General features: G+C 55.1%; 10 protein-coding genes and 1 long non-coding RNA gene across 24 annotated transcripts; 5 read left to right on the top strand and 6 right to left on the bottom strand.

The window, feature by feature from the left end:
• Positions 1–509: 509 nt before the first annotated feature.
• On the top strand, positions 510–23,903 carry ONECUT3 (one cut homeobox 3). The gene is made up of 2 exons (XM_027791492.2): positions 510–1,554; positions 21,869–23,903. The coding sequence occupies exons 1-2, from the start codon at positions 525–527 to the stop codon at positions 22,159–22,161; spliced, it is 1,323 nt and encodes a 440-aa protein (XP_027647293.2). The 5' UTR covers positions 510–524; the 3' UTR covers positions 22,162–23,903.
• A 7,860-nt stretch (positions 23,904–31,763) lies between these two features.
• Positions 31,764–48,481, bottom strand: ATP8B3 (ATPase phospholipid transporting 8B3). Its single transcript, XM_027791491.2, has 27 exons — positions 48,414–48,481; positions 47,754–47,845; positions 47,118–47,231; positions 46,552–46,650; positions 46,029–46,090; positions 45,346–45,418; positions 45,174–45,244; positions 44,514–44,596; positions 43,777–43,935; positions 43,142–43,230; positions 42,069–42,262; positions 41,168–41,376; positions 39,809–39,843; positions 39,179–39,332; positions 38,577–38,765; positions 38,029–38,141; positions 37,450–37,614; positions 37,043–37,154; positions 36,664–36,739; positions 36,076–36,217; positions 35,362–35,629; positions 34,625–34,848; positions 33,921–34,004; positions 33,420–33,659; positions 33,077–33,215; positions 32,576–32,799; positions 31,764–32,000 (listed from the first exon to the last, which is right to left on the bottom strand). The coding sequence occupies exons 1-27, from the start codon at positions 48,475–48,477 to the stop codon at positions 31,764–31,766; spliced, it is 3,711 nt and encodes a 1,236-aa protein (XP_027647292.2). The 5' UTR covers positions 48,478–48,481.
• Positions 48,482–55,926: 7,445 nt separating this feature from the next.
• Positions 55,927–96,461, bottom strand: REXO1 (RNA exonuclease 1 homolog). Of its 3 annotated transcripts, none has more exons than XM_055804741.1 (16): positions 96,003–96,461; positions 82,004–83,775; positions 78,871–78,972; positions 76,266–76,467; positions 75,441–75,604; positions 73,519–73,656; positions 71,706–71,829; positions 70,522–70,635; positions 69,209–69,346; positions 67,213–67,326; positions 66,520–66,593; positions 63,041–63,151; positions 62,558–62,673; positions 62,243–62,381; positions 59,588–59,708; positions 55,927–58,833 (listed from the first exon to the last, which is right to left on the bottom strand). In XM_055804741.1, exons 1-16 carry the CDS (start codon positions 96,196–96,198, stop codon positions 58,745–58,747), a joined length of 3,714 nt encoding a protein of 1,237 aa, XP_055660716.1. In that variant the 5' UTR covers positions 96,199–96,461; the 3' UTR covers positions 55,927–58,744. The 3 variants fall into 3 exon arrangements, with proteins under 3 accessions (XP_055660716.1, XP_027647353.2, XP_027647354.2); XM_027791552.2 differs by lacking the exon at positions 96,003–96,461 and adding an exon at positions 95,232–95,364; XM_027791553.2 differs by lacking the exon at positions 96,003–96,461 and adding an exon at positions 90,128–90,270.
• Positions 96,462–104,322: 7,861 nt separating this feature from the next.
• ABHD17A (abhydrolase domain containing 17A, depalmitoylase) lies at positions 104,323–112,247 on the bottom strand. The gene is made up of 5 exons (XM_055806576.1): positions 112,134–112,247; positions 109,149–109,664; positions 107,037–107,231; positions 106,189–106,368; positions 104,323–105,280 (listed from the first exon to the last, which is right to left on the bottom strand). Exons 2-5 carry the CDS (start codon positions 109,460–109,462, stop codon positions 105,055–105,057), a joined length of 915 nt encoding a protein of 304 aa, XP_055662551.1. The 5' UTR covers positions 109,463–109,664; positions 112,134–112,247; the 3' UTR covers positions 104,323–105,054.
• A 592-nt stretch (positions 112,248–112,839) lies between these two features.
• Positions 112,840–123,715, bottom strand: LOC101918227 (AN1-type zinc finger protein 5-like). Of its 3 annotated transcripts, XM_055806008.1 has the most exons (7): positions 123,577–123,715; positions 122,763–123,168; positions 121,476–121,649; positions 119,920–120,013; positions 119,069–119,187; positions 117,280–117,393; positions 112,840–115,425 (listed from the first exon to the last, which is right to left on the bottom strand). In XM_055806008.1, exons 3-7 carry the CDS (start codon positions 121,624–121,626, stop codon positions 115,277–115,279), a joined length of 627 nt encoding a protein of 208 aa, XP_055661983.1. In that variant the 5' UTR covers positions 121,627–121,649; positions 122,763–123,168; positions 123,577–123,715; the 3' UTR covers positions 112,840–115,276. The 3 variants fall into 3 exon arrangements, with proteins under 3 accessions (XP_055661983.1, XP_055661985.1, XP_055661984.1); XM_055806010.1 differs by lacking the exons at positions 122,763–123,168; positions 123,577–123,715 and adding an exon at positions 120,859–120,991 and having other exon boundaries at positions 121,476–121,615; XM_055806009.1 differs by lacking the exons at positions 121,476–121,649; positions 122,763–123,168; positions 123,577–123,715 and adding an exon at positions 120,859–121,469.
• Positions 123,716–139,508: 15,793 nt separating this feature from the next.
• Positions 139,509–155,289, top strand: LOC101918051 (nuclear receptor ROR-beta-like). 2 transcript variants are annotated; one of them, XM_055806290.1, is made up of 10 exons: positions 139,509–139,692; positions 147,933–148,018; positions 148,123–148,264; positions 148,606–149,019; positions 149,436–149,557; positions 149,967–150,099; positions 151,141–151,248; positions 151,614–151,724; positions 152,087–152,199; positions 152,777–155,289. In XM_055806290.1, the coding sequence occupies exons 1-10, from the start codon at positions 139,686–139,688 to the stop codon at positions 152,936–152,938; spliced, it is 1,398 nt and encodes a 465-aa protein (XP_055662265.1). In that variant the 5' UTR covers positions 139,509–139,685; the 3' UTR covers positions 152,939–155,289. The 2 variants fall into 2 exon arrangements, with proteins under 2 accessions (XP_055662265.1, XP_027647382.1); XM_027791581.2 differs by lacking the exon at positions 139,509–139,692 and having other exon boundaries at positions 146,447–148,018.
• Positions 155,290–159,759: 4,470 nt separating this feature from the next.
• On the top strand, positions 159,760–179,680 carry SCAMP4 (secretory carrier membrane protein 4). 6 transcript variants are annotated; one of them, XM_055805607.1, is made up of 8 exons: positions 159,760–159,840; positions 164,704–164,764; positions 165,202–165,257; positions 168,064–168,192; positions 171,296–171,452; positions 174,544–174,645; positions 175,594–175,711; positions 176,440–179,680. In XM_055805607.1, exons 3-8 carry the CDS (start codon positions 165,251–165,253, stop codon positions 176,614–176,616), a joined length of 690 nt encoding a protein of 229 aa, XP_055661582.1. In that variant the 5' UTR covers positions 159,760–159,840; positions 164,704–164,764; positions 165,202–165,250; the 3' UTR covers positions 176,617–179,680. The 6 variants fall into 6 exon arrangements, with proteins under 6 accessions (XP_055661582.1, XP_055661583.1, XP_055661584.1 ...); XM_055805608.1 differs by having other exon boundaries at positions 159,788–159,840; positions 164,701–164,764; XM_055805609.1 differs by having other exon boundaries at positions 159,822–159,849.
• Positions 179,681–182,725: 3,045 nt separating this feature from the next.
• CSNK1G2 (casein kinase 1 gamma 2) lies at positions 182,726–229,145 on the top strand. 3 transcript variants are annotated; one of them, XM_055806541.1, is made up of 14 exons: positions 182,731–182,885; positions 192,274–192,396; positions 212,662–213,158; positions 220,911–220,951; positions 221,467–221,536; positions 221,938–222,086; positions 222,587–222,821; positions 223,051–223,136; positions 223,566–223,650; positions 223,756–223,904; positions 224,361–224,444; positions 226,118–226,222; positions 228,013–228,119; positions 228,598–229,145. In XM_055806541.1, the coding sequence occupies exons 3-14, from the start codon at positions 212,972–212,974 to the stop codon at positions 228,650–228,652; spliced, it is 1,353 nt and encodes a 450-aa protein (XP_055662516.1). In that variant the 5' UTR covers positions 182,731–182,885; positions 192,274–192,396; positions 212,662–212,971; the 3' UTR covers positions 228,653–229,145. The 3 variants fall into 3 exon arrangements, with proteins under 3 accessions (XP_055662515.1, XP_055662517.1, XP_055662516.1); XM_055806540.1 differs by lacking the exon at positions 192,274–192,396 and having other exon boundaries at positions 182,726–182,885; XM_055806542.1 differs by lacking the exons at positions 192,274–192,396; positions 226,118–226,222 and having other exon boundaries at positions 182,726–182,885.
• A 5,416-nt stretch (positions 229,146–234,561) lies between these two features.
• Positions 234,562–256,946, bottom strand: BTBD2 (BTB domain containing 2). Its single transcript, XM_055806538.1, is given in 13 exon segments — positions 234,562–234,858; positions 235,464–235,610; positions 236,774–236,803; positions 236,805–236,862; positions 238,519–238,583; positions 238,585–238,712; positions 241,627–241,824; positions 242,609–242,714; positions 246,487–246,643; positions 249,991–250,110; positions 256,340–256,515; positions 256,517–256,912; positions 256,914–256,946. Coding segments are annotated over 13 exon segments (1,776 nt in total). The 3' UTR covers positions 234,562–234,696.
• On the top strand, positions 256,470–258,541 carry LOC129784609 (uncharacterized). 2 transcript variants are annotated; one of them, XR_008747532.1, is made up of 2 exons: positions 256,470–256,607; positions 257,521–258,541. It is a non-coding gene; the product is annotated as an uncharacterized LOC129784609 (long non-coding RNA). The 2 variants fall into 2 exon arrangements; XR_008747533.1 differs by having other exon boundaries at positions 256,504–256,607; positions 257,517–258,541.
• A 4,091-nt stretch (positions 258,542–262,632) lies between these two features.
• On the bottom strand, positions 262,633–274,477 carry MKNK2 (MAPK interacting serine/threonine kinase 2). The gene is given in 15 exon segments (XM_055806539.1): positions 262,633–266,435; positions 266,437–266,590; positions 266,856–266,899; positions 267,000–267,164; positions 267,261–267,455; positions 268,960–269,055; positions 269,272–269,327; positions 269,634–269,738; positions 269,820–269,893; positions 270,407–270,486; positions 271,489–271,586; positions 271,720–271,821; positions 271,974–272,055; positions 274,049–274,258; positions 274,341–274,477. Coding segments are annotated over 14 exon segments (1,413 nt in total). The 5' UTR covers positions 274,097–274,258; positions 274,341–274,477; the 3' UTR covers positions 262,633–266,321.
• Positions 274,478–277,041: the final 2,564 nt, after the last annotated feature.

Below are 277,041 nucleotides of genomic sequence, written 5' to 3'. Positions count from 1 at the left end.
TGCCGCCCCGTCGGGGATTGGGGGTGCGGACCGCTCTCCACGGTCCCCCCGCCCGTGCCCCCCGCCCCCCGCCCCGGGATGGGGGGGCGGCGCGGCTCGGTTCGGCTGGGGGGCGGGGCGGGGCGGCGCTGACGTCACGCCGCGGCCCAGAGCGAGGCTGCCGGGAGCCGGCGGCCGAGGCGCGCCGCAGCCGCCCCGAGCGCACGCACCGGCCCCGCTCCGCTCCGGCGGCCCCGCTCCGCGCCCCGCGCCCCCGCTCCGCGCCCGGCCGCGGCCCCGCGCCGCAGCGCATCCAGGCGGGCTGGAGCGGGCGGGCGCGGCGCATCATGCTGGCCTGACCGCGGGGCGCGGGAGATCGATCCCCCGAGCGCGGAGTCTGAATTAATCCGGGCAGCCGGCGCGGGGAGGGGGGGGGCGGCGGTGGAGGAGGAGGAGGAGGAGGAGGCGGCGGCGGCGGCGGGGGGGGGTGGGGGAGGAAGGCAGCGAGCGAGCGGGCGAGGCAGCGGCAGAGCCCGGCGGCCACCATGGAGCTGGCGATGGAGAACCTGGGCAGCCTGCACGGCGTCCCGCACTCGCAGCCCGCCGAGCTGCTGAGCCCGGCGCACGGGCGGCAGGGCTCGCACCGCAACCTGGTGCCGCACGGCCGGCCCGCCATGGTCTCGGGCATGGCCTCCATCCTGGAGGGGGGCGACTACCGCGCCGAGCACAGCCTGGCCGCCCCGCTGCACCCCGCCATGAGCATGTCCTGCGAGTCACCCTCCGGCATGAGCCTGAGCAGCACCTACACCACGCTGACCCCCCTGCAGCACCTGCCGCCCATCTCCACCGTCTCGGAGAAGTTCCACCACCCGCACCACCACCACCACCACCACCACCCGCACCAGCGCCTGGCCGGCAACGTGAGCGGCAGCTTCACCCTCATGCGCGACGAGCGGAGCCTGGCCTCCATGGGCAACCTCTACAGCCACTACCCCAAGGACATGCCGGCCATGGGGCAGCCCCTCTCGCCGCTGCCCAACGGGCTGGGCAGCCTGCACAACGCCCAGCAGCCGCTGGCCCCCTACGGCCCCGGCGGCCACTTGCCCAACGAGAAGATGCTCTCGCCCAACGGCTTCGACTCGCACGCCGCGATGCTGTCCCGGGGCGAGGAGCACCTGGCGCGGGGGCTGGCGGCCCCCAGCTCGGCCATGATGCCTCCGCTCAACGGGATGCACCCGCACGGCCACCCGCACGCCCAGCCCGGCGGGTCCCTCCTGGGCGAGCGGGAGCGCCAGGCCTCGGCCACCGGCTCCCAGCCCGGCGGCTCCGGGCAGGTGGAGGAGATCAACACCAAGGAGGTGGCCCAGCGGATCACAGCCGAGCTGAAGCGCTACAGCATCCCGCAGGCGATCTTCGCGCAGAGGATCTTGTGCCGCTCCCAGGGGACCCTCTCGGACCTGCTGCGGAACCCCAAGCCCTGGAGTAAGCTCAAGTCGGGCCGGGAGACTTTCCGGAGGATGTGGAAATGGTTGCAGGAGCCGGAGTTCCAGAGGATGTCGGCGCTCAGGCTGGCAGGTAGGGCACGGCACGGCACGGTCTGCGACCACGGCCGTCCGCTCCGCACCTCCGGGCGGGGGGCTGAGGGGTGCTGCGGACACGCGTGGGGACCCCTGGCTCTCGGGGTGCCACCACGAGTGAGGGCTGGGGCTGGGCCGGGGGGGACCGAGCCAACGCGAAGCCTGCGGAAGAAGGGAAGGGGCTGATACCGGAGGCGAATCGTACCGCAGGCCCCCCCCCCCGCCCCGGGCCTGCTCCCGCCGGCGGGAGGGGAGGGAGCCCCGCCGCCCCGGCCGCCCGCCGAGCTCCTGCGCCGTCGGTTTGGCACCGCTGCTCGGGACCGCGGCCACACCGCTGGGAAGCTCCGCTGCGTCCCCTCGCCGCCCCACCGCCCCCTGCGGGGCCGTGGGCTGGGCGGGGGGAGGCCGGCGGCGCCGGGGCTGCGCTCCGCTTCCTCCGGGGCACCGGCTGCGCCCCCCTCCCGGTGCCTCCGGGCCTCGCGGGGCCAGCTCGGCTCAGGCCGGCGCTGGGCCGAGGGTTTGCCGGGGAAACGCGGCTGCTCGGCGCGGCCGCGCTGTGACTGCGGGGGGCGGGCGGGGGTCGCGGCTCCGCGCTCCTCCGCTCTGCGCGGAGCCGCTGCGGGAGAAAGGGCCGAGGGCCGGCGGAGCGTCCCCGTCCCCGCTCCGGCCTTTCTTTGCCTCGGCTCCGTCGCGCCGTGCCCGGCGGCTCCGCGGGAACACGCGGTGGTGGCCGTGTGGTAAAAACCACGCGTGTATGATTTTTTTTTTAATAAATTATTTTTATTAAATCCGAGCTCCCCGTGGAGCCGGGCAGAGTCCGGCCCACCGGGCGCTCGGCACGGCGAGGAGCCCGCCGTTATTTATGGAGGAGAGCAGCGTTCATATGTATTTAGTGTAATTCAGTTGCTCTTTAATTAGGGCAGGGTAGTGGCATCTTTTAGTTCCAGTCGATGCCCTATTGAAAAGCAGTTAATAGAATGCAAATTGTTCCTGGCTTTACAAGGTTCTGGTAAATAAAGATTTAAACACTGCCGCGATCGGCCGTTTAATGCCCGCGTTGTTCGGGCCAATTGAGCAGCGGGGTGGCTGGTTCCTCACTCGCCAAAAATTTGAAATACTAGCCACGATGTTGGTGATAAAAGCGTGGCCCCGGCTGGGGAGCCCCTGCCCGCCGGCCCGGCCCCAGCCCCGGCCCCGCTGCTCCTCCCGCGGCGGCGGGGAAGGGGTTTTCTCCCCAAAATGGTTTTTATTCCCCAGCGCCGAGTTCCCCTCGGCCCAGGGGCGCCTTGGAGGCATCGCTTAGGGATATTAAAGCCCCACATTTCCTGAGGAGAGGGTTTAATTCTTTGCTTTCTACGAAGACAAGGAAAGAAAAAAAGAAAAAAACCAACCCGCCCAGCCCCGCCGTGACTCCGGCCGCGCTCAGCCGGGCCGCGGCCGCCCCACGCCGCCCGTGGGAGGGCATCGGCCGGGCCCCGACGTAGGGGGGGGGCGCCCCAACCTACCCGCGGCCCCCCCCGGCCTGGCCGCTGTGTCTGCGGCCACGCTGTCCCCCCACCGGGCCCCGCTTTCGTTTCCCTCCTGACGTCCCCCCGTCCCGCCGCACCTGCGCGTGTGGCAGGGTCCAGCCCGGCTGCCCCCACAAGCTGGGCTCTGTGGGAGGGGGTCGCGCTGAGGGGGGCCGTGCCCGGGTCCCGTTCCCCCCCCCCAACCCCAACCACCCCGATCGATGCAGGCGAATCCCCCCCGACCCACCCCGGGGCCACCCGTCCAGCCTTTCAGTCCGCCCCGGGCTGGGTGGCTGGAGGGGCCCGGGGGGCTGCGATCCCCCTGGCAAGCAGGGAAGGGATCCCTTCCCCGCCTAGGCAGTGATCGGATTTTTTTCCTCCCAGGGCGAGCAAAACAACGGGTGTTAGACGCGGGGCACGGCCAGGGAGGAGGTTGGTCCTGGTCCTGGTCCTGGTCCTGGTCCTAGTTCTGGTCCTGGACCTGGTCCCAGTCCCGGTGCCGCCCGGCTGCGGAGCCCATCTGATGGGTCAGTCCGAGTCAGTAAATCGCGGATCAATAAACACGCCGGGCCCCTATAAATGGCAATTGCCGCTTTTCTCCTCTTTCCACCCCAGTTCCCCCTCCCGCCGCCCCGTCCGCAGATGAACCATTAATTATTCAGCCGGGACCCGGGCAGTGCCGCAGCCGGGGGGGCTGCAGCGCCCACCCGCCCCGGGCCCCCTCCGGTCCCGCTCGTCCCGCGGGGCTCTGCAACACAGGAGGGTCCCACGGGAAAACATCTGGGCAGCAGCTGGCGGTGGCCGGCCCGGCCCCTCGGGCCATCCATCTTTGCGACCCGCTGTCACGGCTCCAGATGCAGCTCTACAAACTTCGTGACGCTCCCCCACCCCCCCCCCCCGCCCCCCCCGAGGCCTGCGAGGGCCCGTGGGTGGCGGGGAGCTTCCAACGTGGCACCTTTGGGGGTCCCTGCACGGCAGAGTGGGGCTTCGACTCCCCCAACCTGTGACACCCCCGCTCCCCAACCCCGTCCCTCGGTGTCCTGGGGGAGAAAAAGGCACCGGCTTCGTTCTCGTGGGGTCCTGTGGGGAGAGCGTGGCTCCCCGTGCGCCCACGCCCGCGTGCCCATGGAGAGCAGTGGGTGCCTTCCAACCACGCGTGTCCCTGGGTGCGCTCCCATCCTGTCCCCGCCAGTGGAAACCCCCTCCCCGTCAGGGATCTATTCCGACACTCAGGATTCGCTAGTTCGCTCGTGATTATTTCTCAGGAGGGCGACGACACCGTTGTTGTCCCCTTCGCGACACTGCAGCTCCGCTTTCGTTCCCCCTTGACTGGAAGGAGCTCTCGGCTCATCCATCCTCCCGGGTTTTTCCCCGACACGCGTGGCCGTGGCCGGAATTCACCGGCGGGACCGGCAGCTCCTGCCCCAACGTGTTCCCCGTGGCGCGGAGCCGGGGGACGCGGCCGCCCTGCCCGTGGGAGCCGACGGTTAGGAGGGACCCGCCAGCCGCCTGTTCGTTTCCTTCTTCTTTCACATTTTCTTTTCCCTCTTCCATTTTTATTTTGCTTTTCCTTTAGCTCCCCACCTTCGTTTTCCCTTTTTGTTTTGTTTTCTTTTTCTTTTCGCCTTTTCCTTTCCTTTCCTTTCCTTTCCTTTCCTTTCCTTTCCTTTCCTTTCCTTTCCTTTCCTTTTGTCTTCTCTCTCTTTTTTTCTTTTTCTTTTTCCTTTCTTTTCTTTTCTTTCTTCTTTTCTTTTCTTTCTTCTTTTCTTTTCTTTTCTTTCTTCTTTTCTTTTCTTTTCTTTCTTCTTTTCTTTTCTTTTCTTTCTTCTTTTCTTTTCTTTCTTCTTTTCTTTTCTTTTCTTTCTTCTTTTCTTTTCTTTTCTTTCTTCTTTTCTTTTCTTTTCTTTCTTCTTTTCTTTTCTTTTCTTTTCTTTCTTCTTTTCTTTTCTTTTCTTTCTTCCTCTACTCCCAGAGCTTACTTCCCTGAGCAAACTGCCGCTGCAGCACGAATAGTCGTTATTCAAAAAAAAAAAAACCCAATCCACCCCGAAACTGCGAGCACGATCGGGGAGCTGCGCCAAGGCAAATGCCCGAGAGCTTTGGCAACGCCAATAATTCACGCTGCTAATTAATACTGCGAACTAATACACAGAAGTGCTAGGACCAGGGACAGGATTCCGCTGTGTAAAAAACTCGGGAGATATGTTTAAATTTTTATTTATTTTTTTTTTCCACGAGTTCTGTTTCAATTTCAGCCTCTTTCAAACGACTTTGGCCCAACGACGGCTCCTCCCCGCCGAGCACCGGGACGGCTCCGGCCCGGGAGAGCGGCGGAAAAAGCGCGGACGCTTGCGCTGCTTTCGATCCGCGCGTGTCCGCGGGGCGACGGGGGAAAACGGGCGGGGCTGTGGCGTTGGGAGCGAATTATTCGCCGCTGGAAAATCGAGGAAAACCGGAATTTGGGGCTCCAGGCGCCCAGCACCCCCCCAGCACAAGGGGGTACGAGGCAAGGAGGTGGGAGAAGAGACAAACCCGTTTTCCGCGTCGGAAAAAAAAATAATCCTTCAATTTCTTCATTTATTTCTTCGTTCTTTTTTTCATTTCTTCATTAATTTCTTAAATTATTATTATGATTTTGAATTATTTTAAATTTTTTTTTTTAGCCCGTTAATAACAGGCAACTTGCTCCGCCGGTGCGGAGCCGCCAGGCTGGAGCAGCCCCCGCTCCGTGCCCCCAGCTCCGCACCGCACCGCTCCCCCCCGCACCGCACCGCGCCGCTGCCCTTATCAGCGCGGCGGGGCCGCCTCGCTCCGCCCGCGGCTGTTTTTCTGTTTGCTCCTAATCTGCGCGTCAGAAGGGGCCAATAAACCTCCCGTCGGTTAAACATTAATTCGGTTTCTCCCCCCCCCCCGCCCCCCAACAGGAGGAAACAACCTCCCGCTCTGCGGGGCGGCAGCTCCGGTATAACCCACCCGTGTCCGTGGGGGGAGCCGCCTTGTCCCCTGCCCGGCCGGGACCCCACAGTCCCCCAGTGGAGCTGGCGCCGGGGAGGTGGGGGGCGAACCCAGCGCCTTTTTGCCACCCCCGCATTTTTGGGTGCACACTTTGGGTGTCTTCTTTAAAATTATTTTTTATTTTTCTGGGCGTACAGCGTGGGGGTGATATATTTTTTTTTCCCTCCGTCCTGTCAATCGCCACTGAAACCATAAGGGAGAGATAACAGAGAAGAGAAAACTCTCAGAGTGACCTTTGAATCAATTTGAAAAACCTCATTTAACTGATAAGTCTTGAAAGGCCCAGAACTAATTTGAAAATACATCTATTAAAATCTCATTGCCGCTGCCTGGGAGCTGCTGGGAAGGGTGTGCGAAGCGACTTCCCGGGGTCGGGGAAGCTGGGAGAGCAGGTTTAAGTCCTGGTCAACAAAGAGATTGCAGAGCCACCTGCAAAATGCCGGGGCTTAAACCAGGAGAGAAAATAAGAATATGAAAAGAAAATCAGTCTTTCTTCTCCAGCTGGTGGGGAAAGGGGAGATTTACAGCATTTTCCTGCCATAACCAGGCGTGGAGTCTGGGATTGCAGACAGAATATTGGATTTTTTTTTTTTTTCCTTCTCTCCAGAAAACAAATCCAATATTTTCTCATTCTGCTCAGATGCGGTTGCAGGGCCGAGGAGCCTGTGCCTCTGGGAGGGGGCAGCCGTGCCCCCCAGGAGCTGCTACCGGGGAGGCTCTGCTGTGCCCCCCATCGTGGGGTTTGCTGCCCGGCTTCCTTGGGGAATGCCAAATCCAGGGACAAACGCGGGGTCTGCCAAAGCGGAGGAAAGAGAGGGAAGGTGAAGGCAGGAGAAGACCCAAGGCAGGGCCCAGGCACCTGCTGTCCTGCCCTGAGGACATCCCACCCTGCCCTGGGGACATCCCACCCTGCCCTGGGCACTGCACGTTGCCCCTTACCAGCATCCCTGTGGCATCACCTGGGTGTAGAGGAACAAACCTCCTGGGCATGCGGGTCTCCTCCTGTGAAGCCTTCAAAGGGTTCGTGGCAGGGTGGTGATGGCCCACTTGCAACACCAACAAAAAAAAAAAAAAAAGGAGGAAAAATGAAAATAAAACCAACCCACCAGCCTGTCTTATAAGGGCTGGGGCTTCACAGCTCGGTGGGGATTTGGAGACCCCAGCTGTCCTGTCCAGCCTTGGGACAGGCTGTGTTTCCCATGGGAATTGCTGCCTCCCTGGCCACAGCAGAAGCTGAACCTATCACCTCCCAGCCCCAGCAGCGTGTTGGCTGTGGGGGAAGAGCTTTCCCTGTTCTGCCTGATGCCCTGAGGTTTCTTGGAAAGGCTCGGGCAGAGGGAGAGGGGCACCCTGAGTACAGACGGAGACGTCGGGCAGCTTTGATCTGCCCTCACCCCACATCCACGCACCCACGTGGCTCTGCCCCAGCTCCCTTTTGGAGCTGAGCTGCACAAATCCTGTGGCTCAGCATCAAGCTGAGGCTTCAGTCACCCTGGGATGTGTCCCATCAGCCCGGGATGTGCTCTTAGTCATTGCCCTTCTCCTGCCCAGCACTAACAGCAGCGCAGAGGCGCTGGGGTCAGCACCCTGGCTTTGAAAACCAGCCAAAGTGGGAAGTTGGAGCCAAAAATGTTCTCCATCCCACCCATCCTCAGCCAATTGCGGTGCCGTGTGGGTGCAGCGGGAGCAATGCAGGTCTGCACCGGGGCGGCGAGGGGCTGCCGAGCAGCTGGCAGCAGGTTTTGGCAGCCGCGTGCATTTATGACTGGCTCCATGCAGGACCGTGGCCATCGAGTGGCAAGACTTTGCTTATTAAATGGAAATCCAAAAATCTTGTTAATACCTGGAATGGTATAAAGCATCTTCACGAAGATTTAAACCAAGGCAGGGAAGGACAGGCAAAATAGATGATGGATTTTTAAAACATTTGGGTTGTTAAAAAATATAGTGAATCATAGAGGCAACCTGGATTCTCTGGTCCTGGAAGGAGGAGCCAGAACATTTGAAAAATAAAGACCCAATATTACAATTGAGACACATTTGCATGGACATGGGTAGGATTTCAAGGATTACCTTAATAACTGTATCCTAACATATAGATATTCCGTAAAGGATATGCACCGTTGGTCTAAGTACTGGTGGTTTCTGCAGCGTGAGGTGAGGAGGTCCAGAAATTATGTGCAAGGGATTCAGAGGGGTTCAGGGTGTTTCACGGGTGGTGACATTAAGGCACGGAGAGGGCAATGCGTTGCCAGAGTGAAAGCCGGGCTGGAGATGCCGCATGGTGAGAGGAGGTGCATGCATATACACCCACAGCGGGTGGGATATGGACAGGGGTGGTGGGCTGGACTGGGCAGGGCTGCAGCAAGGATGCTTGTATTCCCCAGCCCCATCCCGCTGTGGGTACGCACTCCTTTGGGATCAGTGATGTCCTTTCCTTTGCCTTCTCATCCCCGGGGTTTTGCCACCACCACTGCCCTGCGTCGGACAATGTCGCTGTCGGGAGACCTGGACTTGCCGTCCTGCCTCGGTTCTGTATCCCTGTGATTGTCCTTTTTCTGTTCCCAAACCAAGGGTAGAGACATCACCCAACAGGAGTCACCCCTTTGGGGTCCAGGAAACCTGGTCACACCTAGCAGGCTAGGGGTGGCTCGGCCCTGCCCAGCTTGGCAGAAGGAGCTGTAAAATCCCCATGTGGGAGCCTGCCAAGGGGAAAGCAGGGACCGGCTGTGGGAAGGCACTTGCTGGGACTGGCCACCATCTCCTTGCTTGCAGAGCAGCAGGAAAACCCCCGATATCTTGACCAAAAAGAAAAAAAAATTAAAAAAAGAAGGAAAAGCAAGTTGCAGCTTTTTCTGCTGCTGTCTGACGGCACAGACGACGATAACCGCTGCAGCTCTGCTGAGCCCAGATCTCAGCAGGAGGAGGCAGCAAGGGGAGCAGGGGGCTGCTGGTCGCCCACCCAGATTGGAGGAGAACTGAGGTCTCCTGCTGTTGGCATGAATCCAGGGAGCCCTAAATACTGGGGGCTGGTGGGCTTGCGGCGTGCCGGGAGGGCTCAGTGTGTGGCATGGCTCCGCAGGGCGCAGCTGGGAACCCCGATGCATCAGGTTTAGCTGTCAGGGACCTTATAAAAAAACAAAATGGACCAAAATCAGGGGAAACACCTCATATCAAAGTGGTCTTCAAAGGGCTGCAAAGGTGATGGTCTCCTCAAGGAGCCCCCGCAGTGGTGCCCGGCACGAAGAGGACACAGCCTGGGGAAGCTGAAAGCTGCGGCAAGGTTGGCTCTGGCCGCTGGGAAATGTCCCAAAGCCTCATCTCCCCTCCCCATGCCAAGTGCCACCATGCAGCTGAAGGGACACAAGCTGTGACTTGGCCGTGGGTTGACAGGTTGAGCATCTGCAAATCCCTCTGTGCCTCAGTTTCCCTGCACATAAGAGTGGGGATGACAGTGCTTTTACAGTGCATAAAGGCACCAGTGGCGGGTTATTAAAGCCGAGGAATTCAGTGATGCCACGTAAAGGGCCAAACCTTTAAGCTGGAAGATGGTCCAGAGAGCAATGCCCCTTGGTGGGAGTTACACTACCCTCAGCCCATAAAGAGCAGGTAATGAGCAAACTCTCTCCATTAGGGATAAAATTGCAAATGTATTGGGAGCTGCTGACGGGTGATAGTATCAGGGGCTGACAGAGACATCAACAGCTTTGCTTTGCTGCCGGCGACGGCTGCTCCCACTACAGAGCATCGGGGACCCCGGCGCTCAGTGCCTGTCACAGAGCTGGGGAGCACAGCAGCACGTGGCAATGCCACCAGTGCCTGCAAGCAGCGTCCCATCCCTTGCGATTTCTCTGGAGCTCTGGCCCTACTCTCTAAATTTTCCCTATCTTCCAAGGGTCCCTTGTTTGCCCTGGGCCTGGCAGCCCCCCCACCAGTTAAATACCAGCCTGGGATGGAGAATGGATCCCTGTTGCGTTTTGCTCAGTGGATGCTCGGGAGATGGACCAGCATCTGGCCCAGTTTGGCTCCAATGTGGTGTTTGAAAAAATGATGGGGTCGATGCTGTGGTGGTTTGTGCTTCCAAAGCTCCTCCGGGGTGGAGAGGGATCCCTTCCCTATGTGCCTCCCAACTTGCAGCGGGTGAGGAGGAGGAGGAAGGGTGTGACGGTGGCACTGTGCTGCCGGGCTTTGGAGTCACCCAGAGGGACCCAAGGCTTCAACAAGAGGCTTCTGGAAATGGATCCAAGCATCAATGTCCACCTTGAGTTCTCTTTTGGGGGCCAACTTCAGGATTTTTATGACATTTCTCATGTGGAAGGCAGCAAACCCCTCCCTACCCGGGTATTCCCAGGGGAGCTGCTGTACAGGGGGCTCCTGCTGGATCCCCCCCAAAAGCCACTGTCCCACCTGCCCGCACACGCAGGCAGGCAGAAGTGGGTCGGGCATTGAATTTGCTTTCTCAAAACAAAATTTGAATTGTCGTGTGTTTGTCATCTGCGTTGCAGCTGTGGGTCAGAAACGGGGCGAGAGGTGGCGAGTCAAGGATGTGGCAAAGGGTGCGGGTACCGTTGGGTGGTTTGCACACTAAGAGAAAAAAAGAAATTGAAAACTAAGTCACGCAAATCAGGGCATTTATTCAAAATAATGGTGATTTCAAAGCAGCTTGCTTCTCCTAGAAAAAAATTCGGAAGCATCTCCCCAAAACTTAACAGTCTTTTCTGCCCCAAATGGATGATTCCCAGCCATTCCTCATCTTTCAACGCTTCCAAGTAAAAAACAAATTATTGCTTTGATTTTTGGCACCATTGCCAGGCGGTTGCTGGGACCTTTAGCCCCGGGGGTGCCATTACACCATCGCCCCCCCTGGAAAAGGGACCTCGGGGGGACATTTGGTGAATCGAGGGACTCAGGTGTCTCTCTTGGCCTCCAGCCTGGGAGATGTCCTAGTGGGGTTCCTGGCGGGTTTGTACTTTCCCTGGATGATGTTTTCACTCCAGCCAGCCCCTCTGATGCTCCTGAGGGTGCTGAAGCCCAGCCCGGGTACCCGGGGTGCTGGGGTGGGAGGAGTCGGCCCCCCGGCGCCACTGTCACCTGGCAGAGACCGTCCCTTGGTTGTCCCCTGGTCCCTTGGCTGTCCCCTGGTCAGCAGGAATGGGAGGAAGCAGCCAGGAAGGGGAAGGGGGACGGGATGTGGGGAAAACAAAGGGGCTGCTGGGCGTAGGGCTTGGATGGAGCTGGAGCACCCGGCTGGGATGCCCGCTCCTCTCCTTTCCACCCTTTTCTCTTTCTTCTCCTTGTTTTCTTTTTCTGTTTTTCTATTTGTCTTTTTTTTCTTTTCTTCTCCTTTTCTTTTTTCTTTTCCCTCTTCTCTTTTTCTTTTTCTTTCTTTTTTTTTCTTTTCTCTCCTCTCTTCTGCTTTTTTTCTCTTCTTTTTTCTTTCCTTTTTTCTTTCTTTTTCTTTTTTTCTTTTTCTTTTTCTTTTTCTTTTTCTTTTTCTTTTTCTTTTTCTTTTTCTTTTTCTTTTTCTTTTTCTTTTTCTTTTTCTTTTTCTTTTTCTTTTTCTTTTTCTTTTTCTTTTCTTCCTTCTCCTTCTTCCTTTTCTTTATATTTTTCCTTTTCTCTCCCCTCATCCCCTTTCTTTCCTACTTTCCTTCTCAGCCCATTTTGCTCCCCCCCCCAGCCCCTTTCCCAGCCAGCGATGAAACGTGGCAGACAGAAACCATTCCCCTTAACCAAGCTCCCACCTTTGGGGAGATGCCCAGGTCTCACCCAGGGAATAACCCAGGGGATAACCCCACTCCATCGAGATGAATCCCCCCCGCTCCTGCAGCCCCTTTCCCTTCCCCTCCCTCCCTGCAAACCTGCCAGCGAGCTCCCCGCCGGTCACGTAGCCATCAAACTGATGTGCCAGCAATATCCAACACGCAGTTAAAGCCACTCGTGGGAGTTTCAATAAAATCGACCAGGCAGGATCAATGGGCTGCGCTGGCCCCATCCACACACACACACATGGGGGGGGGGGCGGGGGGCAGGCAAAATACCCAGGGCTGTGAAATGGGGGTGGTGGAAGGGGGGAGCTGATTACAAATCCATCCCATACTTGCCATGATTAATTGCTGCTTTACCAGAAGGAACAGCTCTGCGTGGGGGTCATTTTTAAAGGTAACGTGGAAGTGTGTGTGTGTGGAGTTTCTTTGCTGTATTCAGCTGGGAGGAAGGAAAAGCCATTTTCCCATGGGAGTTTTCCTCTGGGCAGGATGGGGTCAGCGAGGGGCAGGAAGCAGGACCTGGGGGGCAGCAACAGCAGGCACAGCCCAGGCTGCCTGTACATCCCCCAGCAGTGATTTGGGAGTTGGGAAGGGCCCTCCCCAGCCGCTCGGGAGCATCCCCACCTGCTCTGCAGCCATGGGGGGATGCTGAACCCCAGCCAGCTGGGATCACTGGTGTCCCAATGCCAGAACCCTGCCATGGGGCTGGCCGAGCTCCCAGCCAGGGAATCGTTTGACACTTGGTCGCCCAGTGGGGTCCAGGTTTCTGGCTGCTCCTCACCCTAAACCCCCTCCCAGGCAACTGGGCAGCCCCTCCATCCCATGCTAGCGGCACGGTCATCCAGCCAGACTCGAGCATCCTTGCCTGGTGCTCAGGGGTCTCGGTCCCTGCATTGCCCTCCCTGCAGGTGCCTGGCTCGAATTAAAACATCATCCATCGTTAGAGCGGCAGCACGTAATCCCTGGCAGATCAGTGCAATTACTGCGGGAAATACCTTGGGAGCTGAACTAATAACGCCAGAACGGTGTATTAAGAGTCACTGGCTTAGTGCTGGCCGCAGCCGTGCCAGCCCCACACGTGTGGGGGGACAGGCTCAGCACCCCGGGGGCAGGGGGTCCTGGGGGGTAGGGGGATTGTGTGGCCATGATGGAGGTGGTGGGGTGATGGCCTGGGGGGCAGCGACTGGGCAGCATGGGGCAGCAATGGGGCTGTGATGGGGCTGTGATGGGCAGTGCTGGGCCAGCCACGGGGCAGCTGTGGGGCAGTGATGGGGCAGCTGTGGAGCAGTGATGCGGCAGCCATGGGACAGAGATGGGACAGTGATGGGGCAGCCATGGGGCAGTAATGGGACTGTGATACAGCAGCCGTGGGGCAGCCAGAGGTTCCCCGCCCCGCAGCTGGGCCGAGCGGTGCCACTCCCGCCGCTCCGGGGCTGCTTGGCACCGTCACTATCCCCCCCGGGGACGCGGGTGGACCGCTCCATCCCGGCACGCCCCATGTGTGCGGGGCGGCTGGAACGGCCCATCGCGCTGAGTGGCGGGGGTGCGTGTGTGCGGGGGGAACGGCCCATCTGCGTCGTGGCGGGGGGCGGCCGCAACGCGCCATTGGCTAGCGGTGGGGTGGGCGGGGCGAGCTGTACCACTGCCACCGCCCCCCGGGGGGGGAATGCGCCCGTCCGTCCGCACGGGGGCGCCAGCGCGGCGGGGACGGCCCATTGGCTCGGGGGGGGGGGGGGGCGGGATAAACCATTCCCCGCCGCGCGGGGGCAGTGGGCAGGAGCAGCGCTCCGAAATGGCGGCGGGGCCATGGGGCCGGCGGTGCCCTCTGCTGCCCGCCGCCCCCACTGCCCGCACGGAGGCCGGGGCGGCCGAGAGCTCTTTGCCCAGCCCCGGGGTGAGAGGAGCCCGGTGTTACCCTGGGCCGGGGCCGGCCTGCGGGGGGGACGACGCGCCCTGAGGGAGCAGGGGCCGGAGCGGCTGCCCTGTGCCCCCTAGGCCCCAGCAGCCCCCGACTCCCTCAGAGCGGCAGAGCGGGGTGGTGGGCCCCACCGTTGTCCCCAGTCCCCTCCCCAGTGGAGGTGACTGTCCTCGTGCCATGAGTGGCTTCGTGCTGGGTGTGGGGAACCAGTTTACGCTCGAGGTTGGGCTGGCAACTGAGAGTGCCGCGGCCTCCAGAACAGGGCCTGGTGGCAGTGAAGGGCTTGATTCTGGAAGCTTCCCTCCTGTGACGCACTGCTGGAGCTGAGGGACTGCTGAGAGCAACCGGTGTCCCCGCTGGGGCTATGCCACCTGCCTTCAGAGCATCCTAAACCTGGCGAAGCACACCTCCAACGCCCCAGCCCAGAGGATTACAGATCTTCCTGTTTATCACAGCACTGTAGAGCAAGAAAGCCAGCAGCCGTCTGAGAATTGCCTCCATCAAACTGTAAGGGAGGTTCCCACCTCACACCCAATAAATCCACCTGAGACCAGACTGAATCAGGAAATGCAGAAAACTGTTGTCCCACCCCCCACACTGTTTTTCCTGGCTGTCCAGCAAATGTTCCTCGGCTGGTAACTGCTCTGGGCTCTCTGGACACCATCTCTCCACCAAGAGCAGCTCAGGAGCAACATGCACTTTGAGGAAATATGCTTCATTGATTGCTGAATTTGTTTATCATTCCTGCTCAGAGACCCAGATCTGGGAGCTGCAGAAGGCATCGGGAGTTTGGCAGGAGGAGCCGTGCAGGAACAGGCTGATGAGAGTCACTTGGCAGCAGTCTGTGCTGATGCCAAAGGGAGATCCTTGCTGCTCCTTTCCTGTGCAAAGGAGCAAGGACAAAGGTGGGCTGCACAGGACCCACAGCCACATGGGTCACAGGGGTGTCACTTGCCCCGTATTCCTGTGGTGAGCTCCTTGTCCGGTGTTAGTCAGTTTTCCTTATTGTGGCATGAATTGAACCCCAGACTCCCTTTTTCTCTCCAGATTCTGCAGCTGGGGCTCTCACACCAAAGCTGAGCGCAAGTGTCCCTGACTCCAAGGAAAACCTGTTTCAGGGATTGGAGGGTTTCCAGCCATCCCCCCCGACCCATCCGTGCATCCTCCCTCTCTCCCAGAAGGTGACGACCTTCCCCTGCCACTGCCATCCCTTGCGGCACTGCCGGCTTCTGCCTGCTGCGCTGCCTGACTCCAGCACTTCATTAGCACCAATTTGTTCTTGTCACACTAAGTGGCAATGACTCAGGAGAACAGTAAAGAGAACGGAGCAGCCAGGAGGACTCCCAGGGCACCTCTGCCTGGCCCTGCCTCACACCAGGCAGCTGGTCCCATCCTGGGCCATGCTGGCAGCATGAGCACTGAGCAGCTCGTGATGGCAGTGGTCTCCATTGCGACAATAAGAAGCAGCTGGTCCTGGGCCAAAAAAAGTCCTAGAAAGGGAGGAAATGGGACAAATGGGACAAAAGACTGCCAGCAGATGTGATGCCAGAACTGGGTTGAGCCCAGTTTTCCTGGGTGCTGAGAAAAGCAGAGTGGGGTACCAGGTCTCCCTTTATGAGCGTCTCCAGAAAAGCAAGTGAAAAAAGGCTTTTAACAACAAACTCACATTTTTAAGTAATCTGAAACTGTTTCTGCGTCCGTGAGAGGGATCTGCTGCAGCTGGCTCAGCCCAGGGCTGGCTCTGGTGGAGCTGGTAGCAGCTTACCTGGAAAGGACAAGAATGAATACAGGGCAGACATGGAGGGACGGAGCCAAGCACACCTGCAGCTGCCACAGCTTCTTTGTGTCCCTTCACCTGCCCTGAGACCAGACAAACTCCTCTGCTTCAGCACTGGAAAAGCTGAAAATGCCACGCCATGAAAAACCAGACGACACTTGAGAAGTGCAGGAGAAGCCAAGTGAGGCGTCCTGCGGGGCTGGCATCGCTGCTCTGCTGCACGTTTGGGTGGCTCTGCTGGTCTCCTCCAGTCTGTGCAGGTCCCAGCTGAATCCCCCTGTCTCGAGTGGGACCTTTGTCGCCCAAGCAGAGGAGTGAGGACCTGTGCTTTCATTTTCAGTCTCTTCCCTCCGCCTGCCAACCTGTGCTGCTCTGAAAGCCCCTGGGCTGCTGGGGAATGGGCCGGGGAGGTTGGTGCAGGTGGCTGGTGATGCCTCACAGCCCCGCTTGTGTTGACTGGAGCTGCTTGCTAGAACGAGTCACCGAAACCCTTTGCAAGGGAAGGAAAATGCAGCCAGCAACGCAAAGGTGAACGCTTTGTCTCATCTCATCTCCTCATTTGCAGCATTCAGAGGAAGATTTAATTTGCTGGGCTCGGGGAAGCAGCTCGCCCTGCAGCGCGCTGGCTGCATACCAATGACCAGGGGCTCTCCCTGGGCCACAGGACTCATCCTCTGGCAGCTCCCGGGGACACCAGTGGGGAAGCCTGTCACCACTGAGGCAGGGCCACATGGCACAGGGATGGGAGCTCTGGCCAGACCATATCACTCCAACCCAGCAGGACCTTGAGGTTGCAGCTCTACAGACATGTCACAGCTCCTAACCGCATCTCTGATGCGCTGGGTGGCCTCTGACGCAGTTTTCTGAACCTGTGGGTTTCTAGAGCGGGGCAGTTTTTACTGCAGCGTGGTCCAAAGCTGTCAGATGCTGCAGGACCTCAGTCGTCAAAATCCTCCCAGGTCCTGGAGCCTGGAAAGGGTTTTTCTATCATGTGCTGCTGAAGTCTGGGGGATCACAGTGTTGCGGTGTTGCAGGGTGGTGTTTGCAGGTGTGGGCAGTGTGAAGCAGGCTCTGCGCTGGTGGTTGTGTGGTTGGCACTGCATCCCCTTTGCCTGTGTGTTTGTTAGCTTTTGGAATCAAATCAGGTTTCAGAAAAAAACCAAAACAAAACAAAAAGAAATTTGGGGTTTGGTTTCTGAGCACTCTTTCTTCCTGTGTTGTACACTACTGACTCTCCCATCAGCATTGAGTCTGCCCAGCTAGAGAAGATATGAATTTCTACTGGAGAAACCTATTTGTGACAAACCTCTTTGGGCTCTTTTCCTACAATGTAAAGAAAAGTCAAACAAACCTCTCTGGCTGGCCCAGCTGTGGATCAAAGGGTTTCTGTTTTGCAGATGAAGCCCCCTGATCTTTGGTTCAGACTCTGCTTCATCTTTGGGGAAGCAGATGCCATGAGGTTAATTCAACTCGGGATCAGACACCGCTCTGCTGTGGGAGGCACTGGGCTCATCCCAGTTTGCTCAGAGCTGCAGTCCCCAAAACCTTCCAGAATAGTGGGGCAGGGTCTGAACCAGTAACACCCATTGTACAACCCTACACCCAGTTCCCCCCTTCCCTGTGAAGGAGGTTGAGATCCCTCTGCCCTTTAAAGGAGAGAGGGAAACTGAGGCAGCCCGGGGTCTAGACCCATCTTGAAGGCATGGAGAGAAGCCAGCTTTGCTCGTGGCCATTTCCAGCCCGGTGCCCACCAGTGAAAAGAGCCCATCCTGCCCCTGCACCGAAGAAACCTGTCCTGACCTGTCCGACCACGTCCAGGTACCCCCTGTCCATCCCTTCCTCCACCTCCCTTTGAGCCCCCAGATGTTCCTCAGTCCCTTTGCACTGCTGTGAGCTGATTTGACAGGGAGAAAAAGAGAAAAGCTGGTGGTTTTTTTTTCCCCCTAACCTTGCTTACAGCTAGCATGCTGGCTCTGAAAGCCCCTGGCTGTCTTTTGTGATTTCAACAAATCACCAGCACTTAAGCAAAGTGGGCAGAAAATTACAGGTTGTATTGCAAGTGAATGGAGAGGGAGAGCACGCTGGGGCTGAGAAAACAGAGGTTTGCGGGTATAATGGAGAAACCAGTGTCTGTCAGGCTGTGGAAGCCTGCAAAGCTATCAGGTATTAGTTAAATGCTTCGTGGAGTTCATGCTGCGAGGCATAATCGCAGTTCTGAACAGCAGCCATTTGATTGTCTCCATTATGTCCCTTTAGAAATGATTTGGGAGATATTTTGCTTTGAGCTGTCAAGGTTAAGTCAAGGAAAATGCGCTCTGTCTGACATAAGTCTCCAGGGAGGCAGAAACCCTCAGCAGAAATCCTCTGGGGAGAGCAGGTGGGATGCCTCTGCTTTTAGAGGTCTTTCCTCCTGCTTTCTTGCCCCCCCCCCCCCCCCAGGGTTTTCTCCTTGCCTTTGCTCCCAGTGGTTTTCCTGCAGCCAGGTCAGCTACCTTAGGGATGAAATACCGCTGGGATTGCTGGCGTGCCCGGTGTGTGGAAGGAAGGGGTTCTGTGCCTTCACCCCATCCCACTGCATCTTGTGTTCCCTCCTTGTCACTTCTGCACTTGTCGGCTGGTTTCAGCCAAGCCTGGTGGAGCTGTGGAGGTCTCAGAGGTGCAGGCGTTGTGAAATGAGCTGGGGAGAGGTGGCGAGAGGAGAGAAAGACCTCCATTGTGGGCGAGCTCAACCTTTACTGGCCAACAGAGCATCTCCCCTGGCCACGGGGGACCCCAATCCATCTCTCCCACTACTGCTGCTGGTACTGCCAGGGTCTCCTGTGCCCCAGGAGGAGCAGGACAAGCCAGGGAATAAAGCCTGTGCTTAGGGCATTCGCCGGGGAGGTAACACAGAGGCAGGGGTGAAAGCACCCTGAAGCGTGTCCCCGTCCCCATGGACTGCGGCCAGGCCCAGAGACCTGGGAAGGACAAGCAACAGCATTAAGCCAAGGATGAGTTGTTTGGATGTTGCGGCTCGGAAAAAAAGAGGGTTTAAAGCACAAAGAAAACCCCTCACCCTCTGCTAGCCTGGGTGGGAGTCAGAGCCCCTGGCTGCCCCCTGTCCCCAGCCCTTGCTGCCTGCGGGGACACGGGGATGGCCACCGCCAGCCTGCCTGGGAAAGCAGCGCCCGGGGGATGGGGAATAGGAAAAAGATCCTCCGTTGGGGGGTTGATGGCTGCCGTAAATAGATCTGACCAGCGTCACTATCGATTTTTGTTGTGTGGAGCTGTAATTAGATTGAACTGGGGAAGAGGGGTGTTGGGCTGCGTCAGCAGAAAAAGAAATTAATAAATAAACAAACGAGCACAGGAAATGTGGGATGCAGCTGCCGGTGGTGTTGCAGGCCAAAAATAATGGGGGGATCAAGGGGTGCAGAGCAGGGTGTCACCTCTGTCTAAGCAATACTCGGCACCAGCTTTAATGCTGGGTCACAGTTTTACCGGCAAGGCCCTGATGGTTAGTGTTTGCCTCGGAGCTTTGAGTTATTAATGGCAGACTGATTTGTAATAATTACTGCTAAAAACTGAATGGAGGGGGGTGTGTGTGGGAGGAACAGGAGGTTGAAAAGCTGAAATGCTGGGTCTCAGGCTGGCTGTCCAGCACCACTGGTGGGAGTGGGTGCCAAGAGGCAGGGGGACAAGAGGACAACCTGGATCTGGGTGGCTTTGCGAGGGTTAGAGCTGGGTCAGCATGTCACATGGCAGGTCCCGTGGGGGTATGGATGTATTTACACATACCTACGGACATTTGTAGGTACCTGGTGTATATATACATATGGTAGAGAGATGCAGTGTGTGCCACTCACGCAGAACAAAAGCCATGCTCACAGGGACCGGATGAGGTGCCCGCCATCGACATGAGGTCCCACCCATGCCACCAGCAAGGGCTGGAGCCAAGCATGCTGGGGGGATGCTGGGAGGGCATGTGGTGGGTGGGTGAGGGGTCCAGCAGGGCGAAAACACGCTGCTCTGAATGTGCACGTACAGTGGGGGGGGGACTTTTTCTGTTTGTGGTTTGGTTTGGGGGGAGTCTGGGGGTCTCTTTTTGTTTGTTTGTTTAATTCATGCCTGGGAAAAAGTCAAATTTTCTATAAAGACTTTTTTTGTTTGTTCTTTTTGCAAGCATCTGATGGTCATAGGGTAGGTTTCCACTAAACAATTCTCTGCTGGCTGTTTGAGTAAGGTACCCCTGGGACAGGGTCCCCCAGCACCACCAAGGCTCAGACTGTCCCTTGTCCCTAAGGATGGTGGTTTGCAGCCAAACCTGCCTGGGGGGGGGGGGGGGGGGCGGGGAGAAGGGGAGGGGAAGGCTTTCCACTAACTGTCTTTAGCAGGGACGGCTGATTTTGACTGAGTGTGGTTGGTTGTGCCGAGCTTGGTGCCTCCTGTCCCCTGCCCCAGTGGGAGCAGAACCAATGTCTCCCACCACCTGTATGGGGACAGGGCGAGGAATGAGCCCAGCAGCCAGGGAAAAAAGGCTCAATTGGTTGGTTAAATGATCTGCTTCACCGAGCTCTAGATTTCCCCAGCTTTGGGTGGAAGGGGTGGATACTAGCCTTTTCTGTTAGTTCAAGGTGATGTAAAGAGGACTCGTAGTGCAGGCCAGCTGAAGAAAAATCAGAGGAAGACCTTGCTTGTTCTCTAGTGAGGAAGAAATGACTTCAAACACCCTCCCATTACTCCTAGGTGACACAGCTGCCTACCCTTTTACTCAGCCCGGCCGTGGAGGTGTGTTTGTGTAGCAGGAAGGTAGTTAGCCCAAGGGGAATACCTGTCCCGTGCACCCAAGATGCCATCCCATCGCTGTGGCAGCGGCTTTCAGCCTTGGCCTCTGGTCCCTCCAAGGTGTGTGCACCAGGTCGAAGAGGCTCCTGGAAGTGCCTGAGAGAAGCAAATTGAAATCTGTCATCCAGCAACGTTCCAACAGCAAATGTCTCAAATGACCTGTGCCCTCCCTGCAAAATCCTCTGGAAGATCTGAACCAAGAAACCCCAAAGGCTGAAAACTGCTGGGGCAAGAGCAGGACTTCCCTTGGAAAGTCTTTAGCCCATGGTTTACTCAGTCTTTTCTGAGCTTTCCAGGAGGAAACGTGTCCCCAGCCTTGGAGGGCCAGATCCATGCCCCACTTTGCCCGTGGGCATCTTGCGCTCCTGCAGTGCCTGCACATGTCTGGCCGAGTCCTGAGCCACCAAGTCCCTGAGCATCCTGATCCAACCTCAACAGCTTCATGGTCGGCCCTGCTTTGAGTAGGGACTAGTCCAGCAACCTCCACCAACTTCGGTTATTCTATAATTTTCTAGAAAAACATCGTAGCAAAGGGCACCTTTTCTCATCACTTCCACCCAGTGTGCTTGATATTCCCACAATTAAAATGCATACATTTACCACAAGGTGCGTACTCACCTCCCTCCCACCCTTGCCTGCAGCAGGGGGGTGTCAGGGGGCTGTTCCTGGCTCTTGGAAGCCTGTCTCCATGTGACAGCACCTTTGGCCTGACCTTTGGCTCAAGCCAAACCTGTGGGGAAGGCTTTTAATTTGCTGCTGGCTCAACCTGACACACATGCCACAGGATCCAGCAGCGAAGGCATGCAGGGACAATTGCATTTCCCGGAGCTTCGGGTGGCTCCAGCTGATCTCCAGCCTCCAGAGGCAGGAAAACCCCTTCCCAGAACAGGTGGAACCACAAACAGCCCTTCCAGGCTGTCTGCCATGGGATATGGGGACTGCAGACTGGCCTTTTCGTAATGTCCTGGTCCCTGGCTCTTCCCTGCATTTCAGAGCTGGCAGCTGGATGTGATGGCTGAGAGACACCAGTTCCCTGAGTCCTCCAGCGAGATCCACAGCGGGGATGAGGAGGCAATGGGACACCATCCAGAGTGCAGCAAGGGAGGGAGGCTGATGGATGAACCCCAAAATACAGGGATGGAGCAGGTCCCAACAGCCAAGCTGCGGGAGCAGAGTCAGCCCAGGAGTTTCCTTGGTCTCTGGTCCTGGGGTTAGCTGGAGACGCCAAGACTTGGGCTTTTCCTGGGCATCTGAAGAGGTGATGAGCTTCACCCAGGCTTTTCCCGTACTGATGTCACCAGAGGCTGTTGTCCCATCCCAGCAGACGCTCAGGAGGCACAGGGAGGAAGATGAGGGAGGTAGCCTAGGGAGTGGTGGGCAACAAGCCAGCAGGTTTACTGGAGGGAAGGGCCTGTTTTTTTGGGAGGCAGCCAGACAACCTACAAGCGGGCCAGGTTGGTGAGCACCAATTAATGGCCCTGTTCTCTCTTTTGAACATCTAGCTTGCAAACGCAAAGAGCAAGAGCAGCAGAAAGACAGGAGCCTGCAGCCCAAGAAGCAGCGGCTGGTCTTCACGGACCTCCAGCGCCGCACCCTGATCGCCATCTTCAAGGAGAACAAGCGCCCATCCAAGGAGATGCAGATGACCATCTCACAGCAGCTGGGCTTAGAGCTCAACACCGTCAGCAACTTCTTCATGAATGCCCGCCGACGATGTATGAACCGCTGGCAGGAGGAGCCAGGCACCAACCCCGGAGTCCCCTCTTCTTCTACAAGCACTTTCTCCAAAGCATGATGTCCCCCCAGCCCTCCCTGTCCCTTTCTGGACATCCTCCTCATGACAAAGCCAACCCCAGACTCACATGCATGTCCCGAGCCCAGCGGGGTGGGTGCTTTTGGATGCTGCCAGTCCATCAGCTTCCCAAACCCTCAGCTGGGCATCACCCCTGGACATGGGCCTCGTGCCACATCCCACTGTCACGTCCTCCCAGCTCGTGGAGCAGGGAAAGAGTTTGCAGCTGGGTCAGCTCCATCCCCCGGAGGGCTCGGAGGAAACCTGTGTGGAGTGAGGAATGACGTGGGATGGAGGGCGAGGTGCTGTTTGGAAGCGTCCCTGGTCCTTGGGGACCACAGAACCTTGTCTTCACCTGCTCACCAGGGTCTTTGGGGAGAGGGACACACCCTGCGCCCCCCCCCCCCCCCCCCCGCCCTTGATCCCTGCCACAGCCACCCTTACGGCTCCTGCGGTGGAGGGGTAAAGGTCGGGGAGATACAAGAAGCGGAGTCATGGGGTTGGGCTCTGGCACAACCCCACCGAACCAGGGCCAAACCCCTCCTGTTTTGAAGGAGGATGAGCAGGGAAAATGTTCCCCATGTTCCTGGAGGGTGACCGGGCTCCTGCCAGGTCTCCAGCTGCTGTCGCTTTTCCCCCCCGGAGGTGCAGCGGGGCTCCCCACGGCAGCCAGACCCTCTCCCATCGGCACACGGGGGTTTGAAAACCTGGTTGAGGGCATTTCTGTAGCCCCAGTCTCCTCCACGAGCGTCTTCCTCCGACCCCTCCCCGCTCCCCAGTCACCCCCAAGAGCACCCATCCCCTGCCCCCCATGCACACACACCCCCCAACCCACGAGAGCACCTGTCCCCAGATCCCTCCCAGAGAAACTCCATGGCAAAGGAGACACTTCGCCATGGCCGCCCGCCTCCATGCACCCGAGCATCCCCCAGCGCCACGGCCGGAAGGGGACCGCGGCTGCACCGCGTTGCCTGGCGCCCAAGCAGGTCAAAGAAGCACATTTTAGCTACAGAAATCGGGTATTTAAAAAAAAAATTGTTTGAAAGGAGACGGGAGGAGAGACTTGGAGCGAAGGATCTGACCTTTCCTGGTGACTGGCTCCACCATTCACTGCTGGATTTCTGGTTCACTTTTCGGTTGAGGAATGGACACAGACAAAGCAGATGTGTTGGCTTTTTGTCTTGCCCCATCTACCCCTCGACACACACTATTTCCCCCTTCCGCCCCCCCTCTTCATCTCTGTTACCAAAGAAATTACAAAACCAAAAACCCAACAACAAAAATTCCCTCCCGGGAACCAACATCGGTGTACGGTGGGAAAAGAAAAATCCGAGGGATCTGGTGGTGAAATCCAGCCCTGGGTGTGGGAAGGGGGAAAACTCCCCGACGAAATTGAAAGGGAAAAAAAACCAACCTAGAGAAAGGAATAATCACAGAAACCACAACCAAACAAGCTCAACGCAAAGACCGGCAACTTACCAAAAAGACGCCAGATGTTTTGGTTTGTTTTTTTTTTTGTGCCAATTAACAACCTGCCTTAAAACGCGAATTTCTGGAGCAATGGTACTAGCTTCAAAACGATCGTTTCCTCCGAGCTCTCGATGGTGACTTGTGCCATATAAAAAAGCAATCATGAGGGCAAACCCTTAGAATCAGCCCTCATCCCAGCTGACCCGTGGGCTCCTCGCCAATCTGGGGTGTCCTCGGAGGAGCAGGAGGTGCTGCCGGGGACAGGGGAGGGCTGGGAGAAGCTTGGGGTTGGAGGGGGAGGCAAGGTCCCCTCCTCCCTCCACCACCTGGGGAAAACAAAACAAAAAAAACCATCCTCCAAAACCAACCGTCAACCAAAAAAAAAAAAGAAAAAAAAAAGGAAAAAAAAAAAGGACACTATTGAATTTATGCGGGTAAAATAGTACCATCTGTGTTCTAGCGCTATGGTTTCTTCGATTCACTTTACTTTGAGAGTGATCAGTTGTGTAACAGGAAGGCACCTTGTTGAAAAGAAGGAAAAATGGGAAAAAAAAAGAAGTGTATGTGTTCACCAAAAAAAAAAAAAACCAACCCCCCAAAAGCACCCCAAAAAAAGAGGAAAGAAAGGACAAAAGAATGAAAAAAAAAACAAAACCCCAAAACAAAACAACCCTGCACATGAAGCCCTGACCAGCCGTGGTCACCAGTGGGGTTAGAGGACACCTTTAACCAAAGAGCTCCTGGGGTAGGTGGGTGGCGGAGGGGTTGGGGGTGTCGGACTGGACACGGTCACACCAAACTAAACCAATTTATTGCTGGAAGGAGAGCGTGGGAGAGAGGGAAGGAGCGGGAAGGGGCAGGTGCCGCAGCGTATTTTGCCAATCACAACCCAAAAACTAATGGCAAAGCAAATCTCATCCCCCCAGGACCCCACTCCCCGCCACTAATTTTTTCCCCTAACGTTGTTTCTTCTTGTCTTGTCGTGACGTGGTGACGATGGTGGTGGACTCCTGAACCCCATCGAGTAGTATTCAAGGGCTGAAAAGCCAGGAAGGGGGCCTTGGTTTGGGAAGTGAAAAACACACAGGAAAAAAAAAAAAAAAAAAAAGGGAAAAAAAGGAAAAGAAAGAAAAGAAAAAAATAAAAGGAAAAAAAAAAAAGAGTAAATGCCACAGGCCCTCAAGGATGCAAAGACATTTCTAGTGAGAACCCGAGAATAAAGGCTACCTCACTTGAGTTTTCAATTTTTGTGATTTGAAAATCACGTCTGATACCAAAGATTTTGTTGCCTTGTCTGGTCTGTGCTGGAAACGCCACTTTCCCTGCTCCCCGCAGAGGGGCCATCCGAGAGCCCCCCCTACCCTGGCCGAGAGCCCCCCCCCCCCCCCCCCCCAGCCCCCCCCAGCCCCCCCAGATCCCTAGAGAGTGAGGGAGAAGGCAAGCGAGCGACTCCGGGATGGCAGTGTGGTAGATGAGTGCCTTTTTCTTGTACCAAAGGTGTGTGGCCATTTCTTTGCTCCTCTGCTTTGATCCTAAAGACTCACTGTTACCTCCGCTCTCCAAAGGCACGGATTTCGGCAACTCTTGTAGTCTTTGGGTGTTGGGATGAAGGAAAGAAACCCAACCCTTGTCCTAATTGAAGAGAAAGCATCCCCCCTGCCACTCGCTGCGGGAAAGGTGCTGGTTCCCCGACGTGTCCCCCCTCTCTCAGATGTCCCCATGGTCCCCCAGGTCCCTCCATCCATCCCCTCTTCCCCAGGAGCACTGACCTGGTGTTTGGGTCCCTTCGGGGCACCGTTCCTGGCGAAAGGCTTCACTCCTCATCCTTCCCCAGTCCAGCTTGGGGCTGGGACCCTGCAGAAGCCCCCCCGGGTGAAGATGTGGGTTTCATCCCGGGGTGTTTCTTCCTCGCCCAGCTCAGCCTCGGGGCTCGGTTTCCCTCTTTGGTCACGCAGGGAGGGATGGTGGCATTTTTGTCTGGAAAGATGAAGGCAGGAGCAGTGGAACATTCTCCAAACCCCTCCGTTAGGGAGTGGTTTGGAGTGTGGAACCTTCCAGCAGGAACCATTCCTAGAGTCCCCCGAAGGGGCATTTTTGGCTCACTGGGGGAGATGGGCACAGCCGGCTCTGCTCCAGGAGGACCACCGGCGAAGCTGCCCTCCCGCAGCGACTTTTCTGAACGCTTCGCTTAGGGAAACCTGCCCTTGAATCAAACCTACTGGCTTTAGGCTCTGGCTGAGGCGGCTCCTTTTGAGTTGGACCAAACTTGCCCAGGGCCAGCCCCCCTGGTTACAGCAAGCCCGTCCAGGACCCCCCCAGGGTCCTCAGGTGACCCCCCCAGGGTCCTCCATCCCACTGGGCAACCTGACAGAGCAGGTCAGAGCATCCCCCACCCCCATCTCCCCCCCCCCCCGCCCCCCCCTCCACGCCACTGCCTTGGCCAGATCTTGCCCCCCCCCCCTGCCCCGTGGCCGTGCCACCCCCACTTCTACCTGACACCCCCATGGCTTGTGATACCAAAGACGTTCTCTATGCAGGAGAAAGCCTTCTTTTCCACCCAGCACAGACCTTACAAGCCTTTGACAATGTTCTCTGAAATACCTCAAAATATTTAATGTATAGTTTATGTGATAAAAATAAAAAAAATTACTTAGCTAGTTTTTGGAATTTGTGACTTGAAGCTTTATACTGTTAAATTATAATTTTGCAGAAGACGGCATGTTCTTATTTCTTTGACGCGTTCAATGGGAGACATATTGAATGTTAAGGAAATGAAAGCTGGATAGTTTCACGATTTTAAAAAAAAAAGAGAGAGAAAGAGAGAGAGAAAGAGAGAGAGAAAGATTAAAAAAAAGGACCCTTGGAGTTTACAGATTTCATATTTAAACAAGTCCTTTTAAAAAAAAAAAAAGAAAAAAAAAGAAAAACTAATAATGATGACAATACCTTTGCGTTCAGATGTGTTACTTTTCTCTGAGTCATGTCGTACAAGAGTATTTATTATATGTGTTCTGTGTTCAAATGTAATTTAAAGAAGACAAAAAAAAAGAAAAAAAAAAGACAAGATGAGAATTTGATTTATGCATGAAAAAAATATACTCTTTCTTGAAGTAATGTAATAATTATTCGGGGAGGGGTGGTCGGGTGGGAGCGGGAGGGGAGAAACTGTGCTTTTTTTGTCCACGAGTTTTCGGTTGATGAGGACTTCTCTGCATGGATCACGTTTTTTTCCAACTCACGCAGCCACGGGAGAGTCGTCGTTTATCCCCTTGGTTTCTTCCTTTGCCTCTTTTCTTCCTTTCCTCACCCTGAAAATCCCACGGCAGCGATGCTCGGGGGTCCCCCGGGAAGGAGGGAGTGCACGGTGTGGTCCTGTGCCCGGCAAACAGGGTAAGGGTATCCGGGGCATGGGACCCTGGCGTCCCCCCGCCGCTGTGGGGTCTGGCTCCTCGCTGTGCTTTGGGTTTGGATTTTTGTTGGATTTTTTTTGTTGTTGTTGTTGTTTTTTGGCTTTATCCAGCTCTGTGGGTCAAATCCCGAGCGCAGACCAGAGGAGAGACCATCAGCCTCCACAACCTGAGCCGGCAAAGCTGCGGGGCTTCTCGTGTGCTCTGAGACAAGGGAAACGACCCCCAGGCACCCCAAACCTCTCCCCCGGGGCTGAGACTATTCCAGCTGATGCTCCCAAGTCCCCGTCACCCCTGGGGTGACCTCACAGACCTGCCGCTGCCCTTGCACGGAACAAGGTGCTGATGATGGTGCCGCATCAACACCCAGCCGGACCCGGGGATGGACTGGAGCGACCTGTTTCTGAGGTTTTTCTCCCCAAGGATGTAGTTGGGGTCAGAGGTAGCACCCAGCACCCAGTGCCTGTCCCTGCCAGGCTTTCCCAGCCCTGTACCCGCTCGGGCTGGAGGGGGAAGAAGTGTCCAGCCGGTGGAAGAGGTCCTGGAGGACCCCAGGCCACCAGTAGGTCTCAGGGGACTTTGGAAGGTCTCCCTGCCGGCCCTAGACAGCCAGGGACCTTTCTGCAAATGTCCAGAGAGCCCCCCCCGAACAGGGCTGCATCCCCTGCTCCTTCCTCCCCCTGCTTCTCCTCTCCTTGCTTAAAGACAGGAGGAGAGGAGCAGTAAGGGGTCACGTCTTTGGAGGTCAGGAAAGTGAGGGGGGCCCGGAGGCAGCAGCGGTACCTGCTGCTTTCTGCTCCCCTGCCCTTACCAGAGCATTTCCCTTAAAACGCTGGTTCCTCAGCCTGCTGCAGCCTCTTCACCGCTCCATCCTTTGCCTCCCTCACTGAAGGTGGCCCCAAAGCTTAGCCCACAGCAAGGAAAGAGGTCTCAGCTTCTTTGAGCCCCACCAAAGAGGCCCCCAAAAGCAAAGTACATTTTTTTTTCAGTCTGCATCTCTTGCCCAATGCACTGTCCCTGCAGCCTTCGCCGCCTTCATGGCCAGCACTGGGTGGTGGTGGGGGACATGGCTCAGTACCAGGTGGTGGTGGGGGACACTGGACCCACTGACCCAGGACCTGGGTTTTAGGCAGACGTGATGCTTATTCCCTCAGCACCGTTCATCTGCTCATCTGCTAACCCACCTTCCTGTCCTCTGGGGAGCTCTGCCTCACCCCCGTGTTCCACCCATGAGACTTTTCCAGCATGAGAAGCTTTGGGGCTTGGAGGCCAGGACCTCATTTCCAACCACAAAGTCTTACCACACTTGGATGCAGCCCACAGTACCAAATCCTCGGACCTTACAGACAACAGCTGGTTTCCATCACAAACCCAGTGGCTCGGGAAGCCCCAGTGGAGCCAAGTGCCCTCCCCTGTCCTTCAGCCCCCCAGGACTTGCTGGACCATCCTGCCCCACACCAGACCCGCCGTGCCTGCTGCCCACATCAACCAAAATGCCCTGAGGAGCAACTTGCCACGATACCAAAGATTATTTTTTTTTCCCTGCAGGTAATGACAATCCGAGCTCTGTCCTAAAGACAATTCTCTCAACCAAGGTTGACCCCGAAGGGCGTTTTTGTGCTGTGGGGAGCAGGGCAAAACCGGGACCCCAGGGGCACCTCAGAGGGTGATGGGGATGTGGATGGTCAGAGGGTGAGAAACAGGAGGGGACCCAGGTTCTCCCACCAAGACCTGGTGGTTCAGCCTGGCCACTGTATTCTACTTCAAATGTGCAAGTTTTCAGGGATTTGGGTCATTTCATTGTGCCCCCCAGGCTCTCCGGTTCTGCCTTGGGTGGAAGGTTTCCACCAATGGCTTTTGTGCTTTGAAAACCCAGCGCTGGCAGCAGGACAGCGCTGTCCCTGTCCCGCCGGGCAAGCAGGAGGAACACAGGCTCCCCAGGATCCCTGACTGGGGTTTAGCCATTGTCACCCCCCACTATGGCACAGCCAGAGCCAAGCTTTTCCTTCACTAATGATGGCTCCATTGATGGGACATGGCCATGGAGCGAGCCAGAAGATGGCGTTTCTCCATGCCAAGAAATAACTTTGCAAAAAAAAAAAAAAATAATTGCCACCCATCCCTTTTCCTGAAGCCTGGGTGGGGAAGATGATGGGCTGCTCAGGACCCCTGTCCCCAGCCTGCTTTGGGCACTGTGAGGATGCTGCTGGGCTGGGTTGGCTGCTGACACCGCGACCCCGTCACCCTCATCGCCGCCACGTGTCCCGGTCACTAAATCAGCTCCTTTTCCCTTGTCTCAGAGGACACCCGCAGCCGAGGTGGGGCTGGACCTGCAGATGCTGCTGCACAGAATCCAGTTCCTCTTGCGTCTGCCTTTCTTTGGGGTTTTTAAAGAGAGGAAATTAAAAGTGCAAACGACAAAACGCAGTTGTTTTGTTTTGTTTTCTTTTTTTTTTTTCCCCCCTTAAATTTCTAAAGGAAAAAATTAAAGTCAGAATCAATCCCAGCCAAGAAGAACCCGCAGCCTCGGGTTTGCCAGTCCAGCCACCTCCAGAAAGCACTGCTCATTTTTCTGGATAGCAATAGACGACACTCGCCCTCGTCCCGCACGGTCCGAGGGCTGCATCTCTGAGTTTTTAAATGACTTTTTCCTTCTAATTAAATTGAACTTTTTTTTCCTGCTGCTTCATCGTTACTCTCATGGGATAGGTTTTACTCTACAGCGAAATGCAATTGTTACTCCTCTGTGTCTTGCAACTATATTTGTTTAAGCTATTTACAAATGTTAAAAAAGGAAAAAAAATTTAAAAAAAGAGTCTTATGTGTCAGGCACTTTATCCAAACTGTGCTGTGTGCTCTGGAGTTTGTTCCTCGTTCTTTGCAATGACTCATGCAGGGGAAGTTATCAGGAAATTTAACTCCAGCCTGTCAACAGGTTTTAAAACAGAAAGAAAGAAAGAAAAAAAAAATCTCTATTTGTTCATCCTCTACTGGTCATGACTGTGTTGTATTTCTGCAGCTTTCTGTTTCTTCAATAAATTATTTTCTAGTCATTCACCCTGGCGCGTGTGTGTGTCCCGCGGCGATGCTCGTGGGTGCGTTCCCCACGGCAGGAGGGGGGCTGCTTTGGGGGAGCAGCCCCAGTTTAACCACCCCGACTCCTCTCCCCAGACCTGGCCGGAGAGCATCGGAGGGGGGGAGGTTTGGGGATTGTGCCCAGGTGGCTGGGAAAGGTTCCTTCTCCCAGTTTCCCACCTGGTAGCTGCAGGGGTGAGAGCTTTCCCAGAGGAAGCCTCGGATACTTCTATTTCTTGGCACCGTCTGCACCCTTCTGGCCAGAGCCCAAGGAAAACACTTTAATTCTCACAAACTCTGTGCAGATGAGGCCAAAGCACTTGTTAAACAAACCCATCAAGCCGTGCTTGCTGCAGGCAGGTCCAAGCCCCCCTGGCTGATTGAATTATTTCTCTTTTTACCTGAACGTCTTGTCCTACCATGCGTTTTGCCATGGCACAAGTGCTGGCAGGTGGCAAAGAGCTGGTGGCATACACCAAGGGACCGCAGGACCCTTCTGTGCAGCTTTCTCCCTTGGTAGCACAACAGCCAGTTACAGGAGAGGAGAGAAAAGCTAAAGTCCTTTTAATTAAAAAATAAAACCAGTAAAAAAGGTGATCCAGTCACCTGTCAGTCGTTCACAGACAACTTTTCCAGCAGGCAATACTGATGTCCCCAAGGTGACGTGTGCTCCGGTGCCCGCTGGGCAGAGCTGATGCACAGCCACCCCCAGGCTTTGCCCTCCCCCCCAAAGTACTTTGCAGGGCTTTGCAGCAAACAGCCTGTGGCCACAAGCTGTCCCCAAGGATGGGGACATCAGTCCTGGGGGAGTGGGACGTGGCTGCTGTGGAGAGGGGCATGGCACATAGCAGATGCCACCGCCACGTGTCCGGAGTGGCAGAGACATGGAGGAGCAGGTGGCGAGGAGTGAGGAGAGGCTGCGAGAAGCTGGGCTGGTTTGGCTGGAGAAGAGAAACCTGCAGGTAAGCAATCGTCCGTCAAATTGTCCTCCCGAAAATTTTCAAATTACACTGCTCCGAGTCCAATCCGTTGGGATGATGCTTGGGAAAGCCACGGGCACTGGATCCAGCCCCGCAGTGGGAGGGCGGCTGATGGGCAGCCTTGGGAAATTGAGGTGAGGGTCTTCATGCAGCCGCTGCAGCTTGGCCCCCGGCGTGGGAGGGAGGGAGCAGGGGTGAGGGGCTGCGCCTGCCACCCAGCCCCCGGCCCGGGGCTTGCGTCAGGGCATTGTATTAATTTGCAGGTGGAATAACGAGCCTGGGACAGGAGAGCTGCTGTTTGTGGGTCCAGCCCCAGCTCCAAGGGGGCTCAGCGGAGGGAGGGGGGCTGGGATGCCAGCCGGGGAGTCGCAGGGCGAGGGGCCAAGCATGGTGGCAGAGCTTGGTGGCTTTTATGGCCTTACAGGCTCCTGCAAAGCCCACCACCCATGGCACAGGGGAGACGGAACTGCTGGTGGGACACATCCCGGGGCTCAGCACCTGCAGCAGCAGCCCCCCAGGCTGGGCCAGCCCCTCTGTGGCCACGGGAGCTGCCCGCACTTCAAAACCGTCCAAATAAGATTTTTAAAATGCCCGTAAAAGGAGGAAACCAGCCAGTTCTTGACGGCACCTCACCTGTCCCAGCGTGGTGGGAGGCTGATGCTGGCCAGGACAGCTATGCTGAGGAGCTGGGGAGGGAGGGCAAAGCTGGGGGTGTCTCTGGGTGCAGGAGGCCTGGGGTGATGCTGCGGGTGGCCCTGGCACGCAGGCTGTCCCCGCGGGTGATGAGGCCAGCATAGCCCTCCTGGTGGGAGAAGGCGTAGCTGGAGCGGCGGTGGAAGGAGCCGCGGGGGACGTGGGCACGCAGCTCCACTGAGGGCTCCGGCTTCTGCTTGGCTTTCAAGCAGATCTTCTGCAAGGAGACAGAGAGACCAGGGCTGTGGCCACGTCCAGGCAAGCCCTCATCCCAAGGAGGGACACACCGGGAGCACAGGGACACTCTCCACCAAGACGTGGTTTGGCTCCCAGCTCCACCATGACCTGAGTTGCCATGATGGGATGCATAACATGGGGACCCTCCTGGGGGTCTTCAAAGCTCTCAGAGCTCTGGAGCACAATCTCAACCCCTGCTCTCATCTGGGACCTCTTTGCACCACCAGGAAGGTATAACCCACAACCCACATGGGGATGAGCTCTACCAAGGCTGGGGGTGGTACCAAGACCTGCACCAGAGCCTGGTGCCTCCTAAGTGGCTGGTCTGGGGCATCCTGGAGGCCAGTTCCTTACTGCAGCCAGAAGCAGACCCGCTCCAAGAGCCAGATCAGGTCTCTTGCTCCAGGACCTCTTGTGGAGCCATGTGGGGAGGGAGCCCTGGTGCCACAATTGGTCACTGGTGTCATGAGAGACCACCAGCAGGCGAGTGGTGCCACCCAGGAGAGGTGACATGTCCCACCACTACAGTCCAGGCAGTTCCCTGGGGAACCTCACCCTTCCTATCACCAGCAGCGCCCTGGCCAGCCCCAGGCACTGAGGCCGGCAGAAGGCAGCCCCCTCCCCAGGCAGCCCCCGCACAGCCCCCACCTGCTGGATGCTGGGTTTGCCCACAATGGTGTGGTACAGGTGGACAGTGAGCGAGGGGATGGTGTTCACCACCAGGGACAGCAGGACCACGAGCAGGACGTAGGGGTCGGTCAGGGCGTTCTGGCTGGCGTCTGTCAATGCAAGAAGTCAGTGGGTGATGTTTAAGTAGGGAAGGTGGAGAAGACAGAGGGATCAGCTGTTGAGGGGCATGCTCCCACCCATGAAGGTGTTGAGGGGTCTAAAGAGGAGATGGCATATAAATTGGAGTCAAAAATGAAGACGGCAGGATCAAGAAGGGGCAATGAAAAGATGATCTACAAGGTGGGAAACAGCTGCCAGCACCAAGCCCAGGCTGGGATCCCCTGGCTGGGGAAAGGAAGGACCATGGGGACCCCCAGGGCATCTCACCTGGGAAGCGGAAGATGGTAGGGGCTATCCTGAAGGCATCAATGCTTTGGGTCAGGAAGGAGAAGAGGCAGAAGAGCAGCAGGCTGGCTGTGACCATCAGGAAGGACAACACCGTCCAGAACTTAGTGTCCAGGATGATCTGCAGGGAGAAGGGTAGGGCGCACAGCATCTCATGGAGGCTGCAGGGACTTCCATTTGGCCACTTGCCTCAGATCCCTCCCCTGCCCCAACGGAGATCGTCCCCCAGCCACGGAGCTGCTGCGGGTGGTGTCAGAGCACCCAGGGCTGCAACCCTAAACATCTGCTGCAGGGCCAGGATGGGGAAGGGCAGGTTGGTGCTCACCTCCACCAGGACCGACAGCAACGCCGACGTGGCCACCGTGATGGCGAAGGACTCGTAGTCGCCAACAGCCTTGCTGCCGACGTGGTCCTCGAAGGCCCAGAGTGCGATGTAGAAGCTGGCGAGTGAGGTGCTGACCCCGTGCAGGAGGGTGACACCAAAAACGCGGTAGTTGAAGAGCTCGTCTTGCTGCCCGATCATGTAGAGCTCAGGGAACTCCAGGCTCTTCTTGGCACTCACGTCCTGCCAGGAAGGCATCAAGCATCACCTTCCCCACCCACAGTGGGGAGCAGGATTGGGCCACCCCACCCAACACACGCTTCGGGAGACCTGCAGCAAGTCCCTCCACCTGCTTGCTCTGTGGGGGACGACACACCAGGACCAGTGGTGGGCTCCCAGCGCAGGGTGGGTACCACATCCCAGCAGAAAGAGCCACGCAGATGGGGTGCAACAACTGCTGGGCCGATTCGCATCCGCCAGGGATGCAGCCCGGAGAACCCGTACCTGCTCCAGAAGGCCCACGGATAGCACGGGGTAGGCAGTGTAGAAAATGTTGTAGAGCGCGATGAACCAGCCTTCGTACAGAGGCTAGAAGGGAGAAGAAAGCGGCTGTGAGCTCAGAGGAGCTTTGGAAAGACTCGGAAAAGGTGCCCAGGCACCAGGGGTGGGTCCCAGAGACCCACATCCAGACTCCGGGGAAGCCCCCATGGCCTTGCCCCAGGCTCTGCATCAGCTCCACGTTGTCCGCAGCAATTGGTGGGCTGGGGGGCCATGCTTCAGGTGGAGATGGGGGGCTGGAGCCACGCAGTGGTGGTCAAGTCACGCTGATGGCCCTTGGGATAAATGCTCCCATTTTGGTGGCAACCAGCTTAGTGCACGTGGGATCTTTCCCTGCATCTGTTCAAGGCTGAGCTGCAGCTCACGAGGACATCCCAGATCTCCCCAGCGTGCTTTTCCCAACACAGCCAGGCAAAAACCAGATAACTAGTTGCATCTCAGCCAGGCAGTCCCAAAAAATTGGACAGCCCAATACCATGGTAAGGGAGAAAGGAGACCGGGGTGGTGATGTGGACATGTGTCCATCGGGCAGTACCAGGCATGGGACCTGCATGGGATCCTCAGCAGGGGGGTTTGGAACACGGGTGTGCAGCCCCCCCCCCCCTCCCCCCGGGATGGATGTGACCCATGCTAATGGCTGCCTCCCTCACCTGAGCCGTGAATCCGCTGTGGAAAGCAAACCAGACCTGGGCCATGAGGCCAGCAAAGGTCTTGTAGAAGAAGTAGCGGAGGAACTTGCAGATGCGGAGATATGCCCAGCGGCCGTGGACGAGCAGGAGGCGCTGGAGGTAGGAGAACTGCGCCAGGGCGTAGTCGCTGCACTGCACGGCTTGCATGCCCTCCAGCCCGCTGATGCCCACCCCGATGTCAGCGGCTGCAGAGAACAGGAGGGTGTGAAAGGCTGGGGGGCAGGTCTTGGGGCAGCTGGGTGCTCGATTTCCCCGTGGATTGCTCCCAAGCTGATGGGCAGAGGGTGAATGCAGGAACGGTGGACAAAGGGAAGCCCCCTCTATCACGTGCCGAAGCTGTGGGAGTGACGTGCCAGGCGTGGCTGGGCATGGGGTGGGCACAGCCCCGTGGCAGGGCTGCTGGAGAGGGGCAGGGATGTCTCTGGAGCTGCCCACACTGGGGCTTGAAGCTTCATCAAGGTTCATCCCCACTGCCAGAGCGAGCGGTCCCACCCTGCTCTGGTCCCAGGCTGGTCCTGGACCTGTGCCTCACTCCCCTCCCAGCACAGCAATGGGGGGAACTGGTTTGGAGGTTCCCGTCCCAGCTCCTCCCCTCAAAGGAGAGGATGATGTGGTGGAGATGGCAGATAGGGCACCACCACTCCCCACCAGCGGGTCATGCCCACCGAAACCCACGCTCCCCCTGCCCCGAGCCTCACTTTTGATCATGTTGACGTCGTTGGCCCCATCCCCAATGGCCAGTGTGATGGCCTTCTTGTGCTTCTTCACCAGCTGCACGATGAGGGCTTTCTGCTTGGGGGTCACCCTGCAGCAGATCACTGCCTGGCAGCTGGTGGCCAAGTCCACGAAGGCCTTCTCCACCAGACTGCCCCACTCCTGCGAGCCCGGAGCCCTGCAGCAAGCCAGCCGCTGCCAGGGCCAGCCCTTCTCCTCCTTCAGCACCTCTCCTGTGTGCAGGATTTTGTCCTTGGGGGAGAGCAGACGTGGCTGGGACCTCACCCATAGCCTTCACAGCACAAGAGCCCCCAGTTCCTCAACAATATTTTTCAATCTTGTAGATGCTACGAAAATGTGAGCCCCATTTTCTCCAAGTTCACCACGCAGTAGACACTGACCATGAGACCAGTTTGCTCCAGTATGACCAGAAGAGCACATGCCAGCCTGCATCATCCCAGAAGACTGGTAGGGCAGGTGCGGTCAACGTCCCCCAGTGCCAAAGGATTGGTGCAAGGTTGTCCCCCTCTCCACGCCCCATTCCCCAGCACAAAACAGGCTTTTCCCACTCCACGGGCAGGAGGGACATCACGTCCTCTGTGTGTGGTGCCACCCAGGACTTTGAGAGCACCAGGGCAGGACCAGCAATCTGCTGGTGCAAGCAGGGAGCTGAGAATTGCATCCCAGTGCCACCTTACCAGGAAGTCCCCACTGATGATGATGGCTCTCTTCTTGTGGCACATAGGCTCTGGGCGCTGCTGGGAGAGGCGGCTGCTGCACCGTGCTTCCCCGCTGCCGCCGAGGTTGTTGTTGCTCACCCAGTAAGCCTTGAGAACCTCGCTGTGTGAGGAAGGGGTGGCTGGAGCTGAGCTGAGGACACTGGGCAGGATGCCCAGCTTCGACCGAGACCTACAGTTGGCCTTTGCCATCTCAAAGCTCCAGGGAGATGGAGCTGCTACCCAGTGGTGGGAACAGGGGGAGACAGGGGGTCCCAGGGCTGCACTGATGCCAGAAATCAGCCTCTGTCCCTGTGGTTTACAGGCTGGAGAGACAGCTTAAGCACCTTCTGGTCAAAGCCTGCCAAGGAGGAGAAGGGGCAGGAACAGATGGGGAAGCCTGGAAAAGCATCCGCAGATGAAGGCCATGGACATTCAGGCTGGGACAGGGAAGGAGAAGCATCATCTCAGGCAGACTTGAGCTGTGCCTAACCTGCACAGGTCCCTATACCCTCAGGTGTCTTCAGTAGGGACGACAACATCCTGAACCAGGAGGTCATCATTCCTCACCTGATCTCCTTCTCCTCCAGGATCTCCATGTCGTCCGTGAGCAGCTTGCATGCATAGCCAATGTTCATTGCGGTCTCTGCAACACGCAGGTGTCAGCGGCCAGGGGTGCTGTCCCCCACGTCCCCGGGCAGCCCCCAGCCCTCAGGTACAACAGCCCTTGGTGGGCAGCAGCTGCTGGGGGCTCTGCTCCAGCTCGATGCCATCGCGCAGATGGCTTCCCCTGCCTCAGTTTCCCCACGGGTGACATGACCTGGGGGACGTGCTGCTGCATTAAAGGGAACAGCAGAACCTGGCTGCTGCCCACTCCCGGGGTCTCACCTCTTCTCTGGTCCTGGGTAGGGGAGAAGCTGAAACGGGGTCTGGGGTTGCCTCCACTGACCTTGTTTGTCTCCTGTCAGCACCCACACTTTAATGTTGGCCAGTTTCAGCAGCTGGATAGTCTCAGGGACTCCGTCTTGCAACTTGTCCTCAATGGCTGTGACCCCCAGCAGCTGGAAGGAGGGTAAGTGGGTGTCACGCCACGGGGCACGGCAAGATATGGAGGTGGGAATTGCCCCTGGGTCCAACCAGGAGTCCTTGCCCATGAGCGGACACAATCTGACAGATATCTACCCCAGTGTCTATTGGCATGTCACAAAGTCACCTGTGGAACTCCACCTGCCCTCCCACCCAGGGGGCAGGGTGTTGGGCTGGACACCCCCCTCAACCCAGAGAGCTGAATGCCACACTCCTGCCCTCTGTGGGACCAGCACAGCCGGTTCCTTCTAAACCCCTGCCTCATCCCACCTGCAGGTCCTGCTCCATCTCCTCGTACAGCTTGTCCAGCTCCCGCGCGCGGTCCTGCAGCAGGACACTGGCCTCCCGGTGCCTCCTGCTCCACGTGCTGTACTCAGCCTCGCTCACCTCCTTGCTGGCCAGGCATAAAGTCCTCAGTGTCTCCTCTGCAAAGCGCTACAGAGATGAGACATCAGGTCTCCCTTCCCTCAGCCAGGATGACTCTCATGGTGGACCAGGGCATCATGCCAGCCAGCCGCGATGCCCCCATGGGCACAGCCAGAGACACTCCAGGTTTTGAGGCTCTCCCGCTGGGCTCTGGCTCCCTCCCCATCCTACAGCATCCCCATGAGCATCCTTGCAATGCCATACATTGCAATGCTCTGGTCCATACAGAACACCGAAGGTGGATTTGATACCCTCTTAGCCCCTGTCCCATGTGCAGGTGAGGCTCGTAGAGCAGAAGGAAGAAAGAAGGACCAAAATCCTGAAGCCAGAGAGAGAAAGAGCAGCAGGGACTGCAGGACACCCAGCCCAAAGCCAGCAGCAGGGAGACCAGCCCTCTTCGCCGCAGGCTGGCGTGGGACTCACATCCAATGCCATCTCAGTGAAGGTCTCATTGGGCCCTCGGCTCTGCAATCTCTCCAGGATGACCGTGTCAGCCCCCTTGGTGTAGAGCCGGATTGTGCCCTGGGGGTCTCGCACTGGGAGGAAGAGGAGGGACAGCCTAAGTCCCCAGCGAGAGACTCCCACTCATCACTGTCCCCATGTGATGGCCACGCTGCAGAAGGCACCACAGGGGATGCTGGTGCTTTTCTGCCAGCAGTGATAGAAAGCACAGGAATTTCCCCAGATCTACACCACCGCGAGGCAGGATCGGGCCTCAAGGACTGACAGTTCCTCACACAACTCCTCTGAGCCCCTGATTTACTTGGTCTCTCTTGGCTGCTCAAACTTTTGCCAGCTGCCTTCACCAAGGTGTCAGGGTGAGCAAAACTGCAGGGATGCCCAGGACGATCCTTAGGAGCCCCTGTGCTGGTCCACTGCAGCCATCTCGGTGCCATCCTTTGTAGGGCTGAGTACAGAAGGGACCCTCTGTGTCCCTGGAGGGCCCCCCTGAGCCACCCTGTCCCGCTCACCCAGGACAGACATCCTTTTGCGATCGCTGTTGAAGTCCAGCATGGCCAGCACCTTGTACGTCCTCTTCTTCCCCAGCTCACTGATGGTGATGGTGTCTTGCGTTCGGGACAGAAAGACGTACCCCAAGTCCCTGGCTGCCATCACCAGGGCTTCTTCATCTGGTGAAGCTGCCTGATAAACCAGCTGGTCTGCAGGAGAGGAGCAGGGATTAGGCAAGGAGACCTCCCAGCCAAGGGACACCTGAAACACCCTGGTCTTGCCCAGCACCGACATTATCTATGGGCACTCTAAAGCCCAAGCCACCAGGCTAGGGAAACTCAATCCTACTTGTCTCATCCCTTCTGCTCATTGCCCCAGGCAGGACAAGTGCCCGGACAGGGATGGATTATCCCCACCGTGTTTCCGTTCCAACTAATTAGCTTTAAAACAAACCCAGATGTGCACCGCTGTGACGCCAGGACAGCGGCACAAAGTGTCCCTGGGGTCTCGTGCCACCTGCTCCCCGCACAGCAGAGCACAGCTGGGCGATGGAAGGAGCCTCAACGCCCTGAACGGCGGCTAGATCCCACACCAAGCGTGCCAACCCCCATGGCCAACCCACCGCCCTTCTCCTCCACCATGACAGTGTGGCAGAGGGCCAGCAGCCTCAGGAACTCCCTCAGCGTGGAGTCGTTGTCCCGCTGGGCAGCTTCCACCAGCATGCCATCACAAAAGTCCAGCTTCTCCCCGTGGTGGTTCCAGGTCGATCCCAATCCCTGCAAGAGGCACAAACAGTTGTCTCTTTTCATCAGACCAGATGAAGGCATCTGAGAGAGATGGAGCATGGGGTTCTCCACCAGGGATGCTGCTGGGGGGTGATGCAGTGACCCCGTGCTGGCATGGTCCGATCCAGATTGGAGTCTGTAAGCAGAGCTCTGCATCGTCTACCCCAAGGGGGTGAGTATAAAAAGGTTGGGAATTAAAAAAAAAAAATAATAAAAAAAAAATAAAATCAGAACTGCATTGTTTTATAAACCCGGCTTCCCTGTCCTTAACTGGCAGCTGAGGACCAACAAACTTGCCAGCCCCAGGAAACATGGGCACTTTCCGACAGGATGGGACCCGCCACCAGCAAACAGGACACCAGGCAAAAGGCTGTGCCTGCTGCTGGTGTAACCACCAACTGCTGCGCTTTGGCCCCAGCAAGGGGCAGCATCTAGCCCCATGTGAGTAGGAGGGGGGAGTTACGCACCGATGGCTGTTTGTTCTCATGGCCTGTGCCTGTACCTGCCAAAATAAAAACAGTTCAATTAATTGAGAGCTGGCAGGGAGCATCACTAACGAGGGCTTCAGCAGTTCCTCTGGAAGGGACGGCTGCTCTGCTGGCCGAAACACCAACAAAAAGGGACCGGTTTGCAGCATCTGCTGGCTGCTGGTCATGAGCCAGGCTCCGTTAGGATATCCAGGTCTGATTTCTTTGGCTCTTGGACCGATCAGACTTTCGACACGTTTTTAATGTGAAAAATCCAGTTTCACCCACGTTTCCTCCGCCGCTGGCCAGAGACTGGCGGGATTAGAGCGATGTTGCTGTCGCAGAGGCTCAACACGATCCATCAGGCAGGGCAGAACTGGCTTTATTCCTGCTTAAAAACTTTGCTAGATCTTTTCTTTTCCCTTCCTCTGCTTTTGCTTTTATCACTACCGGTTTGTCTCAAGTGCCTGATACTTATCTCAGGAAAAGGGAGCTCTGTGCTAAAGCTCTGGCCTGCCCTGCTTGCTAAATTTCACTAATGAAGCACTGAGAGAGCTCCCAGAAGCCAGCCAAGAGCTCAAGTAAGTATGGCAATAAGAAAAAGCCTTGGTGATTCTCAGGTTTCTATGGGGAAAGACAAGCAGAATCATTAAAAAAAAAAATAAACAGCAAAGAGCAATTACATGCATTCATTTTAAAGAAACAACGCAAGGGGAATGATAACTTCTTCACCTCCTCCATCCATCACCTGAAAGCCTCAAAGTGCCCAGAGCTGGAAACCAAGCTAGAGATTCACCAGAAAACAATGCAAAGAAGTAAAGCAAAACCTCCTTTTTCTCCAAGACCTTCACAGAAAATGAAAATCCATGGGCTTCACTGGCCCATCACCCCACGGCTCTGCTCTACCCTGTCCTGGCCACCTGGGCCAGCATCAGCCCATTATTTCAGGAGGGATCCACCTCACTCAGACTATGTGTTTGTCATGTGGCTTTGCTGGGCCCCTAACCCCAGGCTTTCCTTTTTTTGTCGGGGAAAACCTGGCTGATCTCAGCTGAGTTTGGGGCATGACACATCTCCTGAAAGGTAGGCTCCCGTTTTAGGGGGCAGAACTGTGCCCTGACTCCGTGCACTGGGAACATGAGCCAAGCGCAACCGCAGGCACTGTGCTCCCTGCAAAGCACCAATAACATGGGGGATGGAACAACCCAAATTCCTACAGCAGCTTCCATCTACACACCTGACCACCAAGGTCAATCCACATGGCCCAAACTCCCCAGCAAGCCAGGAGGAATGGAAAGAACCAGTTCCAGGTTCACCTAACCCGTGAGTCCCTACAAACTTGCTTCCATCAAAAGTTACCATAGATGGTCCCATTGATGCAGCATTTCTTGAAGCTCATAATGTTTTGCGTCAAGGTGCCAGTCTTGTCCGAGAAGATGTATTCGATCTGGCCAAGCTGATCGTTGAGGCTGGTGCTTCTGGCTTTTGCCGGGATGTCTTTGACAGCGTAATACATTTCCAGATCCCAGTTGATAAAAAAGCTGTTCACCAGATAGATGAATTCAAACCTAGGAAGTCAGGTAGAAGAAACTTCATGCTGGGGAAGGAGATCGCGTTCCTCACATCCCGGGGCACCTGGGGGACTGACACGGGGAGAGAGGGCAGAGGGGAGCTCCCCACCTGGCTCTGAGCTTGGGGGACACAAGGGGGTTTCCATTGCTCATGGCCAGGCTTCCAGAAGGCTCATCACACCAGACCGAGAGCCCACGGGGACCCAGGCAACCAGGCTCCCCACTGGAAATCTGGCCCTTGGTGCCAAAATACATAGAGAGGGAGGTTCGGTGAAGGGCTGAAAAGTCTGGAAACTGCTTCTTCCATCACAAAAAATCACAAACTGTGATTATTGCCTGCTCACAACGGCTGTGCGCTTCTCTCCCCCACCCTGCTGCTGCTTGGTGGGCAAACGCCACCTCTATGGGTCTCACCTGCATCCTGCCCACAATTTCCAGCGCCAGCCATCTCTTCGCTGGCTTTCCTCTGAGAAGATCTCAAAGTACCTCATCAATGCTTGGAAGATACGCACCCCATCCTCCATAATCTCTCATGGCTAAGGGGACACATGGGGATGACTCACTCAGGGTCACCGCTGGCTCTTCTGTGCAGCCCCATTTTTTGGCTGTAAACCAAGGTGCCAGCCTATGGCCAAGGGCAGGGAGAGGGGTACTGATCTCTGATCGCTTCCAAGCTCTATTGTTCTTACGTTATATACATGGACATGGGTATGATGATGCTCAGGAGGATTGTGAAGCCCCAGAAGTTGAAGAAGGCCTGCTGGGCAGGAGTTGTGTTCTTGTAGAGAGCAGAGAGGTAGCTGTGCTTCTCCTGGAACATCCTGGCCCAAAACCCAGAGGCAACAGCGAGACACAGCGATGTGACCAGCAGCACCAGGAAGATCTGAGATGGGAAGCCAGGGTGAGAATGTCCCATCACACCAGCGCCCACCAGACTCTTTTCTAGGACTAACCATTGCCCCTTCCAAACGGCCTCATTTAGCTGCAAGCCTGGGGAAGGCTGTCCCTGCGCCTGAAGCTGGTTCTCAGAGCTCATCCTGGGCTGGGGTGAGGGATTGCAACACATATTCCAGATGACACATCTGCAGCATGCACAGAGTAAACCCCAGCTTTCCCACCCTCCGAATGGCCGCAGACACTGTCTCCCAGCAGCGGGGCTGTTCTGCAGCTTTCCTGCTGAACTGTCGGCAAGCAGAGCAGTGGTGGTGGCCGATCCGAGGAGTGATGACACCCAACCACCGAGAACAGGAGTAAGAGCCATCCAACTCCTCGTTACGCCCACACTGCTTTGCTTCCCACAGAGGAAAGGTTCCTCCTGCCCCTGGCCTCCACCTGCCTCCATCGGTGCTGAGCCACAGCCTGCTGGTCCCTCAGCACAAGCTGCCTCCTTGGACCCGCACGGTTATGGATTAGTGCAGGCAGAAGGGGCTGGAGATCCTGAACGCTCTGGTTCCCTAAGCCAAGGGGCTGCTCTGCAGCCAAGGGCTCAGAGTGGCCAAGGTCCAGGGTTTAAGCAACACAACCACCATGCACGCTGCTCCAGACCCAGCAGCTGCCACTCCCTGATGGGAACATCACTTGGTATTTGCCCATTACCATGATAAACCCAAGATATTTTGAGCAAAATATTGCAAGCTGAAGAAAATCAGCATCACCCAGGAGATGTTCCTGATGATCCATGAGATCAACTCTCAGGAGAAGACCTGTGATCAACCCCAGGCGGCTGGTGGACCAGGGCAGGAAGTGTTTGAACCACACTCACTATGATCACCAGCCGGTCCATCATGCAGTCCAGCTTGGTTTTCTTCTGCTTGATCTTTCCACAGTTCCTCATAATTTTGGAATCAAATCCTGGATGAGAAAGATCTTGGAAGTAAAAATGCAAGTCCACAGCTCCCAGAAGGTTGCCTCACAGCTAAGTGATGCTGGTTGCCTCCATAACAACATCTCCCCACCTCTGATGACTTTGGAGGACTGCAGCCCTTGATCTGTGGATAACCAAGCTGTGCCTCACTCTCCAAGTGCTGCTCCCACCAGCCCTCGCCCCTCCCACCTGCCCACAGCTGCTGGTGGCCAAGCTCTCAGCCACACTGAGCCACAAAGTGCAAGAAGCCACTGAGCGGAGTGAATCCAGGACGATCCTTGGATCACATTTTGTAGGTGAGATCTAACCTGGGAGGAGCAGAGGTTGGGTACCACTGCATCATCTCCTTGCCAGCAAGCCCACCACCAGCAAAGCTTAGGATAAACCACTGGGGGCTTGGTTCCAGCGCCAGGTCCTCCCACTTTGTACCAGCTGGGAGTGGGACCTGCTGCTGCCAGAAGCGCTGGGGCAGCTTAAAATCCGTGGGGAGCTGGGTGGTTTCTGCCCTCCCTGATCCGGGGCCAGGCGCTGACCTGCGTAGATAACCAAGCCGTAGCAGACGTCGGTGTTGCGAAGCCTGCAGCCTCGCAGCAAGATCCTTTCGCTGTCGAGCGAGTAGGTCTCACCCCTCCACTCCAGCGTGCCGGTGAAGCTGTGCATGCGGCTGTTGGGCTCCTCGCAGGTCACTGTCCCTTGGGTAGAGGGCACGGTTCAGGCGGTGGCTGCGGGGGACACGGGACCTTCCTCTCCCCTCACCCCCAACCCACTCATCCCCTCCAAAGAGGGTCGCTGGCAGCTTCTCGGGGAGATTCAGATTTTGTCAGGGCAGCTCCAGGTGGAGTTGGGATACGGAGGGTTCAAATCCAGGCTAAGCTGGAGGGTCACCCTGCGGTGCTGGGAGGGGGCTCGGTCTGGGAACCGCACTAGGCTGTAAACAAGGTGCAAACACAACCCCCTTCACCCCCAGAGCCTCCCAGAAGGGAGTCTGCGTCCTACGAAGGACCAAAGGAGAAAAAAATCCAGGGTCTGAGCTCAGGTCCGGGAAGATCCAGGGCGGGGGGAAGGTGCACAGCCCTGACGGAACCAGCACAGAGCCACTCTGCTGAGGAAGGGTCTCCCCGCAGGGGCTTTGGCTCCGGGTGGGCAGCAGCAAGCGCAGTGTCCCATTGGACTGATGGCACCCGGTGCCCGATGGGACAGAGGCTTCCCGAGGCTGGACCCGTCCCATCCCAGCGGGACAGCCGCATCCTCGCCCGGCCGGGACACTCACCATCAAAGGCAGCCATGCTCTCCTCACTCACCAGCTCCTGGTGGGTGACCAGAAGGGCTTGTCTGAACTTCAGGTTCGTTTCCCTGTGAACAAGAGCCAGGGAGGGAGAAATGAAACGACCCTGTGGGGTGACAGAGCTGTTAATTCTGCTGTTGGACCCATGAGACCATGACTGCCGTTAATTATCGGGTGATTACATGAGTGATGGCAATGAAAAGTGAGATAGGGACCTATCGTGCCAGACATGGAGCACTCATGCAGGGAGGGAGCCCTGGCCCAAGGACCCTGCCATTAAATCATCCTGCAGATGGAGGTGGAAGGGATGGGCAACCTCTGTCGTCGTCCCCCCTCGCTGGGAGGGAGCCAGGAGATGGAGGGAGATGCCCGAGGTCACAAGCTGCTCTGTGGAAGCCTTAAAAGTGGTTTTGGACTCCCATTTCCAAAATCAGGGGGCTCAACCCCTGTTTCGAGGGTGTCTGTAGTTTTAGCTTGCAGAGGATCCCCCACACCCCATGGGTTCTGCTGAACCCGCAGCCCTCCCAGCGTGCCTGACTCCCCCAGTGCTGGGGGGTCCCCAAGACAGGAGGCTTCATCTGTTGGCTGGGGTATCTCTGCCCCTCTCCCCCCATGGCAGCAGCAGTCCCCTGCCCCTCTCCTCACCCATCGATGTCGGCAGTCTCCACGTAGCACAGGCTGCTGGGCTCCGAGCTGCACAGCAAGAGCATGTCGGCCTTGAAGAGCAAAAAGGGGGAGAGGGCATCTGGCTGAGCCCCTCCTCCCCGATACATCCCCCCCACTGCCTCTGGGGCAGCCAGCTCCGGGCACCACTCACCGGGACAACGCTCTCCTTACGCAGCCGGACGATGTCCCCGACGCAGATGTCGTGCCACTTCTGCCAGCGGAAGCTGCAGGAGAATTAGGGGGGACATTTTTACCCTGGTGGAGCAGTGGGACAGGGGCTGGGGCTGCTGCTGCCCTCTGGACCAGCCTGTGTCCATCCCAGCTTCTTGCGTGAATGGCGTCTCCAGGTTGGTGGTGCCTCTGCCACCGGGATGGCCTCCCATCTGCATGACCAAAGGATGGTTGAGCACTGAGGATGGCACAGGACCCACCGGTAACATACACATCCCCTGCACCTATGGGTGGCAGGGACTTTCAGACCCCTGGCCACAGGTGGGAAGTGTTGGTCTTTCCCCGGACCCGTGTGTAGCACGGCATGACTCTCTGGGTTAGATATGAAGACCTGGAGGAACTTTTGTGGCCCAGGAAACCCTCCTTCCAGCACATCACAGCAAATGAGGGCTTTTTTAGACCATGGCTGGAACGCAATCATCCCCACAGGGGACCAGCTGGACCTGCAGCAGATTGTGGGAGGTGATGGGATTTTGCAGAGTCAGGGACAGTCCCACCAAGACCCTCCTCAGCTGCTGTGCTCAAGGCTGCTTAGCGCTTCAGATGACCCATCGTTCCACGCAAGCCTGGAACACGTGGGTACAGCTTCCCGAAGCCCCTCACCTCTTCCCAGAGAGGATTTCACATGGCCGGCTGTTGACGTTTTTGTCACTTTGGTGACGGCCCTGCACAGAGGAGAGAAAAAAAAGACGCCAGAAGTGAAGGATGGGCCAAGCCAGGCTTCCTTGTCCCATGAAAACAACTCTCTTAATGCCACAACCTGCCTCCTCAGCCCTGGATCTGCTTCCTGAAGCAGTCAGAAGATGAATTCTGATGAATAAAAAGGCTAAATTCCCCCCCAGGTATTTCTAGGGACCAACCTGGGAATACAGCCATTGGATAAGATATTAAAGATGATGGAGATGGGGGTCTAGACCCCAAGGAAAGCAACTGGCTGGTCCCATCCTTCCCAAGGGAAAATACAAAACGTTTTGGACATGGTAGAGTTGATGGTACCTCAGGAACGATGAGTGATGGCAACTCCCAGCTTTTCAGTTCACCCAGCAGCTAAGGGGCCTCTTCTACTGCCCACCCCCCCAGGACCCGATCCCAACGCTCACAGCCTTTTGCTTCAACTTGTACTCACAATGTCATCGATCAGGTCTCGTAGACCCCGGATGGTGAGGAGGCAGCTCAGGGGGAACAGCAGAGTATACCAGGGCAGCGTGGAGATCTCAGGGAAGGTCTAGAGAAGGAGAATTTTACACCACTGACATGACTTTCACCCCACCTTGGGACACTTGAGGTGACTGAGTAAGTCCCCCTTTCCCCCAGCTCCCCTCCGCAGCCAGCACCTGAGGATGGCAGGAACCCATCCAGGCAGACTCAAGTTGACATCCCTATCCACAGAGAATTGTTTTTTGGAATTTTCACTTCTTTTTAAAGTGGACCTGTGAAATGCTTGTGGGTCCCTGAATCTGGAGGGTAGGATTTCTGTTTAGGTGCGGTCTACGTGAGCTTTGCTTACACCCAAACCCAACCGTTTAGAGTAACCAACTTGACGTAGGAGAAACCCCTTCAGAGCTCATGAATGACACTGAAAAGCAGCATCCCTGACACCAGGGACACCAGAGTCCCCTACTCTAAACACCAGACCATCCTCCTTCACCAGACACTGGCACATGCTTGCTCTTACCTCGGTGTCCATCTCACCTGCAAGAGGATGACAAAGATGAAGTAGACGTTGGCTGTCCGGTGGAACTGCTCGTAGAGGTTCAGGGGCAGGAAGGTGAAGATATTGTACTTGGCCGTCTTAATGGCATTGCCCTGCGGGAGAGAGGCAGGTCAAAGTCAAGGACGTGTTTTGAAAATGTCAAAAACATTCTGGTGTTTTAGGATTTCTCAAGTTTTCACGGCATAAGAGATGCCTTTGAAAAATTACCAAAGCCATAAGGAAAAAAAAAAAAGATTGATTAGAGCAAAGCACTGTATAAAACTGAAACAAAATGATTTGCTTCTGATCATCTAAAGCATACCTAACTGGCCTCAACTAGATGGTCATTATTTAGCTGGAAAAAGAATCTGGTTTTGTTCAATCAAGACTCCTTTTCTTTTCATTTGACCATCAGACTAAAAAGTACCCATCACATAGCCCTGCTCCTTGTCTGACCACTTCAGAGGGCATCTGGGGCACCAGGCAGGGAGCAGCCTGTCCTCCTCATTGAGGATTATGCGTGTGACTCTCCATCCTACTGGAGATCACTTTGCAGCATCCCTGTCACGTCACCCCCGACCATCACGAGCTCAGGAATCACGGGCTGGGCCCAGGGCTGGCCCGGGCTGACTCACCGCATACTTCTTCTTGCTCAGACAGAAGGCGAATTTCTTCTTGAATTGCATGTGGTAGTTTCGGTCATTGGCCCTCACCTCCCAGGTGAAAGCTGGAAAAGCAAGTGGGTACCCACCAGCTCTTAGCAGAGCCAGTGATGGTGCCGCTGGGCTCCTGGTGACCCACTGCTGGGAGAATGGGACTTCCCACAGCGCGTCTGGACCTGGAGAGCAGCCAGGGTACAGCTGGGACAGAGCCGGGTCCTTGGGCTCAGCTGGGTCACGGAGCAGGCAGGAGGCCAGAAGCTTCCTGAGACGTAGGACTGCTGTGCACGCTCGCTCCCGAGCCTCAGGCTCACCATTTGGGCTCAGGTTTTGGTTTAACAGTATAACCAGGCCAGGTGAAGGACAACTCCTCCAAGCACAGCCTTTGCTATTCTGAAGACTGGTCATTCCTCTCCTGATTTCATTTCTGCTCATTCATTTCATTCTGCTGATTTCATTTTGATCAGCACAGATGCCACCAAGCCATGTTCCCCAGCTCCTGGTCCATCCTTCCAGACCGTTTCACCCCAAACCTGTTTCTTCCCCATCTTACAACCCTGTCCCACATTCAACTTTCTCATAAACTGACTAAAAAACCCCCAGAAGACCCCTAACCCACGCTCATCGCACACTGACCTGGCAGCTGCTTCTTTCCATGCAGGCAGCCCGAGGCTGGGTCCTGCTCAGCGATGGCTCCCATGCCAGGACCTAGGAACAAGGACAACCGCAAATATTTGCCATGCTGAGCAATGACACCATGATCCCACAGGGATGCTCCAACGTCCCAAAGCTGGGCCCTCCACCCCCCCGGGCAGGACATGGTGTGGAAGGGATGCTCTTCTGAGCACAGCTGGGGATGGAGGTCTTCCCCGGAGCTGCAGACTAACTCAGACCTTTTTACTGTCCTGGAGGTATGAAGGGACGCGCATTCCTCCATAGCCACCTGAAGGTCCCGGATCGGTGGCGTCAGGCAGAGCATTTGTTCAGAAACATTTGAAAGAAAAGGTCTTTCTTCCTTTGACACCTGATGCCCTTTGCCCTGCCTTTTGCAGGACCAGCCACATCTCAGATCTGAACTGAAATCCACTTCCCCCGGTATTTTTTCCCCACAGACGCATATTTGCCCTCCACGGGGCTGTACGCTTACTCAGACCTTGCGTAGGTGCTGGCGCCAGGGGCTGCCTGGACAGACCCCTGCATCCTCCAGGGATGCTCAACAGCTTTGGCGTGGGTCATCTCTCAGCCCCACCTTGGCCCAGTCTCAGCTGCCCATGACAACTCAAAGACATTTTTCCTCTCGGAGGAAGTTATGGGAAATCATTTGAAGTCATCAGCAAGGAATAGAAACTCTCCCCGTCCTGCCATCACACCCTAGCATCCGTCATGCCTAGAGAGCAGCCACCTTCATCAATGACAAGATTTCCCTTATGCTCAGTAGCTCAGTGACCTTCCCTGCAGGGATGTTAGGGAAGATTAATTAATGTTTGTGAAGCGCTTTGTGATCCTTACATGAAAGGAGGCAGTGAGGTATAAAGCATTAATTACTCTTTTATTAAATAATCCCACACAGAAGTCTGTCCCTGCCATTATTTTTTATCTTGCTCCTTTGATCATGTCTTTTTCCCATTCTTTCACCAAAGTATCTGCTTCTCTCCCTGTTGCTCCTTGTGGTCCAAGGCCAATTTGATATCGGTTTGCCCCAACATCCAGCGGTGCCCGGGGTTGCTCGGGCTGAACCAGAGCCCATGGGTGGGCTGGGGAGGGGTCCCAGTGAGGTTGCCCAGGACCACCAGCGCCTGTTAGTGCCCTCAGGACCCTGAGCTCAAAGCACCGTCTGACCTTGCTCCTTGCTCCAGGACATCGATATCCAAGCTGAGGCCGACAGCAATGGGTGCTGAGCCGGTGGATGGTGTGATGGCTTCGGTCGGAGGGTCTGATCCTGCCCTGCTGAGCCTCACTGAGGTGCTGGGAGACCTCGGGTTTGTCTGTCCTTTCAGAAGGTCCCTCCTGAGCTCCATGTCAGGCTCGGAGCTGACTATCCATCACGTCCCCGCTGCGCCTGGCATCTCTGAGCCCCTTTGTACCCAGCAATAACGGCTGGCACCCCCAACCCGCTCCTCAGCGCCGATGCACCCCCATTCCTGGGTGATGCCAAATGAAAGTATGGCCAATTAAGCACCAATTAAGCACCTGAGCTGGCAGCTGCTGGATGCTCTGTGGAGCTGAGTGCCTGCAAAGGCAGCTGGGAAAGCAGCCTCTTGCCAGAGCCCAAGAGCAGGGGGAAAGGGGAAAAAAAAAAGGAAAAAAAAAAAAAAAAAGGTGATTCAAAGCACTTCCAAGAAAACTCTCGACAAACCTCGCTCACCACCTCAATAATTAGAAATAAAAATTGCACTTTGGGTAGGCGGGAAGAGGCTGGAAGCGGGTGCCAGGGCACCCTGCCAGCCCCAGCCGCCAGCCCGCAGCGCCCCGGGCCAGCGAGGGCCAGCAGTAGCCAAAGGCACAAGACACCCTCTGACCGCTGCTCCACACCTCACCTAAACCCGCAGTGATTTATTAACCCACGGGATGTTCCTCCAACTCAATGCCCAGGATCCACTGGCTGGTCCATCCGGCTCGGCAGGGAACATCCCGTCCTGGCAGGTCCCCGAGGTCACCAAGGCAGCCACGTGGTGCGCCTGGGTGTGACAAGACCCAGAACGGGGCTTTTACACCCCAAAAACGTAGTTTTAGGCTAGCGGAGGTTTGCGTGTCCGAACAAAAATAAACCAGCTTGAAGCAGGAGCAGGCACCACGCCACAAGGGTTTGGCCCGGGTGAGCAGAACATGCGGAGATTTATGTCGCTGGCAGATCCGACCCACTGCCAGGGGCTTTCTGTGACCGTTTTGTTCCTGAAATCGCCGGATAAATGCCGAGTTGTTGCTCAGCACAGGAATTAGCGGGAGGTAGGCTGCCTTCCCTGGGAGCACCCAGCAGACCCCGCGGGGTCAGCACCCACGGCCAGGGGTCCTGGGCACCTTTCTGCCCCTCCTGCTCCCTCCCTGATGAAAAAAAATTGGGTGACGGGACCAGCCTGACCCCCCTCCCCAGCCCAGGGCTGCCGAGCAGCGTCGTAAGCAGCCTCGCCAGAGCTGCTGTTGTTTACCTGACTGCAGCATCCCCGTGGGACCGCAGCCGGTGCCCCACTATCCCAGGGACAACCCTCCCCAGCACCCGCGGCTCTGGCATCACCCCAGGCTTGGCCCCATTGCAACGGCTGTGGGTGACACCGGCCCGAGGTTGGGTGCTGAGCGGGTGGGTGGGTGCGTTGGCAGCAGCCGGCTCGTGCCTCCTCCTGCCCTCGTCATGCCGGAAACACTCCCGCGCCCCGGCTGGCTGGATCACAGCTCTCTAAAGCCTCTCGGGGATTTTTTTTTCTTTCCCCATCTCCAAGGACATGCCTGGGCCGTGAGTTTCCATCTGCTTGCCCTGGTTTTCCACCCGTTTTGATACGGCTCCAGGTGAAAAAGTGCCTCCCCCACCCCAAAACGCTTCTCTGTGCCCAGCATCCAGCCGCAGCGCTGTTAGAAGGGGCTGACCTGGGCTCCCCTCTGCTCCACGGGGTCCACAGGGAGAGACGCAGCTCCTGGGACAGCCCCGCAGGACCCACTGGCAACAAGCCCCCCACCGCACCCACTGCCCACTTGGGTCCGGGTTGGCACCCACAGGTGCTCCGAAGCGAGCAGGAGGGTGGCAGCTCTTGGCACCTGCCGCCCTGAGGTGGGGGGCCACCATCCCACGCACCCCCTCCGCTGTGTCCCAGTACCTGCACCGATCCTGCCCACAGCCCCCGCTGAGCTCCTGCCACCGCAGCACTGAGCAAGCGGACGGCTGCCACCCGTCCTGCCCCACGCAGGGACCGTGGGGACAGCCCATGCCACACCTCCAGCCCTGGCCTCTGCAGGGACCTGCCTGTCTGCCTGTCCTGCCCTCCTGGCTGCCTGCCTCCCCCTGCCTGCTGCCCGCTGCTGCCCGGGCCCCCTCGCTGGGCACCCCCCCGCCCCCCCCCCCCCACTTGCTGGCAGCCGGGCACAGCTCAAAATCAGCCCTGATTTATCGCCTCGGTGCAGCTTGGTTCAAAACAACCCAGAGCTGGTGCTGCAGGAGCTGTTCCCATGGGATCTGCCAGGGGATGGGGACACGGGGACATGGGGACACAGGGACACGGCCACAGCATCCCGGCGGAGGGGCGGGTGGTCCCAAAATTGGTCTGAGGGCAGCAGGTGAGCCCAAGCATCTCAGGTAGCATAGGCAAGAGAGCAGGCAGGTTTGGGCAACGGGAGCACTGGGCTTTACTGGGGCTGAACTGGTTTTACTGGGGAGCATTCAGTTCTCCCCAGAGCTCCTGGGGTCTGGCAGCAGCTTGGTGGGGCTCGCGTCATGCCTTGAAGACCGAGGAAGGTGGGAGTAGGGGCCAGCTGAGGAAGAGGAGGGTGAAGGCACAAACGAACTGTGAAGCCCCCGAGCAGCCCCGAGGTGACAGCACCGGGACCTCAAACCCAGCTGGGGACAGAGGCTGCCTCATTAGCGATGAGCTAACGAGATGAGAGCCAGCCCAGTGTCTCCCGGCTCTCCCATCCCGCCCCGCACTCATCCCACATGCCTGCAGAGAGGCCCCACCATAGTGGTCCTGTGTTAGCCGTCATTAGATTAATTGCTCGCTGCAATTAACCACAGAAACCCGGAGGCAATTAACCAAGCGCTGGCCCTACAGTCCATAAAGCATTTACTGCGCAGTCATGAATAACTCATTCAAGGTCCATAAACACCGCAGCTGCACCATGTCCCCGTCCCCCCACGTCCCCACGTCCCCACGGGGTCCTGGGTGATGCTGGCCACCACCCGCCCCGTGCTGGTGTGGAGGGATTTGGGAGCTTCCCCATCCCTGGGCTGCTCCTCACCTCCTGAGGAGGGAGGGGGGACCCTCACCCAACCCTTCCCCCAGGGGCTGGTGTTGTGAGATGAGCCAAATGAACGAGTTATTGTTAATTCTCATGCAAAGTTGGTGAGTAGTGGCACATGTTGGTTTGAAGGGATGTTGAAGGTGTGTGTCCCTGCTCCTCAAAGGGGGGGCGTTGGGCTGGGTGATCCTTAAAGGTCCTTTCCAACCCAAGCCATTCTGTGATTCCATGGCATAAAATGCCGAGAGGGCAGGAGGGGACGGTTTGGTTTGGTTTGGTCTGATGGTCTGAGCAAACGCCAGCGGTGGGAGCGGGCAGGTGCTGGCACAGGGCTGGGACTGGTGACTCTCCATCCATCCTTCACCGTGTCAGGGTCTGGCCGCCCCTGCTGGGAGCCATTTTTTGCATTTTTGCAGCCTCAGACCACGACCACTAACGTTAACCCAACCCCCTCTCCCAGTACAAGGGGAGTTTCTCGCTTCCCACTCCCCTTGCCCATCACCTGCCTTTTGTGCCTGCTCTGCCCCCGCAGCTCCCGGGGGCTGATGGCTGGTCCTGGAGCAGCATCTGTGAGGAAATTCAGCGGTTTGGCCCTCAATTGCCATCTCTTACCTGCTGCCCCCTCCCTGCTGCTCCCTCTGCACCGGCCGCGTGCAGCGCCGGAGCCCCACGAAGACCCTCGGCCAAAGGTGGCACCGGCACCACCAGGAAGGGCCAGCAGCAACTTGGGCATGGCAGGGACAGGTCCCAGCCCCAAACCTCCGCGTCCCCTCGGCTTTCGCAGCTGCTCACTGTTTCTGGCAGCAGCAGGCCGGATCCGGAGCAAGGAAAGGGATTTCCACATCCCACTCGGTGTCCCCCCACAGCAATGCGCAGCGGGTGGTTTCGGGTACCCGGGAACTGATAACGCCAGTGGAGAACGGCTGAGGTCACCCTGGAAACCGTGGCCAGCAAAGATGACATTTTTACCAATCAATGGCCCCCTGCAATTAGCTGAACCTCCCTTGGTGCAATTAAGCGAGCGCCGGGAGGCTGCGCCCAGCCCAGTGCTGGGGCAGAGGATGCTCCTCCAGGCGCCTCGATGACCGTCCCGGCGCGTCCCTCGCTGGGCACAGTGGCACTTGGGGGGGGGGGGGGGGGGGGGGCTGCCTCACGGCAGCAGGTACCAGACCCCATGTGTGCTTTCCTGTGCCTGCAGGGAAGAGTTAAACTGCTGAGCCTGTTTTTTTTACCTTTGCTTGTGGACCAAGGAGCTCCAGGTGCCCCGTTCCAAGCGGCTGAGCAGCTACAAAGCTCCATTTGTTCCGAGAAAATAATAATAATAATTTAGAAACGTTCCCCTGCAGGACAGGGGTTGTTTCTCAGCCTGGGAGCAGCCCCCGGCCTCGAGCCGGCACCTCCCCAGGCTCCCGTTAATGCTCCAACTTTTGGTCCAGGCTCGGCCGCCGGCAGAAGCAATGGCGAGAGCCGTCACGCCGCGGTGGGTGGGCAGCGCTGCCACCAGGCATGGCCACTGCACCCCCCGAGCCCCCGCACACCCTGCCCTCCCTCCTGCACAGCACTCACAGCCTCCTCTTCCTCCTCTTCTGCTGCCGGCCACCCTGCAGTCACCTCAGGCCAGGGGACAGTCCTGGGATGGAGACATGGCTGGTCACTGGTTTCTTGCCCACCAACAGCCCCTGCATCCCAGTCTGCCCAGTTGCCCGCTCTCACCAGTGGCTGGAGGGTGCAGGATGACCCCAGTCCCTGTGGTGACACCAGCATCACCCACCTCACCCTGCTGCAGCTTTAGGGCTGGGAACAGGGACCCCTGTGTCTGGGGAAGCACTGTAATGCGCCTGCATTGCAGGGACTTTGGGGGTCCGGGGCCATGGCAGGGGCACGGGCACCCCCCACTGCCGCCCTGGGAGGAAGGGAGCAGACCCCAGGTCCAGCCAAGCAAAAGGCTGGAGCGAGGAGGAGTGTGGAGGCAGCAGATGCACAGGGGCTGCTGCGGGGTCCCTGTCCCCATCAGCTGTGGCAAAAGGGCCTCACCACCCTGATGTCACCACGTCAGGAGCTTCCCTGCCTGCCTGAGCCTTGGGACCCCCGACACATGATGGATACTCATCCCCCTGCCTCGGCCCCAGCCCTCACTGGTCCAGACAAACTGTGGTAAAAAGCTTTTTAAAGAGAGGATCGATGAGTGTGGTCACCTCTGACCCGCGCTGGGTGGCTCGGTGGCAGGGTGTGACACAGATGCCCTGCGGGTGCCCCTCGCCGGGGGAGGATGCTGCAGGACACAACTGGCCTCCGCACAAACCCTGTTAGCATCTGCAAACGCAGGGCTGCATGTGATGAGCTGCCTGGTCTCAGCTGCAGAACCACAGGGCTTCCCTGCCGGCTGGTGGCACCTGGGGGTGTCAGTCCCTTTCTGGCACCCCTGCACGGCAGCAGGTGACCTGCGAAAAGGGGACATCGAGGGAGGAGAGGGACCAACCACCCGCAGAGGGATGGCCCCCCAGGAGCTCAGCACACCCAGAGGTGGCTAAGAACACGGGTCAGCTGTGACTTTTACAGCATCCTAAGGAACCGCTGCCATTGCCAAGCCATCACGAGCACGTTAAATAAAACACATTGCCAGTGAGGTCATCTAATAGCCTATTATTTTTTTATTTGAACTTTTTACCTTCACCTCTTCCTCCGTGCTGAATCAGCTCCTTCGCTTGGCACTTTAATTCCTGCCCCATTTGAGAGATTGATACGGGCTCTCGTGGGGAGCCTGCTCGGGTGGCCAGAGGCCGCCGCCGCTCCTGGGCTCTCACCCCAGCTCTGGGATGGAGGCAAGAGGAGCCGGGAGCTGCCCCGGTGCTGCGGGCACCGCAGGGTTCAGCCCCTGGCACTGCAGGCACCGCCTGGTCTTGCAGTCCTGCGAGGCTGGGCACGGCTGGGGATGGTTTCCCCCCTGTCCCTCCGCTCTTGGCGCAGGCTGATGTGCCGCAGAGAAGCGCGGACCACCGAGCTGCAAAGCTGGTGACAAGCGCTGGGTGACGGCTGGGCTATGCTGCAGAGCCACTCTGTGAGGACACGGAGGGAAGAGCAGTGGCTGCAAGCTGAAGAGATGCTCCAGGGAAGCCTGCCCAGGCCCTCCCCGCCTCGGGGATGGCTCCAGCCCCCATCCTCCCCAATCCGGCCGCAGGCAGAGCAGACCCAGACTCCAGAGCGTGCATCTAGTCAACACCCTTTTATTAAAAACAATTACAAAAAGTTACAGGTTACAATAGTTATGTACAACCCAAAAACCTCTTACCAACCACAAGCCTCTGGTTTTACAGTGTTATGGTGCCCAGGGGTGGAGGCAAGGGCAGCCCGTGGGTCCGGCTCCCACTCCGCCCCACACCAGCCGCACGGGTGGGAGCTGTCAGCCTTCCCACCAACATCCCACAAGCCAGGCAACACCCCCCACCCAAAAAAAACTTATTTTCAGGGGTCCCAGCTGAACCGTGGGGAAACGAGTGAGGTCCCCTGCCCTGGCAGGACACATGCCTGGAGGAACACGCCTTGCAGCGACATTCCACCTCCCCCGAGGCCAGGCACTGGGATCAAGTCAAGCAACCAGCACCCCAAGCGGGACACCAGCACCCCAGATCCGCGTTAGAAGTGTACTGGCTTTTCTGGGCGAGGCGGTGGTTGCAGGAGAGCCAGGGAGCTGGCACTGCCTGTCAAGCAACAGGGGAACCTCAAGGCAAGGGCTGGCTTTGAAATCTAACGTGGCTGCACAGTAGATTGGCAAGCTGTTCCAGGGACGCTGTCACTGCAGCCGGGGGTGAAGATAAACGGGGGGGGGGAAAACAAGGGAAAGAGGCAGAAGCAGGAACAAACCTTCCCTCCCTGGTTAGGAAGCACTGAACTTTCCGTCTCTCCCAGGGCCTGGGCAGGAACAGCGTCGTTCCCTGCAGGCGATGGGGGGAGAGGGGGACAGCACAAGGTGTCCCAAGGCTGCTGCACGCGGAAGCCCCATGGCAGGGAAGGAGACGGCAGCGCTTGGCAGAGGAGAGCTGGCTGCGGCGTGCCCTACGGAGCGCTGGCAGGGAGCTGCGCGGCCTGAATTTGGGGTAAGCACCAGGCTGGGAGCCCACGCCACTGCCTGCCAGAGGGAACACGGGAGGGCTCAGCAGGAACAGGAGCCCTCGCAGTCCCCATGACTCCTGGTGGCTTCAGGAGGGCCTGGCAGAGGTCAGGCACTGGAGCCACATCCTCACCCCTGAGGGCAGCAGCAGGGCAGGGAGCCCCCCAGGGCTCGCACACACACCAGCACCCTCCAGCCCCCGCAGAGGGGCCCGAGCCGGACATCCTGCACATGGCACATGGCACACAGCCCAGCCCTGCCCCCACCTCCGCGCTGGCCACCAGGTGGGACAGGTCAGCAGGATGTGCTGGGGCCACACGGCACAGCCCCAGGCTCTGAGCCCAGCGCTGCCAGCAGGGCTACAAAGCAGCAAGCCGGACCCAGGTCCAAGAAGAACCAAAACCCAGCAGCTGCCCTGCCCCGCTGCCACCAGAGCAACACAGCCAGCTCGCGCCAGGGACGGGGGCCAGCACCACACCAGCCACCACAGGGAAGCAATGCCAGTCCTGCTGGGGAGGGGCGAGGTGATCGCTGTTCTAGTAACAGGGCTGAGCCGCTGCCTGCACCTCAGCTAAAAGCCCTCATCTATCAGGGACCACTTGGATCTGCCCTGTTGTTCCCCCCGACAGCAACAGAGCCTGGGCGAAGAGAGACCACCAGAGCCACCCAGGCTGCCTGCGCTCCTGCCCCCGTTGCCACGAGTGTGAGAAACACTCTCAAGTTGCTTTTGTCCAGGGGGCCAGACAGACAATAACAGGGTCTTTTGCTCTTCTTAAAGAAGAATTTGTACCTATTGCTTTTGCTTTTGCCTGCATCAAGTCCCTGGTATCAGGAACAGACTGGTGGCAAGTCCTGCAGGCTGCAGGGGCCACCCTTAACTGCAATCTCACCTGCACCTTGGTCCCCCCCAAAACCTTGATCCCTACATACAAGCTTGCTGGAGACATGCTGGAAGCTCAGGGAAGGACAGTTTGCCCAAACCCACAAAGACACGATGCCTGCTCCTCCCACTGTCCTCCCCAGCACAGCTCCTCTCCTGGAAGGCTGCAGGCTGCTGCTTGGCTCTGGGAGCCCAGTTTGTCCTGGCCCCACCACTACACACATGGCTCCCTGAGGTCTAGGCAAGGGCTGACACTTGCGGTTTCCCCCCTTTGCAGCGACTGCAGAACCAGGATGCCAGCCCTCACTGAACAGATCCCCTGGATCGCAGCAGGCAGTAACTCCCTTGACCCCATCACATTCCTCTCCGACCTGCTGCTCCCACCATGCGCTCTCAGAGACAGCCTCCCTCTCCTGCAGCTCTGGCTTTCTCCTCCACAGTGGGACTGCACTAGCATCTCCTTCCAGATGGCTTGATCCTTGGCTCTTGCCACCCATCGCTTGCCATTCACACACCAGCTACGCAATCCACTCACTTTACAGCTTCCTGCCAAACCTTCTTCCACCTCCCCCATCCCCAAACATTGCGGGAATCTACCAGCTTTGGAGTACAGAGGCAATTTAAGTTACATTTGGGGAAAAAAAACCACAAGTATCTACCTTTAACTGAACCAGAAAGATCCTTCTGCACATACCCAACCTACCTCTAAAAGCTTCTCCTAGGAACCAAGAAGTTCTCTCTGTTTGGGCTACTCAAAACCACCTTGCCATGCCTACAAGGCAATTGTTTACCACAGAGTATCCCTCAGGTGGAGCAAAGAGGATCTGAGAGCCACTATCTGGACACAGAGACCTGCAAGCAGTGAGCTGGTGCCGTTCAGCTATGCCAGCAGCAGTTCTGAAGTCCCATAGATACCTGTGAGTGCACGGGGAGTCTGGGGTAGCATGCTGCTGCGTACAGGTGGACAGTGTTACTCTGAGCATTTATTGCACTGCTTCAAAGAGGTGGAGGAGGAACAGGAGAGAGAGAAAGCGCAAGTCATCGTTTCACTTTAGCATCTTCTTTGATCTTCCAGACCATCAGCTCCATGCAAGCTCTGGCATCCTCGCTGGAGTCGTGCCCTTCCACTGGGGACAGAAAGACAAGGGTGGCAGTTAGCACCTGGGCCCAGGCAGCCCCGCCACGGCGTGGGGGCTGCGGGCTCACAGCACAAAGCACAGGGGAAGGCTTCTGAGACGAGGTCCTGCCTGACACTGCTGGCCCAGCTGCTCACCGCCCTCTGCCACAGCAGCCACAGGTGTGGCTGTGATCACCATGGACCGCAACAATGGATGTAAAGTAGAAGTTCCACTAAACACAATTTTTGCTGGACTTCAGCCTGACGCCATTCCCTTGTTTAAAGTAAGGGCTGAAGTCCTGCCGGCCCATAGGCCCTCAGGCTATGGGGTAGCCAGTCAGAGAGGCCTCAGTTTCCCCAGCAGTATGTTCACAATGTGCACAAAGAAGATGGAAAGGAACATGCCGTGCTTCAAACAATAAGGTCAATTGCAGTTTGCCAGAAAGAGAAGGGAGGGCACGACATGGCCTTGAGAGAGCTACCTCTGGCCTTCCCACACCACTTCTCTGGTCCCCACTCAGCACAGAGAGGGAAGATGCTGCTGGTCCTCAGAACAGGGCTCAAACTGAAACTGTCTGTGGCAGAGACTTCACATGTTGGCCCATTCACAGCTACTGCCAGACATTATGCAGGGAAAAAAAAAAAAAAAGATGAGGAGCAAGAGGATGGGGCTGAGGGAAAGCAGAAGAAGGCAGGTGCAAGGAGTCCACACCCAGGTGGGACAGGACAGGAGACCCTCACTCTCAGCTCCTCCTTGGTCTCACCATTGTCTTGGATGATGCGCTTGAGGTAGTCTGCCATCAGCGTCCGGAGAGCCCGTTTGTAAGGCAAACCCAGCCGGTGGGGAAAGACGATTGCAGTATCCACCACTGTGCCATGAATAAGCTGGAGGGAGGGAGCAGGGAAGAAACATGCTTATTTTCCCTCTCCCACGGGAACAGACACTCCTTAGGATTAACCATGCTAAAGCAATCTTCCGGTCAGCCTCTCAGGCTTTATGTAATGCTGTCACCAAGCTCCAACCCAACCAGTCTTGCAAGAGGCTCTGACTGAATCAAAGATGACTCCTCTTTGAAAGGTACACACAGAGGCTTCCCAGTGCTCTGCCAGCCAACACACCTGCCCTCAAAGCCCTGCCTAACTGCACATTCAAAGCAGCAGGAATTCGGGGCTGATTCAGTTCGTGTAACCCAAATGACAGGACAGGTCAATCCTTAACGCCCTGGGCCCGGAGAAGGTGTCATACCTCTGAGAGTGTCTTTCACAACAAAAATCTAAGCCAAAGAACCAGTTACAAAGCTTGTAACAGCCTTTCAACTGCTTCAAGATGCGGACGGCTGTGGGAAGGATGTGCAAGTCAAAACTGTACATAACCCACCGTCCATCCCACCACTTCTACAGAAAAGGCCTAACTTCAAGATGCAAACCAGCTGGAAAACCTCCAATCTGTCAGCAATGAGTCAACAGGAAGTTTTTAACCAGCACCAGTTTAGCAAGGATGAAATGGGACAAGGAGAGCTCGTACTCCTGGGCATAAGGAACACAGTGAAGGGGAGGGAGGCCCTGCCTGGTCCCAGGTCTGGGTCAAAGTGCCTGGGCACACAGGAAAGAGAAGAGGTTTGCTGTCCTCTAGTATGAAGTGTCACGGTGGAGGAACTGAGGATGCTGAACAGGTCAACGCGCTACTTGCCCTGCAGCAAGGGGCCCTGTGGAGGACCAAAAGGGCACATCTGACAGAGCCCATAAACATGGTATTTAAAAAAAAGCCAGCTTATCCTAGTTTCTTACTCTCAGGCTAAGACAAGATTAATCCTCTGCGGTCAAGAATATGTTGTTCAGTGAGAGCTAAAGGAACATGGGTGAAGGCAGTCCCACATCTTGAGTACAGGAGTAAAATGCAAGGTCTGAGATACACCTGTACACCCGACCAAAAGACGGCTCTGCAAGTCTCGACACTGGAGGACTCAGACAGGACCCTGATAATCCAGTCTCCTCCTCTGCCTCGGCTCTTCCCAGGCAGCAGCTAATGCTGCGTGACAATCCGTAACTTCGTCATTAATAGTTTCATAGCCCAGCTCTGTAAATGCCCAAGAACAGCTGCAGTTTAACAGAAACAACCTGCTACGCTCTTCAGAGTATAAAACTGCCAACATTATGGATAATCTCTCCTAGACTGCAGTCAAGTTTGGCACCCACCCAGGCACAATGATAATTACTTATGTAGATCAGGAAGACTGAGGAAACAGGATAATACAGCTTTAAATAAAAATTGAAATGCTATCACCATTTGGAGCTTGCCACGGCCATTAGCGAGATGTCAACTTTACTGCCACAGCCTTCAGACATTACGACTTGACATGCCACTGCCTGTCACGCTCTGCTATATTGCTCTCGGGTTCATTCTCTTGGCAGTGTCTGCAATGCTAAGAGAAAATCATGCCTCTAAGAGGCCAACACAGTCATCTTGTGCTGATAAAACTGTAAATAATTTTTTTATGATGATGATGAACTCTCTGAGAGGATGGAATAAAGGGTGCTATGGAGAGGTAAAGCACTCTGCAGGCAGTAAAACCTCCTGCTTCCAAACCGTGGCTGCGAGTTGGCAGCCACAGCTTCTTCAAAGAAGCTGCAGGACAAAGAATGGACGGAGGAAGTTCTGCCTTGTGAGTACACACTAAAGACTCAGCCCCTGCCTGCCACATGCTTCTTGGTGACCCTGGACAAGCCTCCGGGGATCTATGTTCAGAGTGCAAGGGGAGAGGACAGACCTCCCTCGTGGGACAGCAGAGATGTGCAGGCTAGGCTGACAAGGGCCCGGCAGGAAACAAAGACAGATAAAAGGTCGAAATAGCTTGATCAAAGTAACACCACAAATCACAGCAAACCAGGCAGAGAAAACACACATTTTAACATTAGAAGAGAAACCATGAGAACTATCTCCAGTGGCAGAGACAACAAAGAGGCTTGTCCTGTTTCTAAAATTGTTACTGTGAACACCCAGAGGGCACAGCCTCCCCTGTGCCCTGACCCTGGCTGAGCACACCTTCAAGCCACTCAAAGGATGCTGACACCAACAGAGGATTCTTGACTATATGGCAGAGGTGAAAGGCAAATAAATCCAGATCGGTCCCTCCAACAAGCCCTGTTCTGTTCACCCTCCCTAGTCACCTCCAGCGAGGTCTGTCACCCTGGGCAGTACCAGTCACTACAAGCTAGGGTGACACCACGATTGACACATGTAACACACTTTCTTGCTTTTCTACCACAGGCAGCTTCCCACTGGCTCAGAGACAAGACAGGTGTACTGTGTCCTCCTGGTTCTTGGAAATAAACGGTTCCGAAATTCAAAGGAGATCTATAACGCACCCCAGGGTGGGAAAGAACCAGAGGGAGGTGTAAACGCAAGACCAGCAAGTTACCTTTAGTGCAAATAAGTCGCTTTCCAAGCTGTGCCCTATCAATATGGTATCTGCACTGAACATGTTCAGTAGGACGGCTTGGACATCCCGCAGGGTGATGCTAGTGTTCTCCAGGTCCTCTTCTGTCACACCTGAGAATCTGCGGAGCAAGTGCAGAAAGGAGGGCTTCCTTCAGTACAGGAACACCTCAAGGCCCAAAGTATCTCAACCGTTAGGAAGTGGTGGTCAGTGGAGTTTCAACAACTGTTCCCAGATGTTCCCCCAAAGTTCCTGATTCTGAGCACAGCCCTCTGACCCGAGGAAGACTGTCCTTACCTGGTGTTATAGTCCACCACCTTGGTGTCTGGTTTGACGAAGGTGTCATATACCACTTTCAGGTCAGAGTTGATCACAGTTACCCTTGTCAGCTCCAGTCCTTGCTTGGTGTAGCACTGTGAGCAACAGAGCAGACATGAAGACAAGTGCAGGCCAACCACAGCAGAGCCATTCAAAGTGCTGCAGCTCTCAAAATGTAGCACATCAGTGTAGCAAGGCCAGCCAGCAAACACTGCAGAAGATGGGCCAGCTAGCTACAGCTTTCAAGGGTGCACACAGTCCCCAAACGAAACACACATTGCTAAAACTAATTAATAAAAGCTAATTTAAATGTACAGGACCAACATGATTTAGAGTCCACAGCAGAAAGGAAAAAAGATGGTAAGGACACAGAGCTTTCCTTCAGCCATTTGGATCACACCCTCAGACTTCCGCAAAAAGCTTTACATTGCTTGTGCATTGCCCCCATTGTTAGAGACCCACCATTTCACAGTCTAACGCGTAGATTCCAGGGTAGCCTTCAGTTGTAGGCAACTTCTCGAAAGTCTTCACAAAGCCATCAAGGCTCTCCTTTCGCCCATCGTGGACGTGTTGCTTTAAGGTAGTGGGGTGGGGGAAGGAAAAAAAAAAAAGACAATTGTTGATGGCAGGAACAAGAATTCAAAAAGTTCACTTCAACAGAACCTCTCACTTAAAGATTTTTTTTTTAACCATTTCTAAAGGTTAATGACGAGTAAGTTTTGCTTTCCATTTGGTCTGAGTTTACTGCAACAGCAAACATGGCCATGTGCAACCCTGATTCCAAAGCCAGATCCTACCGGCATCATACTGACAGCTCACATAGGAACAAGACATCACACATCTAGGGGCAAGTAGCTTTCAGCCTTCAGTTCAGAATAGAATGACTCAGAAAGGGTCACACTGAGGTCTTACACTGATCTAATTCCAGCTGTGGTTCCTGGTTTAGCTTGTGGCCAAGACATGCTCAGGTGCAGGATTCTAATCCCAGCCATTCTTGCTTGAGCATTAGGCATCAGGTGAATCACAGCCCATAGACAGCACAAGAAACTGGTGTAACGAAGTACCAGAAAGCATCAATGTGTGCGTACAAATAAAATCCACTGTATTCCAAAACCAAACCGTTCACAAAAAGGAGCTACTGCCTACCAGCACTAGAGGCAATAAATACAGAGTATTTCTCAACCACTCTTCATTATCCCCAGCTAAAGCTCTAGGGTCAACATGATCCAGTACAGAAGAGCTCCCCAAGCTAGCAGGAAAACGCAGGCAGTGATTTCACAAGTGGCTTAAGTCAACACAAGACTAAGCCGCTGTTGCAACAGGCACTCCTACCCTCCTCTTCTCCGCAGCCACAGATCCTACTTAACTGGTCAGCCTGAAAACCTTCTTTGCATGAGGTTTTAAACTGGATGATTGCATTGATCCAGTTAACCTGCACCAGGGGGAAGCAGGAACATACAACCAAGCGCAAGGCAGAGGCTGCAACTGCCCTTTTGCCCACTAACACTGTTTTAGGTCAAATTAAATGCTGCACCACACCCAGAGGTGATGCTCTCTTCTCCCTCACTCCCCAGTGGGACTTTTTGAGTTGTTTAAGTCTTGTCTATCCCTAAATCTCAATGTATTTCTGCACTATCACAGCAGCCTGTGTACAGCTTGCTTCATCGTGATTCTCACAGACCTCACCCTGCAAGGAATCAAACTGTACTTGTTCATCTCAGGATAGAAAGGCTGGAGAACTGAGGCATTTGTAAAGCTGAAACCTGTAGGCAGAGGGATAACCAAAGCAAGGATTTGCATATTTTCCTGCACAGATTGTTACTGCAGGTGCAGCCAGAACACAGAGAGCTGCATCATTTGAAGTTAAAAAGGCAGCTGGGACAACACTGAATCCAACCTCTCCCTGTATCCAAAGCCAGCAGTGCTCAAAAGCTGCAGGGTTTGTTGCTTCCCAGGAGCAAGAGGCCACACTCATCCATTCTGCATCTGTGCCCGTGAATCTGACTGTTTTGCTGAAGAAATGGATAGAGAAGATTACCAAGCCAACAGATAGCAAATGATTCTCTCCCTTGCAGCTTGATTCCTTCCCTCCCTCAGTAATACAGTAACTGGGCAGTGAAGAAAAAAACCCACGTGTTTTTCTACGTTATCTGATGTTCTGCAACTGTCCAGCTCTTTCTTGCTGAGAGGAGGGCAGAAAAAGTTGCTTCTCTTTTTCAGACCAGAGAAAGCAGCAGACTCCGTTATCACAAAGAACAGCAGCTCCATCCTGCCATCTCCTGCCACACTGGCTAAGTGCAGCACAACCCAGACAGGCACATCTCAAACGTGTTGGGAAGGAAAAGACACAGACATGCTTTTCTAACCTGCTACAGATCTAGCTACTTAGAACAGTTACTTATTACAAATATTTGCTGCTTTCAATGCCCTCCTGTTCCAAGCTCCCCAGTAGCCCAAGCATCCCAGTATCTCACTGCATACTCTCGTCCTGAGCAGGCTTGTGGACTCCAACCTTAAATCTACCAAAGGATGCTGTGAAACTTCCTCATTTGGATGAGAAAACCAAGAAAGCCAGAACACAGTGATATGTAGCAGCACAACAACTAGGAGGCAGATGCGAAAGGATGCCTGAGCCCTGGAGCACTGGCGACATGCTTCATTGAGTAAGAGGCTATTAGGGAGATTGTATGTTTCTTAAAAGGCCATGAAGTTTTATGGTCTACAACAGTCACGCAAAAACATGTGGAGAAGTCATGTTTTCATAGCCCCATCAATTTCTTCCAACTTCCCTGCTGGATGTTTTTGGGAATGCTGATTAAAAAAAGATCCTGATTTCACATGAGAAAGAAACAGGAGAAGTAGCAGCCTGCCTGATCCCATCCACGCTTCAGACTGTGCAGGGTGCCCGTACAGACAATTCTTCCTATTTTAACGAGCCTTGAATTCTGCCCCAGAATTTACTTCCCAGCTCTAGTTTTGGCCGGAACAGGAAGGGCAGGCACCTCTCCAGAACTGACAGCCAGCCTTGCTGGCCCTGTATTGCTTGAGGTCTTTCAAACAGTCTGGGAGCCCTTCCCACTGGGCCTGATCTTTTTAGATCCCCTCTCACTTGGTTCTGCACCACGCTCCTCTCCCTTGTGTGGCAGCTGCCAAATATAAAAATGCCACTGAAACAAGTGACAAGAAGCATCCTCAAAGACCTGAGGGAGAGGCAAAAGGTGGATTGCTCCCTTCAGAGTCAGTGGTTTGAGGACTAGTGATGCCAGGCTGGGAAGCCAGCTCTCCTGTTACCTAAGGGGGGGGGCGGGGGCGCGGCGGAAATAAGCACCTGTGCAAAGGTATCCCGAACAGTGTGCAGCTCTATCACAGGGCCAAAATTTAATTTCGGAGCAGGTTTTTCACTCTGCTTTCTAATGCTGGGATCCCTTCCCCTGTTCCCTCCTCAAGACAAGTAGTTACAATGAGTTACAACAGGCTCTTTGTGGGGGGTTCCTCCCCTTAATACAACAAAGCGAATGCAGCAAACAGAAAACTATGAAAAGACCGGCTCTCCAGCGGGCATCTGGGAAAGGAAAACATGGGAAAAAGGTTTTGGCACACTGTTGTCAAGGCCCCGAGACTGCTCCTTAAAAGGAAATCCCTTATTTCTCACTTCTTCTGTGTTTCCCTAAAGAAGTCTGTATATGAGCTCTTGCTGGGCAGCTGAATCCACTGGCATTTGCTCAGAACAAATGAAACCACCTCACTCCAGAAAGCGGAGTCTCTTCCTTCCTGCCAAACATGGCATTTTCCTACCTTTGCATAGCAAAAGATATTTAAGAAGTACTTGTTTCCCCCCCTTAAGGGAAGCCACCATTCTTCTTAAGGCTTAAGCACCGCTTACACAGCCTGTAAGAAGAGGACAAATGCCACCAAGAATAAGGTGTTGCCCCATAACTTACTTTAGCAACCTGGCAGCCTGGTGAACCCACAGCTCCTGAGCAGCAGCTGTAATGTGTCTCCCATCCACCTGGCACTGAAAAAGCAAGAGATAAAAGTCAAAGAGTCCTGTTAAAAAGAGATCTAAATTTTAGCTCTCACATGCAGAGATACTGTGGGTGACCACAGCAACAATAATGTGTTAAACAAAGGGGGGAAATAATTGTGTGGATTCATGCACAGCAATCTAAAGAGTTTAAGTCTCTCATACCCAGCCGGACAAACTCCAGAAGCCACCTGGCTGCTCTAACAGAAAACCACAGCAGAGCTCAGACTAGGTTAGTGTCTTGCTGCGAATGAGTTCAAACCAAGACCCCTGAACTCTCCTGGGCAGTGACAGATGTCTACTGCTCCCAAAGTCAGCCTCCAAACAAGACTGGTTTTTTTTCAAAAAGCACAGGAATGTTTGGTTTTTCATTTACTTTTTAACTGAAAGATGAACAACCTCTGCTCCAGCCCCAGTGCTGCTCTTTGCAAGGGTATTTCAGCAGCAGCAGGGCCACCCAGTGACAAAACTAGGAATTGTCACAGCCTGTGAGCACAAGCCCCAAAAGCCACAAAATAAATGTTCCACAGCCACTCAAACTCGAAGTAGACTCCGCGTTTGGAGCCAGAGCACAGCTCGCATGAAGCCAGCCCTCTGTGAAGAGATATACCTCTCTGCTTGCGCAGCCTGCCCCAGTGATGGACACACTCCTCTTTGCGAATGCAGCTTCCAGAGGCTGAGACCATGTACTCAGTGCCACAGCGACAACAAATCCTGCAGGAAGCTTTAAAACAAGACAGAAGCAAGAGTCACGTCACTAGAAATCCTTCACCTGTTTAACTTGGCCAAAGCGCAAGTAAATCAGAATCACTCAAGCCCCAAACACTGGTGAAACTTTTTCTGTTTAAAAAGGATTCCAGATGTTGTTTCAAATGCCCGTAAAGACACAGCAATCCCTCTGAAAATGCAGTCCTGTAGCATTTGCCCCACAAACGCTTCTCAGAAGCAAACATAAGACTCCCTAGTGTTTTTGACACGGTTCACGTCAACATTCACTGCGCTGTTTCTCCATCCACAGAAAATTACACTGTACCCTAACACAGTTATTTTAAGAAACAGGATAAATAAGTCATTCTTTGGACATCAGAGATAATGAAACCTGGTTTCCAGGGGATCTGTGCCTTGTCACTTCCAAATGACATTGTAGTTCTTCCTGGGCACAGCTTTTCTGTAAGGATTCTCCAGCACTGCCTGGCCCACCGAGGGGGCAGTTATGGACTTCCCCCTCCTGTCATCTGTGCTTGTACTGCCCACAGCTCAGAGAAGGGAGATGCAAAAAGCCACAGTAAAGGAGCTGACTGTCGTGCTTCTGATCTTCATGCAATCCCCTGAGTTCTAGTGCGACCATTTAAGCTGCTAGCACATTCCCAGCTCTGCACAACCTCAGTCTAGACCATTTTTGTCCACTGATCCATGGTCACAGCATTAACAAACCAGCCATACATCTTTGAATTGAACAAATTCAAAGATCCTGCAACACCTGCAGGAAACTACCGAAACAGAACCAGGAACATGATCTCAGAACAGTATAAAGGAGCTGGCCAGTTAACTGGAGGAAGGGACCCTAACAAACACAGTATTTGACAGCGTTAACGCAAGACAGCTTTCATACAGGTTGCTTCAGCAGCTACAGGACAAATGTAGACACAAGGTGTTAACATGGATGAGCACTTAACACACTTTAGCAAGGTCTCTCCACAGAGATGCTCAGAGGAGCATGGCCAGGCACCTCAAAATATACCCTAAGTATGTGGTTTAGCCCTGCTGCACCACAGCTGCTCTCATCAGAGTTTCAGAAGCACAAATCCTGATACCAGAGTTCAGAAGATTCAGACAGAGGAGGACCCCATCCTGTCCTGGGGAAACCTGAGGGATTGTTTTGCCCAGCTGCCAGAAGGGCATTTGGGAACTACTTGGCCCAGCACTGTCAAGAGACCAAGCAGAAAACTGAAATCCAAACCAGCAAGTCACAATCCACTGCAAAACCAGCCTGCCCCACTGTTGTTCCACATCCCACTGTAACAGCAGTTCATATGCAGAAGACAAAAATAAAAATCCTTCCCCTGGAGGAGGGAAGCGTCACCAGATGCCGAACAGGAGTGTCTCTCCAACCCATTTCCCTTGCAGGTTGCCTGCTGCTGTTGCAAATTAGTGCAACAAACCTGGAGTGAAAACCTGCACTGAGCAAGCAAGTACAAAACGTGCCCTCACAGGGGGTGGCCAAAAGCAGCTTGTCCAGGGAGGCAACCTGACCAATTCATGTTCTTTGGCAGCAATTAGAAACCTCACTCAGCCTCACAACCCCTCCACATGCCACAAACTATAAACCTTGTGTCAAAAATAGCATTCTTATGACATGCAACCTGAAGAAACTCATTCTCTAGAAACAAAGCAGATTTCTGCAGCCCCACTCCTCTCCTCCACGACCAGCTGGCCTGCAGAGACAGAGGTCACAGCCAAGGAGACCCATCATAACGGGAGCAAATGGCTCCACACTGGGACCAAGAACATCTTTATGCAAAAAGACCAGTTGCAAGCAGGACAGGAGTCTCCCGTTGTAACGTATCTAGCAAACCTTGCAGAACGGAAGAGCCAGCAGAGCTTACAGTCAATCGTTTTCTTCTCCTCTGCAGTGAAGAGGACAGCTCGGCCGGGCTTCTCTGGGTGAGGCATTGGGTAACCATTTTCCTTTAGCTGCTCCTCAGTCATGAGATACTCCTTTAGTCGCCGGTACAAGGCAGCTCCTGCACACAAAGACAATGCTGATGCCAGATCACTTAAGGAGGGGCTGTTTCTCTTTCTGTGTTTTGCTTTATCAAGCCTCCTGGCAGGGACTCCCACTATTGTGAACTTGCTTCCACTGCCTTTGTTCAGGATTGACAAGGAGACAGGTGTTGGGGAAGTATTTTTTAAAATCTTGGTGCATGAGCTGATTTTGAACCTTTTCAACAACCAGCATTAAATCTGGAAAACACAGCCGAAACAGAAATTCTCCAAAGGGCCATCTTCACACCTTTTTGTTACCCAAGGTGAGACTTCTCTCATTTTAAGGTTTTAAACGCTTTAAGTGATAATTTGTAACACAGCCCAAGGAATAACCCTTAAAGGCCACCCACAGCTAGCTAAAAAATTCATTACCAGCTTTCTTCCCGATGTTTATTTTGGGCTGCTCGTTTCATTTCACAGAATAATTGTAACTTCTTGCACTCTGCTCAATATCTATTCTTTCGCTGTTATGTTAAACCCTTCCAATATTGCTGTGTACCCTTTGATGTTGCTTAGCTGAGCTATACAGGCCCTTTTAAGCTTTTGCCATGTCAATTTTTTCTGCTCTGTGGCCTCTCTGTCTCTTCTCTGATCTCCTCAACAATTTGCCTACATCTCTTGGCAACCAAAATACCCATAACTGATTTGAGCCAACATGAATAATGCTTGTGGCACAACCCTTTGGCTACGATACGACCTTACTATGACATTCGGAAACGTGAAATTGAGCCCTGCAGAGCAGATGGAGATATTTTAAGTTTGCCTTTTAATCTGACAGGCAAATTGTAAAGTACCGCTTCAGGGCAAGAAAGTTAATGTAAAATCCAGACAGAAATAAAAGCCCAAAAGTCAGTAATACCTAAAACACAAGAGGCAGCTCTGAACAGTTACTAATGCTACATCAGAGCCACATGGACTACATCAGTGAACTTGCAGCCCAAAGCAGGGAGGCAAGGAAGGCACTGATCGGAGCGGTGCACCTTCACCAAGCAACACCACAGCATTGTACTGCAGTTGGGTAATAACTCATAACACTGCCCCGCAGATAAATCACAGCACTTCATGCATCAGCCAGATCCTGCTCTCCCCAGTCACAGCGTTACAGCTCCAGCTATAACTTACAGGTTACAGCCTCGTCAGAGCAGGGTCTTACCTGTTAAATCCTCTGCTCTCAAGCTCCCTGACCGGTTCAGAGTAAAGCTTGTCTTAGCAGCAAGCTTCCCTCCCAGCACAGCTTCATGGGACACCACTTTCTTGTTACTTGTCTCTGCAGCGAGAAGAGGGATGCAGCAAAACAGGACAGAGATCAGGTAATCAGCTGAGTGACTTCAGTCCTAGAGTCTGGGGCACTACACATCAGCAAAAGGAGGACTCTTGATTTCTTGGTCCAGAAACTGGCATGTGTAAGGTGGTGGCCTAGCATTTTCATTCCAGCAATATGGGGAGCTTTCTGTTTGCAATGTCAGCCTACAACAGCTTTTTTTAAGGGCAGCAAGGACATTTTTACAGTTCCCCTGGGAACTCCTGTAGCTCTACCTGCTTATTCTGCACAGCAAGCCCTCCTACTGACCAAAAGCAAGAGAGGACTAAGCACAGAAGCAACTCGACCCAGTCATGTGCTGCACGGTGGCATCACCCACCCACAGTGAGCAGCTTTGTTGTTAGGTCCCTACAGACCAGACTCTCATGCTGAATCTTTCAACTTCTTTTAGAAAGGAGCTTCAGAGCTCAAGAATATGCTCAGCGCATCAGATAATGGCAGATAGGTGCTTTTTACTAATCATTAACTGGCAGCCCTCTCCTAAAGGCCAGCCTCCCAAGTTCAGCCACTCTGACTAATGGCCATGAAGGTAATGAAGACAGAGGGGAGAAAAGGGAAGAGACCAGGAAAAAAAAAATTCACAAGAACAGCACAAATTGATTGTTTAATGTACCCTCTCGAGAGCCAATAATGAAATGTCTTAACCCTCTTCGTTTCTCTCTTGAAGCTTAATGTGTGTAACAGATTTCTGTGGTGATGGACGAGTCTATCACTTTGAAGGCATCATGTGAAAGTTACTCCATTAGCGGGGCTTTTCATTTTAAAGAACTTGTGCTAAAAAAAAAAAAATCCATGTGGCATTATCTCCATTTAGGTTCAGACAGCCAACAAAGCATTGCAGGACTTGCCTCTTGAAGGCCCATTAAAGCTTGCCAGGCTATAAAAAGCTAACTGGAGTTGTTTGCCTTTCAGCATAATGCTTCTGAGAAATGGGTCTGTCTTTTCAACAAGTTTCTCTCCATGGCTTCTAATCCAAGCGGGGCTCCGATTATGAAAACCACAAACGTGGTACGTACTGTTCGTACTGGACGGGGAATTGGGCACTAGGCTTCGGAGCTTCTTTAAGGTGTTCACTGCCACATTCAGGTAGATGTTGCGACTGGTGCTACGTTCATAAGCCACCTTCTCTTCTGACAGAGCCTGCAAACAATGCAATTCATTACTATATACTCTCTTCCCACTACTGCTTTTGGAAAAAAAACATCTGGCTCTTAAAATACAGAATCCAAGTATGTTAGCAAAAAAAATTGCCTGTCAAGGAATTAAGTAATTAAGTTCAAATAAGAACATGGCACAAATATGTACTGGTTCTGGGGCCTGCTTCAGTGAGTAAGAGGAAAAAAAAGTAATTGTATTTTAAACAAAGTGCTGGAAGAAGCATATTTATGTGAAACCTTCCCTGACAGGTTAACAAAGCAGTTCTGGAACTGCCTGGGATAGGCTGTTTTCCCCACTTTGGTGACAAGCAATGAAAGGTCTTAACTGGCAAGAAAAGGAAGTTTGGCAAATGGTCATTCCTTGGATACAACAGGAACATTCCCCCTAGGGAGCTGTGAAGGTGAAATCCCACAAAGTAAATCCTCGTGGCATCTGCTTTGGTTACAAAACACACAATGTCCCATATTTACCCAACTACCATTAATGGCCAAAGTTTTCTAATAAAACACGTTACTTTCTTAACTCTGCTTTTGGAAATCCTACTAGACTATTCCCTACTGCTAAAAGCCTTCATAAACAGCAAGTTTTGCCAATTACATCTATCTACGAATTAAGAGCAGCCCTGAGGAAGACGACTTGGGGGTGATGGTGGATAAAAAGCTCAACACAGCCTGGCAATGTGCGCTTGCAGCCCAGAAAGTCAACTGTATCCTGGGCTACATCAAAAGCAGCGTGGCCAGCAGGTCAAGGGAGGGGATTCTCCCCCTCTGTTCTGCTCTCATGAGACCCCACCTGCAGTACTGTGTTCAGCAGTGAGGACCCCGACATAAGAAGGACATGGACCTGTTGGAACAAGTCCAGAGGAGGCCACGAAGATGGTCAGAGGGCTGGAGCACCTCTCCCATGGAGACAGGCTGAGAGAGTTGGGGTTGTTCAGCCTGGAGAAGAGAAGGCTCCCGGGAGACCTTAGAGCAGTTTCCAGTACCTAAAGAGGCTGACAAGAAAGCTGGGGAGGGGCTTTTTGCAAGGGTACATAGTGACAGGACAAGGGGGAATGGCTGTAAGCTGGAAGAAGATAGGTTTAGATTAGATATTAGGGAGATATTTGTCACTGTGAGGGGGGCGAGGTGCTGGCAGAGGCTGCCCAGAGCAGCTGTGGGTGCCCCATCCCTGGCAGTGTTCAAGGGCAGGTTGGACGGGGCTGGGAGCAACCTGGTCTAGTGGGAGGTGCCCCTGCCCATGGAACGAGGTGCTCTTTAAGGTCCCTTCCAACCCAAACCGTTCTGTGATTTTATCTCAAACACTTACTTTTGCTGGCTGAACAATGTGATTCCAGGTGGTTGCCGCTGTACCAGAACAAAAGGCCTTTTTGTCCAGCTTGACCACAACACACACTTCCCTCCATCCCTCTTCTGGGGTTATTAAAAAGATAGTGTATGCATTCTGAATTAAGGGAAAGATGAGATTTCCAACTGGAAACCCCCACTGCAATTACACTTTCTGTTGTACAGTCTGGAGTTATTTAATGCAATCTCTGCTACAGAATTGTATATAGATAGAAGAGTTTTCTGGGTTTGCTGCGATTTTAAATTTTAGGTGGTCTTAACCAAGGCAGAGGATGTCGTTCTCTGCTGCAGATTTTATTCATAAGCAGCAATCATCAGTACAGACCTTGTCAAACGCTTCCTGAGAGGAGGAGCAGAACTTCAGGCACTCATCAATGAAGAGATTGAGATATCTTTGACGAATGTTTGTCGGGACTTTAGCACCAAATTCTGTGGGAATAACAGGCCTCTGTAAGCTGGCGCTCTAGAGATGAGACAGAGAGAGAGAAAGAGGCTATTCAGAGTTTAAGTAGCATGTTGCTTTGAGACTTACATTTCCTGCTATGTTATTAATAGTGGCACGACTTCCTTTCTGAAAATCTGCCCAAAGCTAAACATAAAATGCATCATTTTTGGTACTAAAAATGGCACTTGAACCATGTTTCATTATGCAACTCGTGCATAATCCCAGTAGCATTAGTCACAACAGTACATTTACACATGCAAGCATTCCAGACCACGAAAAACGATGACATTTACATTAAGAGATTCAAGATTAGGATGGTACCAAGCACCACGCTTTGAACTGGAGACATGAATACATGACACCAGTTATGTGCATGACAGACACGTTTTTTTCTTTTGGTGCTCTGGCTGTGAAGAGAGAATGGGAGGCTCACTCCTGCCAGGCTGGCAGCCAGCTAAGTCATCACACTGTCTGTGGGATTCCTGTAACTTTACTGCACTGGGGTTTTCCTTCCTTTTTTAATGCCAATTGTGATGCTCCTGAAAGGATTTCCCCCTTAAGCTGAATGAAATGTTCTTCAGGCATAAAATGCACAAGCTGGACCAAGTTACAACCTACCACTGCAGTTTTCCATTTAACACCAGTTTATCCCCGAAATCACACAATTTGTCTCTTTCTCAGAGAAGAAACTGTACGTTCACCTCTAAAGCACTCAATTGTTTTGTTGGTCTTTCTCCATTAGACTCAAAAGATATCCATAAACCAAACCATCTGCTGCAATCTGTAATAAAAACAGCTCTATGGAAGATAAAGGCACATTCAAAGGTGAGCAACTGGTCCTATCTCAATGGGAAAAGTGCTCATTTTCCTCACAAAACTTCCACTCTGATGCTCTGTTCAAGGAGATTTGGTCCTTTTCATTACACACATATTTTCCCTCAGCCTTTAATATGATATCCTTAAGCACCTCAGTAAATCCTTTATCCTTTCAGTTGTTTATTTTTAATCGGCTTCAAGTTATATCTTAACTATGGTGACTTTTTGGGTGGGGAAGGAAGAAAATGACTTTTCACTCCTACAAAAATCAGAGTACGTTACAACATATCTTGACAAAAGATATCATCAATAAAGATCTCTTTAATCAAGTCCTGCACTAACCACACTTCTTGCCATCCACTCCAGCAAACACCATCCACACATGAGGAACTATTCTCAATTGTCTTAGCAAGTAACGTTCTGCAGTGCTCATGGGGAAAGGAGGGACTTCTTTGCTAAGGAACTCATAGCAAAAGTACCCAAAGATGGGCAAGTATCCCAGAAAAAAAAAATAATATATTTTTGGGAAAAAAACCTCTTTTAACAGTAGCATGAAGTTTAAATGATCACATTTTAACTATACAGGTCATCATGGGACATTATCCATAACCACCTTCCTCAGTATGGCCCACAAAGCCTGGGAAGGGCGTGAATCCAGCCATGCCTTTTAAATACAAGAGGCTCCAAGTCCCTGACACACAGAGCTACACACCGAGCCAGACAGCACAACAGAAGACTCAAACTAAGATGATCAATATTCAAAGAGATCAGAGCAGCACTTCAGTATTTCTTTTTAAGCTCCTACCCCTCAAGTGTTTCATTTTTTATACAACGCTATCGAGGAAAACCACAGGAAGAAACCAACCCATTTAATCAACCTAATCAAAACACCGCTCTTCAGAGGGTGCTAAGTTTGCAGCAGCACAGTTAAACATAGCACCCTCAATGGGGAAGGAAACCAGAAAGATTTTTCACATTTTTCTCACCTGTAAGGAGGGAACGTGTGCTATCCTTTTCGGCACAATGGTGCTGGTGGTCTTTGAAGCCATCCCAGCTAAGGTGCAAGCCTTCAGAGAAAGGGTGGGTGCTTCAGAGTCATTGGAAGGTGTGACACTCCTACCAGCAACAGTCGTCTTGGTACTCACGAGGCCTGCAAGAAACAGAAAACATATTTAGGTAGAAATCCTGTCACTGGGCTTCAAGTTGCTAGAATGAACTTACTATAAAAGGCCCATGCTGCAAGCTGTGATTTTTTCAAATGGAAGCCTCCAAAGGGATACAAATTGGGTAATTTTACCACCTTACAGGCAAGAATGAAGGAACCTTCTGCCACGAAACGTGCCTCATTTCTCTTTGTTTTGGGGTAACTGAGTCAGCAGAGTTTAAAGAGGTAACCCTGTCAGCTAGAATGCACTAACTGCCCATCACGTCAGCTCTGAGTCCTTCTGACTACAAAGGGATACCACTGAACATTAATTAGTACTTCCCTCCTGTTCGTGTCACCTCTGAAGTCTTAAATAGAAGAGCGAATGAGAAGCAAACACGCTCCAAGGAAGAAATAGAAAAAAAACAGGCTGAAGCGAGGGAGGCTGGGTGAGACAGGTGGGGGAACGGAGCTGTACTTTTCAGAACACGATGGAATTTCTCAGGGGAAAGATCTTCCACTGGTCACTATCAGCACCGACTCAAGTCATGGCCTATCCTACACATCTGATAGTTCCACATCTGCTCGGGAGAAATTTAAACAGAAGACAGTGTCTTTTACCAGGGTGAGGACAGGACAGCAATCACAAACAATGCTGCTGACTTACTTTGTTTGGCTGCTGTGGAAAGGGCTACATTTGGCACGTGAGCAATCCTCTTCTTTTCTCCTGGCAAAGAAAGAGAGGCCTTTTGAACGGCCACAGCCAGCTGTGCCGCCTGCTGCTGAGCCAGCTGGATCCTCTGGTAACAGACCTCCTGAGCAGTGGGGGGACGGTACGGCCGGATTACGGGCTTGCTCGGGACCTCTGCCTGCACGGACAGAAAGGTTTTAGAGCCAGCATGCTTGCCTGCTCAGTCCCCAGCCTCTGGCTTCCATTCACCCAAGAAAGGTCTCTCTTTCTCTCCCCCTCTCTGTTAGGAAATGCAGGTTTTTGAGAGGAGATGATCCCAACCACCTTCCAGAACAAAATACTTAGTCACCCGCCAATACCCACAACGTTCATGATCTGCCCTCCGGCAAGGCCTCGCAGCACTCTGGCATGTTCCTAAATTGAGACGTGGTATCTGAACTGCTTGTTTAATGGCATGATGCTTCCCATCACTGTGCCTAACCCACTTCTGGACTCTGTCAATACTCTCAAGCTCTACAGTCTTGCACTAGAAAATTAATCTAGCCCTGTGCTGCCTACTGCGTGCTTCTTTAGTTTATACTGCAATGAAAAAGCAACCAACTATTCTCCGTTCCCCTTTGCTGAGTTTTACAGTGCTCTCCCTCTCCATCCTTCCCACGTTGAAGAACCAGTGCCATCTACCCTTGCATTACAGAAGCTCCCCACCTCCCAGCAGCCTTGTTTCAAGTCTCTAGTTCCTGTAACTACTTAAAAGTCTCACATGTGTGTATCTATGGGATTAGAACATTACAGAAACTGAGCTCTGAATTCTAAACAGGCTCTGCCCCTGCCTACTTCTGGAGGCATTTCACCGCTTCCGCTGTTACTAGCACAAACAAGTTACACATACATTTTCTTTGATGTCCAAATGTAGGTTGCAGGAAAGGTGCCAGAAATTATGTCAGCAAAGAGAGAAGTTTTCTAGCAGCAGAAGTGCAAGAGAAGCAGCAGTAGTACAAACTTCTCCACATTACTTAATAACCTTTGAAATCTGAGACAGGCCTCCCCTCCTGAGGTTTCTTCAGAGAAGGGTGTGCTTGCACAGCCCGTGTGGAACACAGCATTTCTGAGACTGCAAATTGGGGGCAAGCTGGCACCTCCTGCATTCCTGGTCTCTGATGCCGACACCAGCTTCTGGATACCAAACTGAGCACAATCAGCCATTAAATTATAATTACAGACTTCTGAGCAGGACAGGACACTCATTTTCTGCCTCACCTTCAATTCCTTTGGCCCACCATTCCCCCCAGCAACTAAACTAGAACTCAGCTCCCTCCCCTTCTGCTTGCTCAGTCCTCGAGCTATAAATCACAAGCAAGACTGAGCAAATACTTGACTTGGAGGGACACAGCAAAGCGTGAGGCTCAACTCTGCGCATAAAAGCAGCAGTTCAGGTCTTACAGCACCTCCTGAACAGACTTGGCAGCAGCACCAAGCTAAGATACTCCAGGGAACACACGTCCCGGTCTGTGCTCGTGGCACCTGCTGCTGAGTGCACCAGATCGGCTCTGTTTGCCCATGCAATGGCTGTGCTGGGGCTCACATCTTTGGAAAGCATTTTGGGATCAGCTATCCCATTAAGTAAATGTATTTAAAGGTTTGTACATGTCTAAAAGGCACCTATTTACAATAAATATTTGAGTTAATTAATTTCCAACCCATTTGCTTCAGTCTCTTATCTCTTCACTTTGGAAGAAAGGGCCCTTATCAAAACACATGAACTGGCTGAAGATATGTAGTTAAAATAAAATGCGCTGTATTGACCTCAGGGCTTCAAATTATTAAAAGCAAAGAAACCTTTTCTAGGTTGAGAGGAAAGAACAATTAATTTGGACTACCCAGCTCGAATCAGTGTGTAAGTCTCCGCTCTTATCCTGTTGGAAAATATAACTTGTTAATCTGTGCTCAGCACCTGGAGGGAAATACATTAAACCCTCAGAGAAAACACGAATTAAAATCCCACTGAGAAAGAAATAAAAAAAATCAGAATGTCTTCCTTGCCTTTTTTAAATTCTTCTCCTCTGTATTTAAAGTATTTTCACAATTGTGAAAGAAGAGTATCAAACAAGAGACTGTTGATATCTTGCCTGATTCAGAACAAATATAAGGTAATGGTTTTAAACATGACAAACCTCCCTCAGCTAACTTGTAGGTCCACAACACAAAGAAAAGTACCACCAGACAGACTGAACTTGTGTCCAGTTAATTTTTATCTAAGTGATTAAATGAAGCTCTACTGCAGATAAATGAACATCTCAATCCATCCCAATGAGTTACAAGGAGCAGAACTGACATACTCTTCCATAGCTCACCCTTAGTTTTATGGGAGTTTAATGGAGTTTTGCTGCCATTTGTAACAGATGTTTAACCATATTTTTCAGAAATCAGAAAGGGGAGGGAAGCAAACTGACACAGATTCCAGCACAAACAACTCGTGCACTGCTGCATGAACCTGGGACTGCATCAGTTTCCAGTGTCGTAACAGGACAGAAAATCCCTACTTTAAAGAATCTAAACTTCTGCTTCTAAAAGTTGCACTTACATTTCCTTGTTTGACAAGATGAGAGATCCTTCTTTTTTGGCCAGGAAACAAGGTAGTTAAATTATCTTCCGTCTTTTCTTCGCTTCCTTCCTCTTTGGATAGCTAGAAAACAAAAGCAGCAGCTTCCAAAACTGAATGGACTTGAAGATCCCTCTCAATGAGGGGATCTGAAAAGTCTCCTTTTAGGTTAACAGAAATCCTGGCAGGTAAGAGCAACGTGAGGTCAGCTGCTGAACTACTAAAACAAGCCTTGTTTTGAACCCAATAGCCACCAACGAAGCCACCACCAGCAGCATTACAGTTCCCACCCCAGCAGTTGCTCCATGAGCTGTGCACCAGGCATGATCCGGGACAGCCCCTACCTGCCACGAGAGATTTGCACATCCTTCTCCTGCCAGCCACTCGCACACCTCACTTTTCACGGCATTCTTAAAATCCAGGGGGGTTGGGGGTGTTATTTTGGGTTATTTGGGTTTTTTCGTAAGAACTTGGGAGCTGACTCATTTCTGCCCTTGTATAACATGCTGCCAGAGCAGGTCCTGAAAACCTGCTCAGCACCAAACCACAGTGCCTGCACTCCCCATGTAGGGAAATGTTTCTCTGCAGTTTTATCCACAGCCGTATCTGCAGAAAGACTGCAGCGACAAATCCCCAGGTCACACGCTTGTATGGCCAAAAATCCAGGAGGAAGTAACAGCACCTCTCCAGCTAAAGCTGCCTCCGAGCCAGCATCTCAGACTTGCTCCTGGGGAGGGGAAGAAACCACTTTAAAATCTTTGAATTTGACTTGGCCGTTCATTTATACGAAACACACTTCACAAGTTTATTTTTCAAAACTAGCTGCTCTCCAGTCAATCTGGCTTTCAGTTCCCCAGCACAACCCCTGGCAAAGCTCTGAGGAGAGACAAGCTTGACAATCCCTTAGAAATTCAGCAATGAAGCTGAAGGCTGGATTTGGGGATGAGCTCTGGCTCCACTTAGGCTGAGCTCGTGTTCATCACCACAGGGGCATTCTGGATGAGCACTTCACACTGAATCACTCTGCTCTCTAGGAACTAGCTAAGTCTGTTAATTCAGTTACATCCCTTAATAAACTCTCTCACAAAGCAATCCTTTCTGGTAGGACAGTACCGCACTGCCCACATGTACCTTCCCTCCAGACCAGCACACTACTGAGACCAAATGACACGGGCTCCAGCTACAAAATTATTCCAAAAACAAAAGAATTCCCCGTGACCAACCTCACCTACCAGAAACACAGCAGGGAAGCAGGTACCTACTTACAAACACCCATCTCTCAAAGAAGGACCCCTCGGCTCCAATGCTTGTTCCTCCCTTTCCCAAACAGGGGGAAATTAAGTTTCAGTGCAGCGATATAAAGGTAAAGCACATGCAAAGGAAACACACGTGGTTGCTGACAGCTGAACATTGCCATTCCATGCCAGAATTAAGTGTTTGCAGTGAGAGGCAGCCCCTGGTTCAGCACTTTCTGAATTCAGCCCATTTTGAATCACCCCACATTTGAAAGCTCTACACAGATTAGTATTTGCCGCTATAGGTTGTGTGCCCTTAAACTATTTTCCTTTAAACAGGGCAATTTGGAGAAACAAAGCCAAAAATAAAGTGCTTTTTCCTAGTTGGGAATTATATAAACACTGAAGAGAGAACAGCTGAATTTTAAACAAGCAAAATCAAGTAATGCTTAATAGTTCAGAAGAGAATCATTACACTGAACGGCTTTACGCAGTTTTTTCCACCAAGGCATTTCATATGAGCGTAAAAAAGGTCTTTACTTGTCAGCAACACAGACTTCTCTCCGAACAGATCGGGGACATTATTACAACAGAGAGTTCAGCAAAAAGCTTTAATAGTCCAGCTATTCTTTTCAAAAAGATGAGCTCTCCCCACCACGCTGCAGATCCCAGCTCACTTTGTCCTCCACATACAGATAGTCATGAATGGAAGAATTTCTGTCCATGGCCACTTCACGCACCCAACTAACAAAGCCTGAAAGCCAGCATCAGTATCTGATGCTGTTTTCAGAAGTCAACAAGCAATCATACCGGGAGAAATTGCCTTTCCACCATGCAGCCACAAGGTTCCTGCTGCACTCCCCCTGCCCCTCCTTCAGACCAATAATCGCAAAGGGAGCCTTCCCATGTTTGAAGGGGTCTAACCTGGAACACACTGGAAGCCCTGATGGCCTCCCAGTACCTCTGTTACCTTTTGGATGCACGACAGCTGCAGCTGAAGCCACTCAGTAATTCCTTGGATAGACACACTTGTCCTTTGGTACCCCCTCCCTCCCAGCACACTGAGGGCACCTGATTTTGTCTACCCCTACTTCCCTGCCTCAGATGCTGTTAAGAGGATCACTGCAGGCAGCTGCTTTCTAGGTTTTTACACTTGCTCTGTTCTGGTTTAATCTCCAAAAACGAGGGTCTTGCATCCTCCAGGGACCACCTCAGTTACTGGCAGAAGCCTTGTATGTAAATGCTGTCTTTTTATCTCCTTATTCTGAAATCCTTTGTATCTTTTTAAGAAATGTTACCCTCTGTTTCTTATTTATGCCACCTACAAGGTATCCAGAGATCCTCATAAAATATCTGCAGTATGCATTTAAAATAGGAAACCGTAACCTGAGGAGTCTCCAAAGCGTCCAGTGCCAACTACAACGGCTTCCTTGCACCAACACATTGTCCTGTTTCTACCTGCCACTATGTTCCTTAAACTATGCCGCAACAAGAAGGCATCACCCAGATCAGCAAACTTGGAACAGCTTTGAAACACCCACAACACACTCTCTGAAGCCTTTTCCGCAGCCATCCAGGCCACCATGGTTCTTAGACCAGATGGAGACAGAAGCAACTGATAACCCTGAAAGCTACAGGCTTTCCACACAAAAGGTAATTGAATCCTTACATTTCACAGCAGCTTTCAATCCAGCAGGTAAATTCAGGTGCAAACTCTTCAAAGCACTCAGTCATGACAAGGATGAGATTCTTCCAACATAGGGAGTCTCCCTCCATAGCCCTCTTCAACTACTTGAAATAAGCAACACCACTAAACCAAACCAGAATCCTTTCACATTTAGAGGTGAAAGAAGCAACCAACCCACCCAAATCAGCATTACCTGTTTCCCCAGTCTTCCCTTGTCTTCAGTTTTCACATCTGTAGATTCATTAAAAATCCTGAGACACTCTTCCATTGGATCTGTCTCAAAGTCCAAGTCCTTCTCAAGGATGGAATAATCAATGTCATCAGATGTCGAGGAAGATGACGATGACGACTTCGACAATTTAGAGCGTTTCACTTTCTTTGTCCCTTCATTTTCACTCTCAGACTCTGAACCACAGTCTTCACCGTCTGAGCTCACGTCAAGTAATGTGGATGGCAAAGGCCGGCCTTTGTCATCGTCATCTCCACTCTCATCGCCAAACAGGTCAACGTGACTCAAACTCTGCTGCTTCTGACCCTTCTTCAGATCTCCTTTTCCTGTAGAACTGACCTTTTCTTTCTTTCGCTCTAGTGCTGAAGTCTTGGTCCCTTTCTCTTTGTTTTTACGACCAGAAGTTTCCTTACCATTCTTCACATCATCTGTTTTCAGCTTGGAGTCTTTCTTGCTGCTCCCCAGCTTCTCTGGGCTAGAGCCTTTGACGACACTCTCGCTCTTGCTTTTCCCTGAACTACTGCTGGCAGACTTGGATTTTTCTTTCTTAAGCCCATCCACTTTTTCTGACTTCTGTTTTTCAGGTTTCTTTAAATTCCCATCCGTTTTCAGTCTGACACTTTTATCTTTGCAGTTTTTCTCTTCATTCTTGGTTTTTAATTTATCTTCTTTCTTGAGCACTTTTCCTGTATTTTTACTCTTCTCCTTCTTACCAACATCACTGAGGCCAGGTTTACTAACATCTGATTTCTTCCTTTTTGTTTTGTCTTTTGAGTCTTTGTTTTTATTTTCAATTTCCTGGTCATTCTTACCAGAACACAATTTCCCTGCTTTTGCATTCTTGTCTGATAAGTTTTTGGCAAGATTTTTCTGTGAACTTGGAAGGTCTTCCCCACCATACTGCACTGCCGCTTCTTTGCTATCCTGGGAAGCAGCGCCATCCAGTTTGGTGCTCTGCTCTTTGTTGGATAACCCGTCGTTTGACTCACTTTCAGAACCGGCTTTTGATTGTGAACTAACGGAAGTTGGTTTATATTCCACATCAGCCTCATCTTCAGAGGAAGAGAACCTGGCACACACTTCATAGTCATCGGGTACTTCACAGAGCTTCTTCCGTGAAGGAGAGTAAGATTCCTCATAACTGGGCACCCTACCCCTTTTAGACCCTTTTGGGTCCTTTGTTGTGGCTTTGCTCAAAAGCCTGGCTGAGTAATTTGAAAGTGGGTCATATTCCAAGTCTGTAGAAGGCTTAGAGTCATCAATCACATATTTATTGTTAGTGACAGTGCTACTGTATTTCTTATTCTGTACTACAGACTTGGGAACATATTCCAGCGAGCTACCTTTAGATCGGGAAGTATCCAAAGTGTATTTACTTGACTGGCTAGCAGCAGCAAGAGGAGTAGGGTTGTAGTCAGAGTTATTATTAAAGCTGTAGCTACCTGGATTATACTCTAAGGAGGTAAATGAATCATTTTGTGTCCCAGCAGCCGATATGGGTGTATTCGAAATGAGTGAGGAGGCCTCTGAAGCACTGAACTCCTTGGTTGTTTCTAGCAGCTCCTCATACTTTTTCTGCTCTCTCTCAACTTCGTTTTTGACTGCCTCAATGGCCTTGTTGACCAGCTCCAGCTCCAGAATACCGGGTGTCACATCTGCAATGTCAGCCAGAGTACCATCCTCCGCCTCCAGCGAGGGCCTCGGAAGCTCTGGATTGTAGGGATCATATCCTCGCTCTGTAAAAGAAAGAAAAATTAACTTACTGCCCACAATTCAGGTAGCATTTTCTTGATAATAAAATTTTTAAAAAGGTCTTTTTAAGATCTGCTCTCATCAAAACCCAATACTGAGAGGCACTACCAAAAGCCATGCTCTCATCACCACAGAATGCCAAAAGCCACCAGTGATGTTCTCTGGACAGTGGCAGGTGTGTGGCAAGAATGTATTTTATGAACTACTCCAGGATCTTGAGGACCAGAGATCTATTAACAAAGTGCTTTTATTACTCACAGAAAAGCTCTATAAATTAAATATTCTTCGGGGCACCAAAGAATAATCACTGTATTAGGACCAAGAAGAGCTGAGTATGCACGGAATTATCTGCCTAATTGAATGAAGCAACCAAGGGAGGAAAGAGGATTCCAATACGAAAACTGTGGATTAGGTTCTCACTTATCAATGCCAATGCCTAAAGCCCACTGAAAGCCTCCAATATTCCTCAAAGCTCACTACTTCTCACGGCAGCTGCAGGAAAACCAGTCTTATTTGGACTGACAGAGTGCTACTAGTAAGAAAAAACTACAAGTACAAAGGCAACAACTCAACCACACAGAACGACGACCAAGACAGGAACATTAACATCCAGAATGTTTCTTTTTTCTGACATTTGTCTTCTCAGACAAGTCCCTTTAGTACCCTCTTTTACACAGGCATTTCTAGGACTATGATGCTGCACAGCTCCTCCAGCCACAGCTTACAGGAGAGCTTTTGGTGAGTGATGATCCACCCTACGGAACTACATGGAAACACCAAAGCAACCTGTCCAAGGGACAGCTTACAACTGGAGAGCCCAGCAAAGTTAATCTTGTAATATCCATCCTGAAAAGGACATGGGAGCAGCTGTCACAACATAAACTCTCTACTTTCTGCCATGATATTCCAAACTCTCCCACCTACCTTTCCAACTCACGGTGAAAAGGAAGGGAAGAGGACATCATTCACACACGTGTGCAGAGCGACAGCCATCCTGCTTGCCACAGAACAGGCAAGAAAATAACTTCACCTTGAAAAAGTAGACTTGTAATGGAGGAACCCAGCAATAAAGATGACTGCATTCAGTCAGCTAACAGGAGCTACAGGTAAGTTCATGGCTGCTTTTTGACTCTGAAAATTTTCAATCCTTGTTTTATCATAGTGTCTCCCAACGCTGCTATTCCAGAGGAACTTTCTGTTCTTTGCTAGAAGGATAGCAGTAAAACTGGCTTTCCAACATGAAAACAGATTATCAAAACAGGTATAAATATTAGCCTAACAGCTGATAAAGAACGGAGATCCTCCATACCAGCCACCTCATTTCACACCACTTTGCAAAACATCAACTCCTTAGTGGTAGAGGAGACCAGTTCAATGAAGTCTGGAGGAGTCAGCTATTAACCTCTAACTCAAGATGGAGATGTAAAATTTAGCACAAGCATTGTTGAAGGAACAGCTGAAATCCTGGTAATTTGTGCAGAGATAAGTATTAGGTGGCCTATAAACAGAGGCGAGAACACCGAGTCTGGATCTAAAGACTTCCCAAAAGAAAAAAACCCCACACTTTACCACACCAAACAAAAACAAAACACACATACCCCTGCAAAAAACAACAAACCCCCAAACTACACAAAAGACATCTTGTCCACACAGAAAAGCAAACCTTTTAAAATATATCAGGATACAGAAAAAGTAGAAGACAACCTAAGCATAGACCTGGTGTCTGATTCTCTGCTGTTCATCTATAGTATGAAACTAATTGCACCTTTTCTTTCAGGAGAATGACCAGATGTAAAAATACATTATAAGCTCCGAGAACGCCAGCAGGCTTTGAGATATCGTCATGAAAGAGCTCTTTTGTAGGTGTGTAGGAGGCCTGGTGTATTACCCAAGTGCTGCTGATCAAAGGCTACCTTTTCCATGAAAGACACTTGTGTAAGTGGGCTCCAAGCCACTAATCAGGACTGTCACCTTTGGCCACGACGCATTTGCAGATGATGTAGTGAAAACACAAGCAGAAGGGGGAGTTTATACACACACACATATATATATATACGGAGAGCCATACACACACGAGTCTCCACAGTCAGAGAGGTTACATATGCTAACTGAAATCAGGCTGCCTTTTCAGATGCCTAATTATACTCTCAAGAACGTCGGAGAGGAAAGGCTCTCTGGGTGGCTGAGCCCAGCACCACACAGGCAGGTACCCAGCTACACCCACACACCCCTTTTTACAACCTGGATACACGATTCAAATGACTCTTCTTCAGCTTTTGCATTTATTCTTCTCCATTTCAAACACTCACATGAATACCCGTGGTGTAAAGAAAGGTTACAAGATGAACTACACCGGTTTTGCTACTCTGAGACACAAAATGTGTGCACTATTTCTGCTGAAGCAAAACAAGAGAGAGGCACCACGTAGTGAAATAACTCTTTTTGGATGGATGTAAAATTGAGACTCTGCACTGTCCTTTGAGAATCACAAGATAATGAGACTTAGGAAGACAACTCCTTATAGGATTGTGAACTAAACTGCTATCAGGACACTTTTAAAAATACAAACTATTTTAATAAATTAATGTACCTCAAACCTATGAAGTAGTCCTTCTGAGACACAAAACAGTAAAGTTAACACCAATACTATACAAAACAAGTTATTAATAATTTACATAGGACGTCAGCAAACAATTGATTCAACCTAAAACTACTTTAGAAGATACAAAAATGAGCTGCACTTAAATCAGACGTTTCAGCAGAGCATACAAAAGTGTAGAACAAAATTCTTCCAAAAAAACAAGGTTGACTATTTTTTTTCCTGGTGACAGTCATGTTGCTTCTGGGAAACGAGGCCTCAGTTCTGAGGTGGAGCTGTTTTATTACAGAGCTTCTACAAGCTAACGACTCCTCGCTGTACACTGGTCCTTCTAGTTTGTGCAACCGGCAAAGGCAGTAAACAAAGGCTGACATTAAATGAATAATGGGAGTACAAGGTCACCTGTTTGATGTTAAAACTTATTTTACAATGAATCATTCAGGAGAAAAAGACGTCTTTTTTTTTTTCAAGCACCCTACCACAACACATTCTTCACATGCTTCAAATACAGAAAAGCCCAAATGTATGACAGGTACTGGTTGTTGTAAACCGGCAAGTATTGGAAGAGGAGTCAAGCTCTTGCATGCATGCAGGAGATGGACGGCAACTACCTGCCTTCCAGAGGTAACAGAGTTACTAAGCAGTGCTGCTGCTAAACAAAGGGGAGGCAAAAATTAGAAACTCCCAAATTTACAGCAATTAGGATCTCAAAATGGAAAGGTTTGCTGGCCAACCCGCAGAGGGACCAGCACAGGCCGAAAGCGAACACTTTCAAGAGCTGTCACTGCTGATGTTACCCATTTTCCTGGGTCACTTGGAGCTGGCAACAAAAGGCACATTCATCAGGAGATGGGGAAGGTGAAAGCTGTTGGGAGACTACTTTAAAGGCAAAAAAAGGCATTTTTTTATTTTAACGTCATCAGAACAGCTTTGTTAGCTTAACAGCTTGCCTATGTTTACAGTGCCAGTACTTAGCAAATGGACAACCTTTGCGATTACAGGAAAACTATCACCATTGGAAAATTATTTTAAGCATTTCATTTAATGCTTCACAGACAATACAGTAGTTTCTCAAGAACAAAGTGTTTCCAAAAGGCCATACTAGCAGGCTGAGCTTTTGCCTCTCTTCAGAACTAAACAGTGCAAAAGAAATGGCAGTTTTGGGCGCAGACCTCATTTGCGAGTACCCAAAGCAAATTTCCAACAATTAATTTAACAATAATATCCAACCACTTGGAAATAATTAACACTGAGATTTAAAATAGTGGCTTTCAAATAGTTATCCAGAGTAAATGGGTTAGGAGGGCAGGTAAGAGGAGCTCAGAGAAATGGTTCTTCAACTTTAAATATAACCCTAGCCCTAACGATTTTTTTCCTTTTTTTTTTTTTTTACTCCTTCTCACTCTTTCTAAATAGTAAATTCAACTATTAAAATTAGATAACCTTGTGCTGGTCTAAGAACACCAGGGAAGCAAGGTCCGAGGGGGTATTACAGCCAGTCTAACCAAGCTGGACCCTCCCTATGCACCCCACTCCCTACATTTGTTAGTCCCCAAGAGGTATTTCATGCCACAGCGTCAAGGTACATCATGAACCAACATGGTCATTTCTTCAGCAGAAAAAAGGAAGCAAATATGAGAAAAGAAAGTCTTAGATTAGCAAGACTGAAAAAAGTTTGAACAGTTACCCATCACACTGCAGTATTTTTAAACCTGCTGTGACAAAGCCTGCTTGAGGTCATGGTATGGTTTCACCAGATGTTGCCAGCCAACATAAGTGCTCAGTGCCACCAAGACTGTCTCAGTGGGCTGAACTGGTTGACCAGGGGCTTCAGCAGAGGGTGTCACACCCAGCACAGGGAGGGGGATCTCACCAAGGGACCAGAGCAGCCAGACATCATCCTCATACAAGCCATAAGCCATTTTCTCAGCTCAGCCACTCGAGCCTGCTGACACACCGTGGCTGGAGAGGAGACACAGACATGCCCAAGTGGATTCAATCCAGCAAGGGAGCATGTCACCCCCCAGCAGGCTGCGTTATCAGGGAACAACTCACTCAGGTAGGACACTCACTTTGACAGGAGGATGGCAGGGCATGCCCCTCAAAGCAGCTCCGGCAGCAACATCCAGGGAAGCAGTACACACCTAATTTTATTCAAGAAAACAATTTTGTGCAGTTTTGCCTCTGGCACAGCAGAAGAGGCATCTAAAAGGTCCTCAAGCCTACTAAATATGGTAGCTTCACCCTCCTGATAGCCTCACAGACAGTCCTGGAAGACAGCTGGGACTACCACTGCTTCACACAGCAACAACACTAGTTAAATCTGAAGATCCAAAGCCAGAACAAGATGGTCTGGCCCATGCAAAAGCTGTCATTTACATTCCTCTATCACCCCCGTGATGTACAGTCCCTGCTCTGGTGCTAAAACACCTGCGGCAGGCAAAGAGCATCAGAGGTGTGTCAAGATCTGTGATAAATGTAATGCCTTCCTAAGAGGAAATCACACCATTAGTACATTTCTCCCACAGCCTAGGAAAAAACATGAGAAACAACTGGTGGATTTGCCAGGACAGGGGCAGAAAGCAAAGGCTGGCACCAAAAATATCATGATTTCTCCCCAGGCTGCTACCCTGACCCCACAGTCTGTCATCACACAGGCTAGAAGGCATCTCACCGTTTTAAAGTCAATGATACATTAATCTAGATACTCAATGTTTGGATTCTTTGGAGATCTTTCCATTCCCTCTCTCATTTTATCTTTAAAGTTATTCCTCAATATACAAGAAAAGTTGAAATTCTGTTTAGGAAACAGAAAATTAACTAAGACTTATTTTTTCTGTTTCCAAGAAAAAGAGCCCAGAAAACATTTCCACATCTCCTGTACAAGTGCTAGGTAAAACTAAGGGTCTACTCCAAAACTTAGTAAGTAAAGCCACTCTTCAAAGAAGCAGAAGAACAAAAGAAAAATACTTCAATTATTCCGGTGTCGTCTTTTCTCTCTTTTCAGCTCCGCCTTGAAAACTTACTTTGACCAGCATGTCCACGAGCAGTAACACTACTCCTCATCCCCCAGACTCTTTTTCTTTTCCAGCCTTTCTCTGGCTTGCTCAAGATAAGTTATCTTCTCAACACGTGTCCTACTTCTTTAACTGTTTCAGGTGAAGAACACCCATTTAAGAAAAAGAACCCAAACCACTATTTTAATACAGTCACAACTGGACACTTTGAAAAACAAAGTTAAAAACTAAAGAAAAGCACCTTTCAAGCTATATTACATTTAAACACTTCAGCTGTGACTTACAAAGGGCTAAACCCAAAACTTAAACTGGTTTTAAAACCTGTCTGGCTTTAGAGAACTCAAAAGCTGGAATTAATACTTGCAGCTCCTTTACCACTCTGCTACCTGCGGCTCTGCAGGCTCTCTGAACCAGCTAACCCAACACACTCCCCAAAACTCAGCACAGATCCCCTCTTCAAATAAAAAGGGTAGATCTCACAGGGAAATGAAAACCCTCGTGCAACTAAACTCTCCAAAGCAGAGCTGAGTTTTATGCATAGTCCATATATTTCAGAGGCAGATGCAACGCTGAGGACCAAAGTCTCACGTTAAATGAATGGCTGACATGTGAAAGCCTCTCTGGAGAAGGTACTTCTCACGCAGTTGCTTCCTCGCGTACTGCAATCCACACCAAAACACAAGTTCACTCCACAGTAAGTCAAAAACTTCAAAGAATTACCTGAGCTCCCCGCAGTTAGTAAGTATTGCAGATATTTGTTCATGCTGTACTTGAGGCTTTTAATATCTGCTCGGTACTGCTAAGACACTCCGGCAAAGGCGTGTGGCACAATACCGCTGACCATGTGCTGACACAGCACTCTCCGGGCTGCAGAGATAATTAGGGCAGGACTTACCAACCCAAAGTCCCGCCTTCACCCTCATTTACTCCCAAGTCTGACTGGGTTTTACTCAAGTGTCTGCAGGGGGTTTTTTGGCTGTTTTCTTCTTCCCTACCACTACTACTATAATCTTGGGGAATTTTTTGACATCTTGCTTTCCCCGCTCCCCAACTGCAAATGTTACTTTTTACTTGATTCGAGCAACCCAAGTTGGCAAGCACAGCAGTTTCCCAAATGGCAATCCCCAGGCTCCTGCTAAGCCATCTCCTCATCCCACCGGGCCCCCCAGCCGGAGCCCAACGCCATCCCACTTCTCAAGCCCCGCAGCCCACGCTCAGCCCCAGCAGGGAAGGAGGCTGCAGGGCAGGGAGATACCCAGCCCTGCCTGTCAGTACCTGCCCGCAGCCTGGCACTGCTGCCGCTCAGCATCACACCAGCCGGCACGCCGCCCCGGCGCCTCCAACCCATCTCTCCTGACACTAGGCAGCCCAGGGAAAGTGGTTTGGGAAATCCTGGACTAGCAAATTGTGCTTTCTGCTTCTCCAGCACTAACACGGCACTGCAGGGTTTGACTAGAGGGAAAAATAAATTTAAAAAAAATCAGAGGAAGCGTTTTAATGTCAGGTAAGAGAGTGCATGCTGGAGAGAGAAATCCTGCAAGAGTAGCCAGAGGCCTCCTGTGGCAGCTGGAGAGGAGGCCAGGGAGCTCGCAAACACCGGCACAACTCCTGGGCCTTCAACACCCAGGCAGGTCGCTGCACCTTTAGCCTTCAAAATCCTTCCAGCTTGACAGAGATTTGCTCCCACCTCCTGCTTTTCAGACGTCTGTAACAGGAGCAAGGAATTGCCGTGTGCAAGCTCAGGGCCAAGGTTCCCCACAGCCACGCTCGCCCCGCTTGCAGAAAGACAAAAATCAGAAGGGCCCTGCCAGCCCATGCTGAAATCCCAACACACGAAGCAGCTGCACCTGCCCACCCACAGGAAACCCACCATAACTGACAAGTTAGTTAAATGACAAGAAATCCCTAACCACTAGAAAGCCATGACATTGATTTACATGAAAAGACACGTCCTGACCTTACCATCAAGTGGGCTTCCTATTCTTCATTTCAAAACTCAGTTAAAAAAAACTTCCACCGTTAACATTTTGGTCTGTACTGTTCTAAACACAAATGTGGAAGGGGGCAGGGAAAGCAGTCTTAGCAACCCCCCCACATGCAGTCCATGGACTAGAGCACCCAAAGCTGAACCAACCTAATTTCCCCCCTCAGCAAAGAAATACTGAGGGCAATTCATAAGTTCCTGCTCATTCAATTTCCCTGTAGCAAATACAGCGATAAAAGCTCTTTTTTTTTACAAGAAGTTGATATTGCACAACATAAAACTACAGGAAGGAAAATGCAGCTGCAAAGACTTTTCCCTTCATCCTTCCTACCACACATGGTGCGAACCTGCACTGCAATATAAGTAACATAAAGGCAACCCCAGACAGCAGAGAGGCTGCTCCCACCACACACGGCTCAGTTTAACGTGCAGCCCCTCAGCAACATGCTGTATGAGGAACCCCACTGGGGAAGATGACAATGTCCTTGATCCGACGGTGACACACGGGCTGAGGATGATTAAAGTTGGGGTTTAACAGTTAAACAGCCTCTTCAGGTTTTCTCAAGTATCATTTTGCACAGTGTTTTATATACAAGTCACAGCCATCCCATGTGGTTGCTTTTCAGCTGAAGACTGAAAAAGGAGAGGTGAAGGGCCTTCCTACATCAGTGACAGGATCAACAGGGTTAAAGCTGGGGAGATAAGCCCAAGGATATCTCCACACCTGACCTGGGCCAACAGGAGCCAAACAGCATTACAAACGGCTTACTTGTGAGCTGGGTAGTGTAAATCACAGAGAGGTGAAAAAAAGTGTTGCTACCACACAAACCCAACCAGACACCTTCCAAAGATGCAATCTAGATCTAATCTGCAAAGCCTTGCCTATCTAAATAGAAAATCCACACAGCAAGAAAACCACTCCTCAAGCTTTGGACTATACCAGAAAACTGCCGAGCAATTGTCAGTGCACACAACTCCATAATAAAGTCTTTTGAGGCAGGGTGCTGAAAGCCTTGCTCTTCCCATCTTGCACTAAGGCAAGGATCAGAGCAGACAAAGAGGAACTCAGACCTCCAGACCTGGACACAGCTTACTGCTCCGGGTTCAAAAAACATCCACCTCCTAAGCATCTGCTGACAGCTGTATCAAAACCAGCAAACCAAAGAGCTGGTTTCCTTATGATATTTATGAAGAGATGTATTATGCTTCTTTTATGTCTTTCAGCATACTCAGGACCTAGACTTTAAAGAGAGACCTATTTTTCTCCTATACAGCTCTTGAAGAGATGCTTTTAGGGCTGAAGGCAGTTCTTCCCTCCTACTTACACAGCACGCTTTCAAAGCACTTCACACACATTCAATAATCTCTTCATCCTGCTCAGAAGCAGGTGGGTTTTAGTCATTTTGTAGATGGAAAAAGCACTTCAGCCAAGTCAGGATTAGAATTTGCAATCTCCAGATTCCCAGTCCTGCACAGGCTCACATCCCATTTCTGAGCCCACAGGCACTGCTGTGGAAACACCACATCGGTGCACGCTACCGCCCCCGCACCCTCCTCAGCTTTCAGCCAGTCCTGAATTTCCAGAAGCCTCCAGGTAGCCACGCTCTTTTACCATGCAGGCAGACGCTTGCAGTAAAGACACTGGAATAGATTTCCCACATGAAGTACCATGCATTTCAGAACCCAGTTCAAATGTGCCCTACAAAGCAGATGCATCATGCTGGTTCCCTCCTCACCCAGCAAGATTTTATTTACCGAGCTGCTTTCAGAGGGGAAGAAAAGGGAGCACCTGCCACATGCAAACAGCAGCAGACGGGGGAAAAGTCAGTCCTGCTGCTGCTGATCTCCTTAACAGGCACGGAGGCCTCTTTGCCGTTGTCTCCCACTGGCTGGGAACATAAGAGAAAAATATGGATCATGTACGGCGAACCCCAGAACAGTATGCTCCTCAGGAAATCTGGAACAGTGAGGGGTGCAAAGAAAAGGGGAACAGTCCCACTAACTCCCCACCTCCTCTCTGCTCCCCCTGGCTTGTGTCCACAGCCTCCTCCCACCACAAGCAGGCAAGGCTAGCTCCACTCCTCAGTTTCCAAAAGCTACTTTCAAGGCTACAGAAGATCTACTAAGGGTTTTGGGGTTACTGCCAGTCCTACAGTGATCCTCAAAACATCAAAGTCAACATCAGTCTTGAATCAATATGCTTAGCAGACTAATTCTTCGGATGTTATTGTTTTTTCCAGGCCCTATCCCAGAAAACACAGATCTGCACTGTAGCTCTTGCTGTTGATACCCACCTGCTTTTAAAAATTACGCTTTTAAAGCTTATTTATTGAGTGATGCGATTAAACAGGTCAAATATGCCCAAGTGCACTGTTACAAGGCTACTTGTAAACAAGACAGGCAGTTTCACTGACAGGGAGCAACTTATGGTGGATTGAGAACCTGCTTTCAAGAAGATGGTTGCCTGGCTGCTAAACTACTACACCCTCTAGTGTAAATCTTAAATACATCCTTCCAGGCTAGACGAGCTTCAGACAGACAGAGGAAAAGATAGAAGCACTTCAAGCTGAACCCTTCAGATGAAGCTAAGCCATAGCACTGCTTACAAAATCACTGCAAAGACGTTTTCTGCTCCTATAGAAATTGTGTACCTTACACAACCCCACTAAAGTCCTTTCTAAAAAAACAGCATTTCGCAGCAGGTTCAATGCTCTTCTTCCATTTCTCAATCAAAACAGACATTTAAAAAAATGGCTGAAGTCCAGTACTAAGCTGAGGCAGAATTTACAGATCCCTGGTTATGACAATCCTGCCATGCCTTAGATGCCAAGAATTTGGGAAAGGAAGCAGGAACACGCAGCTCAGCCAGCTGGGGGGAGTGGGAGGCCACAGGCTGGAAGTTAAGCCTCACAATGCCGTTTCTTTCACAAGTGGCAGACACTTCACCTAGGAAAACCAGACCCACACTAGAGCTTTTGTTTTTCAAAAGCCAAAGCTTCTCTAAGAGCCGTAATACAGTAGATACACCATTCTCACTCCCCAAAATACAAGATTTCTCCTGAGTCACTAACATATCCAAGCCAGGCCTAACAAAACATTGGGATAATTTGTCATTCACAGTCAGCTCTTAAATAAACACTTTTCAGCCAGTATTAGAAGCCGAACACACTTTCCAGGTGCACCAGGAGGTTTTACTAAAGACGAACCTTCTCTTCCCCATTTCAAAACTCAAAACCAGAACCAGCTTTTATTTAGTACAGCTGCATGTTTCAGGTGGCAGACCAAAATGAGCACATCCAGTTCCAAAACTGACACCCTACAGATATTTAAAGACAAACAGAAGTAGTACTCTGAAAGCTAATTATAATATCAAGCATTTAGAGGACCATCCTAAAGGGTTCTAGAGGGTTTTTCAAATTCAAAAGAATAATGGAAGAGGTAAAAAACTTTTGCCTTTCTAACACAGTATCCATCTGCCTGTGACAGCCCTGAGTATACTTTGCTTTCTTTATTTTAAACTAAAACAGAGTCATGGTAAGTTGACCTTCTAACGAGGAGACAAAAAATTAATCGCTTTCTAAACCCATGAATAACCTAAAGTTAAGCAAGTACAGAAAAAACCCAAGTTCTGCTTTATTGTGACACCTGCTTCAGGTTGTTGAGACCACGCATACTAGCAAGTATATCTAACTGCAACAGCAGAGCTTTAACAAAAAGAAGCAAGAGGTATTCTTCTGGGGAGAAGAACGAAGCCTTTTCTCTCCAAATAAAATAATCAGATGAGCAAATAATGTAAGTAAAACAAGAGTTGCTGGAAGAATGAGGACAACAGCAGCTCACCAGCGTTTTTGCAGCCAAGCTTCGTTTTGAGAAACCTGGCAGCACTCCACGCCTTCCTCGAGTCCTTCATCGGGAGGGGGCCCAGCTCCCCGCAGCCCCCCCTGCAACACCCCACCAGCAGGACCTGCCTCGCAGCACCAGCCTAGAGCACGTCACCTGCCCTGACACCTCATTGCCCTGACACCTCATCGCTGCTGCGTGAGCCGGGGTGCCTGGAGGGACAAAGAAAGCATCCAGCAGCACTGCCCTCCCGCAGCCTCCATCCTGGTGACCAGACAGGCTGTCCTCAGGCCATCGGACATTTTGGAAAGCTGCTCCCCACCACCCTCGGGCCAGGCAGCAACGGTAGGATCCAGGGGAGGAGAGAATCCACCTCTCCCTCACCCCGGGTGAGGTAAAAAGTCCCTTCAGAGCCTCCTTCAGAGGCAACAAGAGGAGACAACGCAGGGCCCAGAGCCCGGGCAGGGCTGAGGGGCTCAGGGGACCCACCTGCCCCGCCTGGACGGTGCCCACAGCCCACCCGAGAGGGGCTGCAGGGGGCAATACCCGGGCCGGGGGAGCAGGCGGGGTTACAAGAGCGGGAGACAGACTCGGGCCCTGAAGGGTGGGCAGGCGTGGTGAGGAGGAAGGGCGCGGGCCTGGCCTCGCCAGGAGGAGGACACGCTGCTGCCGGGGGGGGCGAGGGCCGGGCAGCGCCACGGCCCGGGGCGGGGGGAACCGGGGGAGGGGGAAGGGTGTACCGCGGCCCGCCGGGCCGGGCCGGGGCCGTACCTGCGCCGTGGCCGAGGGCCAGCCCCGCGCCGGGGCCGCCAGAGGCTCCGCACCGCGCCGCTGCCGCCGCCGCCACCGGGGGGTGCCGGAAGTGGCAGTAGGGCCGGCGGCACGGAGGGCCCCCGCCCGGCCCCGGCCCGCCGGCGCTGAGGAAGGGGCAGTCGATGCCGCGGAAGTAGCCAGTGGATCTCAGCATCCCGCCGGCTGCGGGGCGGGGAGCGGGACCGGGGCGCGGGGCAAGAGGGAGAGAAGGGGGTAGGTGAGGACGCGCGGGCGGCGGCGGCAACGACGCGCTCCCGCCTCACACCACCGGCGCCGGCCCCGCCGCCATCTTGGGAGCGCCCGGCCCGGCGGCGAGGCCCCCGCGACGCCGCTGCCCGCACTGAGCTGCCCGCCGCGCGCCTGAGCCGCGCCTGAGCCGCGCGGGGCGGGGCGGGAAGTGGCGGCCGGGGCCCGCCCTCTGCCCGGGGCCCGCCCTCTGCCCGGGGCCCGCCCAGTGCTCGGCGCCCGCCCTCTGCCCGGGGCCCGCCCTCTGCCCGGGGCCCGCCCAGTGCTCGGGGCCCGCCCTCTGCCCGGGGCCCGCCCTCTGCCCGGGGCCCGCCCAGTGCCCGGGCTGCCCCTCAGGAAGTGGCCGCGGGGACCCGGCGCCGCCCAGACGCAGCGGCCGGCCTGTGGGAGCTGGCGGGTGTGTCCGGGGTCAGCTGGGGCCGGGCCCGCGCCCCCAGAGCGGGGGAGATGCGGAGGGACAGGCGGGGAAGGAGGGTGCAGGCCCCGGCACCCCCGCGACCCCCCCCTGCCACGGGCACAGCAGCGGCACCGGGCTCCCTGTGTGGCCTGGCCCCTGCTATGACCCACCATCCCCGGCACAGCCCACCATCCCTGCCATGGCCCCTACCATGGCCCACCAACCATCCCCAGCATGGCCCCCGCCATGGCCCACCATCCCCGGCATATCCCACCATCCCTGCCATGGCCCACCAACCATCCCCAGCATAGCCCCTGGCATGGCCCACCATCCCCAGCACAGCCCACCATCCCTGGGCCATGGCCCACCACCCCCAGCGTGGCCCCCACCATGGCCCACCAACCATCCCCAGCACATCCCCCACCATGGCCCGGGCCATGGCCCACCAACCGTCCCCAGCACAGCCCCCACCATGGCCCACCAACCATCCCCAGCGTGGCCCCTGCCATGGCCCACCATCCCCACCATGACCCACCACCCCCAGCATGGCCCACCACCCCTGGCACAGCCCCTGCCATGGCCCACCACCCCTGGCACAGCCCCCGCCATAGCCCACCACCCTTGGCACAGCCCCCGCCATGGCCCACCATCCCCACCATGGCCCGCTGCCACAGCATGGCCTACTGGACCCATCATGGCCCACCCCCACGCGATAGCACCCCACCCCCAGTATGGCCCACCACCCCCAGCACAGCCCACCACCATGGCACAGCTCACGGCCCCAGCCTTCTGGAAAGCAGCAGAACACCAGCCAGGCTGGTTAGGGAGACTCAAGGCAGAAATAACTTGTCAGAAGCCACCCGGGGGGAGTGAACTCGCTCTGCCATGGAGGCTCGGCCCCTCTCCCCCAGCAGCCACCACACCAGTATTTACCAGTGGGGAAATGGAGGCGCATGGTACCAGTGCTTTGTCTGTGGGCTGGGCCGGGGGGGGGGGGGGTCAAGCGGGCGAGGGGCACCCACACCTCCTGCGAATCACCTGCTGCTGCCCCAGCCTCGGCTTTTCAAAGGAAGGAGCCTCCATCCGCAGCAGGTGAGGCTGTGTCGGGATGACAGTGAGCCACCAAGCCCTTCAAGGAGAAATCCCATTAAGCGGAGCCAGAAGCTCCAGCCCAGTGAGACAGGATGATCCAGGAGTGCCTCATCGCTTGTGAAAGGAGAGATGGGAGAGAGCCTGGAAAGCTCTGGGGCAGTGCAGGGAGCCTGCTAGATGGTGTAGAGAACAGTGCCCAAGGGGGAGTCATCCTCGGCCCCAAGGAAGGCCAACGGAAAGAATACAAAAGTCATGTTTCACAGGAGTCTTTTAAAAAAACCAAACACTTTATTTTTAAATACGGTGCCACAACAAGGTGATGCTGCTGCCTCCTCCCTACCCATTGCCCCACACAGCATCCCAGCAGAGCGAGCCCCAGAGCAGAGCCCACCACCGTGCCTGGCCAACATGCCGGGGGCAGCAAGCAGGAGACCAATGCCCCAGCACCGCTGAGTTCTGGGGGCAAGCAGCTGCTGGCCCCAGGAAACCTGAATAATCGATAAAAAGCTTTTAAACAGCGCGAGACACCAGGAGATCAACAGCCTTCTCTCTGGCAGAAATATGGAACTGACTCAGGGTGCTTTACAAGGTACCCGGGGAGGGCTTGCGCTGAGCATCCCCACCCACGCCTCTGCCAGCCAGCTCCCTGCCTCCCACAAATGCTAGAAAAGCAAGCTATCTTTCCCCCCAAAAAAGAAAGCATTTTTATCTTTATGATATAGATAAACCTATTTTATGTAACTTCAGCTGTAATAGAGAAGGCTCTGTAGAAAGACCATGCACGCAGACACACGCTGAATAACGTTATTTCCCTGCCTTATAATTCTCATCCCATGCCTGCTCAACTCATGAGCTGGGAAAACAAAATAATCTACAATAAACCATTCATTTCTGTCCCGACCTGCAGGACTCCACATGGAAAAACTACATGAAATTGGTCCAGGCTGATCTTAGCTATACTTTTGCTTCCCTATGTAGGAAGGAGCAGCTTGGTTAACTGAGATGCCCACTCAGCTCCCAGTTAGCAGCACTGGAAATGGTGCCGATGATCCCTGCACACCCTGAAGCAGCCCCTCTGAGAACAGGGACCCCCAAATTCACCTGTCATAGTGGATCTGAGCTCACCCCCAAAGCTCAGCACCCCAAACGAGTCCCTCCAACCCTGCCAAGGACCTAAACCCCCCACCGCTGCCTCCCAGATCGACTTAATGGATCGCCAAGACTGACCTCATCTCCCCCCGCCCAGGCACAAGTTCCTGACCCCACTGCAGAGAAGCGAGGGGGATTTCTCCAGCCACTTGTCCCTGGGGCGCCTGGCTGATGCTCCCTCTGCCTCCTGGCACGGCTCACACTCAATGGCCAAATGCTCCAATGTAAGTTATGGAGGGGAACAACCTGGGGACATGTCTCAGGCATGTGGCAGGGTTGTCACAGCACCTCAGGTCCCCACGTGGGACAAGGGGCAGCACGGAAGGACATGCCAGCACAGCCCCTGCTCCACGTTTTTGCTCCTCTCCTGCCCAGGGAGAGCCAGGCAGAGGGATGCCACCAATCTGGGCTGAGCCTGCCCCCCCCCTCCCCCCAGCCCCTTACTGCCACTGGGTGACAGTGGGGACCTGCTCCCTGCACTGGGGAGACCTCGCACTGTTCTAGCCTTCTCCGACACAGCAGGGATGGGATGGAGGATGTGACCCAGAAATGTGGCTCCAAACCTGCCACGGGAGATGTTCCTGGTTTGCTCACAGGGGCAGCAGGGCAGATCCAACCCTGGGGTGGCTGGGGTGTCCCCAAAACCTCATCCCCACCCACCAGCCAAGTTCCAGCAGCAGGCGAAGCAGCTCCTGAGGGGAGTGGGTCCCTGCCACCCCACAGCCGTTCCCCACCCTGCGATCAACCCGCATGCCAGATGAATCAGATTGAGTTTTTTGGGGGGGAAAGAGCCAAAAAAAGGGAAAGCAGCCAGAGATCCTGGTGTGGCAGGAGCCTCCTGCCTTGCAGACCCCTGCTCCCTGCTTGTTATTTTGCATCACTGTATAAAAGCACCTCCTGGGGCAAGTTTCTGCTCCCCGTGGTAGGGGTTACAGATTTTCTCTGCATCCACACAGGAATTTTTCCATTGTCCCAGCACAGTCCTCATACGAGGTGCCAGCCAGGGGTTTGTCAATTTGCTGAAAGAAACGGATTGGTGGGAGAACAGGGGCTTCTCCAGAGCTGCCAGAACTTCCTTGCGCAGGATTGTCTCTTTGCAGGAACGGGCTGTTTGGTGCGCAGGGCAATACCCGTCCTGGTTCCACCCCACACGGCTCCCGCCATGCTCCACAGCCTCCCTGGGAGACCTCCCCAGCCCCACTGCAGCCTCCCACTCACCCCCAGCCCTGCCATGGCCATGGGTGCTCTGTGACACCCCAAAACCCCATCCACATCCAGTGATGGCCCAGCTGCTGCATCCCTTGCTGCCCAGCCCCAACCCACCGGGTATCAGCCAGCCCAGGGGGGGATGCTCCAGGTCCCCAAGAGTGCTCCCAACTCCCCACCCCAGGTGGTCCCAGCTCCCCAGAGTGCTCCAGCACCCCAGGGGGATGCTCTGTCCCATCAGGGGAATGCTCCAGCTCCCCAGGGGTGCTCCCAGCCCCCCCAGGACTCGGCCCCTGGCCCTGGGTGCGTGGTCCCACATGTGCAGTCCAGGCGTCGTCGCCGCAGGGCTGTGGCAGCCCGTGGGCCTCCCTTCACCGTCCCAGCCTCCAGGCATCGCTCAGGCATAGGATGACAAAGGGAAGCTCACAGGGGGCAGGGGGCCGCGGCCCCACACTCCTCCAGCCGAGCACTCCTGCAGACGGAGGAGAGAAGTAAGCCAGGAGGGGAGGGAAGGGGGCAGGAGCCTGGGGGGGCTGGGGGATCCCCAGCCTGCGCTGCAACTGTAGGAGGTGAAAACCAGCCCATGGATCTCCCCAGCGTGACCCACCAGCCCTGGCGCTGCTTGTTCCCAACTTGGGGATGCGGTGGGCGTGCAGGGTGGGAGCAGGGCCATGCGCCCAGGCAGTGCTGGCGTGTGCAGGTGGGTGTGGATGAACGTGTGGGTTTGCCTGTGCAAACCCAAGGGGGTGAAGAGCGCAGCACCGAAAGGGCAGCACAGGGGTACACAAGCAGGGTCGCACATACACGTGTGTGCACACATGCCTGTACCAGGGTATGCACGCGTGCATGCACAACTGTGTGTGTGTGCGTGTGTGTGGCCGTGAATGCATGCACAAGCCTATGCAGGTGTGCGTGTGCGCAGGTCACCGTGTGCTCAGGTGTCAGTGTACAAATGTGAATACCTGTGTGCATGTCTGCAGGCACATGCATCTGTGTGCGCACACGTGTGTCTGCACATACATGTGTGTGGCTGTCTGCACGCGTACGCGCGTGGTGCACAGCTGGGTGGGTCCAGCCCATGGTTGCCCACCCGCAAAGGCCAGGCTCAGGTACCCTTCCCAGGACTTAACCTTGCCCAGGGGGACCTTGGGGACCACTGGGCACCCGCCACCCCCCAGCCAGCAGCGCAGGGTGGTGGGTGCCCCCCACGCTCCCTCCTCCCTGGGATGTGATGCCACACTCGATGCCTCTCACCAAGGAAGCACTGGCTGGTGTCTGGGTGCAGCTGCAGGCACGCTGGGATGCTCGCAGCCCCTGTGCTGCTCAAGGAGCATGGACAGACGGGCTCTGCTCCCCCAGACCCGCTGCCATCCCTGCCCCCAGCTGTCCCCCACCAGCCCCAGGTCGCTGCCTCACTCACCTGGCAGGGCAGAGCCAAGGGCTGCTGCCAGCGCATCCTCTCCTCTTCTTGTCCTTTCCTGTCCCCTTCCCTCCATCTTAGCCAGCGCTGTGCAGAGCCCCTCACCCTGCCATCCCTCCTCCAGCGCCCTCCCCTCTCCCCAGCCCGACCACAGATGGGATCCTTCCCCTCTGCCCTTTTATACCATCTTTGCTCATATGACAAGCACGTGAAAAACCAGAGCAAAGCTTGGAAAAAAGCTCCTTAAGACGCTTTAATTCAGTTTCCTGGATCCCATGACTGAGCTCGGCCTCTGAACAGGGTCTCATGACCGTGGGACGCAGGCCCCGGCCATCAAAAGCCTCATTTATGCCCCAAAAGAGACTTAAACCCCTCCTGGCGCGTCACCCAGTGAGCCCGACGTCCCCCATGCCCGACCTCGGCCACAGCCCCATCTGCACCGGTGTGGTACCTCTGCCGAGGGCTCATGACAGCAGGAATCCCCCCTGTGGGACCCCTGGGACATCCCACACTTTTTCCCCTCTCACAGCCATTGCACGCGGGCACACGTGGGCACACACCGAAGCCCCCAGCCCAGCCACGTGCCTGCGACTGCAGCAACGGCAGCAGGAGCTGCCTGTGCTCCCGCTCTTCTGGCTGGGGACTTCAAAAGGACCTGGGGGGACGCCAGCACTGTCCCCTCTGCTGCGGCTGCTGGAGGGACTCTGGGACACTGCCTTTGCCATGCTGAGACCGAGGTTTTGGCAGAGCCCCCCTCCAGGCACCAAGCGCCATCCAGGTCTGGCCCCCACTCAGCCCCCTTCCCGCCCAGTCCCTTCCTGGCACTCCCAGCCGTGCCACCAGCAGTGGGGACAGAAGTACCATCCCAGTGGTTTGCAGCCAGTCTGGCCCCACTGGTGGGGGATGCTGCGCGCAGGACCCCCAGGGCAGGTCTGGCTCATGCCTTCTGGGGACCCTGCAGCTCACGTATGGATTAGTGCTTCTCCCTCCCTCCTCGCTCCAGCTGCCGGTGCCCAGGTGAGGATGGAGCCTCAGTTCTCCCTGGCCAGGAGCAGGGAAGGATCCAGACCTAAAAAGCCCGGATCCCTAACAACGACAGATCACAGCCATGCATCATGGAGGCAGCAGCCAGCAATGGTCGGCTCACCGGGATCCAATACATGCAAACTGCATCTAAATTTTGAATATCAGGCTGAGATTTTCTATCTTTTTGCCTTTTTTCCCCCCCCCCCCCCTATAAACTGAGACATGATAAATACAAACTCAAGCCACCACGACATCGCCCTGAACCCAAGCACCAGCTCTGAGACGTCCTGCCGGCAGTGCAGAGCTGCTCTAAAGCATCCGCAGCTCCACAGGAAACAGGCAGCAGTAAGAGGATAAAAATACCCTCGGTGCAAACAAAACATCTCTATGTCGGGATTAGGACACCGTGGGCTGCTCCAGCTCCACTAATCGGGGCCGGGGCCGGAGGGGAACTGGGCTGGGTGACCCTGGTGGCTTTGGCTTCCAGCACACGTGTGAGCTGAAGGCTCTAAAATCACCCCGTGCCGGGGATGGGAGGGGAGCACGGGGGGATGCTCAGGGAGCAGCCAGACATCCCAGCTCCTGGACCCTGAACCCCCTCTGCAAAAACCCCAGCACCCAAATCCTCTTCTGGCTTCTGCAGAGCCCCAGTGCCGAGGGTCCCCCCTCCTCACCGCAGCACCCTGCCTCGGTCCTGAGGGGAAGGTGAGGGGTGTGGGGAGCTGGGGGTCCCATGCCCCCCCCGCCCCGTGGCTGCCACCCACAAACAATAGGTGCATTTGAGCTCTCCGTGTGTCAAATGCAAGGCCCCACCACAGGCCCCTGAGCCCCCCACCCCCACGAGCCGCCTAAGGAGATTATCGCTCCTCACATGAGCCTGTGGGCCCCACGGGGGAGGAGGGGACACGGGGCGACAGGGACAGGGAGGGGGGAACCGGTTTCCTGAGAGCCCCACGAGGGTCCCTGTGGGCACGGGAAGGGACAGAGGGATGCTCTACTCTTTGGCAAAGGCAAGGGATGCAGGAAAACACACGGACACTCTGAACAGCTCTTTCGGGGTGATTTCGGAGCAGCCGTCGACCCCCAAAAGCACAAAGCCGAGCGCCCTGCCGCTCTGTGGGGCAAACACCCTGTCTGCTGGCAGATGCCAAGGCGGGATGCCCCCGTGCCTGCCTCTGTGGCCAGCACACACCAGGAATCACGGAGTCCCCTGGGAGCCCGGGGCACAGAGTAGGTCAAAACAAAGCTGTGCTCACCCCAGGGTCACCCTGCCTGCTCAGGACCATGCTGTGTGCCTCGCCATGCTGGCCCTGGCACACCGGCAGACCATGGGGATGTCCCCCTTCCCCTCCCTGCAGCACACCCGAGGCCCCACGCTCCTGCTCCTAGGAGGCTGAGACCTCTTAGGTCCTCCACCTCCCATGGGAACCCCTAATGAAACAGGGCAGGGGCTGGCGGGGGAACAGGCCCCCGTTGTCCCCACAGCCCGATTCGAAGAAGCAGACCTTTGCAGCCCAATCCCAGGAGCCCAAGGGCTCCTTCCCCATCTGCTGGCACCCTGGGGCTGCCCAGTCCCCAGAGGAGGGTGACAAGTGTCAGGGATCTGGCCAAGTGCAATTCAGCAGAGACATCGGCCAGCAGGGAAAGCCAAGGGGCTGGAGCCACATGGGCTGGGGCTGGTCCCCCCAGCAGGGTGATGGAGAGGCAGCCCCAGGTGTACCCAGGGAAAGGGTGCACACGGGTAAAATGTTAAACCTCTGCTCTTTATTTGGTGCCTGGTTTCCTTGACCCGTTTCCCCGAGCGCACTGCCTGCGAGCGAGATGGAGAAGGTTTTCTAGGGATGACCTGAACGCGGGGAGCGCTCTGAGAAGGCAGAGCAGGGCCAGGCTGGAGGGGGTGTGGGGCAGGGGGCACCTCCTCCATGTATCCCCAAACTCCCCTTGGGACACAGACACTAGGCACCCCACCGCCACCAGCGCTGATCCCGGGAAAGCGCCATTGAGAGCAGGAACTGCCACCTCCTCCGTCCCGCCCCGCAGCAATGGCAGGGAGGGGGCTGGGCCCCCAGCCCCTCTCCAACTCGCCTTATTGCTATAGTCAGAGCAGCAGAGCGGCCAGGAGGAATTCAGGAGTTCGCTGGTTTAGGAGGGGGGATGAGGACACATCCGAAGCCAAGGGTACACCATCAGGTGGGTGGGCTCTCATCTTTCTGAGGAAGGGGGAAGGAGCTGCCGTCTCTTGCCAGCCCGGCCGGTGGTGCCAGCAGCGCCGGGGCTGACACCGGGAGGGAGGAGAGTTGTGCTTGTGTCCAAGAGGAAAATGCACCATCTGCTCCAGGGCATCCTGCCCTCTCCCGAGCCCGGAGCTGAGGTTGTACAAACTCATTGCACCTCCAGCAGCAGGGATTGGGGAGGGACACTGGGAAGAGAACTGGAGAAACAGGCAGAAACCCCCTGCCCGTCCCCCTGCCCTGCTAGTTACGTTGGCTGGGCAGCTCCTGGGAGATGAATTTTCGAAGGCGCTCGAGGTACTGGCTGTAGAGTTCAATGTCATTGTGCCCGGCCCCGTCCACCCACAGCGGCTCCACAGCCTTGGGGCAGCGTTCAAAGAGCGCCAGGCCATGGGAGAAGTCGATGACTTCATCCTCCGTGCCGTGGATGATGAGGACGGGAGAGGTGATTTTGGAGATCTTCTCGATGCTGCAAAGAAAGTGGGTGAAGAAGAGATGAGAGGCGGGGTAAGTACAGGGATCATGGCACTCCCTCCTGCCCCCCAAAACTTATTCCCTCGGGGAGAGGGACCAGGAAATGCTCTTTGATCACAGCAGAGCATGGGGACATGGAGCTTCTGCCAAGGATGACCTCCAGGACAAGGTCTTCCCTGACATGACAGACAAGGACCAGACACAACAGCCCCATGGGACCCAGGCAGGGCTGACAGTAACCGCTGCAGGACAGCGTGGACGCAGGCCCTCCCTGCTCAGGATCAGCCATGCCAGGCTTTGAGGAGTGGAAGCATAGCTGTTCTCAGCCCGGCCCCGGAGGCCACGGGGACATAGAGCGTGGGCTGGTGGCTCCCCGCCCCGGCTTCTGGCTCGGGGACCGTCTCTCGGGCCCTGCTGGCCCGGCTATGAGGAAAAGGCAAAGCAGGAACTCATCCCACCTCAGTGCTGCTTTTCCATGCCACTGCCTCTGCCGTCTGCAGAGGGGGGGAAAAAAGGCCAAGAAATTACTCCTGGGGTGGAGAAGGGTCCCAGGGGCACCTGGGATCACCCTTGTGATACACTACAAGGGGCCAGTGGCACAGCCCCAGAGCTGGCAGGCAAAGACACTGGACAGGATGGCCAGGAGGTGATGCCACCAGGGGACTTGGGGTGCACACACCATCAGGAGAAGGCACGGTGACCCCAGTGAGAGTTACAGCCCCCCAAGACGGGGTGAAATGCAAGGCAAGAGGATGCCGATGGGCACGTTTAAGCCCATCATTGGAAAGAGACCCAGTTTTCACCACAACCCCTCTTCACGGCCAGGGCTGGTGTCCAGGACAGAGCTGGTCTGGGCACTGACCCTCCAGAGCTGACCCTGTCCCTTCTCCTCGGGCCACTCACTTGGGGAAGGCATCGAACCAGTAGGTCTTCTTGGTCTCAGGGAAGGCGACTCTCATGCCAGAGGTGAGCGGGGAGTGGAGCACGATGGCAGCACACTCGTAGCGGGAGGCCAGATCAACTGTGGGCACTGTGCCGATGCTTTGTCCATATAAAATAATGTTCTCCGGGCTGATCCCATATCTGGAAGAGGGCAGGTCAGGTCAGCACCCAAGCACCAGAGTCACAGTGCCAGGAGATACAGCCCAGGGGATCACTCTGCTCTGGCCACAGCACCCTGCAAGGCTTGCTGGGGCCAGGGGGAACAGGGCTCTGTCCCCCCTGCCTTTCCCTCACAGCTGGGCCCAAAGCAGCTGCCCTGCACCCCCGGCAGGACCAGGGAGCAGCCGGGGCTGAGCTGCCAGAGGAGCTGTGGGGGGTGTCAGGGCTCACCCTCGGCAGGAGCAGGGTTCCAGGCAGGCTCGCAGCCGCACAAGGCAGCCCCCAAGTTCCTGGGTCACGCTGCGAGCCTGGCCACAGGGCAGGGGAGGCAGAGCCCATCATGGGGCTGCACCTTGAACCTGGCTGGGGAACCAGGGCTGAGCACAGCCTGGGGAGAGCCTGGGAACGGCAAGATGGGGAGCACAGCTTGTGCCAGCACCTCCAAGCAAGGTCATACCCCTGCAGCATCCCAGCCCCTCCAGGTCCCCCAGCCTGCTCCCCTGCAGCTGCTTTCCAGCCACCCCTTGCCATTATGAGTGGCCCGGGTTCCCTCTCTGGGAGATTTCCTGTTTTCCAGACTGCTGGACCACAGGGTTTTCCTGGCGGCAGCATGGACATCCTCCCTTCCCCCTGCCAGGCACCCAGCTCACCGCGTCCGCAGCGCCTGCCACGCAGCATCGATGTCGGAGTAGAGGTTCCTCTCGGAGGGCTTGCCCGTGCTCACGCCGTAGCCTGAGTAGTCATAGGAGAAGATGTTGCAGTTGATGCGGGTGCCCAGCCCGATATAGAAGCTGCTCATCTGCCCCAGGTCCACGGCGTTGCCATGTGAGAAGAGCACCGTGTATCTGCAGCACCGAGGAGAGACAGGCACAGCAGGTTAATCGTGGATTCTGCGGTGCTGCTGCACTGCCCAGCCCCACCAGCAGCTCAGGGATGGATGTGCCTGGGCAGCACCAGCCGGGACATCAGCTTGGGAGGCCAAAACCCAAACCCCAGGACATGAAGGGCCAACGCTCCTCTGGCCATCAAGGAGGGTCCTCGCAACGCCCCCAATCCGATCCTGGAGATACCCAGACACACTCCTTGCCACCCAGGGCCAGGGGCTTGCTCCCAGCAGAAACAGGCAGCCCAAAGGCAGGATGATTCTGTTCAAGTTTCTGAGTCTATTTTTGGTAAAAAGCTCAGGATTTGGGGCCGTTTGCCCAATGGGGATTTCAAGTAAGAGTTCTGACAGCAGATTTTTTTCTCTCCTGAGTCTGGCAAGACACCAGGCACTGGGAGAGAAGTGAATTGTGGGAGTGACAAGGCACAAGAAATTTCCACCATAAGGGGAAAAACAATGTTAATCATAAAAATTAACACTAATAGCAGATTGATGGAAGCTTGGCTCTCTTCTGCTGGAGGGAGGGAGCAGGACCCACTCCATGTTGAGCCCTCACAGTTGGTCCGAGAGAGGTCTGCGGCCAGGTTGAGCCTCTGTGTCCCAGCCTGGACACCGCAGGAAGGGAGGGGGTGGCAGGATGGGCTGGGGGTGGGGAAGACAGACAACAAGCGAGACCTGATGCCCCAGGGGGTTTGGCCAGATTCCCCCCAGCCTGGAGCTGTCCCTCCAGCCCTGCAGCCTGTGCTTAAACAGCCGCTCCTGCAGGCTGGCTGGGAGCGGGGCCAGCACCGAGCATCGCTGCAGCATGGCGCAGGCAGGTGGATGTGCAGGCAGAGCAATCCTGCCACTGCTCTCCTCTCTCTGGGAACCCATGCAGGGACAGCAGACATCCCCATGGGCAGCCTGCAGAGCCCTCTAACATCTCTCCATCCCCTGCAAGAGCCACCCTCCTCACCCCCAGCCCACTCAGTGGCTTCAGAGCCCTTGGTGAGCTGGGGGCTGCTCCAGGCTGCACTCCCCTGTGCAGGGGTCTCTGCGGATGCCGTTCCTTGGAAGGCGCATTGCTCCCAGGTGGATACCAGTGGGGGAGGTGGTCAGCTGGGGTGGTGCAGGCTTTGCGACCTGGCCTCCCTCTGCACCTGAGCCCCCAAGCTGTGCCACCGGCTCGGGGAGCAGCTCCCAAGCCCCCTCCCGTCCCCTAGTGCTTGGTCACCAGCAGCCGGGAGGTGGTCTCCACCTCACACCCCAGGCTGCCCCTCTCCAGCTTCCCAGTTTTCAGACCCACGGGAGTGACCAGCAGCAGGTTGTGCCTAAACACCTCCTGGCTTTCACTCCTATCGCCCTTCCCCTTGAGGAATCAAACATGCTCGTGAATGAGACTAAAAATGCAGCCCCAGTTGCCCGCAGGGGTCTCCTGGCTGGCACAGGCTCTTGCCCATCCACATGGTCGCTGCAGGGCTGGGGATGGAGGCTGGGGTGCAGACCCCTCTGGTGCTCACCAAGAGCTCACTGCACAGCTGGAGCATGTTGTATCACTGGCGTGTCATCAGGAGGGATCTGCGGGACTGCCTAAGGAATCCCTACATCCCTGTAGCCTCCGGCTTTGCCTCCACTCCCTGCTTAATCCCATTCCCGGCTGCAGCCACAAGCCAGACTGGTCCCAGGAGCTGAGCTCACCCGCCCCGCAGGATGCCTCTAAACCCCCATGGCAGGGCCGGCTCCTTCAGCGAGGCGCCAGGTCGGGCTGGGTCGAGGAGGTGGTGCTCAGCTGAAGGAGAGAAGCGGGCAGGATGGCACGCTGCCTCACCAGCGCCTCACCAGCCTGGTACCAAGCGGCTGGGGTCAAACAGCCAGGCTGGTACATCCAGGGGCAACTCACCTGGCACCTGGCACGCAGCGGACGTACATGCAGCCAACGCGGTTCCCCCGACTGCTTTTGGTGACGAACACCTCAATGTTGTCCAGCTCCCGCTGGGAGTACTGGAAATCCGCCCGGTCCTTCAAGTGCAGCTTCCACCGCCCCGCAGCGCCGCCTCGCAGGGAGCCCGTGCTGGTGCTGCCCACAGGCTCTGGCTCGGGGACCACGGCATAGGTGGGCTCTGGGGGCAAGAAGGCCAGTTTGGCAGCGATGCGGCTGGGGCAGGGGGGGCAGCAGAAGAGGCAGCAGAGTTGGCTGATCGACAGCCCGTTCATGACGGCAGCGAGGCAAAAGGCAGCCGCGTCTGGAGCGAGGGAGGATCCAAATCGGACAGAGGCCGGGAACGACGACAGCCTGGAGAGGCCCCGTCCTCAGCTGGCCCTCGGCACAGCTGCCGCCAGCAGCCCACTGTGGGCCGGGGTGCTGGTCGGGGCTGGGGTGGCCGCCATCCGTCCGTCTGCGGGCAGCAGCGGTGGCCTGTGGGCAGGACACGCAGCAGTGAGGGCTCTGCGCTGGGCACCCCCCAGGCACGCGTGACCCACAGCCGGGGACAAACACGCACCTCCCCAGCACACCCATGCGCTGGCGAGCACAGGCACCGCACCGCCTCTAGCCGAGGGGCGCACCGTCCCATCCCTCCCCTCCCCCAGCCCCCACACTCACACTGAACCCACGCAGCCCCCCAAAACCAAGCCTCCTTCAACACTTCCCAGCCCCCGCACCAGGCCCACGCTGAGGAGGCGAGGATGGTGGGCGCAGGATGATCGCACACATACACACGCTCCACAACAGCCGCGTGGTCGGTGGGACGAAGGATGCAGCCCCCCCTGGACCCCCCAACCGCCGGCACAGGCCCAGCCACACTGGCGTGCAGCAGGAGCGCTGAGCTCCCAAAGAAAAAGGGGAGGGGGAAGAAAGGGGAGAGGAGAGGGAAAAAAAAAAAAAAAAAAAGCAACTATTTTCTGCAAGTTTGGGCACAGGCTCGCACTGAGGAATGTCAAACCAGCCCACACCCCGAGGAATTTGCTCCATCTGCTTCCGAAGGGCTGGGAAAGGGGAGGAAAGGGTGGAGGGGGGCTGCCTGCCCAGCGGGAGGAGAAGGCAGGCGGCACCAAAATATGCCAAAATATTCAGAGAGAAGGGATGCCCCGTACCGCGGCCCCGCTGCAGGCCCTGTGCTGGGGGGGCCAGGGCTGGGCTGGGGTCCCGCTCCTGCCGGTGACCACAGTGGTGCTGGGGCCGGCACACAGCAGCCCCGTGTCCCCCCAGTTTGGTGGAAGTGGACGGGGTGTCCGGCGGCCGCACACCTGCACGGGCACGTCCCGGCGTGGGTCCACGCAGGCAGAGCAGGCAGCCGCTGGCAGCGCAGGCGCCGTGGGTCACACTCATGCCGTGTGTCACGCTTGTGCCGGGCCAAACCCCAGCACCCGTGGGGCTGGCACCCCCGTGGGCAGGTACCCCTGGGGGGCTGGCACCCCCGTGGGTCTGGCATCCCTGAGGGCAGGTTACCCCAGTGGGCAGGTACCCCTGTGGGGCTGGCACCCCTGGGGGCAGGTTACCCCCCATGGGCAGGTACCCCTGTGGGACTTGGCACCCTGTGGGCACATAACCCTGGGGGGCTGGCACCCCTGTGGGCACGTTACCCCCCATGGGCAGGTACCCCTGGGGGGCTGGCACCCCCATGGGGCAGGCACCCCTGCCCTCGCCCCACAGCCAGCATGAGGGACCAGATCCAGACCCCCAAGCTAACCCCCCGCATGGCGTGGGGCTGGCTCCATGCTACACACACCCCGCTGAGCCCCCCCCCCGCCAACAATCACTCCATGGCCACAGCAGGAGGATCCACACTGCACCCACCCACTCACTTGACCTGAGCAGGCCACCCAACACGCTGACCCACACGGGATTCCCCCCCCCCCCCAGTGACTGGTGGGTGCCCCCCACCCCACCAGTGACCAGTGTGGGCCTCTCCTCTCCACTGACAGGCATGGGAACCCCCCACCCCACACACAGTGACTGGCGTGGGCCTCCCACCCCCCACTGGCTGGGGAGAGGGGGGTCCCACACACACTGACCTGTGTGGGCCCCCCCTACTGAGTGAGTGCCCCCCCCCCAAACACACACACTGACCCATATGTGCCTCCCCCCACCACCTTCCAGGCACAGGACCCCCCACCCCACACACACCAACTGGCATGGGTGTCCCCCACCATGGGCTGCTGTGGGAGGCCCCCCTAAATTGACCTGTGTACCCCCCCTCCACTGACTGCTGTGGGACCCCCACCACTTACCAGTGGAGATCCCCGCCCCTGCTGACCAGCGTGGGCCTCCCACCCCACTGCCAGGCATGGGACCCCCCACCCCACACTCGCTGTCCCCCCCCCCCCAGACTGCTGCAGGCCTCCTACACACCAGTGGTAACTGGTGTGGGACCCTCCTCAAACACATGCTGCCTCGTGGGACCACCATGCCCCTCCATTGACCGGTTTGCCCCCCCTCCTCAAACACTGCCCTGCGTGGGCCCCCCCCCGACTGCTGTGGCCTCCCCCCTCACTGCCCCGTGTGGGACCCTCCCTCAAACCCACACGCCGCCGGGTGGGACCACCGCGGGCCACCCCCCGGACTGGTTTTCCCTCCCCACACACACACACACAAACACTGACCTGCGTGCCCCCCCCCACTGCTGTAGGCCTCCCCACACCCCCCACCGCCCTGTGTGGGCCCCACTCCCTCCACCGACCCATACGCCCCCACTCCCCACACACGCTGACCCCCGCGGGCCCCCCCCCCCGACAGCTGTGGGTCCCCAAACACAGACCCTGAGCGGCGTGGGGGCCCCACCGTCCACCGCGGGGCCCGACAACCCACCGCCCCCAGCACACGCTCATGCCCCCCGCGTCCCCAGAGCCCGGCCGAGGCAGGGCCGTGCCCACCCCCCCCCCGTACCTGGGCATGCTCCGGCCCGGGCCCCCCCGCGCTCGGGGCTGCCGAAGGGACGGGCGGCCGCTGCGGTCCTCCGAGGCGGGGGCGGCGCTGCACAGCGGCCCGCCTGGCCCCGCCCGCTCCCGCCCGGAAGTGACGCCATCTCCCCGCCCCCGTTGCCAGGGGAACGGCGCGGCCTTGCCCGGGGCTGCCCGCCCCTGGTGGCCGCCGGCGCCAAGGCGGGGGTAGGCGGGCGAACCCACGCACGGAGCCCCACACACGTCCCCCTCCCAACGCCTCCCGGGCTGGATAGGGGGAGCAGGGGGGCGGCTCGGGTCCGCGCCGGAGCTGGGGTCCCACCTGGGTCCCAGGCGCCAGCCCAAACCCCCTTTCCTTCCCCTCCCCGGGTCACAGGCCGCTCCAGGCCCCACTCCAGCCCTGCACACGCCGGTAGGGAAAGCAGCTCCCCCGCCACGGCCCCCTAGGGCTAAGGGAGAGTTTGGTCCTCTAAGGGGACAGGGGACAGCCTGCGCACCAGGGTGGTGGGGACAGAACCTGGGAGTCTGGGTGCCAGCACCGGGGGACTCCAACCCCCACCAGCACCAGGCAAGGTTATTTATTATCCATGGGGAAACTGAGGCACGGAGCCCCACAGCCACCCAGGAGTGCCCCGAGCTGAGCTTTTGCCGGCGTGCAACACATCCAGGCCCATAACAAACCATCCACAGCATCCAAGCAAACTAGACTGTATTAATATTTACACTTAGGAAGAGGAAGGAAATAAAGAGGAAAAGGTAGGTGGTGGAGAAGCAGGTGGCTGCCCTTTAGCCGCGTGGGCTTTCCCGTTGCATCCATGGAAGCTGCTTCCCGTCCCCAGGGGCTCGCGACCTTCATGTGAACGCCAGGCAAGGGGGGGGTTTGCAGTTTCTCCCGGCTTCCTCCCAGGGAGCGATGGCTCATTCTCAGCAAAAACCTCGACGGTGAAACAGCCTCACCACGCAGCGCCGCGCTCCCAGCCCGGGCGTATCCTAGCACTAAAACGTGCTGCCACTCGCGTGCTCCAGACGTGACACCAATATGCCCCAGAAGCAAAAACCTGAGGAAAAGGCTGGCAAGAGCCAGCTTCGCCTCCGCTCCACGCCAGCAGGGGATTTGCATTGGTTTTGGAGGTCTGAATCTTCCCAGTAACGCCGTATGATGGCAAGTGCCGCAGGGCACACACCACTTTGGCTGAAAACAGATGGGAAAAAGGAAACCTTTGGAATGACCCCACTGCAATCACTGTGGCAGAACTGCCACAAGCAGGGGAGGGAACTGGCCCTTGGAAGGAGCTGCCGTGATTTCCCCAGGCTGCCGGTTCAGCCCCTGCAGCTCCGCTCTCTTGTACGAGCCACCACTGAGGGAAACACTTCCAAAGCATGGGACGGCCAGAAGTGGGCCAGAGGCTGTTGCTTTTCCCCTGGGACTCATTGGGGTTTCTCTGCTTGTGAGACTGCGAGCCCTGCGGCCACAGCCCCGCTCCTGGTGTTTCCAGGGAGGAAAGCCCCTCCAGGGCAGTCGCAGACCCTGTGTGGTGCAGGTGGCCTTCGGTACCCCTCAGGAGCTGCCGCCTGCCTTGCGCTGTGTGCTTAAGCTCCAAGTTTTCCTTTCCAACAGCCCCAGAGCCCTCCACATGTCTTTCCTGGAGTGCTATCAAGCCTGGCATTTGGCTTTCCCCCCACCCCAGAGCCTTCCAGATGCCTTTTGGGGTGCTCGAGTCCTCTGAGCATGTTCACTGCACCCCAAAGCTCTCCATTTCCTTTCTCTTGCACCCTGGAGCCTTCCCCGAGTCTTCCAGCACCAAGAACTCTTCATGAGTCTCAGCAGACCCAGAGCTCTCCAAGTCTTTTCCCGGCTCCCCAGGGTTCTCCATGGGCTTCTCTGAAAGCCCCCACCTCGTGCTTCTGGGCACCCCGGGTCCCTCCTCTTGACATTTCACATGCCCTGCAGCCCTCCGTGTGCCTTTCCCCAGATCCCTCTGTCTGGCTTTTGGAGCATCTCCTGGGGATCTGGCCCTACCTCTCATCCCACGAGGACAAGCAGTGAGGTGGGACAGCCAGGCATTTGGGTGGGCTTCCCAAGCCAACATGCTCACAGGGGAGAAAGGCTTTCACTGAACACCAGCACGGCCCACAGGGGAGGAAGGGTCCCCGCCATCCGCCTGCATGCAGGGACAGGAAAGGAAGTGGCGGTTGGGCGGTTTGAACTGTGTGCACAACCCTGATGAGAAAGAACTGTGTAAGGCAGAAGGCAGGGAGCAGAGGGGAGAGGAGAGGCGCAGGCACTGCTGTGTTGCAACAAACCTCGCTTGGGAAGCAGCCAGCGGTTATTCAGGGCACGTTGAAGCACGGGAGGCTGGTGCAAGGGTGTCCCGCAGCCCAGCCACAGCCCTGGACTCAGAGTGAGCAGGCTGTCTCACTCCCTGCCTGCGGCAAGAGGCATGAAGCAGCGAGCAGTACTTTCCTAAAGGTCTTGATCTGCGGCTGGAGTGTGTCTATGTCGCTTCAAGCCACAAAATAACTTTACTGTGCCAGTACTCTGCTGCTTAACCACCTCAGTGCTTCAACAACAGTGTCTGAAAGGAAGGGGAAGGGTATTTGGGGTGTTAAAACTAAAGAAACACCTCTCAAGGAGCAGAAGGCAGCCTTGCTGCCAGGATTCCCCAGCTCCCTGGGTTATATCTGCCACAAAGAGATGGTGGGGCAGAGGGAACAAAGTCCAGTGGCTGCTTGTGGGGTCCAGCTGTGAGTCCCGTGTGTTCACAGGACTCAGGTACTGGCTGAAGGGAAAGGCTGCCCAGCAGAGCCCCGCTGCCGCACAAACTGCCCCAGCAGAAAACAAGTCCGAAGGTTTTAGCACTGGAGCTGCGGGGCAGGATGGTCCCTTTTTCTTTGGGAAGCTTGGTCAAGGATGGATCAGCTCAGCTGTGGCTGTCAGACAGGAGGAAGGGAGAATGTCAACTGTCTGCCAAAGAGTTGCAAGGAGTCCCCATGTCCAGGTGCTGGTTCATGTGTGCTGCTGGCGTTCCCATCGCACCACCGATGGGGCTGGGAGGAAGAGGAGAAAGGCTGGGAGGAAGGAGAGGAGCATCAGGCCACCTGGCTGCAGTTCGAGCTGCTCAGCCCCCTTCACAACTTCTGGATCTTCTCAGCAATAACGATGGGGTTCTCCTTACGGATCTTCTCAGCGGCTTCTGCCTTGTAGTCGTAGGGGCAGGAATGCATGTCAGAGTACCGGTGAATGGCACAGAACAGGTTCCCACAGCGGCAGTCAAAGCCTGAATGGAGGAAGAGCAGAGAGACAAAGCTGCATTAGTCCCATCCAGCTGGACAGGAAGGCAGCAGGGGCCCTGCTCTTTCCTGCCAGGCCAGGAAACTCCACTAATGCAGAAAGAGGGTCAGACAAGGGAGGGGGGCCACTGTCCCCGACAGGCAAAAGGGACTCTCAGCGTGGCAGAAGATCACGGGTGGCTCTTTGCTTTCCTCTGGCTTAGCAGCTCCCATGAGCGCACGCGTGGTCTGGGCAGCCCCAGCTGTCACAGAGGTGGGAAGCGCTCCCAGAGCAGCTGCTCTCTGTGGTCCCTGGGGACAAGGGACATGCCAGGGACTGCAGAGTGCCAGATTGCTAATCCAGACGAGGCTCCCCAGGCAGCGAGCAGGCTGCCTGAGCTGGAGCTGAGCCCTCCAAGCCAGCCTGGCTCCCCAGGCATTATGCAACAGCACTTGGACTGACCATCAATAAGCCGGCAAGTAGCAAAACCTTTACCTCGTTAGGATTACTTTTGAGCTATTTAGGCTTCAAAATTCATAGTTTAGTCACTTCACTCAGAGACAATGCTGTTCAGATGTGCTACTGTTATCACAGCACACTGGGAAACTGAGGCAGGGAGGGGGTTTGCTGCAGGAGAGCAGATCAGCTCCCCATCGCGCTGGCTGTGAATCACACCGTTTCCTTTCACATCTTTCCAACACAGGCTGTGAAGACCACAAACCCATTGCTACGAGGTGCCAGTTTACTCCTATTTGAGAAAACTCATCCTAAATGCCCAGAATTCACAGGAGTTCTCTGCACATTGGTTCCTAAAGGAGAGGAAACTTCTCACTGTTTGAAGCTCTTAGGGAAACACTCATCCAGGAAAACAATCCTCCTTGCAGATCTGAAGGTTGGGCACAGAGGACCCTGCCCGGTTCCAGGCTTATAAACCCGCATGTACTCTAGGACAGCACCCTCAAATCTGCAAGCAAGCTTGGGCTCCATAGTGCCAGGTGCTGGGCAAAGCTCCCAGGCCAGACCCTGCTAAAGCAGCTTACACCACCGAAACCAGAAATGCGTGTGCGGTCCCCCACTGCTGAACGCACCGAGGAGGCTGCAGAGCCGAGTGCTCCACTAAAACAGCATGACCCACATGGCTCTAGAGTTCACTTTTTCCAGGGAAACACTAAATACCAGAGTCAATTTAGGAGAACGATGTTTTTATTAACAAACCGCAGCCAAGGTAATTGCTTCGCTTTCCAGGGGCAGTTTTCCCATTGCTACCAGTCACCTGACACCATCTCAGCACCTCTCTCTTCAGCTTTACAGGCTGAACACTGAAAGCCAGCCTCCTCTCAGGAAGCTAACCGGGGAAGTCAAGGAGCATTAACAAATGGGATGAGTCTTGGAGTGGGATTTTCAGGTCTAACTGGGATTTTGGATCTAACTCCGTTCGTGTCACTATTATGAAAGCTTTACTGCTGACTTGAATAGGAGCAGAAATAGATCCACAGTGAGCGCTGCCTTTGCTTCTACAAGCAGGTTTTACCAAGCAGCAGAAATAACCCAAGAGGCACTGGCTCCATCCAGTTCCGCAATCCTGCATCCAAGGGCTGGCAGGGACCCTGACAGTGAGCGGCAGGTTCCCCGGGCTACTGCCTCAAACAGCACTGTTCGCAGCTCAGAGCTCCGCTCCCACCGCCCCTGCAGCACCACATCTTGGGGATGTAACGTGCTTTATGGAGGGGTACCTGCAGCCACCGACCCACATCAACCCTCTGAACCCAGGAGGTACCATAGCACAAGCAGGTCTGTTCGCAGGGCTACGAAACCAGGCTACTAAGGCCCAAGGCAAGTTCTCCCACAGCCAGGGTCTTACCGGTTAGCCCTATCTTCTTCCGGCAAGTGAAGCAGCGATTCTTCTTCTGTTTCGGTTTTTCTGAAGCCGTCTTATCCTCAGCTGTGGTGTTCTGGGATACTTCAAGCAGGGTACCTGAAACAGAGGCAAGAGGTTTGCTACCCTTCCTGATAAACCAAGCAACACATTTGTTTTATTACAGGAGCTGCTTGAGGCCCTACTGATTCCGGGTCTGTGCCAGACACCTCTGTGTGCATGTTTCCCTGGCCGACATACCCCAAACTGTGAGATCTGCCTTGTTCCACAGAGACATACAGATCACACAACCTCACATTTTCTCTCTCTTTCAAATTCCTTAAGTCCAAGGCTCAGAAACATCAAGGAGATATTACAGTTTAACCAAGGCATATGTAAGGTAACATGATGCCATTTAGCTCCTGCTGAGAAAAAGTAATACTAAGTAGAATTACCTGGTGCTTGCCATAGGTTAAGCATGTATCTGGATAGTTATTACAGCTCAGCTGATGCAGAGTAACTCAACTGCGGCAGCTGAGCCTAGAGTTAATCTTTGCGGGGAAAAAAAAACAGTTAACCCCTTGTAAGTGCTAGTAATTATTTTTGCTGACTCTTACATAAGTGTTCCTCATATGTAGGTCTCAGAATGCTTTACACAGATACTCATCACTGCCTCTAATCTACCAAAAGGAAAACTGAGCTCTGAAAGCCAGATTGTTAAAGGTCACTCATGCTTAGCAGGATTTCCTACAGTACCTAAGCAGGTTAGAGAAGTCAACAGGAGGGAGGAGCACTAACTACTAGCAGATACACACCTGCAGTGCACGCTGCTCTGAAAATCAGGCTAAGGAGATAAACAATCAAGAGGCAGAGCTAGCTTTGTGGATCTGACCCAAAACAACTTTCTAAAAATCACACAATTGGAAGAAAGGGGCAGCCTCTTCCGAGTCTCTCTTTCACCTAACAGTCTCTCATCATTGTAAATTGTCTCCTGGGCTTGCAGGCAAGGGATTACCAAATCTAAAATGCACCGTCATGTGTGGTGACTACAGCCTGTTTTTTAGCAACCAACAATTCTTGGGGTGGGGGTTAGTTTTCAGTGCAAGCAAACTGTCAGCTAATGGAGGGTGTCTCCAGTGCAGTGTTCCTGGGTTATGGCTCTGCTGCAACGCAACAGCTCACCCTGTAACTCATCAACTGGAGGATGTACCCCACTGGGCAATGAGACCCATGCTCCTCCATCACTTCAGGGTACCCACTTCGTGAACAAAGCAACAGCGCTAACACTCCCCTCTGAGGGGCAGATACACCTCCCATCACACAGGACAACAACAATCGGCCAACAGCTGCCCCTGGGCACCGCCACAAACACGACTCCCCTCTCCCAAGACTATATTGGATCCGTCTCCTTTCCTCCCTTGAGAGATGGCAGGGAACTGTAGCTAACAACAGCTGTGCAGCAGGCTGCGGGACGCTCCGGGCTTTCTGCCATTCACTAGGATAGGCGTCATGGAAGATTATCCTCCTGACAGCAAGTGAGGGCTGGCAGCTACTCAGCCCTCAGCCCACAAAGCAATCACTATTGGCCTGCCCTCAGGCAGAGCATTTCCTCCTCTCCCTGTTTCACTAACAAACAAACGGTTCTCTCCTTAGCTCTCTTGCTTGGTGTACCTTTACTGCTGGGAGGTAACAACTGTCCCCTGCAGTTAGTGGCCAGTATTGAACTTGCTGCTCAAACCGACTTGTGAGATTGGTGTCATTCAGACTTGTGCAAAGGCCAAACCAATCAGTCTACCTGACGAGGAAGATGCTGATGAGGCTTCTTCTGTCTTAATGAACTCTTCTGTCTCACTGCTGTTTTCTTCTCTGGATATGCTCATGGCCGTCATCTGATGGGTCACAGGAGTCTGAGCACTGGGATCATTTGCAACAAACAAACAAATCAGCCATAGAGCAAACATAAGTATTTTCTTTTGCTGAACAGTGATGTGGGGGAGACCTTCATCCCATAAATTTAATTTGATTATACTCAGAGGTAGCTCAGGAATACAGCAGGCCAATTTCCCTCAAGATTTGGGATCAAAGTTCTTCAGAGTCACAAACGAATCTGTGATGACCTCAGTTTCCTTTTCTACCCAGTAATATCTCAAAGCCAAGGCAACAGCCCATCCAAACAAGCCCAGGGACAGGGAAACAGAGTTATAAGTCAGGACTGTAATGCAATGGTAGAGCTCAATGCAGTACTATGCTCCTTCCTATCAAACACGACTCCGGTCCCTAATCCTTCTGTCGCAGCTTCCAACTGAGTTGAAACCAAACAGTTTGACACAGCTAGTGACAGACAAGGTGCACCGGTTCCAAGAGAACCAGGATGCCACTTATATTACTACAGATTTTACTTTACTACCAACCCTCTGGTACCTGGCTCTATGCATCATAGAGCATCAGGTCTATCATCAGTCATCATCATCAGGGACATCGACTGATTGAGAATCTTCCAAATAAACCAGGGTTACGATGAACAGTGTTTGATCCAGCCCACTTTACATCTCCCCTTAGCCTTACAAAGGATGAGAGCCTACCCCTCATCTCAAAGCGGCTTTTTGGCATGGCTGTAGATCCACCCCCTCCAGACTATGCCCCTACCTGGCTTTTGCATCCTCAGGTGTGGAGTCTCCCTCTGCACGCTGCCCTGCAATTGAATCTGAAGCCATGGGGCTGCTGTTGGGACCACTGGGTGCTAGGAAACAAGATAACAGTCTTGGTAAACTCTTAAAAATATCAGCAAGTTCCTTGAGTGCTTGATGGCCAAAGAGAAAGCAGGATGAGCACTTTCAGCAGGCTCCCTACCAGGAGCCGGGAGAGCGCACCCCTGTTGGGATCACTCCCAGATCCCCTATTCCTATACTCTCCCCTCTGAATTTGTGCATAGGTCTCTGGGGGGATAACACATCAGGGCTGGATAGACTGCATCATGACCCAGCACAACTATTCTTACATTAGATCAGGAATGAGTCCTTGTATCAGGATCATCCATCTGAAATCAGCTGCTCGTCTTCCTGAGAACTGCAGGCCTCATTTATGGAGATGTGTTCAGCTTCTCAGGATCTGCGAGCTCCCTTTTGAGGGATGAGGGTTTATTTGCAGGAGTTAGGTGCTGAATACCTTCCATTATGTGGGTTTTTTTAATATCTGGTAAAATCTGACTTCAGTCACCCACGACACCTCCGTCATTCTTTGATTCCCCTTCTCCTCCTCAGCACTGCAAAGCAAACTCCACATCAGCATAAATATTCTCCTATCAGGATAAATGAAAGTACTGCAGTTACCCATAAACCTTGACTCAACATTACTTTGCAACTTCTCCAAGGTCCAAGAACGAGATCCTCATCTGCTGAAAGGAACTGGCTTCAACAGAAACATGTTGGGTTTAAGTCCGCTGAGGATCTAAGTCAGGGTCTTTAGAAAACCCCTTTGTGAGGAAGAGCTCTATTCCCAATATATATTTTGGGGGCGTCATTCAAGGAAAGCCATTCTTCCATTCAGGAACAAAACTGCAGAAGATCTCTAGAAGGTGTTTCTCACCGATATTGCAAAGTCGGTACATGGGGCATCTGCACAAACTCTCAGCAAAAGAAAATCCTGCTAATGATGGAAAGAGCATCCTTTCCGTGCACCAAGCTGCCTCGCAGCTCAGTGATATGTCAGCTATGTTTAGCTGCAAGAAATAAACATTTTATGTCATTGGTTTTGATTGTCAATGCTGTTTAGATAAGGAACTTATACAAACTCAAAAGGCCAAATTCTTCCCAGCTAAAATTTGATTTCAGGGATCTGTTGTGGTTCCCAGCAGCCAGCACACAGCTCAGGGAGCAGGTAATAGCTAAAAATCTGGGCCATTGCTAGCGCCAGTGAAGTTTTACAGTTTACCAGAAGGTGCTGACTGGGATGTGGCTTCACAAACAGCTGGGACTGGGAAGAAAACAACTGAATCCCTTACAGGCAACAGAAGTGCTCAAAGGCTCAAGTCTTTGATTTAGAGCCTTGGCTCTACACGAAAAGGAAGAGACGAGTTTTCTGGGAGGGAGTATGTCTGCTGGCAGCCAGTGCCAGTACCAGTACCATGCTCCATCCCAGCTGCTTAACACAGTTTGCATCCAGACACCCATTTAAGACACGTTTCTCAGACAAAAATCCTCTACCTGGGGGGCTTATCCGGTCACTGCTCTGCTGTCTCTGTAGAAACTCCTTATAGCAAACGGAGCACATCCCGTTGGTCCGGGGGCTGCCATAAAACCCACAGCCTGTGGTACACAACAGAGGCACCTGGGTTTGGTTTGTCTCCTGAGCCATCCTCTCTCCTCCAAGGCGACAAGCTACGAACAGGAATAAAAATGAGACAGCTGTTAGGGCTGGAGCACTCGTTCATTGTGCACTGCAGCTGATCAGGAAGGAGCCCAAAGGATCCCGAGAGAGTCCAGTTCCTGCACGTGCAAAACAATGCAATCCAAGTCCCTTCAGCACAGGATAGCCAGGGCTCGTAAGTGGCTACAGGATCCAGGGCCTGGGGCCTGGAGCCATCCGGAGCTCAGCTGCCCACAGCCAGTCTGAAAAGCCAACAGGAACCAGCTCCTGGTACTCCCTCCTCATACCACGAGGCTCCCTGAACTCCCGGGAAAGACAAGCACACAAGGCCTGAACATCCACTCTCCCATGGTAACAAGAAGTGCCATTGTAGCGGGACTAATGACTGCTGCAAACACTGAAACAAAGAATGCCACTCAAATGGCCAGCAAGTTAACATTTTGCACTTAATGGCATTTGTTTTCATTTCAAGCCTCTTTTAGTTTCTTAGTTCTCAGGAAGCTGATGCAAGCGATGCAAAAAGAATGCATTGCCTCTTGGTTTTGACATACTCATGTATTTCCCGACATATGCTGGCAGATAAGGGGAACATTAGCACTGTTAGGCTAGAAATAAGGTTTCTTTCCAGCAGTAAGATGTGATTCTAGAACACCTTCCCGGGGGGAAACAGCAGACATAGTGAAACCCACTTTTAAAATTAATCTTAATAATTTCTCTTTGGACCACACGCAGTTACCTCCAAACCCAGGAACTGTCCCCTTCCAGCCACGCACGGTTCAGCATTTACACGGCCAAACTGCACCGCACTCCTTCAAATGAGAACCATAAGCAATCCCAGCAACAACAGACACCCGTTCAGACATGTGCAAACAATGTGGCTGCCACCAGTCCAGCTTGGACAGAAGACAAGGGGAGAGGGCATCTGTGGGACCATGGCAGGTCCAGGTGGCTCCAGCTTGGGTGCAAAGACGTGGTGTTGCTGCTGGGAGTCCCCAGCACCCATCCATCCCCTTTGTGGGGTGCACAAAGCACCCACCACTTCACAGCTAACTGCCACTTCTTCCACTCTCCTACAAAACTTGCTCCACCAAGGGACTAAACCAATAGGAACATGAAATAATTACCCTCCTAGGGGCACTCCTACGGGATGGAAGTAGATCAGCTCTGGTTTATTCCTCCTTGTCCTCAACCAGGTGACAGGAGGTTCCGCTCTGCACTCGTGGCTCCCCTGGCAGAGCTCAGGCCAGTGCTCCCAGCACCAGGGCAGGCGTTTGTTTGTCCGAGCACCAAGGCAGGTGTGCGTCCCAGCACCAGGGCAGGTATGCGTTCGTCCCAGCACCAGGGCAGGCTGGATCCCTGCACCAGGGCAGGCGTTCGTTCTTCACAGCACCCGGGCAGCCGTCCGTCCCTGCCCAAACTGGCCTCTCCGTCCCCGCCGCCCCGAGCGTGCCTGGCAGGCGGGATCCCGGCCGAGGCCACCGGCCTGCCGCACACCAAGTGTTCAGCAGTTCCTTCGGACGTTGGGTGTCCCTGGAGAGAGAAGGCGACGGCCGCTGCGACTTCGGGCGAGTTCTGCCCTCCCCGAGGGTTCGGCCCCCGCCGGCTGAGCGCACGGCCTGGCCGCAGAACCCGCTGAAATGAACGGCGGGGGCCCCGCACCGCTCCCCCCGCAGCCCTGCCCCTGCCCCCCGAGCCGGGCAACCCACTCACGCCCACGCCGCCATCCCCCGGCCGAGCCGCCCGGCCTTGCCCCGGGGGGCACATCTCCCCGTGCACACCTCCCCCCCCAGCCCCGCTCACAGCGTGGCCGGGCCCCGCGCCCCGCTCCCCGCCCGCCGTGGAAATCGAGGCCGAGGCTTTGCGGCCTGCGCGGCGGCGGGCAGGGCCGGGCCGGGCCGGGCCGGGCCGCGCCGCTGGGCCGCGCCGGGCCCCACTCACCGGCGGCGGAGGCGGGCAGCCGCCGGGCCGGGCCGGCCGCCGGGAGGCTCAGGCGGGCGGCTGGCAGGGCGGGCTGCCGGGAAACATGGCGGGCGCTGCCGGCGGGACCGCGGCCCCCGAGCGCCCTCCCCCGGGGAGGGCCCGGCCCGGGCGGGACGGGGCCGCCACTGCAGCGGGGGCCGGGGGGGCGGCAGCGGGCCGGGGGGCGCGGGCCCGGATGGAGGAGGTGGGGTACCTGTGTGCTCGGCTGGAGGGGCTCGGGTATAGTGTGCCCGGATATAGGAGCCGGGGTACCTGTGTGCCCGGCTATAGGGGCCGGGGTCCCGGTGTGCCCGGCTATAGGGGCTGGGTTATAGTGTGCCCGGCTATAGGGGCTGGGGTGCCTGTGTGCCTGGCTATAGGGGCCGGGGTCCCGGTGTGCCCAGCTATAGGGGTTGGGTTATAGTGTGCCCGGCTATAGCGGCTGGGGTACCTGTGTGCCCGGCTATAGGGGCTGGATTATAGTGTGCCTGGCTATAGGGGCCGGGGTCCCGGTGTGCCCAGCTATAGGGGCCAGGGTACCGGTGTGCCCGGCTATAGGGGCCGGGGTACCGGTGTGCCCGGCTATAGGGGCTGGGGTACCTGTGTGCCCGGCTATAGGGGCTGGATTATAGTGTGCCCGGCTATAGGGGCCGAGGTCCCTGTGTGCCCGGCTATAGGGGCCAGGGTACCGATGTGCCCAGCTATAGGGGCCAGGGTACCGGTGTGCCCGGCTATAGGGGCTGGGTTATAGTGTGCCCGGCTATAGGGGCCGGGGTACCTGTGTGCCTGGCTATAGGGGCTGGGTTATAGTGTGCCTCGCTATAGGTGCCGTGGTACCTGTGTGCCTGGCTATAGGGGCCGGGGTACTGGTGTGGCCGGATATAGGGGCTGGGCTGTGGCGTGCATGGCTATAGGGGCTGGTGTATAGTGTGCCCAGCTATAGGGGCTGGGGTATAGCTGTGCCCCAGCTATAGGGGAGGGGGCTGTGAACCCTCAGCTATAGAGGCTGGGGTATAGCTGTGCCTGGCTATAGGGGCTGGGTTATAGTGTGCCCGGCTATAGGGGCTGGGGTATAGCTGTGCCAAATCTATAGGGGAAAGATCTGTGAACCCTCAGCTATAGTGGCTGGGGTATAGCTGTGCCCTGGCTATAGGGGAGGGGGCGTGAACCCTCAGCTACAGGCACTGGGGTATAGGTGTGCCTCTGCTATAGGGGCTGGGCTATAGCTGTGTCCCTGCTATTGGGGAGGGGGCTGTGACCCCCCTGTGGGCATAGGGGCTGGGGTATAGCTGTACCCCGGCTAGCTGAAGGGGCTGGGACCCCCCTGTGGGTATAAGGGGTGGGACACAGCCAGACTCCACTACAGAGGGGAGGATCCACTGTAGGGCCTGGGATACAGTCAGACCCAGGCTATAGGAAGCGGGAGTGACCCCCCTATTCCCCAAGCTATAGAGGCTGGGACACATATTCCTTGACTATAAGGAGGGAGCCAGGACCTTCCTCCCCAGCTATAGGGGCTGAGACATCGGCTGGACCCCAGCTATAGGGCAGAGCACTGGGGATGTCCCCATCTATACCCACTGTGGGAGAAGCGGGGGCAACACTTCTCCCCCACCCAAACTATAGGGGCCAGGAGGCAGCTGGCTCTACCCCAGCTATAGGAGAGGGGCTGGGAATACCCCCCACCCCCAGCTCTCAGGGCTGGGGCCTTACCTCATGAATAGGTGAGCTGGCAGCTGGGGGTGCCCCTCGTGTATTTCTGCAGTATGGAATTCATCGATGTGAGCACATACTCACCCTCTGCCTCACCCCAGGCAGCTTCCCTGCAGCCCCAAGACCCACGGGCATCACTGCTGACCCCACAGGGATGGGGCACTGCTGCCATCCCACATGGAAAAGGAGGGTGGGATGCTCTGAGTCTCCAGCTAGAAGGGATTCCCGGCTACAAACTGTTCTTGCTGCTCTTCCCTAAGCCCTGGGTGATATTTGTTGGGTTTTTTTTATCAGAGCTTCGGTTGGTGACCCAGCTTGTCATGGGGCTGATTCGCCTCCAAGCCCCCGTGCCCGGGGTCCTGGCCTTCCCACTGCTCCCGCAAACCGTGCTTGTTGGGTGCCCGGGATCGCTGCAGGAGATGGTGCCTGTTGCCCAGCTGTGCTGGGGCTTGGGGAAAAAACCCTGAGAAGCCACCACCAAGCTCTGCTCGGGTGTTTCCCACTGTCTTGCTGGCTGTGGGGGCTACGAAAAACTTTGTGCATTGGCCCAGATCCCCGGGCAGGGGCTTCTGCTTGCCTTTGGTTTGTGGCCAACGTGCAGACAGGGCTCTGCTCTCAGAGGGCCCTGGGGGCCAGTTCTGGCCGTGCAAAAGGAGCTTTTGGTGCAGTTTATTTGCACTGGCTGGTGTGGGAAATGAACTCAGCTGAGGGGCTGGGTGGGTGGCCCCTGAGCATCCCTGGCTCCTGAGCATCCTCAGCCCCCCGAGCATCCCCAGCCCCTGAGCATCCCCAGCCCCACGAGCATCCCTGGGTCCTGAGCATCCCCAGCCTCTGAGCATCCCCGGCCCCCCGAGCACCCCCCGCCCCCCGAGCATCCCCGGCCCCTGAGCACCCCCCGGCCGCCGAGCATCCCGGCCCCCCCGCGCACCCCCAGCCCCCCGAGCCCCCCAGGCCCCGGCAGCCGCACGGTTGCCGTGGGCCAGCAGCGGTGAGAACCACACGCCCCGGGCCCTGGCCACGGCCGCTTGGCCACCAGGTGGCACCAGGGTCCCGCGGAAAGGTGGCACCGCACCCAGGGAGAGGTGGCACCCACGCACCCTTCACCCTCCCGGGCACTCCCCGCCCACCGCCAGCCCTGCTAGAGGGGGTCCCTCTCTGGCACTGGAGCCCCACCTGGCTAGCGATGGTCCCTCGGGTAATGCCAGCCAGGGGCTCTGAAGCCACCAGCACCAGCCCGGGGTGCCCCTGGCCCCCGGGGGAGGGGGTCTCCATGCACCCTCCAGCGCTGCCATCCTGCTCCCCAGGTCCTTTGGCTTTACAGAGCTCGGGGGGGGGTGAGGGGGTGGCTTTTCAGGGGGCAGAGCCCCCCGCAGACCCCTCTGGGCAGGTGAAGCACAGGGATGCTCTGCCAGGGAGGCTGCAAGGAGACCAGGAGCTGCCTGACTTCAGGCTCTGACATCCCACCTGCGAACGGCGTGGTGGGGCAGGAGTCGGGGACAGGGTGCTGGGAGACAGGGGCATGGGGCAGGGGGCGCAGCATGGGGAGCAGGGCAGGCTGGGCAGCAGGGCTATTAATACCCATTTTCCTGGGATGCTCTGGCACAATTTTCAGAGCCAAAGCCGGAGGGAGCTCCTGGCTGAGGCAGCCTGCGTTTGTCCCTTCCTTGCTCCACTCTCCCCTTGTCCCCAGAGCCACTGTGGTCACCCACCGCTGTCACTCCACGCAGCTAGAGCATCGTCTCCATCTGCCCTTGAGCTGTGGCAGCAGAGAGAGCAGCTGCCTCCACCTCTGCCCGCTGCCTGGCTGCAGCGGCCCTCTCCTGAGCATCTTCTCTGCCTGTGTTATCTAATGGCCATGGCAGAGCATTTAAATGTCACCCCCACTAAAGGCAGCGAGGCCTCCGGGGTGGGGAGGGCTGGGTGAGGCAGGATGGGAGAAACAGGAGCAAAAAACCATATCGATTTCTAGCCAATTATTACTGTTATCAAAGCAGTGCAATTAAAGGATGAGGACACATTTCCAATACTCTGCCTGCCCCTCCGAGGCGAGACACTGGTTCATCAGCTTGGTTGAACACACACATCTGCATGCACGCAGGTACTTAACGTCTGCACACGCGTGCCTGTGTACGCCCGTAGCACATGCGTGTGCATGCAAACACACACGCGCAGCCGCACAAACGTCCTTGGCTCAGCAGCATCTGCTTGAGCTTGTTTTCCCCGCAGAGTTAATCTCCCCAGCCTGCTTCACTGCCCCGTTTCTCTGTGCAGCCAAGATGTGCCTCCATCTGGCTCTCACTGAGCCCAGCGAAGGTGGAGGGCTCTGGGGACGCTGGCAAAGCACTGCCCAGGGCTCTCGCCCGAAGAGAAGCTGAAGACGAGGGAACTTGGCCTGTTTCTCATCCTCATGGTCCTCTGTAAAATGTTTTCTCTCCTCACTGCCCCAACACGCAGGGGCTGGCTCCAACCCCACCACACCCCAGGGCTCTCCCAAGCTGCCAGCTGGATGCTTGCCCTACGGGTACTTGGTTTCTTATGCTCTTGCAAGCTCTGAATTACACCATTTACACCCCATCACTGGCGGGCACTGTTTGGGAGCATCAAAGATGCCAGCACAGACCAGACCCCCAGCTCAAAACATGTGCCATGGCCCTGTGGGGTGACGTGGATTATTCATGGCAATACCTGCAGCGTGGGCCTGGAGATGTGGCCAGAGCTTTGCTTGTGGTTTCCAGCATCAGGAGGATCAGACGCCTCCATTCCCAGAGACAAACCCAAAGCCAGGATGGATCCCTGGTTGAGCAAGACCCCAAACTGGCCCCCTCCCAGCCCAGCAGCCCTGTCCCTGGAGGCTGCCTGCCCACTGTCCGGCAGTGTTCCCCAGGAGATGCTCCCAGAGCCATGGGGCAGGGAGGTGAGTGGCTGGGCTCCGGTCATATTCCCTGGGATGGAGATCCAACAGAAAACCACAGAGGCAGACAACGGCAGGACCCCTGTGTTCCTTATCCAGCCCGCCGTCCTCCCGTGGCTCAGGAGCCCCGGGCTGGCTCTCACCGCTGAGCATCGCCCCTTCCCTAGGGAAGCAGCGGGACCGGAGCCCCGACAACCTGCCTGGCTGCCGGCCATTGCCACCTCCCTCTCCCCCAGTCCCCGACCCCTGCTTGGGTCCAATCCTGCACAGGTAACACATTAACCTAGTGCTGCGCCAGCCCCTGGCCACAGCGCCCTGCACTCCCTGCCTACATGACACACATCTGGGGAAGAAGAAAGGTGTGTGTGTGTGTGTGTGTGTAAATATAAAATCCTTTTAATAGGCTCAGTGTGTTAGAAACCCCCTTGCAATTACCACCTTCTCCTTGTCCGGCACACACAAAGGACTCTCAGGGGTGCTGGGCATGTTCCTGACAAACCCAACACGGCTGCGGGAGCCGGGAGGAAAGAACGGATGCGGGAGCCCTTTCAGACGCTGCTATTTGGTTGCAAACTGCTTAATTTCGTGAACAAAATGATATTTTTGTTGTTGTTGTTTTGATGGAAGGACGGCACTTTTTTGGCATGGTACAATCCCAGGGCTATTCATCCGTCGCCACAGCAACGAGCTCCATCAATGGCCATCCGAGATTGCAGATGATTAGAGACAACATGTAAAAGGTGGAAGACGCTGGGCACCTCGCAAACCTCATCTTCCCAAATGACTTGAATTATCCTCATTATTTCTCCCCGGCCAATTCACTCCCTGGTCTGCGGGAGACATCACTGTTATATAAACATGGGAAGAGCCAAGTTATGAGAGTGGGTGGAGGAGAAGGGAATGGTCCCTTTTGTTGGGGACTGACCTGGAAAGCTCATGAGATGGAGGATGAAACTCTCTGAGATGCTCAGGGAGTTGCAAATGCCTTCCTGCGCCTGGGGTGGGCATCACTCGGGGCTGCGGAGGAGGGAGACCACCCCAGGATGGAGCGTGGCTGAGCTTTGGGGTGGGGTGGCCACCACCTCTGCTCATCCCCAGTCCTGCAGGACCTTGCACCCTCCTGTGGCTCTGCCTTGAGCTGTGTCACTTCGTCCCAGTGACACGGTGGGGACCTTTGAGTCTGTCCCTTTGAGTCTGTCACTCTCGAAGCACTTCAGGGATACAGCCCATCACCACTACCTGGTTTGGGGGTAAACCAGAGGGAAACGGGTCACTGGAGCCTGGTGAAGGTGTGACATGTCCCAGCAGAGGGGCTACCCATGGTAACAGTGTCTGTGGGGCTGCGCTGAAGCACGGCAGCTGTGAAACTTTAATGCCCACCTGCAATATTCATGGTGCTTTCGACAGCAAGGCAGGAATCACACCAAACAGCCTGAATATTTCATGGGTGGCTCCGTGCCGGGGTTTTGGGGAGGGTCTCCTCCACTGCTGCCACATCTCCACCCTGCCATGAAGTCTGAGCTGTCCAGTGTGGAAAAAAGGTGATGACACCCTGATTTGCAGCCAGAGTCCCACAAAAATGATCTGGGGGGTTTCAGCCCCTGCCTGGGGTGGGAGGAGTGGACATGTCCTTCTGGATCTCCCTGCTCCTGGGGGGAATGGGAGACCCTGGGTGCAGGGCAGGGGGTCCCTGCGTGACCTCCCAAACTGCCTTCAGTGGGTGACCCCCATCCCAGGTCCCAAAGCACTGTGTGGGTAACCTGGAGTGCCCCCCCCCCCCCCCCCCCCCCAGCCCTGGACTGGGCTATCCTGGGGTCACTATGAGGGACTGGGACAGCAGTCGTCCCCAGTCCTCTCCTCCTTGGCCATTGCAGGACTGTCCCCCACGCTGGAAGCCCCTCTCCCAGGGACACATGGTGGCATGGGAGGTGAGAGCCACTGGAGTGGCTGGGACCCACATCAGCTCTCCTTTGGTGCGTCCCTGCCTTGTTTCTGTGCCTCAGTTTCCCCGCTATACCCTGGGTATGAGCCATCCCTCCAGGCATTTTGTAGGGAGTCATGGCCATCGTCCATGGCCATGGGCAAGAGAATGGGATACGGGTGGGATCCTGACCTCCATCAAGGGACAGACCCCAGCCCCAAGTACGCTGACAGGAGGGCAGAGGCAGGATGAGGCTGAGCATGGATGCTGCCCTGGGGTTCAGCACCACAGGGGCCAGCACCAGGCAGGATCAGCTTTGTCTCCCCTCTCTGGAAGGATGCTGGGGCCTGTCCCTGGAGCAGGGGACCAAGGACCACTGTCACCTTCTCTGAATGGTGCCAGGGGATCAGGGACACGAGGGGCAGCTCTGCCCTGGCATGGGAAGGTGGGTGCCCTTGGGGCAGGGGGTGGTCCTGGAGAACGGACCCCGCACTGTGTTTTGACTCCACACTTCCCTGCTGCCGGAGCCAGCTGCCACCCAAGAGCTGCTGCTACTCTCCCCCCACCACAGTGTCACATTGGATGTGAGATGCTGACACCTCCGAGCTGGGACATTTGTGCCCTTGGGGGGCCATGTGCTGGCTCCTGGTTGGGGCTCATCCCCCTGCCATCGGTCCCCACTGTGTCCCAGGTCCCCGTGCCTGGGGAGCACCCTCCAGCTGGGGTGCTTACCCTGACCCCCTGCCCACCCCCGGCTCCTTGGGCTCCTTGGGGTCCCATCTGCTTCCCCAGCAGCCCCCATGCCCGGTGGGGAGTATGACCAAAATCAAGGGAGGCCCTTTGCTGGGAGCCACGGCTAAAGTGGAGCTGATAATTAACAGTGGGAGAGGAGATCAATAGGGGAAGCGGCTGGCACTGCAGCTGGGGCCAGGGACAGCCAGGCTGGGGCCCCTTCTGCTGCTGGGGGGCCCATGGGGCTCCACTCTGGCACCCTCCAGCGCTGCGGTGCTGGGTCTCTGCTCTCATGACACATCCTCAGAGGAGAAGGGTGGGAGATGCACATGCAAGAACTTAGCCAGGTCCCACAGGGAGCCCATCACCCGGCTGTGGGTGATGACGGGGGGGGGAACCCCCCTACCCCACAGACCCCAGGCCATGCGGGTGATGGAGACAGAGCCAATGGTCCAGGTCAGGGAGCTCCAGGGTGGGAGAAGGAGTTAATTCCAACACTGAAAAGCTCTTTGCTGGCATCTCCCCTCTAATGGAAGAGTCATGTCGGATTAGCGGGCGGCCCGTTCGAGGCGCTGAGCGAGCGCCCTGCCTGCCGGCGCCCGGCCCTGGGGAGAGCCGGGGAAGCCATGCGGAATGGCAGATCTGGGCCACTGTGCCAGCGCCGGCGGGGGACACGCCGTGGCAGGGACCGCGGCCAAGGACGGGCACGAGGAGTCTGCTGCAGCAAGCTTTCACGCGAGTTTTTCTTCCCATTGTGGTGCCTTGACATCCAGCTGTGATGCACTCACAGTGCCCAGGGATGCTTTTCCTCTATTCCCAACCAGCCCAGACAAAATGGGGTTTGGAAGCAAGGACACCCCAAACCCTGGCGGCACAGCAGCTCCAGCAAGCAGCAGGGTGTTCGCAGCTGCCCTCCCGTGCGTCCGCCACTGCAATCCAATAGCTGAGGGCGAGTGATGCCTGGGCGGTGGAAAAGTGGGTCAGGCACATTGGACACCATGTGCTTCTCCTCCCCTTTCACACTCCTTATCGCAGTCCTGATGGTAAATAAACCAGTCCGTCTCCTCAGCAACCCAGCTGGCTGCTGGGCCGTGCTGGGAGCGGAGTCCAAGGTGAGCCATGGTGCTGGTGATGGGAGCCAGCCCGGCCAGCTGGGACCCAAAGGATGAGCAATAACCCCCAGTCCATTGGCACGGCACGGCATGGCATGGGGAACGGGGTCTGCCCGGCAGCCAGGAAGCCCCATCCCGGGAACCAGTGTGGTGGGTGTGTTGGGAAAGGTGGGGAAAATCCATTTCTTGGTGTGATGCTGCCTCTGCAAAGTGCACTGAGTTCCTTGAAGCTGCTCGCTGGTTCTGACAGCCTGAGATGGGAAAACTCTGGGAAATGGGAATATTTGCCACCAAAAAGCACAGTGAGGTGTTCAGGGCACTTTTAGGTTAAGCATGTCCGTGAGACGGGCTCCCTCATGTTCCCAGCAGCAGGAGCAATGACAGAAAGCATCAGAGCATCCCTGACCCACTGACCCACAAAAAAGAGGCATCCCACAGGGGCTGCACCCTGTATCATCCGCCCGAGCATCCCCCTCCGCAGGTAACCCCAGCGGCTCCCCTTGGGCACGGCTGGGCCACCGTGACTCCCCCTCCAGCTGCTTAAATCAAGCAGAGCCCTTTGTTTTCTGCTTTCATATTATTTAATTCTCTTCTCCTCACTTGCACTGCAGGGGCAGCAGCTAAGCCCGGGGCTTTGCTAAGCCGGAATCGTATTAAAAGAACAGAGAGGAAGAGAGTTTCTGGTGCTAAGCTGCTTGCGGTAACAGAGATGGATTTAAGGAAACTGCTCCCATAGCGATATTATTGCCCCAAAGCACCCAGCCTGGGGGAAGGCAGACCGGGATGTGGGAAAAGGGATGGTCCCTGTTGGGATACACCAGCACTGGCACCGCAGGGCTGAGGGGGGGGGTTGCCTGAGGCCACCCGGTGAAGCCCCCTGGGGTGCAGCCAGACTGGGACCCACAGCTGGGGCTGGGAGCAGCCCGTTTGGTGCTGGGCAGGCAGCGGTGGGTGGCTCACCTGGGCTTTGGCTGTATTAAAAGCTAAGTCCTCCGGCATGGCTTTTTCCAGAGCAGCAGCCAAAAAGGTGCTTACAGGGCTGAGGCAGGAGCCTGCCAAGCCTTAATTAGAGACGCTCAGCGGTGCAGCGTGCTAATACGCAACCTTTCGCCTCTGGAGGCCAGGATTTAAACCGCAGAGAAATCATCTCAGGGACGTGGGTGCTGAGGTTGTGTTTGTTTGGGTGAGTGGGGAAAAACCTCCCTTCCCTACACAAACCGTGGCAGACCTGGAGCTGCCAAGACCCCCTGACCTGTTGGTTGGTGCTTGGCATCCCCAAAACGGCTCCCTGGTGGGATGCAGGATGACCTGAGTCTGGGCAGAGGGAGGAGCCGGAGCAGATCCCTGGGTGCTTTCTTCTCCCCTGCTCTTTTACTCGCCCTCTCTCCGCATTAACATGTTAACTTTGGCCAAGAGCTTTTCCCACTGACCTACTGATCTTTCCTATTTCGGTCCCTGGAATTAAGGGATTGCTGGGATTAACTTGCGCTAAAGCCTCCAGATCGGCTCTGGAGCGGGACGCCCAGGTACGGGCACAGCGGGCAGCTGGGGGCACCAGCCGGCAGCAGGAGGAAGCCAAGCGGTGGCCGGTGCCCTGAGTGCGGGTGGGTGGGTGCAGCACCCCATGCTCGAGTGCCTTGGGTGCTCTTGGCTCCTGCGTCTCCTCTCCCTGGGGTTTTGGACCCGCCGCGATCAGGGGCTGAGCACCCACCCAAGCAGTGGGGCAGGTGGGGATGCCCAGAAGCCCCCCAGGGATGGAATAGTGCTTTGAGGACCACACTGCACCCATCCTGCCCAGCAGCAGGGATGCCATTGAGGGTCTGGAGCCAGCCGGGGCTGTGCGAGGCTGCAAACGTGGCTGCGGCAGCTCCAAACCCCTTCCCAGGGAAGCAGCTGGTTCCCGTGGCAGAGCCAGGACAAGACCCTTGGCCAGCACCATTCTCCTGCCCCAAGCCCCAGCCCTGTGGTCCCACTGCCATCCCCAGGTGAGCCCCAGTGGGGGGATGCTCCGCACCTGTGTGGCTGCTCTGCTCCCGGCTCAGAAATAATCCTCAGATACCCCCTTTTCACCCTAGTTTGGAAACTTCCCCCAAAGGTGGGCTGCTTTTCTGCCTGGAGAGACACCCCCAGGGAGCCCCCATCCCACATCCCTGCCCCAGCCCTGGGAACCGTGTCCCTCCTGTGTGCCCCCATCTGCCTCGGGTCCCCCCTTGCTTGCCGGCGGGCACGGGAGAGGCAACATCGCATGAAATTCGGCAGTTTTGAGGCTGGGAAGTTAAAAAAGATGGAGGTGAAGCGGGGGGGGGGGGGGGGGGGGGGGGGAAGGGGGGGGGGCGGGCAGGAGCAACCCGGCTTTGAAGGTGCCTGGAGATTAACTCAAGGCCACGGTGGAGGCTCGGAGACTTTTACAGCAAAACCTCATTAAGGCGAGAGGGGGGGAGGCACAGAGAGCAGGGAAATCTTCTAAGCAGGAGGAAAAACGTTTGATTCAGCAGAAACAAGTGGGAAAAAAAGCCCCCTCACGTCCCCCCACACTGCTTTTATCTGTCTCAGGGGGACTGGGGCGGAATATGAAATCTGCCCCTTTCCTCTTTCCTGTTTATCTCCTAATTATTACGCTGGAGATTCGGCAGCACCATGCAGCGCCCGGGCCAGTGCCAAGTGGAGGCTCTGCTGCCCCAGCCAGGGCAAGTGCTGGGGGGAGCTGCCCAGGGAGCCCTTCTGTACCCCCCTGCCTCTGGGCTGAACCCCCCGGGGCAGCAGAGAGGGAGGGGGGTGGCACGGATGGGCCAGGACCCTCCTTCAGGCACCATTATTTGGCCATCATTTGTGCAACGAGGTGCACCAGGGCTCTGCAGCCTGGCCGTGGGAGATGCCGCCTTTGCCCCCTCGGCAGGACCCTGGAGCCCGGTGGGGCAAGCGGGGTGCTGGGCTCAGCAGAGGCTGGGATGGCCAGGGCAGGGGCCATGCCCCCCCATAGCGAACCCCCCAGGCAGATGCTGCAGCATCCTGCACGCCTGGTGCCTCGGCCCACTGACCTACTTTGAGCATCGCTTCGCCACGGGCGCGTGGGGATGGGGACAGGGATGGGGATGGGAAGGGGAATGCCATGCTCCAGCCAAGTGGTGATGCGATGCACCATCCCACCCCAGGGGCACCAACAGCCCCTGCCCGGGGCACAGCAAGGTCCATCCCAGCTGTGCCCTGTCCCCCCCGCAGCCCCTAACAAAGGCTCAGCAGCCACTAATTGCTTGGGGCCCCTCGGGGTGCAGGGTGAGACCAAATGCCCCTTCTCTGGCCCACTGGCAGCTCTGCTGGCCACGGCTCCAATTAGCCTCATTATCCTGCATCGCCACTGATTAAGGGCCAGGTAATTGCTGCAGCACTGGGTGTCCCTTATAGCCGCACGGCAGCAGCTATTGCATAAGTGCCGGGAGGGCATTACGTGAGCGGGTCAGGCCAGCCCAGGGGCTCCAGTTACACCTGCCTGTGCTGCCCCCCAGCCCCCACGCAGCCCCCAGCCCTGGGTGGGGACAGGGACAGCCTTGCATGGGCTGCGGGATGCACAGGCACGCTCCGCTGCTGCCTCACTTTCCCCTTTCTCCATGCTCTGCTTTGCACCCACCACCAACGCTGGTGTGCCTAAGCGACACCCACCCCATGCCACGGCCCCACGCCGCGGCTGTGCCAGCCTTTGCATAACGAGCACCGTGGGGCAGTGACTCACGCTGCTTCGGCAGGGCCACGTGCCCAGCGCCATGCCAGAGCCAGACGGCTGCTGGGGGCCGGCGTGGGCAGCGCAGCCATGTCTCGCCCCCATGGTCCGAGGGCACTGGCACAGTCTGGCGCAGCCGGGGGGACCCTTGTCCTGCGCCGCTAAAGCGCTTTGGCAGAGGGGTTGGGAGGAAGGGTGACCGCGATGCCACGGAGAGGACAAGGCAGTGGGCTTTGTCCCTGAGCAGGGGGCTCTCTGTGGTGTCACCCCCACAGCCGGGGGCCATGTTAAGGCTGGGGGCTGCAAGCACTGCGGCTCCCCTGCAGCCACCCTGCTGCCACCCTCAGCCTGGCACTGGGGCACAGGACCCCTGCCCAGCCCTGGGGCACACCCCCACGCCGGCACCTGAGGACAAGGTTGGGGGGCACTAACGCTGCAGCCCCCATCAGCGGGTTCACCCCATGACCCGCTCCCTGCTGGCAGGGTCAGCGTTCCCGACGGGAAACTGAGTCACGGTGAGGCGAAACGACCGGGCAGTGCCCACGGTGGGGAGCCCGTGGCAGAGCCACCGAAAGAGCTGGCTGGCCCAGGCGGCTGTGCCGGGGCTTGGTGAACACGGGGCAGCCCAGCACCCCCAACGGGGGGGCTCGGTGGGCACCGAGGCTGGGTGAAAAGCTGTGGGTACAGGACGGGATAACGTTGGCTGGGCAGGCGGAGAGGTTCCCCTCCAGCTGGGTGGGGTGCAAGCTAGAGCAAACAGTGATTAAGGTGCAGTGGCGTCATCCCAAATTCCTGCTCACCTCCAGGCCAGCCAGGGGCTGGTGGGGCCAATGCTGCAGCGGAGCCGTGCTGGTGGTTGTTTGACATGGCCATGGTCTGGCAGCGCCCCAGTGTCTGTCCTGGCCCCAACCACAAAGAGTCAGTGGCGAGGCTGGGCCAGGGAGGAGGGGAAGGAGAAGGGCTGGATGGTGGCGGGGGTGGCAGAGTTTTTGCTTCTTATCCATTCCTTGCGACCGTCTCCTGCCCACGCCACCAGTGCCTAGGTCTGCTGGTGCCACCTGTGACGGGCTGGATCCAGCCCCGCTGGATGCGTCCTCTGGCATCACCCAGGCGAGTGCAGCTCCCTGGCACTGAGCCCGGGTCTGGGAGCACCCAGGCACCTGACGGCAGCTCTGGCCCCTCCAACCCTGCTGCACCCCCATCGCTGGGACCAGCACCAGTCGATGCCAGGGCCAGTGCCTCTGCACCGGCCGGCCTGCAAGCAGAGCGGCACTGGGCTCCACACCACAGCACCTGCAGCAGGAGACAGTTTTAGGGGAAATTTGGTGACCTGCAGTGCTGCTGCATCCAAAACAGCCCTGGGCAAGGGGAGGGGAGGCCCTCCTTGCTCAGGAGCAAATGTTACTCCAGGGGCTCAACTGTCACCACCAGCAAACTGGCTCCACCTCGTTTCTGTCTTTGCTGGGACCAGGATCCTGGTTTAAACCTGGCCAAGTCCACAGGGTAAGGCCCTGGCCAAGATAAAAGGGGGTCCTGCTCTGGTGTAACCTCTCCACCTCCACCCTTATGGCCCCAAAACCACGGGGCCAAGTCCCAGACAGACCTGCAGCACCCGGCACCCGCTGGGCTAATGCCGGCTGGCGTTGGAGGCTGGGCGCCGGGCACGAAGGGTTAAGGAGAGGGTACGGGAGTGGGTGCGTGGGTCCAGCATTGCTCACGACAGGCGTGGTGCCGTTTATGTAACCTCATACTTTTGGGTTGCGCCGGGGCACGCGGGGAGTATTTTTGCTCTCGCGCTGGTGCCATTTGGCCACGACTGTCCCAACAGCAGCAATCAGGGCCATGCAGGGCGAAGAGGTGACTGCCTTTTGGGAGGGGCGAGTTCGCCAGGGCCGGACCTGCGTGCCCCGAAGAGTCACCACATTGCTCCCGGTCTCAGTTTCCCCATCTGTGAAATGGGGCTAATGAGGCTGACCTCCTTTGGGCAGTGCCGGTGACCTCCAGTGATGGGCACAGAGGCTGTGCCCAGCCGGAGCCAGGCGGGATGTGTGCTGGGGTGGGATTTCAGGGGCTATCCAGGGCTGCATTTACAGAAGCCCTGCTGGAAGCGGGGCCTGTAAAGACCAAATCGAGATGTCACCCTGCGTCCCGTCTGCGTGCCCATCCATGCGGAGCGCAGCGGGGAGGAGGAAGGAAAGCCGGGAGGAAGGAGCGAATCCAACCAGAGAGAGCAGCGAAGCTGTTCACAATCCCCATCAGCAAAATCATGTCAGACAGCAGCACTGGAGCGCAGCAGGCAGCGCAGCCCCCTCAGCCCCCCGCACCCCCTCCACTCCCCAGTGTCCCCCTCCCTGGCTGTGGCTGCTCCCATGCCAGAGCGGAGCAAGAAGGTAACTCAGCACACGGGTGGGAGCACACAAAGTGCCACTGCGGCTCAGCCCTGGCACCACCACCCGCCTGCACCGGTGCAGGGGGACAGTTCCAGGAGCAGGGGTGGGCAGAGCCCATCTACCACCTGCCCCGCAGTGCCCCTGCACCCCTGGCTCAGCCCTGGGCTTTGGGGTGGATGTGGATTGAAATTGTCCTCTTCAGCCATGCTTCAATGCTTTAATTTAAGGGTCTGGGGGCTGTGGTGCCCCCGGCAAAGCCCAGCTGCAAGGGCAGGGGGGAGTCTGGGGAGGAGGCAGCGATGCCGTGTGTGTGGACGATGGTGGTGGCTGCATCTGTGCCCGTAGTGGATGTCACCTCCATGCCCACTGGTGATGCCCATGCCATGCCTGTGGCCATGCCCGCTGCCTTGCTTGTGCCCACAGCAGGTGCCACATCCATGCCTGTGGTAGATGGCATGTCCGTGCCCACGGTGGATGCCCTCTTGCACACACCAGGTCTCCAGGCCACTGCCACCACCCCCAGGACATATGGGCACCCCTGGGCGCTGCTGAGCACCAGCCACAATCCCTTGCACCCCGAGCCCTGTCCTAGCCACACCATGGCCCAGCCGCCTCCACCCCTGTGCTGTGGCACCCTGGGGATCCTGGTGACCTGGTGCAAGAGTCACACCACAAACCCCAGCCGTGGGGCTCTGCACCGCGCTGACACCTCTGGCACAGCACCACGGGGCCTCATTGCGTGGCCCAGAGCCGTGATTTCATTGCCTCTATTATGGCAGCACGTTGGAGCGCCCCGTTATCCAGGACAGGACCCCCAAAAACCTGCAGCGTGAAGGATGGGGTGGGAATGGCTCGCTGCCCCCCCAGGCTTCCCACTACCTCTGCTGTGCCCCTCCCGAGCCGTGGGTCCCCTGCCCGGGGCATCCCCTCGGACCCAACACCTGCACCCCGGCATGAGGACACCGGTGGGGGTCCCCCGAGCTTCCCACATCCCCCCGAGCGCCGGGGGGCTGCACCTTCTCCAGGCCGCCCCCCCCGTCCTGTCCTGCCCGGGGGTCGGGGGGGGTCCCCTGTGCCAAGCGGGGCGGCCGGGGGGGGGGCGGCGAAGCAAAGCGGCGCAGTGATTCAGCGGGACACGCAGCCGGCCCCGTGCCTGGGCGAGCCGGGACAGGCCGGGCACCGGCAGGGCCCTCCCATGGGCGGGGGGGTGCAGCGCCGAGCCCCCCCTGCCCGGGCCGCCTGCCCCCCCGCCCCGGGCGTCGGGCACCCAGGGGGGCGCCGGGCAGCCCGTGTCCAGCACCGGGCACCGGCGCGGCGAGGATGGAGGAGGAGGAGGAGGAGGAGGAGGAAGGGCAGGAGGTGGGGCTGGAAGTGAAACCGATTTGGGGGGGCGGGGCAGGCTCGTCATGTGAACGGCCGCATGCTCGGGCAGAAGTGGGTCAGCGGCGCCGCGGAGGGGCAGGTGCCAGAGCCGCCCGGTGCCGCCCGGTGCCTCCCGGTGCCGCCGCTCCCCGCCCCCGCCGCGCTCCGCCGCAGGGACCCCCGCGCCGCCCCATGCGCCCCCCCGGCGCGCTCCTGACCGCCGCCGGCCACCATGCGAGGTGAGTGCGGGGGGCGCGGGGGGGCCCGCCCGGCTGCGGGGGGCGGTGGCAAAAGTTGTCCCCGGTGAGGGACACGGGGGGGGACCCGACAGCAGCCCCGGCGGGGACACGGAGGGGGGACTCGACATCAGCCCCGGCGGGGACACGGTGGGGGGGGACCCGACATCAGCCCCGGCGGGGACGCGGAGGGGGGACCCGACAGCAGCCCCGGCGGGGACACGGGGGGGGACCCGACAGCAGCCCCGGCGGGGACACGGCGGGGGGGACCCGGCATCAGCCCCGGCGGGGTCGCGGGGGGGGGACCCGGCATCAGCTCCGGCGGGGACACGGCGGGGACCCACAGCAGCCCCGACGGGGACGCGGCGGGGACCCGGCATCAGCCCCAGCGGGGACGCGGCGGGGACCCGGCATCAGCCCCGGCGGGGACGCGGGGTGGACCCGGCATCAGCCCCGGCGGGGACACGGGGGTCCCGGCATCAGCTTGCCAGAGAATACGGGGGGGGACCCGCCTCAGCCCTGGTGGGGGACACGGGGGGACCCGCATCAGCCCCACCAGGGACTCGGGGGTCCCACCTCAGCCCCGCTGGGGTCGGTCTGGCTCCTCCAGCTCCCCCCTTCATGAGGAATAAAATTTTTGTTTATTTTGCGTCGCTTTCCGACGCCGGCTTAGACCCGCTCTTAAGCTTTTCGTCGCACTAAACCCCTTAATCTCCTCCTCAATATGTTGCTCCCACCAGGGCTGGATTTATTGTGTTTCTTTCCCCCTTTCCCCCTCCCCGTGGCTCCGGGGCCACTTGGCCCAGGCCGGGGGGCAGGAGGGGGGCTGCTGGGGGGGACAGATGAGGGACCAGCCGCAGTTTGGGGTGCCCCTCACCCAGGGAAGGGAGTGAGTCGCACCAGCACCTGCCTGGTTTTACCCGTTGATAAAAAAGGTGATTCCTACTTTTCACCCCTCCGCTTTGCAAAGCAGGTGGCAGGGAGGAGGAGGATGATGATGGAGGGAGGAGGGCTCCGGCGGGACAAGCCACCTGGCCTGGTGATGGTGACGCAGCGGTGGCCGGACCCAGCTCCCCCCTCCCCCCCTCCCCGTGCCTGTTCCCAACGGAGCTGCTGGGAGCGTGGCTGGGACCTTACACCCTGGGGTGGGATTTTTATCCCCCGTTAAAGTGTTTTTCTGTCGTCGCCTGCCATGCCCGAGCCTTTCACCCCTCTTGTGCCCCTCCTTAGGTGTGTTCTGGGGTGCATGTGTTCAGGTGGGGGATTGGGGGCACATATTGAGGTGCGTTTTGGGGTGTTTGGACCAGGATGGACATCTTTTCGCTCCTCAAATCAGTTTTCCTCCCTCCCCGGCGCAGCCCTGGGTGCTGCGGCTCTGCCTCCCGCTGCACTCTTGTGTAATGGTGGGGCTGGGGCCAGGCGAGGATAAGCCGAGCCCCCCACATCCCCTTCCCACCCCGTGGCATCCCGGGATTTCACCTTTATTAGTACGGAGGGAAGCATTAACGCATGCCTAATTAATAACACTGCCTGCCTTTTACGTAGCACCTGCACAGCCAGCACCAGGCTTAATTAGCAGCTGGGTAAACTTTTCCTTTTTTAAAATTTTCTTTTCCTTTTCCCCCACCAATTACTGTGCGTTGGCCCTAATTAATGGCCAAACCCCTCTGATATCACATCGTTTTCCCCTGTCAAGTGTTTTTCCTGCGGTCCTGCCCGCCGCAGGGTCCCCATCTCTCGCCGAAGCCTCGGTGCCGCATGGTTATGCCAAATTGATCCAATCTCTCTTTTCTTCCCCGAAACCGCCACCGCTCTGCCCTGTTCCCGGGGGGCCACGGCAGCTCCTTGCTCCTGTCCTTGCTGCGCCGCGGCTGCGCCAGGGCCGGGCAAGAGGCTTTGCCTTGTATAATCCTATAGGGTTTCCAGCCCTCCTGCTCACTTGTTTTGCAAGCGGCGTGGCGTGGAGCGTGCGGTGGCTCGGCAGCCTTTCCGACTTGTCCTAGTGACCTAGATCTGTCATTGGAAAAATCAGAGAGGGTGGAGGAGGAGCTTCCCTGTCCGTTTAGGCAGCGTGGTGCACATGCTTGGCGCAGGCGAGGATGGCCAGCACCCATGGGCCCTCCGGCACCATGGCTCTGGCCATCCCGGGTACCATGGGATGGGGATGGCCATGCCCTTCGCCTCCCGAAAATAAGGTTGGAGGAGAAAGGTGGCCACCGGCAGCGTGGGGTCCTGAGGGATCCAGCTGGGATTTGGGATCCTCCACTCCAATAACCCCGGCAGTGGCAGCACCTGGAGGAGGAAGGTGCGGTGATAGGGGATGTTGGTCCCTGACCCCACAGCTGGGCCGTGCTGGCAGCATCCCCAACCCGTCCTGCTGTCCCTCCTCCCCGTCACATTTAACTTTGAACTAGGCACTGGCTAAATCACACCCGGTTTATTGGATGTGGCGAGTGGTGCCTTTATTTAGCCCCATGGAGATAATTCCACACACACACACACACACACCCCCCCCCGATTTAGCCGCAGAGCTGGAGGGGTTCTTCTGCCGCTGCCTGGACTCTCCTTACCCCGGGTCGGCAGCAGGGCCCCCTCCCCACCACCCCACCTTTGCCACCCTCCTGTGCCAGCCAAAGTGTGGGACGTGCTGGTGGGGCCGGCCGGGAGGCGGGATGCGCAGTGTGGGAGCTGGTGAAACGCAGCAGCCAGGGCAGGAGTAGGGTGGTCCCAGGGGGACCCTCACTGCCTGCTTGCCTCTGCTGGTGGGTGAACTGTTTGCTGCCGTCTCCAAGCTGGGAACACACCGCAGCATGGGACAGGGGGGAAAATGGCACTTTGCTGGGGATCTGCGAAGCCACCGGCTGCGTGGCCACGAGCGAAGGTGGCTGGAGGTGGCCCTGGGGCAGGGGGAAAGCAGCCAAGTCCTCTTCTGGCCCCAAATTTCCAGGAAATCTCTGCTAATCAATTAAGAAACTGGTTCCCACCTGCAGCATCAGGGCCAGAGTTGTGTAATTTAAATTTTCCATATTGCCTGCGTGGCCCTGGTGCCCCTGAAGCCCAGAGCCTGTGCTTCGAGCATCACGCCCAGGCTGTGCCTGCTGCAGAGCGCCCTGGCCCCGGCCCCTCCGGGGTTCCCCATGGGGTGCACGGATCAGGGTGTGATTTGCCAGCAGCAACAGCTGAAATGCCAGGATACTGGGGGACCCCAGGGTGCTGCAGTGCAGGAGCCTGTTTGAAAATAGAAAAGGGTGATAATTGCCTTTATTTGATTATTTATTCCTCCTTCACGACCTTCCCAAAATGCAGTGACGGGAGTTGCTCTGGGGAAGCGCAGTGGTCCCCCAGAGGTGGGTGCAGCTGGGAGCAGTGGCTGGAGGTTGCTGCAGGGGGTGAGGGAGCAGAGCTGGGTTTTGGGGCAGGGGTGGGCAGGTGGGGTATCCCCGTGGGTCTCTGCATGTCCCTGTGCAGCTGGGACCCTTCCTCCTCCCCCTGTTGTGGGTGAGCTGGGAGGATGCTGAGCTGGAGGGGAGGGGATGGTGGTGGCTGAGCATCCGAGCATCCCAGTGCCCTGGCTGGAGCTGGGGAGGTGAGGGGGGGCTGCGGGGCTGCTGCTAATTACCGGAGGTGCCCACCCTGCGGCATCGATCGCGGCAGCGGGATGGGGCACGGACCTACTTTCCCAGCAGGTTTGCTGGGTAATGAACCAGGGCACTGGGGACCCCCCGGCCGTGGCTCTCGCCTGGGCGGCCGAGGGGGTATTTGGGGCAGGGATGGCCACAGGGGCATAGAGCCACCTCTGAAGCCCCTAGAGCTGGGCTGCTTGCCCCTACCCCACCCCCCAGCAAGGGCCACTTGGGTCCCAGGGGTGGGTTTGCTCCTGTGGCCTTATGTAGCCCCCCCAGGGGAGCAAGTGGCCATATCCTGACCCCAGCCCCGTGGGTTGAAGGGTGTGCAGGCTCACCCCAGGAGTTTTGGGGTGATTTCCCCCCTCCAGCAGTGAGATTATATGGCCGAGGGGTGGGATGGGGGGGAAGAGGATGAGGATGGGGCCACCTGTGGCCATGGCCTCACAGGTGGAGGGTCCAGACCCCTGTGGCTGGATCCTGCAGCCCCTGCCTTGTTTTGGGGTGCAAAAGAGATGCCCACCCTCAGGGTGGAGGTGATGGAGAAGAGGGTGTGCAGGCACGGGAGGAAGGCTGAGTCTTGCTCCGGGGAGGGTGGCTCTGGCTCTGCCCAAACCACCAGAACCACCTGCCCAGTTCGAGGAAGCTGTGCTGTGCTGGGGGGGACGCACATGGCGGGTCCAAGGGGCGACAGGGGACCTGGGGACCGTGCAGTGGTGGACCCATGTCCCCCACGGAGAGCTGCAGCTTGGGGCAGCAAATGGGCATCCCCAGCTTGATGTATCCCCCCAAAATGCCCCAAAAGCCCCATCCCCAGTGGTGGGGGGCTGGGGGGCAGCCCTGGCTCCATCCCGGTGCGTCTGTGGCCGTGGGAAGGGTTAACGGCCGTGGTGTTACACAAGCTCGTGGGGCCACGGGCAGAAAGTGTGTCAGTGGGACAGGATGGCTCCAGCCACGGGCCAGGGCTGATGGCCGATGGCCACCACCACGGCCGAGCCCCACGGCCACCCGGTGCCACAGTGCCACTTACATAAGGGCTGGCCGGTGGCAGCGGGCTGGGAGTTGGGCAAGAAAGTGTTTGCAGTGGGAGGAGAGCAAATACCACGGCTGGGACATTTTAATTGCTGGCTGGAGATTATTAATTTTTTTAACTCCCCCCCCCCCCCCTTTTTTTTTCCCTGCTCCCTATTTTAGCCCAGCCAGCCCCAGGGAGAAGTTTTGTTGCCTGCAGCCCCCCGGGCAGGGGGTAGGGGTTTGCCTCCCCCTAAGTGACCCCCCATTTTACACAGCATGGCTGATGCTCACTGAGTTGTGGTGGGAGGAGGAAGAGCCCAGCGGTGGGGAAACTGAGGCACAGCAGTGGGGGTTGTACCCAGGATGTGGGGTCTGCTGTGATGTTCCATGGTGAGATCTGGAGGATGTGGGGTGCCACTGTGGCCACCCCACTAGCACCCACGTCCCTCCCTGTCCTGCTGGTTTTGCCCCAGGGGGATGTCTGGGGGTCCAGGGGGGAGGATGTGGCTGTGGCACAAGGGAACGCCGAGGGAGCTGGCGCGGTGATTCAGCCGGGGCTTACAAACAGAGCGGCAATTAAACGCTGTTCTGGGCTCTAATTGCCACCGCTCCGGCGTTATGGACGTATCCCCACGTCAGTTATTTGGGGCAAACGTCTTACGAGCGGGTCAGGTGCTGGCAGCGGGCATGGCTGTGTAATTAACAGGTTGCTAATTAGAGCCCCAAGAGGCTGCGGGTACATGGCAAGCGGTTGGAGCTTCTCTGCAGCATCCAGGGGTGATGCTGGCCCCGGAGCAGCCAGGACAGCATCGTCCCATGTACCCTTAGCCCTGCCCACACTGGCTGGGGGAGGGGGCTGTCAGGGGGCTCCCCTCCACCTGGGGGTGCACGGGCAGGATTTGGCCGCCAGCACCCCACAAAGCCACCACCATCATTGGGAGCCGGTGGGTGGCTTTTGGGGCCCTGTGGGGTGAGCAGAGTGGGTGCCAGGGGTGCAAGGGCCGTGCTCAGCCCATCTGTTTTGCCAGGCACGCGGTGCCGGTAATTGCGGGGGGCCGGGAGTATCGGCTGCGGGCGTGAGGGTGCGGTGTGCCAGCGATGGGTGCATCACCCCAGCGCGCCCGGCGGCTGCAATTACGTTGCATAACGAACCGACGCGGTTTCCTGCCGGGGGTGGCACCACCTCCCTGTGCCCCCCACAGTGCCATCACCTGCATCCCACCCCTGCGCTCCTCCCTGGACGATGGGGACAGGGTGTTGGGGTGGGAGCGGGGGGGTGTCCCCGTGGTTTGCAGGTTGCACCTTCTCCGGCAGCGCTGGCAAAGGTGGCAGCGAGAGCCGGGGTATTGCAGGGTGGCTCTGTCTGGTGAGATGGCGTGGGGGGCACGTTGCCCTGCCAGTGCCTCCATCCCCCCATCCCCCTGCCAAAGGGCTGACCCCGGGGCTGCGATGCCATTGCCACTGGGGAGGGGGCTGGGACTGGCATGGCTGCGAGGGTGCCCTGCCTGCTCTCTGCCCACCCCAGGGGGGTCAGCTCTGCTGCCCCAGGCCCAAAATTACAGCAGAGGGAGGGGCAGGGGTGGGATGTGACCCCCTTAGGTTGCGGGGGGACGCAATACACAGCCCTGGGAGAAGCCTGGCTTGGCAGCCCCGGGAAGGGGGGGGTGAACCCCAAAATCACCTGGGGTGTTTGGGGCAGGAGCTGAACGGTGAGTCAGCGGCTGGAGGAGGGAGTCACCCCTCTGCCTCGGGAGGGTCCTTCCCCCTCATGGCTGGGAGCAAATCTGCCCTGAGGGGACAAACCGGTGGCAGCTCTGGGGGACTGGGGGCATCCCTGGGGGACCGATGGCATCCCTCAGGGACTGACAGCTTTGGGGGGACCGGGGGCATCCCTGGGGGACTGACAGCTTTGGGGGGACCGGGGACATCCCTGGGGGACCAATGGCATCCCTCAGGGACTGACAGCTTTGGGGGGGACCAGGGGCGTCCCTGGGGGACCGATGGCATCCCTCAGGGACTGACAGCTTTGGGGGGACCAGGGGCGTCCCTCAGGGACTGACAGCTTTGTGGGGACTGGGGGCATCCCTGGGGGACCGATGGCATCCCTCAGGGACTGACAGCTTTGTGGGGACTGGGGGCATCCCTGGGGGACCAATGGCATCCCTCAGGGACTGACAGCTTTGGGGGGACTGGTGGCATCTCTGGGGGACTGACAGCTTTGGGGGGACCGGTGGCATCCCTGGGGGACTGACAGCCCCAAGGTACACCAATGGCATCCCTGGGGGACTGACAGCTTTGGGGGGACCAATGGCATCCCTGGGGGACTGACAGCTTTTGGGGGGGACCAGTGCCATCTCTGGGGGACCGATGGCAGCCCTTGGGGGAGAGCATCCCAGGGGGGACTGATGGCAGCCCTGGGGAAACAATGGCATCCTGAGGGACTGACAGCCTTAGGGACACCGGTGGCAACCCTGGGGGACTGACAGCCCCAGGGGACACCGATGGCAGACCGGCTGCCTGGTGAGGCTTGCACTGACCCCGTCCAGCCTCCCCCCAAGCAGGAGGGACACCAGGGCAGCACTGGGTGCCAGGGTGCAGTCAGTGCTGGCCGAGCACTGGGGCTCTCACCCACAAACGTGGCCCCTGCCAGCAGCAACCCACAAAACATGTCCCTCGACCAGAACTGGTCACTCCCAGGGGAGAAGAGAAGCAGAAGGGAATTACCCGAGCCGGGGATTTGCACAGGCCCAGGAGATTTGAAATAACCATAATCTGGCTGTGGGGGTTATTTTGGCACGGTGGCGGCTGCCCAGCACCCTTGAGAGCGATGCCAGGCTGAGCCCAGCCAGGGGCGTGGGGGCTGGAGCGGGGATTAGAGGGTGCAGAGATGCAGGGAGGCACGTACAAGTCCCGGGGGTGCCCTGCATCCCCCCCCCCCCGGTGCGCATGGGGCGGGCAGAGCCAGCCCAGCTGGAAAATGAGGAGGACGAAGCCTATTAGCAGCTCAGTGCCAGCGAAGCAGAAGCAGGGAGGGAAGCGGATTTGTGGGGGGAAGGGGGCCAGGACCTTGAGCTGGTGATGGCTATATCGGTCCTGGGTTTCAAAGGAGCTGCCGGGGGGGTGTTGGGGGGCCCCTGGACCCTCTGCTTGGGCCAGAGGAGAGCATCTGTGGCTGCGGGGATGGGATAGTCCGTGTGCCAGGGATGCTCCTGTCCTGGGTGTCCCCCCAGCATGCACACACCAGCTGAAAAATAAGGACAATGGTTCCAAAGCGGGGTCCGGGGCGGGCTGGTGCACAGCCATGCTGTGTTGTTGTAGCTCAAAGGGCTTCTCTACCCAGATCTTGCTGCTGGAGAGGATGGGGGAGTGGGTGGGGGCACCCTGTGTCCTGTGTGGGCCTTTTTGGGGGCTTCTCGGAGGTGCAAGCGTCCTTCAGGGGTCTGTGGGAAGGGCTGAGCTGCCGGTGCATCCAGCTCTCGTGCCTCAGTTTCCCCAGCTGCCGAGCAGGGCTGTGGCTGTCGCAGGGGGAGAGCCATCTCCCTCTTTCAGTTCAGTGGCCACCGTCATCACCGCTCTGGTTTTCCCCCTTTTCCCCCTCTGCCGCAGCCCAAATTGAAGTGATCCCTTGCAAGATCTGCGGAGACAAATCCTCAGGGATCCACTACGGCGTTATCACCTGCGAAGGCTGCAAGGTGAGCCCAGGGACACGCAGAGATGGGTGCTGGCGGGTGGGTGGGTGCCCGCGGGGGCTAGCATCCCACCGAGCAGTTTCCCAACACCACCTTATCCCGCGCAGGGCTTTTTCCGGAGGAGCCAGCAGAACAACGCCAGCTACTCCTGCTCCCGGCAGAGGAACTGCCTGATCGACCGCACCAACCGCAACCGCTGCCAGCACTGCCGCCTGCAGAAATGCCTGGCACTGGGCATGTCCCGCGATGGTGAGTCATGCCCGGGATCCCCAGGGGCCCGATCCCCAGGGGCCCGGCCGCTCCTCCTTGGAGCATCAGGCTCAAAGCTGCTCCCCCCGTAGGGCCAGTCCAGTGAAAGGATTTTGGGAAGCAAGAAATGCTTTTATGTTTTCCGTGGGAAAATTTAAGTCGATTCTGTTCCCTTCAACCCAGGGCTGGGGCAGGGGGTGTATCCGACAGGGTGCTCGTAGCCCCCAAACTGTGCGCACCCCCAGAAGCCAGGACCCTTCCCAGGGCAGGTGGGTGGTCGCAGCTTCTGCTCCGTGGGGGTGAAGCTGCCCTGACATGGCCGCCCTCTCCTCCCCGGGCAGCGGTGAAGTTCGGCCGCATGTCGAAGAAGCAGCGGGACAGCCTCTACGCCGAGGTGCAGAAGCACCAGCAGAGCCAGGAGCAGAGCGGTGGCACCAAGGATGAGCCTGAGCCCCTGAGCCGCGTCTACACCACCAGCGTCAGCAGCGGGCTCTCGGACCTGGATGACATCTCCACTCTGTCAGACGGGCTCCTCTTCGACTTCCCCCTCACCCCTGATGGCAGCAGCACCTACTACAACCTTGACCTGCTCGCCTCGGCGCAGCCGTCGCCCGACCAGTCCAGCCTGGATGTGGCCGACGCCACGCTCATCAAGCAGGAGTCCATCTACGAGCTGATGCTGGAGCCAGCCCTGTTCGCGCACGGCACGCTGGAGGGCGGACAGCTGGCTGCCGACATCTCCATCCTTGAGATAGGTGAGCACTGGCGCGGTCCCAGCGCGATGCTGGGCACACACTGGGTGCGCAGCCCCGCGGGTGGTGCTCAGTGCAGCCCCAGGTGCCTTGCAGGATGCATCCAGCCCTGGGTGCTCGTGCCGTGCTGGCACCGTGCTTGCAGCGAGGTGCCAGCCCAGCCTCGGCTCCCGGAGCAGCCCCAAGCCCACCCCCTCCTCTGATGGAGCTCAGCACACCTGAGGTCACGCACAGCATCCCTCCCTCTGCCACGGGGATAGCCCCCGGCGCCCCATCTGTCCTCATACCCCCCAACAATGCACATGAGACCCTCTGGCCCTCCAGCCCCAGCAGCCCCTAGGACACCTGGGAGAGGATGGCACTGGGTGTGGGGCCAGTGGGGTCCTTAGGGCTCACCGCCTGCTGCCCTTGCCTTGCAGACCGGGTGGCCCAGAACGTGGTGAAGTCGCACCTGGAGACGTGCCAGTACACGACAGAGGAGCTCAAGCGCCTGGCATGGAGCCTCTACTCCCCCGAGGAGGTCCGCGCCTTGCAGAGCAAGGTGAGTGCCACTGCTACGGCCCCCCCGGCCCTCTGCCACAGCCAGAGCTGCGGCAGCCCTTGGCAAGAGCTGCTGCTGTCCCCCACTGCTGCACCGAGGCAGGGATGAAGGCGAGGATGAGGAGGGTCTTTCAGAGCTTTGGGAGCTGCAAAAGCTCCTAAAAGCTTTTTTGGGGTAGGGGCTTGCAGTAGCAGGTCACATCCTGGGTGTCCTAGTGCCACCCCCCCGTGGATGGCATGGCCCTGTGTCCTTTCCCTGCCCCGTGCAATGGGGCGGGGGGGATGGTGGGGCCAGGGTGGTGGTGCAGTGGGGTGGGGGGGACAATGGTTTCAGGGTGATGGTGCAATGGGGCGGGGGGGATGGTGGGGCCAGGGTGACAGCCCTAAGGACGTCCCTGCTGTGCCGGCAGAGCTGCGAGGCCATGTGGCAGCAGTGCTCGCTGCAGATCTCCAACGCCATCCAGTACGTGGTGGAGTTCGCCAAGCGCATCGACGGCTTCATGGAGCTCTGCCAGAATGACCAAATCATCCTCCTGAAAGCCGGTAAGAGCGGGGGGGCCCCACCATCCCCCTCGCACCCCCGCCATCCCCCGCGGGTCCCCAACACCTCCCCCAGCAGCAGCTGTGGTGCCAAAGTCATATCCCATCTTTTCTCTTGGCTAATGCTTTCCTTTTGGGATCGCCCCTCCCTTGCCGCCCTGGTTGTCCCCAGGCTCAGCTTCGGTGCTTGGGGAGGGGGCACTGGGCTGGAGGGACTTGGAGGTCACGTTCAAGGGTGATGGTAGAGAGAGGGACATGGGCAGTGGCCGCCCCAGGCAGAGGCTTTTCTCCATGGTCACCATCAACCAAATGTCACCCAGAAACCAGGATGGGAATGAGCACGGTGGGTTTTCCCCTGGGATGCCAACCTGAAGGGGAGCGGGGAGGGAGAAAAGGATTGGCCTCTTCTCCCAGCGAGAGACTGGGAAAAGCAGGGCGGCAGCAGCAGCACCCATGTCCCCCACTCATCCGTCTGCCCGAGCCGGCAATGCCGTGCCCAGGTGAGGGGGCCGAATATGCAAAAGCCCTAAAATGCCAAAAATGGTGGAAAAGCCTCCCAGTTTCTAAACTTCCAGGGCTGGGGAGCTGCGAGCCTCACCCAGCTCAAGGGACATGTGCCAGTGTCCCGGAGGGTGCTGTACCCTGAAGCCAGAGCTGGCCATGCCTGACACGCTGGAGTTTAACTCATTCTTTCATTTTTTCCTTCCATTTTCTTTGCATTTATTTTGTTGTCACCCTTTCCTCTCTCGCTGCTCCATGACCTCCATCGATCTCTGTGAATGACTGGATGATATTTCCCTTTGGTGAAATATTGCGGTCACCATTGGAAATCTAAAAAAAAAACCCCACAAACCAAACCCCAAACCAAAAACCCCAAACTGGATTTCTTGGAATAACCATTCTGCTCTTGGGAATGAATAATCCGGACTTCAAACTTGCATTGTGGGCTTTCCTCTTGTTTACGTTTGGCCCTGGGCTGATGGACCCCCCCTGCCCTGCCCTGCCCTGCCCTGCCCTCGTCTGCGCTCTCTCTGCCTACATCAGGTTGCCTCGAGGTGCTTCTGATCCGCATGATCCGCGCGTTCAACCCCTTGAACAACACTGTCCTCTTCGAGGGGAAGTTCGGCAGCGTACAGGTGTTCAAGTCGCTGGGTAAGCTCGGGGCGCTCCTCTCCTTTCGACGCCGGGACAGGGCTGGGGTTTGCAGCCAGGTGACACACAGCATCCCTGTGCCTGGGCTAAATCCCCGGGGGACAGGAGGGGGTGAGACCCCACATGGCATTTGCTCCCGCTCCCATTGGGTTGACGTGCGCTGCAGCTGGGACCCGCTTTGTGCCGCAGACCAGAGCCCAGCGATGCCAGGCATCCTCTGCTGGGGACCCCCCCGTCACCCATTTAATCTCCCAAAGCTTTCTGAGCCCTGGGTGCCTGGGGTCAGTGGGTGGGTGGGGGTGTGGGGGTGCCACCGGGCAGCACGGAGCTGTGACATCCCGCCCCTTCCCTGCTGTCCCCATCAGGCTGCGATGACCTCATCGGCGCTGTCTTTGAGCTGGGGAGGACGCTGTGCCGCCTGCAGCTGTCAGACGAGGAGCTCGCCCTCTTCACTGCCGCCGTCCTGCTCTCCCCGGGTATGGGGGGGGCTTTGGGGGGAACACTGCAGCTGGGGTGGGATGGCGGGATGTCTCATGCTGAAGCTGGGCAGAGCTAACCTGTAAATCTCAGCACTGCTTCCTTGGTGGATGATTTAAGTCATTCCTGGGAAAAGAGGTTGGGGGGAAAAAATGCATCTAAAAATGCACAAAGTGCATGTGCCAAAGAGGAGGAGCGACGTCACCCACAGCGGGGTGGGGGGGAGGCAGAGGGGGGCCACCTGGCCATGCCACCATCCCCAAAACATCCCAGAGAGCAGGAAGGATTGAAAGAGTGAGAGGCCACTGCAGCATGCGGGTGGGAGACCCCTCGGTGGCACTGACCTGGCCGTCTCCTGTAGATCGCCCGTGGCTGACTGAGTCCAAGAAGGTGCAGAAGCTCCAGGACAAGATCTACGTGGCCCTGCAGCACGAGATCCAGAAGAAACACTCCACCGAGGACAAGCTCTCGAAGGTAGCGGTGCTGCATGTGTGCAGTGTGCGCAGCCCGGTCGGGCACGGCACGTGTGCCATGGGATGGCGGAGCCGGCGGCTGCGGCGGTGCCGCAGCTCATCAGCCACACACGGGCGGTTTTTGTGGGGGTGAATCCTGGGACCTGTGGAAGGAGGAGGGGAATTTCTCTTTCCAAGGGTCGTGCATCTCTGTTGTGGTGCAGGTGGAGGCAGCCATGCCGTAGGCAGCCCTGTGCTGCTGAGCCTGGCAGTGCGTTGGGCAGTGTGTTTTTGGGGCAAAAGGAGCTGTTTTAGGAATGCTTTGGGCAGGACAGACCTGGGACGGGGTGAGGGGGGCACCAAGGGGCTCCTCAAGCCCTCCCAGGTTCTGGTTGTCCTGTGGAAAGACGTGGGTTTGGAGGCCAAGCCATGTTGCTGCCAGGCTGCCCAAAGGTGGGGGGTGTCCCCTGGTGCTCCTGGCACTGGGCAGAGCCAGCAGTCCCCAAACCCACCTGTTTGTCACCAGGGGACGGGGAACAGCAGCGTGCGGGATGCTCTCCCAAGAAGCCAGTGGTCACCAGCTCCTTCTTTCCCTGCAGATGGTTTCCAAACTGCCCTTGATGAAGACCATTTGCAACCTACACCTGGATAAGCTGGAATTTTTCCGTCTCCTGCACCCGGAGACTGCCATGAACTTCCCACCCCTCTATAAGGAGGTCTTCAACTCAGAGCTTCAGTACAGCGACCCACGGGAGAGCTAAGGCTGGGAGCTGCTGGCCCCCTTTGAGTTCCCCAAAATTTGGAGACGAACTAAACTTCAGAGGTTTGGGGCTGTTTATTTAAATCAAATAATCAAACTCAAGAGAACCCGAGGGGGCTGGGGTATCTGCCTGGCCCCGTGTCCTCGCTGTGGATTGCAATAGCTCTTGAATGTAAAGCACCTTGAAGGAAAAAGCAAACGGACTTTGCCATACCAGTGAAATGAATGTGAAATCTCTGCTCGGGAGAGGAGATGCTCCTGGCAGTGGTAAGGGACCGACTCCTCCCCACAGTTCACGGATCCAGGGGAGCACACGCCACGCACACACTGCCGCACTCGCAGCATGGCCCTTCCCGCTGTCCTGGCTGCACTCTCCATCTCTGATTTTTTTTAAAATAATTATTATTTTTATTTTATTTTTTTTTACCCAAACACAAGGCATAGGATAAAGAAGGGGCAATGCAGACTTGGCTGGATAGGGGTGAGCCAGGCCAGTGGCAGCAGCTTTGGGCTCCCAGCTGGAGCTGAGGAGAGGGCAAAGGCAGAGCCTTTGCTTTATTCCTTCTCCCATGGGTGCAGCGAGCACACAGGGCATGGGGTGACCTCGGGAGCTTGGCTGAGAAAGACCCGGCTGTGGCCAGGGCAGGATTTGGCCCAGGATTTTCCCATGGAGGAGGCTGGTTCGAGGGAAAGGATGCCTGACATGGCAGGGGAAAAGCTTTGCAGGGTCTCCATGCCCTCCACCGCAGCATTTTCCCAAATGCCTGGCCAACTCCCTGTCCAGCTGGCTGACTGCTCGGCTTTTCAGAGCCGATGTGGCACGTCTGCCCGCCTCGTGCCACCTTTCACGAATCCCGAGCACTTTTTGAAGAGGGGCTTTGCCCTTGTGACTGTGGCCAAATCCTGGCTCCTGGCAGCTTTGCCCCAGAGGCAGCCGCAGGCATTGGTACGGGCACCAGGGTTCGGTGCCTGTCGCCGCACGTTGTCGCAGGCAGCGGCTCTTTGGGTGCTGGCTGTTGCATGTAATTTTCTTATTGAGACTTAAAACTGTGCCGTGGCTCAGCATCCAGAGGAGATTTTGTGGCCTTTCCTCCACCCAGCCCACAGCCAGTCCCACTGCCAGGTCCCCCTTCCCACGGCAGGACCACTGAAGTGCACACCGCAGCTGCTGTTACAGGTTCAGCTGGACCCTGGCTCTTCCCCCCAAGGAGCTCTTCGGAACTGTTGTTTTGGGGTTTTTTCTCTATTTAGCAGGACCTGGGATTTTCTTAGGGGGAGAAGCTGCCCGTTGGGTTCAAGGGGAAGCGAAAGGTCCTTATTCCTTTCCCAGGGCATCGCGGTGTGATTGGGACCTGCTGTTCTGATCTTAGGAGACTCAAAGGGTGAAGAAGGGATGTATTTGTGGAGTGATGCTGCGATAGCCTGCAGCTGGCGGGGCTGCTTGGGGCACTCTATGGCCAGGCTTTGCAGATGTTTTTTCCGTCCCTATCCATGCTCCTCCTGCAGCAACTGCCAAAAGCTACAAGGGAAAAACCTGCTCCGAGGCAGCCCCAATTCTGCTGACAAAGGGCTAAAATCCCAAGCCCCTTCCTGCTTTGTGTTGGTTTCTTTGGGGTCCAACCCCTTTCTCTAGCAGCTTGGACCATCTCCAAGCGTGAGCCGAAGACTTTCAGTCCCATAATTGCACCCCTTAAATTAAACAAGCAGCTTTCTTAGCAATGGTAGGGGATATTCATGCTTTCAGTTAAAGACCGCCTAGGGAAGAACATGGACCAACCTTGACGAGGGGAGACTCACCAGGAAGCTGATGGGATTTCTGCAGAGAAAAATTTGGGACCGTGCTATTCCCTGGCAGCCACCGTCCGTCGCGTACAGCCATGAGCTTTCTGGTTTTGCTAACAGCCATCTGAACTGCTTCTTGGAGCATATTGGAGTTCGCCAGCCTTGTTTCTCTCCCCGATGGCATTAGAGCCCAGGTCTCTGGTGAAGGCTGCCGACCCTCCAGCAGCCTCGTGCGATGTCGAGTGCCAATGCATCGTTCTGCAGTGCGGCGTTCACCAGGGTGGGGATGTGCCGTGCTTGTTTCCTGCCCTCTCGGATCCTAAAGCTTTGACAGAAGTGAGAAGTCAGTACTGCCTTTTTCATCTAGAGGGTTGTGCCTTTTTTTTTTTTTTTTTGAAGCATCATTTCCAACAGCACCGTTCGCTTCCTGGCTCCTCCCTGCAGGGAAAAGCACTCGAGAAAATGAATGTGCTTTGCGGAGGCAGCTCTCACCCTCCGTTTCTGCAGGACAGCAGCACTCCCTTTCTCAGAGGAAACAGCTGCGGGTGTTTTGAAATGTTTGGGGGGGGGGGGGGGGAGAAAAAAGCACACACCCTTATTTACATCCTCAGTATTCGTCAGCCAACGTGCACCAATGGTCAACGTCACTGTTTTCATTTCATCCGGCAAAGAAACCAAGAAAGCACCTTAAATCGGGAAAAGACTGAGCCCTTGCCACCGGTTGCATTTTTCTGGCTTACAGCACAGCATCCATCTCATGGAAGAGAGTTTGGATTCTGAGCAATAAAAGCCCCTGTGGGAATCTAGGGAAGACTGGAAGTATTAAACACGTGTAACTCAACCTGCCAAACTGCGGGAACCTGCACTTTTTAAAGTTCTCCTTAAAGGAACCGACTTGTCGATTAAATGATTTCTTGCCTGGGACGGGCGGTGTGCATCAAAAGGGATGGCAAGGGCATGCCGAACCCCCAGTGGCATTGCTGCCGGCCACAGCCTGTGCTTTTGGCTTGCCCGAATGTGTGGGGCTGCGGTGGCTATGCCAAGGTCCCTCACGCTCCCTCTGTGCCACCAAGAGCAGCAGCTCTGCAGAGCCAGGCATTCAGCTCGTAGGGAAAGGGCAAACGAAAAAGCCCAGGTAGAAATGCCTGAAAAAGGAAGATTTCCCCTCTCCCCTGCGCCAGAGCTGCATGGGGCCAGCGGAGATGACGCGCGGGAACCCCGAGCCCCCCGACTTGCTTTGATGCTCGGTTCTCAGCATCTCGGAGACATTGCCATCCCACTGGCCGTGAGATGTTTTGCCACTTTATTTTCAAACAGACCTCGGCAGTGGTTCCCTTGAGCGGGGCAACCTCAGTCATGAGGGATTGCTCTTTTCCAGACGAAGATTCATTTTGTGTTTGTTTGCTCTGGCAGTTTAGCTGAGTGTGCATTTCCACCTCCAGAACCCTCACACTGTGTATAAAAATGGATAAAATATATATAATATATATTCTTGTGAATGTTGGTGCAAAAGAGAAAAAATATATAAAGTTTCAGTCGGTTTTATGTTATTTTTTATCTATATGAATGAAAGGAAGAAATGGAAAACATTTTTTTTCCATTTACCACCCTCCACACACACCTACCTGTAGATACCAACAGGTTTTATGGAAATGTTTTACTTTTTAGATTTAGGAACATGCTTCTGTTCTCATTGAATGTTCTGTCTTGTAAGATTGTAATTTCTATTTTTTTAAAGAAAAGAAAATAACTAAATAAAATTTCTTCTTTCAGACCAGTCAGCTAGGAAGGGAGGGCAGGGGAGGGAGAAATGTTTATTTAAGGACAAAAGTGTTGTCTGAATTTTTCATGACGTTAAATAAAAAGTAATATAATGTATGGACAAAAAAATTTTTATTGAGGTGTATTCTATAGGTACATAGATGTATATTGCACAAAATTTACAGGAAGAAAAATAAAGTCTGTTTTACAAGGTAAAAAAATCAATAATGTTGGAAATAGTGACTGTGAGTCCCAATTTTAACAAAGGGTGAGGCTGGAAGCAAACCATGGAAAAACCTTTTGTTTTTCCAGCAGGCTCAGGACCAGGCTGTACCAGAAGCCCCGATCCAATGCAGGATTTGGACACAAGGCTAGATTTTAGATGTTGTAAGGTATTACTGGCTCACTTAAAGCCAGGCACACAGTGGAGTGAGCCAGGGAAGAGGATGGATTTGTACCCTGTGCACATGCATTGGTCAGAGCCCTTGCAAGCACTTCCCAGCTGCCACACATCCCCCCAGCCTGGACACTCCAAGGGAGACCTGAGGTCTGGGAAGGGTCTTCATCTGGGAAACCTGTTTAAACACCACCAAGCTGAAGGCAGGACAGTGACTGGACCTGGCAGTACTGGGGACACATTTTGGGGCAGGGTGTACGTGGCATCAACTAGTCCTAGGAGGGAAGAAGATCCATGCCCTGGATACAAGGATGCAAGGACTCCTCTCCATCAGGATGCAGACGGTTCAATGATATTGCTGTATATACCCCCTCCTCCGGCTGTGCCCTGCCCCCCGCCCCCGGGGGTGCAGGGGGATTTGCCTGTCATGGTGCCCTGGCTGTGTGGGGGCAGCCGGTGGGACGCCTCTGCCGGGGCCAGTGCTCGGGAGGTCTCGGGGAGCACAGGGCAGGCCTGGGGGGTGCCCAGGCCAGCTGCATGGCTCCCACCCCGGGGGGGGGGGGGGGGGTAACGTAGGTGATCCCCCAGGGGTTGTGAGGAGCAAGTGTGCAAATCTCATCCTCATTTCTCTCTGCTTCCCCTGACAATCTCACCTGGGTACACACTTCTTGTCCCCTTGTGCAAACCCAGAGCAGTTGTGTGGAGTTGTTGAACCACCCAGGAGCTGTGGAGCAAAGGAAAATAATGAAAAGGGATCCTTGTACCAGCAGGGTCACTAAATCCCAGGGTCTCAACTCACCGGCTCCCTGGCTGCTGCCACTCTGCACATTTGAAGGAAGCAGCACACGTCCTCCTTCACAGTTCCCACCCACAGGGTTTATATATTGCAGGGTAAACCTGGCTGCTGCCAAGAGCTGGGAACAGCTAGAAACAGGGCACAGCTTGCGGAGACATGGGGAAGGGTTATCATCCCATTTGGAGGCACAGGGAGCAGAGCTGGGGCGGCCAGGACTGCAGGGAGCTGCTGTGTCTGGTGCGGGAGCGCACAAGGACCAGCTGGAGCTGTGGCAACAATGCGGCTGTGGCAGCCCATGGCCCCACCAAATTGCTGCATGTTGGCACTTTTCTTTGGTTTTCATTTTTAAAAGGATGTTTTTTTCCCACAAAAATCATGGGGGTTTTGAAAAAAAAAAAAAAAAAAAAAAGTTAATTAAATCATGGGAAAACCAATTAATGATACGTTGCAAAAAGTGACTTTTTAAAAACACCATGTTTATAAAAAATGGCCTTTCAGTTCCAGGGTAGATGCTGGGAATTGCCAAGGAACGTGAAGCCAGCAGAGGACAGGTTCAAGGGGCTCCCGGAAGCACAGACACCCTCAACAAGAGGCGGCAGGACAGGATCTCCCACGCGTGTCTGTCCCACACGGGGCACAGCCAGGTCAGAGGCTGTCGCTATAAAGGTGATCCAGATGCCCCATGTCCTTGTCTCCAGGCTCTGCTGCCCGCTGCCCACCGTGCCTTCCTCCAGTAAGCACTCCCTGTCTTACTGGTGCTCCAACGCCTTCAGTAGCACTGGATTTACTGGGGCGGAGTGACCTCTACTGGTTTATAGCTAAATTATTCCTTGCATGTCAGTGATGCTTCTAGATCAATGTGGAGGCAAGGGGGTTTTCCCTCTCAAAAAATACCTGTCCAGCCAGCAAATACTGTGTCCAGGGGCAGTGCCGGTGCCCGTGCCAGGGAGCAAAGCTGGGCAACCTGCCTAGAGCAGGGGCTGAACTCAAGCAACGAGCCCCAAGACCTGTATTTTGGGGCAACTTTGCAGACTGGGGGCTTGTGGGCCTCAGCGTTGGCTCAGTTAAGCGTTACGAGGGATGAGCTTGAATCACACAGCCTGGAGCTGCGAGTTCTGTGTTTACAGAAAGCACAGCCCCAGGGCCTGTAAATATTTTTTAAAGTAGAGCAGGGTTTATGTATGACCAAATGAACAGCATTTACATGGAGCTGGTACCTTGGAGATGGATTGGTACATACGGTAAGGAGTCTAACACAGTGCAAATAAGAGGTAAGGAGCTACAGAACTGAACAAAAGGGTATAAATCCAGAAAGTGGGTAAGTGTGTGTGGCTGGGGAGGGGCTTCCCCATGCACCGCTGCCAGCCTGCATCTCCACAGAGATTTCAGAGCAATTTGTCTGTTCAACCATCACCACCCCATTTGGCCAAACAAGTCACACAGGCACTGGGCACCAGCAGGCACCAGCTCCACCAGCTGCCGATTTACCTGACTTAGGAGAGAAAATCAGCGGTTAATGGCAGAATTCCAAACAGCAGCCTTCTCAGTGACCACGCAGCCCTGGGCCCCAGCGCAGCCATGGCCTGTGGGAGCCAACGCTGGCAATAGAACGTGGTGAGGGCTGGCAGCAGGGCCCACCAGGCCGCTCGGGGACAGGGCCCACTGGTGCTGCCAGGGGGGAAGGCACGGCCCCGTCTGTCCTGGCGGTGGCTGCCATAGGGTTCATTTTCTCCTCAGTAGCCAGTGCAGGGCGCTGAGCGGGCTAAAGTAGGAAGGGGCCCGGCCATGAGAGCCAGGCCTTGCAGGCCGGAGACCCCCGCCTGCGGCAGCCCCTCCTCAGCCACCGCTGAGGCTCCAGCACTCCTTAGGGGCCGCCGACGACCCTCCACCCCCAGCCCACACCTCCGGCCCCTCAGCCCACGGCCCCCCGCCTGCTGAAGGGGCCGAGACAAACCCACCTCCTCCCGACACCAGTATCCCTGCCGGCCCCCGTAGCCTGAGGGCCGGCCCCTCACGTGAGAGGTGGTGGGGCTGTGCCGCGGGGCACGCTGGGAAATGCAGTCCCGGACGTGTGCGGCGCCGCGGCGGCCGCTGTTGCACGGACTCTGTTTCCCAGCGTGCCCCGCGGCGGGCCCGTGGAGCGGGGCTCCGGCCGCTGCGCTTTGAGGTGGGCACGGTGAGCGCCGCGCCGGGGGGTAGTGGGGCGGCCTCGGAGGAGGGCTTGGGGGGGAGCTGGGGGGGCCGGGGTCTCGCGGTGAGGTGGGCCCGCTCCTGGAGGGGTGGGCGGCGGCGGCCGGTGGAGCCGCCTCAGCCCCGGGCGTGTGGCGGGGCCTGCCTCGGGGAGGGGGGGTGTGTGGGTGTGTGTGTGTGTGGCGTGTGGGGGGCGGGGGTGGTGGGTGGTGTGGTGGGGGTGACGACGACGGTGACGGGGCCTGCCCCGGGATGAGAGGGGTGACGGGGCTTGTCCGGACAGGGGGGCGGCAGAGGTGGGGTAACGAGGGCAGCTGCGATGGGGGTCATGGGGACAGCAGGGGGATGGCGGGGGAGCCTGTGCTTGGGAAGGTATTGGGGACAGGTCTGGCGGGATGGCGCCTGTGCGGGGAGGAATTGGGGACAGCCCTGGCGGGGGGCAGGGATTGGGGTCAGCCCCGGTGGGAGCAGCTCTCCGGAGCAGCATGAGCGGGAGGTGCTGGGGGCAGCCCCGGTGGTGGTCGGCGAGGGGGCCCCGTGCCCCCCCGTGGAGCACAGCGGGGTGTATCGCTCCCCCCCTCCGGCTGTGCCCTGCCCCCCTCCCCCGGGGGTGCGGGGGGATTTGCCTGTCATGGTGCCCTGGCTGTGTGTGGGCAGCCGGTGGGACGCCTCTGCTGGGGCCAGTGCTCGGGAGGTCTCGGGGAGCACAGGGCAGGCCTGGGGGGTGCCCAGGCCAGCTGCATGGCTCCCACCCCGGGGGGGGGGGGTTACGTAGGTGATCCCCCAGGGGTTGTGAGGAGCGAGGGTGAAGCCTTTTGTTGTGTGTGGGTTTGCTGCTGGCTCTTTCGTGCATTGCCCTTGACAGCAGTAGCACATGGACATGTAATTTTACCTCTCCCTCTCTGTTCTTAGTTTTTTTGTGAGCATTAACGAGCTCAAGAAACTAGTTTGTGAACCTGTGAAGCTCATCCAGTGTGAAGCATGGTGCTGGCATCGCTGAAGGGGCAGTGTCCCACTCCATGAGGGCCAGCAGCATGCAGCGGGGAGAGGAAATACTATCGAGTACAAGCTGTGTCAGCTATATAAAGTCTAAGTTCATAAAGCTGAGCCAAGCGTTCTGGTGCCTTGCAGAATGACCACTGCTGCCTTGGGCTCTCTGGGAACCTCCTGATAAGAGTTGGGCATCTGAATGAGACTCAAAAAACCAGACTTTTCTCTTAAAACCAGTGCAGAGTTACTGCTTTCTTTTTAAATGCAACTGGAGAGGCATATGACCGAGGCATTCGCTTGTCTTGGGAATGCTGGAGGCTGTGTTGATTCCCTGCTAAGTCTGGTTTCAAACCCACGTCTCCCAGAGCCCTGCAGGTTGCCTCCCCCCCTGCCCCCCCCCCCCCCCCCCCCCAAGCTTTTAGGCCATTTGCTCTTCCAGAATGTCTGGGGTCTGCTGGCTGGCAGCGTGACGTGGCTTCCAAAAGCCTGGTCTCTGGTGATAGCCCTCATCAGAGAGGTAAGCTTGAACCACTTTCAGGAGATGTGCATTGTGCCCAGGTTTTCTCATTCTGCTTGTGCTCTAATTATTCAATCATTGTCTTATGAGGGAGCGTCGGCACTCTGTTGCTGTTATGTAAGGATCCAGCCCCTCCGTTTGCTTTCAGCAAAGCACTCTAGATTGAGCCCTTGAGTACAGATCTGCGTAGAAGCTCTTAGCCTAGCTACAGTGATCCTATTGGAATGAAAATATAAATGCAGTGCAGAAAATATCCTAAAGTGAGACTTCAGAAGCTGGTGAATTTTGCTGGATGGAAAGCTTAGGATGTTGGGCTCTTCTGAGCTTGGCTGGGACATCTGCAGGTGGCATTGAGAGAAGCTGGTGTCCTGTGAATCTGGTCTTAGGGGACTTGCCCCAGGTCACCAGGTGGGTTTACAGCAAAGCAGGAATTAGTTCAGCTTTCTTGGCCTGTCCTTTATTTCTTTCTTCTACCACCTTTCTCTCTTTTTGGAGAAAGTAGTAGTGAGAAATAACTGAAACTTTTAAAACTATTTACTGTAATATAGGCAGAATAAACAAAGGGACTAAATATTAACATACATGCAGCCATACAGTGTGCTTCAAGCAGATTGCTACAGGTTTTTCTTCACAAAATTTTACCCTAATCTGAGATGGTGAAACATGTTTCAGACTGAAGTCCCATTCAAAGTACTCACGTTGTTGTCCACCTAGAAGAAACAGTGCTGCTTGCATACGTGCCTTGGTTTAAAAGGAAAACGCTGTCTCTTAAAATGACACAGAGTATTTTTGTCTTTGAAACACTGGTGAAGAAAAGCTCCGGCTGTCTCCAGTGGGCTCTTGTGAGTCATGTGTGGTGGACTGTGAACTTAGGAGTTATTCATTGGCTGTCGATGAGCACAGTGGAAAAAGGAAGTTCACTTCACACCGTGGTTTCCTTAGCATGTGTGGTTTTTTCCTCCGTCCGCCAGCAGTCACTTATACGTGAAGAAATCTCTGCAGTGGACTGCAGGGTGTTGGGTTTTGTCTGTTCCCAACTAAACTGAAAATGTTCCGGTGAATAGAGAGCTTATTTATATGTGTTGTTATTTTGCACAAATTCACACGTGGTTGGATGATACCTGTTATGTACCCGTTTATCTGTATTTGCTGCAAATCTGTTTCCTTATGCCAGGATCTTGTAACTGGAACTTGACTTCAGGATGCACAGTGAAGTTTTCCCCCAGGAGTTTTAGCCAGCCGAGCTGAGCAGCATCATCTCTCACTAGACACAAGATTTTTCCCTGACTGTACATCTGAGGCCTGTTATCCCGAGTTTGCAGAAATCCTGCCCAAGTTAAATGGGCTAGGGAGGTGTGAAAACAGCGGTTGCTGTGCAAGCGTGTCTTGGAGCACTGAACAAAATTATTATTGGGTTGGATCCTGGAGTCTGAGTTCGTGCCTGCAGAAGGTTTGAGCTTGCTGCCGTAGGTGTCCATGGGGGAAAGGTCCCTTTCCTTTCACCGGGAGCTGGAATGGAATCTTAGTGCAGCTGAGCCAGTGGAAGGTCAATGCATTTCAGAAAATGATTATTTGGTGTAAAATTTCATTGTATGCGTTTATCCTTGCAGAAAGAAATATTCTTAGTGCTGCTTTGTGGTTCCCAAACACATCTTTCCTTAGGGAAATTACAGTCATCCCAGGAACTTCTGTGAGATTACTCATAAAGGAAGACAGAAATATTCAATAGCTTCTGTCATAGCTTCTTTATGTGATAATTTACTGTGTCTTCAAAGCATTAAACCATGGCTGAGATTTTTTAGGAAATGAGCAGGTAAATGAGAACAGCTGGGTAAAATGAGAAGCAAGTGGATCACCAGAATGCTGCTTTCTCTGTTTTGTTTTATTTATTTATTTGAGTTCAACCCACTCAACAGCACCACAGTTGTCTCCTTGAGCAGGGAGGGCACAGGAGAACTACTGTTTGGCCACGATGGCCCTGTGTAAAACCAGGAATGTGTCCTGTGGTCTTTCCTTCTGGTCCCTCCTCCAGTGGACAGACTGACACCTCCCACCACTCTGCAGCTCTTAAGACACTGGCGCTGAAGTACGTGACTAAATAATCCTCTTCTGGAGAAGGGCTTTACGCATTTGCTGATCTTTCAGTGAAAGATTCTTTTCTCTTAGTGCATTAGTGTAACTGGTGTTCATGTGTCATTTCTTCTTCCCCCCAAATTTACGGATCTCTGCTGGGAGCAGCTGCAAATGGGTGGGGTGAAGTTTTAATTGTATTCTTAACTGTCTTCATACTTTATTTTCTACTCACAAAATTTAATAAAGGCAAAGCAATATGCTTCCATTTCTAAATCGTAAGTTATAAAATGCCTGTCAGACACTGGGTAATGTCTGTATTGTGGAGAAAGCCTGGAGGCTTCGGTGGTGACGGGGGCCCTGTGTGTGAGCCTTTAACCAGGGAGTCCCAGCCCTGAGCAGCTCACAAGTGACACAGCTTTCCTGGCCATGCTCTGTTGCTTTCTTTAGACTGGTACAGGCAAAACAATATGTTTCCTCTATGTACATGTAGTTAAGCTTGTATATAACTGCATTGCTACGTACAGAAAGAATAAGCTGCTTGTACAGGTCCCAATTCTTATCAGAGAGCCGTTGTCTCCACTAAGGGCTGTGCTAGAATATCTCAATTAAAAAGGAGAGTAAATGCAACCCCAACAAAATAATTGTGCCAGTGTAAACTTTGCAATCTCCAGGCCGTGCACGGAGCACACAGGAGGACAGCACAGAGGTGCAGAACAGGGAAGCGAGCTGCTGTAAATCCCGAGGGCTTTGGATACAGCACAGCTATTCTGACCTCGATGCTGAGATTGCCGTCGGTGCTGGCAGCGGCGTGTGGTGTTTGGAGTGTATTTGTAGGGATGGGTTTTAGTCTAGACTTCCTTCATTCTTGATAGCTCTTGTCAAACCCTGCAGCGCTGGTTTAGAGGGTTGTTTTATGGTATTCCCTGTTTCCGTTTTGAGATTTCCAGGTAGGGGCACACAGTGCTTTTATACTTAACAAAGAAGGGGTAAAATCAAAGCTCAGCACAGATCTCTCTGCGGCCTTCATCTGTGTGATCAGTTCTGCCAAAATTGGCTACACGGCTGACGCCGAGTCAACTTTGCAGGATTTGATTTTTCCAGAATGACAGTCATGTTCAATGGTGGTAACAGGAAGAATGAATCTGCATTTTTAAGAAGGATTGTGCATAATTATTAAAATAATGGGTTGTGTACCAGCTGATTTTTTTTTTTTAATCAATTTACTTCCAAGCTAACAGTGATATGTGTTTGTTTCAGCAGCTGGGGAGGTCCACAGAGAGCCAACAAATCATCTCAACACCTAAATGAGGCATTAAGTCTGGTAAGCTTGTACAAATTTCTCTTCCGATGTATGTGCTTGGCTGGGTCCCGCTCAGATCTGTCTGTCTCAGCTTGTTGTCTGGCTGCAGCTGGAAGGTACACGTGTTCTGGCAGTGGCGTTCCGTGCATCCTCAGCCTTTGTCAGGTGCCACGTTTGTTTGCTGCTGAATAATAGAAGCCTTAAAAGTGGTTGACAGTGGGGTTGTGCTGAATGAGGTGCTGCCAGGTGGAGCTTCATACGAACCAGGAGAAATTGGGATGTTTTGGTCAAGTTCCAGCATGCCGACTTTGGGCAGTTGGAGATGAGCAGTTTGTAGTGGGAACCCTGGGCTCGTAGTCTGTCAAGCACTGTGCCAGAGGTATTTCTGATTCTAGAGGTTCTTTGGGTGCTGGTTAGTGACATGTGCTGACCTGATTATTTATTATTTTTTCTAATAGATCTGTTGCTGTCTGTCTGAAACTTCACTGTGGAACACTCTTACTAGAAATGGCAGGTAAGAGCACCTCAAAATATGGCAATGTAGGGAGAATGGTTTCAGAGAATGTTTCTCGGTGTGCTGTGATGGCTGTGGCGCATCAGGTGTGTGACATGTGTCCCTAGTGATCCCTAAAGCTCTTCAGCTCCTTCTGTTTTCTTGCCTTGGTCATACTCACTTCTATGCTGTAGGATTGACAGCTGAGGTTGCTGCTCTGGTGATAAAGGCTGAGGTGTGACCTGTTTGAGAGTTGGATGAGGATGACATTTATTCACAAAAAAGTACATGAGAATAATTCCTTCCTTAGAGAGGCTAAACAGCTTTCCACGGCTTTCCTAGCTGTACTGTTGACATTACTACATCTTAATTTTACCTGTAGTAAAATTAGTAACAAAATTCCTCCCAATTTTTTTTTAAATAAGAGCAGGTTCAGGACTTGTATACAGTTTCTGTTCATTGCTTATACAGCTTGGTTTATGAAAGCACAGGTTGTGCTTGCTGATCCAATATGTTGATCCTAGCTTTGATGGGAGTGCTGTAGCACTCCAAACTATGCAGTCAGACATGAAAGGGGATATTTTAATTTAATTTCCTTTATCTATTCTTGGAAGTAACCCGGAACAGTTGAAAACTACAGGGTCTTTGGGTGGGAGAAAGTGGTCATCTGGCTGCTTGCAGCTGGGTGACAACAGAGAAGAGGTGTAATCCTGATCTTTGTGTACATAGAAAAAAGTCTGGATGTATTTGGAGCATTTTGTGAGTTTGAAAAATGACAAACTGCAGTGGCTGGTGTCCAGCAGGCCAGTTGGTTTTGGATCCACCATTTGGGGACTTGTGCACTACAGGCTGGCATCAGCTCTACTGCCCATAACAGATCTGTACTGCAGGAGAGAGACAATGGAAGAGAGCAGAACCACAGTAACTAGCTACAGCTTCAGCTGTTGCAGAGGGACAGAACAAAATTTTCCTCATCCCATAAATAAAATAATAATAATAATAGATTGTTAGAGAATCTGCTTTCACTGTGGTCGGTTAATCTTGGTCTTATTGACTTCCCTCGGGAGCTGTCTCTAGTTTTAAAAGCTGTGCCCCCTTCTTTTCCCTTGATCCAGCATTGTTCTGTCCTTTTGTAGGCTGCTGAGACAGACTGTAGAGGAGAAAGCCCATTAGGTGTTTGTAGCAAATGAAAAATTAATGCTAAGAAGTCCAGATTCCTATGGACTTTGACTGCATGTGATGGGGTCAGCAGTAGATGTTAACCAGTAACTAATACCAGCTTTGGAGAGTGTCTGAATTAATGTAAAAAAAAAATTTAGCAAAGGTGGGTGAGGAGGGACAGGAGACTTAGTATTTGCTTTTATAAGGAAAAGGCTACTGAAAAGTCAAATTGGGCTAGTGACTTCAGACTTTATTTCATATTTACTTCTGATGTACTCACAGTGGGCGTTATCCTGAACATATTTTCTGCGTGAAAATATGCCTTTCTTTTGCATGAAGAAAGCCTTTTCTTTCCCAAAGCATGGCTTACAGCTTTAGTCTTCCCTGCCAACCCTCAAACGAAGAAGCTGCTCCTGCAAAATGTCTTCTCACACGGAGATAATGGCAAGAGAAGGGGATCTCTTGTGCTGACGGTTCTTGTTCAGACATTTCCTCTTGTCTTCTGTGCCATTTGGAGGTTTTCCCAGGACATTCTTCATCTCTTCCTCTGCTTGTTTTTAATTCTGTTTACTGGGGCTGAAGTAGACTAGACAATTAGTCACAATGCCCTGGAATCAAACTTTAACCAGCACTGGAAGGCAAGAGCAAACGTTCTCAAACATGTAGGAATGCACATGCAGGCACACACATAGACGCAGACAGATCTGCGCACCTGTCTAGAAGCTGACAGCAGCTTAAATGCAGAGGATTTAGGCATTTAATTACTTGTTTTTAAAACATATTTTTTTCCCAAGGTAAGGTTTTATTCACTCTATCACTTTTGTCAGCATTTGCTGATTTATTGTATCTGAATGCAAAGTTTTGGGATTTGGGATTTTGGTTTGGTTTTTTTCTTTCTTTCTTTTTTATTCTGGGGCTTAATCTTACAGGAAGAACTTGACTTTTAAAGAAAAAAGGGTATGTTCATGAGTCTTCTCACAACAAAATTATCCCTGACATCTCATTTGCCTTCCCTTAACTGGATGATATCTTGAGTATTAAATTCCAGTTTGAGAGATGCTTTCCAAAGGCGCCCTTCCTCACTGTCACACAGTCATATCTACTACAGGTCCTAAGGCCTGATCCATGCACCAGCAAGACTACTCAGAGCTTGTGTCTGAAGGTAAATCTGCTTGTCTGGATAATTGCCAGCTTTTCCTTGTGTTTTCTGAAAGGTTGCAACTAAAAATCTTTGTGCAGCCTGTTTCCCCCAGATGTTGCTGGCTTCTCCTCTCTTCCTGAGGAACCTTATCCTGGAGTTTAAGTTTTTTTTGTCTGTCAGTGCCTTTCACAGAACTTTACACTGATGTGTAAAGGTGTCAAATCCAAGTGTTGCTTATTAGTTCATTTCTATTCCTTGCTCTAAGCCTTGCATGTGCTAGTTTAAATATCATGTCCACTGCTGAGGAAGGAGAACAAAATATTTGGTGTTCAGGGTGAGGATGAACGTGCTGCAGCGAGTAACGTGAACGGCCAGAGCTGGTGATGGTTTCTGTTTTGATTCTTGCGAGTCCCCTTGACCTTGGGGTCCACGGGTGTGTATTGGAAAGGTGTGGAGGATGTTAGACTTGCTCAGCCTTACGAGAATGTTTCTGCATTCAGCTAATATCTGTGTTCTACATTGCAGAAAAGGTGAATAACTTCCCACCGCTCCCCAAGTTTATCCCTCTGAAACCGTGTTTCTACCAGAATTTTGCTGATGAAATTCCCATCGATTATCAGTCTCTGGTGAAGAGAATCTACCACGTATGGATCTGTAAGTTGAATTAAAAAATTGTGCTGGGAAAATAAATATGTGTAGTGAAAAAAATATAGATCTCAGTGACTTAAGTGCTTTAAAGTTTTGACTGCAATTAGTTGATGAGAAACAATGATTCCTCTTAGAATACTGTAATATAACTTTATGCCCAAATGTTAAGCTGCTGTGCTATGAGTCTTTGCTGCAAAGCAGCTGTTGAAGAAAGGAGAGAGTATCACTGCTAGAAATGTCTATTAGTAAATCTGAAGAGGAAAAAAGCAGACCATATTTGACACCTTTATTAATGTGAGGTAATGTTTTACTCCCCAAAATAGCTCTCTTAAAGTAATTCCCAACTCACCTGAAGTAAGATGAATAGGAGAATTTTAGGCAAGAAAATAAATACGGCCCATGTGCTTGCTACCTGTTGCCCCACCTTGCTATGGGAAGGCTCAAACTCCCCCGTGTTTGTGCCACCCACAGATCGAAGCAGAGTTTTCTAGCCGTAAACTGTCTCTTCCTTAGCTCTCCAGAGCCTGCAAAATGTTCCGTGTCCTCCTGGAGAAGGGTGCTGATCCTCTTGGTCACAGCTGGTGATTTGCTGATATTCTGTATGAACAGACCTCCTGGTCTGGGCTCGTGTTGTCTGGCTTAGCCATTCAAAAGCTAGTAATGAAAATTGACCATTCTTCTCCAAGGAATGAAATTGGATGAAAAATGGTGTGGCAGGCCTAGAAAACTACAGGGAATGCTTTGGAAGATTAAAAATCTTCTTGCCTTGCTTATCTTTTTTTCCCCAAATGCTTGTCATCCTATTTACCCTTCTCACTGAAGGAAAAGCTTGTTTTCTGCCAGATATGCATTTGGTGGCATGGCTTTTATTCCAGATGCATAGGATGTGTGTATGAGAGAGATTTGTGTGCATAAATAATAGCATAATCTATCACTCGATTGTTCTTTCGTTATTTAGAGATGCTGAAATGAGCTCTGTAATTTTCTTGCCTGAAGAAACTGCTTGTCCCTTCAGACTTAACTGGTTAAATGTTGCATGCTGTAAAGCTGCCTTTGTCTGCGACTCTCCCTAAACAAAGCCTCCCTCATTCAAGTTCATGGCAGGCTGGAAAGTTGCCAGCCATTTGGGCAACTAGTCTGCCAGTGGCTGAGGAGACCTGGCATTTGTCACCAGGAGTTTTACATTTACATTTCCATCTGCAGCACGCTTTCTTTTGGGGTCGTTGTGTCCTGCGCCCCCCCCTCCTCCCCCCCCCGACTTTTTGGGATGGGATGGAGAGAGGTTCATACATGGAGGGAAGGCAGTAAACAGGAAAAGGCCGGTGTTAAAAATAGAAACACACAAGTCGTTGCTAGAAGGTTGTATGCTCATTACTTTAATTGGATGTGAATGTTTTATTAAGGTGGATGGTGATTTGGGGAAACCTGTACCAGAGCTCCCACTACTGGAGAACAAACTCCCACCTGATGTGCAGGGAGAACCAGAAGTTCCTTAAAACTTCATAGGTGCTCTTGGCTTGGTGTTTTGTCGGGGGTTTTTTAGTAATTTTTGGACACTAACTGACTTCTGAAAATAAAAATTTGGAGAAGTACAGCTACTGTATAAACTAAATTTAAACAATAAGTCTTTTTTTCCCCCCAATATTAAGATACATCCAAACAATTGTGTATAAAGCCTTGTTGTTAGCTACTCAGAAGACATTTTCTTTGTAGTAAAACAATGTTTTATTTTAACTCTCATGTAATTCCTATGTCAGAAGCAGCAGCTGGGTTCGGGTACTTTCCATGCTAAATTGTCCCAACTGTGTTGGCAATACTATTTTACGACCACAAAACTTTGTAGCTGTTTAGCGTCCCCCAGGCTGTGTGAAGGCAGGTGGGTCTGGTCTGTGCCAAGAAAGAGGAGTCAGAAGCAGAGGCCAGGGTAGTGATGGGCATCAGAGGGCTAAGCCAGGGGTGTGCAGGTGTGCTGCAAAGCCACCACATGTGGTGAGGCAAGGAGCGGGCAGGGCATGGGCGCTTACCACGGGTGAAGAGAAATTCAGGGATTTAATTCTGGCTGAATAAATGAGGCCAGGGTCCAGAGTGTTACTGTGAGCTCATCACCAGGCGGTACGGAGGGTCCACCTTCTCATTTCTCTTTGTGCTAATTGATACAGGTTACCACCAGTTTTTTAAGAGTTACCCCCTGTTTTCTGAAATAGGAGCTTGTAACTGGGCTGAGTCTCTTGGGCACTGGCAGAGCCTGGGGGGGTGCAAGGACAGCTGCAGGGAGTCTCTGCACCATTGAGGGGAGCGTGGGGAGGAAAGCGGGGAGCCCCTGGCATGGGGTCTGCGCTCAGCCTGTGAAAGCTAGGAAGTGTGCCGCCCCGCTTTGCGGTGATATTGAGCTTCAGGGAAGGGGGGAGCAGTGTCACTTCATGCACGTTTGCCTCGTGCAGCACTGGTGCGCTCTGGGGGCTGTTGTCAACTGTTCCTTTTCATCCAAGTGGCAGGAACAGGGATGTGAAAAGGCCTTTAAGCCACCCCTGAGGTCCCAAGTTATCAGCCTGATTGGAGTTTGCATATCCCCTCACTCAAGGCAGCACTTACAAGCCCTGAAGCGAACTTCCAGGCTTCCTTAGAGGCCCAGGGAAGCAGAGAGCAAGCCCGCAAGGTGCTGTGTTGGCTCTGTAATAGCTCCCGAGGCAGCCTCAGCAAGCAGGGAGACCGAAGTCCTGTTGAGGCTGGGTGCAGCGCAGTGGTTTACACCCCTCACCTCTCATAAAGGGGTTTTGCTACAAATGGGAATCGAACCTTGCTTGTAATTGATAATAATACTGGCAGAGGACTTAATTGGTTGCTACCCAGCTCTCCGTCCTTTGGCAGATTCCAAAAGAGTTTCCTCATCCCTCTGCTGCAGCATTCCCTCTGGAGATGGACGTGTCTGTGCTGCGAGCTCCTGGGGCACGCAGGACCTGCGGCTCGCTTGGAGCAGCTGCGTTACTGGGCTTGAGTTTCCCACTGCGGCGTGGACCCTTCCTGTTATAACGTGGGCCATTTGTTTCCTTTTAAGCGTGAAGACATGAAGCTGCACAACCACACATTCTTTCCTCTGCCCTCTTTACAGTTTACTGCATCACACTAGTAGTGAATATAATTGCGTGCCTGGCGTGGTGGATCGGAGGAGGCTATGGGGTGAATTTTGGGCTGGCCATCCTCTGGCTTATCCTCTTCAGTCCCTGCGGCTACGTCTGCTGGTTCCGACCTGCCTATAAAGCCTTTCGGTAAGTAGGAGCCCATGAGGTGATTTTGTCTCCATGTCCTCTGGGAGAGAGATGTGTCATTACTGGGGAGTGCTCCTATGGAGCTCTCTGTCTGGGATAAAGATGAAGGACTTGTTGGCTGAATGTCTTGTTTACCTTCCAAATGAAGAAGAATGTGGCTACTTTTAAATACCAGATGTAGGACTGTGGGTCACCTGCCTACGATCGGAAGTGAGCAGTGGCAAACTTTGTCACTTCCATGAGGATGAAATTCCTATTTTACTTCAATATTTCAGGCGTAGCAGCACCCCCATATCAGTATAGCACTAAAATAGATACTGATTTGGTAAAGTTTTGTTGAGGCTTATTTTGATGGAAGACTATTAAGTTATTAGTTTTTGAGAACTCTTCTGGTTTTAGTCGCTAGGTACTTGAGAGCTTGGCTGTTTCGCTTTTTAGATAAAAGCAGTTCCCTGGAGTGAGTCCTTCTGAAACTCCACAAATATTTAAAGCTATCCTGCATTTTCACTTTAATTAATAATCATTTGCATTTGCTCATGCTTGCTGTGGATCATGAGGCATTATTCAGACATTAATGCATAATGCTTGTCAGAGCTGTGAAGGTCCCAATGAGTTTCCAGCCTGGCACAGGGAAGGGGAGGGACCTGCCCAGTGTCACACTGTGGGTCACCAGCAGACCCCACGCACCAGTCAGGGATTTGGCCTCTGGAGGTGAAGGTCCTTCTGGTTCCCCATTACCAGGGATTACCCAATTACTCTGGATTTTGATTATTCACTGGATTCTGTGACGAGTTGGTTTAGGTAACAGCAAAAGCAGCTCATAGAAATGGGAGTTGGCAGGTGGGGTCCTGTCTGTTTAGCGCATGCTAAATTAATTGTTTAAATGCTCTTCCGAATTTATGCTTTTTATACTAACAACACTGGGCATTTAATGCACTGGTGGTGCTTAAAACATCAGTGACTACATCATGGAGTACAGGGGAGGATTATTTCTGATGAAAATGGAAGGCCCACTGGGTCGGATTAATCTGAAAGTTTTAAAAGACATGAAAATACCAGCTCTGAACTCTTGCCCTCTGGGGCTGGGGTTTTGTCCCCATCCCTAGTTCAGAAGCCCAAGTGCCTCCGAGAGCCGGCTAGAGCTCTGTTCAAAGAGCAGTTTCCGTTCTGAGTTCTGAAGTCTGGGAAAAATTACTCCTCCCGGTTGACCTCCTCTGGGCTTCCCAATGACCGTTTCTAATTGTTTCTTTAATGTTGTTTGTATGTGTTTATGCAACTGAATACTGAAAGGGCCCTGAGGTTACTCTGTGTAAAGTCTTCTACAGTTAAAAAAAGAATAAGCCCTAGGGACAGACTGGCAAGCCCAAAGATCATAGACTTTGACATCAGTTGTAGAAGGGGCTTGAAAAACACTGATCTGATGGGATCATGGCTAGTTGTGACTCAAGAAGGTGAGGTCAAACCTATTTGCTCTGCTTGTTCTGGGAGGAGGCAGCCCTTTGATATTGGCATCATGTACTGTGAGGATGCTTTCGTAAAACCATCGTCATACATCTGCATCCAAAATTAAATTAGCTGCAGAGCTTTGGCGCTAGGGCAAAGCTGTTGCAAATCTGTACCAGAAGGCTGGATCAGAAATCACCTTTTCTGTGTATCCTCACTAATTCCCACAGATCCTTTCAAATGAAGACTCCTCCTGCCCTTTCAGGTCGTAGTTGCGAGAGTCTGTTTGAAGGCTCAGCCTCGAGCCTAATCCTTGTTAATTGGATTATGATAGGCATTACTGTGAACAGTCTGTGTTTAAAGTATTTCTTTCACACTGCTGTACTCTGAGGTGATATTTGAAGGGCGGAATCATGAGGATACTCAGGACTGGCAGTTTTCTGTCACAGCATCTCTAACCATACCAACACGCGAGGCTCAGGGTGGCAGGGTTCTAGCTGGAGGCTTTTCCACTTGTCTTGGAGTAGCCAGGGGTCCACTGCATCGACCTCACCAGAGTCTGGGGTCCTGCCTCTCTCATCTCCTCATTAGGCATCAGGGACTAGAATTATAATACTAATTAACATTAAAATAATAAACAGTTAAATACTTTAAGCAAGAGCTGCGAATGACTGGAACTCTTTTGTAAACTCCCCCTTGCACCAAACTGCCTGATAAGCAACCAAATTGTTTTTTTGCAAATCTGTTATGTAAATCATGGGCCCTTTGGGTTCCTCAGAGAGTGGGAGTCATTTGTATCATTAAAAATGATAGTTTGGGGAGTTTTAGATGTGCCTGATGTAGCTGGTTTAATGGGATGAAGATGTTCTGCTGCAGTTCTGTGGCAGAGCCCAAACGTGGGCTGGACAGTGCTGTGCCCCAGTGCACCCATGACAGAGACTGCACATACCTGGTCAGCCTTCTGGTTTGGGATCATGTGCCTGCTGCCCATTATACCTGCATAAAGTAAAGGACCTCATATATCTGGGACCTCTCAACCTATACATCGTGAAGATGTGGAGCCTGCAAAGATGTGAGAGTATGCTTCTGCATTTCCCCAGATGGGATACCACTTGCTTCTCTGGTGGCTGTTTTTCCTCCTGTTGTGTCCCAGTGCTGGATTATTAACCGTGGGCATGTAAGTGTGATGATGAGCAGCCACCAAGACATTCCCAGCTGGAATTCTTATGCTCAATTATCACTTTTAGCTTATGGGCAAGCTCTGCCTGCCAATGTTCAGGCCCCCTTGTGCCTACTTGCCAGTGGCTGAGCTGCCTAAGTGTCAGGCTGTGCTGACTTCAGACGTTTGGTCAGAGGGTTAGGCACTCTCTGTTACGCAGGAGACTGCCTCTTCTCATGTGTCGTCATATATGCAGTTTGGTAAAGCAGTTACAGGAGCCAGGCTTGTGGGAAGAGATTAAGTGCTGATGATTCATGGATCTGTGTGCTTTCACTGCCGGGGACAGAGGAGTAGCCTTCAAAGTACACGGCTGTAGAGGGACCTCTTCTGAAAAACCCCATTGGAGCGGTTGTACGTGATGGGGTGAAACATCAGTGTGAAGCAGCACGAGGTGCCAGTCTCCCCCTGATTTCCTCTCTTCTTTCACAGGTCGGACAGCTCGTTTAATTTTATGGCCTTTTTCTTCATCTTTGGAGCACAGTTTATTCTCACGGTCCTGCAGGCGATTGGTTTCTCTGGATGGGGAGCTTGGTAAGCAGGATGCGCTGACGGTCTTACAGCCGAGCACTTGGCTCCCATGCCTGAGTTTCAGGCTACGGGCTGTTTCCATGAACTTTTGAGAAACTGATGGGATTCTGTACAGGATGGAGAGGAAGAAACTTTCTCTTTTCCTCTGTGGTATAGTTATACCTGCTCTTGGAGTACACAGTTCTGTTTTCATTTGTTTTATTGGCAGAAGTCAGGTATATTCACCTGCTTGTTCTCTTTAACACCTTTTCTTCTTAGCCAGTTTCAAGATTCATCTGATCCTCTCTTAGCATTGCCCTCAAACTATTCGCAGCACATGGTGAGCAGTGCATGATGACTCACTGTTGGCCTATAGAGCGATTATTGTCAGGGTTCCCCTAAAATAAATGGGAGCATTTTAGTGTCTGTCCCTGGTTATGTTATAATTGTTTGGCATTTTAACTTTCTGTCGGTAGAGACTTGAGAGCAGTTCCTGCTGAAACTACAAATAATAGAAAGCTCTGGCACTCCATATAGCATTTTATTTTCTTAACTGCTGATGCTCTCCAGTTGTCCTATCTGGTTATTGCCATCAAAGGAATAGAGATGCAGTGTAAATCATAGGACCCTCGTGTTCCCTAATCCCAGTTCCAGTTTCTAGGCGCACGACCTCTGCACAGCTGACAGCACCTTGGGAATAAATCTTCTCTTCCCAAAGTCTGTGCAGCTGGCTGTCCCCTAAAGGTCTGAGAGTGGATTAGCGAGGGATGCTGGCAAGTGAGATTTGAGATCTTGGGGAAATACCTGCCTGAGCTGCATTTCATTCTGTCCCTTTTCTTCATTGCTGTTTTCATTTTCATTTTCTTTAAAGCTGCCTTGTAGTTTCTGGGTATGTCTAGACAGCTTTTCTGATAGTAAGGATACTTTAAAAAAGAAAGCTGCAATGATACTGTTTCTTTCTGTGTCTTCCAGCGGATGGTTGGCAGCCATTACTTTCTTTAGCACCAATGTTGCAGCTGCTGTGTTCATGCTGTTTCCTGCCATTATGTTTACAATGTCAGCAGTCGCCATGCTCATCTGCATTTTAAGGGTAGGTGCCTCAGATGTCTCTCTGACTTCGAGTATCTGCACCTTGTATCGCAATAATGTGAACAGGCAGCTTAGCAGCCACCCTAAGCCATCACTGCTTTTAAAGTTTTTATAGTGTAGTTGGTGTCTCTCAGAGTATCTAGAGGACAAATACAGATAACACAAGACAGCTGGGGCTGGATGTTGTCACCATTTCATGTGGCAATGTTCCTTTAGGGCAGGTGAAGCAAGCTGCATTACTCATTGGGGAGGTCATTGATGGTAAAGGTGAAGCATCTTGAGGTGGTGTGCAGTGGGGACTGGGTGGCAGGGTGGGATGTGGTCCTCTGTTCTCTGCAGAAAGAAGGATTTGGAGGTAGGACTGTCTGGGAAGCTTCAGTAGACTGATGGCAGAGGAGAAGACAGAAGCCCTGCTGAAGCAGTAGTGTCAGTTTTAGAGAAGGTTCAGCCTCCTGACCTGGGTTTGCTGCCTTGCTGTGGTATCCCCGACCTGAATCCCAGGCATGCGGCTGAAACAGGTTCAGGTCTTGGGTTGATATTATCTATGTGCACCTCTGTTCACTGTATTACTACATTTTTTTAGTGCTTTTGTGCCTTGGAAATACAGCTCTTCACAGAGGTAGAAATAAATACACGATCCGGTACCAAAGTGATGACTGTAGCTCTTCTGAGGAAGAGGTGTGGGTACCTGTTGCTGACTTTCCTCTCGTTCTCTCTTTCATCTGTTAGGTACATAAAATCTACCGAGGGGCTGGTGGAAGCTTTCAGAAGGCTCAGGATGAGTGGAACAGTGGCATGTGGAGGAACCCCCCCAGCAGGGAGGCCCAGTACAGCAATTTTTCTGGGAACAGCCTGCCAGAGTACCCCACAGTGCCCAACTATCCCCCAGGAAACCAATGGCCTTAAGCAGCAACAGCTGCAAACTGCCTGGATTCTCTTCTTTTTGGTCTTTTTATTATTGTTATTTGAAAAAGATCATTTGCATTCCCCCCCAAGCACCCCAGTCATCTTGGGGACACTTTTGGTTTTTGTCTCCTCACCACTGCAGAAGAGATGTGCTGTGTCAGCCCTTGCCACCTCTGGAGCACTGCACGGCCTTATCAGAAAGTTTTTTGTTTGTGTTGAGTTACCAGTATTTGCCTCGTTGCAGACTGAGCAACCAACCATTCACTGCCCTTGCTTGAGGGAATCCTCTCATGACCATGCGTGAAAAAGGCTTGACTTCCCCACGATGGCAAACACTACTGCAATGGCTCCTTCTCCTGCCTCCCTGCTTAGTTTTCATCAAATGCACAGCACACCGCTAAGCTGTCTGTAACAAAGGCAATCAGAGCATTAGTAGCAACTGGTGTTTTCTCTCCCAGATGAATAATCCGGAATTCTTCACTCTAAGGGAAATGCAACACCTAAATTACTTGGTACTAGCGATATCGAAGGTATTTGTAAAATCTACAACCTCATTTGCTTGCGCTCTCTGGTGAAGAATCCTTTAGGTAACGGTGCTTGCTGTGGGTGAGTGTCGTTCAGATGTGAAGTCCACAAGAGTCCTCATTTGCCTGGCTAGGACTGTTGTTATGCTAGAAATCTTGCTTTCCCTGCTGCTAAAAGTTTTTGCTGGATCTGTGTGCTTCAAAGGTGCAGTTTCATCTCACGTGGTTAATGATTGCTCACTAAAAGCATGATTCAAAGCCCACTGGAAACGATTAAAAAGCTGGCTGACACTGGGCTTTGGACCTGGCTACCTGGGTGATGTTCACCCTGTCACAGGTAGGCAGCACGAGATCTCTGCGCCATCTAACTTCCACTTAGGTGGCATTGGGGTTTTGTGCTGACCCAAGAAATGCCCTGCTAGACACACCTTGCCCTGTTGGGACAACTGTTTTTCTGGGCTCCCAGCCAAGTAGCCAGATGCAAGGTAGCTATACTGGGGTCCAGGTGTGGTTTGGGAATAATTCTATTACAATGAATAGTTTTAATCCTGCCTTTTACTGATGTAGTTGAAATCCACATGTTACGCAGTGGAGTCTGATAGACCAAGGAATGCTTGTTAGTCCTCATAACTGATGCTAGCTGTGCGGACCTGGGCTGTCTCTGTGTGTAGCCAGCAGCACTTTCCTTCCATGCGTGAGCAGGGAGAGAGAGATTCTTGCCTTTCTCCCCAAATTGGCTAAAGAGAGAATAAAGCTGCTGAGAGGGATTGTTTTCCCTGAGAGCTAGCATCTGTCTCGTCGTTCATCTCCATTCTGTGCACGCATGTCAGGGCTCCTGTAGCCTGAGCCATCCAATTCCCCTGTGTCCTACAGTGATCCAGGCAGCAAAGGCTGCAGGTTTTTCTTCTCCCTCGACAGCCTGCAGTGAATTTTTTCAAACCCATCAAAACTGGGAGGTCGGTTCCCAATGTTTTTTGTAGGGAGTGAGTGTTCAAAGTCTTCAGCTCTGAACATTTTGGCCGATGATCCTGTGAAGGACAGAGTGCTCCACTGCAGAGACTTGGGAGGTGTTGGGCACCGTGTGGGTCAGACCCAGAGCCTGCTTGGCTTGGCAGGCTGTTGGATGGGATGCCAGAGGTGTTGCGGTGTAAATGGAGTCACTCCAAATTCACACCAAGTAATTGGAGAACAAAGCTGTCTCCCAGAAAGGGACAGGGAGGTTGTCCTAGCTAGGTGGAACTGATTTGCAAGTGATCTTTTGAAAACTGTCTCTACATGTGCCTTATCTAATAATAGTTCACGAAGGAGAGCTCTTCCTTCCCCATTGCCCCTGCAGAACTTCCCATTTGCTCTATTAACTTTTCCTGTGTCATACTGTAAATACTAAATGAAGTACAGCTCGGAGTCTGCGTGACATCTTTGTTACTAGGGCCAAAGCGAAAGCAAACATGAATCAGAGAGCAGAGCCTCCCTGAATTCCCGTTTACAAGCAACACTGATGTGCTGCTGCAGAACCAGCCTTTTGCTGGATCTGGGATGTTTAACATGCTCCGAACATGAGGGTTTTTTTTTCTTGCGAGTGTGCAATGTGCTTGTAAGTACCAACGCTTGAAGCCTTCTTAACAGAACATGGTCTGATCACATTGTCAAGCTTTTAGGTGCCTTTGTCTTGTGTCAAGTGTAATTTTAAGTGTTCTTTGTCGCTTGCCATCAGAGAGTGATAAAAGAACTGCCTGATAATTAACTCCCTGGAAATACGATTGCACTAAGGGGGAGTGAGACATGGTTAACGGGGTCGAGTGCTAGGCTGGCCATGCTTGGAAGCCAGAACATGGTGTACCTCTGTGCCACACTCCCTCTGGCCCTGCCCCTCATCACCCTCAGCTTCTTGCCAAAAGTTTTCAAAAGCAATTGGTGTCTGTGCTTTTTTAGTGTGCCAGGTTGGAGGTTTCAACATAACCAAGAGGGGAGGTGTTGCTAGGGACTCTGCATCCTGCTTCTTTCTTTCTCTTTTCTTTTTTTCTCTCTTCTGCCCCCCCGCCTTTGGATAATCTGGGGTGCTGACGGAAGCACCTACCTTCAGTCATGGTGAAAATGCTTGATGCAAGGAGAGGAGGTACTCGGGAGCCTGCCCACCAAAACAGTTGGAGCCAGACACCAAAATTGCGCCTCATTAGCATACACTGCCTGAGATCTCTACAGAGCTTAAGTGAACCTCTCTGGTTGGGATCTGCCATCTCTCATCCCCCCTCCATCCCCTCCAATGCCAGAAACCGTAATTCCAGACAGTTGACTCAGCACGCTGCGTGAACTACTGTGGCTTGTTTTTTTGGACAACTCTGTATGTTTTTAAATGTTTACATTAGATTTATAAGACTTGTTAACACCATTAACCTGGACCTGGCTCCTGGTTTCGTTGAGCATCACGTGGCGTGTATGTGTGCAATGTGTCATGTCACTTGTGGAGCTCTGGTCTTTGTGTTTTTCTTCTGATCACAAGACAATAAATGCTCATCCTGTGCTTGATGAGAAGAACTGGCCGCATTAGAGAAGTGTGTCTGTTCCTAGGTAACCAGAGTTATCTGGCAGAGGGAAATGGCGAAATCTATTTTCCTCCAAAGTCTCCCACTGCATGTTGTTTTTTCTTTGAAAGAACAGCACGTTTACAGATAAAGCTCATCCTCTGCGCTGGGGACTGGCATGAGAGTAGCACGCTGTGGTTTGGACTCTTACAGATGCCCGATAAGCTCTTGCCAAAGGTGCTGCCATTATTCTCATCTTCTGTTGAAGGGAATGGAGAGCACAGGTGTGGGTGGTGGTGAGAAGGTCCCATCTCCCGGGCACTGGGGTTGAGCTCTTCCTCCTGGCCTCTCAGCAGCACAGAGACTCGCGCTGGCCCCTTGCAGAGCTGGCTTCTGCCTTCTCTGGTTTATTGCCCAGAAGGAGACTGTTATCCCTGGAGTAAACGGGCTGTTTAACAGCGAAGGTGAGTTGAATCGCTCTATTTAGCACGTAGCTGAATTTATTGCCCCAAATTACCATATTGTGGCTTCATACCCCAGTTCTGCTCCATAGCAGATATGTAATCTTAAAAGAGATATTATCGTCACAGCTGCTCGATATGACATCTGCGAATCTCAACATCTTCCTTACCTTCAAAGCCTTGCGCCAGGTACCCCCTGCCGTGCCATCAGCCTCTTGCTTCCACCGGCAGCGGTTTCCTACAGCTGCTCGCTGCTGTGCCAGTGGTGTGTTGAGCACAAGGATGAAACGGCTTTTACTCCAATTTTTGCTCCAGGCCCTTAAAATATGAGCATGAGGCACAGCTTTAAGCTCCTGATCCAGCTGCTACTTGGGCAGGTCCTTGGCACTTGGGGGCAACGAGTTGCTCACCTCCCTTTCGCTCCCTGTGCAAGAACCAGGGCTCGGCAGGAGGATGGGGCAAGGCTTGTCAGGAACATGCCCAAAGTGCTGGGTCGGGGGGTGGTTGTGCAGCAAAGCTCAGCCCTCCCTACCCTGAGCAGCTCTGCAAAAGGTTCAGGGTCCCTGGCATCAGGGTGGGGGCTCTTCCCCCGGGGGTTGCAGCAGATGGGACACTGGGAGGGGCTGCTTTTTTTGTCTGGTTCTTGATGCCTTTCTGTTGCTCTTCAGTTTCCCCAGGCCCTGAACGGAAATGTTTCAATGCAGAACACAAAGGTTTTGTCCACCCGCCCCCACGCAGCTCGTTCTCCCGTCCATGATCGCGAGGGGTTCATTTTATGTTGTCTGCTTGTGATTTAGCCCTAATTAACTTGTGCCTGCGGGAGGAGGGCAGGGTTCATAGCTGGATGCTTTCCCAACAGAATTTCCCTGGCTTTTCTCGCTAACTCGCCGGTGCTGAGCTGGTTCTGTAGCATGAGCTGTACAGGTCTCTGCAGACCACGCCTGGCACACTGTGTAGTCCCTGCTGGAGATTTGCCTTGAAATAAAATCAAAACTATTTGCTTTTCCTCTCTCCTGCTCCAGAGGATGGGTTAAATTCTCAAGTCAAATGTCTGAACAACTCAAAGTGCTTGAAATCACCTCTTGCTGCAGCGTGGGGCGGTGGAATGGTGCAAAAAAGCAAAAGGAGGATGGCTCTGCCACTGGGTACCTGAGGGGCAATTTTGTTCTCTCCAGTGGTGGGATGTGCGTCTCAGCTTCAAGAAGGAAACACCTAAGGGGGAAAAGTACTTTAGACAAATACTGGGAGGACAGCGTTTCCCTGGAACTGGGAGAGAATCAATTCAAGTGGCTGGAAATGCTGCAACGTGTATTTGGGGTGATGCTGGTGGCCAAAGACCTGTTTCTCCCCCAAAACCACACAAACTCATTTGCCCGTTGCCTGAAAATATTTTTGAGGTGAATCTGTCTCATGCCATGAAGAAGATGAGAGCAGCGGGAGGCGCCTCCTCCCTCCAACGTTACCTTAAAAGGCTCAAACAGCGACAGTTCTGGTGGCACCAAAGAAACGATGCTCTTGGCTGTGCCCTCCTTCGCTGAGTGAGTGCAGGGAGAGAATTTTTATGGCCAAATGATTGATCAGAATAACTCCAAAACTGCAGAAAGCAAAAGGCTTTTAGAGGTGGCACTGGGGGCTGCATGCCTGCCCGGCTCCTGTCCCAATGGCTCCCACCAGTATGGAGCTGTGCCCCGTTACCTCCCAAAAGAGGCAGCAGGGATGGCAGCCACTCCATCTCCTGCTCAGCACCAGTGGCTTTGCTTGGGGCTGATGTCTCCAAAAAGGCTTCAATGCCTGCAACATCCCAGCCCCTGCCTTCTCTCTGCTCCCGTGGGTTGGGGTGGGGTGGGATGGAAGAGGCTTTGCCAACTGGTGCTATGGCTGCACCCCCTCTGCGGGACTCCCCAGACCCAGTTCACCACCAAGACTGTCCCACCAGTGCCGGTTGGGCCCTATAGCAGGGCTGTATGTCACGTTGGGTCTGTGTCCTATGTTGGTGCTGTGCTCTAGCAGAGGGCTCAGCCACGTTTTGGGGCTTGTCCTTTGTCACTGGGCTGCTAACCCCATTCCAAGGCCTGTCCTCTATAGGAGTCCTGCTCCCCGCAGTGGGGCAGCACCCCACGCTGAGGACGGTGCCCTGTACGATCCTGGTCGCGGCAGTGGTACTGTAACCCAGACCGGGGATCTCATCCTGCAACGGGGCCTGGCCCCTATAGGGGCTGTGCACCTACAGGGTACCCTATAGCGGGGCCTGGGCCCTACGCGGGTAGCTGTGCCCCAAACCGTCTCCTGACGCGGTAAATGACGCCGGGGCCCATACCGAGTCCTCCCGCCGGGCAGCGGGGAGTTAAAGGGAGGCCCCACCGGTAGCCGCCAAACGCGGCGGTACCGTAAAGCGCCTCGCGCTGCCGCAAAGCCGCTCCTCCCGTCGCTCGCCTCAAGCCTCCTATTCTCGAACGCGCTTTACGCCAACGCCGTTGCGCCACCACCCTCCCGCCGGCTGCGCTTGCGCCGGGCTCTGCCGGGCCTCTTCGCCGCGGAGTTGGTATTCTGGAAGGGCGCCTGCGCCGGCGGCGTGGCGGGGGGCGCATGGGTGCGTGCGGAGCCTACGCCGCCGGCGTAGCGTTGTCGCTGGCTGGCCGCTGCCCGCGGAGTGGTGAGGGGAGGCGAGAGGCGGCGTGAGGAGAGCCGGGCCGGGGGCGCCGCCATGGGGAGGCGGCCGCGGGGGCAGCGGCAGCGCGGCCCGCCGCTGAGGGCCCGCGGAGGTAAACGCCGCCATGGGGTGCCGGGGCCGGGCCCGGGGGCCCTGTTGCTGCCGTTCGCCCTGGCCGGGACCGGGCAGTGCCGGAGAGAACGGGGGGGGGGGGGGTGGGTGGGCTGGGCGGTGCCGCGGGCGGCGGGGGGCCGGGCCCGGGGCGCTGGGGAGGCGGGGGGCGCCGGGCCGGGCCCGGGGGGCAGGAGGGGCTGTGGGGGCCACGGGGCGAGGTGGGTGCCGGGGGGAGGCCGGGGGTGGTGGGGCTGAGGGCGGGGGTCAGGCGGGGCCCCCCAGTGTGTGTGCGGGGGTGTCAGTCCGGGCGCGGGGGGCTGGAGGGGCCGCAGGGCCGGGCTGGGCCGGGGGGCTGAGGGCCCAGGTCCGCCTCGCTCCGTTCCCTCCCGGCGATTCCTGCTTTGTGGCTCTGGGGAGGGGGCCCGGGTCCACCTGGGATCGCGACACCCCCCCCTCAGGCCCCTTCGAGGCCGGCTCGCTGATGGGGATGGGGCCGGCCCAGCCCGGGTTTATCCCCCTGGCCTGCACCCTGCCCTGGCCTGCTCGGGGGAGCCGGAGCCTTGCAGGATGTTGGCTCCTTTGTATGTGGCTTTCCTCTCTCCAGAGGGGTTGGGAAGTGTTTATTTGGGGAAAGGGACTGTGCTGAATCTGGTATTTAAAATAGCTTTCTTTTCTTTAGCAAAGCGGGTGAGGATGAATGTGAGAAACGGGAAAAATACCCTCCCCCTTCTGCCCCCACCAGACAGGAGCTGACTTTAGCTGTTCCTAAGGCAGCCAAGAAGAGAGGTTTGCAGAGAGGCGGCTCTCCTGTGGAGCTGGGCCACCAGGGGCCTGTGGCTCCTCTTTGGTGGCTGGCAGAAGGCAGCTGCGTGAGGCCCTTGGACCTAGGGGGCCAGATAATGTGGTGTTGTGAGGATGTTTGGGGAGGTGTCTTTTGAGGAGTGGCTTACCGTGACCTGCCATGTTAGGTGTATTTCGGAAGTTAAAAAACAAAGTTTGTTAAACCTCTTTCAAGTTGCTGTGAAATTTTTCCACTTTAAAGAAGCTAGAGGTAACTAGAACCCTGGTGAAACAGTGTGTAAAATGATTGCAAGCATGCAAAGGGTTTGCACCTGTGTGTTTGGAAGTTGCCTCCTTAACTAATCCATTTGTTTTCCTTTTGTACAAGTGGCTGAATATCTGGAAATAAATTATGAGGAGTGTGTAAGTTCATCTGCCAGCTGGACTGTCCGGTCAGCCTGCCACACGCAGCCTGCCCCCATCTCCCCACTGCCAGCACAGAGGTTTAAAAATTGGGCCTTATATAACAGATTGGAGAAAACGTTTGGTGTTTGCCAGTGCGTCTGAAAAAGAATTGCTGTAAATTAGGGCAGGAGGCCTCCATGGGGATCCTGTGGAGAGGCCTTCTCTGTGGCAGGGTAGGCTTGACTGCTGTGAGGAACTTGCTAAAGATTTGTTGGTTTTGTTTTAATTTGGTGTGTTACAGACAGGAACGTTGTTTGGTGATGATTTTATCGCTGCATAGCACCTTTTGGGCCTCTGAGTGGGTTGTAGTCTTGTGGTGCAGACAAGGATGGTCTAACCCCAACTTGCTGCCTGGCTGGTGGCAGCTTCTTTTGGGTCTGTGGTAGTGTGCATGTTTGGGGAGCCCCCAGTTCCCCCTGGGGGGGATTGTCTCATCAGCTTGTAGAGATGACTGCCCTCCCGTGTCAGTCTGCCTTGGGATTTGATCTCCTCCTCGTTAGCTTACAAATCTGTAAGGCCTTATAAATCAGTTCTGTAGCTTCTTTGCGAAAACAGCTGCTGTTCTGGTTTGCACTTGCATCAAAACGACTGGGGTACAGTTGGTGGTGGCTTGCAGGGGAGACTTTTTCTGTCCGGCAGTTTCTCTGGTTGCACTGAATGGAGCTCTGTGTTCCTGCCCTTGCAGTGTGGTTTGTGTTTGGTTTTCTTGTTGCAGCACTCTTCAGAAGAGTGAGTGGAGAGGAGGAAGTTGGCACTTGCAGTTCAGCAGGTTTCTGGATTCTGCCCTCCGAGTGCTTCTCTCTGCTGGTGTCAGTATGGGGAGAGGCTTTGCATCACCTCTTGTTTTGTATTCCATTTCTGAGCTCCTGTGCAGCCCGACTGTTGTCAAAACTGTTAATACGGGAGTGACTCAGCGGATCAATGAGAATGACATGAGGGCTGTGCTCGTGGACAATCAGTATTTTTTCTCCCACCCCCTCCAGCCCCACTGGGCTGGAAGAGACATGTCTGAGAGCAACTGCCAATAAACATCTTTACTGGACTCGGGCCTGATTGTGCTCTGTAGCTTTTTTCCCCCCACCTTCCTCACACACACACACATACTCCCACCCCCCCACGGTTTTTCTAGCTAGGAGGAGCTCTGATGAGCTGTGCTGGAACAGCAATCCTTTGCTTTGGCTGCTCCGGCCAGGTGTGCGCCTAGCCTCTGGTCTGGGGGCATACACCCTGCTAGAAGGACCGGACCAGTCCTTGCATGAGCCAGTCTGGGTGGGAAGTTGTTTCTCTCTGCAGTTCCTCTATCCGAAAAGCAGCACCAGGCACTAAAGGCATGTCTGAGGTGGTGAGGAAGCCTTGGGTGAGCAGCAGCCCCTGTTGTGCTTTGGCTCCTTCCTGGGGATGTGCAAGAGAGGTGTGGACCTCAGGGCTGTGGAAGAGATGCTCTTTCTTAGCTCAGCAGGGCTGGTTAATGTGGGGTTTGGTACCAGTGTGCAGCGCCCTGGTTTGCCTTTTGATACTCTGGTGACTTCCAGCTGTATCAGGAGTCAAACCCTTTTCCTTTGTAGTGCTGCTGAGAGGGGAGAGACTTGGGTGCCAACACAGGAGCTTCCTTTGTGTGCTTACAGTGGCTTTTCGCTCAGAGCTCGTGGGAGCAGCTCTGCCCACAGCCCTGTAATTGGGCTTTGACTAGGCAGACTTGCCTTGTCCTGGACGCAGTGAGAAGCTGTGAAACTGTGCCTCCTTCCTTGGGCCCAGCCGTGGCGTGGCTTGGAGACTGCTTCGGTCCTGCTGTACCATGTGAGCCGGGAGGGGAAGGAGGGGGAGCAGCTCTCTCAGGAACTCTGGGCTTCTACTGGAGAAAGAGTTACCTTCTTGTTAGAAAAGCTGTGTGCTTATAGTTTGGGGGTTTTATTTGAATGGATGTTTATACTTCCTACTGGAAGTTTGTGTCTCCAGCAGGTCCATCACTGTGGAGAAGGAGTACTTGGTTGTGAGGAAAGTGTAAAGGTGACTTTCTGCTGGGGCAGCTGAACACATGAACACAGAGTATTGGGGCACCCTGTCTGGCTCCCAGATTCACGCTAGCTGCCCTCCATCTTCTGGGAAATTCTATTAAATCCCTGCAGAGGCTGCAGCCTTGCAGCCCTTCCTGTTGGCCAGCCCCTTCCTTGCATGTTATGGCTTTTAAAAAAAGCTTACTGTGGAGCATATATCGAGCTGAGATGTTCCAGGATACCTCCTGCCTTGTCTTTACTACACTACCAGCTGCCGATGGCTCTCTGGCAGCCAGGGTAAGACATGGGTCTGCCCTTTCAAGGCTTATCTTGACCTGAGATGCTCAGAGCTGTGATCCCCACTGCTCACAGGTTCCACCAGCCCTGCTGTGACAGGGAGGGAGGGGTGGTACAGTGCGCTCTGGGTGCAAGTGCAGTATGTGTAAAAACCACAAAAAGTCAGTCTGTCTTCCACTTGCTGTGGTGGTAACATTGCAGCAGACTGGTGCGCTTGATAAGCACTGAGATGATCCCATGCTGTGCAATTTAGGATATGGCTCTTCAGGTAAGCTGAAACTTGTAGGTAAGACTTTGCAGAGCATTTTAAAATGCTACAGGGAGCAAGATGTCCATGATTTCTTTCATGGCCCACAGTAAAGAGTTTGCTCCTGGAGCAGAGGAATTCAGTTAGTTCTTTAAAGACTGAATTGGCTTCTTTGGTTCCAAAAAGATGACAAACAGAAGTTCTCTGTGTGAGGCGAATCCAGGAAGATTTCCCAGTGCCCATGAAGTCTGTATACTGCTGGAAGGTTGGTGATAGTTACATTTTCCAAGCAGTACCCTGCTGACATGTGCCTTCTCCAATGCAGTTGGACCCATGTCACTTAAAATGTTGCAGCATAAACATTCTCACCTGTAGGAAACAAAGGTCTCAGTGTCTTGAGGCTTGCTTACCTGTGACAGTAAAACCAAATGCTCTCAGGATCTTGTCGGCTAAAAAGACTTGTACTGAGGTGGTGATGTGAGGGAAGCCTGGAGTCCTGTCCTGCGAGCTCTGGAGGAGCTGAGCCTCAGGCCTGGGAAGGGTTCCTGCACCGCAGGCTGAGATCTTGGCTTCCTCTCCGGTGTCAGATGGTAGGCAGCAGAATGCAGCCCCGCTGCTGTCTGGTGGGGAGTGTGCTTTGAAAAAGAGCAGGGAAGTGCTGCATGTTGTGTAGCATCTGTGGGGCAGAGATGGCAGAAAGTTGAATGCGAGAGCAGTAGTTGGGATGAGCGAAGACACTGTTGCAGCTGTATTTTGGATATAAGGAGCTCATTGGGCTTGCAGGGTGTTTGAGACACTGAGAGAGTCTGGAAGAAAAGCGTTAATTTTTTTAATCATTCATTTTACATGTCCACCAACTCAAGAATGTCCTGTAGCCCTTTGTTATTTAATGTTATGTAATGTTTTTTAATGAGGGAGGCCTGGCGTTTGCTTTCCAAATGGTAAATTAGACAGTTGGCAGGTGATGCACAGGCTTTGTCAGCCTGAGCGGGATGTTCTTAAGTTAATAAACGGGGGTTAAGATTGGTCTTGGACTTGGGTTTTGTGAAGCTTTCCTTTGGAAGAGCTTTGTAGCCCCACTAGCTGCAGCTGAGCAGACCTGTGCAGGAGTGGTGCTGGGAGCGGTTCGTGGGTGCCCTGGGAGCACGGCCGCGTCTCTGGGGATTCGTTCCCCTTCCCAATCTGGAGGCTGGAAAGCCTTGCTGAGAGTGGCTGTCGTCTGGGTGCGGGGGTGCTGAACAGCGGACTCTGAAAGGTCAGCAGTAATCCAATTTAAAACCAGAACGGAGGTGTAATGGTTTTGTAGTACTTGGAACCTCCATTCTTACAGATTCTGGTCAACGCCTGATGTTTTCAGGTGTAAAATCTTGGCTGCTTTTTGCTTTTGAGATAGCACTGAGGTATAAACAACAAAGCAAGAAACCTTTTTCCCCCCCCCTTTTTTTTTTTTTTTAGCATGGCCTGTTGGCAGTGATGAAGTTTATACTCTCTGCCTGGTTTCCCCAGTTCGATGCAGGGAGATGGTGGTGCTTTCCAGCACTTTCTGTGCCATACATGTGGGTGAGGGGCAGGCTTAGGTTCTTGTGGAATCCCCCCACCCCCAGCTCTGCCAACTCCTCATCCCAAAGGCAGTGCAGGTTTGGGTTGAAGTCTAGCTTTTATGTTCCCAAGTACAGAGAATATTAAGGCTGCGACTTGGAGCAAGCGCTGGAGGCAGAGGTACGGTCTGTACATTGAGAGGACTGCTAGCAGCTGGTAGCTGAGGAGCAGCAGTCGCCTCTGGTGGGTGTGGGGTCAGCGTGCCACGGGACGAGGCACCGGAGGTGCTGGTGCTGACAGGTACAGACTAGTCTCCGCCTTGAGCCTTGAGAATTCCTGCACAAACTTGCTGGAGCTCGTTGCTCAGTGGGCTTGGGCAACTGGGGAAGGAATGGGAAGTGCTCGGAGGGATGGAGCTTTAACATTGCCTCCAGGGTAACTTGCAGCTGATTTTAAACCCATGCTGTTTTCTTTACGGCTGTCTGCCCGCTCAGAGGGGCCGAGAAGAGATTGCCAGAGTCCCCAGCGAACTATCCAGCCTGAAGGGAAGGGAGCAGAGAGAGGAATTCCAGCACAGCAGACTGTCACAGCTCTGTCTTGCATGATAGCAGGGGATGTTGCCAGGGAGCAGCTCTCCACCGCTCAGGCCCCTCTTCTGCCTCCCAGGCCCGCTGCTTGGAGCAGGGGGGGCCGAGCAAGGTGTTCCTTGGCTTCCCAGGTCTGCAGGCACCCTGTTCAGGAGAGTGAAAGGGGAAGCTCCTTTAACACACACCATACTGAGCTGAGCTGGATAGAGAAGAAACGTGGAATGCAAGTTACTGTGCAGTATACTGTTGGGGGACACCCATGCTTGTTGCCAGTAATCTTTCTCTAGCTGCAGCTCCCTGGGTAAATGTGGCATTTTGCCACGGAGAAAAGGTGGGCAGACCCCTTGCATTGGAGTGAACTCTGGTTTCAGGTGGTTTTTGGCAGGGGCTCCTTTGCCTCAGCTGTGCAGCGCAGACGCAGGCCTGCCTTCGGCAGGAGGTGTGTGAGCAGCATGGTGATACAGCAGCCCTGTCTGCTGATGGGCTTGGCTGGCAGAGACGGGCATCGCAGTGCTGCTCTGGGGTGAGGTGAGGCCGGCTCTGCAGGGGCTCTGGCTGCTCACGCCTGGCTGCAGAGTCACGATGGAAGCTCTGCTCCCCTGTGCTGTGTGGAAAATGCCCACAGCATCCCAGAGCCCGGGTGCTGCCATGCTTCAGGTGTACTGACCTCACTGCATTTTTACATATTTTTTTTTTCCTCACTTTTCCCTCTGTCTTATTGTGCTGACACCTCTCTGACTTCCTTGGGCTTCTACCTTGCTGAGATATTTTCTTGCAAGACCTAGCATGTCTGTCAGGGAGCTGGGCTGCCTGCATAGCAGGAACAGCCTGGAGCATCTTTTGCACTGGAGAGATCAGTTTGCCGGGCATGGCTGGATGGAAAGGTGGGCATTTTTGAGAATAGTGGCAGTGCAGTCAGAGCGGGGGGGACAATGTGTACAAATGGTACAAATGCCCTCACTGCAGTCTGGATGGCACCCATGGTTCCCAGCAGGTCTTCTCTAATGTCTCTCTGAGTATATGTAAGCACAGACCTGGAAATGAGACTCAAAATAATCCTGTGCACAGTGCAGAGGATGCACTGCAGCGGGCTTGGCTCGGTGACAGCAGACACCTGAGGTGTGATAACACATGAGCAGGGGACGGTTCCTGCTGCTGGTTGTGGTCCTGGCAGAGGACTTATGGAGCCTGAAATCTGACTTCTCCTGGGAGAAGAGTGTAACACTTGGTGCTTTGCTCCTATTTTTGTTCAGAGCCAGAAATCAAAGTCCAGAGCGGTGCTTCTCCAGCCAGAATCATTTCAAGGCACTTGCTGTTGTTTTAGGGCCAATATTTAACTTGTGCCTGTGATGAGGAATGCCTGTTCGACTCTAGCAGTTTGCCTTAAGAAGTTTGAGGGAAGAATGTCCACTGTTGGGGGGGAAGCAGGGGGGATTTCAGGAAATGAGTTTAAGTCTCTGTATTTACAGGTCTATGTGAAACAGCCCGAGTTCCCCCTCCAGCGCGGCTCTGGCAGGTACCAAGGCTGCTCTGGCAGAGCCGCAGCGCAGGAGCGGCTGGAAGGAAATGTTTGTGTGCTCGGGCGCTGGAGCAGGCGGCAGCACAGGGTGTGTCTGCTCGCACAGCCCCAGTCCTGTGCTCCTGCTGCCAAGGGGGATTTAAAGGCACAGGTGTGAGGCTGGTGAGTGCAGCTGGGCTGAAAAGTGCATCGACTCCCGATAAAAGCAGATTATCGGAGAAGAAATGCTCTGCTGCTTTTGCTTTCTCTGTGGTCTTTGGTGGCGAGAGTTCGTTAGCTGTGAAATCCTCTGCAGTGGATCCTGCTAATGGCAGGATTTTCCATTCCCTGGACCTGCTCTGTGAGGTGCTTATGGCTTCCTCTGTCCTCTCTCACCTTTCTGTGTGATCCTTCTTGCAGCCTGCCACAAACACCACTGTGCAGCCTCCAGTAAGCCCATAAGGATGTGTGCTCCTGCTGGTCAGCGTGGGGCTTGTCCCACGTCTCTGAGCAGAGCGTGGCTGTGTGCTGGGATACAGGTGGTGTACGTCAGCATTCAGGTCAGGTTATGCAGGCATCTCTGCAAGCAGTGTGGGCTGGTTGTGGTGCGTGAGGACATGGTGAAGGAGAGGTGCCTTCTCCTTCTGTTCCCAGCTCCTTAGGTGGCCTTAGGCAGGTCAGGCAGCCCCCTCTCTGCAGACAGGGCAGGTCAGAAATTCTGGGCCCAGATGTAACGTCTGGGCTCCCTGAGCTGCATGGTAACCCTCTGCCCTGACTTCTTGTGCTCTGTGCCCTTGATTGGATGCTTTTGGCCATGCTTGACTGTGTTACGCTTAGATACAGAAAGAATGTGTTTTCTCTTGAAGGAAAATCAAAGGCGTGGGGCTGTTCCTAAGCCAGTCCAAGGGGAAGGCTTTGCCTGGGCTCCTGTATGCAGAGTTCAGCCCAGCTCTGAGAGGCTGAGAACTTCCTCCTGGTGTAGCAAAGGCCTTGCAGGCAGCCCTTGGTCCCAACCTGAAGCCACGTTAAGGAGAGCCAAGTCCAGCTGGAGTATGGCTTTGGCCTTCAGTGACAGGTTTGGCACTGGGGAAGCAGAGGTTTTTGTCTGAGCCCCATCTAGCTGGGAGGTGGCATGGTGCTGGAGTTCGGAAGGGATCGGGGACTGTATAGGAAGGTGGCAAACTGACTTCCCCCCTCATTTGCATATTCTGCAGGTACCTGGTAGCACCTGTGATGGTGGTGATAACTCAGTGGTGATAACTGAGCTGTGTCTGTTCAACCCAAGGGCCCTGGCAGCGTCCACACTGCAGCCCAGATCCCCTCTGTGGTTGTGTTCCCAGTTTGAAAGGCTGAGGAAGGGGCTCATGTTCCCGAGCGTGGCTGGCAGCCCCTCTGAGCACGCACCCATGGGGCTGGCTGTGGGTGGGCACCCAGCAGCACTGTGCAGCTGTGGGAAGTCTTGGTCCGTTTCCATAATGAGTGTTGATGGGTTTAGGCCCACAGATTGGCTGTATAATGCATGAGGGAGCCAGGGGATCTGTGTCCTGTCTGCAGGGACTGGAGGAAGTGATGGGAAGTAGAAACAGGAGTAATTAACTCAAAAAAAAAAAAAAAAAAGTTTTGGTTTTGGATGGAAGTGTGTACTAGAGAAGGGTGAACGTGTGTTGGCTGGGGTTTCTGGGACAAAACAGAGAAGTGAGAGCCCAGAAATGAGGCAGAAGGGACAGTTTGTTCATGCAAATAATGTTCCAGGTATTAACAGCAGCAAGATGAAATGGGTCATCCTGGGGGGTGTATCCTGTGTGTTCCTTCATGTGGGTGATCCCTCTCACTTCATAAATTAAGCCCTTTGTGTAGGGCCCAGAGAAGCAGGTTTTGAGCAGGTGAGGTAAAGGAAGCAACCAGCAGGGTCATGCTAGATCGAACAGACAGAGAGAGGAGTCTTTTGGATGAATCCCCTGAAAAGTTTCCTTTCCCAGTCCACAGCACCTCTGTAGCCACTCCTGTGGTGTTCCTGTTTTGGTCCTGGCCTTCTGATCCTGTGCAGAATACACACAGATGGGGAACAAGGGAAGATGAGAAACAACCTTTGGAACGTGGAGGTTGGTGACAAATCAGACTGAGTCCTTAATCCACAAAGCTGTCACAGTGCTTTATCGGTTGTGAGTCTGATCCTCTACACGTGAGGGATGGAGGAGTGATAAGATTCTGAACAGTTCGTGGCGTGCCTAGGAGTGGGATATAGGTCTCTGGCCCCTCTGTTCTGCAGCTTACCCCTTCGTGCAAGCCAGCAGACTGGGGTATTTGTCTAGATCTTAGGAATTTGTCCCAGTTAGTTGGGAATTGCCGTTCTCTACCCCCCTGTTCCTCTCAGAGATCCTGGATGCTTTGCTTCTCCATCTGTAAAATAAGCAGATCGCTTCTGTACCTTTGAGAGGTTGCAAGGAGAAATGTGTAATGGATTGAGCTGCTTGGTCTTGTAATAGAGGGGGTGGGAAGATAAATGCCTCATGGATTGCTCGTTGCTTCTCTGAAGATGCTGCTGACACTTGCATGTAAGCTGATGGATATTGTCGTGCCACAGAGCATCCCTCCGCCCCAGTTATTCTGCAAGAAAGATTAATGGCATGGTGCTACTCTTTCCTTCCCATGGTCTGGGCTGTGTGTCCTGCTTGTGGTGTTGTCCCTGTTGGGGGACTGTCCCCATTGGGGTGGAGAGCTGGGAGCAGCATACATAAGCCAGGGTGGTAGCAGGCCAGCTCCTGTGTGACTTTGCAGTAGAGAAGTGATTCTGCTGGCATCTCAGCATAAGCAGTTTGACAGCTCTTGGGGGGAGGTTTCCCTATGAACACCCCCCCCCCCCCCGAGGCTTACCCTACTCTCCTCCTCTTCTCTCCCAGTTCTTAAGGTTTGGCAGTCATTTGAGAGGAAATGTGTAGGGCTTTGAGCAGCCTGGGGAAGAAGGCAGAGGGGGAAATGGTGTTTGCTTGAATGTGGGACAGATAGGCTTGGCAGAGCTGCAGCTCTGCAACCCAGAAATGGAAACAGACCTTGTCACCAGTGGGAAGGACACTCCCTCCACCCACCCCGCTTCGGGGCTCTCCAGGGTGAAAGGCCTGCTCTGGAGCACAGTGACTGGGCTGGGACAGCGCAGAGCTGGCATTGTTCCCCCATTCCGTGTGACCCTTGGGTAGTTGGGGAAGTTGCAATTAGCTGTAGTTCAGTGATTGAAGAGATAATTGGATCCAGGCACCCCTTTTTCCCCTACCTTGTCTTGCAAAAGGCTACCCCAGATCTGCCAGTCCAGCTGCTTCCTAACCTGGTTCTGTCAAGAGGATATGGGTTAAGGGGAGAAAAAAATATATCCTACTATTAAAAGTGCTTATGCCAACCCAGTTCCTGCTGACAGAAAAGGGTTTGGTAGTGATACGTATGACAGGAGGCCAAGCAGATCTCTGCAGAGTGACAGTCCCCAGATGGGCTGAGGAGCGAGGGAACCCTGCTGTCACACGCATCTCGTCGTTGCAGTGCACAAGCCTTTGGCAGCTGGGCTGGATGTACACTTGGAATCTGCTCGGTTGGAGTCCTTGTGAGTCTCTTTCCCCACTTTAAACTGTAGCTGGCATGTGAGTGACTCATTAGTAGCTCCCTTCTGGAAACCACTTCTAGCTGAAGACCCCAGAGTGCTCAACTTGCCCCCATTCCCTGCAGGATGAGTAACTATCCCAAATCCTGGAGGTGCGAGATGAAGCAGGCTGTGGTTTTCATTCCTCCAGTGCTGTGGCTTTCATCTCTGCTGCTTCCTCCCCTGCCCTGGTCCCCAAGCAGGGTTGGGAAGAAGCCCTGTAAATTGAGGTGCTGGACAAATCTGTATTACAGCAGTTGCCCATGGCAAGTGTAGATGAAGGTGAGTGGGAAAAACTGTCTGGTTTTTCAAAGCCGCTCACATGGGATTTGTGCTCTCCTGGCAGGAGCTGGTTGCTTTGCAGCAGAGAGATCCCAACCCCGTCCCTCGTGGGGGCAGCGGGGCTGCCCTGAGCTGCCTGGCTGCCAGCATCTTTTCCTGGCTTAGGCTGTGCTACTGAGCTTTCAGATCCCCTGCGAGTGCTCCCAGCGCCTCCCTGGCTCTGCACAGAGATTTTGGGGTGGTACAGCACAGCTCACCCTCCCTCCTCGGTTGTCAGGGCTGGGAGTCCCTCCTTTTCCCCACCGCTACCTGGTGAGAGCCCTGGAGTGGCAGAGCCAGGGTGGAAGCAGGAGATAAATGCCCGCCAGTGTCCCTCTGTATCCCCTGCCAGAAGGTCAAGGACTCTTTAAGAGGTAGTGGCTGCCCAGGGTGGTGCTGGTGAGGAGGAGGGAGCTGCTGGCCTCAGGCTTCTGCTCTACCAGCCTCTTGGAAATGTGAACCAGGAGACAAATCTGAAACCAACCTGGCAATCGCTGCAGCCAGGCCTCTGACCTGCTCCTAGCACCGAGTGGGTGGTGCTGCACGAGGCTGGGTTACTGCCCTGGCCTGGAGAAGGTACCTGTGGTCAGTGCCACCTTCTGTGCAGGCGCCCTTAGAGGCCACAGCAGCCTCTGGGGACAGCTAGTCTCCCTCTTCTGCCGCTGTTTTCTGTGCGATATTAGGCAGTTCTGTGCCTCAGTTCCCTCTTCTGTAATGACACTGTCTTGGTGAAGTGCTTCGAACCAGCTGCTGCAAGGAGTAGTGTAAGAGCCAGGGGGCATTTATCGTTTGCATCAGCTGTCTGGAAAGCTCCTGGAGCTTGTGACTAGAGACACCACAAAGATAAGATGGCTAATGCTGCTGCTTGCATTCTTGCCCAGCTTGCTGGGAGGGAAGGAGGTGTGTGCCTAGTCCCTGGAGCTGTATGGCGTGGATGCCAACGCAGGGAAGTGGATGGGATCTTTTCTGGGGTGTCCACCCTGGTGTGACAGATGTGGTCAGGGTGTCAAGTACAAGTGTTGAAACAGCAGTGTCCACGCCTGGTATCATCTAGCACTCCCTGGTAGCCTGGATTCCAGGACTGAGAGCAGCCCTGAGGAGAAGGACTTGTGATGCTGGTGGACAAAAAGCCCAGCGTGGCCCAGGAACGTGTGCTTGCAGCCCAGAAAGTCAACCATATCCTGGGCTTCGTCAAAAGAGGTGATTTTCCCCTTCTACTCTGCTCTTGTGAGACCCCACCTGCAGTACTGTGTTCAGCAGTGAGGACCCCGACATAAGGACATGGACCTGTTGGAATGAGTCCAGAGGAGGCCACGAAGATGGTCAGAGGGCTGGAGCACCTCTCCCATGGAGACAGGCTGAGAGAGTTGGGGTTGTTCAGCCTGGAGAAGAGAAGGCTCCGGGGAGACCTTAGAGCAGTTTCCAGTACCTAAAGGGGCTGACAAGAAAGCTGGGGAGGGGCTTTTTACAAGGGTACATAGTGACAGGACAAGGGGGAATGGCTGTAAGCTGGAAGAAGATAGGTTTAGATTAGATATTAGGGAGATATTTGTCACTGTGAGGGGGGCGAGGCGCTGGCAGAGGCTGCCCAGAGCAGCTGTGGGTGCCTCATCCCTGGCAGTGTTCAAGGGCAGGTTGGACGGGGCTGGGAGCAACCTGGTCTAGTGGGAGGTGCCCCTGCCCATGGAACGAGGTGCTCTTTAAGGTCCCTTCTATGACTCTGGTGGGACAGAGGGGATAATGAAAGGGGGTTTTCTCATGCGTAGCTGCTTGGAAAGCTGCAGTTTAGAGAAAAGAACAGTCTGCTGTGGACTTGCAGTGTGACTCCAGTTTTGGCAGCAGGGATGTTCTGCCTTCCAGAGATGGTGGCTTCCAGGAGAAGAGCGAGCATCACCTGCTCTTGGAGTGAGTTTGTGTCCTGGCACGTAAATTGTTGGGCTGGTGCAGTGTGCTGGTGATAGTCCTCGGGCTCCTTGTCTGTCCTGCTCTGGAGGAGCCTTTTCCCTACTGACTCCAGGGGCACAGCCTCTGGTGTGCTGGGAACCCCCTGCTCCCTGTGCCTTGCATATGAGGAGGCCATGCAAATGGCAAGTAGAGGGAGGGCTTTTGCTCGTTCTGTGGCTGCTTGGGAGCTGCAGGAAGGGAAGATGGAAGCGCTTAAAGCTAGTGCTCTTCTAACTTTGATCTCCTGCTCCCTGGAAGTTGGGAGTGAGTGGGGATACGCTGGGTTGTTCAGTGTTGCTGAGCCAGCTCCAGCCAGTTTCAAGCCATTAAGTGTTGTGGGGAGACCTATGGCGTGAGGATCTGAGGGCAGCAGTCTGTTCCCAGTCTCCTGCTCCTGAGGTTATTTAGGAGCCCATCCAAAGGCAGTGGGGGGGAAAAAGTGCTGAGCGTGTCACTCTGGTGTCCCGCTCCCGGGCGAGGAGAGCGCCTGGCTTGCCCGTGCTGGTGTGCATTCAAGTTCATCTGTGGGCAAGAAATCTCCTCCAGGTGGATGAAAGCTTTTGAGAATGTCGCCCAGCTTGGGCTTGAGGGAGGAAAGGATGGGAAGGGAGACGCACACATCCAGAAATTTGCTTTTGTTATAGGAAAGGGGTTGGGAAATGTCCTTTATCCTTTGGAGAGCAGATGTTGAGCCCCTTGTCCAAGCTACAGCTGATCCCTCGCAATGGTGGAAGGAAGCACGTGGGATTCAAGGCTGCAGGATCTCTGAGGATGTCCTCAACAGGGTCGTGTTCTTCCTCTGCTCTTAAATGTCTCCCACCACTTGACAGCACTCCCTCTGAGACAGTGCTTGGATGGCTGCGTCTTCCCATGTCCTCTGCTCCCCTTCTGCTGCTGCCTGGCCCGTGGGATGCAGCTGTGGTTTGTGCTCTGTAAGCAGAGCTGTGAGGAGCTCTCCCATGGCGTGTGGAGGGAGGTCTTGCCCCATCTCTGACTCATCACACTGAAACACCTCTGCCTGGGCTTTCTCTGGAGCCTCGTCCTGCTGTGATGAGGCATGGATCATCCAGTGGGCAGCGTCCCCCTCGAATGATGCTCATGACGCCAGTGCAGTGGCTCAGGCAGAAGAGGAGGGTGGGTAAGAGGCAGGGGCTGGCAGTGGGAGAGTGGTTCACCCGCAGGCTGGCAGCGTGGGGGGGCTGCACTTCACCAGGGAGCCCTTTTCTCACCACCAGACCTTCGTAGAGAGCAGCCCATAACCTGGGTGACTTGGGGCTGCAGGGGTGCCCCCTTCCTCCATGCCTGGTTGAGGGCTGCTCTGGACCTCCCCGTCTGTTTGAATTGATAAAGGAGCTGTGTCATCAGTAAGCAGGGAACTGCTGTGTCACCCACCAGCTGTGGGGCTGGGGCTATCTGCCACGGGCTGGGGGTTGCTCTGCAGCTTGTTGACAAGGGGTGAAGGTGGCACAGCAGCCCCTCCTCAGTCATGTGGGGTTTTCACATTGTGGTGATGATTGCTGCTGTTGTGTCCTGGCTCATCTTCTGTCCTTGGGGGCCTGTGGTTGCATAAACGGGAAGTTTTTGCTGTAGGTCTTTCTCAGTGGGCTGTAGCGGAGGCCGCGGACCCTGCTCTGCTTTCAGTGGAGTGAAGCAATGATGCTGTGCACAGCATCTGTGTGACGAGGCTTTACTGATGGACTGGCCTTGTGATGGTTGGGCTGTCCCAGGGCTGGAGAGCAGGATGCCTTCGCATCTCTCTGCTTTGGTGGGAAGAACTGATTTCACAGGTTTGAATTCAGATCTTGAGGAGTTTGCCGTTTCAACTGTCTGACTTCACGGTGATGTGTAAATACATATGTGTGCTTTCATGCACAACTGCAGATTTGGGGGAAGAGAGGGAAAACCCTGAAGTTTATTAACAGCAAGTAATACAAAGCAGTCCTGATGCTAGGCTGGGAAATAAGCCCATCATAGTGGGGTGGGAAATAGATGGTTGTTTGCCAAAACAGCTGCTCTCCTGCTCTGGTGAGGTATGTTAACAGCACCGGCTGTGTGCTGTTCTCTTGGGTCGCTGTGGCTGCTGGCTCCAGAAGGTGATGATCAGGTGGGCTTTTAGGACAGGCTCTCAGGTGGGCACGTCATGGAATTGCACCTGCTGCAGTGTTTCCCCCCCCCCTCTGCTTTGCTGGGCCATTGGCTTGCTCCTCTGATGTTTCCTTTCCTGCTGCCTGCTTTTGTACCTGCTGTTCCTCTGGGTTTGCTGTCAAAGTCCTCTTGCAGCAGCCTGCCCCTGAGCCTTTTGCTGGGCAGGTTCTGCAGCCTCTGCCCGGTGGCCTGACAGGAGGCAGGGCAGCTCTCTGCTGCTGTGGCTGTTGCTGCAAAGCAAAGGCTGCAGTGGAGGTGGGGAGAGAGCCTTCCTCTGCTCTGTCTGTGAAACCGAAGAGAGTTCTGTCTGTGAAACATCCATTCCTGTGCATGCTGCCGGATGTGCACTAAGATCCTTATCAAGAGAAAAGCGACCAGCGCTTTATCTTGTTTTTATGAATAGTGCTAGCTTTTGAGGGCATGGAAGTGTTCAGGACCAGGCTGGGGAAGCAGCGTGCTGGTAGAGATGGTCTTAACCTTATTTCAGGCTGCAGCAGCACAGAAGGAGGTGTTCTAGCCTCAGAAGTGAGATGTGAAATGGAAGCGGTTGTTCCAAGCTGCTGGGTGAAAATTATCTATTTGTCTAGAAGCCTCTTTTTTTTTTTTTTTTTTCTTTTTTTTCTTTTTTTTTTGCCACTGCCTGGTGACTGCGAAGCAGACTGTGAGCTCTGGAAATGGGAGGGAAGAAGGTGGAAGGGGAATGTGCCTTACTTGGAAACCTGACATTTGAAAGCAGTGCTTTCCTGCAAGGCCCAGCACAGGTACCGTCACAACCAGACTGATGATCTGAGTTGTGGTGGCAGTGAATCTGTGTGTTTGTGACAAATACAGGCTCATCCCTTGCATAGAAAGGCTTAGCAGGTGCCTTGGGTCCCCCCACTGCCACCTGCCTCTCGCTACTGAACTGGTGTCGTTACCTGAAGTGGAACCTGCTCTGGAAACTTCTGTGGTGCTGGGGGAAGGATGGAGAGGGCACAGCGATGCCTGTTACAGACGTGCTTGTGCTGCTCCCATTCTGTATCTGTAGGTGCTGCCCAGCTTTCGCAAGTCAGTCATCTTTCAGCTGGATCCCCATGGTGCTGCAGGTCCGGCCGTTGCTTGGAGCACATCTGGATCTGTCCTTGTTCGGTGTGTTGTGTGCCAGGGCAGTAAAAGGGTAGCCGAGTTTTCAACACATTTTGTCCCCACAGCTGAAGCAAAAATCGTTAAAAAGGATCTGTGTCTGGTGGCAGAGGTTGAAATATGCAATAGGGCTGTCCACCCTGAAGGTGCTTTGGGCTCTGGCTCTGTAGTCTGTGTTCGGTAGCCGTTTGAGCAGTAGCATTCCTTGGGCTTCTCTGTTTCCCAGGGCACAAACGTGACTCGGTGATTTGGGATGCAGACAATCCTTTGGATACCTGCTTGCAGGCAGAGCCTGTTTTGTGAGGAGTTACCAGGTATGAAAGCGAACCTCAGGTTTTGCAGTAGGTGGAACGTTAGGGACTTGACTTTTCCCAGTATGTCAGTCAGATCTGGCTGGATCGTTCTGCTCTGAAGCTTGTTGGGGGTCAGTGTTGGCTGTACAGCTGAGTCTTGGGCTTTGTGCTTTGGGCATGAGTGGAGTAAACAGCAATATTGGGTCTTCACTGCAGAAATGAAACTTTTGCAGGCTCTCTCCCAAGATGAATGTGCCTGTGACAATGAAATCAGTGCAAGAACTGGGCAGGACAGGACTGGTTGGAAAAGAAGCGGGTTGTGCTCTCATGTCAACCTCAGTAAATATGTGGAGGGGGGAGAAGGGGAAGGCACAGGGCTGGTAAACAGGTTTTTGCTGGCCAACTGCTGTGGACTTTTGGAAAGCAGCTGGTTCCTTTGCAGCTCTGCCTTCCAGCAGTGGCATGGATTTAATTAGTATCCGGTGTCTAACTGGAGCCTGCTGCGTTGTGGATGTATTGTCTGGTTTAAATAGAAAAGTCACTGGCAGAACTGCAAAACCTGCTGCATGCGAGGGGCTTGATGGCTAAGACCACTCGTTCGAGTAAGTGACTGTGCATGAAACACCTTATTGAATCCAGCGCTTGTGGTGCCGAGCAGGGGATTGAAAGGCATCATCAGTGTCTTGGCTGGGGTGCCTGCATGTGTCCCGTGGAAACTGCTAGAGCATGTGGGCTGCAGGAAGGGATGAAGAACCAGGAATCAGACTCTTCAGTACTGCCCTTTTAAGGTCTCCCAGCCAGAGACTCGGCTTTGTCTGTAATGAACTTCCTTTCTTCCGGTACTACTGTTAGTAAAACTGAAACCACTTCAACATCCTAATTGGCTTTTTTTGTGCTGAACTGTTAAGATGTGACCGATTCTGCAGAATCACAGCCTTGAGTCCTTTACTACACACAGGGGCAGAAGGTGAGCCCGTGTCTTTTCTGTTGTTGTTCAGAACCAGGTTTACTGCTCTGGTTACCCATCTGTTAATCTGTGGTGGTCCTCTTACAGTAATAGCAAAGCAGGTTGCAGTTTGAGACAGAAATTGCTCCATCTGTGAGCAGGAATGCCAAAGTGACACTAGTTTGAGCGATGGGGTAGCAGGCTGGAGCTGTGGTTGGGTCATTTGCTGATCTTGCCACCTTTCAGCTGTGTACCAGAACCTCTCCCGGCCCAGCAGCCATGAGGATGGCTGTTGCTAGTCTTGAAGAAGGGATGCTGAAGTAGACAGCAGGTAGAAGATGCCACTAACATCCCAGAGGTGTGATGGCAGGGCTGGATGAGAAGGTAGAGGGGTATCTCTTGCTGCCTGACTCCCTCCTGCAGCCAGGGGTTCTGCATTCCCAACGCCCCACAGTGGTTTGGCATTGCTGCTGTTTCAGTGTGCTGTGGACCGGGCATGGGGACCATGGGAACGGCTCCTGAGATGGATGTGGCTCGAGAAGGGAGGTGGCTGCCCTAGGGCTGGGCACAATCATGTGTCAGGCAAGGGGTAAGTCAGGGTGTATAGTAGGGGTCTGTAAAGTCAACAAAAAACTGCTTCCCTTCAAGTCTCTCTAACAGAGCTTTGGTGTGTTTTCTGATGTTATGAATTCTGTAGTTGGAAGCTTAAGTTCATAACTGACGAGTCCAAAAAAGTGAATCGACACTTGAGCGCTTGTTTCTTCGATGTGTTTGTCTCACTTGTGCTGTGTTTGATTTCTTCCAGCCTAGTTTTCAGATCTGGTCTTATTTTAGCATGTGTATATTTACTATTACTATTTTTCCTATAGAAGTATTTTTAGCTTTTTGCCTGGTTCCTGTGCTGCTGCTGAAATTTCCATCATGGTATTTCCGGCTCCTTGGTAAAAGCATAGTTAATACTTTCCGTCCAGGTGTAACTGCTTTGGACAGGGATCCAACAAAAAGAGTGAAATTCTGCATTCAGCTGGGAGCAAATTGCATAGCAGCTTGCAGCAGTGGAGAGATGCTTCATGAAGTTTTCTTTGTGGCTGCTTTTACTGAGAGATTTAGGAGTTGCCCTAGAAGAATTGTTGACTCCACAAGCTTGTTTGTGTTCAAAAACGTTGAGGATCTGGGTTGTTCTGAATTTGAACTGTCCAAAGCACATTGATTTCCATTTCTGCTTATGCAAGCAGGGAGCAAACATGCATCAAAACGGTCCCTCTGCTGTTGGTTAGAGAGGGGGCTGTTTCCTCATTAGATATTTTTGGGTGCAACATAATTACTGCTGAACTGCTGCCAGAAAGCTGACTCTTGGTAGAGCTGATGCTATACATACGCATCCTTGCTTGCCTGCCTGCCCACCCGCTGCCAGGCAGGGAGCTTTCCCCGTCCACGCTGAGCTGTGGTGTGAGCAGTTGAGACTTCAGGGTGAAGCTGTCCGGCTGCTGGTCCAGGGGTGTTCTCCAGCATGCGGCTTGTCTGGCTCTTCCGTGCCCCTCTCCCAAAAAGGGGAGGCAGTTGTTTTAAAATCACAACAGCGTGGGGAATTCACACCTTCACGTGAGTTCCTACCAGCTCAGAGTGTTGCCTTCTGGGCTCCGCTGGAAACTGAAAACACTACTACTGGTGCTTTCCTCCTCTTGTTTTTTACTACTAATTTCATTTCATTGTGTTTAGAGAACAGATTGCAGTTTTGCTCCCACTCTTTTGGGGCTGTTGCTGACGTTGCATTAGGGGGACACGGCACGATCCAGGTTTGTGAGCACATACAGCATCTTGGGCAGCAAGGGATTGGGATGGTTGGGCTGCCCAGCACGAACTGCACTGTTAGTGGTGCTGGAGTTTGAGGAACAGCAGAGATTTTGCTTTTAGAAAGCAGGGTGATGGTTAGCTGGTATCCTCCAAAGATCTCAATGACATCACGTGTGAGTCATTACAGATTTTGTGTTGTGAGAACTTGGTGTAGCTGAGCATTGGTGAGGCCTTCAAGCTATGAAGTGGGACTCCCTTTCAGTAGAAGCAGTTCTGTGCTGCAGTGTTGAAACTTTACTCTTCTCTTCAGTATGGAGGGAATGATGTGGCACGAACCGTTTGTTTGTTTGTTTGTTTAATATTGAAATTTCACAGTAATCCATTTAAAAGCCATATTTGTGTTTGGAAGCTGGGAGAAAATAAGTTTGAAGAGATTTGGAGCTTGGTTTGTTGTAGGTTAAGAGCTGACCGGCATGCACAGTCTAAAAAAGTCTCCTGGGGAAAGGAATAGCCAGTAACAAGAGAACACTTCTAATTTGGAGAAAAGCTTAATAGACATGATAGCTGGAAGAGGAAGCCAGAAAGACAAATCCATCTTCTTCACAGCACAGCTCAACTCCTGGGAAAACTCAAATACTTTATTTTTATTAGTTTTATTATTATTATTCTTATTTTAAATCCTGGTATTTTTGTGGCTTGGATTTTTTTTTGGACATGACTGAGAGCCACAGATAGAGGGGTGAAACGCAGAGCTGTTTGGGCTGGCTGATGGTCTGTGCTGGGAGCAGTACAGCTACGCATGGTAAATGCTTTAACTGAGGCTCAGCGTGTTCCTGCTTCATTTGCTAGCAGTCATTTTTCTGTTTGTTTTGTGTTAACTGTACAGCTGGAGGTGATGGTATGTCTGATTATTTGCTCTTAGTGAGATTTTTTTTTTAATTATGTTGCTAAGACTAGTGTTCACTGTGTGTGACCTCTCCGCTGCGCAGGGGGGGTGAGAGCCTGGCCATTGGGTGCAGCAGAGGCAGAAGGGGTTGATGAGGCTGAAGGTGCTGGGAGCACCCTGTGCCCACTGCGTGAGGCGCTGAGCTGAGCTGCAGCGTGTGGGTGGAGGCCTTTCTCCTCATGGACATACCACGTTCTCATTTGAAGATCTGGGAAGCCGCTAAGGGAGAGGAGGTTTGGAACAAGGATGCTCAGATCATGTTGGATTAAAAGCTTTGCTACTACAGTTTAAGTTTTTGTGGGTTTGGTGGTTGTTTCCCCCCTCAAACACTAGAAGAAGTTCTGGTAGAAACATTAGCCTTGGCTTCATTCTTTTTTTTTAAATTTCTTTTCAAGAAACAACCTGGAGGAAGGAACCCCATGTTTTGGACAAACTGCCCTTGCAAATTTCCTAATGGTAAACATAGTGGGGCCAAAAGTGAAACCACTCTGTGGTGTTTGTTCACTGGAGGGGGACACCAGCTGTATCTGTTCCTGTGTTGAAGGAGAAACTGCTTCAAACACTTCTGGTAGTGACCATGGTGATAGGACTGTGTCTGCTGTGTAATCGATGACTCAGTCTGATAGCACTGTATAGACGTGAACCAGTGTCCATGTTTGTGCAACGAGGAATGCGACAGCTTCTGAGAAGCAGTCGGGGAGATGGGCTGTAGGGCTTCAGGCGAGGGCTGCTCCTTGGGCCCAGCAGGCTGGTGGGTGTGATGTGAGGATCCAAAAAGCCCATTTGTGACCGTTGGATATTCGCCGCCAGCAGGCCGGTGACCTTGCGTGTGGGCAGCAGCAGTGCAGGTATGGTGGGTGGATTTCACGGGATGGTGTTGCTGCTTGGTGGGGAGTTTCTTCAGGTAGTTACAGGGTTCTCGTCCTTTCTCTGAAGGAAGCCTTGGAGGAGGCAGGGTGGAAGGTTGCTGAGCTCTCAGCACTGTTCCAAAGCTGGGAAAGAGCCAAGCATCTCCCCAGGGACCTCAAATGGACGAGGCAGATGCAGGGGAGTTGTATCCCAGTGTAATGGCCGGGATGTGAAGGGCCGGGAAGTCAGTACATGCCCAAATCATCAGGGGGGCAGTGGCAGAGCTGCGAGCTCTAAAATCTCAAATTCTCAAAGCCCTGAACTTGAACTGTGAGGCTCCCCCACCTCTCGAAACACGCTGCACATTACGCCTGGGTTCCCCAGTGGCTCTGCATCAGCAGTTAAGTAACGAACTATTTAACAAGAGCTTCCTGTTGTGCTGACACCGACATGAACGCACAAAGGAGGAAACAGAGTAAACAGAGCTGTGCTGGCTCCCACCTCACTGTAAGCTGGGAAAAACGTTGGAGCTTGCAAGGAGGCCTGGACGCCATCTCTGCTTAACCTGACCCTGCTGGGGTCAGGGGATGATGTTCTTGTGGCTGTGATCCGCAGAAACTGCACAGACATCGTGCGTTGGTAGCAAAGCAGCTGCTTTCAGGACTTCCTGATTTTTAAGGGATTTCCCAGGACAAAGGCCCCTTCACCTCTACCCTGCTGCTCCAACTCCTCTGCAGGGGCTGTCTGTGAGACACAGCCAGCCCTCCATCCTGATGAGGTTGGCACAACTCTCCTGTGCTGTGGCAGGTCAGATGCTCACATCCAGAACTCCCTTCTCTGCCAGGTACCTAGAGTTCCTCAGTCAAAGCACTCAAATTTCCTTTTTTTTTTTTTTATTTTTTGTTTTTGAGGGATTGGTAGGAAACTGGGCCATAATGAGCCAGTTTGCCTTTGTCGTAAGGAATATTCTGCTGTCCTGGGCGGTTTGCTCTCGTGACTGGAGCTGTAGCTGGTGAAGGTGCAAGGTGGAGCAAGCTCAGTGCTGCACAGCCCCACTGCCTCTCCAGCTCATGGAGGAAACTCCCCTGGACAGGGGTCAGGATGTCTCTTCAGCGTGTCTGCTGTGGGAAGGAGCTGCTGGTGAGCTGCTGTGTCTGGCTTGGAGGAGAGGTGCGTGTCCAGGGGTGGAGGAAGCTCAGGAGATGCCTCTGGAGCCCATTGTGTTGCTGGAGCCCAGCAGCACAAGACAGGGCGAGGAGCTTACACTTGCAGCTTATGGCTTTCATGTTGCCCAAGCAAAAGGCTGCTGTAAACTGCCCAAGTCCAAGTCTTGGAAGAAATCTTTATTTAAAAAAAAGGCAAAAAAACCTCTCCCACCAATTGTCTTTTTTCCTTAAAAATCTACCCAGCATGGATTTTTCTCATAAATGTTAAGGCTTGAGTCACAGGGAGCTTGGCAGCATGCTCTGGAGCGTGGTGCTGTCTCTGCAAAGTAGCAGCAGGACCAGGTTTATCACGGCGTCAGACACGGCTGTCTCAGACCAGGCTGACGGCTGTGGCAGTGTGTGTGCGTGCAGAGGTGAAGGGGAAGAAAGGCGGGCTGGGGAGTGGGTTCTTACTGCTGCGGGGCTGGGGGTGAGGCACTCCCTGGCTTTAGAGCTCTGTGCTGGTTGTGGAAGAGAGGAGTTTTGAGCCTGTGAAGTTAAATTGCTGCCAAAGGTGTGTGAATGCTTCCCCCTCACTGTAAAGGTGGCCTAGTTCCAGTTTGCTTGTAGTTTGTTCTTAAACATCAATTAAATAACAGTGGGTCATGCTGGGTCTTTACGCATGTGTATGTGCTTGCTGTCACTCCGTACAGGTTGTCTTGTACTGATCACGTTGGCTGTCCTGCAACAAATGCTAGCGTTGGGCTTGGACAGATCTGGCCTGAGCACAAAATTTCCAGAACATGAGAAGTAGTTGCATTATTTTTACATCTTGGAAAATCCACTGGATTTCCCTTTTGTGGTGGCTGTATGGGCAGGCTTTTCCTCAAAGCTTTCTGCTGTCGAAAGGGCAGAAGTGAGGAGCTTCAGCCCAGAGGAAGGACCTCAGCCAGCCCTGTGGAGCACAGGATACTGCAGACCCAGCGTGACAGGTTTCTGCTGCACTGGAACACTCCAGAAGGTTTTTCCTTTCGATCCAGAGAAAAGATGGTGGGAGAAGGTGACTTCATGGCCAGTCCCTGTCCTTTGGAGTAGCTGGCACAGCCTTTGTCCACAAGGCTCTGTCTTGTTCCTCCAGCCTGTATGGGCCTTTGCTCCCCACTGCCACCGGCATACGTGGGCATGGTGGCCCAGTGGAGGATGCAGGTATGGGCACAAACCTCCATCCTAGGAGGACCTTTCATCCTGCTACAGTTCACAGCATTAGGTTGGAATGAACATTTTATTTATTTTTTTTTTCCCCCTTTCAGCATCTGTTTCTCATTCTATAGTTGCTCATGCCTCAGATGAGTTGTTCCCCTCCAGAGCCTGCTTGACCTGGAAAGCCCCTCGTCAAGAGCTGTGCATGAGAACCAAGAGTTGTCCTGCTTGTCTTGGGTCTCTGGAGGCCTCATGTGGGTTGTGGGCCAGATGGAGAGGGCCCCAGCAGCACCGCCATGGTGTGTGGAGGCTGGTCTCCGTGCACTTGGGTAGAGCTCAAGTGTCTGCAGGCTGCCTAGAAGCTTCCAGCAGCCCATTGCCTTTCTCATTGCTGAGCCCTCGGAGGGTGCCTGCATCAGAACGCCCCGGTTCTCCTGTCCTCCCACCGGAGGAGGGAACTGCCCCCACGTCCCTCCAGTGCCTCCGCTCCCACCTCTGGCTTGACCATACCCATTACAGGGGTCTCCTGTGGGAAGCCTGGTGAGACTCCATGACCCCTCCTTTTGGGAAACCTCTGTGTCATGGCACAGCTTTTTCCCGTTTAGTCATGAGCAGGGTTGGCTGCCGGCACGGAAGACTGGAATACATTTTTAACTACAGACCTTTGTAGACATCATCTGGGACTGTCTGCAGCTTGCTTTAAAGATGTTGGATCTTGCTTTGTTTTAAGACTTTTGATCTCCTTGTAAGCTAAGACTTCATCTGCCTCTTAAACTTTAAAATTTATTGGGTTTTCTTTTCAGCTGTGTAAGGCCATCAGTTGCTTTTTGATTTGGATTTTTGCATTGGGAGCCAGCTGATGGGTCATCCTTTGGGACATCAGGGTGTTTGTGATTATTTTTAGCTTTTAATTGGCAGTGATCTGTACTTGGAGCTGCGTAGTGTCAAGGGCTTTTCTTTTTTTGTGCTCTCAAGAAGCGTTCCTTTCTCTTTCATCTGGATGCAGCTGTGTTTCTCTTCTTGCAAAGTGCACACAGTACATAAGGAAACTGGCTTCAAGGAACCATCCCAAAGGCTTGCTAGAGATCAGGGCTCAGGACAGTCGAGCCTCTGTGGCTGGTAGCGGCATTGCATCCGCCGGCGGGTGCCGTTTGGTCCAGGACACCTGGAATCTGTTCTGAGCATTGCCACAGACCTGCTCCCTGACCTTCACCAGTCACTGCCCTGCTCCAGGATGCTATTTTTTTCCTCTTCTTCCCCTCTTTTGTCTTGCCCCATTTAATTGTAACCTCTTTTGGGCAGGAACACTGTGTGTGTATAAAGGGCCTAGAACAATGTGCCCCAGATGGTATGGTACAAGTCCATTCTCGGCAGCCACAAGGTTTCGCTATACAGGAAAGAAATCTAAAATAAATAAATAAATAAATACAACTTTTCAGTATTTTATGCTTGCAAATGTGGCCGGAAATTTCCCGAGTCTTGATATTTCAGCCCAAGTCACAGGTCTCAGAGACAAGAACTGGCACTAGAATTGCAGCTTTTTCCTCTAAAAACCAAACCCAATCAAAAGCCCCCCACCCCCAAGCCCTTTTTTCTCACCCTCATGACTGCAGGGAAAAGCTTGTAAATGGGACTGGAGCAGACCTGGCATACTTAAAACCAGATGGCAAATAAAAGCAACCCACTATTTCAACAAAAATGTCATGAACCCCTTCTTTGGGTTTCAGATGATTGCTTGAGTGTATTTTAGCCCCCTTTATGGTACTTTCATTGTTTTTATGGTTTTGTTTTGGGGAGGTGCTGAAGTCACTTGCACTTGTTTGCAGCTTATTTCACTTTCAGGTTCCTTGGCTTGGAGCACTTGCATTGCAAACACTGCAGGGCAGTGCTCACCCACAGCTTGCTTTGGAATTTATTCTACCAAACTTCAAGCCTATTTATATTTTCTTTTCTTATTCGTCCCCCTTCTCCCTCAAAGAGAAAGCAGTTTTCTTAATCTCGTCTTGTATCAGATTTGATACCAGGCCAACAAATCCAGCCTAGAAGGTGCTTTTCTGAGGCTGCTTGCCTCGATGTGACCTTCTGGGTTAGGATTCCTGTTCAAAATGCAACAATGTGCCATCAGTTTTATCAGAGGCATCTTCCCCATGATGCTGGTACGCTGGGTGGTAGGACCCAGGGTCCCTGTTGCTCATCCAAAGGCTGTTGTGTTTTAACACACACAGATTTTGCAGGGCTGTTTGCTCCAGAGCAGTGGGAGTCCTGGGATTTTACCAAAGGTTTCTGTTTCTAATTAGGTTGTTCTCAATTTTAAAGGCTAGAGGTCTCTTTATGGCACAGAATGGAAAACCTGACCGGTCACTGACACTGCACAGAGAGGTGGGTCCTGCTTTTGTACCAAGGTACAGAGAGCCATCGCTCTCCTTGGCGCTTTTCAGATGCAAAAATAGATCCCTCTTAGCCCTCAGCTCCAGTGGCTCACCCACCGGGGAGGCTGGTGGGCAGAGTTTGAAGGAGCATCACTTACCCTGGCCTGACTCACACGGACGTGGCTTCCTGCTGCTCTGCCCGCCCAGCTTTGGGAAAGGGGGAATTGCAGTGTGGCAGCGGGCTGGCACGCAGCCCCAGCGCGGGCGTCGCTGCGGTGGCCTCGCTGGTCATCGCCCTGGCCTAGGTGCCTGAAATTAGGCTTTGGAGCTGGGTTCTTTGGGAGGGCTGCTCCCGGGGCAGGGGCTTGCTGTGCAGGCAGGGCTGGAGAGTCATGCTACACCGCTGCCTGTGTTTGTCAGCCAGGGGAGACGGCACAGTCTCCCAGTGCTCGCAGGAAACTGTATTTATTTTTCTCTTCTGTTAGGGCTCTGTTGCACTCCATTGTCTGAAATTAACTTGCAGAGACTGGCCCATAACTTTAAAAAAAAAAAAATAATAATCCCAAGCGCGGGGGCTGGAGCTCCCTCAGCTCTGGCTGTCGGCCGCCTGACTGTGCAAACAGTCTGGGCCTGAAATCCCCTGGGACTGAACATAAAGGTCTGATTCAAAATGAAAACGGGGTATGAAACTGTGGCCCACGCATCGCCGGCTGCCTCCCCTTCCCCAGTGCGTGGCTGGAGCCACGTCCGGGAAGGTGGCTCCTGAGGTGCCTGGGCAGAGCTGTGCTCTGCCGCCTGTTCTGGGAAGTTGTGGGGGAAATGGCTCTCTGGCGTCCTTGCACGAGGCCGGCAGAGGTGGAAGAAGTGTGAGCCGGGCAGGAGGGCACCATCAATGCACCGAACCCCGAGCGGAAATTATTGGGGGAGCAAAGAATGAGCAGGATATCACGTGTCAGCCATGTGCGCTCGGGGCTAGGGGAGAACAAAGCGCAGGGAAGCCCTGCGCCACTGCCGCTCCCACCTCGCTTCCTGCTGGCACGGGACAGAGCCTGCTGGCTGCCAGGGGAAGGTAGCGTCAGGGCAGGAGCCAGCGGCTGCCTGCCTTTGGGGAAGCTGGAAGGCTCTGTGTGCCTCAGTTTCCCTCGGTCGAGAGGTGCCGGGTGCAGCAGGATAGTCCCTAGGTGTTGGACTGCTGGGGGTGGCCTGGGCTGCTGTGCTCTGGTGATGCTCCAGTGGTGGTGGGCGCTGGAGGACAGAGCCTGCAGGGGAAGGCAGGGGCTCCCATCCCATGTGTAAGTCTTGTTCCCCAGTACTTGAACGGGCAGGTCCCACAGATGGGCGTCATGCACCCGTGACAGCCCCAAGGAGCTGGACCAGCACCCTGCACCTTTGGTACCTGCAGCTCCAGTTCCTCCTGGAGACCAGCAGCATTTTGCTGGGATGCTGTGGACGGTGTGGTGGTCCCTGGTGAGGATTTCGTGTCAGGTGAGGACTGGGAGCGGGGCAGCCCCAGGGAGCAGCTCCCTTGTCCACAGACCCTTACGTGGCTGGTCCTTCCCCCATGCCCCCATGCTGAGCTTTGGCTTGGGTGTCTTTTCCCTCTATTGCTGTTAGACCCTCCCCCATTTCCCCCCATGCACCCTTTAGCACAAGAAACCTTTTTTTGTTATTAATAGCTATTGAGAGCCAATAAAAAGTTTTACGGGGTTTGGCCAAGCGTCAGGACTTGCAGTGTGCTCATTTCCTGAAGTCTGAGCGCTGGAGGGGTGGGGGTTTGCTTGTTTAACCCTCAGGTAATGAGGCCACAGCAGCAAGGGCTCTTGGTGGGTGTCACGGGAGCACGGAGAGGCTTGGGGGAAGGTGGTGAGAGGGGGAATGGGGCTGGGGGTGGGCAGGGAGGGGTGAGAGCTGCCTCCCAGCTCGGCTGCTCAAAATGCAGCAAGGGCTGAGCTGGGAGCAAAACCAGAAACACATCCCTGGCAGTGCTCAAGGCCAGGCTGGATGGCGCTTTGAGCAACCTGGTCTAGTGGAAGGTGTCCCTGCCCATGGCAGGGGGCTTGGAACGAGATTATCTTTAAGGTCCCTTCCAACCCAAACCGTTCAGTGGTTCTAGGATGAGCGCCGGGGGGAAGCAGGCAGTGCGTGCTTGTCTCAGTCTGCCAGTCTCACATGGCCTCCCACTGTGCACCCAGCCCCTGCCTGACTCTCTGTGCTTTCCAGCCCATGTTTAGCTTCCTTGCTGTCCTGCTCCTGGCATGCTCTGTCTTCCTTCCATATGGGCATCCCTGTGAGGAGGGACCGAGCCTGACCTCCCCCAGGCAGCTCTGGTGGGAGTCCTGGATGGAGGGAGAGCGCGGCTCCCTCTTGGGAGCGTGGCTCCCTGGGCATGGAGCTGCTCGATGGTCCTTGTCCTGCCCCTCCAGGAGGGAGCGAGGGGCTGATCTCCCCTCGGTGTGGAGCTGTGCCTGTGTGAACACCATCAGCTGCATGGTGGGGGCTTGTGTAATACAGAATAGTTTGGGTCAGAAAGGACCTTTTAAAGGCCATTTAGTTTGACCCACCTGCAACGAGCAGGGGTGTGCACTTGGGAAGGACCTCCCTGGTCTGAGGGGCTGAGCTGAGTCCTGCCTGTTTGTGGGGGCTGAGGAGAACCCCAAGTTTGTCCACCAGCATGGGGCTTCCCACCAGCCTAACTGGGAAGTGCTGGGAGCTGCACACAAGGTAGGCAAGGTGCTGCACAACCACTGAGCGAACAAGCATCCACAGCCTTTCAGATACTCTCAGCAAGTGTCACAGCAGCTTTTGCCCAGGTGTAGCCAGCAGCCCTGCTGGCCACTGTGCCTTGCTCCGAGCTTTGCAATTAAAATCAAGGTTTGTTTGCGAGAGCAGAGGAGGAAGAGACGGCAATCGGGAGCTTGCTGTGGAGGTAAGCAGGGTGTCATTCAGTCCTGGGTTCCTGTTTGCCACTGTCTGTGGCAGACCTGGGCAGGCTGTCATGGGAGCCCTGAGTGTGGTCATTCCACACACATGTACAGCTGCTTAGAAACAGGGTCCTCTCCCACGCGTCCTGGCGCAGGATCGCTGGCACAAAAGTCCAGGCCCAGCCGCAGCGGAGGCTGGTGCTGGGGGGAAGTGCTCTGACTCAGCTGGCCACAACCTCTGGACCCGCAGGGACCCTCCCAGCAGGCAGCCGCCTGGGGAGAATATCCTCTTTTCAGTTCATAGGAAACTGCACGCCTGGCGTGGTTTGCCCTGTAACGCAGTGGTTTACGTGTGTCCTCCGTTCTTGGGGGCTCTTGGGTCTGACCAGTGGCAGTCTGGCCCCAAGCGCCTCGGCTGGTGCCTCTGAAGGTCTCCCTGCTGCCAGCAGCCCTTCCTCCTGGGGACGTTGTTCTCCCTGTGTGACTCTCCGCTGGCTCTGATCTGGAGGGTGCTCATCAAGTATTTTACCTGCCGCTGTGGTCAGACTTTTATTTATTTATGCCAGCATCTTAGACGTGGGGCACCCTGCAACGGTCCCAATAACCCCAGCTTCTCCCACCCTTCACTTGTGGCACCCTTCATCGTTGCGGGAGTTATCCGGGGGGCAGGAGCCTGGAGCCCGTGACCCCTGTTGTCCTCTGCCTCCTAGGTTCCTCGTGCTAATTTTCTTCCTCTCCTTTCCACAGCTGGGAGACTGAGGAGCCACGCTGGGAGGACCCTCTCTGCAGGATGTTCTCTCCACCAAAGAACTCCGTGTAACAGGCGATGATGACAATCCCGGCGGGACCTTGGAAAGCACTAACATTTCAGTAGCCCAGCACCTGCGGGTGGCCACTTATCCCTTCTTCTCCACGCCCCACTCTCCCATCGCTCACCGTGATGGTGTATTAACCAAGAAGAGCCCTGCTTCTTTCCTCCTCACCCCTCAACTTTCGGCAGCTCTGGGATTTGTATGGCAGCAGCGTAACCGTGGAGAGGCCGGGGTATCACAAACTTATGGATTTTGATAAGAGAGGAGGGAAAGGGGAGCTGGAGGAAGGTAAAAGAATGTCCAAGACAGGCGGAGGAAGGAGCAGTCATGGAAGCCGGAGTGCTGGAACCAACTCGGGAGTCTTAATGGTGGGTCCCAACTTCCGGGTCGGCAAGAAGATTGGATGCGGCAATTTCGGGGAGCTCCGTCTAGGTGAGAAGGGTTGTCTTCTGTCCTTGCTGTACCTACTTGTGCAGGGATTGCCCTGGTACCCACCTCCTGCAGCAGGAGGAGCTGGCACATGCCTGTGACTGTCAGCACCAAAGGTGGTGACCGGCCGTACAGTGTTGAAGCACGGCACGTTGCAGGTAGCCCTTACTTCCTTCAGTTTCCTTTTCCTCAGCCCCTTCAAGCTGTGCTTGATCTTTCAAAGACCATCACAGCCCGAAGGGCTGATGGCAGAAGTGTTTCCCATCTCCTCCCCATACCTGTTGCCCTTCGGGTTTGCCAGGGAGAGCGTTACGCTTCAGCCCTGTCTGTTGGAAGCGGTGCTGGCCCGTGCAGGCCTGCGTGTGTCCTCCAGTCCGGGAACACTTGGTGAGTAACGTTTCACAGGGTGCTGCCCTCCCACTGCACCACGCGCCTCGGGAGAGCGGATGGAGCATGGGGGCCTGTGGGGTGTTCGCCCTGCTGGGGAAGAGAGTCAGTATTTTAAGCCGGGTAGATTCTCCGTTTGTTGAAACTGGTGGTTTTGAGACTCTCCTAAAATTTTATGCATGGGAGAGAGAAAGGCCTGAATAAAATCCAAGCACCTTCCATGGTCGCTTTGCATTTTGAACCAAGTTTATCAGGAAACAGTTCAAGCAAACTCTTGTTTAGAGGGTGGGTAGCTTGCTCCTCTCCCAAGGACTCTGCGTGCCCCAGGAGGCTTTCAGCAAGCTGTTAACTCTTCGGTTGGCATCAGGCAGCTGGGAGAGGCCTGGCAGTGCCAGGTACCGCTGTGCCAACAGTGCAGCTTGGATGTCTCCAGGAATGCGTGTTGGACGTGTTGATGGAGTCTCTGCCAGGCAGAGCGTCGGCCTTGGCAGCGGGTGCTTTGGGAAAGGGCTCGTGCCCTAGGACGAGGGAAAAGAGCCGGGCCCTGGAGCAGGCTGGGAGCCTCTGACAGCCGTAGATCTCGTTGCTCCCTGGTATTTTAAGCAGTGCCTTTTCAAACCAAGGTCTGAGCTAAACCTGCAGTGAATGTGGTCATCTCGGCAGGCTGCTTGCGTGCAAAAGGAGCAGGAGGTGGGAGGCGCTGGTGGCAGCTCCGGCTCAGGCACCCGCACGGAGGGTGTGGGTGAGTTCACCCACCTCGCTGTGCCGCCTCTGTCTGTGGGGAGTTAATGTTAGCTCTTCCCAGCGTGACAGACTGGCTGGTGCCAGGCTAAATCGTCCTGTTCCTGAACTCCCTGATGGGATCGCCACTTAATTGCAGAGCTTGGGAAAACGCTGTGTTTAAAATCCAGCCAAGTGGTTCCCGCATTCAGCAGTGCCTCGAAGGTCTGTCTCTCCCGGTGTCGTGAAGGGTTCTGATCCTTCCTCCAGACCCAGGTGTTGTAGGAGAGGTATTTTGGGGATTTTGCTGTACCTTTCACTACCTGATTCTTTCAGTACCCAGGTGGATCTGGACGCCCCCTGGGAATGCTGCACCTCCTGCTGCCAGCACCTCCCTGCTGGCAGGGCTCTGACCTGTGCAGGGTCTACTTGTGTCCTTCCACCTCCTTTTCCCTGCTTGCCAGTGAACATCCCACAGCAGGCATGCTTCTGGGCAAGCTGTCTTCCCAGAATGTGCTCTAGGCAGGAGTCTGATACAACTGGGGCTGTGGCCGTTGCTTTGTCTGTCGTGCTCAACACGGGGGGTTGGTGTGACCCCCTGCCTTGGCCTCCCCGTCACTTTCTGGGGACAGCACTGAGGTGGACGTGAGTCTTGTGCAGAGCTCAGGAGTGTCTGTGAAACTGGCACGCCGGGTCATTCAGAGCAGAGCTGCTGCAGGGACCTCAGAGCAGTTGGGCTTAGTTTGCTCATGGCAAGCAGTGAGCTCTGGGGCTCTGCAGCGGTCGATTCTCGCTGCGAGAGTTTGTCCTTGCCACCAGCAAGAGAAGCTTCTAGTCCCTTCACATGGTTTTCCTGCCCTGTCACACCCTGTAGTGCCTGGCCGTAACTTGGTGAAGGCCTGAGTACACGATCTCATCGCAGTAGTGGAAGCCACAGCTATGTGGCTTTTCTCCTAAAATCACATCTTTCTTCCTTAGGTGTGCCTCGGAGCTGCGTCAGGGCTCAGGAATGCTTTCAGGACTTCACAAAATGTAGGGATTCCTCCAAGTGCAGATGAATGGCAAGGGACCAGAGGGATCCTTCTGTGAAGTGGTGGCATGAGCAGGGATGCTCCCTGGCTGTTGCTCAGTTTTCCCCTGGGAATGGAGTATTTGGTCCTCAAGGCAGGCTGGTTGCAGAGGTCAAAGTGTAGCTGTGTTTAAAAGTTCCCAAATCTTCTTTGGACTTTTTTCTTCCCTAAAAGCCAGGAGATCTTGCAAAAACATGCTAGGAGGTGACTCCTCCAGCTCCCAGCAGTGGGAGGTGGAGGACAATGTCTTCCTGAAACAGGTGATACTTTGCCAACTTCACCCCTGCACCAAAAGGCAGGTGCTGATCTGTCCTTCCGGGTGCCTCAGCTCAGCCACCTCAGATAGAGACAAGTGTCCTCCCAGGCACGGAGGTGTCCAAAACCAAAAGTGATTTGTTTAAAAATAATTTTTTTAAAAAATTGGCATAAGGCATTTGTGGGAAGCCAGAAGGGGAATGACTTGGGCAGGAGTTCCTGGCTGCCAGGGCCATGCTTGGATCCTACCCCTCTGTGTTCATGCTGGCCTTGGCATCCTGGGCGATACACAGACGTAGTGCCAGCCCCTCTCCCAGTCAGGTGGCACTGCTGGCCCGTTCCTCCCTGTACGAGCGTGACTGGAGAGCTGGGCTGGGAGCTGGAGCGAAGTGGCTGCCCCAGCCCTCTGGCATATGGGATCTGGGGGGAAGCTGCCTGGGGATTACCGAGGGGCGGGTTTAGGTTGTGCAGGTGGTGGGTCCTGTTACCTCCTGGTCATGATGTCCTGGTGCTTCACCCTGGGCCGGGCAGGGCACCATGCCCCAGCCAGCTTATTTCTCCCCTGGCCAGTCTGCAGCAGTGGCCAAGCGCCAGCCCAGCTCCTCCTGGGACTTTCCAAAGACAGCCTTGGGCAGCATCCGCAGCCTGCAGCCCCCTGAGCTCCCCCCTGCCCATCTGTGCCAGAGCTGGATGCTGCCCTCTAAAACACAAGGCAGGAGGAAGCTGGTGGCAGCAGGGGTGACTGGAGCGTGGCTGATGGCTCATGTGCCCTGGCACTGGGCTACAGCCGAGTGGCAGGAGCCTGCAGCCCGCTGCCTCTGCCAGCTGCCTGTGCCCCCGGGAGCCAGGCCAGCACGTTCTGCTCGCGGTGAGGGTTCGTTGGAGCAGGCATCTCATAGCAGCTCCTCGGTGGTGCTTTGGGGTGGGCTGGGACAGGCGGAAAGGATGAAAAGCCAGTCATTAACCAGAAAGGTCGAAAATGAGCCCAAAGTACCTGGGTGGTATCAAAGCCCCCTTCCCTGAGCTCCACCTGCTGCTGGGCTGCCTCAGAAGCACACTTCAGAGCCAGGAGCTGCTGGGCAGGGGGCTTCCTTGATGGCCACTCCCCCGAGCCTGGCCCAAGGCCAGTGTTCTGGTAGGGCTGTGCCACAGAGCTGCACCAGGGTGCTGGGAGGGATGGGGACCTGGTGGAGGCTGTTGCTTCTGTTCTTCCTGCAATAACCTTCGGCAAGCATGCTTTTTGCAGTTTTCCAGTGCTTGTCCCTCTCCCCCAGCCGGGTGCTTTGATTTCTAATGGCAGCTTGGAAACACAGTGTTTTTTCTTCAAAATTAAAAGCTAGAAGTTACCTTACTTTTAAAAAGTAAAACCAGCATTTTGGAGGGAAGAAAATAAGAGCGGGGGTGTCCTTGCGCAGTGTATGAGCCAGCAGTAGGTCACTACTACAGCTGGGCTGGGGCCACATCCCAGCTGAACAGTCACGCGCGAGTGCTGGGGACATTCCCAAGCTCTCTTGAGCTGTGGCTCTCACCCCCAGCCTGCAGCTTCCTGGCTACTCGCAGGGGGGTTACTTCTTGGGGGCTGCAAAAGGTACCTGCAGAAAATGCAGGCTGGGCTCAGCACACCGCACGTGATACCCTTCTGTCCTCGGCTCCACAAGAGACCTACGTGTGCCTGTGGTGAAGGGCTCAGCCACCTCTGAAAGGCAGCTGGCTGGAGCTGCGGACCCACCTCGAGCCGGAGGCAGCTCACGGGGGTCTTTGGGGTAGGCTGTGGGAGAGAAGAGCCCATGTGCTGCCAGCTAACTGCTCCTCTTGCCTCCCTTGCTAATGGCTCACACTTGTTTTTCTTCTTGGTCTTTCAGAGACTCCTCTAAGAGGAAGGTCAAACTCTAAAATAACTTCTTTTTTTTGTGATGGTATTAAACCCCAGTGCTCCAAGGAACTGTCATTTCTTGGACTGATGCAGCTTGGGGCTGCGGTGCTGGGCCGGTGCCTGGCTGCTTTTGCACAGAGCTGCCGTCTCCCGTGCTCCTCAGCTGCATCGCCTGGAGACCAGAGAAGCCAAATTACTGGTCCCAGTGCCCAGGAGCAACTCGGTGCTCCTGCCGCAGGCAGGGCCATAGCGCAGAGGCTTCCAGCATGGTCAGTGTGGTGCTGTGCCCTGCGCCGTGCCCTGACTGAAGGGCAGTGCTGGGCGGAGGGGCTGGCGCAGGGGAAGCCACTTGGATGGGGACCGGGTCGGGAGCCCGGCTCGTCCTTGGGCTGCTGTGACTTGCAGGAGCAGGTGCCGGACCATGCTGCTGCCAAGGGCGCCTTCAGGAGGGGGACAGTTCGGGGGTTAGCACGGGGTTAAGGGAAAGCCATGTCCGGCTTTTAAACATGATAGGGACCCCAGGTCTGGCTGCCACCTCCCATGGGTGACTTTGGCTTGGCTCTGATCACGGCTCTGATCACGCTGCATCTTGCACATGCCGGCAGCTGGATTCAGAGGTGCCGCCAGCACTGAGCAGGGCAAAGGCCTCTGCAAATGTGAATAATTTGCTTTCTGCAGGCCATCTTGCCACTTTTATCTTTCAAAAGTACCTTTTCTTCTATGAATCCTGCAGCACTGCGTGCTTGAGTCCTCCCCTGGGGCACTTTGTGAACTCCAGCACATTTTAGGTGTTCAAAAGTTATCATTGTTAGTGAGTGCTTGGTGGAGTGGGTGGCATGGGGGCAGTTGCAGGAGCTGCTCCAGGAGCTGGAGTGGGGAGTTCCCCAGCATTGGCCGGACCCTGCCAAGACAAAGACCCTGCAGCCCTCCCTCATTGCTCTTGTGCTTTTTCTTTCCTTTTGCCTTTTTTCTTTTTTCTCATGATAGACCAGTTCTGCTCTTTGCACCTTTCTTTTTTTAATTGGAGAAGAGGAAGAGGATGGTGGTGGTTAGACAGCAGCGGTGGTTAGACAGTGCTCTCTCTGCTCCCCTGTCGTTTGTATCAGCTTTGTCCAGGCACTCCGAGCATTACAGGAAGGGGTGAACCGTGGGGGTATCAAATTATTTGGACTCGTTTCTTGGGCTGGGGGAGGGCTGCCAGCTCCCAGAGCATTTTTGTGGGTAGCTTTCTGTGCCAGCAAACCGCTGGGGGGTCAGCGTGGTGGGGGCAGGACAGATGCCACGTAACAGGGATGAGGTGGACCTCTTCAAGCACAGGTCCCGCTGGGGATGCTCCTGCCTCCTTCCCTTTTCCCTCCCTGCTGTGCTGTGTGGGTTTTGCAGGCCCCTCTGGCAGGTATCCTCCCATGTTGGTTTTTTCCCTCTTCAGGCTGAGCTTAACCTCAGGGAAAACCCAGCTGTGAGTTTTCTGATTGCATGTTGCTGCCGTGAAGGCAGCAGGGATTTTTTTGGACTGAACTGTACGGCCTTGAGGCCAGAGCCCACCTTAGCTGGGGCGCACGTGGGGACTCTGCTGATGTCACAGGCAGAGCCACGACTGCCTGGCTGGGCTCTGCCTGCCCCTGCATCCCCACCGACTTCCTCTCCCTTGCGATTGTTTGCAAAACACAGAGGTCCTGGTGTGTGGAAGATAAGTTGCCTGCACGCGCTTCTCCTCCCTGCCAGCTGCCTTCTCTCCCCGTGAAGTTGTTGGGAGGTGACTGCTAGCAGTGGGGGTGAGGGAGCTGCACTGGGGTCTGTCAAGATTTCAGTTCTTCCCTGCCCCAGTCAAGTTCCCAATGAACTTGAGGGTTTCCTTGAGCCCTCTGGAGCTGTGCCCGGGTCGGAGGGATGTCCCACCTCTTGCCCAGGAATGTCAGTCTGTGATGGGCCAAAACCCCTGGGTCTGCCATATGCTTGTGTTAGCCAGGCGTTTTGCCCTCCCAAATCACCTTCCAAATTGCTGTGACAGGATTTGGTTTTGCAGGGGCAGGAGACAAAGTGGCTTGGCAGAGGTCCCCTGGGATGAGAGAGGGTCAGCGAAGCAGCAGGATTGAGTCCCTCCTTGGCTGCAGAGCTGGTCCCTGGGAGGAGCCGCTCCATTAATATCTCCCATTCATCCCTCTTCCCATAATCCTGCCACCGACGCTGGCGCTTAGCAGCTGGCTCTGATGTCACCCGGCAAGGATTTATTGCTGCTTCAGGTGGAGGGCAGCAGTCAGAGCAGATGAAATCTTATGCCAGGAGGAGCTTGTTCCCTGAGCAAATTGCTTGGAGAAAATCCGAGGAGACAGATGCAGCTCCATCAGATACGCACATGCCAGGCAGTGGGATCGCGTGTCTGCTGGCTGTGTGTGCTGTGGAAGGGAACCTGCTGCGGTTAACTCCCACCTCCCTGGTGTCCTGAAGGGCTCTGGCAGAAGGTTTCTGCAAACCTCTGTAATCTCTTCTTTTGTGGACCCGAGGCAGAGGTTGTACTGACTCTTTTCAGGTGTGTAGCACCTTCCTCGTGCTCTCCTCCTCTCTGGGATGAGTGGGGTGATGTGCAGACCCCATTGGTTCAACCTCTCTGTAGTTATGGGTGTGAGAACTCCTGTGAAGGTGCTGAGCTTTCTAGCAGGTCATTTACAGGGTTTTGGGGTGGCGTGGCTGCCCTTCCAGCTCTCTGGGCAGTTGGAGGCAGCCGCCTGGCCCTCTGTGCAGTACATAGATGCCTTCAGCTCCTCCGTCTGGGCCGTGCCGTGGGTCTGCTCCTGGCTTCCCCTGCACCCTCGAGTGGGTGGGAGCATCCCAAAGGATGAGGTTGAGTCACATGCATGTGTGCACACGTACACACGTGTGGCATCCCCAGGAGTGACCCCAGCCTTGGGGAAGGGATTTCCACCTACCTGCGGTGTCTTTGAACCGCTGCCAGCTGCAGTGCCTCAAGCTGCCTCAGTGCTCCTGGGGGTCCTTGCTCCCTGTCACCCTCTGCGTGGTCCCACCGCCCACAAAGCAGCATCCCCCGACTCTGGAGGCCCCCCCCCAGAGCAGGGCGGCCCCTCTCCATGCAGGGCTGTGGCTGGGAGAAACAGCAAGTCCCAGCTTCGTTCCTGCCTTGGCCAGTCACATCCCTGCAGGCCTGGACTGGGACACTGCCCCCTCCCAGCAGACTTGGCTCCAGCCCCCCAGCAGCCTGCCCATCCCAGAAGAATCCACGTACCCCATCTGAGGGTAATTAATAGGCATGTTGCAACTCCTTGCAGTGGGTTCCTGCTCGTGCCTCAAGGCCTGTTTGTGTTGTGGGAGCTGCTGAACCTGTTCAGGACGTTTTGCAGCCCAGGAGCCCTTGGGGACTGCGGAGGGTGTGAAGTGGGGTTAATGCAAAGGCTCACTTGCTTTCAACTGCCGTTTTCATGTTTCTCCCTGCAGGAAAGAACCTCTACACAAACGAATACGTAGCTATCAAATTGGTGAGTCCCTCCGTGGTTGGGGCAGGTGATGTTCAGGCCCAGGCTGTTAGAGCGCGTTGTGATGGATGATGGATGGGTGGCTGCGCAGGGAGCTGTGCTCACTGCCAGGAATTGAGGGCAGGCAGAGCAGTGCGCGTCATCGCAGGTGGGATGACCTGGGCCTGGGGAGGGAAGAGCTGGGTCTTTGCTTCTCCAGGACCTCACTGTGGCCCATGCTGTGCTCAGCTGGTGCCAGCGGCAGAGACCTCTGGGAGAGGGTGGTCCCCACTGGTACCTGCTCCCATTAATGTCCACCCCAGCACCCAGATCTTTCTGGAGGGGGTGGATCTGGCTTCCACATAGGCTGGCTTTCTCTCATTGTCCCCTGAGGCTTCATCTCCATTTTATGCTATTTTTTCCCAACCCCAAATGCTCTCAGTCCAGCTGCTGCCAGCACTGAAAGAGGTGTCTGACACCCTGACTTCCCTAACATCCTGCTCCCTACAACAGCCTTAACTGTTCTTCTCTCCTCCAAGGAACCCATAAAATCCCGGGCCCCCCAGCTGCACCTGGAGTATCGGTTCTACAAACAGCTCGGCAATGCAGGTATGGGGCTGGGCTGAGCTGCCACGGGGAGGTGGCTGCCTGGGTGACACTGCCAGGAAAGAGAGGCTTCCTATAAATGTGACTCTGCAACTTTGCTTCCAGCCTGAGCAACTCCTGCCCATCTGCTCGGCTGGGAGAGGCCGATTTTACACAGAGCCACATCTAATCTTTGATCCTTTTCTATTTAGTCCTTTCCCCCCGCCTCCCCCGCAGCAGAGTCAGGATGCAGATGGAGCTGCCTCCTTCGTGCTCTCTGCAGCACAGAGGGAGGGCAGTGCAGAGACATCCCCCCATCTGCAGCCCCCTGTAGCAACTCCAGCAGTGGCATGGCCGTGACAGCATGGCTGTGTGCTGCTCAGCTCCGTTGCAAACCCTGACAGCCCCTGCTCCGTCTCTTGCAGAAGGAATTCCTCAGGTTTACTACTTTGGCCCCTGCGGGAAGTACAATGCCATGGTGTTGGAGCTGCTAGGACCCAGCCTAGAAGATCTCTTTGATCTGTGTGATCGGACCTTCACGCTCAAGACCGTCCTGATGATCGCAATCCAGCTGGTGAGCACAGCACCTCCACCTCGGCAGCAGCTCTGCGCAGCTCACCCAGCCCGCCTGGCTGCAGACCACCCTGGGGGAGCGGGGTGATGCGTGGGCACAGCGGTCAGGCAGCGTGGGGACCCTGCAGGGAAGGGGAGGGGAAGGAGGTGCGAGCCAGTGCCCGGCGTGCCGCAGGAGATGCTGCCTGCTGGCACACCCTAGACCGCCTTCATACCTCTCCCTGATGCAGGAGGGCTCTCCCTCACCCCACACAGCCCCTCTGAGCACAAACGAGCATCTCTCACTATGTATGCAAGATGTGGCCAGACTGAGGTTGTCTCCCGGGGCTGGAGGACATGCTGTGCCCATCCTGTCAACCCAGTACAGGCTGAGTGGAGCAGGATTGCTGGCTGGGGACATGGCAATCGGAGCAGAGTCAGGCCCAAGGGAGGAGGCGCAGGGAGGCACGCAGGATCATGGTGCGTTTCTGCCATGGTGCTGACATCTGCTTCTGCCCCTAGATCACACGGATGGAGTATGTCCACACCAAAAGCCTGATCTACAGAGATGTCAAGCCAGAGAACTTCCTGGTGGGGCGGCCGGGCAGCAAGCGGCAGCACACCATCCACATCATCGATTTTGGCCTGGCCAAAGAGTATATTGACCCCGAGACCAAAAAACACATCCCCTACCGAGAGCACAAGAGCCTGACAGGGACAGCACGCTACATGAGCATCAACACCCACCTTGGGAAAGGTGTGTGCGTACCGTGCGGCCAGCCCTGCCTCTGGGTGGAAGGGGAGAGGGGAGGGGGCCTGCAGGGTGCGAGCTGCCCCCGGCCAGAGGTGGGACTGGGGACAAACTGCCTCTCCTGCTCTTCAGCCTGGGATGTTGGCAGGGGGCTTGGGGTGCTGCAGGGTCTGGTGGGGGCAGGGGTGGTGGCTGTAGTAGGAACATACCTGTGTCTCTTTTTCCCTCCGTGTAGAACAAAGCCGCAGGGATGACCTGGAAGCATTAGGGCACATGTTTATGTACTTCCTCCGTGGGAGCCTTCCTTGGCAAGGCCTCAAGGTAACTACTGGCGCCCGCTGTCCCTGGGCACGGCTGCACCGTGGGTTTGGCTCTGCCCTGGCATGGGCAGCATCGGGGAAAGGGGGAGAAGCTTTGGCCCCCGGGCTGTTGGAGGGTTGGCACCCCACCAGATGCAGGGTTTGTTGCTCTGAGCTGTGTGCCAGGCCCTTGCTGTGCTGAGCAGCTGCAGGTGTCCCCCTTGCTTTGTGGGAATCCCAGCAGCTCTCGCAGCGGCTGTCCTGGAACCGCACTCCCTGGTGTTTGTCCTTCAGACCTGCCCAGGGTGAGGGGATTCCCTGGGAATGAGCTCTCACTATTGCCTGGAAAGGGGGGACCAGGAAACCATCTGTGGTCTGATGGGACCCAGCGCCTTCCCTGCTCGGGGGACATGCCTGGTCCTTGTGCTGACCTGCTCCTTGTCTCTGCCAGGCTGACACGCTAAAGGAGAGGTATCAGAAGATCGGCGACACTAAAAGAGCCACTCCAGTGGAGGTGCTCTGTGAGAACTTCCCAGGTGAGGGCACTCTGCATAGCCTGGCCCTGGCCCCAGCCTGGCCCCAAACCCGCTGGCCTGGCATCTTGTCCCCCTGCCCCACCTGAGCCCGCTCTGTCCCCACAGAGGAGATGGCCACGTACTTGCGTTACGTGCGGCGGCTGGATTTCTTTGAGAAGCCTGACTATGACTACCTGCGGAAGCTCTTCACAGACTTGTTTGAGAGGAACGGTTACGTGTTTGACTATGAATACGACTGGGCAGGGAAACCGCTGGTGAGTGGTGAGGGAGCAGGGGTGGACAGAGGGTGCTGGGCCCCAGGGCGCCCTCGGGGCGGTGGGCAGCATGGTGGGGAGTCAGTGTGGTCTGAGGCAGCAGCCAGGGAGGGTGCAGGTCGGCAGTCATCCCTGCCACCCACGTCCGCGCCCAAGGGATAGCTCCACCAGTCCTCGAGATGCCGGCTCCAAGCTGGGGCCGTCGTGCCAGTGAGTTAAAGCTGTGACTCAGAAATGCGGGGCTCCGGGAGCTAAGGGGACCCCAGCAGCTGAGTTGACACCTCGCTTTCTGGTGGTGGGCACCCTCCATGGGCTCTCTGCAGCCAAATCCCAAGCGTGGAGCTGCTGGGGCAGGGATCAGGCCCCGGTTCTGGGGTGTTTTGCATGCTTGGCCAGGGGCTGGGTGCAGGGTGGCTGCTTGTGCTGTGGCTGATGTTGTCCTTGTCGTGTCCCCAGCCCACCCCCATTGGCACGATGCACAGCGAGGTGCAGGTGCAGCCCCCGAACAGAGACAAAGCACAGCCACACACCAAACACCAGGTGAGCGGCGGCACTGCCCTGGCTGGGGCACGGGACCGCGGTCGTGCGCGGTGCAGGCTTCTGCTCCCGGACTCACAGAGCCCGGCGGGGCCTCTGGCTGGGAGCAGGGGCTGGAGCGTCCATTTTCCCCCAGTGCTGTCTGTGGGAGGGCTCCCTCCCTGCACGCCTGGGTCTGTGGCTAGCTGGGGGACCGGGGCAGTGTCCCTGGGGCCAGGCAGCCTGGTGGAAGCGGGAGGAAGCAGCGTGGAATGCTGGAGCACAGCGGGGAAGCGCCAGGCTTGGGCTTCAGCTGGCACACTGCGGGCACGGTACAGGCTGAGCCACCTTGCGCTAAGGACGGTGTCCCCAGCGCCGTGTCCCCACGGGATTAACTTGCTGCTCTGTACGCGGTACCACTTTCTCAATGGGACGGGGGGATTTGTGGGGCAGCGTGGCAGCGTTTCGCCCTGTGCTGGAGAGTGGTGCTGGCTTTGCCCTGGGAACCGTCAGGGCACGTGGGGCTGAGCTGGGCACAGCCCGGGGCAGGGAGATGGGCAGAGCTGTGTGGGCAGCTCCCTGCCTGGATCGCTGCGGAACAGGGCTGGGCTGCCCGGCCCGGCTCTGGTGCGGTGGCCTGTCCTACCCTGGCGTGGGGACTGCTGCTATCAAGTGCAAAACCTTACGTGTTTCCCCAGCAGTCCTGTATGGGCACTCATCCTGTTGCCTTGAACCTCTGTGGGGAGCAGGGCACCTGCAGGGTGCTGGAGCCGAGGGTGCAGCATCCTGCCTCCCTCAGTCACCTATCGGCCTTGTGGTGCCCCGTGGTGCCCCTGGCCAAGCACAGGGAGCCTGGGACAGCCCTGGTGGCAGGGCAGCGCTTCCTTAGGGAGAGGGCAACACCTTCGAAGTGCCCATGGCTCGTTCTTCCCAGTCAGGTCTGCTCTCTCCCTGCAGCATCCGAGCATTGCTGCGCTCGCCGTCCCTTCTTGAGAGCAGGGGGAAAAGCCAAGCACAGAACTCCCACCGCCTGGGAACGGTTTCCAGCCTGGGGGTGCAGGGTCTCCCAGCAGCCGTGGGGCCGTGCCACGCTCACCGTGGCAAGGGTTTGGCAGCGAGGTGCTCCCCCGCTGTTGGACAACTGAGGAGCCCGTGAGCTTGAGGAGCAACACAGCTCACCTCCTCGCAGTTGCCCCACAAAGATCTGCGTCAGCCTCGGAACATTGCGCTTGCAGGAGAGTGGCCAGCAGCGTCGCCTTGGCCTGCCTGTGTCTCCCTGCGCAGCGAGTGACTCTGCTGGCCCAGCCTGCTCCAAAACGCAGCCACTGGCCCTGCGTGGGGCTGGCCGTGCTCCGTGGGGCAGCGTGCCCTCAGCTGCCTGGAGGGGACCTGCCCAGAGCCCAGCTGCATTGCTGGAGGTGGGGGTGTGTGCGTGTACCTGGCAGGGGGGATGCAGACCCACCGTGTCACCGCAGGGACTGCCCTGGGAAGCTGCCGGGACGGTGCTGCACGAGTGCCTTCCACAATCAAAAACTTGAGCTGCTCCAGTCATGTTTTTGCTTTTGCATGTCTTATTTTCTCGACTCCCTTTGCCACTCTTCTCCCTGCCCCTTCCCTCCACCTGTCCCTTCTCTTCCCCATTCTTCCTCTTTTCTTTTGTTTCTTTTCATTCTGTTCCTCCTGCCTGTCACGAGCAGCCGCCCGAGGGGACGGAGTTGTGGGATCCTCAGGCCGGTGGGCAGCCTGCCGAGGAGCCTTTGGGAGCTCACCTGGCAGCCGGCAGGCTCGGGGGGTCCGTCCAGGTACATGCAACCACGCGCCGAGGGCAGGGGCGGGCGCGGGAGGGAGCGGAGCCGACCTGCGCCACACAAGCTGCCTGTACAGCCAGGCGCAGGCCAACGTGTGTCCGCCAGCCGTGCCAGGGGATCAGCCCTGCTCCCTGGCCCTGGGGCGGCACCAGGGCCACGCATGCCCAGCGTCTCTCCTAGGCTGCAACACGTGCTGCCCAGTCCCCACGGTGTGGGATGCTCATGGCTCATGGGCGAGGCTGGCGCTGCTGCCCGGGGGCTGCCAGGCTCCCTTGGTGCTGCCGCTGGGACTTGGAGGGCGGTTGAGACAGGTGAAGGAAGTGCTGACTCTGTGCCACGCAGCGGCATGAGCAGCCGGGTGGGCATCGGGCTCTGACCCCAGCGCCGCTCATCCCAGCAGTGCCGGACAACGCGGCCTTATCCCGTGTGGGGACTTCCCCGTGCCTCTGTGAGTGGAGCGACGGCTTCGAGCCCTGCTTTTCCTCCCTTTCCCCGGGCAGTCCTTGGCCTCATCTCCCCGCCTCGGTCCTGCACTCGCGCCGTCAGCCACGTGCTCGCTGCCCTCGCAGCCTTCTGTCCTCTGCCGCTCAGCCCCTCTTGTGCTGGTGGGATCCAGCCCACGCAGGTGGCGGGGCATCCACAATGGGTGTCCCCCCAGCTGTGCCCGCGCTGCTTCCTCCGTCCGCTTCCATCCCCGCCGTTGCTGCTCCTTCCTGCTGCCCCACGGTGACTCTGTGCTGATGCTCAGTCCCAGGCTTGGGCCTGGCTCCCTCCGCTGCTGCCGCAGGACCAGGGCAGAGTGTGGGGCCAGCTTGTGCCCTGCCCCGCTCCTCCCGTACCACATCCCCTCCCTGCCACGGCGGCTGCTCCCTGCTCTCGCTCTGCCAGCCAGCCCCTCGTCCTCTGCCTGCCCCCGGCACTGCAGGGGGGTGTTGGTGATGCACAGGGGTCTCCGAGCTTGTTTCGGGGGGCTGTAGCTTGCCGTAGCCCTGCAGCTGGGCACCGTGGCTGTCAGAGGGCAGCTCCTCCATGAGTCTGGGTCAGGCCAAGCCTCCTCGCCAGGGGCGAGTAGCTTGGCCATCCTGTGGCCTGCGCAGCCCAAGGGAGCTCCTGGCTTTGCCTGGGGGCGGTGGGCGCAGGAGGGCGGTGGGGGTTCAGGCAAGTCCCAGTTGCCTGTGCCAACCCCATCCTTGCTTTGGTGACTTGGATCTCCCGGCCCTGGCACTGTGCATGGCCCCGCTGCCCCGGCGAGGGGGCAGGAGCCCACAGGGTGGGTGCTGGGCTGCGTCCCGCAGGGGCCGGTGTTGTTGGGGCTTGGGGCTGGGGAGCAGGAGCTGTGTCCAGTTGCTCGGCCACGGCAGGGCCGCCTCGGAGCTAACAGCTTCACGGGGTCGTGGCTCCCGGGCACAGTGGGGCTGGCTGCCAGCAGGCCCCTCTCCCGGTGGGGGTACGCAGGGCTTCCCAGGAGCCAGGATCCCGCGGTGGGGGTACGCAGGGCTTCCCAGGAGCAGGATCCTCCTGGAGACGCTGAGGGGATCAGACCCCTCTGTGTGATGGGGCTGCTTGGGAGTGCTCAGCACCGAGGCGGAGCACCGCTGTCTGGGTAAGGGCACCGTCCTGTTGCCCTGCTCCGGCTGCTCCTGGCTCGTGCAGGGTTGGGGGGGTCGTGCCACCTCCTGGGGCTGCCCCCTCTCTGGGACGCAGCTGCCATGGGGTGGGGGACAAGGCTAAGGGCCGGCCTGTGCCCCACGGGCTGCCCTGCACTGACGCTCGTCTCTCCCCAGGTGATGAGCTCCACCAACGGAGAGCTGAACACGGACGACCCGACGGCAGGACATTCGAACGCCCCCATCACAGCCCCCACCGAGGTGGAGGTGACAGACGATACAAAGTAAGGACGCAGCCCTGCTGCCTCCCTCTCACCGGGCCGGGATGGACATGGGTTTTGGCAGGGCCTCAGCCGCTGCCCTGCAGGGGGGAGCAGCCCAGATCTAGTGCAAGTAATTGCCGCTCTCCCCTGGCACCCCACAATGGGTGTCCCTGCAGGGTCACCGCCACCCCCAGCCCCTTCTCACTGCGCCCTGCCCAGCCTTGAGGCTCCCCAAAGCCAGTGCAGAGGGACACACATGGTTCTGGGGCCGTTCCTGCTCCAGGAGCCCTGGCGTTTGCCATGGCTGGCATTATGTGCCATGGCCGGCGTCACTCACCCTGGTCACTCACCATGGCCATCGCGGTGCTCGCCGTCCAGCCCTATGGGGCACTTCCTGGGGCTCAGCAGGACGCCAAGGGGTTTCTCTGCCCTGACCGTGGGGCTGCTGAGTCCATCCATGTCACGGCCTGGGCGCTGACAGGGTCCCCTCTGTCCCCAGGTGCTGCTGTTTCTTCAAGAGAAGGAAGAGGAAAACCACCAAGCGTCGCAAGTGAGCTGCCGGGGCCGGGTGGAGCGGCGTGCACGATGGCTCCTCTCCCTCTGGCCGTGGCTGGATCTTGACCTACGGAGCCGGCAGCGGCCCCTCGGTTTGGAAGGGGACGGGGGGGGCCGAGCCGGACGGCCTCCCCCAGCGCCCCACGCGCAGGCGGGGAGCGGGGCCTCCCCAAACTGCTTGTCCTTTCCTCCGCCACTCACCCAGTGTGTGGCCGTTTACTCGAACCAAGCCCAACTTCGCTGAAGTTCCTGCGTCTGTCAAAAAGAGAAAAAAAAAAAAAAAAAAAAAGAAAAGAAAGAAACCGAAACAAATCCACATGCTTTTGAGTCTATAACAAGTTTGAAAATGGGGATCAAGTCAACAGACTCTGAACCGTCGCTGTCAGAAGAAGCAGAAGACAATTTCAAGAGCAGTGGGCTAAGGAGGAAATTTTTTTTTTTTTTCTGTTGCTTCTTTGTCTCTTAAGTTAATTTAAAGTGAGTCTCGGTGCAGAGTGCTGAGTCGTCAGTCTTTGACCGTCATCTTCAGTGTTACTGAATTCTGCTCTTCCTTTAGGCCCCCGGCCCCGCGTCCCCCGTTGGGTTCCCCCTCCTTCGTTAACGCCTTTGGTGACGAGCAGTGCGGTCTCCGGTACGGTGAGAAGTGCTGGGGGGTGTGCGGGGCAGGGGAGAGGAAACGCGTTTACAGTTCATTTTACGATGCACTTTTGCTAGCAATACAGGCGCTGTTTGGTCCTGCCAGGAACAGGCCGGTGACTCCTGGGGACGAGGGACAGCCGGGGCACCGGCCTGTCCCGGCCACTGCCAGGGCCGCGGGGCTGAGACCAAAGGGACCCGTGGAGGGAGGTGGCAGAGCATGGGGACGCGCGAAGCCGCCCCACCGCTGGCGCTGCGCTGTCTTAGGGCTGGACCAGTTGCCACAACAGCTTTAGGTATTTGCAGGGGCAGCGTCGTGGCTGCGGGGGTGACGGTTTCTCGGCCTCTCTGGTGTTAACAGACCGTTTGCCACCTGTCCGAGCCCCGGGGCTGCTCCTGGGGCAGCGGGCACGGCGGGGGGGGGGGGGGGGGGGGCCGCAGCCGGGGTGGGCAGCACGAGGCGTGTGGTGAGCACGGCCGAGCGGTGAAGGGCGTCAGGGGGGACCAGTGGTGCCGGAGCTGCTGCCATGGCATCCTGGGGCCGGGCCTGATCCTGGGGCAGGGGGGAAACTGGAGTTTTTGCAATTTAAACACAAACCCACGGACACAGAGAGGCACAGAGACACACAGAGAGACGCAGAGACACACACAGACACCCCCCCACGCCCCCATTCCTCACCACCCCAGGGCACTGCAGCTTTCCCATGTGACTGAACCCGTGCGCTGTTGTGTGTATTGATCATGACACATTTGGGGTGGGGGGGGCAGGGGGGGCACACTTACCTTTACCAAAACCCTGTTGTTCTGCCCTGAGAGAGGGGCTGAAGCTGTGCTGAGGCTTTGGGGGGGGGGGGGGCGGGGGGAGCGGGGAGGGGGAATGGGGCCATCTGTGGCTGCTTTGAAACATTTGTCCAAACTGACCATCTCTGGGGGGACTGGAGGCCCTGAATCGCGGGGGGGCCACCCAGCCCTGCCTGGGCACCCCATGGGCCACAGCTGGGGAGGGCGCTGCGCCCTGGCCCCCTTCCTAAATTCAGGAGTGACCCCGGCTTTGGCTTCTCCTGGGCTGCAGGGGGGCAGGAGGGGGCCAGGGCAGCCCCAGCTGCTGCTGCGTCCCCGGCCAGGGCGGGGGGTGATGTGCAACGTTTGACCTCGGTTTCCCCAACGAGGCAAACAAACGAATTTTAAAAATCGCCTTAAAATTTTTCACTGGAAGCGGCTGACCCGGCTCAGAGCCTCGGCTCAGCCCAACCCAGGGGGAGGCTGAAGAGGAGCCCCGAGGGGAAGGGTCCCCGCCGCGGGGGCAGCCCGTGCCCCCCGGACTTACCGTCTTTCCAGCGAGGAGTCCAAATACTGAGATTGTACATGAGGGCGTTTGTTCCATTGCGAGTTTAGTTACTGCTTTAAACAAAGTGTACAGAAATGGCATTTAAATTTCTCTGATGCTTCCTGGAAGCCATAGAATTTAGGGGCTTTTTTTTTTTTTTTTAATAAAAACAATTTCAAAAAAATCATTAAAAAAAAAAAAACTTTAAAACCCTATGCATTCTCCTGCGCTTGATTGCATGACCCTGAGGGTGGAGGCACCGGCCGAGCACCCCCCTTTCCATCTGGGGCTGCACCAGCAGCGGGTTCACTGTCCCCCCGGGCAGGCACTGCCTTGGCCCCCCCCGCCCCCCCCTCCGGCTGGGCTTCACCCCGGCCTTTCCTGCTGCAAACTAGTGCGGAGCCAAAAATAGGGCCCCGTGGTTCTCCTTCATGTGGAGCAGCAGGAGGAAAGGCTGGGAGAGGGCAGGGGGGGCACAGCCGCAGCACAGCTCCCTGCCTGGATCCCTGCCTGGATCCCTGCCCAGGGATCCCGCTGGATGCTCCGGTGCGAAGCCAGCGAGTGGGGAACTGGGGGCACAGGAGGGCAGGTCCCCTCGAGCCCGGTGCCCCAACACGGGCAGGGCTTGGACCGCTGCAGGTGGGGGAGCCCTCAGCCTCCCAGCTGAGGAGGAGGAGGAAGGACAGGGCAGGCATCGTGCCCAGGGTGGGCATCGTGCCCGAGCCGGGCATGACCCAGCCCCAGGACCTCGTGCCTGGAGCAGGGGGGCAAGGCCGAGGTCCCGGCTGCTCCCAGCACTCGGGGTGCAGCCAAGGGGTGGAAGCTCCCCCTGTCCCAGCCCGGAGGATCCCCCTCACCAGGCAGCTCTGCCAGGGCTGAGCCCCCCAGCTCCCCGCCAGGGCTGAGCAATGCGCAGGAACTGCTGGAAGGCGCTTTGCTGTAGCCCCAGCGGGCAGAGCCCATCCCTCAGCCCCGCTACAGCCAGGAGCTGCCCCCCAGCCCTGGGCTGCAGCCCCTCACTCCGCACTCACCGCGAGTTCCCTGTTTCCAGAGACCTGGAATGCCCACGGCCACGGCGGCTTTTGCTGCGCATCCAGGTTATCAAAAACCTTCAATCATAGTTAAAGTCATTCAGTCACAAAGCAACAGGCTAAACCCCCCCTGCTGTGCCAGGATGCCAGCAGCCCCCCGCCTGCTCTCCGCCCCCACAGAACCACGGGCTCCATCATACCCTTGTTCCCCAGAGGGTTGGGGCTTCCAAGCACCGCTCTGCCTCCCCCTGGGACCCCCAAGGGGTCGGGCTCGTCCCACACCCCGCAGAGGGGGAAGCCGAGGACCCCATGCCCTCGGGGGGGGGGAGAAGGGCCAGGAAGGGGCTCAGCCCAGGTCCCTCTCAGCCCTCCCGGCGCCGCCTTCAAATCACGAGGAAACTTCTGTAAAGACAACCTGAATGTCTTTATTGATTTCCTATTTACAAATCACAAAGCTGGCCAGAAGCAGAGTGTGAACACGGAACGAGAGCATCGGATACATTCATCAATACAGCACTGGAGTGGGGACAGTCCCAGCTCTGCTCGGAAGGTGACGTGGTACAACAGAATGTCTCATACTTTTGGGAACAGGCATGTCCAACAATGAATTACATTCATCTATCTACAAAAGCCAGAATTGCATCAAACTGCGTAAAAGCCAGAAGAACAGGAGTTGCTCAGGTGTAGTTCAGAGTTTGGCTCCTCTCCCTCCCCGACGGGACGAGCAGCCAGACCTACCTCGTGGGGCGACGCAAGGATGTGGCGTTGGCGGAGAGAATCTGCGTAACCAAACAGCACCAAAGCCAAGATGCTTCCAGGGACAAGCCGGGGGAGGTGCCCACCCCTGTCCGGTCCTGCTCTTCCCACAGCCAAGCGCGCAGCTCTGCCTCTTCCGTGCCCCCACCACGGACCCCTATATACAGAAAGGCCCCGCAGTGCCGCAGCCACCGCGGGCCCAGCCGCAGCTCCCGGTGCCAGCGTGAAGCTCCCACAGCCTTTGGGAAAGGGGCAGAGGCAGGAGGTGAAGGTGGGCACCGGTACATCCCGAGGGGCTGCCTCCCCCTGCCCGGCCCGTTAATCCATCTCACAACACCGTTTGCATTGCACAGAGTCAGGTTCAATAACTAAGTCATGGACCCATCACTTTTTTTTTTTGTTTTTAAACTATTTTCTTTTTTTTTGTTGTTGTTTTTTTGTTTGTTGGTTTTTTTTTTTTTTTTAGTACTGGCCATTATTAAAAACGTCCTACCCTTAAAGCAGGCTTACAATATACACATCTTACAACGTCTTCCTAGAGAACGTAACACGCTATTGACATCTCTAATAGCTACTGGTTCGGGCGGCGCAGTGTTCCTGGCAGTATCGCTGCTGCGTGGCTGAGGAGAGACGCGGCCGAAGGTAGAGCCTGCACGGAGGGAGCCAGAGGAGGGGGTGTCACTTCCCCAGCCGGCACCGAGCGCCCCACACCAGCCAAGGACCACCAGGTTCCCACCTGGAGCAGCCCAACACCAGGGCAGCCACCGCCCGGTGAGTTACAAGGGCCGCGTGTGCCCGGAGCGGAGGTTTGCCAAGGGGAGCCTCGGCATTGAGGCCAGCGAGACCCACGCAGGCTGCGGGGGCTCTGCCCACCCTGCCCAGCCCTGCTTTAATTACGGAGGGGAGCAGCTCTCAGCCTTCACCAGCGGGCAGAGGCCACAAAGCTGGTCAGGCACGAGCCTCCCAGCTCCTCCCGGCACGACTGCGTGTCCCTGCTCAGCTACAGCCATCCCCGCTTACGGGGAAAAGCCCCCGGCCCGCGCAGGCAAGAGGGGGCACCTGCAACATTACTGAGCTCAATGGCCACTGTAAATACCGCATCTTCCTCCTGCACCTGTCCAAACAGGGGGACTGTGCAAACATCTGCAGGCAAACAGAAAATCTTTCACTTTTTCCTCAACTGTTCCGTAAATCCTTGTCCATCTGCTGCGTTATTGTTGCACCTCAAGCCTCTCTCTCCCTATCTCGCACCAGGGCAGGGGGCTCTGGAGCGGCCCAGGGGTGGGTTAGCGATGCACAGAAACCAACAAAGAGAAAATGCATTGGAACGCGCACGGAAACAGCAGCAACACAACAGGAACAAGGGGCCCAGCTGAGGCGAGCGCTCTTGCTTCAGCCGACAAACCCCGGCACTATCTGCCAAGGACTCAATTTGCACAGTAACAACTAGTAGGAGGACCCTGCTGCTGAAGGCTGCACGGGGTTATCCGAGGATCACCCAGCCTTTGAAACGCACTACAGGTTTGAAAGAAGCACCACCAGGACCCAGCGCAGGACCAGGACCCAGCGCCTGCCCACCAGAGCCGCTGCCCCCCTCCCGACTCCACAGGGCCCGTCACAGGGGAGGTCAGTTCACTGGCGCCAACCGCCCAAGGTAAAGGATTGTCACAAATTCATGAGAATAGCATGAAAACGCCGCAGTCTCTCCAGAGGCGCTCTAGTTTTGAGGTCTCCCTCAAGACCGTGTAGTGCTGAAGCAGCGGCACCTCAGGGAAAAGGCCACTTTCCGTCACTTTTTGAAGGCGGAGGGCAGGCGCCGGGCACAGGCTGGCCAAGCCCCCAGGCGCGGCAAACGGCCTCGCCTCGCCTGCTGGGCTGGAGCAGAAGAGGACGACAGGCCACACAGCCCCTGACTGTGTCTTTTTTGCGGGATTTATCTCCTCACAGCAAGTATAACCACAACCAGAGCCACTCGTTTCCATGCTTCTGACTGGTGGAAAAGCAACTACATTCATTACAGTCAAAAAACCGCATGTTGTTAGATAGGATTAATCAGTAAAGTGAAAAATGACTAGCCACAGACAACCTACAAATGATACTGGTGTACCAGTTAGTCTGGTACATGATAGCAGCAGAATCACTAGCACAAGGCAAAACATGAGCTTTGAAATGATTTTACTGAGACCTTTGGCTAGTGTGGCTCCAATTGGTGTGGTCAAACTCAGCCAGAAATTTAGTTTGGAAGGTCACGGGGAGTAGAACAGAAGAGTCCAGAGCCAGCTCCGCAGCTGCACTATGTGTAGAAGATGATCTCTGGGATTTGTCCATCCTCCACAGAAGTGCCGTTGTTATTCCCAGCCGCATAACAGAACGTAAAGCAGGTTTTGGCTCCTGTTGTTGGTGATTCATGGATTACTTTGCGCAGTCCTTTGGTTCCGTAGTGGGAATCTGGACCCTGCGACGGTCACAGAAGACAAGAACAGATCAGAACAGGGACGGCAGCCCCGCAGGACCCTGCTGCCCCGCCATGCTCTGCGAGCTTCGGCCTCACGGCCCGGCCCGAAGCAATGAGCTTTGCAGATCTCAGCAACTCCCTTTTCTTTCTGGTTCTTGCACCTCAGGTATTTTGAGCAAAGTTCTCATCTCGGTCAGAACTTAACACTACATTGAACCAGAGCTCAGCAGTTAAATATCAACTTTAAGTCACTGCAGGCAGGCTCTGGATTACACCACAGAACCGACAGCTTGTCTGTCTAGACACACAAGAAAAATTAAAAAATCCCATCACTTCATCACTGATTTAGTCTGTTAATTACTGTACACTTGCAAGACAAGTTAAAAACCAACTCTGAATGCGGAGTTAAAAACCAACTCTGAATGCGGGCGGTGAACGCTCTCATTGCACCACCAGGTGAAGGACTACAGAGCAGACCTTTGAGATTATAGTACAGGTCTTGAAAAACGGAGAGCAAGAACCACGCTGCACCGAAGGACGACAGCAGCCTGCTTTCACCTATCTTGATCTGACGGTCTCCTCCACCCATGCCCCCAGGAAGGTACCTTGAGAGTAGCGCATGCCGTGTAGTTGACGTTGGGTAAAATCTCAACAGGCTCCTTGAACATGACTCGAAAAGTGTTTGATGATCCGTCGCAGCTGAACCCCGTGTCGTTCTGCCCCAGGACCGTGTTACTGTCCGTGTGGATGATCTGTAAGACAGGTGTTAAACTTGTAATCGGCAACGCACAGTGTAGCGGAACGCTGACCTGCACCAGCGCAGGCGTGTTACCCCCTGAACTGGACTGAATCGGAGGGACTTGACAGTTTGAAAGAAGCACCACCAGGACGCAGCGCGGCAGCCTGCGCAGCGGGCAGGACACAGAGCCTGCAACAGCCCCATTACAACCGCCTTTTTTTTTTTTTTTTTTTTTTTAAAGCATGAATTACTTATGCCTTATAAGTAATAAGTAATATAAGCTTCATAAGCAAAATTACTTATGCCCCTCTTCAGTGCTGTGATCACACTAAGAACTGAGCTGGGGTCGCAGACAGCCCAAGAGCAGCCCGGCAGAGGACTGCAGGCTGATGTTCTACGCTCAGATCTTCACTTGCCTCTCTCCTCCTCAAGAGCTCAGGGGCACCAGGAGGAGACCCTGACCACTGAGGAAGGAGTGCTGACAGGCCGCGCTCGTCAGTCAGCTGTGCTGCGGGGGAAAATAACCTTCCTGGGGAGAGCTCGAGATCCAGGTGGGGGGTTACACATGCACATCCAGAAGAAGGCATGCGAGATTTCCCCAAGTTGCCCCAGTCCTTGAATAAGACCACGATGGACTTCAGACAAGGGAGTCTCCCTCAGTCCTACTCGTCGTCTCAAACAGGACACTGACAACACGAGGCCGCACATCGGCAACCGCATGGGCCCAGAACAGACACAGCAACTGCTTTCTCCTCTTCCCTGGCTGAATCGTGGCTGCTCCACTGCATCGGCGCAGCTCCGAGCAAAAGCTGGTCCGAGTACGATTGCAGCACCCAACCCGGAGCGCAGCAGCCCGCAGGGCAGGACCAGCCTGGCCTGCAAACACGCGCAGCTTCTTCTCAAACCGCGTCACAACTCTGAGATATTAATTTCAAAAGCTGCAAGCAGACTTTGGGAGATACTGCAGTGACGCATGCAACGGGAGGTTGCATAAAATCGAGAGCAATAATCCCTCTTATCCCCAGGGCCCCATCTGGCCCTCACGACATCTGCCAACCACCCTATCTACGAAACTAACACAGTTCCTTCTAACTTAAGACTTCGTTGCATATTCACTAAAATGTGCAAGTTAGTCCCTACAGCACCAAATGTTTTTAATGTAGTAGAGAGACTTACCTGTATATTTACTTGGTAATCTGTTGGGCCCATGTATGGATCCGTATAATCCAAACCCAACTACAAATATCCTTTTGTTTACTGAGAACCTGCAGGAACAGATCAGGAAAGTGAGTCCAATTTGCCGCTCCGTTGTTGTTTTAGTAAAAGGATGATACACAAATATCTTCACTCACTTTAATTTTATACCTATGATTTAATCAAACACACCACAGTTTTAAGTGTAACTCTTACTAATATCTGAAATTCTTCACAGAAATCGTAATTTGAAGGCTTGTACCTTTGACTGTCCTAATGGGCCAGCAATAATTTTGCTTGCTCGTGTAAAACACAAATCCCATCACTGAACTTCAGAGTCCAGGCTCAGAAAGTGTTTCAAGGTTGCGGTACAACGTCAGCATCCAACGACGCCAGCCTGGCTAAGGAACGCAGCCTGCAGAGCATGGAACAGTGCCCACCCTCATGGCAGCAGCAGCCCTTCCAGCAAGGTAACAGCAAAGACCACTTAAAGAGTCATCAGATATTTCACTGCTGAGCACTGGAGGAGAATTGTTAATGTGCTCCTGCGTATTTGCTGGCTATAGCTGCAGTCAAGATTTACCCAAGAGCAGAAAGTAAGATTCAGCAGCTCCTGAACGCAGGAACCCCTGCTGCCTAAGGCAGCAAGGGGAAGGATATTCACCCCAGTGCCCCACTATAGTTCCATCTTCTCAGGTAGCAGAAAGCCCCAGTACCTGCCAAACTGCCAACGTCATTTCTCTTTCAAGTTGTTGCGTGTTTCAAGAACAAACATCTGTGGCAGGCTAGAAGCCACTGCTCTGCAAGCAGCATAAAATACTCAGTGTTGAAACTGCGCACAAGCCTCGCTGAAGACTGACCCTGACGGTGCCAGTGGTTGAGCTTAAAGTCAAATACAAGCTCCGAAAGGTCTCCAAACGTTAGACCTGAGAGCAGTAAGTGTTTGGAGCTAGCAGCTCTTCCAACTACCATCTCCTGCAAGGGGATAAATGGACCAGAAGATCCAGCTGACAGCTCTATCGATATGCGAGAGAACCATCGATGAAAAGGCTTAAAAATTTTAAAGCACTGTATTAATGCGAGTTCCCCCTTCCACCCAAGACACAGACGATTCGGGAAATAACCAAGGCTTTCTGATTACCTCCTGTCTTGCTCTAATCATTTGGCCACACAAGGCTTGCAAACCAGCACTTGCCATGTCACACTGCCACATCTCTGTCACCATGACTGGCCTTTGCTGTTTCTCTACAGGCTTAGGTCTAAAACAAACTAGATATTAGCAGAAAAGCAGGCGCAGAAGGCATTTTATCCTAATCCCTCCCTCAAATAGGCAAGATTAAGGGGCTTCAACAAGCCACATTTATAACAGAGCAGGGAATCAACCTGATAAAGCACCGGTTAGTCGATGTACCCAGGCACAGGGGGAAGCCACGAGCTGCCTGGTGACTCCAACCGCTACGTGCCCATACGGCTGCAGAAAGCCACTTGAAAAGGAGAGAAATAATCCCCCAAGAGGCCTTGCTGGAGGGCCACGTCTGCTGCAAACCTTTGCCAACAGAAGCGAAGTGGCAGCCTGCAGCTGCACAGGCAGGTTAACGCATCAGGCGATGCTTTTGTCCAGCAAAACACCTGGCTTAGCACGTAACCTGGTGGGGTTAAGGTCTAAAGAGGGCTCAAGGCTCGGTACACACGACTCTATCGGCAGCAGAATGAGCAGAGAAGCTGACCTTATCCTGTCACTAGTCCCACTGTACCCCCAGCGGCTCTCCACCTGCTGGAAACGGCTGATGCCTGCACTCCTTCCCCCGCAGGCAGCAGCGCGGTCTGTCGATGAACTCCACCCGTGGCTTGGGGTTCACTGTGAAGTGGAGGAACAGGCTCACCACTTCCCGGTCCGTGAGGATTCCCGACTGGGCAGGCCCTGCAGAGGAGGAGCACGAAAGCAGCGATGCCGTCTGCCTTCAGAACAGCAGAAGGAATCCTTTTGGGATATAACGTGGGGAGGCAAACTGGACTCACAGCTCGGGGGGGGGGGGGGGGGGGGGGGGGGGGCGGCGGGGGAGGGGGGCGGGTGCAAACCCACATCACACATGGATCTCGCTGGTGTCTCAGGACGTTCAAGCCAGGCAGACACGCGCTGCCTGCCTTCCACGTGCACACCCAGCCACGGCCCTGCATGGAACATCCACGACACACGCATCAAACAGCGACTAAACGCGCGGCTCTGCAGAGCCCGATACGCATTTGCCAAACAGGACCTGGCTTAAAAAACCTCAAACATGAAGCTAATCGTGCCCCCACTCCTCCAGGAGATTGTAACACTGGTAAGAGACAGGGATTTTCATACATCTACATCAGGATTTTGTTACTGTGAAGACATCACGACAGCCCACGAAGGGCAGCGGGAGGGAATGTCACCTGGTTACCAGCCACTTAGAGTGCCCAGGAGTATTTTTCAGTCAAGACAAATGTGGTTCAGCTCACGCCCTGCTTTGATTCCCCCCTTCCCCTCAGGCATTTAATCCCTGCTTTGGGTTTGTTTGGGGTTTTTCTTTAATACCTTTACTGTAGAACCTAAGGAAAAATGCTAGTGATTTTAGCAAGACTTGAAACATGTTCTCATCTTTTCTCCAGTAACTAGACACTTTTTTCCAAAGTGATGCTAAACTCAAGTGTTGGAGACCACTTTGAATACTCTCAGAACCGGCTAAAAATCAGTCTTTTAGCCTAAGAGCCAAAAACTGCTCCACACCCCTGTTTGCAAGAGGGCAGAAACAAGACTACTGCATACTGGAGAAACAACAGTGTTAAGTAGTCTTTAATGTGGGGAGTAATTGCCTAGCTACTACAAGTCCAAAACAACTTGTAGCTGCTATAACCCAGGCACCGTGATCTGCAGACATGATGTGGTCCGAGGCTGCAACGCGTAGAGATGAAAGAACGTAAGGAAGCCCACTGTTAACAGACAAATGAGTTTATGGATACTTTGTTCAGCAAAAATTAGCTGATCATGTCTAAACTTATCCTGTGTTGCTGCAATTCAAATTGTTTCAAATTACTTGCTCTGAGGGAGGGAGCGACACATTTGCCAGTTAAAACACCTTCATGCAAAACTCCATGTTCAATACCAGATTATACGATAAACTAGGGAAACCACTGCCTGAAAAATCCTTTTTTTTTTTTTGGCTTCTGGGAGAAGAGGAGGCGGAGGGAGTGGTTTCCCCTCTCCTCTCTCTGCTGTGATCACCACAGAAATTCAAGTCCCTCAGAAATGGAAGCAATTCCAAGGGAAGTCCCTTGTTTAAGGAACAGCTGCCCAGCACAGACCCTCAGGTTTTGGGGTTTCTTCTGTTCATTTTTTAGGTAAAGTGGATAGAGAAAACTTAAGGAGTTTCTCTCAAAGCAAGAAAACTCAGCAAAAATCCTAGTCGAACAGGCAGCTGTGGCAGAGAGCAAGGGGCACTGACATTCCCTGCTCAAAGGCTTCAACCCAAATATGCCAAAATTAACACATTCCTCCCAGCGAGATACAATGATACAAGATCTGAAGGAAGCGTTGAAATAGTCTACAGCAAATGGCAAAGTTTGGCTTACGGGAGCTACTCTGGGGGCTGTAAAGCCACCCAGAAGGAGAATGCTCTCCCCCACCGCGCCAGACCGTCAGCTCAGGATCGGGATCTGCTGCAAAGCTGCCGTTGGGCAGGATGCGTGCTGAGGAACAGTGTGCCGCGCTTCCACCCAGTGCCAACACCATGGGGCGTCACCCAGTTGGGATGAACGGGTCTCTGCCTCCCTGACCAAGCCATTTCTGAAGAGGTTCACGTCCCTAGGACCACATCACAGCTGCGACAGGCAAACCAGAAAGTGGGTACCAAGTTTTAAGCACGGATCTACTTCTTAGTAATAGCAGTAGTATCTCTCTTCATCTTGCAATATGTACATTAACCGTCGATAAGCTGACGCCATCTCTGCCTTGGGAAGCAATGTGCAAAGGAAGTGGTGTCAGTGACCCTTTTTGCTTCTTTGTACACAGAACTGCAGCCTAAACCAAGTTTCAGTTTTGGAAACGGCTCCACGGTGTCTTTGAGCATGAAAACTATTTAAGCCAATTGCCAATTTTCAGTCCCTTGGAGAATCACCAGAGTATGAAGTCAAAGACAAGAGGCAACGAAAACAAAACAAAAAAAATCTTTAGTCAAAACTGTTAAATGATTTAGACACTTTTTTTAGATCAAGATCTTAACTTAAACTTGAAAACTGCTTTGAGACACAGACTAAACACCACCAACCCTCCAGCTCACAGAACATTTTGAAAGTTCTGTTATGGGGCTCTGCTCTGACTGGCATCAGCAAGACAGGGCCACCACCACCACTGGGTCACAGGCAGCAGCAAAGAGAGGATGGGGAGAAACATCCTCATGTCTCTTTGGGAGCAGGCTACAATCAACACCGATTATTTGCATTATTTCCATTAGCTTGTGTAATTCAAATGCTTGGAATGGTCAGAAAGGAAAGCATGTGGAACCCCTGTTTGGATCTCTGGTCTCAGCTGAATGAGCAAGTAACCATCTAAACAGACTATGAGTACAAACAGTCAGCTATGATCCCACTTGCTCCTACCTGGTGGAGCACTGCAGCCTTTAAAATAAGAGTGCATGATCATGGACGAACACAGCATTTACACAGCAGATTTTGTCGATCAGTGGGAACGGGGAATAATCTCAACTTTAAATTACTACAGGATATACACAGAAAATCCATTTTCATGTACTTGATCCTCTGTAGTTCAGAGAAAACAAAGACCAGGGTTGCCAGAAATGCCTTTGTTCAGTTACCTGCTGCAAACTCCTCAATAGTCATCAATGGGAAGCGGATAAGAGAAAGCGCTTTGCCCAGTACTTTCCGCTTGTTCTCTGGAATCACCTGAAGTTGCTGCCGTTGACACTCAGCCTCCGACCAGCGAACCACTGCATTAAACAAACGAACCTCCCGGATCCCCAGGGTATCCCTCTCCAGCACTGCAACCAGGGTGTCTGCAAGGCAGGACAGACAGTGACAACTTTAGGCACCAACCCAAATCACCTGATTTTCCCTCACCAGAAGTACCCCGTGTACAGCCAAGGTAAGCAGAAGAGAAGCAACGGAAAAAAACCAGCATCTCCCCTAAGTGCTGCCTGCAGCCTCTGAGGAAGATGTATCTGCATATTCCACAAGCAAGGAACTCACTGGAGCCCATTTAATCAGCACGTTAATGGAAGTGCAGCAGAATGAACTTACTTGATGTCAAATTTGGATGAAGCAAGCAGCACAAAAGCCAGAAGGTTACCCGTGCCTTACCTCAACAGTCCATCTCATTAGAAGAAGGTTAAAATCTGAATTTTGATGTTTATTAACTGTGCCCAGCAAGTTTGGAAACTGCATACGATAATTAAAATAGCCAGTTCTTCCTTCCAAAAACAAAACACCTTTTTAACTCTAAAACTTGACAAAGACTCGGGGAACAATGCCAACCCCACAAAAGAAGGCAAGTTACACCCACCCAAAACCTGCCAACATCAACAGAGGAAATGGGCTTTGAATCATGCCCAGAAAACCCAAGCTGCACCAAAGTAAGCAGATTCCAGGATATTTTTGCAGGCGAGCATGCTCTTTTGCAAATGCCTTGTCTCTAGCCACTTGGTGCTGGAGACTATTCGTTCAGCCGATTGCTCTAGAACAGCAAAACCACGAAAGAGAAGTGCCAAGCATTAACCTGTAATAACTTTCGAGGCTAGGTTGTTATGAAAGCACGTAGAGGGAGGAGGGAAAAAAGCTTACCCAGATCAATGTCTGTAAACCCCTCCGCATTGATGGCATCTGATGTGTTCTTGTCTATGTTCTCTAGGCAAAGGCTGGCCAGCTGAGGCTCATCAAAAAGTCTCGCCTAGTAATGAAGAAGCAGTCGTTAACACAAAAGGTATTTTAAAGTTTAGACTAAGTAAGTATCCCCCCTTCTTTCCCAGAGCCTATCTTCATTAGCAATACTATGCCTGACTGCCTTGTGAATTCACTGGGCTGCAGCAGTCTTTCACAAGCAGTTAAGCATGACAAGGCAAACACTAGAAAAATCTGCATTTGGCAGCAGTTCTGTTTGAGCTGTGCATGTCTTCAGGCACGTCTTTGTTTTAACATCACATCAGCTAAGGCAGCTATAGCCTTTCTAGTGCCATACCGACCACATCAGCTGAGCACGGGTAATTTGTACTACATCATTTTTATATTCAGAAGAAAGCTTTGCCCAATGATTCCAGGCCTGTTTGCTCCAGGAATATGCGGAGACAGCTTATTCTGTAAGAACACAGCCACCTTGATCTCACATATTCACAAAAACGCCTTAGCAGGCACACTACTTGCATCCCAGGGAGATGGGCAGAACCCCGCGGGGTCTGCTGCCTGCTTAGTGCATTTGCACGTTTTGCACAGAACCAGCTACTCGAATATAGTTACCTTAAAGAATTCCCGCCCCCCCCCCCCCCCCCCCAATAGGTTACTACTCCAAACCAAGCCTGCACACAGCTTGGAGGTGCTCACAAACTCTCTGCCCAACTGAAGTGCAGTCTCATAACAATTTCACTACCACTTCAGAGCCTCCTGGACCGCCAAGACACGGTACCAGCCCTGTGCCCAGCATATGCAGCAATGAGGTGGGAACACACAAAAGTCACTAAGACGACCCCTCTCTGCTGCTTTTTTTTATATATGTATAGAATATATATATAATAAAACCTATGCAGGGTTTACTGCTTAGGAAGGAACTGCCTTAACAGCACACCTAAGCGCAAGAGCACAGTGGGACTTGAACTCACTGTCACAGGTAAGGTTTAAAAATTGTGGTTTGGGCTGGGAATTCAGAACTCACGGAGGCTATCAAGCATCTTCTGCTTCACCCCTTGCTCACGGGCTGTAGAGCTCAGCAAGGCCAACCTTCAACTGAGACCTCAAGCACAGAGAGCTGAAACGACTCTCCATTTTCTCAGGGACCAGGGAAGCTTCAGCAGTCATCACCTGCTCCTGGAGCTGGAGGACTGCCAGTGCTTTACGCTCTTGGCATCCAAGAGCTGAGACTGACTCAGACTTTACTACTGTTAGTGGCTCTCTTTTTTAACACGTGAAGGATTTACGTTATGCTCGCAGAGTTCTCCCCCACGGCAGCTTTAGGCAAGCTATTATTTCCTTGTTGATCAAAGTGACATTTGCATGCACGTCTGGCATGAAAGAGGATCACAGTTCCCTACGAGGCACAATCAATTAGGAGAGCTATTTGCCACTGGTATTTCTGCCAGAGATTAGCAGTTGCTTGCAACTGCTGTCGATGACACAGTTGCTGGACCAGCAGGATTCAGCAACGATACACGCAAAGGAGGTTTGGGCCTCTGCAATCTTAGGTCCACAATCTTAAGCCTGTCGGGAAATGTTTTGTACAAGATGCAACTCAGGTCTATAAATGACTGCACAAATTGTCGATCTGTTGCAGTAAAAGCAGAAAACAGGCCAGTTTTCACACCAAAGGACCAGAACCAAGAGCATTTTGAGGCGAAAGCCATTAAATGAGGTGCCTCGTGCAGCCAGTCATTGAGACATTTCTCAAACAACGTCAGCCTTAAACATTTCAGAGACTTGATATACTGCAATAGTGAACATAAACCAGGTACGAATCACCACTGATCATTAATCATAATGGCTAAGCCACAAACAAAAGGAACCAGGAAAGCCTGTCTCCATCTGGCATTTCAGCTGCCCCAGTGCAGCTGACAGAGTGCCAGGCAGTATCTTGGTTTTGATATCTGAAAAATTAGGACACCCTCCTCTTTTTGCCAAAGAAGAATCTTTGTGACTTGCAAGGAAATCACCACGAACCTAAATGTTACCTTGCCAAAGCTGCAAAGTTAGGTTGCAGAAACTTAGCATGCTGCAAAAACCCCTGCAATAAAGGATACCACCAAAAAGCTGACACCTCTAATCCTCACGAGGTGACAGCTAGCGTAAAATGCCTCTTCAAATGTGCAGCCTACGGGACAGATCTCTTCTCAGCTGTTGGAGAACAGCCCCCTGATCTTTCAGATTGCAGGCTGCTGAACCCAAAGAACGGGAGACCTGCAGCCAAAGGGTTACAATTGTCCCACCACGCATCAGATGGGAGTGCAGATCTGGCTACCAGCACCCAAGCAAGGATCTAAGTCCTGAAACTTCCCCAGGGAAGTGCGGTGTGGTTCCCCTCACATCCCAGAGGTTGCCTCACCCGTTTATGGCATGTGGAAAAGGGCCAAGTTAAAAAGGGGGTGTGTAAAGAGGGACGTGGTATTCTGCAGCAAAAGCTGCAGGGAAGAGTGTCTACAGCAGCAATGTAACGTGGAACTACTTATGAGAACTTGATCCAAACATTTAAACTCAAGTAAAAGCACAGCAAACAAGCAAACAGCTCAGCAGCGACTGCTGCAGGCCAACACTACTTCGATTTCTGTGAAAACTGCCGGTGTAGACACTGCCACTGATGCGGTAACTAAGGTCAGAGCCTGAAAGATGCTTTTACCCCTAACAAGGAGGAAAAAAGCCAGCAGACAGACACGTTGGGCAAGACACGACAAACCCTCAGAGCCAGACCACCGTAGTGCGCTGGTTCTCAAGTCAGGGCAGCTGTGAAAACCCCTCTGCAAGGTCTGTTTAACATCAGAAATCAGAGCAGCTCTCCTGAACTGGCTCCAAAGCCAGTCAAAAGTATGCCCATCCCCTAACAAAAAGAAATTCGCACACACAACACCTGTTTGTTTCTTATTCCTACAGAACCAGAACAGGGTTACCCTGGCAATGCACCATGGAAGTCACCAACGTGTCATCAGCTGTCAGCAAAGAGGGTGGCAGAGAGCAAAGATGGGGCTAGGAAATGGGAAGGGTAGCGATGCTAATTTAATCAACCTGCATGCAAAGCCTGATCTTCACCAAAATAAGCAGAAGTTGTAACTGCCTTCTAGTTTGCTGCTTAGAAGAGTCAAATGGAAAACAGAGCAGTCCAGCCCTCAGATGGGACCGGGCAGAGGGGCACAAGGATGCGCAACCGGCCTCGCAAAGAGTCAAGAAACACAGCTGTACTACAACTCCCGGTCTGCGTGCCTCCAGTATGGCAGGAGGGTGAGCTGGGACAGGCTGCGGAAGAGATCACTTTGTTCTTCTCCTAGGAAAATGAACCAAAGCACTGACAAAAAAGTTGCATTTTGCCTTTTGCTCCCGCTTCAGGGAAACTATTGCAAAAAAGCCCTTCAAAGAATGTCTGACCAGCTAGATGCAGCAAGCTTTGCACAGAGAAAGCTTATTACGCCAGTTCTGAATCTGAACACGTGAAAATCCTCTCATTTCGCTTTTCTTCTTGGCAGATGAAATTTTTACACCCTGTTAATTTCTTCCCAAGCTCACACTCTGGAAGTAATCACCTGCCACACCAAAACAGAACCCCAATCTGTAAAAAGCAACAACATCTGCTGTATTTTACTGTTATTTTTAAGAACATGCTCATCAGCACTAGACTCCTGTAAGGAAGAATTTAAGATGACACAGAACTGCTCCACTTTGGATGATCAACTCCATGGCACTCAGAAAACTTCTGTTCTCCTATTGTGATGGACCACACTCAAGGAACTTAATACAAACGACTGCAAACTCACCTGTGTTAACAGCATGAATGCGTTGTCTGCTCGGAGGTTTTTTTTAAGAAACTCCACACAATGAGCTTCAAGGGCTGGAACTGCATATTTTTTAGCTGTGTAAAGCGTTGTCATAACAGTCTCTGGTCCAATCTGAACTTCGTCTGAATAAAGGAATCTGAAAACATGCAAACAGACATTGTTCTGGTGAAGCCAGGAAGACAGCCGGGTAAAAACCCCTGCAATTCGTAAAAAGATCTTTGTGCTTCTGCCCATCATCCTGGCCCCACTCCCTACACCTGAGAGATGGAAGGGGTTTCACATCCTTTCCATTGACTATGGTTTACCAAGGAGAAGCTCTTTTTGTAAAAAAACAAACCAGCTAACCAACCACACTCTTTACACTGTAACTTTTAATGAATGAAATAGCTGGGATATCTGCTGAAGCACCTTGAGCTGCCTACATCCCACCACCGGTGAGCTGTTTAGCCTGCCACTTTCACTAGGCTAGAACAGTCTCTGGACAAGTGTACCCCTCAAAATTAATGATCTTGGCTGTTCAATTAGATGAAACAAGGACAAAAATTCAATCGTGCCTGCTTACTTAATTCAAAAGTGATCAGAAGCACTTAAACATACCCATCCACTGGAGCGGAGGTATTTTATCCATAACCCACTTTCTCCTCGTCTCTTTATTTACTGAACTGTTTCATTTCCTTACACAGATGTTAAAGTGCAGCACACAATATAACTTCAGCATTAAGCAACAGTTAATTGCAAGGAAAAACAGGGACTGCCACGCTGCTAGCAAAGCATCAGCCTTCACCGTTAGGGCAGAACAAGGAAGTACATTCATACCGCGGGGAAAAACAAAGGTCTTCATAGGAAGGCTGACGGAGCCTCCTCATACTCAAGCGTGCCGATTAAAGGCAACAGGAACTGACAGGCTGAGTTCAGTAAAACCAGTTACACATTTGATGTTAATCCTAATCCCATACAGAATTTTTGCGTACTGTTTTTCCTTTAACCGCTCAAGCATTTGCCTAATCAGGATATGAAAGGCACGAAGCACAGAGGCATAACATTAAGTGTGTTAACTGTGCTTGGCATTTCTAGTCCATGGGATATTTTGGAAACTCCAGCAATTTCTTCTCCTGCGTTTCTCTGAAGGGGGCACAGCAACGTGTTGCACGGCTGCTGTTCCTGGAGGCTTCGTGCAGCAGCAGGGCTTGTCTAGGGGGATGCCAGGCAGCGTCCCTGTCTGGAGGGACTTGCAGCAGAGCAGCAGCGGAGCTCCTGGTCCTCTAGCTAGAGAGGGCCAGGATCCAATTCAGGGAAGCATAAACAGGGAGATTCAGAGGAAGGGAAGCGCTCTCACTGCTGTTGAAAGCAGGCTTTTGTGCTGCTCTAGAGCATCTGTTAATAACAGCATCAAGCCACAGGCTCATGAATGTATTTTGCACACATCCCTTCAGCAGTCCTATTTTCACTAAGTAACCCTTTTTATTACAAGATTAAAAGAACACAGTTGCTCTAGAAACAACTAGCTCTATTTACTGCAATGACTATGTTAGTATTTATTTTTATGACACTCCAAACAGTGTGCGCTAAGAGGCACAACGAGACAGGCCCAAACTGTGAAAAAGTGTAGTATCCATTTAAAAGAAGATGTAGATTATAACCCACGACAATCAAAAATCATCTTTCGGTTACCATGAAAATAACAACTAAAAAAAAAGAAGGATCTCTTAAGCAATTACAGCAGACCCATCAAAGGCCACCGGCCCACAAACAGAATCACAATCTAGGGTCCAGAAGGGACCTTCTGCTGAACATTCAGGATGGGCACTTTGTCCCTTGATAAGCTCCTGATCCTACAGCATTAGGTCATGGCTTGGACCACGTCCAGAGACATATGTAAGGATCAGCTGCCATTTCAGATCAGCGTTTGGAGAGACTGGGTTTACTCTAGGAAGGTTCACACCTTGGTAAGCTTCCTACTGGAACGCAGCACCCAAACTTCCTTCGGCACACTTCAGCTCTGAGCATTTTAAAAGCAACAGTTTGATTCTGGATTTAAGCATCCTTAGACATCTTAATGTCACTGGACCATGTGCACAGCTACTGTAGTATAACTGCAAGCTTTGAAGGCACTGTGATAATCCACACACAATTTTTCATACACAAAATCTAAACATTTCTGTTGAAATCCACTTAAACTCATCACTTCAGCCTTTTCACATGACAGTTCTCTTCCAAGATCATATTGTTTATACAAACACTGAAATCTCAGCACTGGCAGGGAAACAAGATGACTTTGCCTCTAATTCACTTGATATTTTAGCCTCATTAAGTTTTAAAGATAGATACTAACTCTGCACTCCAGAGAGGAGATCTACCCAGCTGATAGAGTCATATGCCAATTAGAGGGATTCCCCATGTGCTGGTGTCTGGTTTAAAATGAGCCAAAGGGGACAGGGCTAGGGGCTCCCTATTATTTCTGGCCTTTTATTCTAGTGAAGATCAATTTTTGAATTTTCTAAGATAGCACAGTCATGACCGAAGCACTTTTTGAAGGTAAAGTAAAAAGTGTGCCAAAGCTATATATAGTCATTGTTCCCAATAGGAAGCAAGCAGGGAACATGTCAAGAGCACAGGACTGGAAACCCTGGAAGTAGGTTACAGAAATCCTATAGAAACGGGACAAAGACTTTACAGCATACATTCAGGATTTCTGCTGGATGTTATACAGCACCAGCCGAGCTTAAACAAATCGGTGAATAGGATGTTACAGCCCCTTCCTCCTCCTTTCCCCAGCACGCACTTACAACGCATGCTGTAAATGGAACTTCAAAACCAGCTCTCCGAAAGAGGAATAAAACACGCACAAGGGGAGATACCACACAGAATGACTGGCAGCGATTTCATACCCTTGCTTACCTGTTATAACTTGCTCGTTCGCCCATAACCTGAATAAGCTCCAACTATTTGTAATTTACAGAGCTTTCAGAGGATTTAGTTTTCCCCACTTCTCTCCGACAGCGTTTGGATCAACTCAAACCAATTCCTGAACGAGAATTTGTGAGACAACGTCTGAACAGGCGAGTATCAACTTAACTACAAGGGCCAGCATGTGCACTTACTCCAACTGCCAACCAGCACACCTCCCTGTTGCAGCATTTGCATGGTGCAACTATACATATTTATGAAATTATAAATCATCTGGTTTAGTTTTGCCCACACTGCAGATCAGCAGCAGGAGGGCACACTCATTTACCTATTGCTAAACCAAAACACGGAGCGAGTCCGGCATTTCTGGGCAGTAGCTACACTAGACTTTTACCCAGGAAAAGAGGGATTTAACACCAGCATTTAAACGCCTTTGAACAGATCAACAAAGAAACATTCTATTTAGAAACTTAACGATGTCCACTCTACAAAATAGTTCACCGCTTTCACTAAAAATATCCTTCTCTACAATAAATCTGTTCATTCCGGGTATACTGTACGTTAGAAGCAGCTTACTTCAGCAGAGCTAGGAAGGCAGCAGGCTCCACATCAGGCAGCTCGATCTCCGTAGAAGTTGTGGCCATTCCACCATTAAACATCGCATCGAAGACTGCACTGCCCACAGCCAGCACAAACCTAACATTAAAAAAAAAAAAAAGAAAAGAAAAAACAAAAGACTCTTATGTTAAATCATGTTCACTTTCCAAAAAAAAATCCCAGGCTAGTTGCTACTCCCCAAGGCCACCCCCAGGGAAAGCAAATCAATCCTAGTGTTAAAGCAAAAATGTTTTGCAACAGAAGGGAGTGTCAGGCTTTCTGCTCGTTTACTGCAAAACACCAAAGTTGCAAGCAACTTCATTTTGAGCCCTGTCCCAGTACACAACATCCTAATGGTTCCCCAAAGACAAGATTTTGTGCATCATGGAACAGAACACAAAGGGCTGTTCTGCAAAGTCCTTGTGAAACCTTCGGACCCTGCACGAGGTTGAGAAGCTAGGAAACAACAAAGTGAAGGAATCCCAAGTTCTTCTAGCGAACAGAGCCCAAGTCTTGGTGCAATTTCCCCCAGCCACATACTGAAAACACTCACAGAAAGCTTGTCACCACCCACCACCCACCCTCTCCCTTCTCCCCAGACGCCAGGCAGACATCCTGGGCCACAGCAGAGCAAGGTCTCAGAACACGCCGACTGCGCTGGCAGCATCGACGGGAGCTGCCGATGCCAGCAGCACCCAGCATGGGAGCTGCCTTCCCCGGCCACGCTGCATCTCCTTCCCTGCAAAACCTGCTTCGGGCTCAGCCTAGAAGGCAGAGCAAACCTCACTCAAAGCCAACTAGCACCATTAGGTGCACACAGACCCTTTTCACACTGCTATGAATTTACAGGGTAATTAACAGCAACAGGCATGTTAATTGGCCCTAAAGAAACAGGAAAGAAGAATTCCAACAAACCAGGTTTGAGAATAAATATAATATTCCAGCGCTCCCATGTAAACAAGATGATTTCCCTCACTGCTAAACACCAACTCCTGTTTTAGGAGGAGGCACAGACCTGGACTGCTGAGAAGACTGTGTGTATTTAAGCTGCCGTGCCTGCCTTGGGACTTTGGAAATGCATTTTTGAGAACTTTCATTGTTTGAAAATGCAGAGACGAGGTTTTTCCCCTTGTTCCCGGTGTCTGCAATCAATCAGCTCCCTGAAGTTAAACACAGCACGGGCCACAAAGGTCACAGCCCTGCAGTGTGGGGAAGCAGGCACCAGGCTGCAGAAGCAATTACTGCCACCACTTCTCCAACCGACTATTAAAAGGAAGAAGCTGGAAAATTCAAGCGCTCTCACTGCAGCAGAGTTTGATGCACGCTTCAACAGAGAAGCATCAAGAACCACAGGCAGAAAACCGTACAGGGCAGAAGTCACAAGTCAAGAAACCTGCAGTGCTTGGACCAAGGAAAGCCCATCACTAAAGGGGAATTTCAGATTTTGCTGCAGTAGGAAATGACACAGAAGCCTTTTTCTTTTCAACAATTTTTTTCATTTTATCACTTTTCACACCCTTCCCATCCAGAGGGGGCCTTCCACGGACACAATGGAGCAAAGCACCGTGGACGTGCCAGGCTTGTTTGCTGTGACGGACTGTTTGGCTGACAAGACCGGTTGTATTGTTTCTGATCAGTTAAGAGAGCTGGGGACAAACCACAGTGGTTACAAAAAAAGTACACACATGCATATTCCTACCAAACAGTTCTAAAGAAAAATGTCAAGAACAGATGAAAAAAAAAAAACAAAACCTTGTTCACAATACTAGAATTGCAAGATGAAACAAAAATCCTTGTTCCTACAAAAGCAGTGATGGTCGCAAGACAATCACGGGCATTTTTGCTACTAAAAATTAACATATATTAATTGCACTCTAAAATTTTCCTTCTTGCAGCCAGCACAGTATACATCCTCAATGAGCAGACAGCTTTCAGAAGCCATTTGAAAAGGGCATTCATTTTAAAAAACTCTCACATTTTTGCTTCCATTTCACTCAGGGCCAAGTCAGCCCGATTTTTTTAAACTGCTGAGCCCTAAAGGGATCCCTGTGGGTGCCAGAGAGATACACTGGACTCCAAATTTTAAGTTCCCTTAAAACATTAAGGGAACACAATTAACATAAGAAAATCCCTCTGTCTTCATGGTGTCTTCTTACTTTTGCTAAAACGAGCACTTAAAGCTATTATAAAGATACTCCAGGAAAAGCAGGGATGTGCAACGTCTCTCCTACACAGTCCGACAGTTTTCCCCAAGCGCACACGTCTGCAGAAGGATGAGATGGGGTTTGTCTGAGATGGGAGAAACATTAAGCCAAGCTGGCAGAGTAACAGGGTTTACTTTTGTTCTCCCCTCCCGTTTTCCAAAGCGGCGTAACAGCCAGTGCACAGCCAGCCTCCCCCCTATCCCCAAGGAGCGCTGCCCGATGCAAACACGCAACTCCCAAAAGGGAAACACAGGTGCCCTAAGCTCAGCATAGTCACCCACAGAGGAAGAATTCAAACAGAGGATTATTTTTAAACAACGGCACAGTGGCCAAACCAAAGCGGACTACTGGAAAGATGCAGAGAAATGATCAGAAGCAGAGCAAAAGAACTAAGAAAGCAACGCTTGCTTCCCTCTGCAAGAATCAAGGTAAACTGACTTACAGCAGCAAGAGTCACAGGAACTTCCCTGAGGTTCATAATCTCACTTGTCTTCACGAGGTTCCAGAGTCGATTCCGAAGGCTTTTGAAGGCCTGCAAGAAGACTTCGTTCCGCTACTTACAGCTTCCTACCCACCAGTTTTCACTGCTTTCTTGTTCCCTTGGCATTGCCACCTGTCACCTAGTTTAATCTGTATACCCAACAGTCCTGCTCCCTTCCTAGGCACTACAGTAATACCAATAATAAAATAAACCAGTCAAGAACCATGACTATCTCACCACTGCATACTACCTTCCTCCTCCATCTGCTCCACTGTGAAGTCCTCCAAGTATCTATTCCAGAAGAGCAGGCGCAGGAACAAAGCAATGTGTGCTGTGCTGGACCTCAGTGAAACCACAGGTGACAAGAAGTTAACGATGATGATCATTTGCTGGCTGCATCCTTCCAGTGCAAGGACTAGAGACACCAGGTGAAACAAGCAGGAGGCAGGTTCAGAAACCTCCAGGAGAAGCCCTTCAGATGCAACTCCAGGAGCTGAGCAGTGAAACACCTTGGCGCATGACACTGCAGGTACTGCAAGTTAATACCCATCCAAAAACAGACAGGATGAGCTCAGAAGAGAGACGCCTGGAAACAGCAGCCAAAAATCTTCTCAAGACTGTCCCCAAGCTGCCGATCTCCAAGGCTGGAGTATACACAGGGGTGCATCGCCACATGCTTGCCCTGTTCCCTCTCAGGCCATGTTTTCCGGCCAATTAACAAGCTTAATTATTGCACCCATGCAGCTCCTGGCTCACGAGGCTTAGACGTTTCTAATCTCATTGACGTGCTCGATGAAGCAGATCTGGAAAAAAGAGACCAAAAAACCCCCTTGTCCCTCTTACTGCTGGGCCAACGTTGTGTTTTGATTACAACACGCTGACCTTGACCACATGAGCATCGTGAAGCTTCAAGGCAGCCTGCTCAGTTCGGCCTTGACATCAAAAAAACTTAAGGCAGTTCCATCTTCTTCATGGCTGATTCAGCAGCAAGAGGGAATGAGCTCAAGGCTCACCAATGGAGCTTGCTCCAGGGTAGGCAAGCAACTTCCACAGGGTCTGGAGTCTCCTGAAGGTGGAGAAAATCTAATCTTCTCAGGGCTGCAGATGCTTCGCAGGACAGATGCTTGGATAAATGAACCTTCAGTCAAACCCAGCACAGCCGCTTACGCCACTTCTCTACAAACAGGGCTTTTCACACAAAATGAATGTTCACTTTTAGTTGCGATGTGAGAAACCTATTGTCTGCTTCTACAGCTTTATACAAACTGAACTTGCCACTCTTCAAAACGCACCTGAACCTGCAGCTCTATCACACTCAGAAACTTCCCCCCTGCACCACCACCACCACCACCACGATGCATGGACATCACCACCTGCGATCGTTTGCCCATTTAACTACCTCAGCCTACAGACGTGCCACCTCTGTTCTGCTCCCTCCTGGAGCAGCCTGACCAGGGAGAGCCATACTATCATCTCCAGCTCCCGCAGAACCACGACTCTCAGATTATTTGTGCAAATCATTATTTTTTTGCCCAAGCTGGCAATTTCTAATGCACCGTGCAGCCGTATCAAAGATGACACGTAAGACATCGCAGACCACTCCTCAAGGCACCGCTAGCTGCCATCCAAGAACGCTATTCAGGATATGCCCCTACTGAAGCCAGGCTTTATACCTGACCCGTTCTGAAAATGAACACAATAAAATCAGACCACAAAAATAGTGAACATTTACCGGTAATTATTTCAGACACCTAGCATCAAAGTACAAACATCTGCCCTTGGTCGCTGGAGCAATACAATGCCTCTCAAATTAAATTCACGGTTGTTTTGTGACTCGATTCCAGTACAAAATATCTTCTGCTGTCAGGCTGCTGTGGAAGAACTGAGCACAGAAGGGGTCTGGGTGGTTTTATTTTAAGCTCTCTGTTTCTGAAATAACCACGGTACTTCATGAATCATCAGGATATCCCAACTGTAATATACAGGCAAGTTTTACTAAAATCTATATAATCCGTAAGCAGGATGTCATGGCACGACACACTATATTCTATCTTCACCACCAGATGGATTTCAGAGCAATTAAGCAGCATTTCACTTTGGGGCTATTTTATTTAAAAAAAGCTTCATTTATTTTCCATTTATTTCTGGGCTGAACATTGCCCCTCTGCACCTAGCAAGCCTAGTTCTCAGGACAGTAGCAAGCTTACTCAAATAGTAATTGAGCTTCAAATTATAGAAGAGCAGAACTGACACCCTCTAAAACACTAAGCCCAGCCTAGAACAAGCGTGTTTTGTTCAGAAAGCGAGAGAAAAAGGGAAATCTGAAAGGGAAACATCCAGGAGCACGAGCCCTTAGGAGAAAAGTGATAGTGTGTAATAGTTTGGAGAGAGGCCCCCTTTGCCAAGCACCGCTTCCAAGCACCCCAACAAGCCTTTCCCAACGCCCGGTTAAGGCAGGTCCCATCTTCAAGTCAAGGGTCTTGTGTTTGCTGTTGGAAGCGCCGAGCAGCTCGAGGAGATGCTCCCAGAGCGGCGGGGTGCAAGTGGCAGACGTGCAGGCACCCCAAGAAGCAGCCACATGACAGCTAGCCACAGCGGTACCGCATCATCCAGGTGGAGGAGGCAATTCCTCGCGTCTCAGTGAGCAGCTCCGAGCTGCAAACTCTTACATGGCAGCTCGGCCTCCAACGTTCACCTCATGCCCAGGTGTCATTCCCAATCCCCAAGAGCCATGGGGTTTGTTTATAGTAGCGCATTATCCCCCCCCCCCCGAAATACAGGGCTTCAGAAAAGATTCAGCAAAGGGGATCTTAAAACACTGTGGCAGAAATGTGGTTTCTCACATCATTGCTCTTTGCTTCCCATCCCCAACGCTCGCACCGAGCCGTGTTTCTGTCAGCAGGCCTGGATACTCCTCCTCTTGCTACCCACAAAACCAAGGATTGTTTCCAAACCAGATCCAGGGATCTGGGGTTTTTCCCGGCTGCGCTTGCCACAGTCGCACCTACTCTCCAGGGAAAACGCTCCCAGCAGAACGCTGGACCCGGTCACCAGAGGAAGGAACACGAGGAGGGTGCGAGGGCTGGAGGGGGGGTACCCCGAGGGCTGGGGGAGGAGAGAACCGGCCTCGATGGCGGCGGTACGGGGGTGGGGGAACCGGCCCCGAAGGCTGGGGTATTGGGGTGGGGGGGAACCGGCCTCGAAGGCTGGGGCATAGGGGTGGGGGGGTGGGGGGGAACCGGCCCCGAAGGCTCTGGGGTGTGTGTGTGTGAAAGCAGACCCGAAGGCTGGGGGGGGGGTCGCGGCGACAGCGCGGGGTCACCCCCCAGAGGCTGAAGAGCAAAGGGGGGGGCCCTATCCCCGGTGCTGCCCGCCCCCCACCCCCGGGACGAGCCCAGCCGGGGCCGGCGCAACCCCCCGAGCTCGGGCGGCGGCGAATCCGCGGGGTGCGGATACCCGGCCCCCCTTTATCCTTTCACGGGCGGGGGGGGGGGCACAAACCCCAAACCCACCCTTCCCCCGCCCCCCCGCGGGTGCAGCCGAGCCCCCGCCGCCCCACAGCGGACCCCCGAGCACCTCCCAGGGCCCTCGGGCCTACGCAGGCCGCCGCCGGGCCCCCCGCGCCCCCCGGCCCGCGGCCCACCTGTGCGCCGGGATGCGCTGCGAGCCGCGGCCCTTCCCCACCAGGAAGTGCACGTCGCTGAGCACCTCGTTGTTGAAGAGGAAGGCGAACCGCTCCTGCACCGTCGGCTTCGTGGCCTGCCAGTTATAGACCGGCTCCCGCTGCAGCGCCCCGCCGGGGCCGCCCGCCCCCCCGGCGGCCCCCGCCGCCGCCGCCGCCGCCGCCGCCGGGCCCCCCCGCGCCGCCGCCGCCGCCGGCCGCCGGGTTGGCGGCACCGCACTGGTTGTAGGTGAGGCCGGGGGGCGAGGCGGGGGCGCCGTTGGTGCAGGCGGCGGCGGCGGCACCGTTGCCCGCCGGCGGCGGCGGCGGCGGCTGCGGGCAGGAGGAGGAGAGGCCCCCGGGGCCCCCGCCGCTCCCACCGGCCGCCATCTTGTGCGGCGGAGGCGCAGGAGCGGGCGGCGCGGGGCGGCGCTGCAGCAGCACCAGCACCAGGAGCGGCGGGCGGGACACGGCGGCGGGCGGGAGGGGGGGCGGCGATGGCGATGGCGGCGGGGCGGGCGGCGCCGCGGCGGCTGCCGGTGCCGGCGGTGCCGGTGCTGATGCAGAGGGCCGGGCAGCAGCGGCGCATGGGGCACGGCGGCGCCGCCGGCCGGGCCAGGGGGGAGCGGCGGCGGCGGGGCGGGGAGAGGGCGGGGGGGTGGCGGGCGGGGCCGCGCCGGGCCGGGCAGCACCGGGGTGCGGGGGCAGCGGGGCCGTCCCCGAGGGGCAGTTTGGGGGGTGAGGGGCCGTCCCCGAGGGGCAGTTTGGGGGGTGAGGGGCCATTCCCTTGAGGAGCAACAGAGGTGGGATGAGGGGACCAGTCTCTGAGGGGCAGTTTTGGTGGGTGATCCCTGAGGGGCAGTTTGGGGGATGAAGGAGCCGTCCCATGAGGGGGGTCGTTCTGGGGAGGATGGGGTGGGGGGGCAGAGGGCAGTTTGTGGATGGATGAGGAATGCCGGGGCAATTCATAGCAGGGAGGTTGGGGCTTATGGGGCTGAAGGGGGTCGGTGCTGGGGGGTGAGGAGCTAGGGAGGTTTGGGGCATAGATGGGGGCAGTTGGGTGGGTGGAGGTGAAGGGGGGAGGCAGGGAGAGGGGGGAGATGTGGAAGGAGCAAGGATCGCTCCCTTCTGGCTCTCGCAAACCAGCCTTTCCTCTAAGGCAGAGACCCAAGCCTCCACCATCCCCAGGACCCCTTGCTCTGTGCCAACAATTCCTCAAAACAATTAGCTCGGAGTTACGGGCCGCCGCTGCTGACACCGGGTCTGGAGAACCACATTACGAGGAGCACCAAGGCCTTGCCCTGCACATACCAGGGAGCTGAAGCTCTCCTCAGGGACAGGCTGATCCACAGTGGCCTGATCCTTCACCTGGTCATGCCCCGCTGTCACCAAGATCCTGTGAGATCTGCTTGGCAGAAAGGCATGCGGGCCGCTGGGTCCCCACCGATGGCCATCTCCTTGCCAGCCTGCATGAGGCAGCAAATGGCGTGGAGGGCAGGAGCAGTCTGAAAAGCAGAAGATTAATTAAGAGGCTGTGCCACTGCCTTGCTGTGATCTCAGTAACTGAACCGTTAAAGTGATTTATTCTTCCCAGGGTAATTGCATTCCCCCTTTCTGCGTTACCCGCTCCCTGATCTGTGTTCAGCTCTTGGAGGTGCACAGACATGCATCTGGGAGCAAATGTGTGGTCCTTCATTTGACGTGTTCAGCGGGGAGATGTCCTGCCTGCCCCTTCTGTTTTCTGTGCCTTTGTGTTACATTTTCTGTAATGCTCGAAGACATGCTATTGATTCAAAGCTTCCAGACCCTTGTACAGCTCAGGGATCTCACCGATTAACCACGGTGGCCAGATGCCGATGTGGCACATCACAGCGGTGTTCTTACACCACTAATTTTGATCAAGAGCTTTCGACCTGGTTTTGTCTCGTGTTATCAAATACCTGTTTCTGCTGCCTTACATGCTGGCAGGTTTCTGCTGCATTTTTTAAAGCTGTGTTACGCTTCGCGTGGACGAGTTTGGGAAACTCCCGTAGCCACAGCTCTGTGGCATTCAGAGCTGGCCATCCTAATAGTCCCTCCTGGCATCTGGTCTGTGCATGCAGGAATGAGCAGAAGCCTTTAGAGGAACAGTTCTTTTTCCTGTGAAACCTTTCTCATGTTAATAATAACCGAGCATTAAATACAGACTTATTCTTCTTTTTTGAAAACACGACATCTTTTTGTCTTTCACGCCATTAGCACAGCACACACTCACACCCCCTTGCTGGACGAGCTGCTTCCGTGCGTTTCAGTGTCACATTTTTTTACTGAAAAACGTGATATTTGGCTGCCTGCCCACTCCCTGCTCAGTCCTGTTCGGCTTTCAGATGCTTCCTTCGGGCCATAAACATTAGAGGGAGCTAAAGACCGCTGCGTGCGCCCACCTGGACGGTTGGACACTTCTGGTTTCTGGCAGGGGTGGCCTGAGCCTTGTCCCCAGGCAGGTGGGCGCTGGCAGCTCAGTCCCTCAGCTCCAGAGTGCTACATCCAGCCCAGCCCGCACCCTGGGGATGGATGGAGGTGGTGGAGGCTGAAGCCTCTCAGCTGTAGCATTCCCCGCTCCCAAACTCCAGCAGATCCATGGCTGGGCAGCCTCAAGAACCGAGAATTGGTGTGCCTGCCAGGGAGGACGTGTGCTTCTCCATCACGCGGGGAGGGGGTTTGGTGCCCCCTCAGAGTGCTACAGCACCGGTGACCCCTCTCCAGCCAGTCTCCCCAACACCACCACCCTTCTCCGGGCCTTACCACGCCGGCGTGGCTCACTAGACAGATCCTATTTATTCGGCACGTGGTGAACTAAACAAGGATGATTTGTATTGTGGCAGTAGCCAGAGGCTCAGGTCAGCACCAATGTGAAGAAACACGGCTACGGAAACAAGGAGGAATAATACGGATAGCATAGAAATCTGCATGGGACACTGTCACCTCAGCGCCATGGGATGGGGCAAGGTGTTTGCTGCAGCCTCCCTGGCCTGACACAGCAGTGATGTATCAGACAAAAGAGATACAGTTAAGGAATAGTGCCATCTGGGATAATTTAACATCCCAAAATAAATCTGAGAACAAATGCTCCTAAAAATGGCATGGCGCCATTATTGCTGGATCTGATAGCCAACAGAATTCTTCAGAAATTAGGCACTCAGCAAAAGGCAGCACTATTTTAGGTGGAGTCATCACAAAATGATAAAAAGCCTAACCACAGCGATAACTCTGGGTGGGGGAATCGCTGTGATTCCGTTGGTGTGAGGTGAGGGCAGACCAAATATAGATCTGGAAGTAAAGGGTCTCGGTTGCACAAGGGCAAGCTGCAAGCAGCTGGAACGAGATCGGTGGGACCGGAGTGCTCAGGGTTTGATGGCAGAGGACACCTGGCCTATCTTTACCTCGCAGAGGCAAAAAAATACATTTGGAATGTGTATTCCAACAAAAAGCTAGGAATGCAGAGACAGCACTTACCTAGCTGAGAAGCTCATCTCAAGGGAGTTATGTTAAGATGCATCAAAGCTCCGAGGAGGACTGCGTGGCAAAGACAGAGACATCTTGGGTGTTAGCCAGAGGAGGGCTGAAGTGGGACTTGCTGAACCCCGTGCTTTAGCAACAAGCCTTTATTTAAACCTTCAGCCAGGTGAAAAGATGCATCACGAGGCCCCTGACCCACTCCAGCCGCGGGGAGCAGCGCAGTCTCTGAGGGGCATCACTGGAAATTCTCTCCTGGGCTTTGGGAAAACCTGATGCCACTCCATTCCCACTGACCGACCACAGCTTCAGAGGCCTGCCCAATTCCACCTGGAGCTGAAATCCTGTGGGAAAGCTGAACCTGCACCCCATGGCTCTCCAGAAGTCACACTTCACCATTCGAGCCCACAAACACAAGACTGACCAAGGCCTTTTCTAGCTGGTGGAGGAGATGGCCGTGCCGTGCTTGTGCCACCGAGGCTCATCCTGGTTTAGAGACCAGCCTTGGGCATTCAGGGACCACAGCTGACTGCGGGCAGCGCAGGGTCTGCCAGGGTGTATGTTGCTTCCTGAGGTGGCTGCAGAGGGAGAACGTGCACACCTACGCACCAACCGCTAAATGACACCAAAATGGCACATTCTACAGAAAAAACAAAACAAAACAAAAAAACCCAAAACCCCAAGTTGGTTTGTTTTGGCTGCCTGGACAGAAGTGGTGATTCACTGCAAAAAGCACAGGAGTTTCTTCCTTTTCTGCCCCATCATATAAAACATTTTAAAAACACAAAAAGGAAAACAAAACCTTTTTTTGACCCAAAGCAGCTCTTTACCCCTTCTTCACCCTTTTTTGATTCAAAACAGCCCTTCACACCTTCTTCACTGCATGTCCAGTGTGGTTTTGGGGCTCACTGACAATTTAGGAGCCTAGTCTGGGGCTGAGGGAATGCATGGTCCTCACTTCAGGGTTTTTTTGAGCAGATAGTGAATCAAAACATTGGCTAATCATCTGGATGGTCTCCTGTTGCCAGCATAGCCAGGCTTAGACCCGAAATGCTGAAGACACTTCATCCACCCACTTGCCTGCCCTCCTCGGTGCCCCGTGCTGAAGCTAGGTGCAATCCTACCAGCCACCCAAGTGCCGTGGCCACTCTCATCTGATCACAACCCGATGGCTCAATTAAATCCCAAGAACAGGAGAACTGATGCAAGCCACCTTGTCACCCGAAACCCACTACATCATCCAGGCGGCTCTGCACTAGCCCCTTTGCTTTCGTGATGCCACCAGGGTGGCATCACCACTGCTCCCCCGCGGGGCTTTTCTCCAATGCAAATCAACGCAGACTTATTTATAGCACCCTTATCCCAGTGAGAGCGCCTATTTTGGGCTGATGCTCAAGCAGCAGAGCAGCACAGGTTATTTTAACCTAGCGTTGGTTTATTTTCAGAGCTGCCCTTCTCCACACGTGCTCAGAGATGGTTTCCAACCACCAGGCGCTTTCAGGGGGTGGTGAAGCCAGGGGCGGGGGGAAAGAGGAACACGCAAAGAAATTTTATAGAGATTAAAAGCCAAACCAGTCTCTGCAGCAAAGCTCCCTTTGACACACCGCTTGCCTGGGATCCACGGGGCATCTTGGAAGGGAGATCTTTCTGCAGGACAGGCCACGAGCAAAGGGCAGGAGAGAAAGGGTTTCTGGGGCAGATAGCTGAGGGCCCAAGGTGAGACAACACACAAGAGGGGAAGGAGAGCAGGATACACACAAGAAAAGGAGAGCTGGATGCTCCTAAAGATGTCCAGGGTTTCAATGTGGCAACCCTAGGCACAGGAGGGAGCAATAGCTTTGTTCAGCAGAGGTGAGACACAGTTCTGTCCTCTGCATCCAGGGGACCCCAGCTCTGGTCCCCCCACAGGCCATCCCAGAGGAGAGGCTCCTAGAGCCACCCTGGCTGGGTCCAGATGCTGAAGGAAGCAGCTGCACCATTTGCCAAGCACCATTTATCAAGCAAGACTTCTCAGCTCAGAGCTGCACTCGCCAGCAGCTACCACTCTGCAGCTGATCTTGCGGCCCCATCCCCAAAACTGGGGGTGCCACATATGGGGGTCTGCCAGGACAGCAGCACGGGGCAAGGCAGCCCTACCAGCCATGGCAATGGCATCCAGAGGCCTCCCAGTTCCATCCCCCAGCATGGCAGCAGGACCAGAAAACCTACTCACCAGGCCAGAAAATACCTTAAAAATTAAAATACATTAAAAATAAAATAATTCAACAAGGTCTTCCCTGCTTACAGAAGAAAGCACAGCAGGGCTCCTCCTGTAGCCCTTCTCCCACATCCTGCTTTCCAGCCTCCAGTCCCTACCGCCTCCCACAGCCCCAGCATCCCACCACACACCTTCCTCTGGCCTCAGTTTCCCCCTCCACAACCTGGCTGATAAAGGTGGGGAGGGGGGAAATGGGCCAGGGGCACCTGCAAGAGAGCACAGCACTGCACCGTGCCCCTCTGTGATCCCACGGATCACACCACCCTGCTGGGAAGAGTGAGTCAGGGCCTCAGCCGCTGCCAGCCCATGTTCCCAACATCCCAACATGCCACCTTGCAGTGCCAGCCCTGCCCTCCCAGCTCCCCTAGGACCAGTAGCAGGCTGGGAGGGAGCCGGTGGAAACTGTGAGGGACAGCAGTGGGCAGACCCCTCAGATGGGGCACTGGGGGGGGCTCACTGCCCCCGCAGCAGCCACCCACCACCCCGTGCTGCCCAGCCTGCCCGTAGCCACATGCCGACCACGTAGGTCTCAATGCATTTTTATTAAATTCTTACAAAACAGAATACAAAATTCTGGCATCAACAATTGTTATAAAGGAAAACTTCAATTCAGCTGTATCAGTTCACCTGGTACATACAGTAAAGTGCTTGTTTTTGTGGGGATTTTTTCTATTTTTTTTTTTTTTTTAAGTTTTCATTTTTATTTTCCAGCCAGCCCCCGAGTGGAGACTGCTGTTGTACAAACCAACAGTGCGTTAACATGACTCTTGTCGAACCAGCTTTGGCAGTCTTCATCAATTGTAAAGTGGAGAAAGTTTCTCCTGTTTTGATAAAAAAAAAGTTAGCTTCACAGTAAACATTTCTAACCAGTTCTAAGTCGAGTTAGTTGGCTGAAGGAAGGGTGGGGGGGAAGGAGAGGAAGCCAAAACGCCTAAAATTTCCAGCTTAAAAAAAAACCAACAAACAAAACCCACAACTTTTTGAAGTTGGTTTCCAAGACAGATGCTCTATGGGGGAGGGGAAAGGCTTTGAAAGAAGAGGAAGAAGAAGGGTGTTGGCGAGAGGGGAGAGCTGGTGCTGGACCACGGGGAGCATCCGTCTGGAAACCACCCTGGGAGAGGCACTGGCAGTGGGGAGGGGGATGTCTGGCCCCGGCACCAGCATCTCCCCAGCTGGCCCAGTGTGGTGCCAAGCCCTGCCCTGACGAGGCACCCATGGGTGCCCAACACTGCCACCAGCCAGGGCTGGAGGCATTTCGGAGTCAATCCCCCGGCTCTAGAGGCATTTGAAGATTCTCTACCAACACACCGACCCTGCCACGCACACCACACACTGGAGCTGCTCGGAGCTCGCCGCCCCGGCAGCACGGGTCCCCCCACCAGCGCCATGCCAGGAGAGCTGGGTCCACGGTCAAACCGATCCCCCAAGCTAAAACACCAAGCCAAGCCTGGACCAAACAACCAGCAAAGAGCTGGAGCGCTCCCCGGGACTCCCATCCCCTCGATGCAAAGACCCACAGCACCTGCCAGCATCCCCAGCCGAGGATGCCCACGCGTCCGCAAAGCACCCACCAGGATGGGTCCCCGCACTGCGCTGCTCACCCACGCCTTCAGCAGAGTGTGTGTGTACATTTATATAAAAGAGATATCTTATGCATGGGAAGAGGAGGAAACAGTTTGCCAGCAAAAGCACAGGGGGGCAAAAAATATTTCCGAGACATCCCCCTGCCATCCCCTTCCCAGGATTTTTTGTTATTTTTTCTTTTAAAAAGGCTGCGGCGTGCAGCAGTAACAACAGCTTTCACAATACCAGCTCAAGGCATCGCGTACTGTACATCATTCAAGTATTTCTTAATATAAGACAACAAGGAATTATCTACAACTGATAAAAACAAAATAAGCTATAAAAAGTAACAATGTACAATCAAGATGGATTTTTTTTTTTTCCTTTAAAGGAGGCCTCTCCGGGGTGTCCCAGAGCCTGCGTGGGGGGGGATGTCTCCCCTCACCACTAGCCCACTCCTCCCCACCCCACATGCTGGGAGCAGGGGCACCCGGGGGAGAGGGCAGATTGCAAGTGCGAGGCAGTTTTGGGGGGCTGGGGGGCGGGCTTGCCCTCCCTGACCCGATGCTGCTTGGCAGAAGGGCTGGGAAAGGTGAGAAAAGATGGTCCCTGCCCCAAACTCCATCAACACCCGAGATCATCATCTCCCAAGATAACTCACACAAACCTCCCTGAAACAAAAAACAACATATATTGCATAGTATTGCTGTCAGCAGTCTTAAAATAAAAAGGAAATTTTTTTCCCACCCCACCCCCCCACCCCCGGGGACAGTGACTGTTTTCAGCTGAAGACCTGGGGAAGTCTCCCCGGCTCAAAGCCAGCTCCCGAAGCCTTCACCCGCGCACACGACGACGCACCAAGGCTGCTTTTTGCCAACTGTAAAGCTCGAAGCATGGAGTCGGAAGGGAAAGGAGATGGCTAACGGAGGGGGGGCACCCTCCTGCCCGGTGGGAGCTGGGATGGCAGCGGGTGCAGCAGGTTGGCACAACCCGCAGCCACGCAGGTTTGCTGCTCTGGTTGGCGCAGGGGTGCGCGGAGGAGCTGGAGGCCAGCCCGGCTCCGAGCACCGGCACCACTCGCTCGCCTGGACGGATCCAGCCCTGCGCGGCAGAGAACAGCCAAGGGCCTCATCCCCACTCAGCATCCCAAATCCTTTCCCCACGCGCGTTCCCAACGCAAGCTGAGGAACGGGCAACACCATGCATGCAGACACGTGAACACGGATGAACATGGATGCACATGCACACACACACAAACACACATGCCCAGCTCTCCCCCAACGCCCGACAGACCCTGCACAACGCAGGCGCTGCTGCCCCGACCCCACACCCCCTGCCCCCACATCCCAAGCCCTCCCCAGGCTGCTCCCCCGCACTGCCGCTCTTGGGTGCTACCACCAGCCTGGCCGCTCCCCCACCAGCATCCTTGGGGCACTTGGCACCCCCCTGTGCCCCCAAGACCCTCCTGCCACCACAGGCTCGGGGCCAGCCCAAAGCCACACCAGATCACACCACCCCGCAGTGGGTCCCAACGCTATTGAAGGGGGGGTTTCCATAGAGCACTCCGCTATTCCCAGAGGGGAATTTTTTGGCTGCTCCGGCTGCCCTGGAGACCTCATTTCCTCCCCCCCCCCCCCCCCACTTGCACCTCCACGAGGGCACAGCCACCAGCAGGCAGTCCTTCTGAAAAAAAGAGGGGTGCAACACCCACCCCGGCACAACAGCATGGCCCAAACACCTGCGCACCCCCCCAGCTCTGACCTTACCCCTGGGGAGCTGCTGGCCAGAGCGCAGAAGGGAAGGAAGGAAGACATTTCTCCGTGCCCTGTAGAGAAGCACAGCTAGCAGTTTAAAACTAACAGTAATTAAAAAAAAATAATAAAATAATTTTTTAAAAAAAAAAGAAAAAGGGGGTGAATAGCTTATTCTGGAAGCGGGCTGCCGAGGAGAGAGGGTGGTTCGGTGGGATGGGGCACTGCTCCCTTGCTGACACCATCTCTCCCCGGCCTGAGCAGTTCCCTGCACATCACCCACCGTGTTTCCCCCCGGAGCGCAGCCGGGGACACCCCCAAGCACGGGACGGAGGGGCTCCCCGCACCCGGGAGGTGCCTCCTAGACTCCCAGGAGGGGGGTTTTGTGGGATCTAACCCGACATCGGAGAAAAACCTGCAGCTCCGAGGGGAGGGACAAGGTTAAAACGCAACTCCCGTTGTTGAAAACGCGACCGAGGGTCTTTTGTTCACAGTATGAAATGAGCTGAAATCGTCAAAGCAGCCGCAGATACAAAGAGTCCTTTGGTGTCAGGGAGCAGGGGCGGGGGGGGGGGGGGGGGCAGATGTCAGAGAAAAAACCAAGTCAGGAAACAAAAGTCCATGTGTCTGTCAGATGTCCTTGAGTGTGCCCTGGGTGAAGCAACCTCACGCTTGATTTAATACCTTAAGAAATAAAAATAAAAAATAAAAAATCTTAAAACAAACCCTCCCACCCCCAGACCTACAAGATCAGCAAAACCTTGGAAGCCAGCCACAGGGACGAGTCCTGATCTTGTCACTAGCCAGAAATGGTGGGATTTTGGGGTGGGGAGGAAAGAAAGAAAGAAAGGAGGAGGGGGGTGGACACAGAGGGTACAGCAGGTCCAAGGGACACAGCTCAGGCTTGGTCAGCCACCAGGACCAGTGGGGCCACCAGGTGCTGCCCGGCGGCCACCGCCTTGGCCAGGCTGCTCTTCTGCCGCCGCTTGGCCAGCTTGGACTCGGAGGGGGGGGGAGAGCTGCATGGCCCGTGAGGTAGCTTTGATGATGATGGGTCGTGCTTCCTCCTCCGCCTCCTCCTCCTCGTCTTTGTCACGCCGTGTCAGCTGGCGGTTGACAGCGATGGCCTCAGCAGCAAAGGAGGTGAGCTCTTTGGCACTGCTGTTCCTGCGGGGGAGGCAGGGGCTCAGGGTGGGAGCGTGGGGGGGGCTGGAGGGAGGGTTGGGGTGAAACATCAGGGTGTCCCTCTTTGCATGCACGCCACACCAAACGCACAGCTCCAACCCGCATCACATGCTGCATCCGCTGCCCAGGCAGAGCCCACGGCAGACCCCCAAAAAGCAGCAAGAGCGGACAGCAGCCCCATGGGGGGAGCAGCCAGGATCGGGGGGGCTGGAATGTATCCCCCCACCCCAGGGCCACCCACACTCACCTCTGCAGGATGATGGGAGTCGGCAGGGTGTTATCCGGGGCGCACTGCAACGAAACACAGCCTGTCAGAGCCGGGCACCCCCCAGCAGTGTGTCCCCCACCCCTGGTTTTCGGGAGTGGGGAGGGGGGTGGCGGCAGCACTCACCCCCTGCACCCAGGGGTGCTCCAGGACCTGGGCTGCGCTGAGCCGCTTCTTGGCATCTCTCACCAGCAGCTTGGAAATGAGGTCTTTGGCTCCAAAGGAGATGTGTGCCCAGTCCTTGTCGGGGAACTCGTACTTCCCCTCCTGGATGCTCTCGAAGAGCATGTTCTGGGGGGGCAAGGGGGAGAAACAGAAGGGGCTGAGACAGGAGCGGTGCCACCAAACCGGTGACAGGTTTCGGTGATGCCAGCGTCCCCCACGTACCTGGCAGGTGTGGCATGCCTCGCCACGGTCCCAGCCACAGTCAGAGCCACAGTGGCCCACGAAGGGGGGGTACCCGCTCAGCATGATGTACAAGATGACGCCCAGGCTCCACAGGTCGCAGCGCTTGTCGTAGATGGACGCCTCCTCGTTGAAGGCTTCCACCACCTCCGGGGCCATGTACTCGGCAGAGCCGCACTGTGGGGAGAGGAGGGGGTGAACCCCAGCACAGGAGCCCCCAAGGATGGGGGCAGAGATGGGATACAGCTACAGGGTGCACTCTCTGGAATGAGGGTGCAGGCACGGCTGCTTGCCACAGGGCAGATCCCCCCAGCGGGCTTCCCACCACTCCTACCACGAAGGAGATGCCACAGCCCTTTTGGGGGTCACCCAACAGGGGGGTGGTGGAGAAAAAAAAAAAACAAAAAACCCACAAACACAAAGGGGTGCAACCCCTTCCCGGGAAGCTGGACCCACACCCCACAGCACCATCACCCAACCGGCTCAGCAGGGCAGAATCCATCCCACCGCCTGGGAGCGGCCACAAGACACGGGGCAGGCAGCGATGAGCCTGCTCCCTGCCAGAGCAGGCAGGGGATCGGTGCCGGAGGAGTTAACACCGATGCAAGGAGAGGCAGAGCCAGAGCCCGTTCCTGCTCCAGGGACTCTGGGGCTTTCCAGCACACATGACCCGCAGCCCACACGGGCCTCGTGACCAGCGGAGAAAAAAGCTGCAGCCAGCAGATAATCACCCCATAACGAGAGGCCTCCTAACGAGAGGCCTCGGAGCCTCAGCAGCTGATGCCACCACAGGGGGGGGGGAAAAAAAAAAAACAACAAACCAAACCATAAAACAGCCACACACCAAAACACAAACCCCCAACCCCAATCACCAGCACCCTGCAGTGGGGCTGGGGGGGAGGCACCCCTCTGCCCCTGCTGCTGAGAACAGAGAGACTCGGAACACCTCAGAAATCCTGTTTCTGTCCAACGTGGAGGAACAAGGGGGACACGGGGTGTTTTGGCCCCCACCTCTGCTGTTGTGCACCCTGCATTGGCTGGGCTCTGCCCTCCCTGGCACGTCAGCACCCCAAAAACAGCAGGGTGCAGGGCAACACCCTGCACGGGGGGGCCTGCTGCTGGCGATAAGGGGAGCGGGGCTTTTGGGGGCAGGGGGGACGGGGCAGGCTCAGCATCTCCCCTGGAGGGTGCGACAGCTCTGTGCAACGCAGGGGTCACCCCAGGGCTTTTGGGGCACCCAGCCAGCAGGGTGTGCATCACAGACAAGCAGCAGCGGGGGGGCGGGGGTAGCCCCCTCTCACCCACAGCAGGGGGAATCACGGTGGCTCCCCCCAGCCTTTCGCCTGACCCACTTCTCCCCGCCAGCACCAACCTCGGTGCAGCCGCCCCCACCGGGGCTGGCTGTTGCTAAGGCTCGCGGCAGCCCGGGCTCCGTGCCAGAACCCCCCCCCTCCACCGCCCGCCCCCCCCCAACCCCCCGGCATTATGTAACTGCATCTCGGAGGGGACCACAAGCAGCATCGCCAACCGGAGCAATGTGCTTGGGGGGGGGGGGGGGGGGGGGGCGCAGTGCTCACACACAGCCCCTTCCCCAAAGCTTGCAGGGCATCTGGGGGCTCCGACAGCTCCCCCCCTACCAGGGACGTGCCCACCCCCACCCCCTAGACTCTTGCACACTTACCGGGGTGAGCAGCTCCGGGGTGGAGATGGGGGAGCAATCGCCGTTGAGTTTGATGCCACTTCCCAAGTCAAAGTCACAGATCTTCACTGGGGAGACCTGGGGGGGGGGGGGGGGGGGGGGGAGGGGGGGGGAGGAGGGGGAAGAAGAGGACTGGTTGGGGACCCCCCCCCAGCGGACCACAGCCTGGCTTTCATGCCACAGCCACCCATTTACACCCCGTCATGCCAGGCTTCACGCTGGCCATCTGCTGCTGCAGCAGCTTCGCACACACCCCTCCAGGGACCCCCCGGCCCCAGGCAGCAACCCACTCACCTGGTCCGGGCTCTCACACAGAATATTTTCTGGTTTTAAATCTCTGTGTGCAATTCCTGGGAGGGAGAGAAGAGATGATGAGGGTAAAAATCCCCCCGCCCACCCTGCTGTGCAAGACCACCAGGGTGCAAGGTCTGGGGGTGGCACAGGACCCCTCCCCACCCCAAATCACCACCCGCCTTGTGGCAAAGGGCAAAAATTGCTGCTGGCCCCGAATCCCGGCCGAACCAGAGGAACAGGCTCTGCACCACCAAATGCCTCGTGATGCAGCTGGGCCTGATCCTGCGCGCCCAGGGCGGGCCAAGGGCGCAGGGAGGCAGCACCCCCGGGGCAGGGGGGGGCCACAGGGCACCCCAGCTCACCTTTGTTGTGCAAGAAGTGCAGGGCGCTGGTGATATCCCGCACCACCACGCTGGCCTCCAGCTCGTTGAAGTGGCGTCTCCGGTGGATGTGGGTCAGGATGGAGCCTGCGGCCGGGAGAGAGCAGAGGGGGAGCTCAGGAGGGGCTCCTGCCACCCTGGCTCCCCCCGCCCGGGCACTGCACTCACCTCCTCTCATCTTCTCAAACACCAGGTAAAACCTCTCCTCCTCCTCGAAGAATTCTATCAGCTCCAGGACATTCCTGCGGAGACAGCGGCATCAGCCAAGCATCCCCCAAAACCTCCCGGGCTGCCCCCTCCCCGCAGCCCCCCGCACCCCCAGCCAGCGCTGGTTCCCAGAGGGGGATGCGGGACGGGAAAATTGGGTTTCCAATGATTGAAACCACACGGCCAGGGCCCCCCAGCCGCATTCCAGGGGGGAGAGGGACTTTTGGCGCCCGGCTCCACTCCCTAATTGCTCGCAGACCCTCCTGGCTCACTCGCCCCCCTCCAGAAACAGCCCCGCTCAGCAGCTTTCCGCGGGGGGATGGCAAACACCGCAGCAGCGGCTTGGCTCGCCCTTCAGCATCACTCCAACTTGGCCGCTGAGGCCCCCCTGTCACAGCAAAGTGCTCAGCATCACCTCAAGGATGCTCCCACACCAGCCAGGGAGGACGTCGGGGCCAGGGCTCAGCCCATGGGTGTCCCGAGCATCAGCCTGGTCTCAGCCCAGTGCCTGCGGTGGGGGATGGGATGGTGGCTGCGCCCCGCAATACCTGTGTCCCTGGCACTGATAGAGCATCTCCACCTCACGGAAGACCCTACTGCGAATGTGACCCAGGCGCTTCTCTATGATCTGGAACACAAAGCCGAGGGGGCTCAGGGAGAGGGACTGCTGCAGGGGAGGGGTCAGGGGCTCACAACCCCCCTCACCCCCACCCAGCACCTCCACCCAACCAGCTCTGGGGGCACCCCCAGGGCTGGGCAGAGGGCAGGCAGGGGTGCCCGAAAGGGTTAAGGCAGCAGAACAGGCTGTTCCCAGTGGCGGTGCCAAGCCGCCCGGTGCCGCAGCCAAGGCAGGTCCATGTGACACCGCCGAGCCCCGGAGCAGCCATCCGGGTGGCAGAGACAGGCCCTTCGCCCCACCAGGCACCGGCACCCAAGCGTGCCATGGGGTGGTCAGGGGGTCCCCACCCACAGCCTCATCGGGGAGAGCTGGGTGGTCCCGCTGGCCCCAGCCCCGGGGGCACACAGAACACCCAGCTGCCTCAGTTTCCCCACCGGGCACCCAAAGGCCTCCCCGGGGCGACGGGGGACACCACGTTCCCCTTGCATGTGGCTGCGTTTTGACACAGGACCCAGCTCAGCCCCCTCGCACCACTGCCAGGGGCCACCGGACCACCATCCCTGACCCCAAAAGCAGCTGGCTCACCCCAACCCCCCCCCCCCCGCCCCCGGCACCCACATGCACGCAGGGGCATGGAGACCTCCCAGGGCGAGCAGGAGCTGGCCACCCTGCCAGCACCACATGCCCCTGCTTGCCCTAAGTCCCCAGACGCGTTGCAAGCGTTAATTTAATCTCCCGTCTGCCCTAATTTACAGGGAGGGGAGCGTGGCTAAGGGGGTTGACCAAGGTCCTGGAGCCGGGCGGTGGCAAAGGACGACGTGCCACCTGCAGGGCCCAGCTCTGCCACGCTCCTGCCCCTCTCGTCCCCTCCAGCCCACGAAGCCAGTGCCCCAGGCCAGCACCAGGTGGCTGCGGCAGCTGGGAGAGCTCAGGATGAGGAGGGTGGCAGGGGAAACTGAGGCAGGGGGTGGGAGGGAGCCGGGTCTGCAGCCCCATGCAGCGGCGCGTTACCTTCACGGCGTACTCCTTGTTGGTGATGAGGTTAACGCAGGACTGGACTCTGGCGTGGGCCCCTTCTCCCAGCACCTCCTCCTGCAGCTGGTAAACATCTGGCAGGGGAGAGGCTGCCTGAGCTGCCACCCCACCACAGCATGGGACACCGCTGCTGTCCCCCGGTCTGGGGACGCCAGGAGGACCCCTGCCCCGGGTGGGACCCCAGGGTCCCCAGGCAGCCCAGCTCACCTTCGAACCTGCCCGAGAAGCTGTCGGTGGCTCTGCAGCGCTTCTTCTTCTTGTTCCTTTTCTTGGCATCGGGGATATCGATGGGTTGGCTTGAAGGCATGTCTGCGGCGGAGCAACGCCACCAGTATGAGCCCCCCCACCCCCCCCCTCTGCGCCCGCAGCATTGCCCTCCTGGGGCAATTCAAGGAAGGCAGAGGGCCAGCACTGTGGGGTCTGAGGGAGGGGAAGCCCCCTGGGAGGGCACCCCAGCTCACCGGGACGGGGCGGGCACTCAAAGTTGAAGACTGGTTCCAGGTGGTTGGACTGGTCGAACTCCAGGTCAAAGGGGTTTTGTCCCTGTGGGGGCCAAGAACAGGAGTGAACTGCCCGATCAGCCGCCACCGGCTGCCAGTGCCGAGCCCGGTACGGACACGGTGCCCAGCGCTCTCCCAGCCTCAGCACACATCCTGCCTGCCCGCCCTGCCGGTGTGGGACACTGGCTCAGGGTGCTGCTGCCGGAGGGACATGGCAGAGCCCGAGGAGGAGGAGGAAGGGTTGGACCACATCTCCTGATGAGGATGGTGCTGTGGGGTCATGCCCCCACAGCAGCAGCCCCAGGCCAGCGCACTGGGAATGCTGAGGGGCACTGGGGCCACCCACACCGATCCTGCCCCAAATCCCCCTGCAGAGCCAAACCACAGCGAGGGTCCTGAGGAAAGGCACAGGGCAGGGTGGGCTCCCGAGCCACCACGCCACATCCTCCCAGCTGGCCACAAGGTCATGGTGGGCCGGAGCCCGCTCAGCCCCGCTGCAGTGAACCTGGTGAGACACCTGTGCCCTGGCAGGATCAGGCCCCCACCCCAAACCCTCCATGCACCCCAGATCGGTGAAGGGAACTGCTGCCTTCCCCCCTGGCTCTGGTACCAGCACCCTAAAGGGGCCACAGGGACCCTCTGCCCCCACCCCGAGCCGCCCCCCCAGGGGCAGGGCAGCGCTGGGGGGGGGTGAGAGGGCCCCGTCCTCCCCAGGGTTACGAAATCTGGGTGGAGGTGGCAGCTCCGGCGGCGTTCCCATTCCCATTCCCAAACCCGCCCCGGTGCCCCGGTGCCCGGGCCGGCTGCCAGCCCCAGCGCAGGAACGCCGAGCCCAGCCACCGCCGCCAGGAACAGCCGGTGAGTGCTGGGGTGGGTCTGGGGGGGCCGGGGAGGTCCCCACCGTGGTGCATGGCGGGGGTCACGCCAGGAGCACCCCCCCACCGAGCACCAGGCCAAACCTTTGGGGCCAAAATGCTCCTGCCCAGGGTTTTACCGTTTCCCCCTCTCCCCCCTGCCAACAAAATCTGATTTTACCAAGGACTCCCCCCCCAGCACAGCCCAAGGACCTGACATCAGGGCAGCCGCACCCCTGGGATGAGCACCCCCGGCCAAGTCCCTGCACGGTGGCAGGATGAGGCCTCCCGGGGGGGGAGGCACACGGGGGGCACAGGGCCCTGCCAGCTGCCGCAGCACCGACACACAAAAGGTTTGGGGGATGGGAGGCGTGGGGCGGACGCTGCACACCGGCTCCATCAGCACATCCGAGGTGTCTCCCCCCCCCCCCCCCGGTCCCCAGGCACACGGGGGGGGGGATGGGGGGGGCGGAGGGAGCCAAACCGCAGCCAAAAGCTTTAAAAGCAGGATGAGGTGTCAGCTAAAATAAGCCGGGCAGGTTGGGGTGAGCTCCCGGCATCCCTCGGAGCGCCGGAGCCAAACTAAACAAAGATCCCACCAAGATACACGGCGGGACAGGAGCGAGCGCCCAGGGGAGCAGCACCCGGCAGGATGCGACCCCGCACACCCCGAGCCTGACAGCGGCCGGGATGGGTGCAGCCTGACGGGGCCCCGGGCAGGATCGGGCCCCCGCACAAGATGTTTGCACAACAGGTCCCGCACCGGGCAGGGCCTGGGCACGTTGGGGCGGAGGCAGCTGGGGGGGGGCGGCACACGACAGCGCACACACACACACACACCGCCCCACGGGGGACCCCGGTTGGGAGCGCAGCAGAGCAAGAGCAGCCTCGCTGCAGCATCCCAGCGCCCAGCCGGGGCGGGGAGGGGGCTGCAGCCTCGACTCCCGGGCCGGGGGCACCGGGAGATCCTGCCATCTCGGTTTGGGTTGCAGCATCCCGGCAGTTCCCTCCTTCGGGGAGAGGATGGGGGCGGCAGGAGGCAGCTCAGCCCCCCCCCCCGGCAGGGGATGCGGCACAGAGCGCTGCAGAGCGCAGGATGCGGCCGCCGCGGGCCCGCACCGGCCCAGCCCGCACCCAGCCCCCCCGGAGCCCCCCCGGGCGGGCAGGCGAGCAGCTCCCTACCTTGAAAGAGCGGTGGAAACCCGGGATCTCTGATTTCTTCTGCACCATCTTGCTGGGGGGGGGGCGGCGGGGGGGGGGGCGGCGTTGCTGGGAGAAACGAAGGCGGGGGGGGGGGGGGAGCGGAAAAAAAAAAAAAAAACGGGGAGGGGGGGCGGGAGGGAGGCGGAGGGACGGGCAGAGCCGGAGGGGAGCCCGGGGGGTGGGCGAGACCTGCGGGGAAAGGAGGGGGGGGGTCAGCCGGCTGCGGCCCCCGCCCGGAGCCCCCGGCCCCCCCCCGCCCGGCGGCGCTCACCGGCGCGGCCCCGCAGAGCCCCGCTGCTGGTGGCACCGCAGCCCGCACCGCCGCCCGCTCCACTCCGCTCCGCCCCGCTCCGCCGCTCCGCTCCGCACCGCTCCGCGCCGCCGGGAGGGGACGCGCCGCCGCCGCCCCCGGACGCTTTATAGCCCGGGCCCCGGCCCGCCCCGGCCCGCCCCGGCCCGCCCCCGGCCCCCCCCGCGCTGCGCCCCGGCCCGGGGCACCCCCCCGCCCCCCCCCCCCCGGGGGCACTAACACCCCCATTGGGGACACCAGCACCCCCCCCGGCACCCACTGGGGACACTAACACCCCCGCGGGGACGCCAGCACCCCCCCCGGCACCCACTGGGGACACCAGCACCCCCCCCCAGGGACACCAGCACCCCCCCCCGGGGACCCCTGCACACACCCTCGGGGACACCAGCACCCCCCCGGCACCCACCGTGGACACTAGCACCTCTCCCGGGGACACCAACAACCCCCTCGGCACCCCCTGGAGACACCAGCAGCCCCCCCCCTCCCCCCGGGACCCCTGCACCCCCCCCCGGTACACACTGGGAACACTAGCACCCCAATCAGGGACACCGGCACCCCCCCGGCACCCCACCCCGGGGACACCAGCACCCCCCCAGAGACCCCTGCACCCCCCTGGCACCCACCGGGGACACTACCACCCCCATCAGGGACACCAGCAGCCCCCAGGCACCCACTGGGGACACCGAAACGCCCCCGGGCACCCCCCGTGCTGCCCCCCCCTCCCCCTCTGTGCTGCTCCAGGGACACCCCCCCGCCCCCCCTCCGTACTCTCCTGTGCTGCACAGTGGGGACTGGGGACACCCCCCCCAGGGTTCCCTGCACCTCTGCTCCCAGGCACACCCCCACACTGCACCCAGGGACAGCGACACCCCCCCCCCAGCCCCCTCAGCCTGCACCCAGGGACAGGGACACCCCCCCAGACCCCCCTGTACTGCACCCAGGGACAGAGACCCCCCCAGACCCCCCTGCACTGCACCCAGGGACAGGGACACCCCCCAGACCCCCCCTGCACTGCACCGAGGGACAGGGATACCACTTGCCCCCCCCCTCCCCGCGCCTGGGGACAAGGACACTCCAGCTCCAAGTTCATTTTCTGCAGCCCCCAGTCTTGGGGCGGGGGGGGGGGAGGGCTGGCCCTGACCCCCCCAGCCCACACATGCCATGAGTGGGGCAGTGCTCAGCCCCACAAGCCAGGCCTGAGGGGGGGGGGGGCAGGGCAGGGGGGTCACATCCCTGCAGGCCACTGGTCACGTCCCTGCAGGCCACCGAAGCCTGCCATGGCACCCCCCTTCAAGGCTCGGTGGCACCGTGGGAGCCATCACGGCGGAGGTGCCATGGTTGTGTGTGCCCCCCCCCCCCCGCGTGACGTGACGCCGAGGGGGCTGAGAACGGCAGCACTGAGGCCAATGGCTGCAGCAACGCCGAGCGTGACTTCACCGGCCGCGCCGCACATTGGCTGTGCCCCGCCGCCATTGCCACCCCGCGCCCCCCCCCACCCTCCGCCGCCACCCCCCCTGGGGCACCCCACGGCAGCCCCCCCCCGGCAGCCCCCTGCCAGCTTTGCCTCCTCACACCCCCACCCTGCTGTTTGCAGCCCTCCCAAAAGCCACCAGTGCCATCCTGGCGTGGGGGCACCACGGTGGGGGCCCCAGCCGCCCCCCCGGGTGCTCGCCGAGTCCCCCCCATTCCTGCTTTGCCGGGGCCCCCCTCCCACTCCCACCACCTTTATTATCCCCCACCTATATTAGTGCTGCTGCTAATGAGGGGGCCCCCAATTAGCCCAGGCGGGGGGGGGGGGGGGGGGGGGGGGGAGAGGGAGGGGGCAGGTGTGGTGCTGCAGGACAAGGGGGGCTCGCAGGGGTTTGGCCCCCCAGGACAGGGTCTGTGGGGCGCACTCGGCGGGCGGCTCCAGCACGGGCGGAGGAGCCACATGCCTCAAAAATTGCGCACGCCGGCATGTAGGTCACCGAGCCAGTAATGACAGGGCGGCAGCACCGGCACCCACAGCCCCGGGGGGTCACCTGGGGGTGCCTGGCGTGGCGGGGACACCCAGGGCGGCTGGGCAGCTCGCCCAGCCCGCGGGGGTCCCTGTCATCACGCAGGTGCTGGAGTGCTTGCAGCCATGCTGGCTGTGTGCTCACTGCATGTGTGCTGCATGCTTGCTGCATGGGCGATGTGTGCTCTCCAGGTGTTGGGTGCATCTCATGTCATCTGCATGTCACCTGCAAGTCGTCTGCATGCTCTCCACGTGGTCGCTGCACCCTCCCTGTGTGCCTGGTGCATGCTCACTGCAAGCTTGCTGCCCACTGTGCGCTTGCCATGTGGCCCTTGTGTGACCTCTGTATGTTTGCTGCACGCCTGGCACACGCTCTCTCTGTGCTTGCTGCATGCTCACTGCATGCTCTGCACTGCACGCTCTCTGCACACTCACTGCATGCCTGCTTAATCACTGCACACTCACTGCATGTCTGCTTACTCACTGCACACTCCCCTTGTGCTCACAGCTGATGCTCCACACTCACTGCACTCTCACTGCACACTCTGCATGCTCCCTGCATGCTCCCGGCTCGCTGCCTCCTCCTGCACCGTATCCCACCTGGGAGGTGTCGGGGCGATGCCAGCACGGTTCAAACCAGGGCTGGGGGCGGCTTCCTCTGGCTGC

This window comes from Falco peregrinus, chromosome 5 (genome assembly GCF_023634155.1).
Source record: "Falco peregrinus isolate bFalPer1 chromosome 5, bFalPer1.pri, whole genome shotgun sequence".
Classification (NCBI taxonomy): Eukaryota; Metazoa; Chordata; class Aves; order Falconiformes; family Falconidae; genus Falco; species Falco peregrinus.
Note: the sequence above shows the minus strand (reverse complement) of the source record. Positions and strands in the feature narration are given on the sequence as shown.

Coding starts and splice junctions, on each gene's coding strand:
- LOC101918227 (XM_055806008.1), bottom strand. CDS start 121,626: ATGGCTCAGGAGACAAACCAAACCCAGGTGCCTCTGTTGTGTACCACA. Junction 120,014..121,475: donor TGACCGGATAAGCCCCCCAG/GTAGAGGATTTT, acceptor CTTGTTTCCTAG/CACCCAGTGGTCCCAACAGC. Junction 117,394..119,068: donor ATCAGCATCTTCCTCGTCAG/GTAGACTGATTG, acceptor CCTCTGTTTCAG/GTACCCTGCTTGAAGTATCC.
- SCAMP4 (XM_055805607.1), top strand. Junction 171,453..174,543: donor CCTGCCTATAAAGCCTTTCG/GTAAGTAGGAGC, acceptor CTTCTTTCACAG/GTCGGACAGCTCGTTTAATT. Junction 174,646..175,593: donor TTCTCTGGATGGGGAGCTTG/GTAAGCAGGATG, acceptor TGTGTCTTCCAG/CGGATGGTTGGCAGCCATTA.
- ABHD17A (XM_055806576.1), bottom strand. CDS start 109,462: ATGAACGGGCTGTCGATCAGCCAACTCTGCTGCCTCTTCTGCTGCCCC. Junction 107,232..109,148: donor CGCTGCGTGCCAGGTGCCAG/GTGAGTTGCCCC, acceptor TCGGTGCTGCAG/ATACACGGTGCTCTTCTCAC. Junction 106,369..107,036: donor TGGCAGGCGCTGCGGACGCG/GTGAGCTGGGTG, acceptor GCCCTCTTCCAG/ATATGGGATCAGCCCGGAGA.
- REXO1 (XM_055804741.1), bottom strand. CDS start 96,198: ATGCTGAGATCCACTGGCTACTTCCGCGGCATCGACTGCCCCTTCCTC. Junction 67,327..69,208: donor GGAGAAGAAAACGATTGACT/GTAAGCTCTGCT, acceptor CTTGTTTTAAAG/CTTCCTGCAGGATTTGTTGT. Junction 66,594..67,212: donor CAGGCTGCGCAAGCAGAGAG/GTATATCTCTTC, acceptor TTGCTTTTTCAG/TGCCAGGTGGATGGGAGACA.
- ONECUT3 (XM_027791492.2), top strand. CDS start 525: ATGGAGCTGGCGATGGAGAACCTGGGCAGCCTGCACGGCGTCCCGCAC. Junction 1,555..21,868: donor GTCGGCGCTCAGGCTGGCAG/GTAGGGCACGGC, acceptor TTGAACATCTAG/CTTGCAAACGCAAAGAGCAA.
- LOC101918051 (XM_027791581.2), top strand. CDS start 147,587: ATGGTTCCAAAGCGGGGTCCGGGGCGGGCTGGTGCACAGCCATGCTGT. Junction 148,019..148,122: donor TCACCTGCGAAGGCTGCAAG/GTGAGCCCAGGG, acceptor TATCCCGCGCAG/GGCTTTTTCCGGAGGAGCCA. Junction 152,200..152,776: donor CCGAGGACAAGCTCTCGAAG/GTAGCGGTGCTG, acceptor CTTTCCCTGCAG/ATGGTTTCCAAACTGCCCTT.
- ATP8B3 (XM_027791491.2), bottom strand. CDS start 48,477: ATGGGAGCCATCGCTGAGCAGGACCCAGCCTCGGGCTGCCTGCATGGA. Junction 45,419..46,028: donor GAAATCCTCTCTGGGAAGAG/GTGAGGGGCTTC, acceptor ATTCTCCTGCAG/CTTCCGCTGGCAGAAGTGGC. Junction 33,660..33,920: donor CCGTGGGCCTTCTGGAGCAG/GTACGGGTTCTC, acceptor CCTTCCTGGCAG/GACGTGAGTGCCAAGAAGAG.
- CSNK1G2 (XM_055806540.1), top strand. CDS start 212,972: ATGGATTTTGATAAGAGAGGAGGGAAAGGGGAGCTGGAGGAAGGTAAA. Junction 220,952..221,466: donor AATACGTAGCTATCAAATTG/GTGAGTCCCTCC, acceptor CTCTCCTCCAAG/GAACCCATAAAATCCCGGGC. Junction 224,445..226,117: donor AGCCACACACCAAACACCAG/GTGAGCGGCGGC, acceptor TGTCACGAGCAG/CCGCCCGAGGGGACGGAGTT.